This window comes from Vigna angularis, chromosome 11 (assembly GCF_016808095.1).
Source record: "Vigna angularis cultivar LongXiaoDou No.4 chromosome 11, ASM1680809v1, whole genome shotgun sequence".
NCBI lineage: Eukaryota > Viridiplantae > Streptophyta > Magnoliopsida > Fabales > Fabaceae > Vigna > Vigna angularis.
Window position 1 is genome coordinate 10,475,004 of NC_068980.1, and position 288,358 is coordinate 10,763,361.

Genomic DNA, 288,358 nt, shown 5'->3' on the forward strand with positions numbered 1-288,358 from the left:
TTCATCTTGTAGGAAAATCTTATTGGTTGATGTACACCAAATAATATTGATCTTTTTAAAAAGTATCTAATATTTTCAGCAAACATTTCATACCAGATATGTTTAGATAATTTCTTTTCATAAATACAAGTGAAAATATTAAGATAAAAACTATTAATAAAATTTTAAAATTTATTATTCTAATTATTATTAAGATAAAAACTATTATTAAATTTATAAAAATAATTATAAAAAGGTAGTAATGAAATTTATCGTTTAGCAAAAACAATCTCTTTATTAATACTTATAGATTGATTTTTTTTTTCTCTATGGAAAGTGTATTTAACCATACCTAGAAGATACACAGGTCAAGCAGCAGACTCTTGACACGCGTAAGCAATTTCCATTCATATTTCTAACAGAATATATGAGCAGGTTCGGTTTTTGAAAGGATAATTCAAAGTATTTGGAGCACTCAATCTATCTCAAATGGATTATGAACCTCCATTTTTGGATGTCTACAAGCCCCTCCTTCTACAAAACTCGCATGGTGTTGGTGTTGACGATGGTGTCAGTGGCATAAGAAACGACAAATCCGAGTGGTGTGAGCTTCCTCTGATCGATCTAAGCCGGTTAAGCCTCGACCATGTTGAGAGGGAGGAGTGCATGAAAGAAATGAGTGAAGCAGCAAGAACGTGGGGTTTTTTCCAGGTTGTGAATCATGGGGTTTCACAAGAGCTGCTTCAGAATCTTAGGCATGAGCAAATGGAAGTGTTCCGCAACCCTTTTGCAGAAAAAACCCGAGAAAATTTCTTGAATTTACCTCCCAGAAGTTACAGGTGGGGCAACCCATCTGCCACAAACCTCAGCCAAATTTCATGGTCAGAAGCCTTCCACTTGTTTCTTCCAGATATAGCTAGGATCGAGGACCAGCACCAAAGTCTCAGGTATATGTAGACACTGCATTGTTAACTATTCTTCTCAAATTCTGGTTCAGAAAGAAAGTGCATGTTAGGGTCACAGCATGATGCAGAACATGGAATAGTAATATGAGCCTGAATTAATGTGGGGTTTGGTTTAAAGTTTTGACATTCATTCTCTTTTCTGTGATTTTAGCTCAGAAAAATAACGCCAAGGAATAACTCTAGTCAACTAGGCTTTTTGAATACAACATGTAGAGTTTAATAAAGAAAATTGTGACTCAAATAGTAGTACATATAATGTTTATCTGAGTTTGAAAGTTGTGATCAAACTATTTAGAATCTCTCCAGAACCTGAAAGGTGTGGATGCTTTCTGGTTGACCTATTTGACTGGATAATTTATCTTTTTTCTAATAATATCTTAACAATATGCACTATCCAAACAATAAAGCAATATGTAGATCTATGTTGTAAAGTATTTTTTTTTTCTTTGGTCGAAGAAAATGATGGTGGCTGCCTTTTTGCACATAAAGTTATTATTGCATGTACTTGAGGCAACAATTGAAGGTGACCAAACGTTTATTTATGTACGTCTCTTTTTTTATGATCTGCACGATGGGTTGATTTGGAGTGGTGAATTATTTTACAACCTTTGAGGACCACTGAATTGTCTATATACAGTTTCTCTTGTTTACTTTGTGATGTATAATTGTTCTAACCAAATTGTGATGGTGAATATGTAGATCAAGTATTGAGGCTTTTGCATCTGCAGTTGCCCCACTTGCAGAAAGATTACTGCAAATTCTTGCTCAGAAACTGAACATGAAATTCAGTTATTTCCAAGAGAATTGTTCGGCAAACACTTGCTTTCTTCGGCTGAACAGATATCCACCATGTCCACTCCATTCAAGGGTGTTTGGTCTCTTACCTCACACTGACTCTAGTTTCCTCACTATACTGAACCAGGACCAGATTGGGGGGTTGCAATTAATGAAAGATGGAAAGTGGATTAGTGTCAAACCTAACCCTCAAGCACTTGTGGTTAATATTGGTGATTTATTCCAGGTAATGCTCTCACCATTCTTACTTCATTCTTGTGCAATAACAACTCAGTTCATAGTGTTGCGTTTAAAATAATCTAAATATGAAATATGAAAATCAAACACCATATAATAAAAATCTATAAATTTATAAATTTAATGTTTGTCAAATGGAAAACGTTTTGGCTTCACAAATTTTGAGTGAGGCCACGAGTTTTAAATTTAAGGTTAATTTCATAATCAACTTTTAAGTTACTGAGACTTGTAAAAATATCTCAAGTTTTACTAATTAGAAATCAAAAACTCTAATTAGTAAGCTGTGATGAAGATAGTGATGAAATTAATTAGTACGGGTAAAGTGTATTTTCAAAAGGACTATTATTTCACCAAGGCAATGTATTAATTCGAAATTCATCCATTTACTTTTCTTATATCAATCACCTTTCACATAACTTTTCAGTTTAAGCGATTAGTTCAGAGTTGAATCTAATCCAACACACGTATTAGAGAATCTAACTATATGAAGGATATTTTCTGATTGAGTATATATGAAGAATTGGTCGAATATAGGAAGTAATTAAAAGATGTAATCTGTGCAATGCAAAGAATCATTAGTAGAATAGGTATTTTGTTTTCATACAGGATCACGGGGTCAATCACCTAACATACAGATTTAAAGAGAAGAACAAATTAAACTCTTTCCTAATTTGTATAAAAGATATAGATTTGTTGGATTAAAACTAAATCACACGTTAAATAAAACAAGATCTTTCCTAATTTGTATAAAAGATATAGATTTATTGGATTAAAACCAAATCGCACGTTAAATAAAACAAGAGATGAATATAAGTTTAGATGTACATGAGTTTATATATGCATAAGATTTGTTGGTAAGAGGTTTTTTGGATTGACACCAAAAATAAATTTGTAAAGAACTTGATTCGAAACGGACAATATCTTATTAGTGTAAAAATCTATCTATGTAAACCTTTATGCAAGATTAACATGAGTGAATATGAAAAAGATAATAAATAAATATTTGCAGATAATTATTAGTTTAATATGATGAAGCTAAAGTTACATCAATCAAATTAATTCCTTCAGAAGATAGATGATGCAGTATATGATTCTTAAAATGCAGAAGAGATTATTCCACAAGCAAGGAAATATGTGGAAGAAAAAGAATACACGAAAATGATTAATGACCTCGCAAAGAAGCATTGTATTAGGTAAAAAATGTGGATGTGATATATATTCCGGGTTGTTCAATTTGCACAGAAAACCATCTATCTTTTAAGATAACTGATGTCTGTGGGTCCTTTGCAGAAATTAATATCTGCATAGAGAGTGATGAGATGAATTTTAGAACGCAAATAATAATTTGAAACAGAGGTTTTGCCTCACTTTGAATTTCTTACTAACCAATGAAAATGTACGAGCAGACCAGGTGGACAAAAATGGGCCTAATCTACATCAATGATATAAGCACGAAAAAAGGATAAAAAGAAAGAGAGTGGATTATGAAATTAAAGATGAGTCCATGACAAGATGTTCACAGAATGAACCCACTAGCTACTAGCTAGAGTCAAAAAACTAATCTTTATGCCTAACTGCCTCAACAACAATCTAAAATACCAAATTACTCCAACACTGTACTCAATCACTCTATACATTACCAATCTAACTTTTCCTCATATTACTGAATTAGACAAAACCATTTTACTAATGCAATTTTCTTTTCCAAAAATAGCAAAATAAGTATATTTCAAATAAATAAATAAATAACCTGAAAAGTGGATAAGTGATGTAAAGGTGACACGATTTCATTGTGATAAAATACTTAGTTCAAAGTATTTTTAAAGATGAAAGCGTGTTAAGTTAACAAGACTTTAATTAAATTTTAATAAAATTCATACTAAATTGGTATTAGTTTTGTTAGTTGATAGATTATGAGATAGATATATAGATAGTTGAAGTATAAGGAAATGATGATAAGATAAGTAATTAAATGAAGTTATTATATGTGCAGGCAGTGAGCAATGACAAGTACATAAGTGCTAAACACCAGGTGGTGAGAGGTGAGAAGGAAGAGAGATTCTCAGTGGCATATTTCTATAACCCTAGGAAAGATGCAGTGATAGAGAGCGAGATGATGCCAGCAGTGTACAGAAAGTTTAGTTTTGGAGAGTACAGAGAGCAGATAGAGAAAGATGTTAAGAAAACAGGTGATAAAGTGGGGCTGTCTAGGTTTCTCTTGTCACAGTGACAACCCCTAGAAATCTACAATATTTTATCACCTCTCATCTCTGGGACCACTTTCCACCCTCCACAAACTTCTCATCTCCCAATCATACTTCGACAACTCTTTCTTCTGCACCTTCAATCATGTCATTTCTCACTTTGTAATTCTATATATGCTTTTCTTTCCAACCTTTACCTTCATCATGCAACTCTGCTTCTACAAATATATATCATTGCCACATCCAATGTATATTCATGTGTGTGTTTCAGAGAGCCACAGAAGAAAAAGAGACACATAATTCTTACTAAATTATCAATCAATTAAAACTATAGATTAAGATTAAGATAAAGATTATTTATAAGTTAAAGCATATTTTAATGAAATTTGTGAAAATAAGATTAATTTAAAATATTTTATAAGATTGTATATATTTTAAGAAAGCTTACCTTTCATTACTACTACATAAAATCATTATATCTAAATAAAATAAATTTCAAAAAGAATGCTTCCTCACTAAATATAAATAACAAATGTGAGTGTTATAGTGAAAGAAAATGAATATCCACATATGCTAGAATTGCTATTTCTTTCTACTTTGTTTGTGAGTTATAAATTTGAAAACAATATTAAAAAGAAAACATAATTCTTTTCTTTAAATACAACTCTAGCATTTGAGGTTCGATTTTGAATGCTTTATTATTGATTTCTCACTAGATCTCCATTTTAAGTTTTTATGAAAATAAAGGTGAAAATAATTGATGATTTATTAAGAATTAATTTGTGCAATAATTGATGATTTATATATATATATATTGATAATTTTATTTAAAATTTACTTTAATCAAACTTTTTTGTCTATTGTTTTAAAATTTTATATTTATTAATTAAGTTTGTCTACCGTTTAATTTTTTTCATTAAGTCAATCCCAAAATATTTGTTCCATTATCTTAATATCTGTCTTTGTGACTTTCACATCACTACTCACAACAGTTAAGAAACTATTTTCATCACCATAAGACTATTTTTAGTATTTAATATATTTTTAATTAAAGCAATAAAAGTCATTTTTATTTTAAATTAACAATAATATCATCCTATATTAATTATATAATCTCACATATTTTATAGACGAAGGGAAATAAGTAAAGTAACAAAACATGATAACGTTCAATTCATCTTATTAATGAAAAACTAAACGATAGAAATTCAATTAAAAATATACAAAATTTAAATATTCAATAGATAAAAAGTAATAATAGAAATTCAATTAAAAATATTAAAATTTATTATTAAGAACTTGAAACTTAGTGAAATATTTATTTAAATATAGTTTTAATTTAAAAACATTTGTTCATATAATTTGATTGGACATTAAATTCGAAATCAAGTCTTACAAAACTTTATCAACGACTTCAATTTGACTCTTCTATCCTAAGCACTTATCTTTTATGTAATTTGTGGATGTTATGGTTTCTTTATCATGATAATAATAAGAATAAATGTCTTTTCCAAATTGGAATTGTGCATTAAACCATAAAGTAAATTGTGCATCATTGAAAAACGTTTTATTAGATAAAAGTAATTAATCACTTCGCTAGGGTATCAATCAAAAACCATAAATGCATATGAAAGGATTGCTGAACAAATCAAATACAGAGACTAACTGAAATTAGAGTCACATTCAATTCTTCTTTTCCAACCTATGTTTGTCCCTATATATCTATTTTCCTATCAATAACAAAAACATATCCTATCTTCTATGATACGAGGATCCTTCCATTAACTAGTTAATTTCTCTTCATTAATTGGGGATTGGGGTTAACTAAGAAATAAAACAACTAGTATGTAAGCGTTAAGTATAAAATAAAAGTTTGTTTTCTTTTTACAAAAAAAAAAAATACATAGATTATACTATAATTGAAATTTATGATAATAACTATATTTTTTAGTAATAATTCCTATAAACACTTTCATTTAAGATTAAGGTTTAAATGTGTGGTATATAGGTAAGCTTTTAACACATAAAAATATTTAAGTAGATAGGCTAAATATTATCCTTTTTTAGTCTCATTGTCGGTTTATTTATTTAATTTTATTTTAAAGTTAATAAAACTTTTAAAGAAGTCTTAAAATTTTTAAAAGTAAAAAGAGCGTGGTTATTTTTTATTCAATGAATAATAAAATAGCTACTAAATGTTTTAATTTACTTGGAATACAATTTATGTTCGTTGTTATAATTTATAGAACTAAATAGGTCACATTTAATAGATGAAATAATCACCTAGTTGTATTTTTTTTTAATTACGGGACTTAATTAAATTTAAAAATATCGTACTGTTCTATTTTTAAAATTTAAAGACTTATAAGTAAATTTTTATTAATAAAGGGACAAGTTAAAAATAAATAAAAAATACAATAAATAGGTATAAACAACAAGAATATAACATACCAAAAAATACATTTTAGATAAATTTAGACCATTGTTGAAAGATACTAGGTTACATTATTTATTAATATGAGACACTTCTCTGTAGTTCTAGATAGTATTTGGGTCCACACTTTTGAAACAAATCAACATTTTATGTTCAAAGTCAATTATAAATTAATCACTACAGTTGTTCCATTTCTTTTAAACAAGTTCAAAAGAAATATAATATTATTTCCTTTGTTGAAAATCTTATATATATTTTTATAAACAAATAAATATATTAAACAGAAGTAAATAAGTTGTTTTAACTCAAGAATGATTCAGGTAAAACACTCATTTTAGATTTAAAAAATAGTTTTAAATAATATTAATATTTTTTTATTAAATTAATTATAAAATTATGTTTAAGAACAACATGTCTCAATTTTTTTAATACTAATATATCTTATTAAATTAATTATAAAAATATGTTTTAAAAAAATTAATTTAATACTAATATATATCTATTAATTATTTATAACTTTATATTTGAGAATAAAATTTAATTAAATTATTATTTATTTATGTTAATTTGTGTTCGTATCAAAAACGATATTTAATAAGTTCAAAGTTTTTTTAATAAATTATAATTTTGATTAGGAAAAAAAAAATAATTAGTTATTTTTATTTCTTTATAATTAATTTTTATTTTTATTTTTATTTTTTTATTCCATTTCTTGAATATCATGTTGTATATATGTACCAATTTTTTTATTCTCATTCTAGTTACTATTTGTGTTCATGCTGTATTCAATTTTATTTGTTGAATTTGTATTAAGATTAAAAATGTGTTTCTTTTATCCGATTTTATTTTTTGATATCTTTTGATTTGGATTTCGAAAAATTGTTTTATATATATTTTAATAAGAAAGTTTGGATTAAATTGAAAAATTATTAATTAAATTAAAATTTTACTCTTTAATAGATAATAAAGATGAAATCTCTAATAAATTAAGTAATAACATGAGGTGAGTGAAAGTTAAATGAAAGTAATTACAACAAATTAATAGATATTTTACATTAAAAAAATTCAAAATATAAATTTTAAATAAAAAATATCATTTTTAAGTTTACTTTAAATCTCTCAAACCTTTAAGACGCCTTTGTCCAAATCATTTACTTAACATTATATACAAGTTAGTTAAAATAAAATATTAATAGTAGTTTTCTTCAAAATATACATATAAATTTGTTTTCAAAGCATTATTCTTACTATATGGAATCAGTGAGAGAGATCGTTAGGAAATTAGAGAGCTTGACCTCGTAATTTCTTTACAAAAAAAATAGTACATAAATATATATTTTTAATTTTACTAAATTTAATGTATTTGATATCCAAAATTTTGTATAAATTTATAAAATAAAATTGACATTCAAAATATTTGTTAAGGAGGGAAGCTATAATCTTTTTGTGATATTCTTAAAAAATTTAATATAGTGAATGAAACTTGTCTATGTTTGAAGCTAGTAAGAATTCTCATTACCATTATATTTATTCAAATTAATAATAAAATGACACATTTTTATATTTATTTAATACATATTATAATGATAAAATAATTATAAAAAAATAATTTTTTGTATTTTTTAAAAAAGAAAAAAGTAAAAATATAATATATAAATGAATGTGAAAAATTTGTATGTATCAAAATATTATTTCTCTTATACTTATATCAATATGAAAAAAGGAAAAGCATCCAACACCATGGGACATAAAATACATTTTGGTTTAAAACATCTCATTACTTAATAATATTCATCATAGATTATGTTCCCCTTCAAATTTAGATTTTGAGTATGACTATAATCTAAAACCGCATATCTATAACATATATGCTTCCCAGTTGGATTCTACTACTTTCTAAACCACAATTCAAAAAAAAAAAATATCACTTCTAAACTTAACCAAAGATAAACGAGTGTTTCATCTCGTACACAGCCTAAGAAAAGATGAACATTAGTAAGATTGAAAATCTTATATATAATATAGATAAGGTTCAATTATATTTTATAAGTATAAATTTTATCTTTTGAATTTTTTTAATTGAATTAAGTTTAAAATACACCTTTTAATTTAATATTAAAGTTTATTTTAATAAAATTTGTTAAACTTAGCCTATCATCCATTATTAACTCAAACGAATATGCAGAAAAAAGAAATATCAAGAAGTTAAAATTACACGATAAAAAAGCAACTATTATGTTTTCTGAAAACAAAAATTAAAGAAACAAACACACGATTACGTTGTACTTGTAGCAGCCCCGTGACGTCCTTCTTCACGACCACCACCCAATAAAACTTTCTTAATAATTTCGTCTTCTTTGCACAAAAAATTTAAAGCAATGGAACCTCACTTGGTGATGTCTTGTTGTCCATTCTCACTATAAACAAATTCAAGTCACATTCTCTGGTTGGGATTTTAAACAAAAGTTGGTTGGTTGCTCCATGATTACGATTGGATAACATAGGCATTGTTACTCTTTTCTTTGCCCCTTTTTATAAAACCAAACAAGTTTATACATTTATATAGAGCTGCCAAAAGGGGTAACCAGTTCGACCCAACCCGACTCACCACGGGTTGGTCACTTAATAAGCCAATCCAACCCGGCTCATTTATTAGCAAGCTGAAAATATTCGAACCTGACTCGACCCATATAGGTTGGTGGATTAAACAGGTTGGCTCATTGACCTACTTAATTATAAGTTTTCTTTTAAATAAAAAAGTTATATATATTTTTAATTCAAATATAAATAAATGTTATTCTAAAATGATGTTAAACTTCAAAAATAATTAAAAAAAATATCATATAATTCAACCGTAATCCAAAAACAAGCACAAAAGACAAATAAATAAATTTTTGATATTGATAATTTTTGTATCATTTGTCCATTTATAATATTAGAGACTTGAATAAATAAATTTATAATATTTTTCTCTCTTGAAACATCTTTTTTTATCCCATCTAAAATATAATAATAAAAATGCTAACTAATAATATTGAAACACAAAATAATAAATAATTAAATTAAATTAGGTGGGTTAGTGAGCCAACCCGACTCACCACGGGTTCAACTCGGTAAGCCGAGTTGAAAACTGACTCGCATAAAAAAGTTACATTTTTTTCAAACTCAACCCGGCTCAAACCCGTGATAAGTCGGGTTGGCTCGCGTGTTACAACCCATTTTGACAACACTATATTTATATAATAATACTCAAATTCATATCCATATAACATAAATTTTCAACTCCGCAAAATAATATAAACACATTATACACCATTTTTAAATAGCTAAAACATATGACTTGATAAACATAACTCTATGAAAAATTTTTGACACCAATTATTTTAAACATTGTCCTTCTATTCAACAAGTTTATATATTTATACAATAATACTCAAATTCATATCGATATAACATAAATTTTCAACTCCACACAAACATAATATCAACACATTTTACACCATTTTTAAATAGCTAAAACATATCACATGATAAACATCATTGCATAAAAAGATCCAACGCATTATATTTATCACACCCAAAATCAGCTAGAATCTAGATACAACAATATCTTATCCTTACAACAAATCAATGTGCTAAATACTATTGCACATTTGTATTATGTATTTTGCATAAGTCATCCTTAAATACTTAATGGACTTATTGGAAATTGGTGTAGGACTCTTGATTTTTTGCACAAAAAACAATCATTTCAATTAATATATATAAAAAGACAAAGTGTCAAAGTATTTGAATCAATACAACCATTTATCATTTTCTCAACTAGTTTAATACAAGCACAAACAACAGTTGTTATCCATTACATTACATATTAAATGAATTTATATGAGCTGGTTTGCTTATTAGACTAAATATATCAACACAATAATAAATAATTGAGAAAGAAAGGAATTAAACAATTATAAATATATGAACTTACACACCAAACCTAAAGGGACAATCATGCAAGTAATGTTGTCAAAACGAGCCATCCAGTCCGACCCGGCTCAGCCTATCACAGGTTGACCACTTAGTGAGTCAAACCAACCTGACTCACTTATTAGCGAGCCAAAAAAAATTAAACCCGACTCGGCGCACCATGGGTTGGTCGGATAAACGAGTTGGCACACTAGCTCACTTAATTACTATTTTTTTTTCAATTAAGAAAAACAAAAATTTTCTAATTCAAATCTAAATAAACTGGAAAGTTCTTAAATTAGATTTATGATCAATCAACCATAAGATTTCATTCACACAAAGATATTACAAAATCTCCTAAACAAAATTTTCAATGGCTTCATAGCGATTCAAATTTGTTTTTGCATAAAAATTCAGTTACTAAGTATAGATTTGTGAAATTTTTATGTTGCCTAATTATTCCATACAAAAATAATTTCACACGAGTCTCTATTTTAATATTTTGTAAAATAAATAATCCCACGAAAACTACTTATTAGAAAAGTTAAGTGGGTTGGTGAGCCAACCCGACTCACCACAGATTTAACCAGGTGAGTTGGGTTCTTAGTGAGCCCAGTCAAAACTGGCTCGTATCGAAATTTCAAAAAAAACAAAATTTCAACCCAACCCGACCTAAACCCATGGTGGGCCAGGTTGACTTACGGGTTCCATCCTGTTTTGACAACATTATATGTAAGATTTCTTGCTTTAGTAGTTGGTTTCCCTAACAACATGCTATGTCTAACAATTGAACTATCAAAAATGAATGTTTTAGGATGCACTTAAATTGGTTTCGCTAACAACATGTTATGTCCAGCAATTAAACTATGAAAAAAAAATATATATTAGGATACACTTAAATAATAAACAAAGTTCATAACATTGAGGTTTTTACCAATCTATTACATGTTTGAGATGGTTAGGGGTAGCCTTGTGTAAGGAGCAAAACCACACAATAATGTTGTCCCTCAAGGAAACCACAAGTAGTTGTCAATGATACCTGAATTGAAAATAACTTCATTGTTATACCGTAAACTAATGAATTATAATTACAAGTCAACAAACTACACTTACGCAATTATAAGGGACAAAATATATTTTCTTTCCTCGTCCAAAGCATTTGGTGACGTATCTTTGGATTTCATCAAACTTATTCATTTCATGAGTGAGTTGGGGGTCTATGAACCCATATACATCATTTAACCCCATATTATTGTTGACACCAAACATATACCTGAACACAACATTTATTTAATATAAGTAACTAGAGAGATCAATTAAGTATAAACAATGGTTTAGAGGCTTACACCTTCCATAACTAAATAAGAGTAATATTAAGTTCTTTTATTCCCAACGCAAACTCTAAGAAATCTTACTTATTCGAGTACAGTGGGATGTCAATGTCTCTCCCAAATACATCACAATCCCATGGAACAGGTATTGACTCGTCACTTATGATGTCAGTAAGCTTATGTAATACACCAAGAGGATTGAATCTTGAGTTTAGAATTGTCTTTTTTCTGCTTCTACTTGTCAAAGCCATTGTTAATGTTATTTTATTAAAGAACAATTATTCAATTCATAACTTAGCACAAAATGATTATTAATTTTACTTGTGGGAGGTACAAAAGGTTCTGGTAGAGGAGATACTTGCAAATAGATGACATAACTATCAAATTGTTGTTGGAACTACATCATAACCATTTCAGTCACTTGCTCAATGACTTCATCATAGAGTTACGCTCTGACCTTCTTAGTGATCAGACAAAATGCACAGGTATGAGGAGCTCAAGATGTCAAATAGAAGTCACAAGAATGTCATGACAACCTTCTGAAGTGAAAGTACCTTGGGAGCTTTGCTCAACCAAGGAGTCCTACAACCTAACAAAAGAAATGTAACATGTAATCTGTATAAAATTATATTATTATTTAAACAAAAGTTATATCTTACAGTTTTTTCAGAGGTTTGTCATACGTTATTAGAAGTGTAGGAGCTCGATGGTCATAAACGGACTAACTTCCACTTTTCATGACAGGATGGTCATGAAGGAGGCTATGACAATCATCCTTAGAAGGTGAGGGCCTAGCTTATGCCTTTTCCTTAATTATCTTCTCTTCAAGTTTTCTATACCCACCACGAGACAATAAGTATGGGTTTTTATTTTGAACACTTATCCCTTGGGCTTTTTTCCTCTTTTCCTATAACATATAGATCCATTTTATGTACACAATTATTAATGGGAAATGGATGATTTCAAGTAAAGTAACTTTCCATCCTTCATATGTACAATTCACAACAAAGTGACGTTAGGTCTCTTCATCAATTGTCTTATATATGATACATGAGTTTTTATTTATTTTAGCTCCAAAGATATATCTAGATGTCAGTTTTGTCTTAAACCTACGAAATTTTTTGACGGTCGAAGATAGACATTTATTTTTAAGCGTCACCACATTTGGAATATCAAATTTCATCTACAATAAAAAAAATACACATCAATACAATTAAACTATAAATTCAATAACATTAATTAATTTACCAATAAATCTTACCATATCATGTTCCAATCAACTTTAGACAGATGATCAAAAAATAAAGTAAGGATGCATATTTTGTCACTAAAGACATTTGCATAAGGACTAGTAGCCACACCAGTAATAATGTCAATAACGATAGGTGTTTTCTCACCACCAACTTGTCTCATTAAGAGTTGTCTCAATTTAATAGCTCCTCTGGTGGGTCACGTAGTGAGATGAATTTTGATAGTCATCCATATATTTGTTAAAAGAAAAAAGCACAAAAGATTAATAACAAACATATAAAATAACATATAACATATTATTTAACAAAACACATAAATTTATACAAGAATATGCAATTCATACATAAAGTTATGGATTAGTCATATGTATATTTCATCATTGTGATATTCGTGAATTGAATGTACATCGTCAATTAGAGGGTCTTCGTCAAAATTTGTTATTGTTTTAAATGGATGGATGTTAGCAATATGAAGATCACTCAAATTTCTTTATTAACATCAATTTGTTTTTTTCTTGCCCTTGAAGAGCAACATACCAATGTTCAAACGTGATAAGGTCCATTTTTACCTGCTTTTGTGCATCTATTGTCATGAATAAATCAACTATTTTCTAGCTTTAATCTTGTTTCATCCTCAAGTTTAATGTATTTTGTGTTGTTTTGTATTTTAGTTTTTTATGCTTGTTTTTACCTCTAATGTCTTTATTTATAAGTGTAAAATAAATTAATAGGAAGCCATTCTAGTGGAGGAAAATAAACAAGAACTCAAGGAACCATGTTTTGGGACAAGAAAAGATCAACTCGAAGCAAATACCCACGTTGGGTGCCTTTGGGATCACACTAGTGCTTAAAACTCAGAGTATTGTTAAACTACTTGGGGCTTAATGGTGGAATAGTTGGGTTGAGCGCCGCCAAGTTAGAGTTGAGTGGTGAAAAATGGTGTTGAACAATGGTTTGACAAAGAACTCCTTGTATGTTTTAAGTAATGGCGCTTAGCAATACTGATATGGTGCTAAGCGGTGGCGAGCGACGCTAACATGTCAAAATGGGTTTTAAACATGTTTCTTGCGAGGTTTTGGACAGCCTTTTCCTCCCACACTTCACTCTAGATCTAGGGCGGCTAGGAGAGGTCATTGGAGGTTGTTTGGGGTGTTGAGAATCTCTCCTACTCCTCCTTGGATCTTCAATCTTCATCCAAGGTGTTTTTCCCTTCTCAAGGTTGATGAGGGAGAGGAGCTACGAGTTGGAGGCATTGACGTGAAGGGGAGGCGCAATTGGAGCATGGAGAATTTGTTAAGAACCTTGGGAGAGGGCTTACATCTTCTCTTTAGTTTTCACTTCTTCCCTATCTCTTCAATTTGTAGAATCCTAAGTTCTCCACCATGGAGGGTTAACCTTATTTGTTGAGATTGGTTGTAAAGCATAAGACTCTTGTGTAATTTTATGTTATTAATGATATATGTTTTTCCAATTCATGTTAGTATTTAATTTACATGCTTAATGCTTGATGTGAATTATTTCCATACTTGATTTGTGGTTCTTGATGTATTTGAAAATATGACTTTAATCTAGACTTGAAATTAAATGCCTAATGAATGCTTGTATTTAGGAATAGAACATGATTCATTAGTAATCTTAGTGTTGTCAAAACGGGTCATCCGGCCCAACCCGACCGAGCCCACTACGAGTTGGTCACTTAGTGAGTTAACCCAACCCGACTCATTTATTAGCGAGTCAAAAAAATTTGAACTTGGCCAGGCCCACCACGGGTTGGTAGGTTAAACGGGTTGGCTCACTAGCTCACTTAATTACAAGTTTTTTTTTTAAATCCAAAAAAATTACAATTTTTTTGTAATTTGAATTTAAATAATTTCACTCTAAAATGATGTTAAACTCCAAAGACAATTCAAAATAAAAAAATTAACATACAACTCAAATGTAATTCAAAAGCAAACCCAAAAAGCGAATAAATAAGTTTATAATATTGATAATTTTTGTGTCATTTATCCATTTATAAGATTAGTGTCTTTAATGGATAAATTTATAATATTTTGTTGTCTTGAAAAATCTTTTTCTTTATTCTCATTTATAGTACAATAAAAAAATGTTAACTAATAATATTGAAACACAAATTAATAAATACTTAAATTAAAATCAATGCTTTCTTCAGCAATATACATTTCAATCATTGAATGTTTTTTTTAACCTTTGATATATTGTCTTCCTTTTGTGTTTCAATTGATGAGCTGCAATGTTTACTTTACATATAAAACATGCTTTATGACATGTTGATAGGGGGAGCTTTAACCTTCTTATACATCTTGGTTTTTTATGATGAATAAAATAATGGTTTTATGGTTTCTTGCACAACAAATGGCATAACAATTATTTTATCTTTATTGTGTTTATGCTTGATATATGAATTCATTATTGGTAAATGAATTATGCTTAAAACATATTGAATATCTCATTTCTGGTTGAAACAATTGATTAATCATAGTATATAATCTGTTAGATTTCACCAGATCACTTAGTATGCTTAATAGGGGCAAACTGCTCTGTAGTAATCGATTACATAAGTTATCTAATCGATTAAAATAGAAAGCAATGTCATAATATGTTTCATAAGTAAGTTGATATGTTTAAAATGGAAATTGGATTTAAAATTTGCTTAAGTGTAGGATTAATCAATTACATAAGTTGTTTAATCGATTAAATCGGTTTACCTTGTTTAATCTCGTTCATTTAATAAGCATGATCTGTTATAACTGTAAATTGAATCAATAATTGGCTTATGTTCTTAAATAATCGATTACATACTCAGTATAAAATGTTAAAACAGAAGTAAAAGATTAACAGATTACATAAAAACCTTAGTTAATGTGTCAAGATTTGAAAAATCTTATATATATGCATCTTGATACCTATTTCAAAACAAGAATTGATATCATTTTCAAATACTAATGTTTTCACTAAGTTTTGATTACAAGAGCGTTCAAGAAGTGATCTTGGAGAATCAAGGCTACATTGGTTGCTTATACATTAAGATTCTTTCAAGAAAAGTTTGTTCTGATTTGATTTGCACCAAGAGGAGTGTAACTTAAAGATCAGAATCATCATAGACATTTTGTATTTGTGTACCTGTGCGGGTTGGCCAAGTGTTGAGAGCGGTGAGTGTTCTCAAGTGTTGTAAGAGAGTGAGGTTATTCATCTCTTGCACTGCTATATTGATTTTGAGTGTGGTGAGAAGTGCATTGAGAGGTATCTTTGTATTTCTGTAAACTCAATCAATTTAGTGAAATCCCTTCAACTAAGGTTTTTGAAGGAGGACTAAATGTAGGCTTGGGATTAGTCGAACCAGTATAGATTGTTTGTGTTGATCTTTTTCTCTACTCTTTCTCTTTTATTGTTGATTCATCACTTCTTTTTTATTGATTTCAAGAAAGCCAAAGATTTCACAAAGATTTTGAAAAGAATAATTTTTAAGGCTTAATCCAATTCACCCCCCCCCCCTCTTGGCTTGAGATATAAGGCATTTCTTTTCTTACAAAGGTGTTTTGAAGATTATAGAGCTATTTGGTTGTCTCTCTAGTAAGAGAATCTAATTACGTTGATTTAAAGTTATAAGTGCTTTGAGAATTTGAGTTTGTAAGTTTGATTTGCATGGAAAGGGTTGAATTTTTATATTGGCGTTTGAGTTGTTAAAAATCTGTTTATGATTAATGTTTGTGTGTTGTTTGCTTTGTTTGAATTGGTGTTGAATTGAAGAACTTAAGATATGATCATTTGAATAACTTGGTATGTGCTCTGACCTTGAAAACTATTTTTGAACCAAGTACGAAATAGGGAATACTAATTTGATCATTTGAGCAAGTTCATTTCTCCCCAAATCATAGTTTTAAGTATGTTGATTTTTGGTATAGCATAGCGTTAAGCGTCAATTCCTTGTGTAGGTATGGGAGCATATTAGCTTCAGACTATTGATCACTAGGTTTGTACCGTTGAGCATGCAAAAAGGAGGTAAGGCACTACTAAGCATCATTTTTCAATGTAGGTCTGGAACAATTTAATTCCATGTTGCTGAGTGGTGGATGAGTGTTGCTAAGTGCAACATTTTGCAAGAAGAATGGTGTTGAGCACCAGAGCTTGTCATTGAGTGTCATTTCTTATGAAAGGTTTGCGTTGAGCGCTAGAGCTTGTCGTTGAGTGTCATTTCTTGTGAAAGGTTTGCGTTGAGCGCCACTTCTAAGCGCTAGTGTGATTGTTTTGATTTTCTGATCCTCTTATTTGTTTGAGGTGGTTTTACCATGATTTCTATGTATGTTTAATATTGATTATGTTGTTTCATTAATTAATAACATGATTGTGAGTATGTATGATGAATGTTGCAAAAGGAATTTTAAGAAGAAGTTTCTTATAGTGATTTCAATAGTGTATGTATTGATGTATGAATTTCATATTGGTAGTTATTCTTTCGCTCTAATAATAATTCAATCTCAAGTAGAGAAGGGTTAGGTGTGTGGTGAAAGGAATAGGAGGTCCTAGTTTAGGGGTTTTACCTTAACCAAAGATGTTAACGGACCAACCTTGTGTGTGATAGAGTGAAACTCATTGACAATGACTCTGCTAAGGATAACAACGAGTCGGGTCGGCCACAAATAGTGCCTACCCGCTACTTGACCCACTATCCGACTCGCAAAAAAAAATTATCTCTTACCTGTTTTGTTACCAGACGAATACTTGTTTAAAAAATACCTGCAAATATTTTAAAACTTACGGGGTACCAGTGGATACCTACACATATTTAAAAAAAAACTTTTATAAATTTTTAATTAAATTTAATCTAATAAAATATAATTAATTTTTATTTCAATTAAATTTAACTTAATAAAATATAACTTATAATTTTAATTTTAAGTTTTTGCTGTTAATTGATACTTGCGGGCATGGATAGTATGATATCCGCACACAGTCCATTTATAAGCATATATTAAAATGTTTTCAGGTACCAATTATCTATCGCAGAAATTTATCCGCAAATACACACATAAAGTGGATTTTTTCCATCGCTAGGTTTTGCAGAGCATTAGAGGCCACCACAAATCCATAACTCTCCAAAGTCTAACATTAATACATGTATCTGAATGATCAAGTCTAGTATAAATGATTGTATATGTTAGGAATTGTTGATATAAATAGAGTTATCAACTTAACCCATGGTCTATGGGCCAACCCTAATCCACTCTTGAAAAAACCATTTTTTACGAGACCCCCTCAAGTGGGTTAAAAAAAGCAGTGGTCTTCAAAGCCCCCTTTCATGGATAAGAGTTAAGATTAAGGTGGATTTGCCCTTACTACAAGACTTTAATTAATTTTTAGAAACAATATAATTTATATACACGTATAAAATTATATATTTTATTAAATAGTCTAATATGTTATAATTTTATTATATTTAAATAAATATTTTTATATCATATTTATTATTATGTTATTAAATAAAATATATAATGTATAATTTAATATAGTTTTTTTACTATAATCTATTTATTAATTTTAATAATTTCTTAGAGAAGAAAACATATACCATTTAATAAAATAGTATGCAATACATTGTGATAAAGTTCCAAACATGACAAAAGAAATATGAAGTCTAACCAAAATGTGAGAATATTGGATTAATTATAATGAAATTAATAATACATTTTTTTTATAATTACTAAATATTATATATATATATATTGATTATTAAAGAGAAATAAATAATTGATAAAATTTAAGTATAAATTTAAATCATACATTAAAAAAGCAAAAAGAAAAAACAAACAACATATAATAAAAAAAGTCAATAAAATTATTATTCATAAATTCATTATTTTACACTTTCTCATAAAGATATCTTATTTAGTTTTTATTCAAATATGGATGAATTTTTTGTAAAAAAAAATTAAATGACTATCTTATATACTTTAAAAATAATGTTTACTGAGTTAATGATTTAAACATCCTCTTATGTTGTGTAAATTTTTTATGTAAGCAACCAACCAAGTTTATTGAAACATTTTACAAAGTATGTTAGTTTGATTAAAATGTTTATGTATTGTTTTTAACAAATTAAAAACATTTAGATTTGTGACAAATTAAGAATTAATTATATTTTTTTTATTCAAAATAAATATTATTTTATAAAAGAAGGTTCACGGACTGATTTTGACCCACAAGATTTTTGTGGATATTTTGGCCTTGAAAGTTTTTCAATGAGAGGCATTTTTGTTCCATGAGTTTTGCTGATTTCAACCAGAATCAAACCATGTGAGGAAGATAAATTGATAAATCTAAATATAAATGTTTCCATGTATAATTGTTCTCTTTAATACGTTAGGTTACTCTTTTTCTTCGTTTATTTGTCTTTTCTTCTTGTTTGCTGATATTTTCTTTAATAGAGATATAATATCATATTAGAATGTTACATTAGATTCTATAGTTTAAAATTATATTTTGAATAACTTAATTTTAGATTGTGTGATTGAAAAGATGGTAGCGTTGGGGATACATACATGGGCCCGTTTTTATAGTCAGGTGAGAGAATAAAAGCGAGAAAGCAATCACCACGAGGCTTCACGCAACTTGCTTTAAGTTGGCTTTTTTTTTTCGTTTTGTTATTATTGGTATCATACGCGTATGCACACTGAATTCACACGCTTTAAAGATTCTTTTCTGTTTATTTTTCAAGCTTTATTTTGTGTGATTTGAATGTTTAGTAATAACTCAAAGTCTACGATGAATATTGTGCTAATTATTTAATGTTTTTACTGAGATAGATATAAATTTTGTGCTTAAACATGTTAATTTTTCTTTTTTCTTTAGTGTTTATTATAAACCACAGGAGAAAAACATGTTCATGAAAATTTCCCAGAATGTAGAATGTAGTGATGGTAGTAAGATCTAAGAACACTTCTTCGAAACTGCCCAACACCTCTTGCAAACTATAATAATCCAACAACACAAAATAGAACAAAACAACACCTAAACGACACTCTCCGTTGAGTTTCTCGTATCCGAAATTCCAGCCACCATATATGGCGCAGGATAACTGCTGCACACGCTGCACCGCCTTCATTGTAACCATAGGTTTAACCGCACTGTTCCTGTGGCTGAGTATGCGCGTGGACGAACCCCATTTGTACCTCGACAAAATTTACGTTCCTGCCCTCAACAAAACCCTAAATCCCTCTCCCGGAAACACCACCATCCTCTTCACCGTCAGGCTCGTCAACAGGAACAAGGACAATGGAATCAAATACGACGACGTTCACCTCACTTTCAAGGTCTTCGTCAGCAACAACACCACGCGCCCTCTCGGGAACGCCACCGTGGACCGCTTCTACCAGGGCCACAACAAGAAGGCCTTCAAGCATGGCTCTCTCAACGGCGGCGGTAACCTTACCGTCACGGTTTCCGGGAAGGTGGTGTACCGCGTGGACTTCACCACGGCGATAAAGTACAAGATTGTTTGGTGGTACACGAAACGGCACCTTTTATGGGGAGGGGTAAATGTGGAAATGAACGATTCCGGGTTGAAAGTAAACCGGAAACCCGTCAGGCTTGGCGGTAAAAACCCGGAGGTGATCCCGTCCAGCGCACCCGAATCCCGTGGATGCTATCGTGCACTTGTCACATTTTTTGTGGCTGCTTTTGTCCTTCTGCTTGATGTTCATCGGTTTAGTTGACTTGAGTCTATCATTTTTCATTTTTGTGTGTATTATTTTATTTAATTATTAGTTTCTTTTTATAAATCATTGGTCGCAGAGATATTTTCTATTTTGTAATATGTATTCTTTCTTTTTATTTTCTATAGCTTCGGTTGAGAATGAAAATTGGATTTGAAAGAAGGGATTAATCACATGAATTATTGGGAGAAAAATAACTTATCCATTGAATATTTAGTATATGATGAAGAATACCAATAGTAATTAGTAATCATAATAGTAATTAGTAGGATATATAGGATGTAAAACGTGATATTATTTTTAATCAGTTTTTATTTTAGGCTAAAATAAGGATTCTAAATATTTAGGTATATGGAAGAAAGGTTTTAAGTGTTTTTATTTAAATGAATGACTTCCTTTGTACATTGATTTTTCATTGACTCTTTCATTTCCAAACTTGTTTTAATATTTATTTTGGTTAATTTGTTTTAATATTTATTTTGGTTAACTTGTTTTAATATTTATTTTGGTTTCTCGTTATTTTTGTTAAGAGTAGTTTTTGATTTTTTTTCAACGTTTAAAATGGTCATTTTTTTTTCAATTTAGTATTCTTTTCTAGCGATGTCTAAATCATTAATAGCATAGTGTCTACATAAGTTTTAGTGAATGACGTGATTGTCATTTTGTCTGACTTGATTGTCCATGACAGTGAAACAATTAGGATTTTCTAGTTTCCTATGGTAGTGAAGCAATTAGAATTTTCTAGTTTCCCATGATAGTGAAGCAATTAGGGTTTTCTGATTTGAGTTTTTGATTTGCAAGTTATTGTTGTTTCGTAGTGCTTCATGGTGGTTTTGCGTTGTAGGTGTGTGGACCAGACACGATTTTGTGGTAGTCTTCTCTAGTGACGATAAGAAGCGTTGAACGCGATTTGGGATTTTTTAGTCCGGTCTTTTTTTGATTCGCAGGTTGCTTGTGGTGGAGAAGATGACAAACGATTTTGTGTGGTAAATGTAGTCAGGTTTTGTCACGTTTTGGAAAGGGAGATCTGTGTTGGTGTGAACTAGCATTGCGATTTAGGATTGCAGGTTTGGGATGTGATTCATGATTTTAGGTGCTCACGATTTTGTGGTTTTTGTTTATGTTTCAGGATGTAGGGTCGAGGACCTCCACAAAACGTTCCTTCACACTTTTCTCTGAGCTAGCTTAGGTTATCTTGCACACTTAGTTAAAATTCTTCCTTGTCCACACTCCAAACTATCTGGGTACACTTGTCAAAGGCACTCTAAAGCTCGAGTCAATGATCAGTCTGATCGGGGGTCACAATAAATTCTTAAATTCGCAATAAATGCAATCACCTACCTTCTTACCTTCGACCAAATAGATTTCTTGATGGGCCTGTGATTAGTGGAATCCTAATCATGACCCAGTCACGATCCGATTCCCACTAAGTAACTCTTACCAGTAATCATGATTAGAAGCGATGTTTAGGGGTTCTCACGGTTGGTGTGGACCTCAGCCTATTCAGACCAGTCATCCTTTTTCGTGGTCTTATTCGGCTGGTTATTTGATATGTTTGTATGGCCATACACTACAGATTCCTTTTAGATTTGGGACTTACTATTGCATATTGCGATTTCGAACAATGGTGGCTTGCGGTGACTCTAGGTTGCTATGTGGTGGTTGAAGAAGATTGAAGGTGTAAGGATGACGAATCACTAATGATGGTGGAAGGAAACCATGGTGACTTGATGGTGAAAGGTTGAAGATGATGTTAGAAAAAATGGGTCATGTCATTTATTGATAGCTCACGTGAACATTATGTCGTTAACAATTTATATAACAATTTAAACACTGTTAGAAAATATGACAAAATTGAACTGACCATTTTAAACACTGAAAAAAGTAAAAAATCACTTTAAATATGAGTTATGAAAATAAAAAATAAAATAAGTATCAAGTCTCTTAACTTTCATTTTCACATTGAAGACAACTAATACAATGCTAGAAAAACAATTATTTTGTGAAGAACAAGATTAGTTTAAATTTAAGAGGTTGATAAAAAGTACACGATTGATTTAATAAACATATAATAACTCTGAATATAACGTTTATTGCCTTATGCATTGTTTTATAGTGTATATATTAAAATTGTTGCTCACATATATTTTTAAAATATAAATACTTTTGTTAAAAGAAATATTTGGAAAAACAGAATTTTTAAAAAAAAGTAGCATTTAAATATATTATTTATTAATGACTAATAATAATTGTAAAAAGTTAAAAAAAATCCAATAAACAGAATTATTTAAAAATAAATAATTGTTAAATATAAGGGTAAATTATAATTTATCAATCAAATTTTATAAATCTTATACTTTCTCCTCATTTTGCACCCTATTTTATTTTTCAAAATTTTACTTACAAATAAACTAAATTAAATATATACAATTACCACAAATGATCTCATATCAATTCCCACACATGTATATAAATAATAAATGCTCTGACCCAAAATAATTATAAAAAATGAAAAAAAATTTCGACACCCATAAATAAGATATATATTTTATTGTATAAGATGCAAGAATTACATCAATCTCCACACATTTCTTTATCTTTGTTTTGCGTAAGTTATAAATTATGAGAATTATAAGAAAAATCAATGTGATATGAAGTGGTAGAAATTTTGGGTTGTATATATTATTTAAATATTAGGATTATTACTCAGTTAGTTAAAACTATAAAGTGGTCTTTTAATATTAAGTTTATAACTAAAGTATAATTATTATAAAAAATTGTTATATAGATATTTTAAAGTAATATTTTAATTTAATGACATATCCAATTAGAATTATTAAAATTTGGGACGTGGTTAGGAAGAGTTATAAAATGGAATATGTTTCCATTTATAGAGAATGTATCTTGTTAAGGGTTTTGTTTTCTATTTATCCCCATAAGGAGATAATAAAAGTGGTGTCTAAGGCTCTCTACATTTGGAAGATAACATATCTATGCTTAATTTTATCATTCACATAATTTCCAATGACAAACTCAGGTACTTTCGCATTCTTTTCCATTAATAATTAAATTATAGGTTCAGATTAATATATGATTCTTCTATGTATTTTGGATTTCTATGGGTAAAAGCACGTGATTATACATATTATTGTTTTTTAGAAATTTCCTTCAATTAGTATCATAACACCAACCCATATTTTATTCATGTGTGATTTTGAAAATTTTGAAAAAACACAGTTTAAAATTGGTTGTTTCCAAATTCATTACTAAAACTAACTTTTAAATTTTTATTAATTTTTTATTATTATTTTTTCTTTGGATTTGGTACATAAATGTTCAAATTTTGGTAGTTTATCATTTTAAATTAGTTGATTGAATCTATGTACATTAAAGTGACCTCTCTAAATCTTTGTGTTTATGTTTATTCAAGTATCTAAAGGAAGATTAAAATTTGGTTGGATTACATACACATATGGTAAATAAGTGATAATTATGCGATTTTGCATGTCAATGATAAATCAATCATAGATAGGTTTGTTGTTGAACACGTTTTATTATCAATGTTTGATCATTACAACAAGATACTCTTACCAATTAATATTATTGTCCAAAGATTTAATATTGATGGTGCATTAGGTATCTTGAGATGGGTATGTTATTATATGAACATATTTATGATTGGATTTTGTTTATGACGTGATCACAATTACATTATTTATTTTATTCTCAATTCATTTAATATATGTTGTTCTTGATGGAATATATGATGTGAGCAGAGTTACATTATTTACATTGTTTATTATTTATTTTGTTTAGGTTCTTAATAGAATAAATTTTAAGGACTAGAAGGAGAACATGAATTTGTTCTTGGCTACATGGATCTTGACCTTGGATTAAGGATTGAGAAACTCATTCTCTTATGAACTCGAGTATCTCTAAAGAAAGGAGAGATAATTAGAAATGATATTGCTCAAATTGCATGAGTCTTGTCATCATTAAGTGCGACATTCCTGAAATTTTAAGAGATATTGTCTCTAAGGAGATAACAAGTGCCAAAATTTCCTCGTTAAAATTGAAAAATGTTTTATTAAAAAGCAATAAGGCAAAAACAAGTGATCTTTTTTAGAGCTTGGTTTCAAATATTGAAATGTCAAATATTTCTTCAAAACTTAAGGTACTAAAGCTTGAGATGCTGAAATGCTAATACATTAAATATTGATTTCTCTTCCTTCACAATTTGATCAATTTAAGATATATTATAATTGTTAAACATATAAATGGTATCTTAAATTAACTCATTTCATACTGCGTGGAAGAAAATGAAAGAATGAAGCAAGAAAAAATATGCTCATTTTGTGAGCCACTTTAGATACAAGGGAAAGAAAATTGAGGATCTCAAGAATTAAACTATTAAAGGTTCAACACAAAAGAAACAAAATCATGGTAATAACTGTTTCCTTTGCAATAAAATTGGACATGTAAAGAAGAAGTGTCCAAAGATCAATATAAAATTAACAATACTAACTCAAGAGCATTATGGCATAAATGCCTAGCTTACATCTCTATAAATAAATTTGAACAAATTGTGTCAAACGGGATCTTAGATTCCATCAACTTCACGAACCTTCGTGTTTGTATTGAATGCATTAATGGTAAATAAACCAAAAAAAAAATGAAAAAAGAAACTCTATCTTCGGATGATGTTCAAATCATTTAAGGTTAAAGTTGAAAATAAACTCAATAAAAGAATTAAAATTGCTATATCTTATCGTGATGGTGAATAATATGGTAGATATGACGGTTCAGGTGAAGACCTTTCACCAAGTACCTAGAGGAATGTGAAATTGTCCTACAATACGCTATGTTAGGGTCACCTATCATGAATTATGTGACTGAAAGATGAAAGGGAACTATTAAGGATATGGTAAGAAGCATGATTTGTCATTCTACCTTGCTAGACTCACTCTAGAGGGAGACATTAAAACTACAACTTACATTCTAAGTAGATGATAGCCAAGGCAATTGCGAAAATACCTTTAGAGTTTTGAGTTAGGTGAAAACCTAGTTTGAATAATTTTTTGTATATGAGAATGTCTAATTGAAGCATGAACTTAAAAGTTAAATGAAAAGAAATTGGATTCCTGAATAATAAGCAACTACTTTATTGGTTATTCTAAAAGGTCCAAAGGCTTTATATTTTATGATCCCAAATTAATTTTCTTTTGAAATGGTAATTGCTACATTTTTTGGGGCATTGAGTGTCGGAGAAGAGTAAGGTTAAAGACTTGTCTTAGAGGAAGAATCAATAATAAACTTTAGAATTAATTCGTACATTTGCTTTTGATAAAGCAAGTTTAGAATCTTTACAAAATATTTCAACTTAAGATAATTTGGTTGTTCATGAAGAACAAATTCAAGATCTTTAAGAACCTATGCTCCATGATCCAATACCTTTGTGTTGATCAGCAAAAGAAATGAGAAGAGTTATTCTAGATTATTATATGATACTTCTCCAAAAACACGAAAATACTTGAGTTATGGAAGATGACTTAATCAACTTCTCTCAAGCCATGTAAGATTCTAGATTAAAGTAATGAATAAGAAGTATAAGTTCACATAAGACAATGAAAACTTATCATGTTATCAAAAGGTGCAAACTCTTTGGTAGCAAATGCAAATTTAAAACTAAGCGAATTTCGAAAGATAACGTGAAAATATATAAGAGTTATCTTGTAGTTAGGGGTTGTACATAAAATGAAAATATTGACTTTAAAGAGATTTTTTTTCTTCATTTTCATTAAAAACTCTTTTAAGACATTTATAAAGGAACGTGGAAAGTATAAAACTTATTTTATGGCTATGGGTTATTTTGAAAAAGAAAAAATTGACTTAAAAAAAACTTTAATATATAATTATGTTATGCATTTTGAATATCTTTAATAAAAGTATGTGAATAAACCTAATTATTATTTCATAAAGCTTCTCCAAATCTCTTATAAACCACTTTAACTAAAAAAAATTGTTTTAGAAATACATATACGCAGGGCATTTATTAGTTTTAATATATAATCTTTTACTTTTATGTTATTTAATTTTTTTTATTAATCATTTCTTATATTTTATTTTATTTTTATTGTTATATTTAATTTATTATTATTTATTTCCATCTTAAAAAAATAATTAATTATTATACTATTTTTTATATTATCGAGTTACTTCTTCAATTTTTATGTAATTTAAGTTAAAAAAAACTAGCACTTTAAATGGAAGTTACTGATAATAAGTTTATATAAAAATTATACATAGTGAAAGTTGTAAAAAGAATTAATTTTAACTGTAGTTTAACTTAAGAAATGAAAAAAAATTACATAAATAAAAGTTTAATTTAATTTTATTATTGTTACATGAACTTATTTAAATACAAGATTTCTACACAATTTTAATGAAAAATAAATAAAATACTCAAACATTTAATAAAAATTCAATTATTTAAGAAAAAAAATACATAAACTATATTTTTATACACAGACATAAACTTTATTTATATAAAAAAATTTAGTTACTTATAAGTAGAGCTGTCAAATCGGGTCACCCAGCCCATCACGGGTTAGTAAGTCAATCCAGTCCGTCTTATTTATTAGCGAGTCAGAAAAATTCGAACCCAGTTCGACCCACCACTTGGTGGATAAACAGGTTCACTTAATTAATATTTTTTTAAAATAAAAAAATTTACAAACCTTTTCTAATTCAAATCTAAACAAATTTCAGTCACAAATTTCACTTCCCAACATGAGTGTTTAATTAATTTTGAAAATAAAGAATTTAAATAATTTTTTCAAACAAAAAAATAATAAATATTTTTTTATAAAATTAAAATTAAATAAAATAAAATTAAATAGATGGATTAGTAGGTCTGGGTTGGTGGGCCAACTTAACCCACCACAAGTTCAACCTGCATAAACCTAGTTTAAATAAATTGGATTGAAATTTGATTCACGTAAAAAATCAAATTCAACCAAACGCAAACCGAGATGGACCGAGGTGACCCAAGAATTATGAGACATTTTGACATCTCTGCTTATAAGCTACCAGGCTATTCTTAGAGTGTTTCATCCTACACCTCCAAGATATCATCCTGCACTTCCAAAAATTACATTTTTAACCTTCTAACATTTCATCCTACACCTCCAGTTTTTTCAAAATTTTCATTTTCAACTTTAATAAATATTTTTCATTTTTTTTTTCTTATTCACCACCTTAATAATAATTTAATTTAATTTAAAATTTAAATATTATTTAATATAATTTTATATTTTAATAATTATTAAAATATGATTTATATTATAATAATAATTGTATTAAAAACTTATAAACAAAATAATAAAAATAAAATTAATAATAATAAAAATAAATATTTATAATCATATATTTAAATATATTAAATTATATTAAAATATTAAATTAAATTCAATAATTATTAAAGTTTAAAAAAAATAAAATTTTGAAAAGATCTGTTAATCGAATATAGATATCCGATAAGTAATGTTACGGATATCCATATACGATGAACAATTGTTTTTAGAAATTTAATTTTTATTTAAATTTTAATAATTATTTAATTTAATTTAATATTTTAATATAATTTAAATATATTTAAATATTTTATTTAATATAATTTTATTTGATTTTAAATAAATAATTATTTTTAAAATTTTGTCTTTTATTTAAATTTTAATAATTATTTAATTTATTTTAGTATTTTAATATAATTTAATATATTAAATATTTTATTTAATATAATTTTTTATTTATTGTTATTATTTTTATTTTAATTATTTTATTTTTATACTTTTAATATAACTAATATTATAATACAAATTATATTTTAATAATTATTAAAATATAAAATTATATTAAATAATATTTGAATTTTAAATTTAATTATTATTAAGGTGGTATAGAATGTTTTTAATAAGAAAAAGAAAAATGAAAAGATATTTTTTAAAGTTAAAAATGAAATTTTTTAAAATATTGGAGATGTAGAATAAGAATGAAATGTTAGAAGGTTAAAAATATAATTTTTGAAAGTACAGGATGATATTTTGGAGGTGCAGGAAGAACCCTCCTCTTCTTAACTAGAATATTCCTCTTCTTAACTAGAATATAGCTTCCGTCTTAACATTGCGAAACATTTGGTAAAATTGTGGCGTGGTTCCATTTCCATAGAATAAAAAGGATGTAAATGAGGGTATAGCGTTTCAATTTGATCGTATAAATGCAATGCAAGTGCGCTACATTCGAAATCTAAGCACTGGGTGCCGACGTTCAGCCTCCAAAGGTGCCACTTCCAAACCTCAACCTTCATCTTCTTCTTCTTCAACCTCGTTATGCCTTTCGGAACTTGATGAGGATTTCACGCTCTCAAGCCTCAAGCTTAAACAACCCTCTGATTCAGGTATTTTCAATCATCCCTCACCCTTCACGAACATTGACTGAAGTGGTTTTAGTCTACTTTAAATCGAATTCGTTAAGTTGATATTGGAAACTATTGCCGAGGGTGCTGCATTGTTGGATAATTTGATTTATAATAATCTGTTTTTTTATTTTTTATTTTTGGGTATTTTGGTGCAGGTTATTCGGCTAACAGGGTGTTTAAGCATATTTCTTCTATTTTCCATGGTAAGTGTTTGTTAAAACTTCTGTGAGAATATACACACTTATAGGAGGGGTGTCAAGTGAGAAACGAGAGAGCTTGGGAGGAGTGAGAGGAACTTATAATTCAAAGGAGTTGTTAAAATTAAAACTAAGAAAGTTTGACCATCCTTGTTTGATTATACGACCAAGATATATATCCATTTTCTCTAGGATAACAAGGAAAACTGAGGAAGCTGGAAGTAGGTCTAATCTATGTGGTTTAACCAGTAGTTTCTATTTACAATTCCTTTTCCCTTAATGTTTATTGTTTACTTTTTTTGGCTGGGGGTGGGAGGGGAGGTGTAATTGAATGAAGGTCCTGTACTGTGGTTTTCCCAAAAAAATTGGTTTAAAAGGTTAATCATATCGGGTTATTGTTACTGATTGCAGATGGTAAGTCAGCCAAGAAACCTGGTTCTGCGGAAATTGATGGTGCAAAGGAGTTTGAAAGAGTGCAAAATCTATCGTGGTTGTCGAGCATCTCTCAGAGCAATATATTATTGCAACGGAAAGAGCAATCTCATAAAAAGAAACAAAAATATGTGTTTGAAGTCTCTCAAGAAAACCGTTTTCAGAAGTTAGTTCAAGTCTCTGCAAAAATGCTAGGACCAGAGGCTACCCTTGAATTGTTTGGTAAACTTGGACGAAAACCAGATGCGAAAGGATACAGTGCATTGGTAAAAATGTGCATAGATAAAGCCAGGGGAACTGATGATGAAGGCGTCGCAATAGAACTGGGGAAGGTTTTTAACCTTTTTAAATCAATGAGGGAACAAGGTTTAGAGCTAGAGGAGCAGACATATTGCCCACTTCTTTTGTATATAATTGATATGTGTATGGTTGAGGAGTTTCAGTTTTTCTATGTTATTATCAAAGAGGAGAATCCCAGTTCAGTTGCAAGGCTGGGTTACTATGAAATGTTGTTGTGGTTGAGAGTTAATAACGAAGAAAAGATTCAGAGTATTTGTAATTATATTGCAGAGAATGACAGTGAGGACATGTCTGATATACGAGGTAGGAGAACCTCCTTTATATTTTTTTCCACTTGCACTATTTTGCCATAACACCTGCTGGATTTAAAGTGTAGCAGGTGATTTCATTACACAGAGACACTATTGATGTCTTTTATTGAAAATGTTGGGATCATTTGAGGTGAAACTATTTGTCCCATGCTGTTTTAAGTGACATAATTCACGCGGTTAATTGTATTTGATTATTCATATACGAGTGTTTTATGCTAATGTTTACTAATTAACAGGACTACTAGCATGATGCTACCCTTTTTGCATTTTGGTGTCTAATAATGATAGAAAATTGTTTCATGTTGCACTTTAGGAACTAACTATCAACCTATGTTGCAGAGAATGTTCTGTTGGCTCTTTGTGAAAGTGAACGGACAGAGGAGATTTTAAAGCTGTTGGAAATCATAGACATAAAAGACATTTCATCTGCTGAATCTGTAGCAATGGTATTTCAGGCATTAGGAAGATTACTATTGGAACCTGTGGCAGAGAAGTTCCTTTTTTACTTAAAAAATAGTGGTAATTTGATATTGATCTTTTTTCACCTTGGATGATGTACGTGTGTAATGGCACTGAGTTGCATTTGGAAAAGAAGAATAAGAATTTCTATATGCTATATATTTGGGTCTTTCTATCTACCAATTTTGCTTCACATAATTTTATATGTATTAAGTGGTCCAAAATTTGGACTGCATGGATCTTTCCTTTTCTGAGCTAATTGTAAATGTCTTTAAACAAAGATTTTTCTTACATTCTACCCATTTGTATTTGAAATAGTATTGTAGTCATATAGTGAGATTAAGCATTGCTTTCTCTGTATAGTTCTCTCTAGTATATATACATACTGAGGTTCTCTTACATTTTGCAGATCATGAAGCAAATAATGTTACAAACTTCATTGCTTGCTATGTTGTTAGCATTCCAAATTTATTGGTAAGAAATATCTCACAAATGATTCTAATAATTTCTGTGAAGCCATGATAATCTTTACGTAGTTCTGCCTTTTTGCAATTTGCTTCATTCTTGAACTAAGTCTCCATTTTCCCATTTTTATGTTTCTTCCGAAATTTAGTGTGATTAATGTAGTACCAAAGCCAGTTAGCTAGTTTTTATTAGCATTCTTTAATGACGTTTTCTTGATAGTTAATTTTGAAGTCTCAATTAAAGTTGAAATAAATAGAAGCATTTGTAGGTTATCATCTACAGTGCGCTAAAGTGAATTACCAGGTAAGATGGAATTGGTGTCTTTAAATTTGGTTCAGTTAAATAAAAAAATTGTTGAAACTCATACCTCTGTTGTGGTTGAAACTTTAAAGCCAATGACGTCATACTTCATTGTGCTTGTATGCTAAAATGAGCATAGTAGCATATTAAACATTGATCACAATCAAGAGATGTCCATAGCTGTTGCATATATGTTGTTTGACATGATAATTTTCAATATAGTACTAGTCTGTAATGTGGGGAAAGTTCTTTGTGCATTTGGTGCGTCATTTCTCACATTTATTTTTGGTGTTCTTGAAGGTTGAGGATGTCAAAAAAAAGTTCAAAGACTTGCACCAAAGACTAGAAGTTTCACCTTCATCCTCATCATATGAGAAAATCATTTTACATAGCTGTGCATTGCACAAGGTACAATTTTCTTTATTGCATTCTAATGATTACTAAGTGACTACCAGAACTTTCTCTGTGAGAAGAAAAAAAAAATCTACAAGAAAATGGTTAGAAAACTGTTCGTTCTAGCGAGATGACAGGACAGTGAAGGTGCACCCTTCAATTTCCTCACTCTTTACTGAAGAACAAAACTTGAACTATTGACAAAGGCTATGTATTTTTATTTGTGGACCCACTGACGTTTACTTTCTCTGCATTGTTAGTTTTATATTTTTATTTAATAGAAAAAATGTATTCATGCATTCAAGTAATTAAGCTTATTTGTCACCATAATGGCATTTTCTGATTCTTTTGTGTGCTTTGTTGATAAAAAAACTCGAAGATCTTATCCAATGACGTGCCCTGTTCTCTGATATCCAAAAAAGAAAAAGTAAAAAATGGAGATTTTTTTTATCGGCAAATGTTAGTTGTTAGTGTGGGGGAGTTGAACTCACAACCTCTCCCACCTTCCCTTCCAACTTTACTACTAAACCACTTTATAACTCCGAAAAAAATGGAGATATTGTCTACCATTTGCACTTTGCTCATATATTCCTTTCCTTGTTGATAAAAAAAACTTGAAGATCTTATCCAATGACCTTTCTTATCCACTTATATCCAAAAATCATTAGAAGGATTCTACTCATCGAAGTAATTCAAAAGAAGAGGGAAAGGAAAGAAAAGAGATATTGTCTACCATTTGCATATGTTAATAGATTCCTAACTTCCTATCATCATTTGAAAGTTGTGATATGTTTTGTCACTTTGCATATCACCATACTTTTGTCACCTTTAAGCCTGCTATTAGAAAGTAAACTTTAAGTCTAGCTCAACCACCTTTAAGTATGCTATTAGAAAGTGAACTTTAAGTCTGCTATTAGAAAGTGAACTTTAAGTCTAACTCAACCTCACAAAACATGTTCGTAAGTCTAACTCACAAAAATCATTAGAAGGATTCTACTCATCGAAGTAATTCAAAAGAAGAGGGAAAGGAAAGAAAAGAGATATTGTCTACCATTTGCATATGTTAATAGATTCCTAACTTCCTATCATCATTTGAAAGTTGTGATATGTTTTGTCACTTTGCATATCACCATACTTTTGTCACCTTTAAGCCTGCTATTAGAAAGTAAACTTTAAGTCTAGCTCAACCACCTTTAAGTCTGCTATTAGAAAGTGAACTTTAAGTCTGCTATTAGAAAGTGAACTTTAAGTCTAACTCAACCTCACAAAACATGTTCGTAAGATAAGGTTTGCACCCATTTATTATTGTAATTTTGCCATGTATCTAGTCGAAGTCGGATCTCCAACACACCTCCTAAGTTGAGGAATGAGCATTTTGAGCTTGGGGACTAGATATTTTCTGGGTGGTTCAATAGTAGCTAGATAGTGTGACATAATGACTCCAACAAAGCTTGTTAGGATAGACTCTAATACCATATTAGGAAGTGAATTTTAAACCTAATTTAATCTTATTAAATCTTGTAAAATGAGGTTTGCACCCATTTATATACTGTAATTTGATCTTATTTCTAGTCAATGTGGGGTCTCCAATTCCTGCAATGCACTATCATCTTTATTCATGTTGTTTGTGGTTTTATGTTATTATTGGAGGCTGGTCATTTGAAATTTGCTAGACTGGAGAATGATGTTCTGATTATAGTCAATAGAAAGGTTTCTGCAACACGTCATCCCTAACTATACTTCCTTCTCTGCAATTGACATATGTACTATAAGTAAAGGAACAATCATTGTCTAGGGCACTTTCCTCACTCTGCCTCTCATAAGCTACATTTGACTTGTCCTAACCTAATTTTTTGGGAATGCTTTCACGAAACATTCCTATTTTTCTACTTAATCTTACCCAGACTACCCTGATTCTGTGGGAACTTTTCTTTTTTCAAAATCGTTTGTAGGCTTGCACAATGAATAGCTTTCTTGTCAATTGAACAGCCATTTGGTTTTCTCTTCATAATTATACTTCTGATCACTTGCTATATAGAATAACAGAAACCACTATGTTCTCTGCTTGCATAAATTACTCCTTGGTTTGCATTAAAATTTTAACTGCTCTCATTCCACCAACTACAAAGTATGTGTCCATAATTCACACCCTTCTTATGAATCTTGCCTGCACTTTAGTGGTAGTCACCTATCAAATGGTATTTTCTTCCCAAGTAATCATTTGCCAATCTTCCACTTTTAAATAAAAATCAGTTACTAATCTTTGAACTTAAAAGAGCTAGATTGCCATGTTGCACAGAGATGACGGAAGGCGAAAAACACCTAAGCACTTGGGAAACCCTCCTTTAAAAGCTAATTGCTAAGATGGGAAATACTCTACAGAATATTTCATACTATTTGATAGGGAACATGGGTATTCCATAATACTCCAGTCCCTATAATCAACTGTTAACAATGGGCTTCAATTGTTAACTAATATATATATATATATATATATATATATATATATATATATATAGAGAGAGAGAGAGAGAGAGAGAGAGAGAGAGAGAGAACTAGGATTTTCAGTCACTCCATTAACAGTTTAGTTTGCATTTCAGATGAATTCTTGTTGGTTTGTAATGCAGGTGCATGTAGCACTTGATATTGTCAATGAAATGTGTGAAGCAGGTTTGACTCTATCAACTGAGGTATTACACTCAATGTTACAAATTTGTGACGAAACATCTGAATATAATTTGGTAAGACCAATCTTCCATACAATTACTCCTTTGTTTCTTCATTGGTCATAGTACTTGTGTCCTAATGTGCTCATATCTTCTCTCCACATGATATGGCCTTTATATCTTAGTTCACGATCTTGAATTAATTACGACTTGGGAACTGTTTGACTTGAAAGTTAATAGTATTACTATTTGGTGAATATCCAAGGATGATCTTATTTTTTAAAATAAAATAACCCCGTCAAATTGGAAGTCCCGTGCTTCGAAGAAAATTTGAAGTATAGGTCCCATCACTAACTTATACTAAAATTTAATTTGAAATTTAAAATTAAAATCATTACCTCTGGCCGCAAATGTCACCATGTCAAGGGATCAGTTAAAATAAGAGCAAATATATTAAGTGGAAGTCCAACAATGTTTTCTCCTTTAACTAGCTAAAAGCTAAGTTATAAGGAAGAGTTTTATGGTTGTTCTACTGCATTATTTAGTATCATATTTGTAAACTTCTAACAGAAATATAACCAAATTATATAATATATTAGTGGAGGTATAAATCTCACCTTACAAGATAATTTTGTAAGGTTAAGTTAGGCTTATAATATACTTTCATAAGATGGTATTAGAGAATATCAAGAGCTTATTTTAGCAAGATTTGTTGGATTTATTGTGACAACCACTATTGGGCGGCCATTAAACTATCTACATATATCTATCTCACACTCAAGGTTACTGGTCTTTGGTGTGAGGAAGTATGTTGGAGATTCTACATCGATCAAATTATAACATAAAAGTGGATGTAAACTCCACTTTACAAACTAGCTAGGTTAAGCTTAGAGTCCATTTTCATGTGCTCATCTTCTCTTCGTTGGAATATTGCTGTTGATAATGCAGATAGTTTTATTGCCACATTGATTAACAAGACTATTCTCAAATATTATGACATTTTATGGTGTATTTAAATCAACTTCTCACTTTAAACAATAATTCTTTTTCTCACCCTTTTAATCAATTTTTTGCAGAAAAACATCATTGATGGGGTGAGGGTCCTTGACCACATGCCATGTGCTGATATAAAACCGGATTCATAGAGCTCAGCTACCTAATTAGAAACTCTGAACATGAAGAGGATAGAGTAAATGTAAGTTATGTTTAATAGCCATATAATAGATTCTTACATCTATATCTGAATCAAGAATGAATTCATCTCTTCCGTTTTGACCATTTTATGATCTTTTATCCACCATGTCACCAAAAGTTTATAGTTATTTCTTCAATTGTTCCTTCTGATATTAACTTAGACTTCGCAAAAGTTGAGTTATATTGAGCACACACTTATACCCTCATTTCAGAAGAACCAATACTGTTCAAAAGAAATTGCATCTTGTATTGATGTTTTTATTAACTGTGTTTCAAGTTCTTGTTTTTACACACTACCAAGTTAATATTTTGAATCTTAGCATGCATTCCTCTATGTATACTGTTGCTCCCTGTATTTATTTATTTATTTATTTATTTATGCTAATGTTGTGATGCTACGTTGTAATATTTTTGGGTTTACATAAATACAGTTTCCAAAAACTGAATTATGTAATCAAGATATGCTACACTATAATGTTGTGAAAGCTTGTAATTTTATTGTGATCGTATAAATCCTTAACGTTACAGGTGAGCTTAAATCCATTGATACCGCAGAACAGCTTGAATCAAGTCAAGGCTATTCTTATCTTATCTGAGTACTTAGGCCACATGGGCAATTGTCTGAGGCTCTTGTTATTTATGGGGAAATCAACCAAGCTGGACGCAATCTGGAGGCAAAAGATGTTCAGTCTCATTGTAAGGTTTTGAATTCATCAGTAATTTATGTAATTTTTAACTTGCAAGCCTTCATAATCAAGCCATTGGACATTCCCTGGAGCACACTCGTTCCGAGGTGAGTTGATAGGTTGCGTCCTTCTTCTTGAGGAATTAGGTGATTCATACAGACAATTGAAAAGATGTTTGCCGCAGGATCATCTTTGTATTCTATTTCGAATAAGTATTTAAGCTCCTGTTCACTTGAATGGATCTGAGAGAGAGTGATTGAATGGATTTGAAGATAAATTTTTTGTTGTTTATTTGAGTGGATTTTGGAGGTACGTGAGAGTGGATTTGGAAGTAAAGTTTGTGAGAATTAGTGTAGAATTTGATTGATGTGACAGATTAAAAAAATTTACTTCCAAATTCACTCTCACTTATCTCCAAAATTCACTCAAATAAACAACAAAAAATTTATCTTCAAATCCTCTCAAATCCATTCAATCACTCTCCCCCAAATCCATTCAAGTGAACAAGGAAGGAAGGTTCTTTCTTTTCCTTCACTTTATTGAATTTCTAAGACTAAAATGTATTGGGCAATTTACTTTATGTTCATTGTATTTTGTGTCAGTTCTGCAGTGAAGTTGTGCAATCTGGCCAAGGATAAGTTCCAAAATGATGAGCAAGTTATGGAAGCTCTCTATTATAATGTTGGCTCCGACCTCCTTTTCACTTAATTTGTACAATTCAATGATACAAGAAACATAGTTGACTATGTTGAGTTATTGTTGTAGTTTGTGCAAGTCTGAAACTCTTTCAAACAGCTATGTTGTGTTTGGACCTTGAAGTATTGTAAGTAGGTTGTGGAAAGATTTTCAGGGTTTTCCACCTTTATTATGATGCTTGTTCCATTAGTCCACATTTGTATTGATAACGTGTGTAGGTATTTTCTCTGATTGAAGAGTTAGACTCCAGTCATTTGCACACTTTTAGGTTTCAAGGATAAGTTTTGGCTTTTGCCTGCACAGAAATGTCATGATGATTCTTTTTTAAGTGCCTGTGCTGATGCCAGTGATTTGCATAATGCTGACAGTAGAAGCATGTTTGGTGCTTTTCAACAAGTTTGCTTCTAGTACAGAGGATGAAGGTTTTAGCAAATATATATATATATATATATACATGTGTCTGTGTAAAAGTATGTAGACAGGGAGAGAAGGGTGCAAGAAACAGAGACTTTTTTTATGAAAATATAAATGTTCATATTGAAAACCTTGATAGTAGATGGATGCTCAATTCCATCCACAAATGACAGATTCGTCAGAATTTCGGTCTCTAATTCTTCTATATGCTGAGATTAATTAGAAGACCACGTGATCTCTACTGAAATGGATTTTTATAATATTTATAATTTGAAATTTGCTTAGAATAACAAGGCAAATATTGACCGGGAAATTGCAGTTACCTGTATACTAATTAGACATTTACAATTTTCAGTTTTAAAATAAAAACTTTTCTGAATCGTTTATTAAAATAAAATTTATTGACTTCGTAATTTTGAAATTGATTCACTTATCTCGTTTTTAATAAAAAAAATGTTTACTTTTCAGACATGTTTTTAATACAGCGAAGTCTATCTCTTTTATTTTATCTATAATTTTTAAAACATTTGTTTATAAAAGATTCTTTATTTTTTCTATTTTAAAATTTTAATTTTATATTAAGTTACATTCAATATGGTATTTTTGTATAAAATAGGAGAAGTGAATTTTTAAAAAAATATACGATACATTAGTGAAATTTATAAAAAATTAAAAAATATGAATGTCTATTTTAAAATTAAAAATATAAGTGTTAATCATCAGAATATATGTTAGGTAGGAGCAATTTTTCCGATTTTATTTATTTACTCATGTACATTTACTACTAATAAAAAGAAACGAATTAAACAGTTGGCATTGATTCATAATTAAACATTGAAATAGTTATACTTTTAGAAACTAAAAACTGTTAATAATGGCGATTAAATCATCCTTATCACCTCATTTAAAATGAGGATTTATTTTTGTCAACAAAAATGGATTCAGTAATCCAAACACACATTTGACATCTTTCTGTTAAAAGAATGTGATTGGGATTAAAATTTCAATGGGGGCAGAATCAAAGAAAAGAAATATATATGATTTGTTTGAAGTTGTTCAGCACTGTAACACTGTGTATCTCTAATGTGACAGAATCCCCATGAAAGAGTTCAAAAGGAATAAGCAACAAGTATGGCTTGCCTGCACCTTGCCTTGGCCTGCTCAAGCCTTTCTTCCAATGTTTCCTCCTTGACAGCAGCCTTAACCATAGCCAAATCCATCTCCATCAGCTTCAACACTCTGAACAGTTCTGTCACCATTCTTTCCTCTACTTTCCCTTCATCCATCAGAACCTCAGCCTCTTCTCTTGCCCTCTCAGCCACAATTTCTCCCACCTTTACCAGCAGTTCTGTTGATCCAAACTGCTTCCCCATGAGGGTCTCTAGCTTCTCCAAGAAGTCAGCTATGACATACCCAACTGGCACCTCTTGCTTTATCTCTTTTGTCCTCTTCCATCCAATTTCAAAGTTTGGAGGCTCAGGCTGCACAAGTTTCTTTCCCCTTCTCTCCCTCACTATCTCTGACCTCCTTCTCTTCTCAATGGGAAAAGACTCTTCACTGTTCACTGTGCTGAAGGAAGGGTCCGGGGTTAGAAAATCATCCTCAGGAGGACTGGATTCCAGAGATGTGCATCTAATGGAAAACTGCTTTCTGGGTTGGCTGTGGATGGAAAACTCTGATGGATTTGATGCTTTTTGTGAGTGGATGTGAAGCTGAAGAGAAGGATATGTGAACACTGTGGAAGCCATGCCAGTTTGAAACTGAAGAAGAATGAAGATAAGGCTTTGTTTGGATTATGGTTGGTTTGGCGTATATACATGCACAGAAAGTAATCACTTTTGAGATAACAGAGTTCAGTTTACTGTCCAATAAGCAAATGATATCTATAAACTAGAAATATCTAGTGAGGAGTCAGCTGTAAAATACAAAACACCTGTTATTATTATGTAGCTGGCTGGAAGGGTTGAATCCTATTGTCAAAATGCTTGGAATTTTACACATTAAAGTTGTGTCATAAATCTAATATTTTGATACAAAGTTTATTAACACGGCAGTACGAAATCAAACAACAAAGAAAACTTTTATAAATCTAGTTTTTCTTTTTTTTGAAAAAATAAAAATAAAATTTCAAAGAATAATATTTACAAAAAATAAAAATCTAGAGTCTAAATTTAAAAATTTTAAATAATTTTACTTTATCGATATATATATATATATATATATATATATATATATATATATAAATGAAATTACAACGTTATATTAAAAGCGTAAAATATACTATTAATACTTATCTTACATTATAGTCAAAGTTATGTTGTATAAATATTGGTATATTATATTAAATTTGTAACTTCTCATTTAGTAATATAATTACTATACAAAACATTATAGATATAAAGAAAACTTTGATATAACTACTATATTACAATTATCTATAGAGTACATAGTGCATATAAATAGTGATATAACTAAATTAATAGAATTAAAGTTTTTCAAAAAGAAAAAGATTATACATAACAAGATTGTAAGGGTCTGAAAAATATAGGATTATTGGGCCTTAGGTTTAGGCAGGCAGGTCCGTAAAAACTAAGGACATCATGACCTTAGAAGGGACCTTTCAAAATCTCAGTTCATTAGCCAACTTTTTCTTCTCTCTAGAATTCTTATTTTCCCTAACCTTGCTCTGCCTTCTCTCTACATTTCCAGCTCATTGAATCGTAGGATTTTGATTTAGGTGCTGCCCAAGCGTCCGCGGCATAGAGGGCTCCATTTCTACCGAACGTTTTCTTCATTCCAACTGGTAAGCCGTTTTCCCCTTCTCCTCCACTGTCTTTGAATCTAGGGCATGTCACTTTACTGGTTGCATGTAGCTGGTAGCTTTTCCCTTTTTTTTTCCTTAATCATTCTAGCTCTAAGAGTTGTACTCTACCCCAATTTGGTGGTTTGTAGGTTCTGTTGAGCTTGTTTCTGTGTGAGGGTTACTGTTTTGGGGCTTCTTCTAAAGTGTTGTGCTTATAACCACCAAGGTAAGGGGAGCTAGGCTACGTTTTTATAATTTGCTATATGTTAAGATGTATGGACTGATTTATGCTTTATTTTGCTATTTGGGCTGCATTTGAGTTGTGAGTGTATGGCATGTTTGTACTATACTGTTCATATGTGAATCTGTGAAATTGAGGCTCGTGAACTGTTGTAAATGGGATGGTCGTAAACTGTTTTGGACTCTTTAATTTCTGTAAATAATCATGTTGGGAGTGCCTTGGGTGAGAATCTGTGGTAATACTGATAAAATAGAAAACTTAGTGTTTTAGTAGTGTTTGGGTCACTTGAGAGGAAGTGAGGTAGTGATTTTTAAAAGTAGGGGTTTTGGGCACAATTGGGCTGTTGGGACATCTTAGGTAAGTCAATTGTGACTTGATAGGATCATAAAACTGGACTAGAACATGTCAAAAGTGGAAAAATCGAAATTAGGTCCTTGAGTTGTGGAAAATGATGTTTCAAAAGATAAAATTGATCTTAATCACTTTAGATTAGTAATAGGAAGAGTTAGGATCATCTAGGCAGGTGTAATTGAGCTTAATACAAGAATTGGAGGTCTTAGAAGTTGGCCAAGAGGCCTAGAAATGGTAACGGCTGGAGTGAGTGTGTGATTTTACAGATGATGCAGAGTCGCTATGCGAGCTGTCTCGCATAACGAGACCCTATAGAGGGTGCTCACTGTCTGGGTAATTCGCTATGCGAACTGGTGCGTTGTGCGAATTACCAGAGGGTGCTGCTCTCTGTTTGTGGATTCGCCTGGCGAATCCTATCGCTATGCGACCGGTGGTGGTCTAGAACCACTGCCCATTTAATTCGAAAGGCGAGTGGGGCGCATAGCGAGAGTTTTAGGGGGGTTGGTCTCTGTCTGAGCTCTCGCATAACGACCTGGGTGCGCTATGCGAGAGGTTTGAAGTCTGATGCATGTTGTGAGTTAATTCGCTATGCGAATTAAGGGGTGCACTGTGCAAGATCCTCTTGTCTCGCCTTGAGAACAGGGTGCGCGGTGCGAACCCTTTGAGTCCAGTATTCTGTTTTGCTCTCTTTTTGGGTTGAATCAAGTGTGTGGAATGATTGAAATGCATAGTATGATGTGGTAAGGTGATTATATTGAAAGTATGATTTTCTTTTGCAATGATCATCCACTTGGATGTGAGTAGAGGCAGATGAGGTGCCTCTGAAGCGGGCTTTGGAGGAAGACGACATTGCTGCTTAGTCTCCTTAGGATTCTCTTAGTATTTCTTGTATTTTAAATTACTATTTAGTTGTTGAGGATTTCCCTGTGATGCCTATCCTTTTGAAATACTCTATTTGCGTTTAAGTTTTAAATTACGACTCATTTTGGGATGCTGTAAGCTTAACTACCTTATTTACAGTCTACTCTAACTATTCTCTTTTATTTAAATGTGAACTTACTATATTATATGCTTCTATATAATCTGGGATGTTACAAAGATCATCTAGAACTATATAATTGCACTATCATTGTTCTGCATTAGATCATTTGCTCACACCATTAAGGTGATTATTACAAACAAAAAAAACACACAAACAAAACAAACATAGAAGAAAAAAAGGTAAGCTAATGTGCAAAAAGAACAATCATAAAACAAGTATAGATGTTGGACAAAATACACTAATTTCATATGATTGTTGGTAATATTAAACTTGTTCAATGAAAAGACAAGAAATGAGTGAACTGATAAAATTTTCACAAAATTGGTTAAGTTGCTTAATGACATGCTTCCTTATAAGGTAACACATTAACGACATTTGATTATAATACGAAAGAGATGTTGTGTCCAATGTATACCGAGTATAAAAAAACTCATGCATGTATAAATAACTACATGATGAAAGGAAGGAATTTAAAAAATTGCATTAGCATCCACAACGTAGGATATCACGATATAAGCAAAAAAATGGTGACTATCAATATGACATTAGGAAAGGTCTTCCCGCAAAGGTGTTGTCGTGTCTTCTTATAGTTCCAAGGTTCAAACATTGCTCACTAATGCAAAACTCATTAGGTGGCATGCAGATGGATGTAAAAAAGATTATCATTTAAAACATGATAAATGGTTTGCAATAGAAGAAAATTGATTTCATGTTCCCAATTTTTTGAAGAGGTCTAAGAAATGTTAGGTTGGACTTCTTATAGATAAGATGAATTCATATGGTAACTTGCCCATTAAACACAATTCATAACCTATGTTGTTTGTGTTTTATATCTTAACTTTGTGGTTATGCATAGAACAAATATGCATGATCTTATCTTTGAAGATCTCAAATATAAGACGATAAAAAATGACATTGATATTTGTTTAAGCCTACTGGTTGAAGATTTAAAGATATTATGAGATAAATGAATTGGTGAGTTTGACAAGTAGCATTTGACTCTATTAAGTTAAGTGTCATTCTATTTTGTATAATCAATAACTTTTTAACATATGATAACTTGAGTGGATACAACATAAAATGATACAAAGTATGCCTTATATGTAAAGCAGTCAAATGCCACCATCAACTATAACATGGAAGGAAGATAATGTATCCTAGACATCAAATATTTTTTTAATTTTAATAATCATTTCATAAATTGAAGAAGACATTTAATTGATGTTAGAATATGAAATAACTCTATTTAATATGTCATATTGTGACTATCAAACACCATTAACTCTAATTTAATGGAATATACTAATTTAATATTTTTAAATAAAAACGGGATCAAATTGAAACCTTTAGAAATAGTGTGACTAAGTTAAATAAATTTGAAAACAAAGGGACAAAAAATATATCATTTTTCAATTTGGAGGGTATGAAAAGTTCTTAATATGAGATATTGTATATATGCGATGCATGTAGAGAAAAAAAAATATAACAATATTATAAAAAAACTTCTCAATTCTCAAGGCTAGACAAAACGTTGTATCAATGCTTATTTGCATTAGGACTGGGCAAAATTTACTGAACTGTACTAAACTATAGTTATCTATACTTTATTATACTGAAAAAAAAAACTAAACTAAAATATACTTAAAATAATTAACCTATTCTTTAGTTCAGTTTTAAAAAACTGAACTTTATGCAGTTAACTGTTTGTACTACAATTAACTAGTTAACTGTGGTTTAGGTTTCTTATTCCCGGTCTCGTTACATTCCATTCTCACTATGTCAAAGGCTCGCTAATGTTGAAGGCTCTCCGCCCTTGAAGGCTCGCCGTCGTCGAAGGCTCACCGCCGTCGAAGGCTTTGCCGCACTCAGCCGTAGCCAAACTGTTGAAGGCTCTACCACCATCGTCGAAGGTTCTAAGAACACTTGGAAACAGAAGCAAAGGCATAACACTCTGCAACCTAAAGGTACAAATCTTTTCCCTTTTCCCTTTCAAAAAGGATAAATAAGATTGGAAAACGATGTATTGGAGGTGTATTCATCTGGATGATCCAGTGGGGGTAACAGTTGATTTTCTTTTGAGTAACAGTTGATTTTCTTTTTGGATTTTGTGGGAGCTGTTTAGGAAGATTTGATTTTATTTGTTTTTTTTTTGGATAAGGGTAGATTTTATTTGTTTAATTGTCAATTTGTTCTTATCTAACATTCGTTTCTCAATCTCCTACGACTAGGTAGGGTTTCTTCATTTTTCATTGATTTTATTTAGTTTTCGTTTTCAATTTCATTTTCACTTTGATTTTATTTGGTTTTCAATCGGGTGTAGATCTTTGATTTTATTTGTATCATCATTATTATCATGATCTGAGCTAACTTCTTTGCCAATAATTAAGCAATTTGAATGAATAGAAACAAGAGAATTAGTTATTTGTAATTCAATCCAGAAAAAACCTTAGAGTCCAAAGCAACCTTCCTTTTTGTAGTGAACTTTAGGTCATTCTATTTCTTCTTCATAGCATCATATATTTACTCCTATAATCATCATTCTCAAAGAGTTAAAGAACTCAATCTTGAATTTCATAACCTAGGAATCTTTAGCTTCTATTTCCTTTTGGATTTTTAACTACTTCATCTTTCAACCCTTGAATAATGGATGAAGTTAAATTGTTGTGCAAAATTCTTTTCTATTGTTGTTAGCTGTATAGGTCACAAGAATTTGACACTTGTTTACAGGGAAAATGATATTTTAACATTATAATTTTGTAATTAAAATGATATTTCCATAATAGTACGCAATAGGTCGTGTGAACTTGGATGATTAGGTTACTCTATTTTCTAGAGGCAAAATAAATCATAGTTTTGAATGAAATCCGAAAGGAATTGGTTTTGCTGTTCAGAATTGTAATAAAACAAAATTTTGGTTCTTGGAAAACTTGGAGTCAGGTGACATTTGTTCCTAAAGAGTAAAAGTCACTTTTATTGTCCTGGAAAGATGAATAATTTTGAACCACTTTTTCTATAAGCATTTGATAATTCTTACTTTTGCTTTATCAAAGGTCAAGTTATGGTTACTCTCACGGAAGTATACTCATCTGTAACTATTTAGCTAATGGGACACTACAGGTCCATTATTTATTTCCTTTGATTTTCCTTATTTACTTCAATGTCATTTGGTATTAATCTTCAACTGAAAATACTATGCAGGATGTGGTGAACTCATATCTGGTCTTAGGAAAATCCACGGAAGAAGTGTTATGCATTTATTACACTATTGAAATTTTATACATGGTTGAAACTTTGCATGGTGTTGGCTTGATCCATGGTGATTTCAAGGACAGGTTGTTTAATGTACTTGAGAGAAAATAAAATGAGATTGATGCGATTTTTCAATGTTTAGGTTGAGTTCTTGAGTTTGTAAAGACGTGATGTTATTCAGCGTGTAAGATCTGTTTTATCACTTCTGCTATGCTTTTAATTATTGTGTCTTTCACTGGCTTTGTAAATGTTCTTTCTGAAGAAATTAATTTTCTAATTTTGGAAGTTTGGTGACTTTTTTTCCTGTTCTGGAGTGTGATTACTGGATTTTTATATTAGTGAAATTCATTTCAGATGAATGTGAGGTCAACAAATGGGCATTGGGAAGGGATATTTAAAGTCACTAGCAAGGGAGAAGAATCGATGCGATATTGTATTAGTTTTTAGTGCAGTTCAGTTACTTTGAACTAAAAAATAGTTCAGTTCAGTTACTCTAAACTATTTTTTAGTTCAGTGCAATTTTCTTGAAGTAGTTTATAGTTAACTATAAACTTTTACAGTGAACAGTTTGCCCACCCCTAATTTGAACATGGTTAAAATGGGTACAAGAAAACAATTAGTTCTATAATCTCATGGTAAGTGATTGTACTTGTCACATATAATCTAAATAAGAGAAAATCATTTTGTATGTTTTTATGAGACATTATATGAGGTTACTTTTTTTATTATCAATAGACGTGTATCCATGAAAGATTTGAAATTATATGACTTAAAATCTCATGATTGTTATATTATAATGCAACAACTTCTATCTGTAGTTATTTTGAGGACAATGCATAAGAATGATATGCATGCCTTGACTTGACTATGTCACTTTTCTAATACAATATTTAGTAAGTTATTTACCTTGAGAAGTTGGATAAGTTCAAGAATGAGGTTGTGGTTATATTGTGTCAATTGGAGATGTATTTTCTTTTTGTTGAGACAAGATCGTCTGAGCGGTGGCGTGCTGATGTGTCAAAATTTGCCTATTTAATCAAGTTCTCTCGAAGCAAATCGGGTCTTTGGTGCTTTGGAGGCACAATTTCATTACTTAGGGCTTATGAGGGCTGATTGGGGCTTATGGGAACATCTTCTTCCTCCTTGTGTCTCCTTCTTCTTTCATCTTCCATTTTGTAAGTTTGACGCTTTCCATGAAAATGGAAAGTCAAATCCATCTTGTTAGCGGTATTTTGTAGCCATTGAACTCTCTTGTACTATGTAAATGATTCGAATATATATATGCCTCTTCCATTGATTAAATAAATGCATTGCTTATGTTTTCAACAACTTTAATGAATCATATCTTTAATATCTGACATTGTTTGTTGAGATTTATTATAGGAGCGTCTTACTCTCTTTGAGAATCAAGAATTCATACATTTTTTGGATATTTTCATCAAGATTCTTTGAAGGATTGAAGAGCTTACATTGGTTGATCACTTTCTGCACATCAAGGTGTACTGTACCAGATTAGTTTTCTTTTGCAATCAAGTATGATTGTTGTTCCCTGTTGTTGTTGGCCAAGAATAAGGACTTAAAGGAGTTCTTGTGACTTAGAGTGGGGTATCTCGAAGGGTTGACAGAAAGAGGATTGTTCTTTATGGGTGTATTTCCTATAAGTGATTTGGAGTTGTGAGGAGAGTACATCGAGAAGGTTGCCTCTATATCTTGCTTGTAAGAACTAAATCATTATAGTGCAATCCTTTCAATTTAAGGTTGATTGAAAGAAGACTGGATGTAGGCTTTGCCGAACCAATATATATCCTTGTGTGAATTCTTTCTTTCCCTACACTCTTACTTTGATTTCATTCTTTATTGATTGCATTCCAAGAAAGATCAAAAGATTTGAAAAAAAGTTTTAAAAGAAATTATTTTTACAAGGGAAACCAATTCACTTCCCTTCTTGGTTGAGAAATTTAGCCTATTTATTTCTATAGCGGAGAACTCAAACTATGCACTGCATTAGTTATTTATTCATCATTTCTTTTTACAACAATTCCATTGGCTCATTTTTATGATTATATATATCTTCGTGTTTCATATATTTGCCTTAATAATTTAGTTGCATTCATTCAATCCAATGATGATGACTTATGGAAGTCATAAATTATTTGTATCATATTTAACTGATGAATACTAATGCTTTAATGCCATAATATGTCATGTGATTGAATGTCTGAATGTTGTGATGAAAATAGACTATAGTATGTCATGTGATTGAATGCATGAATGTTGTGATGAAAATAAACTATCATATTCATGGGGAGTACATTCCTTAAATCCTACAAATACTGTTTTAATATATAAATATTCGAGATTGAAATATCCATGTCTCATAACATGTTCTATTATAACATCTATGCTCTAATGAACATCAAGTAACTATATTTTACTCTGATACATGAATGAATAATCATTTCATTTATGCTCTGAATCAATGATTTGATATTTACACCTTAAAGCCATGATATAATTTTTTACATAAAAACGCTTTGAAGGAAGTTGTTCAAAAGCTCTCATTTGCTCTAATACTTTTTACAAAAATATTCTTTCTTTGATAAAAAGGTCAAACAATTCAGGGGAGCTAGGAGTAAGGGGGGAGCACACCTAAAATACACATTGTTTAGTAAGATAGAAAAACCTTGACAATTTTCAAACATCGTTAGTAAAGTTATTCAGAAAATTTCAATAAAACTGTTGCTATCAAATCTAAAAATGTAGTTTTCTTTTTTCCTCTAAAGTTTTCCATATAATTTAAGCAATGTGTTTGTTTATTTTTTAAGGAGTGGAAATTGAATTTTTTTTTTATTTTGTAAGAGTGGCAATTGAATAATGCTTGAAAAAACTAAAAATACTTTGATTTTAAAAAATACTTATCTTCTTTACCTAAATAATACTTATATAATATTTAAAATAATAATGAAATCATTCAAAAGTTTATTGTAAAAAAAAATCTAAACAAACTCGTGTTTAGTAAATGAATATAAAACAAAACAAATGTTTATTACATGTTAAGTTAATTGAAAACTAATAGACTTATTTTAGTGTGTCTGAAAATTGTTTTAAAGTTTAATTCTACTACACTTATACGATATTCATATTTATTAAAACATGGTAATAAATTTGTATTATAATATTTAATCTTAAGATTATGTAATTAATTTTATTATTTGTAAAAAGTATTAAATATTTTTATAACAATAAAAATATAAAATGAATCTAAAGTAGACTCCACACTTTTTTTTATTTGAATTTTAAGTTAAATTAAAAAAATGGAACCAGATTACAAATTTTTTACGTCCACTTTGATGACCTTTAATGAAAAATTAAAACAAACTTAATCACTTTAGTTAGATTCCAATAGATAAACAAACAATTATTCTAGGTTTCAATAATTTTAGTTAGGCTTACGCAGAAAGCGAAAACACGCAATATTGTTTAAATAATTAAATAGATTAATTTAAACAATAATGTTCAATGTGTTTATTTTAAAAATGGTGTTTGAATGTGTTTATTTAAATAACTTTTCTTTAAAAGGGATTGATTTTAGAAAAAAAATATATTATATTTCAAACTTATTATACATGATATGTATTATAATATATTTTTTCTCAAAACTACTAAAATTCATTTATGGAATGAAAAAGATCAAATAATGTAAATACAATGAAAACGTTTTTAATTTGGAGTGTTTACTTGCAATTATATATATATATATATATATATATATATATATATATATATATATATATATATATATATATATATATATATATATATATATATATATATATATATATATTTATATATATATTTTATCAAAGATAATCCCACATATTATTTAGATATTTGAAATTTTAGAATATTTATTATCTTTATTTTAAATTGAAAACACTTTTTTTGTTAATTATTTATTTGTAACAATTGATTCAATGATTTTTTATTTATTTATTTTTTTTATGTGATTTTTATATTTTTTTAAATTTTTTTGTTAAATTAATATTAATGATATTAATATAATTATATTTTACAGTTCTAAAAAAAAAAACTTATGAATTGGTCCTAGCCCATATTCATAAAACTTTGGGGATGTTTGACTCTGTGAATTTTCTTAATAAATTATTTTTTGGCCTTGTGGCCTTTTATGGTCCTAACTTACATGGACTAGGACCAAATCCCACAGGGGCTTATATGACAGGTTTATCAATTATAAAAATATAATAAATATTTTTGACAGTATTAAAATTCAAATTTTATAACCGTAACTTAAGTAATATTTAATTTAATAATATTAGGTTCAGACAAATATATAATGTAAAACTTAAATATTTAATTATGATACAAGTTAAGATATAGACTATTTTAACATGAACGAGATTCAATTGAATTTTCATTAGATAACTAATATAATTAACTATTTAATGTAAATTATGACAAACCGTAATAATTTATTAGTCATTACTTACTAATTATAAAAGTAATAAATAATTTTCATTTTAATCATAAAGACATAAATCTATATTTTATAACAATGCTTGACATAGTATCTTATGTCACATCTGACAAGTATCTAACCTCACATCTGATAGAAGATTTAGACAAATATAAAATAACCTATATTTTTAATCACGATACAAGTAAAAATTAAATTTTTTAAACATAAGTCAGATTGGATTGAGTATTAATCGGATAATTAAGGTGGGTTTGAATTTGGATAACATTTAAAATTATCTATTTAATGTGGATTATAAAAAAATTAATCTTTAATAGTAATTAGTTACCAATTATAAAAGTATAATTAATATTGTTGACAATATCAAAATTCAAAATTTATAAACGTACCTTACGTAATATTTAACGTTAAATATTAAGTTATAACAAACTTATAAATGTAAAATTTAATTATTTAATTATGATATAAGTTAAGATATAAACCTTTTTAACATGAATAAATTTTAATTGAGTTTTGATCAGATAAATTATATAATTTTTTATTTAATATAAATTATGGAAAACCTTAATAATTTATTAGTTATTACTTACTAATTGTAAAAGTAACAAATAATTTTCATTTTAATTATAAAGACATTAGGGAAATCTAAATTTTCTAGTAGTGTCTGACAACGTAGTATTTGAGAATATCAGATTCAAATAAATATAAAATAACCTAAATTTTTAATTATGATAAAAGTAAATAGTGTGAATTTTTAACATGAATAAGGTTGGATTGACTATTAATCGGATAATTAAGGTAAGTTTGAATTTGGATGACCTTTAAAATTATCTATTTAATATGAATCATATAAAAAAAAATCTTTAATTAGTAATTGATCACCAACTATAAAATTTTAATAAATATTTTTGACGATATCAAAATCCAAATTTTACAACTGTGACTTAAGTAATATTTAACTTCACATCTAGGTTGAGACAAGCTTATAAATGTAAAACCTAATTATTTAATTTTGATACAAACTAAGATATAAACTTTTTTAACATGAGTAAGATTTTATTGAGTCTTGACCAGATAACATATAAAATTATCTATTTAATGTAAATTATGAAAGTAGTAGATAATTTTCATTTTAATCATAAAAACATTATGAAAATCTAAATTTTATAGTAGTGTCTGACATGGTATCTAACGTTAGGTCTGACGTAATATCTAGCATCACGTCTAACATCAGATTCAAACAAATGTAGAATAGCCTAAATTTTTAATCATGATACAAGTAAAGATTGAGAATTTTTAACATGAATCAGGTTTGATTGAGTATTAATGGATAAATCAGGGAAGTTTGAATTTGAATAACATTTAAAATTATCTATTTAATGTAAATTATGTAAAATGTAATCTTTAATTAGTCATTGGTTATCCATATAATAAATATTTTTGACAATATCAAAATCCAATTTTTATAATCATGACTTAAGTAATATTTAACATCACTTCTAATCTTAGATTCAAACCTAATATTAGATTGAGACAAACTTATAAATGTAAAACTTAATTATTTAATTATGATACAAGTTAAGATATACACTTTTTTAACATGAGTAAGATTCAATTTAGTCTTAACCAGATAACCTATAAAATTATTTATTTAGTGTAAATTATGAAAAACCATAATAATTTATTACTCATTACTTACCAACTATAAAAGTAATACATAATTGTTATTGGATCATAAAGATATTATAATTTTATAACCGTGTCTGACATGATATCTGACGTCACGTCTGACATAACATGTGACGTCAGATTCAGACATATAAAATAATCTAAATTTTTAACCTAAAATGGAGAACTTTTAGTATGAGTCTGGTCAGATTGAATGTTAATCGGATTCTGTAAAATTATCTATTTATTTAATTTTTTGTGTGAAAAATTGAAAAATTACATCTTTCTCTCTCATCTTTCTTTGTGTGAAACCCTAAGAGAGAGAATAGTGAGAAATACAAAAGATGACGGGGGAAGAGGCTAAAAAGGGAAAAACATTTGGCTTAGGGTGTGAGCCTGTGGTGGGATCGTTGGCTCCGGCCAAAAAGAAAGAATACAGAATCACCAATCGCCTCGAAGAGGGGAAACGCCCTATATACGCTGTCGTTTTCAACTTCCTTGACTCTCGTTACTTCAATGTTTTCGTCACTGTTGGTGGCAACAGAGTACACCCTCTATTTTTTTTTTCTCCCCTGTCCTTTTTCATTTCATTCCAGAAGTTTCAATTTTTAATGTTTTTTTCCCCTTCTTAGATTACTGTTTATCAATGCCTTGAAGGAGGGGTTATAGCTGTTTTGCAGTCTTATGTGGACGAGGATGTAAGTGAACATTGACTCTTCAGTCTCTATTTTCTCTAACTTTGTTTTTTTGTATATGTATGTGTTCTAAAGTTTGTTTCACTTTTTATGTTTTTATGTGGACCAGAAGGATGAGGCTTTTTACACTGTGGGTTGGACATGCAGTGATGATGGGAGTCCATATATTGTGGCTGGTGGAAGCAAGGGGATAATCCGAATCATTGATGCTGGCCGTGAGAGCATATACAGGGTATTTTGGTTACAGTAATGAACTCGTGATAATCTGCATGAAGCTTTTGAACATGTGATTATAGATTTTTTATATTTCGGTGGCGTTTGTAAGAGATTATATGGAGCTTATGTCGGTTTATTTTATATAAAAGCATTTCAAGGTGGTCTTTGATTAATGGTATCTCTGTTTACTTTTAATTTTTATGGTTAAGTACTTTTTCTGAATTTTGTTTTCGTAGAAAAAAATATTGGTGTCCTTGTTGGAGTTTGGTTTGAGCTTATTAAAGTGGTTCATGTCTTCACTATTCATTCTTCTTCGCTTATTTTAAGAAGCTTAACCGAAAAGTGATTCACAGTTAACTTCATGGATAAGCTTTTTTATTGTTGAACCAGTGCTTAAGTTCTTACTGAATCAAAGCTTAATAAGTTATTCACTCATATGTGCCTGCCCTTAGTGTTGATTGTTAGTTGGGATTTTTGAGAGCATTACTGCAGGCTAAATGCCTTTGAATGTATTTTTTTTGTCAATAATGTTGAAAATGTATTGGTTGTGCTCTAATCCCTTCTGCTACATAACATGACATCTCCTCTCTGCAGAGTTTTATTGGCCATGGGAATTCTATAAATGAAGTCAGAACCCAAACATTAAAACCATCACTTGTGATATCTGCAAGCAAAGTAATTGGCTTCTCCACATTCTAACTATTTAAAGAATCTTTTGTTTCTCATTAATGACATTTAATGTTGATCAGGATGAATCTCTTCGGTTGTGGAATACTCAAACTGGAATATGTATCCTGATATTTTCAGGAGCTGGAGGACACCGCAATGAAATCCTAAGTGTTGTAAGTGTACTCTCCATCCAGTGTATCTTGTCCTTTTTCTTGTTTACATACCTACCTATTCGTAGCTATAATATATATAATATCTGGATTTTGGAGATTAGCCCAACTAATTTTATGTTTCTTTCTGTAGGACTTTCATCCTTCGGATATATATCGTATTTGTAGTTGTGGCATGGATAATACCGTAAAAATATGGTCTATAAAGGGTAAGATATTTTGTTTTATGGTAGCTTCTTTATGCTACCTGACTAAAGATGGCAGAGTGAAACAAAACTGAAGTAATGGTTGATTGATATTAGATTGGTAAGAGAGCAGAGTGAAAAAAATCATAGCTCTTTCATCAGTTATAACGAAAATGAAGAAATAAGATAAAATTGATACTTTTTCCACTAGGTGGAGTTGACTACACGGCACGGATTAAATGTCACCATTGTGTCAATATTTTTAGGAAAGCTATTGAGGGTTCCTTGATCTTCCATGTCCTCTGTTTATAATCTATCCGTCTTACATATAATCAATTATTCTTAATGGATTTGATATACATTTTTTATTGTATCTCTGATATTTGTTTCATAACAAAATATGCTGCAAGTAGCAATTATTTTTGTAATTTGTAAAAAATTCTTGTGCGGAACATTACACCTGTTTCTGTTTACACATTCAGTCAATTGTAATGTACCAACTCTATAATTATCCGCTTCATTTTATTCCATCATGTTCCTGCGTTTATGCAGATTTCTGGACATATGTAGAAAAATCATTCACATGGACAGATCTTCCTTCAAAGTTCCCAACAAAATTTGTCCAACGTCCTGTTAGTAACAATTTATTTTTGGTACATATCGTTGATCTTAGTATAATTCCTAATTCTAGTGATACCTATTCTCAGGTATACACTGCTTCGGTTCATGTAAATTATGTTGACTGTACTAGGTGGTTGGGTGATTTTATCCTTTCAAAGGTGAGTGATTGCTCAGTGTCAGACTACTCTTCCTGGTTGAATTTAAATGTTATGTTTGTTGTGGAAATAGTATTATCAGCTTCACGTATCTTATGTAAAACAGCTGTTTCTGATACTATTTTATTAAAACAACAAATTAAATTTTGAAAATTGTTATGGTAAAACTTTGGTGTAAGTTTGTATGGTATAAATATTAACGACTTTCTTTGGTAGACAAGCTGAGGTAGCTTTACTGAATTTGATGTTTCTACACTTATCCTTGATGCTCATTTTAAGTGGGAAATAGGTTTCAGTGAAGTTTCTTTGTCTAAAAAAGTTTAATAATTGGGAGACGAGAAGTTAGGAAGGTTTTTGGGCAAGTCCTCATTTTGGGCACTCGACAATGAATCATAGTATCGAGTTTTCAACGAGTTTTCCTCCTATTGATATAGTTAATTTGCCAATTCCTTGAGTAATGGATCATTTTACGTTTCCAGAGTGTTGATGATGAAATTATGTTGTGGGAACCTAAAGTGAAGGAAGAAATTACAGGAACGGTTAGTTATAATTATTTATTATTATTATTATCTGTTTTCATTTGTTTTTATGATATGTAAGTTTTAATCAGCTTCATATTATTTTTTGTGCTCTGTGTGGATTTTTAGGGTGCAGTTGACGTCCTTCAGAAATACCCCATTCCTGAATGTGATATCTGGTTCATCAAGTTTTCATGTGATTTCCATTTCAACATAGCTACAGTAGGTAAGAATGATTGCTTATTTTTTAAAATTTATTATTTTCTCTAGTATCTACTGCAGTTCCAGTCATATAGTGTGATAGGAACTATGGATAATTGGACAATTTGTTGAATACATATTTCTGTCAATTTGGACTGGTGCTTTTTTATGGCAAGTCTGAGGAAATTTTAAGATTTTACTTTTGTTTTATGTTCATTTTTTTTTTCTGGGTCTTTCAGGTAACAGGGAAGGCAAGATTTATGTTTGGGAATTGCAGTCATGTCCTCCTGTACTTGCTACAAAGTATGTTGTCTATCAACTGATTATTTCAAGAACAAAACTTAGAGAAAGTTCTATTGATGGTTTGTGTAGTTTTCAATCAGAATTTAAGTTTCATCTCCACAATCTGCAAATAAATATTTGCATTAAAAAGATTATGCAAATTTCTGAGATGAACTCCAATTCTGATTGTAAAAACCAGTTCAAACAAGACTTTAAAAAATTTGACCTAAGTTTTATAGTTATTTCAATTCAAAGGTCTTCTACTGTATAAAGTTCTTATGCTTAGTCACCTTGTTCAGGTTGTCACATCCTCAATCAATCTCTCCGATCAGACAGACTGCTACTTCCTTTGATGGAAGGTAATGCTTGATATATTGATGATGATTCTCATATTTTTGATGCAATATTCTTATAGTTTTTAACTATAGTCTTCTGTTGTTTATGTTTTAGTACTATATTGAGTTGCTGTGAGGATGGGACAATATGGCGCTGGGATGATGTTTCAAACTCTTCAACCTAACTTGCATACATGCAATACCAATCTGACGTGCATGTCAAAAAATCAGGAACTTGGTTTATTGCGTGTTTCTTTGTCTGTTTGGTTATTTTGGTTCGATAAGCCTTATAATGTAAAAGGTTCAACTGAGAACTCATTAGAACTTTGACGTTGTTTAAATAAAATTGAGCCATGCATGTTTCCGGTTTATACAATTTAGAGTTCTTCAGTTCGAATGGTTCTTTCCCCTTTAATATATTATTTAATGGAAAATATTTTCCAAATGAATTAGGGTTTTGCGTGTGAAGCTTGTAATTATCTTCTATGGTGTGAGATGATTTGTTAAGGGTGTTTGAGTTAAATTCTTTAGTAGCGTAGATCTTAAGCGTTGGTTATATATATATGTGGTCAATGTTTTCTACATTCGAAATATGCAGTGAGTAGTTGGTCAATCGTTTTCTCTGTTTTTCAGATCAAGTTATCTTTTTAGAATGGAAATCAGAGAAGTGTATATTGACGTATTTGTTGCGATATTTTCCGATTTTCCATAAAAGTAGTAACATTGTGTTGTATTATTTTTCAAGTGTTTTTATTCCCATGTTAAAGGGTGTTAAGGTTGTTTTTTCATAGGACGTGAAAAATCATATTCTGATCTCATTTGAAGTTTTTACTTTTTTTCATTTTTAAAATATTTCTAAAAACATTATTTAAAGGTTACCCAATATATTTTATTTAAGAATGACTTTTCTGATTGCAGTATTTCTGATGTGCTTCAAGAAAATCTAACACCGTTCCTTAAAACAAGCTCCTGAATACCTTGATATGCTCTCCTTGCACATCTTTCAAGTGTTCTGTTTTTTGGTAAGATTGAAATTTTGAAGTGTTCTGTTTTTGGGTAATAAAGAACTGCCATATATTTTTTACTCTGTAAGACTTTTTTTTAACAATTGTAATCTAATTAATTTTAAATATTATTTTATTTAATCACTATTGTATCGTCTTAAGTTTATTTGAACTTTAAAAACATTGTATAATTTTTTTTATCTCCTTTTTTAAAGGAGTTAAAACCTAATAGAATATATTTGATTACCGTTTTTAAGATTTTAGTATGATTTTTGGTTTTGCGCCGTTAAAGTCGCTAATTTTTTTCTACTCTGTATGTTGTGAGTGTTTAGTAATTTCTTCCATGGCAGAGTAACTATGATTTCTTTCAGAATTAATTAATCACAATGGGGAAGATTTTTTGTTGGTAGCAAAAAATTCAGAAAATCAGGATATTAAACTCCCAGAGATATCTCAACCATTTGATTACGTTGTTTGGTGAAGGGAACAAAATTTGTTACATCAATGAATAGCCATGGCGGCTGCCTAGCTTGTACAACACTCAACAAAGATTTATATCCTATATACACAATACTGTAATCTATAATGTGAATGAAAATATTTTGACTATAAATATACAGCAAAAAATGGCAGAGAGAGGAACCTTAAAGTTGATGCCGTAATTGCATCAGTAAGTCATGCATAGTCTCTATCTTTTGACTCAGTTGGAGTACGGTAAGGTGTTGAGAGGAAGACTCTGAAGTACCAGTATCACTGATTAAATCATTAAGTTTAGCCTGTGATTCCAGAAGTGCTTCCTCAAGCAAAGTTAATGTTTGTTCCGAAGTTCTGTGTGATTCCTCATTTATGAGAATTGGCAATGGAGAAATTCCTCTACTGCCAACACTTCCGTCTCTACTAACCTTTTCCGGAGAGAAAATCTTATCAATGCCTTCACTTCCTGCAGATAATCAAACCGTCATTAGAAGATTACGAAAATATATAAACTGAGGTTCTGTTTTGTCTGAGAACGAGTTCCCATATAAAATCACATTTTCCTACTCAAATTTTGTCAAAGCAAAATTTTTTGGAGTTTGAAATTTGAATGCAAACAGGCATTAGGTGCTTCAGCTTGGAAGCTCCTCGAAATCAGGAAAAATAGTAGTCTACCAAAGCCATGTGATTTGCTCGAATAGTAACCACACTTAAGTCTCCAATTCATGAGAAAGTCCAGACAATTACTATCACATGTATCATTCTGTACATGTATGAATTCAAATTTGTTCAAGTCACACCATCTCCAACCTTAGACTTCTGGTATTAGCTCCCTTAAACATAAGTTTTTTGAGGGTTAACAGAGTCAGAGTGTACTTTATATTACTATTATATGTTGTAATCGGATAAGGTTTTCATTAATATAACAGCCCCTTGGATTCGATATAAAGCATTATCCATTTCCTATTCTAGTCCTGCGCATTTCCTCTCTTTGATCTATATGCCATACCAGTTAGTTAAGCATATCATACCTCAAGTCTTAAATCCATCTTCTGCGCTGTATGAAAATGCAGTTTTGGGAAGATAAAATCACTTCCCAACTTTAGGAAAAACTAAGGTTCCATTAATGCAGCTTATAATAATGAGATTTTATGTCTGATGAGAAACAATTCAATGCATAATTTGACAACTTACCTAGGTGCCCAAGTTGATCAATTACTGACTGGCCAATAGAACCTTCTAACTTCAGCAACCGTATAATTCCAGCAGTTATCCGGCCAATTGAGTCAATTTCAGATTTGCACAGAAAAGTTAGGTGCTGAACCTCATCCTTGGTTACAACTGCCTCAATCTGCATGAAGAAAGCATCTCAGAACCTTCATATAAAAAAGAGACAACGTGTCATAAATATGAAATTCTTATTACCGGTTGTTTGACAGAGAATTTTAGGTTTTCCACTTCCCAATTAACCATTTCATCATCAACATTCTCCCCACCTAAAATCAAGCGAACTTCAACACCAATTCCTCCAACTGCGTTGGTGGATTCTTTACCCCCATTTGCAATTAGCATTGATGCAGGAATGCCCTTTTGTAAATGAGGCTTCAAGATTTGCAGACCTTGAACTCCAACCTGCAAGTGTCGCCTCACGATGTAAGAGGAGTGATAGGAATAGAACACATCTTAAAGAACAAGAAACAGAATATTCCGATTTTAAACCTAGTAGTTACTAGCCAACAGAAAAATGTAACTGATATAATTATCCATCTAGGCTATCCCCCACCGTCCCAATGACAAAAGTAGAGTGTTTTTCAAGTTTTACAATTCCTACTGGATGTGATGCCTGACAAAATGTTGAGCTATTTTGTTTAGCAAGTGCTAATTTTGCTTTATCTCCTTTATAGAGTCAACCAAAATATATTATTCTTGAAAGCGAAAAGCAAATCTTTGATTCTACAGAAGGTTGGAGAAGAAATTTACAAACATAAACATTACATCTTAAAAACAGAAAGAAACATATTTCTTTACCGTAATCAATTCTACTGGATGTTGTTTTATTCTTTGCACTTGTATTTTTCCATCTGGAACATTTGGTGGGCTACTTTTTGCATTTACTCGTAAACCATGGAAAGATGCATGCCAACTCCTCTCTTCTCTTTCTTCATCTTCATGGCTGGAGAACCACCATCTTTCAGCTGTCTCTTGTGTATCTTCAAGGGCAAATAACCAGTCTCTCAATTCTATAGTTACATCCACATCATCAGGCTTCTTCAATTGGGGAAAAGCGGCTTCTTTCCCTTCTAGCATACTTCCAACTGGTGAAAAAATAGGAAGGAAAGCTATTTAAATAGAGCGTACAAACATGCCCAAGATGAATTAAGAAACAAACTTTTTATGTATTAAGCACATTAAACAACTACAGAAATTTAGATAACATAGTTTGCTTCATACCATCTTCTGAATCATCAACAAGGAGGGGAGTTGCCTTAAAAAGTTTTGACAACGGTCCTTTCTGCAAGTTTTCCAATCCTTTACAAAGACCCATTCCGGGAGCTCCATCAGGCCCGAGTATTCCAAACCTATGCAGGAGGGCTTCAGCATAGTTCATTCCACCACCAAGACGAACACCAGATACCGAAGCTGAGACATTTAAACTATGAGATTCCACGTCTTGTTCATACAATGGTATTACATGCACCATGCTTATATCTAGAAAAGGGACTGAATGAGCATTTCCATTCAATAGATGCTTCTCATTCTTATGCACCCAAAAAACAGTTCTTAGCTGAGGATATCCATTATCACTCAGAGAGATAGCATTTTCCTTAGAACACAAGAATGAGGCCTTTTCACATGGCAAGAGCCCCTCAGCATCTACACAACTTATCTCAACACTCTCCCAACGTAAAATAGATGAAACAATAATAGCACCTCCAAGGGTTCTATGAGTGGCACTGGTAGATAGATCATCTCCAAGAAACTGCACTAAAGGCAGCCCCTCAATATTAACAGAAGATGACTCCAGAAATCGAAGTTGGAGATTTTTCACTGATAAACTGACAGCAGCATCACTAGGAACCTTGTCCATCAGCTTTCCACCAAAGGATTTGTCCCTAATGCCCTCCAATTGTTTCCTTTTTCCAGCCATTGCTATCTTTTCACTAACTCTCCCAAAATAACCATAGAGATCCAGGACAAAAAACAATTGTTCAACAGAAGTGTTGGACAGATACTGTTCACAAGCAACTCCAACCCTGACAATACCCCCAGGCGGGGGAACTTGTAACAAGGGACTGCCATCAGCAGTTGCCATAGCCACTTCTATGCAAGCATCTTTCAGATCAACACATCTCCACAATCCTGCCGTCTGTCCAAGAGAACTTTGACATCCAGGTCCATCAATGCATGCTTCCAGAGACAAAGTAAGCTGGGATGCTCTAGCAGTCCATTTCTCCTGGCTAGCATCAATTGGTTGACCTTCCCAAAGACTAAAGCAAGCAGGATCCTTCTCCAGGTTCAGCATTCTCAGTTTCAGTGAGGGTGAATTTAGAAAGAAAAGCCTTTCAATATGAAGTCTTGCTCCAGAAAAGGAGGTCTGGACTGTATTGTCCATGTCATTTTTGGAAATATCCAATTTGGTCTTGTCAAAAGGAACTGTAATATCCAGTCCCTTGAGATTGAAAATAAAAGATTTCACCGAGAAATCTGGTAAAATATCACCAGGGTTGACAACAATACCGTCAGCTAATAAAGAGGATATCCTCAGACATGATTCTTCCTGGAGATGAATCTAAAAATATGGAAAGATTATTAAATTATATCATTGGCAAAAGTACAGAATTGATTCACTTTTTAAGTTTATAACAGGCCATTTATTGAAAGATCCTGCACATACCACGAGTGGCTGGCAGTCAATAACAGTTTCAGAAGCAAAGGATGGTGGAAGTGGAGAGGGCATGATCTTAAGAGCATGGAGGCATATTAGAGGGGTTCCCTCATTCAATTGCCACTGCTGTTCTTGTAAAGGATATATTTGAGGGCAAAAGCTTCTGGCTGAAAAAGAAAGGAGAGAAGGTAAGTGAACAAATAATATATTCATAGCCTGGGTAATTATTACTACTTTTCAAGAATGTGTTGACAATTAATACCAAATTCTGGCACACGGAAAGCATCTCTAGTGCCAGCTTGCATTGATGGTTGCACTAAGATACATGGAGGGCTACAAAAGGTGTCCCTGCATTCCAATATGTACCGAGTACAGATTAGTTCCATAGTAACAATTAGTCCAGTCAGCACAAAAAATAGTTGTTAAACAAGTGCAACCAAATTGATTAATAAGTGGGGCATATTGCTAAGAATTTCTTATCATTTTTATTTTCTCAATTTCAATTGCAATAACTTCTCCCAATTCAACCAAGGTATTGCCAATATATTCAGACGAGTACACTCCCACTCCCAGCTTTTAATCAAATCATATGAGCAAGAAATAGATTGACATACACACTAACACCTGCCCACACACTCAGGCAAAGCTTGCTGAATTCTTTTAATAGCTATAATTCAGAGAGGGAACAGAAACACAAACCTTAAAAATAAGCCACCAACTGTAATTCTTGTCAAGTTATTATCATTATCTCCTTCAGAAAGACTGGCCTGCAAGGATAGTCAATCAACTATATAACTCTACTGGCTGAAGGTCTGATAACATAGCACATTAGACGGTCACAAACATGAAGATATGACATTGTAAAGTGAGGAAGATATGAATATTTGTAAATGGCGTTCCAATGAACCAACAATCTCAAAAGGATAAGCTATTGGATGAAAACACATACATGGTTTTATATTGTTTTTCTGAGACAACCATTGTGCAGGAGCTCTTTGGGGTTGAAGCATGAAAAAATTGCACAGACTATATAGTCTAGCCTTCAGTTCTTATTGCCTCAGTCAACAATTAGACATTTGCACTATCCAAGCTTCAAGCCCAAAGGATTCCCGCTTAAGGAGGTAAGTTGGATATAATATTATTCATGTGCCTTCACCTAATAGCTTAAGCTTTCCAAATAATTGGCTCATAAATAGCACTATAAGTACTTAGTTGCTATTAAAAAAATAAACTTATCATGCCAAAATCACATATACTGCATATATTTATTGTTTACAATTTTTTTCTTATTTCTGAATTATTCATATCAGATGTGAAAATGACATGTACACACCCACTACAGAGGGTTACCATCAACATCTTGTTACTCTTCGAGCATCCAAAGGACCCAAATAAACTAAACTATATATAAGGTGTCTTAAGGCCCCAAAGAGAGTCTTAAAGGAAAATATAAGCCTCTATATGATTTTCTTTTTGGCTCAAGGTATTCCATTCTACCTATTAGATAAGGCCAAGGTAACCAGCATCACTGTCGAGATTAATATGGACAAGTAGCCAAGAAAAAAAATGTGAGAAAAAAGTGTAAGATGGTCTCAGAAAATAAAACATAAAGACATACCCGAGAGAAAAAGAGAGACTGCATCAAAAGCTCAAGTTGGAATTCTGTAAATTAATGATAATAGTTAGATCATTGTGCTAGCAATGATATACCCAAAGCTGGATTTTAATAATAATTCAAGAAGACAAAGATTAACATAAAAAGACTGTGCAAGCTAACGACAAACCAGTATCTTTAATACAAAGAAATATATGATCTACGACAATTGAGACAAGAGAACGCCCAGCTGCTTCAGTGGATCGCTGTCATGGTACAGTTACATACATATTTAGAGAAATCCGAAAATGAAATATGATAATATTGGGCTTAACAAACTACTGAGGTGTTCTCAAAGGTGAGAAAAGTTAAGATAATGTGAAAAATGCTGACCTTGGAATCAACATCACCCCTGTTTAGACAAACATAAACCCCCGTCATAAAGCGGAGAAGTGCACGTAGTCCTGATCATATTTGTAGCATTCCCATGTCATATCTCGCCATTTGTTTATCAATTCAATATTCAAGAAACTCAAAATGTGCCCTTTTACTAACCTGGTTCACTTAGTGCAGGGCAAACAGCTTCGTTGATGTGCAATTGAACTTCAAGCCCGAGCGGACTATTTAACTCAGTTCTCTGAATTGTGATCTGGTAATGATAAAGTTAAGCTATATTTCATGATTCACAAAATACTGTAATAAAACAGATGATTAAAACATGTAGGGGAAACTGCATTAATTACATATGCTTCTCCTGATATTCCTTCTATAAAACGCTCTCCTCCAAAGAATACACGCTTTGCGCCATCATCATCCCTAAGGTTTGACCCCTCCTCAGAGAGGTCTAGTGTAGCTTCTGTGAACATGTCGGGATGAGGCAAAAGATCAATAGACAAAGATTGCCATTCCAGTTTCTGGGCAGAACATAAAAACGTGAGAATAGTTATATGGTAATACACATATAGGCAACACAGTATCATCAACATTGAGAATATAGCACAAAATACTTTTTGTGAAATCTTGTAATGAAATCACACCTATATAGATCAAATACTGGTAATATAGAAGAGAGATGTGAAAGGACATAAAATCACACCAATACAGATTAAATACTGATAGATTAAAACTAGTGAAGGGGAAGATATATTACTTTGAAGACATATATGCACTTCTTGTTATTGGAGAATTCCCGCGCTTCCTTAAGATTTACAACCTGGTAGTAAAAGTTCTTCAATGAAGTGCTATAGGCAAGTAGAATCAGAAAGCGTGAGTTTTGAAATAATTACCTGCCAGTTTTCATTTGTAGTATACAACAAAAGGTTGCGTATGGTGATAGATGCCATAGGTGGTGCCCTGCGACAAGAGGTAGTGAATGGGGATATTATAAAAAGATTTGGGGCAGAACCAGATTGAGTCACACAAAGTTTCATTTATAAATTGTCTATGAAACAAACACAGCAAAATCTATCACCCGTCAGGTCTATGCTAAAGAATTAAGACTGTCCCCTCTGACTGACCCACTATATTCTAACGCCATTGCAAGAAACACAGTTTAGATATTGCATCAATCCCAGCCGGGAACAAGATACTAGTATCAAAACTTGATAGGGTTGGTAAAACATAAATTATTAAATACTAAAGAAGATATTGAGTAGAGAGCAATGGTTCAGAGCACGGGCTGGTATCAAGAACTTACCATGTTGCTCCCCCTTGGCGACGAGAACCACCACAAGTTTCAAGCAATAGATTCACTGTTTGAATTTGTATAGTCATGCCATCTGCAATCTGACAATCACCCCCAGTCAGTAAGAACTAGTAACAATCAAACAAGATAATTGCATTCATGGACAATTGATCAGCCTAGGAATTTCAAGCCAATAGGAAGGATAAAATTATTAGGCTGAACAGCACTACAATGTTGCAACCTTTCACTGCATCCTTTTCCTCTATTAGGCTCGATAATAGACTAAAATTAGTAATCTCTCCTTATAATCAATAAATTATCTTTGTCTACATCTTTACTATGTTATTAAGAATTGTTCCCCACAATATAAATGTTCAAATTCAAATCCCACAAACTTTGTTAAAATTGGCTACAAAATCAACCGAAGCATGATTTAACTACGAACACCCCGTTATCAGCATGCGCATATATGAACTCATGCTTAGATAAACAAACAGCAGAATCAAGCTCGAACCTTATCAGCGAAACCATAACCACTTCCCTTGGCAGAGGCAGCCGACGGCGCGGAACTGCAGTAATCGACAAAAGGAAAAAAACGTGAAACAAACGGCAGCAAAAGCATAAAGCATGACCAGCCTCGTTTCATTGTTTACCAGTTCGAACTAAGCGATGCATCAAAATCAGAATTCTCCTCGAGAACCAGATCGAGTCTATCAATATGCACGACGATTGGCTCCGTCTGCACATTGCTCACAGACGGAAGCTGCAAAAAAGCCACAAAGAGCAAATCACAATTCACGATCGGAAACACAGCGAAGAAGTGAAAGATAATCAGTTACCGTAAGCAACTCAACTGTTATCTCTAGTTTGCCGACTTTGGCAGTGGCAACGTTGAGCGCCGGCGGCAATCCGACACTGGAATGCAAGGCGTCGCCGTCGATATCTGAGAGCGAGAATCGAATCAAAGTCGGTGAAATGAAATTTGAGTTCGAAATTTGGATTTGAATGTACCTAAATTGGAGAGGTGAACGGTGCGTCCCTGCAACTTGAACTGGTCTCGGGAGAAGGATTTGAGCCAGTACTTGAGAGTGTACTCGAGAGCCCGACCCAGTATTGACTCCATTTGCTGAGAGTACCCGGATTCGGATCCTGATGTTCGGGTCGGGCTTTGCCGTGAGTTGATTTAAGGCTTTCCTTTCTTCGTCTGAGGCAGCGATCTCTGGTATTATTATAGAGGAATTAAACGGAATTTAGATTGCGGCGAGGCACGTGCGGCACGTGTGAGAGAGATGGCGCTGTTTTTATGAGTCGGGAGAAGAGGACCTCGCGGTGTTTGCAGTTTGTCTATTACTGTGTGTTTGAAGAAAAACTATGATGCATACCATCAATTTTTTATTTTATTTTTCAATCTATTTTCAACTTTTCAGCCAAATTTTCCTAACTTATGTATAGTTACAAAAGATAAGAAAAGCGAAAAGGAAAAGCTAAATTAACGATAAGATGACACATATTTAAATTTATCTGATATATATATTATAAAGATAAAAAATTATAAAAAATAATTTTTTATAATTTTTAAAAGGAAAGAAAGTTAAAAATAAAAAGAGATAGTAAAAAATTTGTAAGTGTCAAAATATTATTTCTTTTCCATATATTGTATGGTGAAAAGGGAGTAAATTTAGTAAAAAACATGTGATATTTATAGAATTTTATCTATTATAAAAGTTAATTGTGTAGATATATTTAACAGTCACATAACTACATGTCATTTAGTACAACACTTCTGTGACCCATTAATTAGAAGATTACACACAAAAATTAGACTAGTTTTATCTTTAAGCACTCAATTAAAAATTATAATTATTTACACACTAATTGTCATACAAATTGTAACATCCCAAAAATACAGTATAAACTATATAATAGAATAATCACATTTAATAATAATTCAGATCAGTCTTACACTAAGTAGAGCGTACGATTATGGCCGAACAACCTTACAGAAAAAGATACAATATTTAAACTGTACATAAGTACAAGTCTGACAGAACGGTTTACAAAAGCCAAATATCGATCAGTCATACAAATCAAAAAGGAAAGGTGATCAAATGACCACCTCACTACAAAACTAAACTACTGACCGAACGTTCTACGGTTCGGTCTTAACTTCAACCTCGACCAAATTTTCTTCTTCCAGCGTATCTTCCAACAGCTCGTCCCCTTCTGCTCACATCCACACGGATGATCATTGCAACGACAAGGCGGACGTACATAACATGACAAGACAGGAAACACAGGGTAAGCTTATGTAATTTAATTCATGCATAAACATACATTTTAAACAATCCAACACATAAGATAAATTTCAACATACTTATCATCCAAAACCTATTACTAGACTGACTGTCCGGACTGTATGAAATCTGCGTAGCTACAGGCGTTCGTGCACCCGGGTGATGTAGTAACTGGGATGCCCTCAACAGCTGCCACCCGAGGTTAGTCCTATCTGTCCAAAGTGCCCCTAAGGACTAGGACCTCCTGTCGTTCCCACACATGACCTACCCTCTTCTACGTGAAGACAAGTACCCACGGAACATCAGGATGAACAGCCAGCTTAGCATGCCCACAGTCATACTTTACCAATTAAATATTCATCTATGAGTCGTTCCTTCCCGGAACGCTCGTCCACAATCCACAACATTTCCATATCACATTTTCTTCATCTTTCATTAATAAGTATCTCATTTAACCACCTCGTACAAGGATTCATAAGAATTCTAAATAACGAACGTTCAACCCGAACTCAGAACGAGACCGAACACGTAGAGTGAGACTGAGAGATCTCAAATTTCGAAATAGATTAAGGCCAAGGGATTTATATCGGGTTGAGAAAGATAACAAGTACAATCATGTATCACAATAAACAATGGAACGAATGTTAATTACAACAAAGAGCCAATTAGATGAACTGACTCTTGAGAGCTCCAACTGAACATCAAACAGACCAGACCAAGTACGAAGACTTCAGAATGAAACCAATGAATAAGGATACTTCGAGACATTCAAAACTGATACTTAGAGTGATTCTCATGAAGAAAACGAACGCTTGTGAATACTTAGTTTATTTGAGTTAGTATCAAGAAATCCAAATGCCAGTCAAAAATTGAACACTATAGTGAGCGAACCCTAGAGGGCTTGAACGAACGCTCGTATTAGAAAGTTTAGCTTAAGGAGATAGAACGAGTACCTGGTGTAAGACCAAACACTTGCTTAGGACGAACACTTGGTATAATACCTAGTGCTACTAAACCTTAAAGAGAGGGGCTTGATAAATATACCAAAATACTATTGAAGTAGTGTTTAAGAATGACTAAACTATACAAATACATATATACATATATACTTAAGCTTATCACGGAATATCAAGACACAACTATGCTTTGGCCGAACACTCAAACATAGTATTACAATACGAAGACACTCGCCCTCAATTAGGATTCTTCCCAAATGAAAGAATCCAATTCTAACCAAGTTCACTCAGAAAACTGAACGGTCAAAGACTGTTCAGTAATGAACATACATTATCTTAGGGGAATTTCATATTCAGAATTCATATATATTCAAACTCATTTCTTAACATATAACTTCATAACTTTACACATTAATATCCTAATTACTTTCATATTTCATACCATCCAAACATAAAGATTTCATATATTTCATGCATCATAACATAACTCAATCATTTTTCATATCAAATCATCTAGCCAACGAACGTTCATACAGCAGATAATCATGTAAATTAAATTAATAAGGTTCCCTTACCTCTTAGCGTGAACGAACGTTCCAAGAGGCAGAAATGGGATTCGCCTGACCAAATTTCTTCTACCCTCACGCTCAACAATTATTCAAACTAAACCAAACAACAGACCAACTGGTTCAGAATGAGACTATGAACTCATGCAACCAGAAGTTGGTTTGCATGTGTCAGGGAACGAACGACTAAAGGAGGAGAAGAACTTACCAGTTCAGAACTCGAAACTGATCAGTTCAAACTGAAGCTCTTGACGCCGGGAGTGCTTCTACGGTGTTTGAACGGAGATCGGAGAAGAGAAATGTGAGATTTCTTAGAGAGAAGATGAAGGAGATGTAGTGAGAAGGAGGAGAAAATGAGATTTTTAAGAATCTTTGAAGAAGGGTGCATGCAGAAGAGTGTGACGTGAATTTCTGAAAAATCAGTTTTGTTTCCTATGTCAAAACGAGCGTCCGCTCATCTGCAGACACCTGTCTTCCACTATATGATTTCCAGATCTTCGTTGCTTAACACCTGGCGTCCGTTCAGAGGAGTTTTGGGTGCGTTTTTAATGATTCTGACACAAATTCAACATAAAAAAAGTAGTTTAGGAAAAAAAACTTAAATTTTAGATAAAAAAGACTTTAGTAAGATACTTAAAAAGAATCATATGAAAATATTAGAAAACTAAAAAACATAAATAACTAGCAAAAAAAATTTGTTTCCAGCTGATAAAATATGTCTTTATGTTTTTGGAGCCTTTTTCTGTTTTTTCCTTTTCCTATGTTAACATCTCCTTGTATCAAATACAATAATAAGCAATATACTTTGTTCTCTGTTTTTTATCTTCTCTTGCTCACGTCTTTTTTTTCCTTGTTCCGTTTTTGTTGTCTTGTCTTTCTTTGTTTGTTCTTTATCTTAATAACAGTAACTCAGCATTAATGTAATAGATATCAATTAAGTTAAAGATGGTTGACAAAATTACATAAGAATAAATTTTTTTATCAAGAACAATTGAAAAGCTTGTGATGAAAATAAGTTAGTTAGAAAGCATTTTATGATGGAATCCAGTTAACGATTGAATCTGACAATTTTTTATGTTCTTATATTTTTGAAACTGAGATAAGAAAACTTGGGAGTGAACTTGCTTTTATTAAGATTCCATTCAAGAAATCCTAAATTAGATCTTGTCACTTGTTTCACAACTAAAAATATAAAATAAGAAAAAAAAAGAATAAGAACAACCACCTAGTTTGAGTTGGTGTAGGTGATTTATTGTGTGGTTTTTGGCTTAGGTATGTTGCGCTTTGAATGCTTATGAAAAAGTAAGTACATGGTTTGTCATGCAAAATCAACTAACAATGCAAAATATTAATATATTATGCATGCAACTTCAAAATTATTTAAGTGTTAGATTATAGAAATATCTCATTAAATAATAGAGAGTGTTATTTATTAATGAAAAACATTTTATGAAGTAATTCTCTCGTAAAGATTTTTTATTTATATATCCTCTCATGAGACAATTATCTTTATAATATTATAAACAATTATCTTTATTTATCTAAAGTGATGATTAAGGAATATTACGAAAGTTAGAAGTGACTTGTGAAAAAAAATAGGTTTAATGATTCTAATAGTTTTTATTTTTGCTGATTTTTTTTAAATAGGTCCCTCATTTTTTTTTGTTTCAATTGGGTTTCTATTTTTGAAAAATTGAATCAACTGAGACAAAATAAAAATACATGGATCAAATTGAGGTAAAATAAAAATACAAAGATCAAATTGACACAAATGCAATGACATGTGGCCTAATAATGACATGTGGCACTGATAGTGTCATGTCACATTGTTATTGACACGTAGCATAATGTCATTTTGACATGTGGCAAATTTTTTTATTTTTCAAAAAAAATGAAAATAAAAATAATTTTAAAAAATATTTAAAAAATTCAAAAAATCACGAGTTAACACATGACACCTCTTTATTCGGGTAGTATAGAACTATCGACAATGACCTAATTGCTTCGATTTTTCAAAAATAAGAACCCAATTGAGACAAAAAAAAGTGAAGGACTTATTTGATAAAAGTCACCAAAAATATGAATTATCAGAATAATTAAACCAAAAAATATATAAAGAAGATAAAAAAGAGCGTAAAGAATGATTCTATATACTTATTGTAAGTTTGAAATGAGAATGAAAATACTTATAATCATTTATTGATTATGGAATCATTTACAATCTAGAAAGAAGAATGAAATGTAGTTCTAGGTGAACTAATAATATAAAAGTTAAAAAAAAAAATTTGTTCATCTATCACACTTGTATTAGCATTTAGGATGTGTTAGATTTGAAAGTAAAGTATGTGAAAATTATAAGTATAGAATTGAATTATTAAAATTTATTAATAAAAAATATTATAAGGAGAAAAAAAATAAAAAAATATTAAAATAAAATAAATTTGTATTTAAGTTTTAAAATTTATTTTTTTAGAATATAATTTACTATCCTAAATTAACTTTAACCAATTATATCACAATCTCTCTTTCTTTCTCACAGTGTCACCACTGCAACTCTCTCTTTCTCTTTTCCTATTAGAAAATACCAACTCCACGTCTCATAAAGTGGGACATGCTTTACCTAAAGATATGTTCATTCAGAGTAAAAAAGACAGTTTAAATACAATCTCTTCAAATCGCAGCACATACGAGGAGATGAAAAAAATATCAATCTCACAATCACTTATTTTTTCATCTCAAAATCATTCAAACGAATATATCATTTATTTTTCAAATCCATCCGCGCAAATTAATGTAAATAGTAAATTCACTCCAACCGAACATAGTCTTAGTGTTCCTTACAAGCCATTGCAAATATCATTTTTCTATTATTATTATTAGATCATCCCAAAACCATCTAATCATCATCATCATCTTACAAAAAAAATTTAAGTTATATTCAATCTATCCTCTTTAAATAAACCTATTCCTTTTTAAACACTTTCCTACAAAGTATGTAGATCTATCTTGCAAGAATTTGTGGCATGTATCCTTAGAAACACTTTCGGAACCATAGTATGGCATTTTTCTAAAATTAGTTTCAACCTTGACAAGCCATAAAAATTTGTTAAAGCTTTAATTAATAATTTGGGTTGAATATGTGGCCTTTCAAACAACAATACATCATTTACAAAATAAAGGTTGGAAAGTCAAGGGCAATCAAGGGCCAATGATGGCATATATCCATATATATTTATACCCTTATATACATTAAAAACAATTTCCATATATTTTATTTTTAGTTTTAGAAATCATTTTTAGTAGTAATAAATTTGACTCAATGTTCACGATTGTTTACTCTTTTAATGGAATTTTTTTCTCTAGATATTATTTTTAATTGATTTTAGTTGCATTGAATTCCACATTCATAAGGCTGTAAAATGAACGTGTAACATCTCAAAAATACAGTATAAAACTATATAATAGAATAATCACATGTTAATAATACTACATATTAGTCTTACAAAAGATAGGATGTACGCTTATGGCCGAACGGCCTTACAGAATAACGAGAAAGTTAAAACTGTACAAATAAGCAATCTAGACCGAACAGTTTACAAAAGGCCTATACCGAACGGTTATACAATAGAAAAAGGTAAAAGATGATCGAACGGTCATCGTACAATTAAACTGACTATTGACCGAACGGTTCTACTGTTCGGTCTTAACTTCTACTTCGACCAAACTTTCTTCTTCTAGTGCTTCTTCCAGCAGCTTTTCTTCTTCTGCTCACATCCACACAGATGATCATTGCGACAGGACAATAACCGAACGTACAAAACGGACAAGACAGGAAAATAGGGTAAGCTTATGTAATTTAATTCATGTATCAGCATATATTTCACACAATCAATTAAACCAGATAAAATCATTAACTCTTTCATGTAAAGCTTAATACTAGACTTTGACTGTCTTGACTGTATGAATTATGTGTAGCTACGACGTTCGTGCACCCGGGTGAAGTAGTAACTTGGATACCCTCAACAGCTGCCACCTGAGATTAGTCCTATCTGTCCAAATTAACCATAAGGACTAGGACCTCCTGCCATTCCCACACATGACTTACCCTTCTCTACGTGAGAAACGAGTAATCACGGAATATCAGGATGAACTGCCAGCTTAGCTTTATCCACATTCATACTTTACCAATTTCCAATATCCATTCATGAGATATTCCTTCCCGGAATACTCTTTCATAATCAAAGTCATTTCATCCATATCATATTCCATCATCTTTCATCATTAAAACTTCAACTTAACCAATTTGAATAAAGATCCCATAGGATACCAAATACCGAACGTTAGTTTTTAACCTAGAACGAGACTAAAAACTTGGAGTGAGATCGAGATGTCTCCAACTCAAAACTAATCAAATCGAGAGAATTACTCACTTGTTGTGAAAGGGACCGAATACAATAATACTTCTCAGAGACCAATGAATCGAACGTTATTTTCCAAGTGAGCCAATTTAATGAACTGACTCTTGAGATTTCAAATCGAACACCGTAAAGCCTAGGCCGAGTACTAAGACTCTAGGCCGAAACCAATTAAGACAGATACTGTAGGACATCAAATAATAGCACTTGACGGAATCATATGAAGAAACTGAACGCCAATAAATACTTAGCTTCTTAATGAGTTAAACATCAAGGAAACCGAATGCCAGTCGAAGACCGGGCACTGTAGAGAGCGAACGCTATTGAGTTTGGACGAACGCTCTTATTATAAAGATAGATTACGGAAATGAGAACTAGCGTCTGGTGTAAGACCGAGCACTTACTTAGTACGAGCGCTTGGTGTAAGACCGAACACTACTTAGTACGAGCGATTGGTGTAAGACCGAACACTACTTAGTACGAGCGCTTGGTGTAAGACCGAGCACTACTTAGTACGAGCGCTTGGTGTAAGACCGAGCACTACTTAATTTATAGAATAAAGGCTTGATAAATATAAGATATCATTTAACTAATGTTCAAGAACGAACGAAATATACAAATACATATAGATATACTAAAGTTTATAATCAAATACCAAGGAATGAATATCCTTGGTTGAACGCTTAAGTACAAATATTACAAAACGAAACGAAGACGCTAGTCTTCAACTAGAACTCTCTCCAAATGAAAGAATCCAGTTCCAACCGAGTCCACAAGAAAACCGAACACTATATCGAACGAGCACTGGTCTAATACCAAACACTTATTAAGAACGAACGCTACTGAGAACGAACGCTTGTATAATTAAATGGTCAATACTGACTCTCGACAACATCCCTACCCATTTCATGTCTTTCATTAATCATCAATACTTTTAAACAACATACCATATTTCATCATCAACCAAATCATCAAACACAATCTCATTCTAGTTTCTCATACAGTCAACAATGCAGTAACAACCATTTTTCATATTCATTCAGCAATCAACGAACATGCATCCATTCAAAGTAAGAAACTAAATCAAATTATATAAGTTTTCCTTACCTCTTAACGTGACTGAACGCTCACAGATATGGTTACTGGTTCACCTCTATCAATCCTTCTACCTTCAACGCTCGACAACTTTCGAAACTAAATCAAGTAAAGATCAAAACACTATCAGAATCACTCTTTCTAGAAGAGTGATCAACACATGAAACCAGAACTTTGGTTGCATGTCCAAGAAACCACACGGCTGAGGGAGAGATGAACTTACCCGCTCGGAATCGAAAACTGATCGGTTCAAACGAATGTCCTCGACGCTAGGAATGCTCAGGTGTGGTCTGTTTGATGATCGGAGGAAGAAAATAGTAAGATTTCGTAGAGAGAAGATGAAGAAATCTTAGAGAGAAGGAGGAGAAGAATGGAGTTTCAGAAGGTTGAGGAAGATGGTTGCATGCAGAGAGTGGCGTGAATTTTTGAAAACTTAGAGTTTTACTCCTACCGTCAAAATCGAACGGCCACTCCACTCTGCTCACACCTGTCTTCCACTTTCTGTTTTTCAGCTCCCCTTCCTCGATACTTGTCTTCCACTCAGCTGGGTTTTGGGTGGATTTTTAATGGGTCTGACAGAACCCGTCTTTTGTTATTTGAATGTCTTCAAGTATTTATTTTTAGTGGTTGACGTTTTATTCATTTTGTTTTAGCTTAAACTTTTGTTATTAGACTTATGGACTTAATTAGAGCTAATATTTATATCTATGCATTCAAATGATTAAAGCTTTTATATATATATATATATATATATATATATATATATATATATATATATATATATATATATATATATATATATATATATATATATATATATAACTTAAATGTGCTAGAGTAAAATAGATTGAATTTGTTTAGTTTTTCAATTTTAGAAATTATTCTTTTTTTTCTTTTCTTAGTTTCTATTTATCTTTTTTTTTCTCTTCGTGTACTTCGTTTTTCATTCATGGAGAACTAATTCTTAACATTCAATTTACAAAATTCAATTTACAAAATTAAGATTTCACAGTTTGAATTGAGTTTTGGACCAATTATTTAATACCTTACTTTTGTTATTCTTCTCTCTAATTTCACTTTATTATAGTAATTTGTGTTAATCACTAATTAGAATTACTATAATTACAATTTTCACTATGCACTATAATGAAATTATCAAGAACAATTAATTAGTTTTAAGCAGTAGCAATTAAACACATGTAATTAATTGAACCAGACTCTATTACTAAAATAACTTTATGAAAACTTTCTTGAAAGGGTGGATAACATAATTATATAGTGTGAAAATCCTCTTCTAATCAAGTTACACTTGATAATGAAACTTTACAACGATATGGAGAACCACACAAGAAGATATCAACGGTAACTTTTAAAGAACATGCCTTAAACTTTGGAAACGAAATTGAAGAGATATTGTTAAGTACCAAAATTTTGAACAAAATATCTACATTCTTTTTAAATAATTTGAGAATTTATATGACTTACTCATCAACAAATATGAACATTAAGATGAAACACGGTAATGAGCTACAACATTAATACAATGCAATATTTTGAGCTTTAGACACGAGTTTGAGATAAAATTTATGTTTTTAGAAAACTTAAAGAATTATCTATAAATTTGATGAAAGAGATTGTGTACAAATTAGGTACATTATTTATAGGATACGTTGATTTACAAAGGTCAAAATCACATGAAACAAATTCATAATGTTTAAGGAAAAACATATCCATAAATTTTAAGAAGATATCAACAATTAATTTGGTCAATTTATAAACCAAACTATTCAATTACAAAAAGTTTTACTTTATATCAAATTTAATTATTAAATTTTAAATAATTCAATATAAAAGAAAATTATCTAAGTAGAAAACAGAGAAAAAGGACTCCATCTTACAAGAAGGACGTGAAAATGATTAATATAAACCTACAAATATTATACTAAAAAATTTAGTACTTGAAGGGTAAAACCTTGCACTTTTGGAAGATTATTGGTAAGTTCTTAGATAGTTTACTTGGCAGGAGAAGATTAAATTATAAGGTTCTTGAAGATATGAAAGGATGGCCTTAATTGGGTTGGTTCTTGAATTATTCTTGCATGAATCTTGAGGTAGAATATGTAAGGAAGGTTGTAGAGGTTTTTGATGAAATTTGGTATGAACTTGGTTGAATCTTGATGAATTTTTGGTTTACTTTTGGAGGGCTATGTTAATAAGTTACATAGGAAGGTTTGGGTATGGTGGATTTTAATTATGGTAGGATGCTAGATGCAAGGTTTCAAGAAGATTAAATTTAAGAAAGGTTAAGAAGGGGTAAAGAAGATTAAGATTAAAATATTATCTATGAAACAAAAAATAAACTTCAAGATTGAAAGGCAAGCTGATCTTTCACTTAATAACAAAGTATCACTCGCAAAGTGATAAATCAAGGATGAAGTCTCTTTACTTTAGTCTTATTCTTAAGATAAAACTCAAAAGAAGAAAATTCACCATCATTATAAAAAATAATTATATGATTTTGTGTTTTACTATTTCAGAGATCCTTAGAACTTCTTTATCTCTACTTCTAGTCAAATTTTTCAGTTTTTTTCCAAGTGTTAAGACCCGAACAATCTCTAAACAATAAAAAAAATATCAAATGTTTTTATAATAGAGAGTTTTGATGAGAATAAATATGATTAACATGATAATTCTCTATTACACAATATCTTATACATAATCACATTTATATGCATATATATTAATTGTTGGAAAACATACATCGTCAATGAAGAACATTCGCTAATACAAGAAATAAATTTGATATAAGTTATTTTTGGAGTTCTACTTCGGTTCTACAATTTAATCATATCAAAGACGAGTTAAAAGTGGAGGTTTTAGGCTTTTGATCTTAACCAAAGCACAACTAAAGTCTATATAGGACATAAAAAACAATTATTTAAATGTAGAAATGGGAGCATACTTCGAACAATGGAATGCACAATGAACAATGCTTGGACAATGGAACGATAATACGTGAGCAATAAACCAAGACATCACCAATTAATGGAGCAAGGTGTGACCTTGATGAATTTGCGACAAAGACCAAAATGTGTCATTGTCTCCTCAATGAAAATAAACATTAAACAAATAAAAACAAATTTAAGAAAGGAAAATGAACCTCCATGAAATAAGAGATGGTTCCTAGCAACCAAGATGGAAATGGAGAAGAGAGGAGAACAAGATGTTTTTAGAGGAGAGAAGACGAGAACAAGAATTTTCACAATGACCAACAATGACAATGGAGAAGGGCTTCACGTGGAGAAGAGACCAACAATGGCCTATTCAATTGCAATGGAGAAGGGATAATGTGAGTTTTAAAAATTGCAATGGAAAAGGTTCTATAGCGGTGTAATGTTGTGTGTGGTAGGGAAGTAACTTTTCTAAAAATTTAACCCTAGGTAGAAGAATAGGCTCCGATTTTTTAAAGAACCTAAGCTTACCCGTATATGTTTTGGTTATTTTAGAACCGAAGCCTAAAGTTGTACAAATAATTTCAAAAATATCGTTATGTTTTGAAAGACTTATTTTTCTTAAAACTGAAGCCTGTTAGGTTATTTTGAATGTGTTTTCCAAACTAGTGATTACCGTTTTTATCCTCAAGGATCACATTGCTAATAGAGAAATAAGTGATTACCGTTTTTATCCTCAAGGATCACATTGCTAATAGAGAAATAAGACCAACAGAAGGATTACCTTGATAACCATGAAGAGAATGTAGAGGAGGTGGACGATGAAGGCAACTAAGAGAGGAGAGAACATGACAATGACAACAATCAATATAGAATGACAACAACACCTCAACAATCAATATATTTAATTTTGATAAAAAATAAAATATAATTTTTTTATCATTAATGTGAGTCTGAATTTGGATAATATTTCAAATTATCTATTTAATATGAATTATATAAATATTTAATCTTTAATTAGACATTGTTTACCAAGTTTAAAAATTTAATAAATATTTCTGACAATATCAAAATCAAAATTTTATAACCGTAACTTAAATAATATTTAACGTCAAGTATATAATATAGGTTTCAGATAAACTTATAAATATAAAACTTAATTTTTAATTATGAAATAAGATAAGATAGAGAATTTTTTAATATGAGTAGTTGAGTCTTGACCATATAAAATTATTTATTTAATATAAATTATGAAAAACCATAATATTTTTTAGTCATTACTTACTAATTATAAAAGTAGTAAATAATTTTCATTTTAACCATAGAGACATTATCAAAATCTAAATTTTATAGCAGTGTCTAACATGGTATCACATCTGACAAGTATCTACCGTTACGTCTCACATAAGATTAAGACAAATATGAACTAACCTAAATTTTTAATCATGATACTAGTAAATATTAAAATTTTTTAATATGAGTCAGGTTGAATTGAGTATTAATCGGATAATTAAGGTGAGTTTGAATTTGAATAACATTTAAAATTTTCTCTTTAATGTGAATTATAAAAAAAATCTTTAATTAGTTTTTGGTTACCAATTATAAAAATATAATAAATATTTTTGACAATATCAAAATCTAAAATTTTATAACATTGACTTAAGTAATATTTAAGGTCAAGTCTAATGTTAGGTTCATACAAACTTATAAATGTAAAACTTAATTATTTAATTATGATACAAGTTAAGATATAGATTATTTTAACATGAGTGAGATTCAATGGAGTTTTGATCAAATAACTTATATAACTATCTATTTAATGTAAATTATGAAAAACTGTAATAATTTATTAGTCATTACTTACTAACTATAAAAGTAATAAATAATTTTCATTTTAATCATAAAGACATTATGAAAATCTAAATTTCATAGCAGTATCTGACATAGCATCTGATGTCACATTTGACAAGTACCTAACCTCACGTCTGACGTAAGATTCAAACAAATATAAAATAAACTAAATTTTGAATCATGATACAAGCAAAGATTAAGAATTTTTAACATGAATCGGGTTGGATTGGGTATTAATCCGATAATTAAGGTGAGTTTGAATTTAGATAACATTTAAAATTATCTATTTAATGTGAATTATAAAAAAAAAGTAATCTTTAATTAGTAATTGGTCACCAATTATAAAAATATCATAAATATTTTTGACAATATCTCCAAATTCAAAATTTATAAATGTAACTTAAGTAATATTTAACGTCTAATATTAGGTTCAGACAAACTTATAAATGTACAACTTAATTATTTAATTATGATACAAGTTAAGATATAGACCTTCTTAACATGAATAAAATTCAATTGAGTTTTGATTAGATAACTTATATAATTATTTATTTAATGTAAATTATGAAAAATCATAATAATTTATCATATGAAAATCTAAATTGTATAGTAGTGCCTAACGTAATATCTGATGTTACGTCTGACATAAGATTCAAACAAATATAAAATAATCTAAATTTTTAATCATGATACAAGTAAATAGTGAGAATTTTTAATATGAGTCAGATTGGATTCAGTATTAATAGGATAATTAAGGTGAGTTTGAATTTGCATAACATTTAAAATTATCTTTTTAATATCAATTATATAAAAAAATCTTTAATTAGTAATTGGTTACCAATTATAAAAATGTAATAAATATTTTTGGCAATATCAAAATCCAAATTTTATAATCGTGACTTAAGCAATATTTAAATTCACATCTAGGTTGAGACAAACTTATAAATGTAAAACCTAATTATTTTATTATGATACAAGCTAAGACATAAGCTTTTTTAACATGAGTAAGATTATATTGAGTCTTGACCAAATAACCTATAAAATTATCCATTTAATGTAAATTGTAACATCCCATAATCTCACACTTAATAATTCATTGATATATTGTAGCATTACATTTAAGGTAACATCCCATAATTTCACACTTATACGATCATCGCACAAACACAAACAAGTAGGGTGAGCTAACATGCAACAAATCATTTATAAAACATGCATAATTACTTTGATACACTCAACAAACATCATATAATAATTATGTCAGACACCCTCATACCATCATACAACAATCAACAATCGCACCATAGATACTCATCCCATCATACCACAATCCCTAATAGACACTTATCCCACAATACCCAATAGACACTCATCCCACAATACCCAATAGACACTCATCCCACAATACCCAATAGACACTCATTCCACAATACCCAATAGACACTCATTCGGATGATACGTTGATGAGCGATCACGGGAGGTTATGCACTTGTGATGACTTCTACTTCTTCTTACAAATACACTTCCAAAATACTCCATATCATCCACAAGGTTAGTCCTCAACACTATGTCCAAAACCAGCACATAGCCTAGGACCTCCTGCCCCTCTCACCACATAATTCATCCTTCTCTACTTGAGACTGGATGAGTATTAGAGTATCAAGATAACCTCAAACAACAGGACCCTCAACATCAACATATACACTGATACCATATCATTACAGAATCTCTCCACGAGACTCATATCATGCTCATATTCCTCAACTCATATTATACCATTATAAAATCTCCCGAAAATACTCATATCTCATGTTCAGATGCATAAATTCAAATTCATTATAATAAAATAGATAAATTAACAATAATAAAATATCACTATAAATGGTCACTTGGAGAAGAATCAAATGTTTGACGAATCAAACTCACCATATTCCTTAGCCCCGCACTAAAAAATCCTTCATTCTTCATAATCTTTCTTTCTTATGTTTTCTCTCTACTTCTTGGTGCAAAATTCCCTCCACCTTGCTTGGTATTTATTGTCCACTTCTTATTTCCCATTCCCTTTATTTATTATTTATTTTATTTTATTAATTCATTTATTTATTTTATAAAAAATGTATTTTACTAGATTTGAATCCATGTTTCAAGTTTTACAAGATGTTTATCATTTGAGCTACTGTAAATTTTTGTTTAACTTATCACGTTTTATTTATATAAGCTTATTAATTATATTTTTCATTCACAAAGAAATTTAGGTAAATATTTTCATGGATCTTACATAAATTATGTTTTTATTAGTCATTACTTATTAATTATAAAAGTAGTAGATAATTTTCATTTTAATCATAAAAACATTATGAAAATTTAAATTATACAATAGTGTCTGACATGGTATCTAACGTCAAGTATCACGTCTGACATCATATTCAAACAAATATATAATAACCTAAATTTTTAATCATGATAAAAGTAAAGATTGGAAATTTTTAACTTGAGTTGGGTTTGATTGAGTGTTAATTGGATAATTCATGAGAGTTTGAATTTGAATAACATTTAAAATTATCTATTTAATTGAATTATATAATATTTTATCTTTAATTAGTCATTGGTTACCAATATAATAAATATTTTTGACAATATCAAAATTCAAATTTTATAACATTGATTTCAGTAATATTTAACGTCACGTCTAATATTAGGTTCATACAAACTTATAAAGATAAAACTTAACTATTTAATTATGATACAAATTAAGATATAGATTTTTTTGAACATGAGTGAGATTGAATTGATTCTTAACCAGATAATCTATAAAATTATCTATTTAATGTAAATTATGGAAAACCTTAATCATGTATTAGTCATTACTTACTAAGTATAAAAGTAGTACATAATTATTATTTTGATCATAAAGATGTTATAATTTTATAGTAGTGTTTGACATGACATCTGACGTATATATAACATCATCTGACGTCAAATTCAGACAAATATAAAATAATCTAAATTTTTAACCTAATATAAATAAAAATTGAGAACTTTTTATATGAGTTGAGTTGGATTGAATGTTAATCGAATAATCCATAAAATTATCTATTTATTTAATTTTTTGGGCGAGAAATTGAAAAACTACATCTTTCTCTCTCATCTCTTTGTGTGAAACCTAAGAGAGAGAATACTGAGAAATACAAAAGAAGACGGGGAGAGAGGCTAAAAAGGGAAAAATATTTGGCATAGGGTGTGAGCCAGTGGTGGGATGGTTGGCTCCGGCAAAAAAGAAAGAATACAGAATCACCAATAGCCTCCAAGAGGGGAAACGCCCTATATACCCTGTCGTTTTCAACTTCCTTGATTCTCGTTACCTCAACGTTTTCATCACTGTTGGTGGCAACAGAGTAAACCCTCTATTTTTATTTTCTCCACTGCCCTTATAAAATTAAATCTTAATCACATTACTTAATTTAATCTATTGTTTGAAAACAATATCCAAAAGAGTAAAGTTGAATTGAGTATTAATTAGATAATTAAGGTAAATTTTAATTTGAATAATATTTAAAATTATCTATAATTATAAAAAAAAGTTAATTTTTAATTAGTTTTTGGTTATAATTATAAAAATATAATAAATATTTTTTGACAATATCAAAATTCAAATTTTATAACATTGATCTAAGTAATATTTAACGTCACGTCTAATATTAGGTTCATACAAACTTATAAATATAAAACTTTAATTTTGATACAAGTTAAGATATAGACTATTTTAACATGAGTATGATTCAATTGAGGTTTGATCAGATAATTGATATAATTATTTATTTAATATAAATTATGAAAAATCGTAATAATTTATTAGGCATTACTTACTAATTATAAAAGTAATAAATAATTTTCATTTTAAACATAAAGACATTATGAAAATCTAAATTTCATAGTCGTGTTTGACATAGTATCTGAGGTGTGATATCATATTCAAACAAATATAAAATAATCTAAATTTTTAATAATGATCAAAGTAAATAGTGAGAAATTTTAATATGAGTCAGAATGGATTGGGTATTAACAGGATAATTAAGGTGAGTTTGAATTTAGATAACATTTAAAATTATCTATTTAATATGAATTATATAAAAAAAACTTTAATTAGTAATTCGTTACCAATTATAAAAATATACTAAATATTTTTGGCAATATCAAAATCTAAATTTTATAATTGTGATTTAAATAATATTTAGCTTCACATCTGGGTTGAGACAAACTTATAAATGTAAAACCTAATTATTTAATTATGATACAAGCTAAGACAAACTTTTTTAACATGAGTAAGATTCTATTGAGTCTTGACTAGATAACTTATAAAATTATTTAGCTAATGTAAATTATGAAAAACCGTAACGTTTTTATTAGTCATTACTTACTAATTATAAAAGTAGTAGATAATTTTCATTTTAATCATAAAAACATTATGAAAATTTATATTCTATAGTAATGTCTGACATGGTATCTGACGTCACATTTGATGTTTACATCTAATGTAGTATCTAGCATCACATCTGACATCAGATTTAAACAAATATAAAATAATCTAAGTTTTTAATCATGATACAAGTAAAGATTGAGAGTTTTTAACATGAATCGGGTTTGATTGAGTATTAATCAAATAATTTAGGAGAATTTGAATTTGGATAACATTTAAAATTATTTATTTAATTGAATTATATAAAATTTTATCTTTAATTAGTCATTAGTTACCAATATAATAAATATTTTTGACAATATCAAAATCCAAATTTTATATTCATGACTTAAGTAATATTTAACATCACTCCTAATATTAGGTTCAGATAAATAATTATAAATGTAAAACTTAATTATTTAATTAAGATACAAGTTAAGATGTAGACTTTTTTAACATGAGTGAGATTCAATTGAATCTTAACTAGATAACCTATAAAATTATCTATTAGGTATAAATTATGGAAAATCGTAATTATTTCTTAGTCATTACTTATTAATTATAAAAGTATGTTATTTTGATCATAAAGACATCATAATTTCATAGCAGTGTCTATCATGATATCTGATATCTGACGGCACGTCTGACATCAGATTCAGACAAATATAAAATAATCTAAATTTTTAACCTAATATAAGTAAAGATAGAGAACTTTTAACACGAGTCGGGTCAGATTGAATGTTAATTGGATAACTCGTAAAATTATCTTTTTATTTAATTTTTTGTGTGAGAAATTGAAAAATTACATATTTCTCCACTACCCTTATAAAATTAACTCTTAATCACGTTACTTAATTTAATCTATTGTTTGAAAACAATATCCAAAAGTGGAACCTCATAATAAATTGATTATATTCACACACATACGAAAAAATATATGTTTACACACACAAAGTAATAAAAAAGAAAGATGTTATATCTAGCGTTATATCGTGTGCCTTTATGTTGACAACAAAAACAATGAGACACACCGTTCCATAAGAAAAAACAAACAGGAACATTCTAGTATATTTTAATAATTATGCATTGAGATTGAAGGGAACTATTATTGGGTTATTGGACTCCCTTCCTATGTGGAGAATAGGTCTAAATAATGTGGACCTTTAGGTCTCACTAGGTCAAATTGAGATGGGTCAGATTAGTAGAACACATTAGACTCATTTGAAGAGAGACAGAGAAAGTCATTCTCGCATAACCCTAAACCTGGACTGGTGTTTTATTCGCTGTGAACTCGTTCACCGTTGGATCGAGCTGATTTTTGGACAGTAGGTTCCAGACATATGGTTCTTTATTCTGATTCGTTCGGATCGTCAATCGGAGGTCTAGATTGGGAGAAATCGGTCCAGCACCAGCACCCCTATTTTTGTGGAATTATCATCTTCTTGGTTCTCATTTGTAAGCATTCGGCTTATTTAAATGGGTTTATTGAACACATCATTTGGTTTTTACCCTTGCATTCAGGGGTTTTCCACGCTAAAAATTGTTGGTGTCTCTTTGTGCACGTAATAGGAATGTTTTGGAGTGTGAATTGAGCCTACCTTGTTGATATCCCTGACCTTGTATTTATAAGTTGTCACAAGCCAAACAGACTTACCTTGAAATCCGGGCGGTTGAATACAGATTTCCCTTAAAATCCGGGTGGTTGAATACAGATTTCTCTTAAAATTCGGGCAGTTGCTCATAAACACCTTTATGAATATCTTTGACTATTTCAATCATCCAGTGGACACTTGGCCCAATAAGCGCTAGCCCAATTGTGGCTCAGCTTTAATAAAACCGATCGCCCTTATTGGCTATAGTGGTGACCGAACGGTGCTGAGCGTATGACCGTTCGATATCTACTAGGTATAATACATAATTGTATAATATATATAATTGACGAGCGCTGATAGGGTTTAACCTGACTGACGAGCGTTGTCTGGTTGACGAGCACTGTTGTGGTTTGATCTGACTGACGAGCATTGTTGGGATAACGAGCACTGTTAAAAAAGATAGATCGATCAATCTTAGATGCTAACCGTTCGACCTAGATACGATACTATACAAGTAATTTTCTCCACTATAGATCGATATAAAAAAAAGTAATCTCGTCCATTAATTACAATAACCAGATAAAAAGTCCATTTTGTTAAACAGTAATTCAACTCCTTTGCATCCATGTGCACTACTTTGCTGACTAAATTTGGTATGGATCATCTACCATTATATATCAAACCAAACTTTTTCAGCTTAACCAAGATAGTAAAAAAGATTAAAAAATTGTAAATCTGAATTTATATGTTGAACGTGTATTATTCTGAAATCTTAACCACGTAATCATCGACCCACATGGGGTTCTTAATAAAGGTTGTCGATGATTTTACACCCTGGAAAGCCTATATATTTGTTGTTGAAGAAAGATAAATAAATGAAGAAGAGTAAAATAACATTGTTTAATTGAAATAAAATAAAGTGAAAAAAAAAATGAAAATTAGTTTTCTAATAAACAGCGAATATATATGTTTCGAAAGAAATTTACTGTTTACTTTTTGATTTTTTATATTTATTTTATTTAAATATATTAAATTATTATGATATGATAATTTATCTGTCAATCGCATGAATAACATACTATCATAAAACTCACACTCAATTATCAATCAAACACTAGGTATAAACGTGTTCACCTTCACATGCATATTTCATTTCCCTACAAAAACATAACCAAAAAATATACATATTCAATAATATTTCATATATATATATATATATATATATATATATATATATATATATATATATATATATATATATATATATATATATATATATATATATATATATATATATATATATATATATATATGTGTGTGTGTGTGTGTGTGTGTTTCAAAATATACATATACATGTGTACTTTTTTTCTTTCAATTAAAAAAAATAACATATATTACACAACTAAGACAATGAATTATATAGATGTAAGTATTAACTCTCTTAACTTAGAGTAGCATGTCTATTAGCTCAAAAATCTCTCTTATTACTTCAAAAAAAATCATTGATATATAGATAAGTTAACCAAAAATAATTAACTAATTTAATTGATAATTAAATATATAAACTTAAATATAATTTTCTTAATTTGAGTATTGTTTTCTTGTTATAACATATTTAGTACAATGATTTTACTTGTTATATTAATTTGGCCAGATAATATATATATATATATATATATATATATATATATATATATATATATATATATATATATATATATATATATATATAAAGTTGGAATGAACATAGATAATATCTATTTACTATTTGACCCAGAACAAAATATTTGTTATATATTACCAAATATGGGTTTAAACAATATTAACAATTTTTTTAAAATCTTCTGATATTTATGGATATCTTAGGTATTTAAAAAATAATAATTTATACTTTTAGAATAAAATATAAATAAATTACAAAAAATATAAAATATAATATAAATTGAATTAAATATAAATTAAATTTTAATTTTAATTAAATTTAACTTAATAAAAAATATATATATTTTTAAATTAAATATTCATATTATTAAATAATATGATACTCATATTTCTAAATATATATTAAATTATCCGCACTTATAAATGTCAGTTTAAAAAATCATTTACTTAACGAATATTATCTACTAATACTTACACACGTAATTTTGCAATCCCTTTATATTAAAGACGAGCTAAAAAAACTTGCGAAACCAGTTAGAAGTCAAATCGTGACTTTAATTAAATTTCGTCATTGTTTTACTAATTCATTTAGTTTATAACTGACTAGTCCGATCTATAAGCTTATGACCTAATCAGCTTTTATAAATTAACAATAATATTTTTGAAAAAAGAATAGCATGATCTACATATGAATTATTATATTTAACATTAAAATTAATTTAATTAATATGGCTTAAGTTTATTTGTTTTTATTTGAAATTATTTTTTATTACTTTTATAAAATAGACCATAATGACTCATTAACCCATTAGTCAATATAGGATAAAATAAAACCAAAATAATCACAGTATATTTAAAATACCGGTTAAATTGCCGTTTTGTCGTCTATAATAATAAGTATAATTTATAGATAATTAAAGGGGTGAAAATAATAACAAAAAAGGTAAATCGTAAAGGTATTTAATTAAAATAACATAAATAAGCAATACATAAATTTTTATCAAACAGCTTCTGGAAATTATTTATATTTGCTTAACCAAACAAAATTAAAGTCCTGATAATAGAAAAAGTAGTTCAACATCTGTTCTTAAATAAATGATAAAAATTCACTATATTATAAATAATAACATTGACTTAAGGTTATATAAATATAAAATGCTAAAATAAGGTAAATGAAAGTCAATTGGGTTAAAATTATGTTTTACAAAAGTTGTTGATAAGGTAAATGAAAGTCAAATTTTAACTAAAAATGATAAATTAGCTAATTAAATTCAAACTATTTAGTTAAAGTGAGTTAAATGGCATACTAAACATGTTCACGTAAATATTTTAAAATAATTATGATTTATTTTGTACACACAGATATATTTTTAGTATGATTTTATATTTTTCGATTAATTTTTTTAAATGAAAGTTACCATGTTTTTGTTAGAATTAAAATAGCACTTTAATATTAAAAGATTAAATAATTTTTTTTTACTAAACTATGAGGCTAAATAACAATAACAGTAAGTTGTAATAATAAACAAGATGCTATTTGAAGTCATCCATGAAAAAGTTTTGTAATGTATATATTAAATGTTTTTAACTTTGACTAGACAAACTAATAAATCAATAAAATAAGGTATAGACTAATTGTGTATTTAGTTTAATTTAATCTGGTCAAGTAATAACTTATTTTTATCATATTTTGAAATTATTTATTAGAGTAAATAATTATTTAAGTGCAATTAAACTAAACAAAAAATCATAAAATAACTTGAGAAGCAAGTTTTTAAAAATTTCCTTGTGAAATGAAAGATTCCCATTGACTTGATGAAGAAGTGAGGTTAGCTTTTGAGGTTTCTTGTTGCATTAGGTTACCATTAGCGACCCTTGCAAACATCTCATTCTTCAACCTTTGCTATCAATCACTGTATATTCTTATTAGTCTAAATCTCATTTTCATGAATTTCAAATATTGGAACATATTCAAACCAAAACATTTCTCAATAATTATTTTTTTTTCTAAAATTTTATTTAATGGTATACATGTCATCAGTTTACAAAATTTGGATAATATATTATTCACACTTTTCATTAAATTTAGATCAATTTTATGTTTTGATAACATTTAATACAATGTTTTATTACTTCACTAATTTAAGTGAAATTTCAATTTCAATAGAGAAACATGACCAAACAACATGTGAAATTGGTACATATTCGAACTACCATTTATTACTTTCATTTATAAACTGATTAGTTTCAGTCTTTTAAGAAAAAAAAAACTAATTAAGTTTCAATTATTCTTATAAGTATTTTTATAATTTCTTTATTTATCAAGTATTCAATATTTTTTTATTTTTCAATTGAGTATCTTTCGTTTAGTTTTTTTATTAGTGACATGATTGGATGTTATCTTATCTTTTTAATTATTTGTTTTTACACATTAAAAGGAATAAGATTTTGTTATTAATTTTAAATGATATAGCATGTAAAGTAATAAATAACTTTTATTACTTTAAATAAAAATAATTAAGAAATTATTATCGTTGCCTTCATTATTGTAGATTATGACCATGATTCTTATTATTCAATTCAATTTTAATGAAATTAATAAAAGTTATTTATGATTTAACATTAATTATAATACTATTTATATTAATTACAAAATTTTATATTTTGAAATACATTAAGAAGAGTAAATAAGATAACAAAATAACATAAGAGGATGATAATGCATCAGGTCAAGTACTGATATAAATAGTGTCTTTCCGCAATTCAACTCGCAAACTAAAAATTCAACTTGCAACTGGTCCGTTATCTGTGTGGTATCCGTTTAAAAAAACACGTAGGTATTTTAAAATCTGTGAGTACCTGCAAATATTAAAAAATATATTTTTATACATTTTAAAATAAAATTAAAAAATATATGAAAATTTTAATATAAATTAAAATTTAATTTTAATATAATAAAATATAAATTAATTTTATTTAAAATTGAATTAAATTAAATTAAATATAAATTAAGTTATTATTTTTATTTTTTGCGAGTAACGGATACCCGCGAGTTGTGTAGGTCATGTAGTATAATACTCATACTTGACCCGTTTATAAATAGGTATTAAAATATTTGTTAGCGTAATAAATACTCATGTACCAACTATATGTCACATATACCTTCCACGCGAATAATTTTGTCATTCCAAGTCATATTATCCAATTAAGGAAAATAATAAAAAATATAACTTATTTGAAAAATATATAATTTTTTAATATCTAATAGACAAAAAAAAAATAATAAAATTTCAATTAAAAATACCTAAATATATATAAAAAACTTAAAACTCAAAATAAAAAAATTGATTAATACTTTTTTGAGAAGAAAATGTTAATTTAGTTTGTCTTCAAATAAATCATATATATATATATATATATATATATTTAAAAAAAACAATACAATTAATTTATCAAAGAGCAAAATCAGTTTAATTAAATTATTTCAACAAAAGAACATTTATCTTTATTCTTGACATGTATAAAAACCAATATACTACAATAAAGATAGTAAAATTTATCAAAGAAACAGATCAATATACTATAACAAGTCATGTTGTTATGATACATTATTTAATTTTGTTTGGATCTTATGATATCACATTATTTTCAAAAAGTGTCTTATAACATCTAAATCTTGAAAATTATAACCCTTCAAATAATTGAGTGGAATATTAGAAACCACGAAATATAAACATAATTGCATGATGAGATAGAATGAGCTACATCACAGCTAGCAAGAAATATGAAAAGGGTGATTTGAGTGAGGCATACGATGATAATTAATCTATTTTATAATATTCCTTGTTTTGTGTGTGCTTGTTCTTCCATAAGAAGTGAGTTGAAAAGAATGGAATTGGATATTTTGAGAGGTGTGATTTTGTTTGGAGGTTTGCATGACACAAAAAGGATCACAACATTTGTTTGATACTAAAAGAATGAGCAATGATTTGTTGGTGAAGATGGACCATTCCCCTATTTGGGTGGCCTAAATTGTTTGGTCCCCACACAAACTCTTCATTTTATTTTTCAAAAAAAAGTTACTAAGAAAATAACCAAATGGAGACAACAAACATTAGTGGAAACAAAATCCATAGTAACATATGTAAGCTTTGTGCACCATTTTGGGTATCTTGATTTCCCTTCTTCATGCTTCATCTTTTTCAACCCTTAAAAGGAAGAAAAGAGAGCAAGGTTGTTGGAAAAGTGCAATTTTTATTTTTGGTAGCATAATTCAGTGATAGAGGTCATTGTTTCTTTTTTTTCTTTTTAAATTAAAATCAAAAATATTTGGTCATTTTCCTAACTCACGAGTTTCATACAATCATTAAACTACTCATGTTTGACTAATTTCAACTTGCATTTATTATTATATCTATTTTACAAGGAAACATCTCATAATGTTCAAAGTTAATAGTACTTTTTTTTCATTTTTTATCCGTGGTTTTTTTATTCTAAATAACACCAACTCATAAAGCAAAAGTGCTTCGGGTATTGGAAGAGTTTATTGGGAAGCTGAAAAGTGAACGCAAAGAATTTATTGCTTTCCATTATGAAAAAAAATATAGGTATAATATATGATATAATAAAAAAATAATTAGTTTGTGATTTAGTAAACTAAAAAAAAATCTTTGTAAAATATAACATAGTTACCATCTTGATCTTGTGTATGTGAATAAATTTTTTCTTTAATTCTTTGTGTGAATAAATGTTTTAAACTACGTAGGAGTATAAGTTCGATTAATAAAGATTATGTTTTTCAAATAATTTCAATAGAACTGATGATGATAAATACACAGGAATTAAAACATGTGTTTTCACAATGTATATCTAAAACAAAAAAGAAAGGTATTTAGCTAGTTGAAATGGATTAAAAATTATTAAATGTATTTAGAAGTCTTAAATTTTAAAATATTATTCTCAAGTTTTTAAAAATTTCCTTTACTATATATACAGTTTAATTATTTTTCAACGTCTCGTTAATTTAAATATATTAATAATTCTAATGCAATTAATTATTATTAACAGTATTACTTTATTTAGATTTGTAAACACGTTGTTTACGATGTCATCTTATCATACATATATCACATACATAATCATAATAAAATATTTTAAAGCTATTAACTTTTATAATAAATACTTTAAAACTTATATCTACAGTATTCAGAACCTCTAAATTTATGTTTTAGAATTAAAAAGTATATTTTAAATAATAAAACTTAATTATTTTAATATTAAAATTTTAAAATATAAATAGATTTTTATAAATAAGTTTTATTATTTTGAAATCATATCATCATCTAGAGTTATCTTATTTCTTTCTAGAGTTTATTACGATTTATTTATTCATTTGAAGATCGAAGACCACTAAGATTATTTTGGAAGTAAGTTTTTCACTTTTATTTGTTTATGCAAAAAAGAGAAAGTAAGTTGGTTTTATGCTCTTTTGTTAGTCTATATATATTTTTGTGTGTATAGTGGACTATTCTAGATTACATGTGGAGTTTGAGCTTTCTTTAAGAGTCTCTGCTGGTCAATAGTCCATATGGTGTACTCATATCATGTTTGTGTTGTTCATAGAAACATATAAAGCTTTCTGTGCGTTTAGAACTATTCTTAGGTCTATCGAGTTGTTTAGTGATTTCTTAGGTAATGGAAACTATTTGTAGTGTTTCTAAGTCATTGATGTTTTGAGATGTGTAATTTGATTGTTGAATGGTATGAAATAGTTTGATTTGCTGAGCTTGATTATGCTGATTGGTGTATGTTGAATTGCTTGGTTGAGTTGAGTTGAATTGGGAAAATGAGAATTTGATCAATTGAGCCAATTAATATGTGTTTTGACATTAAAAACAACTTTTGAACCAAGTGCTAAGTAAGAAATACCAAATTGATCGTTTGAACAAGTTCCTTTTCCCCAAATAGCAGTTTTAAGTCTGTTGATTTATGGTATGACATTGAGCGGTGACAAGCTGACGTTGAGCTAGTTCATTGTGCAGGTCTAGGAGCATTTTAGCTCTAGACCGTTGAATGCCAGACTTGTAGTGCAAAATATACGAATGTTATGGTGTTGAACGCTGGTGAGGCATGGCTGAGTGTCATTTTTCACTACAAGTCTAAAATAATTTAATTATAGGTCGTTGAGCACTAAATGGGTGTCGATGAGCATGCTTTTTTGTGAGAAAAATGACACTGAAAGACATGACTGTCAATGAACTCCATATTTTGCGAAAGGTTTGGCGTTGAAGGCCATCTCTGGATGCTAATGTGTATGTTGTGCTTTTCTTATGGTGTGACTTATTTGAGATTGATATATTATGGTTCTTATGTATGTTTAAGATGTATGATGATGTATATTTTGATGGATAATATTGTTGAGAATATGATTTGAAATGTTGTTAAGAGAATTTAAAGGAGAAATGTTGTGATGTGGTAAAGTTTAATGTATGTATTGACATCAGGGGATCATAAAGGAGAATCATGAACTCTAATAACTATTCATGCTCAAATAAAGTAGAATGAATTATGTGGTGAGAGTCACAAAAGTCTTAACCATTAGACTGTTGGTTCTAGACGTAAAGGGGACTAACCTTATAGGTGGTAAGTTGATAACCACTTTGTTTATGACTATGCAAAACATAGATATCAATACATACCTACGTTAAAGCCCTATATTAAAGACGTATATCTAGATAATTGAATTTAATGTCAATTGTTTATGTAAATAAGTGAGTTGTGGTATGTTATACATGTCTAGTGATAAACTAATGTATTATGACTATTCTTTTTTAGATCAAATCTTTTGCACATTAACTTACCTTTTCTCATGTATTTGTTTGTCAGTGTGTTCATTTTGTGTGCGATAATCACCTTAATGACGTGAGTAGAAAATGATATCTCAAGTGATCTAATGCAGAATGAAAATGATTCAAAAACTGAATTTTGTTTTGTATAATCTCTTCTTCACCAAAAATTATAATTGTAGTTATATATATATATATATATATATATATATATATACTTTTTATATTCAGTATATGATTTATAAATGACATTAATATAATAATTGTATAATTATATTATTTATTTGTTGATTATCATATTGATAATATTTTGTTTAATAAAAAATACTCATATTTTGTATAAAATATGACCAAATACATGATCAAACTTAAAATATAAAAATATGATAGAAAGTAAAACTGTAGTTTTCTTATAATAACTTCAGTAATTTGTAACGATTTTTTTAACCATAATAGTAATATATAAGAAAAATTAAAAAGTGAAAATAATGTAAGGATGGATTGTTATGAGAAAAAAGTTATAAGTTTGGAAAAACAGAAAATAATAACATTATGGGAAAAATTACCTATATTTAGGTCACACTTGTAACGAGTAATGATATCATTCATTGTTCTTGCCATAAATGAAGCTGCTTAGTTGGAAAGTGTTAAAAGGGATAATGGGAACTGGAACAGTCACCCCCTAATTTAATTGTTCAATCATTTTAATCCAAAACTTAGTTAATTAATAGTTAATTAGGGAGATGAAACTTAGAGAGAAAGAGGTGAAAAGAAGAAGAAAACTGTTTGACAGCGTTGGATACTGAGAAGACGTGGGAGAGAGAGAGAGATTATAACTATGAAGGTGAAGAAGAGGTTAGTTTTTTGTTGAACTGCTTGGAAGGAACAGTTTTGAATTCCAACACAACACAACCAACAACAAACACACGAAAAGAAGAAACACCTTTGAAAAAATTAATAAAAACCTTTTGGAGAGAGAAACTCAAGAGACGTGAGCCTTGAGTTCTTTCTTTTATTTTTCTTTTCCACCATTTGGTTTTGCTTCTTCCTTCCTTTGTTATCCAATCACCAATCACCTTCTCTCTCTCCGTCTCTCCATCTCTATCTTCCTTCTTCCTATCTACAGTTATTCTCTCTCTAGCTTTTGATTTTCTCTCTCATCAGATCTCGTCCATGGTTCTCCGCTGGTTTTTGGAACACCCTTTTTCTTAATCCTCTCTGATCAATCATATCTAGCATTTTTAGACCGTGAAGTTTCATTTTTTTTATTTTATTTGGTGTAATTAGTTGAATCCTTTATTCTTTTTCATTTTTTATAGGGAATAATATTAACGAAAATAATAATTGATTGTGGTTTGAAGAAAAAGAAAAATCCCAACTTTTTTTGTCTTCTTTGTCGTTTGCGGTGTTTTGGAACAGAACCCAGAAAAAAAGATTTTTATATTATTTGAGGTGGTTGTACTTTGTGGTGGGTGTGATTGAAGATTTGCTGTGATTGTGGATGCTTGGAGAGGGTAAAGAACGGGGAGGGAAGTTGGGGGGTTATGATTGAGGGTGAATTTGGGGAATCATTGATTTTTGTGTTGTGGTTAGGATCTATTTTGGTGTATTTGGTGATGGGGATGAGGAATGATGCACAGAAGCAACAGCTTCTTCATCAGGGTAATGGTGGTGGCAAAACCAGCGGCTTCATTCCTAGTTCTTTTCGTGCTCTTTCTAGCTACCTCAGGATTGTTTCCTCTGGTGCTTCCACAGTTGCACGTTCTGCTGCATCTGTTGTAGCTTCATCCGTTGTGGACAGAGATGACGTTCCCGACCATGATAAGGTATGTGTCCGTTTTTTTGATTTGTGATTTAAGACCAATTTCTTGATTGGTCATCGCGGTGAACTTGTGGTCTGTATTGATTTAAATTGTAAAGGTGGTTTGTTTGCATTTATAGGGTGTTTATTTTTGGTTTATGTATAATTGCTTATTTACTTGATCATGTTTCTGAATGGCTTAAATGACTTCTAATATTAGAGGGCAGGTTTAGATTCATTGATTGTTTAAAAACTCCTTGTTTTTGTTATAGAGATAAACCTATAGATTGTTTATCCAAATGGTTTATATTTTCTTCTAATTTTAGAGTATAGGTTTAACTTGCGAATCCAGTGTGATTGCCGCTGCTTGTTCATACTCAGTCATTATTACGTAGTTCAAAATTCTATACTTGAATTTGTCGCGTGCAAGGTTTAATAAAAAAAGGTATGGTGCTTTTTATTTGGGGCCATGCTTATTGTATTCAATCAATGTGTGATTTAGGGATAAAAATTCAAACAATATCGATTGCTCTTGCTGGGTTCAATCAGTGGCTTCCTCTGTTTTAAATTTCTTATTTTGTTTGTATTGTTTGTTACGAAACGATGCTTTGTTGAACAGACTGTTATATTTTTGGCCTCTGAAAGAGTATACAATTCCATAGGCACATTTGTAAACCTTATGTCGGAAAAATGGCTGGGTAAACACCTCTATAGTTTGGGATTGAACACCTGATACTGTTCCTTAACTTTGCCTAGGGTTATACTGTACTTTGACACTAAAAATATTGCAGGTGGTTTGACACTAAAAAATTTGAAATTTGCAGGTGTCTTGACACTAAAAAATTTGAAAATTTGGTGGTTTGATTTTTTTAGGTTTCTATTTTATTATTCTGCTAATCTCTTTCACACGTGTCTAGCTCTCTCTGATTGTTTTATATGACATTTTTATAAAGTTTTATCAATTTTGGCTAGAAACTTGGACACTATTCGGATTTAAACATCCTGTCTAGTAGGAAAATATGTCATTTATTAGATATAACAAGGAGTGTGTCGTTTTGCATAGTGTTATGGATTAAGAGTTTTTGTTTTGATTTTATGGACACTTTCAACTGATATCAAGGTAAAAATTGAAAGTTATAACTATTTTTCAAGATGTAATTCTTTTATTGGTCTCTTTCATGATGATGGAATTAATGGACTTCTTTGTATGAAAAAGAGATCTAATCTGTTTTTATTGAGTGTGAGAACAGATAAATCTCTAGCTATGTGCTTTTAGAGATAATCAGGTTGTTTCATGAATGTGCTTATCTAGTTGTGATTTGTTGTAAGGGGACTGTGTATTTAAATTTCTTAAGTCTTTATATGAATATCCAGAGAATCGCTTTTAAATACTCAAATCCACATCATGTTCTTTAGTTTTTCTTTGCCTTGCTTAATCTGATTTTTTCTGGAATTTTATATTCCTTTTAGTTTCGTTTTTTGTACTGAGTAATTGATACTTTATCCTAGGTACATTTTTTTATATTTTGTGTAGACACAATGACTTATTTCAATCATAAATTTATATAGGTTATTTGGGCTGGGTTTGACGAGTTAGAGGGTGAGGGTGAAGTTATTCAGCAAGTACTTCTTCTAGGCTATCGATCTGGCTTCCAGGTTTGGCATGTCGATGAATCAAATAATGTCCGTGACCTTGTATCCAGACTTGATGGTCCTGTTTCTTTTATGCAAATGGTACCTAATCCAATTGCATCAAAGAGATCTGAAGACAACTATGCAAACAGTCGGCAGCTGTTGGTTGTTTGTACTGATGGATTCTTTGTAGGAGGTAGCAATGTTCAGGATGGGTTGGCCACCCCTAATAATGGAAGCACTTTAAACTCACATGAACAAATGAATGGAAACTATTTGCCGACTACTGTTAGGTTTTATTCTATGAAATCTCAATCATATGTTCATGTGCTGAAGTTTAGATCAGTTGTTTATTCTGTGAGGTGCAGTTCTCGAGTAGTTGCTATCTCTCAGTCCACTCAGGTATACCTTCTAACATATATTCTATATTAAAACTTTAAAATGTGTTGTCTTGGAATATTTGATGGAATCATTCTTTTGCAGATTCACTGTTTTGAAGCTACCACATTAATAAGGGCGTATATTTTACTTACCAATCCTATAGTCATGAGTGTCCCTGGTTCTGGAGGCATAGGTTATGGTCCTCTTGCGGTGGGACCAAGATGGTTGGCATATAGCGGAAGTCCAGTTGCTGTTTCCAATTCAGGACATGTCAGCGGACAACATTTGATGCCTTCTGCAAGTGTTTCTGGTTTTTCTTCTAATGGCAGTTTGCTTGCTCATTATGCCAAAGAGTCCAGCAAGCATATTGCTACTGGTATTGTATCCCTCGGAGACATGGGGTATAAGAAACTTTCCAGATACTGCTCTGATACCAATGGTTCATTACAATCTGTAAATTCTGTCTCTAAGGGCACCGGAACCATTAATGGCCATTCAACGGATGCAGATAACATTGGGATGGTGAAATACTGTTCTTGATTCTGTTTACTTGAATATATATATATATATATTGAACTGTATATATATATGTGTGTGTGTGTGTGTCTTTGCTCAAAATAGATTATAAAGCAGTCAATTTTAGGTTGTACATGTTTTGTACAGATGCATGGATAAAAAATATTATAATGTTACCAGTATTACATTCATTTTCTTCTAGCATTGTTCGTACAAATATTGTTTTGGACATATTAATGTCTTTCTTAGAATATATATCAGGTTGAGAGTATTGATATTGTTGCTGCTGTATCATTTTATTCTGTCTTTTACATAGGGTAACATTGTTTTTGTTCTCTTTCAGGTTATTGTTAAAGATATTGTCTCCAGAAACGTTATTGCTCAATTCCGGGCCCACAAGAGTCCTATTTCAGCATTAAGCTTTGATCCTAGTGGCACCATTTTAGTGACAGCTTCCATTCAGGGTCATAACATAAATGTTTTTAAGATCATGCCTGTACAGGACAATTTTTCTGCTTCTGATACTGGCCCCTCTTATGTTCATTTGTACAAGCTGCAACGTGGCTTTACAAATGCGGTGAGTGAATGGTTTTTCTTTTTTTTGATGAATTATCATTTTCTTTATGACAATTCATCAACACAAGCAACATGGAGTTATAATAATATGTATTGGGATTTTCAGGTTATTCAAGATATCAGTTTCAGTGATGACAGCAAGTGGATTATGATCAGTTCCTCTAGGGGCACTAGCCATCTATTTGCCATAAATCCTCAAGGAGGACATGTAAATATTCAGTCCTATGATGATAGTTTTACTATAAGAAATAGTGGATTAGGCTCTACAGCTAATCACCCCCAGGGATGGTCTCATGGTTCTGCCATGCAAAAGCCTAAACAAAAGAGTTTGGTTGTGGCCGGCCCACCAATCACTCTTTCCGTGGTAAGCCGGATCAGGAATGGAGCCAATGGCTGGAGGGGCAGTGTAACTGGTGCTGCTGCTGCTGCAACTGGTAGGAAAACTCACCTTTCTGGGGCTGTAGCTTCATCTTTTCGGAAGTTTAAAAGTTCTGAAATGAACTATTCAAAGTATCACCTGCTGGTCTTTTCACCAACTGGTTCTATGATACAATATGCTCTGCAAATGTTAAGCAGTCAAGATTCAGGTGTTGGCTCTGTGTTGGCTCCTGCATATGAATCCCTTCCACAGGATGATGCAAGATTAGTAGTTGAGGCTATCCAAAAATGGAATATATGTCAGAGTCATAGTCGAAGAGAGCGAGAAGATAACATAGATATATATGGCGAGAATGGAATTGCAGATGCCAATAAAATATATCCGGAGGAAGTGGGGGAGGAGTACACCATTAGCCCGAAAGTCTGGAATGGAGCTATGAAAGTAAATCCTTCTCTTGAGGGGAAGAGTCATTTGTATATTTCAGAAGCTGAACTTCAAATGCATCAAGCTCAGACTTCATTATGGGCAAAACCAGAGGTATGCTATTTTAAATCAAACTGTGGTGGTTTTAGTCTCTTGTGTTATGCCCTTTGTTTGATATTTATATGCACAATGCTTTTCCAACCAGATATATTTTCATTCAATGTTGCAAGAGCCTAACTTAATGGGTGAAGAAGCTGCTTCGAGTGGCGAATTTGAGATTGAAAGGATTCCTACATGCGTAGTTGAAGCTAGATCAAAAGACTTGGTTCCGATTTTTGACTATTTTCAGACTCCAAAGTTGCAGCAAGCAAGGTTTGATGACAAATTAATTGAATGATTTTCTTCCATATTCTTTGACTTTGTATTGAACATTGTGCTTATAAATATTGGTTACTTTGTTTGTTGATGTTAAATTTTCTTTGGATTCTTTCTTGCTTTATTATTTCCCCCTTTGTATACATGGAGATATCTTGCATATTCATGAATTTGAAATTTTATGATTGTGTTACAGGACTTCTATGGATAGCAAAAAAGATGACCAACTGTCACATTACAGTTTGCAGTCATCTGGAAATGGCAGGATTTCTTCTAGGAGTGATGATGGTGATGTTTCTGAGTTAAGAAATGGGATTGAAGGAACTGAATTGGATAATCATGTGGTGGCTTCTGAAACTGTGAGCTTTGTAAATAACAATGACACCTTTAAACCAAATACTCAGCATGAGATTGTAAATAATAGAAGGGAGCACTTAGACACCGAGGCTCAACTCATGTTTGTAAATAGTGACAGAAAGCTTGAAAATGAAGAATCATTTTGAAGAAAAATGGTGATGAATTTGAATCTAAGGTAATTTGTTTGCATCTGCTTTATTCAATTGATTATAGTTTCTTGGTATGCATTGTTTACAACACAATCCTTGTAAGTCTGGAAACAACCCAAAAGAAACCTTGGATATATTAAAATAATAATGAAAAAGACAACAGAGTTATCATTGATGTTATCACTTGTGTTTTTTTATTAGTTCTGTGTAAGCATTGTGTTTGTTAATCATTCATATATTTGGAAATGCTTGATATATTTATAGTATTATTAATGTATACAATTTTTATTGGCTTTTCTCTTTTCTGGGTTTTCAATTCAGGCATGGAAATATTCTTTGATTTGGCAATGGAGGCTTAATTAACAATGTTAATATAAAATGTTGGGAGAGAGAGAGAAGCATGAGGAGTAGCTTCACTAGCTTGACTATGATGCAAAATTGTGGATACTACCAAGGATTTCTTTCTGTTGAAATTGTAAATAACAGATTCATGTATATCAATAATTAGTTTTAATGTGTAAATAATAGAATCACTCTGTCCCTTCACTCCCACCTTTTCTTTTCATTCTATTAATTAGATTATTATTCTTCTTCTTATTATCATTATTATAATTATTATTAGATAATTTAGTTTGTAAGATAAGGTGAAAATATATATTTATTGTACAGGAAATAAATCTTTGTAATTTGTAAAGTCTATTATTTATTATCTAATATGATCTTTATCTGGTAAGAGCATGTTAAATATCAAGTTCAAATTAAAATACCCTATTAAATATATTAGTGCTATAACAAAAGGATTCATGAAAAAGTCAACTTTTATTACACATTGTTCTTAATAATTTGACTTAATTTCATTTTACTCAAATAGCAATAAGAACATTTGATCTAATATGGGGTTCATGAATTCTTGGGGATAAGAAGGTTGATACCTGATAAGGTAATGATTCATTGGACCAAGAAATGAAATGTGATGTGACTAAAAAGGGGTAGAAGGAGGAAGAAGAATATGTATATAAGAATAAGAAAAGTATTACCAAACTATAGAAGTGATTAATTTGTAGTAATATAATAATTTGTAAATGAGTGAAGTAAACGAATAAGTTGAATTAATTTATGTTTCTTAATTTATTGGTGCTAGTTTATTTTGATTTATGCGAACAAAATAATATTAATTATCAAATGATAATGTTATGTGATTATTTTAATTAATTATATTTGTTTAGATCGTGACCTACCTATCTGAGCTCCTTTTTTGTAATACAAAGTGTACCTTCTTCTCGTTGCACTTTGAGTTTATATTATACTATTCATGTCCCTAAATATAACAAAATAATTTATGCTTTTGTAATATTTATTTTATGATTGTTGTAAATATATGATTTATTATATAAATATTATTAATATTTTTCAAAATAATAAGTGCAGAATTCGATCCTAGAAATCGGTTTTTGCTTAAAAATTTATTTCTGTATGTAAATTTAAAACAGTTGTTTCTGTAAATGTTTTTGTAAATGTCATTTTTTTTTAAAAATTCAAAATTTTAAAAGAGTGTCTCAATAGTATCACTATTAAAAATGTTATCAATAATATACTATAGTTTTTAATAAAAAAAATGTTATAATTTTTATATAAATATATATAAAGTGGCCATTTGTTGAACTAAAGAAACAAATTGAGGTTTAGGAGAATAAAATATCACGGAAGTGGTTGGTTACGTCAACTTCCATTATATGTAAGACATAAAAGTAGGCATGAAATGAAGGTTTTCATCAATTCATTATATTTTTCAATACAAGAAATTAAGGGAGTTGTAGAAGGATTCAACTATAATTTTTTTAATTAAAGATACCAATTTTGTTAGGATGACTAATTAAACCCTCAAATCAAATTTAATAAAATCAAGATCTTTAATAGTATTTATCGATCAGAAAATAGGGCAGATATATAAAGTGCTTTGAAAAATAGTAAAAAAGTGGTCCTAAATTATTGAGAATAAAAATTTCTCATTATTTTTTCATGGAAAATCTAGAATCTCAAATACTATAATTTACTTGTCGGAATGAAAATGTTGTCTTTTCAATTGCGTGCAATACAATAATTACTAATGTTTGTTTTCGTAGAATGTTGGGAACTATGTGTGAACCTGTTTATCCTAAAACAATCTCACATGCTAATTTATAATACATAATTCAAGATTAATTTACCAAACATTCTAATACTGTTCACAGTTAAAAATTAAATAAAATAATTAAAATCAATTCTAGCGATATTTTAGTTCCACCCACTATAATTATTTATTTATTCATTCTGTAGTGAATGTAACATCCCAAAAAAAATATAGTTGTAAACTATATTCAAGAGTTCTTACATTTACAAAAAAAAAAATGGAACAACTATAGAAAATAAAATTAACTTAAAGTTGTTATGAAATAACCATAATTTTAAAACTTACTAAAATCCTAATCTGAATACAAATCATAAGAATCGATCGGTCATACAAGAGATGTATCAACCGAACGGTCTTATCCTAAGGGATTGAAGACTCCTCGCTTACCACTTGCTCCAGAGAAACCTCTCCGCACTCTGCTCACACCCACCGGGTGATCATTGCAAGGACGTAGACGACCAAACGGACAACATGACAAGACAGGAAAATAAGGGTAAACTAATGTAATTTAATTAACCAAACATACATACATTTCTTACAAGTACAACTAATGCATAACCGAAAAATCCAACATACCAAAACAAATACATATATGCATAAACAAATGAAAACTATACTTCATGCATAAATCGTACACCTGACTTGACCATCCAGATTGTATGAATATGTAGCTTGAGGCCGTTCATGCACTTAGGTGGTGTAGTAACTGGAAAACCATCAGCTGCCACCCGAGATTAGTCTGTTATAACTCATCCAAGATCCTATGGGCTAGGACCTCCTGCCATTCTCACACAATGCCTTACCCATCTCTACTTGAGAATTGGTAATCATCAGAATATCAGGATGAACTCCGTGAATTTCATTATCCATATTCATACTATAACACCATTTTGATACACTTTTCACTTGAGACCTTTACCACTTCAATACACTTGTTACTGAGACATTCCTCCTTGGAATTCTCTTCCACATTACTTGAAACATATGCCTTGTTTGAAATATCAATACAATTTCCCATACTCAGTAGATCAATACAACTATCTCAACCCATCAAAGTCAACAGTGATAATAGCATTTAAAGACCAAATATTCATTCATAGTAGAAAACCGAATGTCACAAACACCTAGTACGACCGAATGGAAAGATCAACCAATCTTATGAACAAGACCAGACGCACTGTAAATGGTGGAGACCGAACAGTTTCTCACTTCCCAATGGACATGACCAAACGGTCCATAACATATAAGACTGAAGAAGTGACCAAACACTATTAAGGACCGACCACTAAAAGAGACCGAATACTTCATAGTAAGTTCAAACTGAACAGTAAAATCACCAATACCCTTTAACACAACCGAACGGAAAAACACCCCTAACATGTAAATATGACCGAATGGTCATTTAAAGAGTGAGACTCAAACGTAAGCCGAATACAAGCTAAGACCGAACACCAATACAAACCCAGTACCCGTACAAGACCGAGCACTACCAAGACCGAGCGCTAGTACGGGACCAAGCGCTATCAAGAACGATCACTAGTACAAGACCAAGTGCACACACTAGCATAACTGCTAGTATAAGACCGAGCGCTTCTGAAACCGAGTGCTGATAAATGGCTGAGCACTATCAAGACACTACATGACCGAACGATCATTAATAGTTAAGACCTATAAAAGACCGAACGCTATTACGAAACCTAGCACTACCAAGAGACCAACCAGCTAAGACCGAACGGTCATGAACTGGAAAGACTAGAGACTACACCCAGCTAAAGACCGAGTACTTGAACATGGCCAAGCGGCCAATAGCGCATGATCGAGCGGTCAACAGCGCTATCAGTGTTCTGCATAATTATGCAGAATAGCTGCAGAATTATGAACAACACCTAATTTTACCAAAACTGATTATTTTTCTCAACTTCTAATTTCCAAAACTTGAATCATATACCAATTTACATTATTCCTCGGATGTCTAAACCTTTATAAACACTTTCTAAAGAGTCTGCTACCAAATTCATGATCCAAAACTGCATAATCATCAGCCTAAGGATTCAAATTCAATTCTACTGGTTTATGGCACAATTTGAGTGACTTAGGGACATTAACAAGTCCTAAACAACTGATTCAGACTCTCCCCACCAACCAATTCCACACCGGATCCCAATTCCCCATTTTTGTTACTCCACTTCCTTAAACACACTCAAGAACAATACCAGCAACTCAAAGCAGAATAGTTCAACAAGGTCACAAGTTATATTATCTCATACAACTATACAATTCACACAATCACTCAATTACATACCCAAGAAAACTTCCAAACAACATTATACAAAAAGTATAGTTCCACAACACATCAACCAATTAAATTAACTAGCTTTCCTTACCTCTAACCGAACCGGACAACTTCCACAACCTTAAGGAATTTGCTTACTCTTCGAGGAAATTCTAAGAACATCTATGGACCACCAATTTATGAAAGGAGATAAACCATAACACCAAAATGAAGTTAGAAAGGGGAATAGAATACTGTTAAACACATGTAAACAACAACGCTTTCTTGCATGTACCAGAAATCCAAAAATTCATGAGAATTTAAGGAACAACACTTACCCGCTCTAAACACGAAATTGATCGGGGGATTAGGAAGCTTGTGATGCCAGGATCACTCAGGTGCTCCCTGATTGCTGAATAGATGAACTATGGGTGAAGAAATCTAGAGAGAAGGGAGAGGAAAATTAGGAAATAGTGGTTCTAGAGAGATAAACAGTTTTAAGATAATGAACTGAGTGTTTAGAAATTCCTATTTATACGGTTGGTTATTTCAAAATTAAAAGCTCAGTTCAGTTATCTTAGTACCTCTATCTACTCTATTATTCTATTTTCTGGGTCTTTACATTCTCCCCAACATAAAAAATTTTCGACCTTGAAAATTCACTTATTAACTAGAAGAAACAACCTATTCTCATCCCATTTTCTTTTTCAGCTACCTATTTGACAAAGATACTACTCCCTAACAACCTAGCTTGATATGAAAAAAAAAACCTTGTCTCTGTGTTAAAATGCTCTAGTGTTCAATAGTGGAGATTTGGTCTAGCCCTTACTCTCAAAATAAATCTGGACCTCTAAACCTGAGTTAATACAAATCTTTCTTTCACATAATTAATCTTCTTGTGTCTGCCACATAGCCACTCCTCATCAAACCTCCGCTACTTCTTGTAATTCTCTTCTAAAACCTCTACTAGTGCTGACTTCAAATCAATTCTTGGTTGATACTCTTTTACTTCCTCTTGCTTCTTCTAAGACCCACTATCCCTCTGGCTTGATCATTACAACTTCTGAGTTTTCTTCCAATTGTTAACATTCTTGATCAACCTTAAATCCCACCATTTTGATTACTTCACATTACTTTCCTGATTCTTCACTCTTGAGTAACATAGTTTCCAACTATGCTATCCTATTACCAAACTAGGACTCTTAACCGTTGTCGTGACAAAACCAACTTGAGCACTTCATCTATAGTTCTTCGACTTGCCAACCTGACCCATACTTAAAATCACTAGCTTGATCAATACTCATCCACCTTAAAATATTTCTCAAACTAGGATTTATCCAACCACCATAGCTGAAACACTTTGAGAAACTCACCAATTATAGTACTTCAACTATACTAATGAGTTCTCTCCACCACATTCCCTTTATAAAACTAGCCTTCACACTTTTTCAACTAAATCTTATTTGCTGCCCTTATCAGACCAACAACCTGAACCTTCTTTCTATTCCAAACACTATTAATACTTATTCACCTCAAGACTAGCGCTGCAACTTGAAACCAAAACTGATTTTCTCTTCTTCATCACCTTAACCTACTTTCCTTGTTCAACGTCCTATAACACTTTATCATTTCAAAGTTGACCCTGCAGATTAAAATCGAAGACTATCTTTAATTTCTCTGACTCTTTTGAAGATCACCTCACATACACTCAACTCAAAACAGACCATGATATCCTTGCCTTGTTAAAGAAGCTCAATCTTCCCAAACCACCGACTCAAGTTTAAGAAAGCGCTTCACGCATGCCACTTACCGATAAGAACCTGCTCACTAACATTCGCTGTGCTACTCTGATTCCATAATTCCTTGCTCCTCTGGTTGCCGAATACTCTCTTCACACCAACTGTAACCCGAAATGATCATTCTCAAGCACCTCCTTCAAAACTGCTATGATCTTGCAAAAATCCTTAGAACTTCTCGTTCTCAATAACCTTGTCATTTAAATTCCTCAACCTTGTTTCTATTCTACGAAAACGTACTCCCAAAAGCTAATTCAGTCTACCAAAATTCATACTAAACTATTTCCATTGTCTCTCTACTCTTCTCCTGATATTCATCAAACTTGTAGCTTTCCCCTATAATTACACTGAGTCCAAACCGCTACTGCTCTAACCAAACTTCCACCTTCCTCTTGTACTACACCACTTCAACAAGAACCATCCAAATTTTTACTAACATCGGTTCTGCTTTAGACACCATTCCAAAGTGAGCTCCACTTATCCAAGGTATATAAATCTCATACTTGTTGCAGAACACCAACCTAAACCCTTACACCATAACGAACTATTTTCTCTTCTCCACCTATCCTTGCTAAATTCTTCTGACTTCTACAACCCTTCGTCTTCCCATTTATAACTTGATCCACTTCTAATGCATAACCATTGGTTCTCCTTTTCAAAACACGACACTTCTCTTGAAGACCATAACCACCCAAAAACGATTCGAAACAATCAAACCTTCTCTTGTGATCACACCTCAAACCCAAGAAAGAACAACATCATCTCCCATTCACTTGCATTTATCAGACATCCTGGGTTCCCAGAATACGTGCTACCATCTTTCACTCACTACACTTGATGTATTCCCCCTCGCTTTCCTTCCTTATCAAGAAATCACTTCCTATGAACCTAAAACCTAAGCTCATATATCGATTTCACCCACTCCACATCACTTAGAATTCTTTATGTATTAATCAATACCAACATGGCTTACAACCTTCTTCCAGAATCACCTACCTCAACTTAGAACCATCACAACTACAAACCCTACCTTTAATCCTATGAACCTTAAAATACCTTTAACCCGTAACATCAACTTTCTGACTTTATCTGAACTTACCAACTTACTGCTTTCTATAACTCAACATCCAACATCTACTTCTCTTTTGATTAAACTCAGCCGATCACTGAACATCACCATAAAATCATCCCCGAAGAAAACCGATGGTACCCCCAACATGCCTCTTCATAACTTTGAACCTCTCAATCAACCCGGATTCTATGATCATTCTTGATACCTTCTTTAGCAACTTACACTGTAACCACCGTTTGTCATCTGTTCAAAGACCTTTCTTCTCCATTCCTCGTTCACTGTGCTCTTAATTCTCTCACCTTACACTTTCCACCAACTGACATCCCGATAAACTCCTTCCTGCAACACTTGAAATCTTTCATCTCAACCAATGGTCAAACCTTTCTTCTATTCAAACTACTAATCTTGAAATATCATTCTCGACATCCACTTGCTGAGAAGACTTGACCATGTTCTTCCAACTATTCACATAACTTAAGACTCTTACAATACTTCATTCTTCTTCAAAGACTTCATATCCTTTCATCTTGGAAATTCTGCCTTCTACAAATTCTCCTTAAATATAGATCCCTTTACTGTAATTAGTTCCCGCCCATCCTAACAGCTGTAACAGTTAGGATGTAGCTTCTTAAACCGTTTGGCTCAGGTCCTACGCTGCTTTCCACCGTTCGACTTGTTTCCCCCTACGTCTTACCGTTCGGATCTAGCTCTTCACCACTCTCCACCGTTCGACTGGACCTCTCCACGCCTTCCACCGTTCGGCTACCATTCGTCCTCATCGCTTCCCTCCTACCTTTCTTCTCTTTTTCAAATACTTTCCAAATCTTATTATTACCCCCATGCTTATCCAAAGCTCATTTTATTCTAACCTTTTAACTCAACTCTTCTTGTGAATCGTACAATATCTGATCTTCTAACTCTGTTCTTGAAAACTTCTTCACCCAAAAACATAACTTCCAGATTAACAACATCTCCACCCATCTCGTGAAACTTAAACTCTAATCTTCTAATTCCTTATCTTCGAGGAAAGTAATTGTCTCAAAGGCTTAAACCAATTCCAATGAAGGTATACATGTCAAGTTGTCCTTGAATATGCATTCCTTTACCACTATAGAGCACAATACACTACCACAAAGGCAAGAACAAGACAGAAATGAATATAGGAAACAATACTGGAACCCTAACTCTTTCTTACCCTAAACCTTCAGAATTAAGAAAGGAAAATCATCTATGGTATAAGTCATGAGTGTGCACCCTCATTACTTCTATCAAGACCTTTTCTGCTCTCAAAACTTCAAGTTAGATATACAATTTTACTATCTAGACTTGGAGGAAATGGTAGAATATACCATTTAGAGTCAACTTTCCACAAGAAAGACACGACAAATCCACAACTCACAGGTCGTTTTAAGAACGAACTTCTCTGATACCATTAATGTAACATCCCAAAAATATAGCTGTAAACTATATTTAAGAGTTCTTACATTTACAAAAAAAATGGAACATAAAATAAAATTAACTTACAGTTGTTATGAAATAACCATAATTTTAAAACTTACTAAAATCCTAATCTGAATACAAATCATAAGAACCGACCGATCGGTCATACAAGAGATGTATCAACCGAACGGTCTTATCCTAAGGGATTGAAGACTCCTCGCTCAGCACCTGCTCCAGAGAAACCTCTCCGCACTCTGCTCACACCCATCGGGTGATCATTGCAAGGACGTAGACGACCAAACAGACAACATGACATGACAGAAAAATAAGGGTAAGCTAATTGCTTTGTTCATAATATTTCTCCAGGTCTTGATAAACTCTCTGCAAAAGCTATTAAGTATGTCTTTAGGATACTCTCGCCTTCAGAAAGGGTATAAATGTTATTGTCGCTCAACCAAGAAGTATTATATGTATGTTGATGTCACATTCTTTGAGGATACACCTTTTTTCTTGTCCTCCATGGAGGATGGTTCATATGTTCAACAAATGTTTCCTTTACCATCATACGATCCATTGGTTACTTCTGCTTCTTTACCTCAAACTCAAAATCATAGAATCGGCTGCAGCGGAATTGTTAGCGTGGAATAACAAACCAAGAGGGTTTTTAATACGAACGTGTGCCTTTTAATTTCTACTCAATTAAACTTACCAAGCAAATAATAAAGACAAATAAAGAGAGTAAGGTTGAGGGAAATTTGCACAGATGATTTTATCCTGGTTCGGATCTTACCAATCCTATGTCCAGTCGCTTATCTCAAACAAGATAAACCTTTTTTTTACTAACACAAAACAATTACAAATTACAATCACAAAGAAACACAATTTGTAAAAGTTCCACCTCTCTTGATACCACAAGAGATGAACCTACACCTCCTTTGAGTCTTCACAAAGGATGAACACCTCCTCCGAATACTTCACGAAGGATGATTCTCTTCCGAACACCTCCTTAGACACACCAAGGATGAACCGGCTATTTCCTCTGTCACCGTAGCAGCACTTCACCAGCTCCACAGACAAGAGTTTCACAAGCCGAATAAGAGCACACAAGTCTCAATGATTTCTGAGTACTAGAGCACAAGGGAAGAGTTATTTTTGAGATAAAGAGTGAGCCATTTTATAGACTCAGCCCAATACTCTTCCATTCTTCGAAAACGGGCCATCTAACGCATATAATCGATTAACACAAGTATTAATCGATTAAAATGAATACAACGGCTAGTTTTTCAAATCTGAAACCCCCAACGGCTAGTTTTTCAAATCTGAAACCCCCAACGGCTAGTTTTTCAAATCTGAAACCCCCAACGGCTAGTGTTAATCGATTATTCTTAGAAATAATCAATTAACTAATCGATTATTATTGTCTTTAATCGATTATTACAGGGGCAATTGGGTTTTCAGTGCCAGCCTCGTTTTAATCGATTACAGTTGGATTTAATCGATTAAAACAGCTTGTGGATGATTCCCAACAGTAAATAAATCAAATATGAAATACAAGAATCAACCCTAATACATATTTGAGCATTATTACATGAACTTTGATTATTATAAAAGCTTTATCAAATATAGAGATCTTCAATTTGTCTTTATGGATCTTGACTTGTGCAAATCTGTTCATCATCAAAACTTCATCTTTGATTTTTGCTAACACAAAATGCAAATGACATTGTTCCTCCACCTCTTCTCACATATCAACGTCAGACACAATCTCAAACTCAAAACATTGAAGATCCTTGAGACTTAGATCTTCCTCCATCATATACATACATTTCTTACAAGTACAACCAATGCATAACCGAAAAATCCAACATACCAAAACAAATACATATATGCATAAACAAATGAAAACTATACTTCATGCATAAATCGTACACCTGACTTGACCATCCAGATTGTATGAATATCTAGCTTGAGGCCGTTCATGCACTTAGGTGGTGTAGTAACTGGAAAACCATCAGCTGCCACCCGAGATTAGTCTGTTATAACTCATCCAAGATCCTATGGGCTAGGACCTCCTGCCATTCTCACACAATGCCTTACCCATCTCTACTTGAGAATTGGTAATCATCAGAATATCAGGATGAACTCCGTGAATTTCATTATCCATATTCATACTATAACACCATTTTGATACACTTTTCACTTGAGACCTTTACCACTTCAATACACTTGTTACTGAGACATTCCTCCTTGGAATTCTCTTCCACATTACTTGAAACATATGCCTTGTTTGAAATATCAATACAATTTCCCATACTCAGTAGATCAATACAACTATCTCAACCCATCAAAGTCAACAGTGATAATAGCATTTAAAGACCAAATATTCATTCATAGTAGAAAACCGAACGTCACCAACACAAACTCCTAGTACAAACGAACGAAAAGATCAACCAATCTTATGAACAAGACCGGACGCACTGTAAATGGTGGAGACCGAACGGTTTCTCACTTCCCAATGGACAGGATCGAATGGTCCATAACAGATAAGACTGAAGAAGTGGCCGAACACTATTAAGGACCGACCACTAAGAGAGACCGAATACTTTATAGTAAGGTCAAACCGAACAGTAAAATCACCAATACTCTTTAACACAACCGAACGAAAAAACACCCCTAACATGTAAATATGACCGAACGGTCATTTAAAGAGTGAGGCTCAAACATGAGCCGAATACAAGCTAAGACCGAACACCAATACAAACCGAGTATCCGTACAAGACCGAGCACTACTAAGAACGAGCGCTAGTACGAGACCGAGCGCTATCAAGAACGATCACTAGTACAAGACCAAGCGCACACACTAGCATAAATGCTAGTATAAGACCGAGTGCTTCTGAAACCGAGTGCTGGTAAATGGCCGAGCACTATCTAGACAGTACATGACCGAACGGTCATTAATAGTTAAGACCTATAACAGACCGAACGTTATTACGAAACCTAGCACTACCAAGAGACCAACCACCTAAGACCGAATGGTCATGAACTAGAAAGACTAGAGACCGCATCCAGCTAAAGACCGAGTACTTGAACATGGCCGAGCGGCCAACAACGCATGATCGAGCGGTCAACAACGCTATCAGCGTTCTGCATAATTATGTAGAATAGCTGCAGCATTATGAACAATACCCAATTTTACCAAAACTGATTATTTTTCTCAACTTCTAATTTACCAAACTTAAATCATATACCAATTTACATTATTCCTCCGATGTCTAAACCTTTATAAACACTTTCTAAAGAGTTTGCTAAATACGAAAATCTTGTTATCCTAAATGTGTTATCCTGAAGTTTTCTTAATGCATTTGAGAAACTATTTTTCTTAACATGTGAAAAGATTTTAAAAGGGTATTTTGGCCCATTAATTATATATTATGGGTTAAAAAAGAAAAAAAAAAGAAATTTGTAGAAGATGGGCATTTATGTTATCGGTAAAAAAGTGTTGTTAGATGTTTACGCTGGTTGAGAAAAATAAAATTAATGTAAGGGTTCGTTAGTATGAAGGAGACATGTGAACAAAGTATTTGAAACCATAACCAAAGTGTGGTTGACATGGTCAACAAAGTTAGAAGGTTCTTTGTTTTGGAGTGTAAAATTACCATAAATTGGTCAGCTTTGGCTGCTGCAACTGTCAACAAAAACTGTCTTCAAAGGTTCAAGAGAATGCATACATATATCTATTCAATCTTACAATCCAACACCATCATCTTCTTACGTTACTCTATTTTTCACACAAAAACAACTACAAAAACATTTTAATTGTCTTTTATATTACTCATCATCATTTTCTTCATCCCCATTTTCAATAAATATTTTTGAATATCAAAATTTTATTTGTAAATATATATATATATATATATATATATATATATATATATATATATATATATATATATATATATATATATATATATTTTTTTTTTTTTTCTCTTGTGGTGACAACTAAGATTCAATCACTTTTTTTATCCAATAGTTAGATTATCAAGTATGATTTACGTAATTAATAGGTCTGTGTAACTAAATTTCACACAACAATTGTTCAATGCTACATTTTTTTAATGTTGACATAAATATTAATCATAGTATTCTAATTTTCAGGAGTATAAAGTGTTTTTTTTTTCATGTATTTTTTTAATTATTATTATCAAAGTCAATACTTACATAATATTGAGTTATTGTCATTTGTGAGTTAGCACATCAACTTTGATGGGGAGATATATCAGCCCTTAATTTCATGTACAATAATATAAGGTTAGTTGTTGCACGTGTCGTTTATCTTTCACATCTCCTAACTATACTATATATCGGAGTACCTTTTCTACTATTTCTCATTTTTAAAGCAAATTCCTTTTTATTATTCATCTGATTTTTAGAATTATAGTTTATTATACATTAAAAAGGTTTATTTACTATAATTTCTAATTATACTGTATTTTATGTACGTTAAAAATCTATTTATTTATTTATTATGAACTTTAATTGTATAAAAATAAATTCCATCTTGTGAAATACACAAGTTCATACACCAATTTGTAAAATATTAAAAGGAAAATAAAAATGAAAAAGTATTGAGATGATTTTTTTTTTGGTAATGTAAACCAAATTTTCCATAAATTATATGCAATGAGCATTAATGATAAATGAAAATGCAGATCAAATTATAAGATCAACTCAAAATATATGTAGAAGAATATTATTTGTTTTATTAAAATTTTGTAATAAATAATTGTTGTATAAAAATGATATGTTCTATAGTTTTAAAATCTTAAATGTTTGTCTCTCTTATTTTTTATTTTTAATTATTTGACACTCATAATTTGGTGATTAATGGGATTAGAGAAGAAAGGAGTTTTGATCTGAAAGCTTAGCTTAATGGGCTTCCCTTTCTTCACTTCAAAAACCGAACACTTTCCATAAGGGCCAATCATATTAGTTTCACTACCTAAATCCATCTAACCAAATTAATTTTCTTTTTAAATATATATAATAATAGATAATAGATTTCTACATATGATATTATAAATTCAAGTAAGAATTAAAAACCACTGTAAACGAAAGAGTTTAACAATAAATAAGAAAAATAAATAAATTAATTTTAAGATTTAAGCTAAAGATAGTGTTGTAATCTCTTATGCTCAGTTAACTCAAGATTTATATTTTTTAAAATAGAATCCAAGAAAGTTTTATTTTATAATGTTTGATCATTTAATTCATTTTTAATTTAGTCTTACGTAAATATTTGGCAAACAAGAAAAAAAAATCGCTTTGATTTCATGCATTGTGTGATTGCATGGACTTTATGTGAAAAAATATTATAAAATTTTATGAATAAAAAGTTCGTAAGAAGAGAATAATATATTTTTCAGATTCTCCTGCAACCGATTTTATGACTTAAACATATCAAGAAAATTGAGTAGTAGGTTTATGTTCTTTGTTTACAAAGCTTACAAGTTTATTTAGAAAGAAATTATTCTAATTGGGCTAGAAACCATCTTGATTATAGTAATCTTAAAACCATTACATTGTTATTTTTTATGTGGGTATTAACTTTTTAAATTTTAAAATTCAATATGATTACAATTATATAAAGTTAATTTGTAAGTGTTTTTTCTCTTTTCTCTAAAAAATTATATATGTATATATAAGAAAGAAAGAAAGAAAATAATTAGTAAAGTATGTAATGTGATTCAAGAGATAAAGAAAAAGTAAATACATAAAAAAAATTAGAGACTTTTAAAACTTTGTAATGAATTTTTTTAAAATAATTTTTTAATTTAAAAATATTTCATTTGTTTTTTTTTATTTGTAAACATTTTCCAACATATTGCAATGGTGTTTTCATAATTAAAAAAAAACTAAAATACATTTTAAAAAAAAAATTGGAAACTATAACGAAATTTATCCTAAATTGCATAATATTATCCTTCGAAAAACATTAGTCGAAATGAAGTATTAAAATCACACAATACCATTTCCTTAGTTTTTATGCATTGGTACCTTCTCTTATCTTTCTATTGTAGTTGTTCTATCGCATGTTTGGATGCAAATTAAGATTCACTTAGGTTTTTCAGTAGTTGTTGTTCTTTTGTGAAAAGAAATGAAAGATTTTGTGTGTATTACTTAGGACCATGAATCATTTCTGTCGTGTTCTGCAGATAGAATTGCTGATAATCAACTTGAAAATGATGAGACAATTTGACACTATTTGAACCCAACAGCACAAGGTATTGAGTTTATGTTATCATAGTTCTGATACAACAATTTCTTGCACCAAATGCAAATTCCAAATTATTCTCCGTACACCATTTATTACAGACAAATCAACAACATTGAATCAGGTCAAAAGGAGGTTTTTTCAATTGCCAATAACCCCTTTTCTAACAAAAGCATAACAAGGGTTTGAACTACCATGAATTTCCACATGCTTCCAAGAGAAATATAAATAAGGTTTACTGAATTTTCACTCAAACAACCAACCCCACCTCTCAGAGAGAGAGAGAATTAGTCATTTTCTATATACAAGTCCTTTTTTTTCTGTCACAGTCCAAACTCCAAACTCTATACACTAATTAAAAAGCTTCATGTGGAGGCAAAGCCAAAACATAAACTATACACCAAACAAACAAACAAACACATTGTTCAAATTCAATTTTCTTTTCTTCCTCAAACTTCCCTCCTTCAAAACCAAGCCAGTACCCAAAACTTGAACCAAACAACACCTCCTTATTAGTCCCATGTCTCTTTCTCCTTAACAACCACCTCAGTTCTCACCTCATAAAGATAAAATATTTTACCTTCAAACACCATTGATATCCCTGGCCCAAATGCTAAGCAAGGTTAGGTGGAGGATAGCAACCTTAAGCACTACCAAAGCCTTTCCTTTTACACCATAACCTCACAAGCCTTCTTCCAGTTTTCCTCTGCTGTTGAATTGTCAAATGAAATAAGGAATATAGTAGCTCAATAGGAGGAACTCAAGGCCCCCTTTGGTGTTGCCTTGCCTCATTCTGTTGTTGTTGGTATTTTCTTCTTCTGTATTAGGACAATATGCAGCTGCACATATCTCCAAGTTTGAGGCATGTCACTGTGTTTCCAAGCAAAGGGTTCAAGGAGTTTATCAAAGTGAAGGTTGCATCAAGGCGTGTCTCTTATCGGATGCTCTTCTACTTTCTCTTGTTCTTCACTTTTCTTCTTCGGTTTGTGTTTGTCTTAACAGCAGTGGATGGCATTGATGGAGAAAACAAATGCTCTACCATAGGTACACTATCAGCTCCTCCTTCTCTCTGTCACATGCACTCATATAAGATCACAAAGATAAACAAACACATGCAGGCATGGACAGAAAGACACAACCAGGTGCACTTCCAAGGGTGGATAGGGCATGAGTTTCACACACATCAAAGCATGTTATTGTTTTTCAAAGCTTTGAAATATAATAATTTTAAATCTTTATTGGTGTCCACATCAGAAATATTTATCTGTCTATGTATTATCTTACCCAGCCTACTACAGATCCATGTGGAAACTGTATCTCTGATAAGAGATGCATTAGACTATTAAGTAAGTCTAGTACTATTTGAGTTTCTTTATATCACCCCTTTTGTGAGATTTGGTCCTTATCTATCTTGTATTGTATTGGCGGATAGAATTTGTTAACAGTTGTTGTCGGGGTAAATCTGACCCTCCATTTTAGATTTCCATTTTAAAGTGTAGATAAGGTAGATTACAGTACCAGTTCACGTGCACACTTAATAGCTTCCTGATATCTTCAAGACACAATGAAAAAGGATGATCTTCAGAATTAGGAAACCATATAGATTCGTGACTTTCTTTTTCTATTAAAAGAGAAGAAAACCTGATTTTTTCAACCATGTACATGAATTTTACGGCTAGAAATTACGAGTTCAGAAAATATGTTTATCATATCATTATATTTGACATTTTGATTTACTTTCAAATCATATTTGTAGGTTGCCTAGGAAAAAAACTAGGACCAAGGATTTTGGGGAGACAGTCTGCATCAACTGTAATCTCCTGAACTCTTCTAGTTATATTCATCACCTTCTTAATGCATTTTACTTTTTACAGACGTTAATTTCCATTGGTGACTGAGAATAATTACATGGCTTTTGATAGGTCCCAGAAGTGATATACCAGACATTAGATGAACCTCTTGGCAAACATGAACTTCAGGGTAGGTTTGATATTCCACAAACCTTGGAAGAGTTCATGACTGAAATGAAGAAAGGTGGACATGATGCCAAGACATTTGCTGTTAAACTTCGAGAAATGGTACCATTCTCCAATTCTCTTAAAAAGGAAGAAAGTTCATCACATGCATTTATTAGAGTTTTCTAAGTTGAACTCTCCATTAACCACAAATCTGAACATTTCTAGGTGACCCTTATGGAAGAAAGGACCAGAATGGCGAAGATCCAAGAATATCTGTATCGACATGTAGCATCAAGCAGTATACCAAAACAACTTCACTGCCTTTCCTTGAGTTTAGCCAATGAACACACCAACAATGCCGCAGCACGCCTTCAACTACCCTCTGCAGAACTAGTCCCTGCCCTGGTTGACAATTCCTACTTCCATTTTGTCCTTGCCTCAGACAATGTACTGGCTGCATCAGTGGTTGCAACATCGCTTGTTCGCAATTTTTTGAGACCTCAGAAGGTTGTTCTGCACATAATTACAGACAGGAAGACTTATTACCCCATGCAGGCTTGGTTCTCATTGCATTCTTTGTCACCTGCTATAATTGAGGTGAAGGCATTGCACCATTTTGATTGGTTTACAAAGGGAAAGGTGCCTGTTCTGGAGGCTATGGAGAAGGATCAAAAGGTGAGGTCACAGTTTAGAGGGGGTTCATCAGCTATAGTTGCAAATACAACCGAGAAGCCAAAAGTTATTGCAGCAAAACTGCAAGCACTTAGTCCCAAGTATAATTCAGTGATGAACCACATCCGGATACATCTCCCAGAGGTAAAAAAAAAAAGAAGAATAGCACACCAAGTAAAGATTTTATACATTAGCTCATCATAATCAGGTAAGTCTTTGGTGACTGTGATGCTTACTTACCACAATGTTTTTTTCTCAACAGTTGTTTCCAAGTCTTAACAAGGTTGTCTTCCTCGATGATGACATCGTGGTACAAACTGACCTTTCACCTCTTTGGGACATTGAAATGAATGGAAAAGTGAATGGAGCTGTAGAAACATGTACTGGAGAAGACAAGTTTGTGATGTCAAAGAAGTTGAAAAGCTATTTGAACTTCTCCCACCCTCTAATATCCAAAAATTTTAATCCCAATGAATGTGCCTGGGCCTATGGCATGAACGTTTTCGATTTGGAGGCTTGGCGGAAGACTAATATAAGCAATATTTACCATTACTGGGTTGAGCAGGTATATATATATATATATAATGAAACAGAAAAAACTCAAATTAGGATATGTTAAATGTGTCATTAAAATTGACTTTCCATAAGAGTGATACTGATATTTCTGTTTTTGCTTCATGTAGAATATCAAATCAGACCTGAGTTTGTGGCAGCTAGGAACATTACCTCCTGGATTGATAGCCTTTCATGGCTATGTCCACGTTATTGATCCTTTCTGGCATATGCTGGGATTGGGATATCAGGAAAATACAAGTTTTGTTGATGCTGAGAGTGCTGGTGTCGTCCATTACAATGGCAGGGCAAAGCCATGGCTAGAAATAGCTTTTCCACAACTGAGGAAATTGTGGACAAAGTATGTTGACTTCTCAGATAAGTTCATCAAAAGTTGTCACATTAGGGCATCATAGCTAATATCTTAAGAAAACGTGAACTCGTTGATGAGTATAAGAAATGGAATTTGCATCCGGGGGAAAAGGAAAACGAGAGAGTTCTTTCAAGCATCAGGCCTTCCACGACATGAAAGAGACAAAAAATGATGACCACGATGCTCCTTTCTTGCTTTGAAAATTTATTTTTTAACTCTGTCTTCAATTGAAATTCTCGGATTCTTTTCTCTTCAATCCATATTGTAAGTATGAGTATTTGTAGATCATATACATGTATTAAAACAACACTGTTATTCTTTTGCTTTTTATGAGAAAACAAACCTTCGAGCTCAAGGTTTTCAAGAGTACGCTTTTGTAAGATGACATTTATAAAGTTCAGGGCAAACGATAGATCAAAGGACCATTTTATCCTATTTCATTTAAATCCACATATAATACAAGCTAACGCAGAGCTTCTTGCATGCAATTCATGTTCAGGCAGTGGTATCTTTCACGCACATTATCAATAACTTCAGGCATAGTCCTCGTAAATAATATGAATTCTCCTTCAAAATCGGTTTGTGCTACAATATGTTTACTTCATACAATGGTCATACTAGTGCACTTCCAATCACTGAAACATGTTTGCTGATATGTTCTTCAAATTCATGTGAGTAGAGATCTTGAAAACCAACGCTTCTGATCCAGTTACTTTCTCCCTGTCACATTTGATACCAATCCCTTGATGAACTTTGCAGACTTTGTAATGGGCGAATTGATAGCCATCAGATTGTACAATACATTTTCAACTTCACCAATATTTGGTCTGGACTTGAATGAGGAAACCACTTTCAATTCTTCTCCTTCTTCTACAAAAACATTCCATCTCTCTCCACTCAGAACCCCATCTCTGGCACACTTAAAAATCACCCCTTTTCTTTTGCTCAAGATCCCTCTCACTTCCAACCCCATAAAAGAATAAACCACTTCAAAAGAACCAACAAAGCCACTCAGATCACCAAATTTGCTCTCTTCCTCAAATGCCCATTTTGGGTTAAAAAAAACCACTGGCTTTGGATAAAAGGCTTCACTAATTCTTTTTATCAAAGCCAATTGGGAGCTATCGGGCGCCAAAAATATTGCGACTTCTGCAGAATTCAAGATTCTGGGGTCTGTTTTGGCCACCGAAGGAATGTCAATGTGTTCAATAGTTGAATGAGACTGAAAGGCAACAGTGGCAGATTCCTTAAAGCTGGCATCAGGCCATAGGATTAAGATCTTAGTGGGAGAACCTTTTCTTTTGATAAGTAAGTCACCAAAAAAATCAAGGGCAAGTTGGGACAGTGAATCCGGTGAGTCATCAATGACTGGAATTTCAACCCGGAGCTTGGGTTGCCTTAGTTTCTTGAACTTGCCTATCAGTTTGGGATTGTTGAGGGGTTTCTCTAAGGTTGTTGAAAGGGATGTTTTGGCCTGAAGTATGGCCTCCTCCTTTGAGATAGGCGGTTTAGGGGAGGAGAGAGAGGAATGGATGGAAGTGGATGTAGCTTTGAGGGAAACAAAGGATCTTGGGTTGATGCAGGAGTTGTGGCAGTGGTTGTACAGAAATTGAGCAGGAAATGAAATTGATGTGATTTGAGTATTGGAGTGTGGAGGCGGACATGATGATGGCTTGGAAATTTGGATAGATTGGAAATGAGTTGTGTGGAGATAGGAGGATGCCATTTAAGGTTTTACAGAATGGTAAGATGTTAGACTTCTGATATGAAAGGGTTGTTTCAATCTACAAAACTCTATCCGGATAAGATAATAGCATGCACCGGTTGTTCCCAACCACACAATAGTACAACATGGGGTAGAGGATAACAGATATAACGTACAAACCTCCTGCTATGGGAGGTTAAGTAAATAAAGACAACTTTTACTTCAAATCTTTGTTGAGTTGAAATTCCAAGACACCTGAAAATAAAATCTTGCTTTAACGCATTGCTTTATTCGCAAGCATCTCGATTGACATCCATTGTTAGATGGATAGCTCCCACTAGTCGGAACTTATTCCCCTTTCTTTTCTCCTAAAATTGTGGCTTGTGCCAGTTACAAATTTAAAACTAAAGCAGCATTCATGCTTTTACTGTTTTTGCAGCATAAATAGAGTACGAAAACAAGTTGTGTTCGACCTTTTATTTTTATTGTTATATTATCATTTTGGATCCGCCCTTGGTTTATCAAAACCAGTAACAAAGATTAGAGACCCGGCGAGGACAGCCAGAGAAGCTTATTAAAATTTACATGCAAATACCAGCGATTACTTCATAGTAGTATCAGATGCCAAATACAGTCAAAGTCACCTCCGAATCCAGTTACATGGAATACTTATAAGCTATAGTAAAATGAATACAACTTTTGGGCAAAAAATGGAAACCCAAATAATTGTACAAATGCCAACTTAGGCAACTGGTGGACGGAGTACATGATCTTGTGATGTATCCACTGCGGCAGGAGGCATAAATTGCCACATGGCAACACCCGGATAACTGATGAAAGGCACCAACTTGTTGCCCGGGGCTTGACCTTGTGGAGCAAACGCGGCTGGAATTGCGGGAGGGGGTGGCAAGAAAGCAGGTTGGGCACTCATTGATTTTACTTGTAGCTCCAGCTTCTCTTTCTCCACCTTGAGCCTCTGTTTCTCATCACGAAGTTCATTCTTCTCAGCCTGCATAGTAAATGGGAATTCAACAGTTAGTGTCTTGTAAGGTTTGGTTTGCATGTTTTCCATCACGGCTACTACTTACTACTATAACAACAAAGTCCTATACTAGCTAGATGAGTCCGGCTACAAAATTCAACATAGCCTTACCCACTGGGTAATGTACTACTGTTATGGCAAAAAATTTAACGAAATGAAATGACCTAGAATAAGGACCTCCCAAACAAGTCCTCCAATCTTAAAAAGAAATGTATTGAATATAAATTGAGGTCTCACCTTTAACTCTTTAATCTTCTCTTGAAGACTCGTAGTTGACTCTTTCAACTTCTGGGCTTCATCCCGGAGCTGGGTCACCATTCGGACAGCATCCATAAGAATGGCAGCCTTGTCTGTTTTGGGAGGCCTTCCGGGCTCCAAGATGGAGCCCAATTCAACAAACCTATGCATGTCAATCGTTTTAAATACAAGCCCTCAAAACAGTTACAAACAGGAAGATGGCAAGGATTCAAAAGGTTACTTGTCATTAAGTCTATCCCTTCGCAACTTCTCCCGACACGCCTTGGAGCTAGAAGCAGTACATGAATCAGATCTACCCCTACAACAGGAATAAACAAGAGATATAGCGTAACTTCATCCAAGAATAAGTATCTGAATAGGATCCAATAATCTTTAAGCTCTTGTCAGTGAGAGTGGCCAGAGAAAACAGGAGAAAACATCGCAATATCATACTTAAGCAACATAAGCCTATAAGTTATACGAAATAGTATAGTCGTGGCAATTTCTTCATTGATGTTGCTGAACTAATGCTGACGAACTTATCATCTTCATATCAGAAACATCGTTGAATCGCCATTTCACTTAATTATATTACTTCACAACCGTGAGTTAATCGATGACCAACCTATGAATAACATAGCTTGTCTTTTTAAATCATTAAAGAAATTCATGCAACCGTTTTCATTTCAGTCTTCAATTGTTACTTCAAAGCTAAAAGAAAAAAAAATCGCAAAGTAAATAAGCTGGACTCTACCACACGCCAAACAGCAGAAATTGAGAAATAAAAGAAATAAAGTGCAAACTGGCGATTAAGTTTTCCTCTCTTTGGATTGACAACATAACTCTCTTCTACCAAAAACAATCCAACTAATTCAGGAACCAGCCTTGAAATTAATACCACACACTATTGATCCAATTGCATGGTGTTATTTATGAGTTATATTATTTCTTTCTTTAACTTTAAATAATTCGAAAGAAAATGTGGGGGGAATTGTGTACCTCTTCTTCAAAGCAGGGTCTTTGAGGCCATCAGAATCAACGAGTGAAGCATCAATTTCAACACTAGAAGCAGACAGCATCACCAGAACACGAATTAGCGAAGTGAAAATGAATCAGAAACCCTAATTAGGGGAATGAAATAGTACCTGACATTGGAGGGAGGCGGGGGCCATGAGAAGGCGGAAGCGGAGACGGTGAAGGAGCCGTCTCCGACAGTAATGTCATCGTCGATCAACGGGTAGTCGAAGAGCCAATTGCTGTTTTCCGGGGAAACCATGGCGTGTAGGGATTTTCCCGGAGAATTGTGAATTTGGAGTATTTATTTGTTTCTTGTTCCTTTGAAGTGATTGTAAGGGAGAGTGTGGGTTGAGGAGATATGGTGAAAGAGAGAAGGAATTGAAATGGGTGTTGTGCAGTGTTGAAGAGAGCACGTTGGAGGGTAGAGAGAAAAAGAGAGCCTTCTGCGAAAAGGAGAATCTATGGCTATGCTTCTACAGTGACCCATGATGTGACCATAATGACACATCAATGAACCAATTACACCATCAAAATCCTACCTTCAACCACTTCCCACTCTTATAAAACCCAAATTTCCTAAATATTGTTCTAATCATCAACTACCAAATTATTAAATCTGTAAGGATGTACACTTTAATTGTTTTTTTTTTTTCATGGAAGGCTATATCTTTCATATATATATACATTTCTTTTTCTAAATTTTTCTAATAGATATAAGTTAAGCTTAAAACATCAAAAATATATTTTTATTACATATATGTTTTTAGTTTTCAAATTATAACGTAAAATTAGAATTCGTTTTTTATTATTTTAAAAGTATTTAATTTTTAAACTTAAAAAATAAAAAAAACTAAATGAATATAGTATTCGTCTTGAATGATATTAAAGATTTATAAATCTATATATATATATATATATATATATATATATATATATATATATATATATATTTTATTAAAATTATGAAAAATTGTATTCATTGGTTGATGTAAAAGAACCTTAAATGATACCTAAAAAAAGTAGCTTTAATCACACATTGAATTTATTTTCCTTATTTATTTGTATCAAATATTATGAATGTGTTTTATTTTCAGTCATCTTTATATAAAAGTGAAATAAAATAAATATAATTAATGTTTTAAAATATAAAATGTATTTTGTATCTATCTTGTAAGGAAAGTAAGAGAAATAAAAAGAAAAAATTGTAAGAAGATTTCGAAGCAACAAAGCTGCACCTAAAGTGTATAATGATATTATTATTTATGAATATTTGTGATATATTTTTTAAGTCATTTTCTAAATATAATGGATGGTAGTTGTTGCGTGAAAAAATACTTAGAAGATTACTTGACTAAATGTCAAACATTAAACCCATTTTAATTTATAAATAATTATATGAATTTAAGAGTTAATAATCAATATTTTATTGCATCATTTTAGTAAATATAAAAAATATTCATTTAAATTATATATATATATATATATATATATATGAAACTAATTAATATATTTTAACGTTAGATTAAGTATGCATAAAAGTTAAACATATATTCACCATTATATTAATTAATTGAGTTAAATATATTTTTAATTTTTAAATTATTATGCAAAATTAAATTTCATTTCTAACTTTGATTGTTTTATCTTAATTTTTATAAATGAATAAACGTAGTTTTTATTATTAAATTTCATTACAAATTTATTGATGTGACAAATAACATGATACATTGTAATGACCTGAATATACATATGTCAACATATGAACACATACATATCAACATAGACACATACACGTAGCAATACTATTAACTAAGTCGATAAATTCTTAATCTGTTTAATAACTATGAATATATTTATTTATTTTTAAAAGTAAAAGATTAAAGACTATCAAAGTTTGAAACTGGAAACGAAATTTAATTTTGTATTATAATATAAAAACTAAAAATATATTTAATATTTTTTATTAAGTTCAAGTGTCCATCTCATTTGAATCTAAGATTATTAATTCAGTATAATTTAAATTTAATATTTTAAAATTATAACTAACTATTTTTTTATGTGTTATTTATATAGTGGGTTAATTTGACAAAAAATTCAAGTTTATATTCGGTTAAATTTAAAATACTAATACTTTTTAGTAAAATATATCATAGGCCTGATTTTAATAATTCATTTTATAATAAATTATAAATGTTTTACTACTAAATCTTAAAAAAATATCATACTAAAAATAAAATCTAATATGCAAAATATATCACCAAATTTATAGATATTAAAAGTATACATGAGTATTGGTCAGATTTGATTTTGAATTTAATCTGACTAACCCATTATGACTTAAATTTAATATTTTAATTTTTATATTTGATTACTTGACTTAGTGAGATGCAAATTATTTAAGTCACGACTTAATTTAAATAAAAAGGATATTTTAATATAGATTTTTTTTTTTGCAATACTTTATATAATATATGTATACTTTTTTTACAAATTCATTATTTATTTGTTAATGGATTGACATAAATTTAATAAAAAAATATAAATATCCTATTTCAAAAAATTTGTATTAATATATTATTATTTTAATTTAAATATATTATTTCGATAAGGTATATTGAATCAATTTTCTAAACAATAATTCTATTTTACTTTTAAATAAATGAAATAAATATATCAAACTTTTTTAAAAAAATCACATGATAATTTTAATAATATGTTCGTAATAAACTATAATTTTATATAACTTATTATTAAATTTTAATCGTAAAATCTCAGATTATATAGAAACATGTAAGTCCATATTTTAATATAAGAGAACAATGAGAAGTAGACTGTAAGTAAAATAATAAAGTTACAGTCATCTCAAAATAGGTCCTAATTTAAAACTTTAAGTACTAAAGAGTAATTCAAAATACATGAAATAACTAAGAAAATTTTAAGGATACTAGGCTGCAACATCATCTTCCTCCAAAGCCTGCTCTAGAGGTACCTCATCCATCTCTGCTCACACCCAAGTGGATGATCATTGCAAAAGAAAAGTATACCCAAGCAAAACACAACATAGAAGCAAGGGTGAGCAGTATAAAAATCATGTTATACAATCACGCACAACATGCAAATCAAAGCATATATATATATATATATATATATATATATATATATATATATATATATATATATATATATATATATATATATATATATATATATTAGACTACACCATCAAGACTTGTTTCACTTTAAACTTGACTCGTCCGGACTTAGAATGATTGCCGAGCTATGGCGGGTCATGCACTCGTGGTGGCTTCTACTGCTTTGCAAAGCCGTTACCAATGGGTTTCACCCTACCACACTTACGAGGTTAGTCCGTCATCACTCACCTTGGGCCATACTGGAAGCACCCAAGACTAGGACCTCCTGCTACTACTCACGACATGGTTCAATCCTCTCTACTTGAGAATGATTGACCATTGTAGTTTCAGGATAACCCCCAAGACTAAGCTTCCATGTAAATCATTCTAAACACACTAAAAGGGCACCACCATGTATCCCTCCCTTGAGGATCATGGAATTACGTCCAATAATGATACTTTTCACTTTCAACACAAAAATACATCATACCTTCACATACTTTCAATTTAACCACATTACAACAATCATACTTTACACAGAAATCATCACACACACTTAATTTACCCAAAACAATAGCTAAAGAACTTGAACCGAACACTAGGAGCTTTGGCCGAGCACTCAGAGCTTTGGCTGAACGCTATGAGCTTTGGCCGAGCACTTAGAGCTTTGGCCGAACGCTATGAGCTTTAGCCAAGCACTTAGAGCTTTGGCCGAATGCTATGAGCTTTGGCCGAGCACTTAGAGCTTTGGCCGAACGCTATGAGCTTTGGCCAAGCACTTTCGCCGAACGCTATGAGCTTTGGCCGAGCACTTAGAGCTTTGAGACCGAGTGCCAGTACAAGACCGAACACTCATTAAGAGACCGAGTGCCAGTACAAGACCGAACACTCTTTAAGAGACCGAGTTCCAGTACAAGACCGAACACTCTTTAAGAAACCAAGTGCCAGTACAAGACCGAACACTCTTTAAGAAACCGAGTGCCAGTACAAGACCGAACACTCTTTAAGAAATCGAGTGTCAGTACAAGACCGAACACTCTTTAGGAGACTGAGCGGTCATGAACTGGTAAGACTTAAAAGAGATCAACCCAGTTATGACCGAGAGCAGCACAAGACCAAACGGTCAACTGCAGCGTTCTGCATAATTCTGCAGAATTCTGCATAATTGCGAACAGAACCCAACATGACCATTTCTAACCATTTTTACTAACTTCTAAACCCTTAATTCTTGTTTTATACTTAATTAAACTTATCTAAATGATTCTAAACATTCCTACTACCATTCTAAAGTGATTAAGACTCAATTTCAACTCTAAAACACCAATTTCCCAACTTAAGGATCCAAAACTCAATCCTACTGCTTTGCACCTATTTTGATCAATTTAGTGACTCAAACAAGTCACAATACACTAGCTAAGATTTCCCCAACAGCCCAATTGCGCTTTAGGCCCCAAATGCCCAAAATCACTACCTCACTTCCCCCAATTTGCCCTAAAACACCAAGATTTCACTTAACTTTCCATATCATTCAAGCTATAACATATTTATCACTCCAAGCACTTCCAACACGCCCAATTACAGCAGCTAGATTCAACCAATGTAGTTTACAGACCTTACGCTACAATTTCATACATCACACACATCAACATGTATGACCAACTTACTTTAGAGCTTAAACAAGCAAACCAAATAGCATACTCATTAAGGAATTTAACATACATACAAATACTGGAAGCAAATTGAAAACAATATCTTACTTCCCTTACCTTAGGGTTTCACAGCTAAGCTCACAACTTGGTTCGACAGTGCTTGACTCCACAAGAACTCAACCAAACCCAGTCTGAATGAAGGAAGTAATCGGTTCAAAATAGAGTCCTCTACGCTGTGGACGCTTGGACACCACCTAAACGGACATGCACTGAGTCAGTGAAAGTGAAGGTTAGAGAGAAGGCAGAGGAACTTGGAGTTCTGAGTTTTAAAGAGAGGTTGAGTGTTTATGCTAATGAACCAGGATATATTTAAAATCCATTTATATTAAAATAAAATCTGGTCTCATTAGTATAATACACATATTTACTCTTTTAACCCATTTTCCAGATTTTCACATTAATAAAAAAAAATCACATAAAATATAAAATTTAAAATATATTAACAAATTTATAAATATAAAAACTTTATTTTCGAATTAAATCAAGTACCCATAACATTTTAATGACTTTCCAAACTCAATCATTATTATCATTTTATTAACTTTATTTATTCAATATTATTTCCTGATGAAATCTAAACCAACTGTACCCTTAATTTTGTTTAAAATTTCTTCAAATAACCATTAGAAGCCAATGTACTCAAATTTCAGTCTCAAGTATTTATAGCATTAGATGCCAACGTACTTAAATTGATCAAATTCTAATTTTACGTTAACTCACTAATTTTAGAGGTTGTAACAAATTAAATAATTTGTGTTTATTCGGAATTTTATACCCTTATAAATAAAATATTTTAACTCTGTCATATCCAAATCTAATATGTCTAATATATATATATATATATATATATATATATATATATATATATATATATATATATATATATATATATATATATATATATATATATATATATATATATATATATATATATTTATTTATTTATTTATTTTTATTTTTTTCTATCCAACCCTAATAAAAAGTGGATGTTTAGTTAGTTGCATTTGCACGTTGTAATGGAGGATTCAAATTGGACGTCAATTTCCACGCACCAACAAACAGCAACAATGTCACCATCTTCTTCTTCTCCACTCTCCATCTCTTTGTTTGGCCATAAAATTTGAATCAAACGATCTTTGCATAGGTCAAATGTTGAATAAACAACCATAATGTTTAATGCACCTAACCTTTTCAAGGTTCACACCTACTTTCTAAAAAATATGTTATGCAAAAATTAAATTCAGATATTCACTTTGCTTTCTCAAGATATATATAGTGAAGTTAGTCATGTTTATTAGAAAATTTTCACCTGGTTATTCTTTATATGTATACTTTTTAAAAATTCACACACGATTGTTTATAGAAAGAACGTAACAACTTAAAAAATAGAAAATTAGAGTTGGTAGACATATTAAAATAATAAGATTGAATATTTTATAATAAAATTTTTTAAACTCGTTTCATTACTTAAAAACATTTTATCTCTCTAAAACTCTTATTCTTTGTTTTCTTTCACTTCTCTCTAAGTGTTATTGATCTTACGTTATCTATTTGACGATCAAGAGGTGCTTAGACGACCACGGCGTCAAGGTCTACCTTTCTAACCAATCAGTTTGTTGTTTAGAGAAAGTATGTTTTCATTCCCTTTTCTTGGTATTTTTTGACTCTCGATCATGCAAAGGAAATTTGTTTTGCATGTGTTAAGAGTTCCTCTTCTTTGATTCCTAGTTTAATTTAGGTTCTAAGGTTTGTCTCTAATCGCCAATCGATAATTAGATTGTGTAGGCTTTTCTAGAGGTTCCTTGAGGTGGAAGCAATTGTCAGGGTTTTCTAGAACGATGGAATTTTTATAGAGGTAAGGGAAGCTAGATTTTCCTTAATTAATGTTCTATATGAGTAAAAAATTGTTTAGGGTGAAAATTCTGTGATGTGTTAGTTATAACCAAGTTAATTGAGTATTTTATGTATGTGATGATGAAATGTTGCTGTGAATTGTATTGTATGTTGATTTGAAGTGGAATTGAATGTTGATATGTTAAATTGTTTGCACAGAATGTGTATTATGAAGTCTAGTGATTAAAGAGTTGAAAGCGTAGAAGTGTTAATGATGTTTTGAAGAAAAGATGAGATCTTAGGTAGTGAAATTGTGAGAAAGGGGTGGTGAACTGGTTTGATGAAATTGGGAGTGATTATAAGATGTCTCATAACTTGTTCAAACATTTAAAATGGGAGGAATCTGAGTTATGAGTATGTGGTGGTGATTAGGTAGAGTTTATTTTGGTTTAGAACTAAATTCTTAGGGTTTGAACTAGTGAAAACTTGAGTTGGGGGTTCTATGCTCAAATGGTCATTTTGGAGAGTCTTGGTAAGACATAAGGGACTTCTTGGAGTCTCTAAGTTGGTTGAAATTGTGCCATAAATTATGGAATTCAATTTGAGTCTCTCAAGTGAAAATAGGTAGATTTTTTAGTGTAATCTCGTTAGTATTCACTTTGAAATGAAAAACCTCATTTCAAAGATAGGAGGATTGAAGCACATGGACTAGAGATAAGACCAATTTAAAGTATATATGTGGATGTAAACCTCACCTCACAAACCGATTTTGCGGGGTTGAGTTAAATTTAAAGTTCACTTCTTAACATAGTATCAGAGTAATGGATTAAAGCCTATCCTAGCGAGATTTGTGTTTATTGGACATATCATTCCACCCATTATCGGACTATCCATTAGGCTTTGTTCACTTGAATGGATTTGGGGGAGAGTGATTGAGGGGATTTGAAGGTAAATTTTTTTGTTGTTTATTTGAGTGGATTTGGAGGTAAGTGAGAGTGGATTTGGAAGTAAATTTTTTTAATCTATCACATCAATCAAATCCTATACTAATTCACACAAACTTTACTTCCAAATTCATTCTCATTTACCCCCAAATCCACTCAAATAAACAACAAAAAAATTTACCTTCAAATCCCCTCAATCACTCTCCCCCAAATCCATTCAAGTGAACAAAGCCTTAATGTATATTCCCACACACGAGATGTATGTACCTTGACATGAGAGGGTGTGTTGAAAGTCCTACATCGACTAGAGATAAGACCAATTTAGAATATATATATATATATATATATATATATATATATATATATATATATATATATGGGTGCAAACTCCACCTTTAATTTTGTGGGGTTTAAGCTTAAAGTTTACTTATAAAAAGAAACAATAATTTCACTCATAAGATAATATAAATCATTGCATTATCTTCTTCAAATCTATAAATTATACATCTAAAGCTTGTAATATATTAATATAAGTTCTTCTACAAGTTTTTTTAGTCAAAAATATGTATAGAGGCAATATTTCGATGCAAACTTCTTAACTATAATGTCACTTAAAATAAAATTTTTAAAGATAAAATTAACAAAATTGATGTACAATTATCAATGTTAATAAATGAGTTGATAATTTTACTTATTCTTGTAGTTTTCATGTTCAAACATAACTTAACTATAATGATATACATTTTATTTCTAACTGAATACATATCGGTCTACTAAGTCAATATATATCTAATCCATATTTGTTTGACCAAATTGAATTATGTGAGCTTGGTGACTGATTATAATAATTGACAATTAAATTATTGAAATCCATCCATGTAAAATTTAATAAATAATAATATAAATAACAAAAAATTTATTTATTGTACAAGTTTGACTAACTTGTAAATATCTTCTAAAAACATAAATAGAATGACTACTTAAAAAAATATCGAAAAAGGTTGTTGAGTTCTTCTAAAAATATTCTTAATCCTATAAGAACAATTCTAAATATGTTATAGATAATCAAAGTTGATGTTATTATTTTGTGTTTTCACTTTTAGAAATGTCAAAGTAATAATTTGTGTTTTTTCTTATAAGTGGACAATATCACAACTTTTAATAAATAATTTTGTTCATGACTGAAGATAACGTACTAATAATTTGAAAAATATCTTAAAAAGTTAATTTCGAACAACTAAAATGTTTTTTTATTACAAGTATTTCATATTTAGATTTCAATATCACAGTTTTCTTTTAAATTATTGCTTCTAAATGCTTATCATATTTATTTATTTTTATTTGTAATGCTCATTGCATAAATAGTTATTTTTAAAAATACTGTAAATTTCTTATTTGAAACTAATATTTTAAGCATAAGTTGCACATGGGAAAAGGAAAAAATAGGACGACAAAGCTTGAGTCATAATTACAATAAGTAGTACATATCACATACACGTGTCTCTGCATTGTTGTCACGCTGTCAAATGTCGGATTTTGTCCTTTTTTCTCTTTTGAAACATAAATTATCAAAACGTGTTTCAATTAAAATATAAAGAATAACTACCTTTTAAATTTATTAATCAAGTGTAAATCTAAATAAAAAAAGTTTAAATTTACTTTGATAAAAAATGTGACAAATAATTACATGGTATGAACAGCAACGATTTTTTTTATCAGTTATGTTTAACTTCATCCATTATTTAGTTGGTTGTTTGCTCTCTTCAATTATAATGTGTTTCGGATGTGTAGGGCTGTGCGGTTTTAAACCTTCCAGTTCTCCTGCGATCTGATCTCAGCGGCGGATCTTCTTCCCAAGCTTTGACTTTCCTCTTGATCCTGAGGGGTGGAGACCTACAAAAGATTCTCCGATGCCAAAGTCAGTTTCAAAGCAATGGCTTTTCTCAAGGGATAGCAGTAAATGTGCATTCAATCTAACCTATCTACCACTCACCGTGAACCTGTATTTATAGTTTTCGCTATGGGCTTGGGATTAGTGAAAAGTTAATCACGGTCCAATCAGCCCAATAGCTCCTAATTTCTACTTACCTCTAAACCAGGTCAATTTACTTGGACCACAATGATTAGTGATTTGGCCGGTCAGTGTGATATGGGCGCCCGCCCAAGTGATACGGGCGTTCGTCTTTCCTATGGACGACTCGGGCGTTAAATTGGGCGGACGATCCTCTACGCGATCGCCCGGCACTTCGTTGGGCGGATGATCCTCTATGCGGTCGCCCGGCACTTCGTTGGGCGGATGATCCTCTACGCGATCGCCCGGCACTTCGTTGGGCGGCTGATCCTCTATGCGGTCGCCCGACACTTTGTTGGGCGGACGATCCTCTATGCGGTCGCCCGGCACTTCATGATACCAGACGTTTGCATTTTCTTGAACAGTTTTTGTGAGCATGGAGAGTGCGGCGCTGTCTCGTGGTGATGGAATTCCTTGTGAGTTCTTCAAAGTTTCTCTTAAAGACAGAGGTTCTACCCAGGTGGTCGGCGTAGGCACCGAGATGGTCGAACGACCTCATTAGTGGGCGTCCATACGTGTGACGCCGGGCACTTGCTGGTGTAGGAGTTTATGCGGAGTCTAGGTTCAATCCGTACCTACTTGGGCGGCCAAGACTTGGGCGGCCAAGACTTGGGCGGTCGAACATTTGTCTGTGGCGGGTGTGACATGGGCGTCCTTTGGGCGGCGCCCGTCGCCTCATGGGCGTCCTTCGTACGGCGCCCGGCTCTCCCTGGTACATAATGTAACATAGTATAAATATAAATAAACTAATAAAAGTTTCTAAATAGATTAAGCGTTTTCATCTATATGTTAGAGACACAAATTTTGGTATCTTCTACCTCATTCAAACAACCAATTTAAATAAAATGTGTAAACCTTAAAAGATATTCCGTTGTGGTAGTTTTTGAGTTTTAAAGTTAAATTAATTTAACTTATGTACGTCGTCACCTAAAAAATTGTCTAAAGTTACAGGTTGACATTGATACAAATCTCCGTTATTTATATTATTTTTCTAAATTATATAAATTTTTTTATTTGTTGGGATTAAGAAAAATTAAAGAACATATAATAGAGAGGTTTTCGAATACGTTTTCCAATCTCTAATTTCAATTTTGATACACTCACAAATAATTTTCAAATGTCACATCTGTTTTTTAATTTCTATCCCGATTTTATAAGATTGAATTAGGTTTAAAATCTACTTCTAATATGATATCAGATATCAGAATCAGGTTAAAATCTTTTATACCTTAATTTGATCTTATCTCTAATAGTGACTTTTCACCATTATTTCAAGAAATGAGTAAGGAAAACTATTTGAAGCAGTTTTCAATTTTTTTATCCTCTTTTCTCTCTTTTTCTCTGTTATTTTTGTTTCTTTTAATTATATTATTCCTTTTTATTTTTTCCTATTGTTAGTTTATTTTCTTTTTATTTTTAAAGAAAGAACAATATTTTATTCACTCTCAACCATGATATCGAATTTTCTAATTGAAACCCAAAAATTTAATTCATTTTTAAAAATTATTCAACAAATTGATTATACTCCTCCCTAAACTTATGTTAGCTTATTGGACAAAGAAAGAAAAATACAAGATGATACTGTAATTTTTGTTAAAAAGAAATTTTACGAATTTTTATTTTAAAGTGGAAGTATCTTTATTGAAAATTTATGAGACTTAAATTCGTGTGTACTCAAATTTATAATATTAACTCTCTTTTTTTCCTTTTGTTTATACGAATTAATCTCATGATAATGAGCGATTTCTAGAGAGAGAAATAAGTGTTTATTTCTTTTTTTTCATAACTAATGATGATAATAGAAGATAGATAGACATTAGATCCTAAATCACAATGGTCATATGATTTCTCTGTCTTGTGAAAGAAATTAGAATATCTATTCGTTCATTCACTCAATGAAAATAAATAAGTTGAATCCTAAAACAGTGGTATATTTGGTTTATTTATATACTAATTTACGATTTTTTGTTTTAAAAAATTAATAATATAACAAAAAATACTAAAATGTGAGACATCACTGGAGATTATGAAGTGATTTTAATGATATTAAAAATCTTAAATTAATAATATTATCTCTCCATGAATCAAATATATATTTTTCTATTTACAAATAACGATGAAGGAGGGGATAAGGTTGATATTATTTCAATTTTAAGGAAATATCCATTAAGTGGTGATATAGTTTATAATTTATATTTAATAAAGTTTAAGAATAGAATTTATCATTCTAGTTCATATATTCATTTGACTGTAGTATATTGAATATGTTTAATTTAGATAATATTTACTAATGTTTACTATTTTAGTATAATTTAAGGAAAGTATAATAACATTTATTTCATCTTATAAATTATATCATACATATTCCAAACATATCTTAGCATATTATATTCTTCTATTTTTAAGATAAAACAAATCCTGGTATCCAATATTCTTGTTGTATCTTTGACATTATGTTGTATGCCCCTTTAATTTTTTCTTTAATAATTATAAAAAAAATTAATTAGCATTTTTTTTCCTAAAGTACTCTTTTTTTTTCAATGAGAGAAGTTGGAGGCCATTGCCTAGTGTTAACTATAACTTCATAAATTAGGCACTCCACTTCAACCACATAGGCTTCCCAACACCATTTTTGTTTTTTGTATTTTAATATCAAACATTAATTGACATTTCAATGTAAAACAATGCCCATCACATTCACATCTAGTTATATAATAATAAGTGAAAAAAAAAACACTAAAATATAATACATCTCAAATCTCAAATATGAAAACTCTCCTACTTTAAGAAGAATTTTCAAATAAGTAATGTTATTTTTACAATATGTAAATTAACAATTTGTACCCTTTTTTTTCTCTTTCTCTTTTTTCATATTATCTCATTCTTTTTTTTTGGTGAAATATTACAAATTTCCTTTTTCTTTTTATATGATTGAAGATTTAAGGGGAGGGCATGTGATGTTTGAGTGATGCTAATTATATAAGGAATATTTTAAGTTTACGAGTAAACAAAGAAAAGGAATAGTACAAGTTTGAATCCAATCATATGGTTCACTTGGAATGTTAAGACAAGAAAGAATATTATAAGAGAATGATGTGATCATGATGAAATTTCAATACATACTAAAATACCATTCACACTCCACTGACTTTCCATGGCTCACCAAACATATACAAACATGCACAGAACAACCTTTATCATTTACTAAGAATATAAAACCATACATGAAACGATTCCTAGTACAGTGAACATTGTTCACCATGTGCCTTGTTCACTCAGATTTGTAGGAAAGTCTTGACTGAACAAAATGATCAATCATTTTCCTTATTTCATCAGGGTTTGCACCCACAATTTTCTCCACAGGAGTTCCTCCATTCAGCAACAGAAAAGTTGGCATGGCTTTGATCTCCATCTTGGAGGCAATTTCCTGAATTGAGGTCCATGATTAATGCACATAAAGTAGAGCTCAAAAGGGGTTAAGAAAATATGAACAAGATTTCCACTTTCTGCATGAATTTATGATTAGGTTAGGATCCTTTCCTTCAATTTTAAAGAAAAGGAAGAATGCGATGAAGGAGTGGATAGATACTCTAGTTGCAAATTTGTTCACTATGCATCAGACAAAAAAAATTAAAGATTCTCTGAGAAAGGGATGCATTTAATATACTATAATAATGAGTTTCATTGGTGCAAGTTAAAGCAATTTGTGAATATTTTTATTGAAGATTAGATTATAGAGATAAGATTTAGTCATTATTCTATTATTGTTTATATAAAATGAGAATCATGTGAACTGAAAGTGGGTTTGAATCCTGGAATAAACAATTAGGAAGAATTTTTGTGGACTCCCTTTACTCTATTCCCTTTGGATAACAATGCAGTTGCAGGCACAGCACAGTAATTAATGGATTGAAATTTGAGATATGTGTTAAAACAAGACCAAACCAAGCATGTATAGTTCTTGCAAACAAATTAAGTGTTGTGTGGGAATCAAATTACCTTAACCTCATCCACATCCAATGTCAGAAACAGAACATCTTGGTAAGTGGAGGCTAGTTCTTCAAAAACAGGATTCATTACTATAGAAGGCACGCACCAGAAAGCAGAGAAATGAACCACAACCTGCTAAATTTAATGCACAAAAAAACATAGTTTAAACCCTCAATGATCTTTGAATGATTGAATCTGGTTTTTCTTAGCTGACTTACCATAATGATGAGTAAAAAAGCAAACAGATTTATGCTAAATGAATTCACCAAAACAAAGGAGACTCACAGAGTACTTTTGATTGGTGGCATGAGAGATGTAGTGTTCCCATGATTTTTGAGAGTCTATTTTGATAACCTTGGACTTTTTGAGCTTTTCTGTGTCCTCCATTTCTCTCTGCTTCTGTTGCTTCTTCAGAATGGTTTATACAAATAAAAATGTTCTTAAAATATAAGAACAACACTGCGCAAGAAAATGTTGATTTATCCTTATCTTATAATTAAACGTTTTTGTTCTGTTGAATACGACATTTTTCTGATTGATGTCTATGGGATACAACAAAAATAGTCAAGCTGGGGCCTATGGATTAGCCAATTCTGTGGTCATGAACATGTGCGTGTGGTTCATGCATTGAATTAAAATATACCACGAGTCTCATTTTGAATTTCTGAGAAAGAATTGTGATGAATAATGTCGAGAAATTTTCCAGATCAGCTTCTCTTGATGCCTGTGTAGGTTGACACGAATATAAGCAATAAAATCAATGCTGTTATGGCTCAGCATCAGAGCACAGAAGAATGGACCATATACAGTATGAGTAATGAATGAAGTGTTTGGTAGCATGTAAAATCATAGTAAAGTAAAACCAGTACAAAAATAATTATAGTTGAATGTAAATCACATGTTTCTAAAGACATTATAAACATAAAAATGTAATTGGAACAAGAAATATTAATGGCCCACATCGCTGAAATAACAAAAACTAACGCTTGTCCTTTTGGTCAAAGCTATAAGGTGTTTCTAACCTTTTATGGTTCGTTTGGAGGTTTAAGGGTAGAAAATAGAAAAGAAAAGCATAAATTTTTGTGGGTTTTCACTATTGCAATTTATGATGTCCTTTTAGCATTGACTATATAAAGAATCTTATCAGTTGTCATTGTTAACCTTATTTGATGAAATACAAGTTGCGTATTTTGTATAGGCACCAAATATGTCAACAAAACTTGGGTTTGAAGCTTTTGTGACTCCTTGGACATGAAAATTATTGGGTATCAACCTTATCAAGCATTTGAAGGTGATTAGGTAACTTAACCTATTTTAGTAGAGCCAATTATTGGATTATACATAAGTTTATTAATTCCACAATGTGTTTACACCTGCACTAAACATGATTACCATGACATAAATGTATGACAATACCTTTTGAATATTGTAATGAAAAGTTTGATTATTAAAATATTCTATCTAAGGCGTGTCTTTTTTTTTTTCTTCTCTCTCTCTCTCTAATCTCTTTTCTTTCTTTTTCTATGTTTTTTCTTCAACGATTTATCTTTTTTAGAATCTGATTACGGTAATTGAGGAGTTAAGAAATGTTTTTATATAATTATTTTAAATTTGTATTTATCTTATAAATTCTTTTTCCAATCTTCTTACCATTTTGTAATCAATTTTGGTGAAGTTATTTGATAAAAGTGATCTTCTTAATAGTATATATTAAAATTTGTCATATATGGACCTTGTTGGAGGTCTCTAAATTTTGAGTAATTTCCTATACTGATCAAAAACATTTTTTAGGATGAGAAATTATGGGTTAGGGAAGCTATTATGCCTTTTTATAGAATCTTAAGATAGATGTGTATACGAAAGTAACTTAATCATTAAATTTTGGTTCTTATATAGTAATTGTGATTTGTTGAAAAATTGTGTGAATGTTTAAACTTTAGTGTTAGTTGAGTTTTGTTTGATGATGAAAATTTTAAAATTGTTTGAATTGGATAGTCTAGTCGAGAGGTTGATATGAAAACTAAATTATGCATATTAATTAGTGAGTTTTCTTAATTTGAGTTTTGAATATAGTTTAGGTAAGTAGGGTAAATTTCTGTCTTTTCTTATTATAGTTTATGAAATTGATATGAGCAAATTGGAACATGCGAACTTTGAGTTAAGAAACTAAGATTGAATTGATTATGTAAAAGATGATGTTAGAGCAAATTATTATTTGGATTAATCAATTGAATTATTTAGAAGTTGTATTATTCAAATACTTTTGGAATTATCTTTGAAAATTGGTTTGACTCTGTTGTTGAGATTAATGTTTCTGATATTTTCATAACAAAGAATTTTCGTTTGAGAAAAATAAAACAGAAACTCAAATCTTACTTTTTCCTTTTCTATTTCTCAAGCAAAAGATTCCTTGCTTAAACGAAAATATAGATCAAAGTTAACATTGTTCTCAATCTTATTTTTACTTAAGAGAAATGTTTTCTTCTTATTTTTTTTATCAAACGAAAATAATATTGCAACTATAATGCTAGTTTTATCCAAAATTTTGCTCAAACAAAATTTTTCTTGTTTTTGTAAATCTATGTTTTGGATTATATCAAATGTTAATTTTTGGTACGATTTATAGAATAAGAATCTTCTGAAAGACGTAAGTCGATGTTTTGCTTGATAAACATATAAATTTTATTCTTTTTAGAGTAGGTGTGTTGATTTTAATTAAACCATTTTTTGTTATTTAATTACAATGTTTCTTTTATATATTTTTTCTTACGTAAATAACTATTCAAATTGTTTACTCTTTTATGCGTTTATTTCATTTTTGTGAACTGCAAAAATTGTATTATTTATACGAAGAGATATAAATACATGTGTAAGAAAAATGTCAGTAAATGAATATAGTATTTATTTTATTTTTATATTTTTATATAAAAAAATATTTGTATTTTATATATTGTTTTAATGTATATTTAGGTTGTATCGGGTATTATGAAGAGTCTACAAGCCCTTTTATAAGTTTATTATATATTTAATAGATTAATTTTTAGAATGTTATAATCTTAGTAAGTAAAACCTTATTTGTGTACATGCTTTGTTTGAATCAAGCTGCAAGAAAAAGGTTTTTTAACCTAAATTATAATCTTAACCCTTATTTTATTTTTTATATACGATTTTGGATTTTCTATTTTTTCTGTAATTTTAATATTGTAAAACTATTTTAATTCTAGTGTTATTTCCACCTTAAATATTAACATCTTATCACATGAAAAATATTATCTAATGTTTCATGTTTCAGGTCTCTTTCAGGTTTATAATGGCGCATACTCAACATTTACCTAATTCAAAACATTTCATATTGTGGGGTAAACAAATATTTTATATACACTATTTTTAAACTGTAAAAATTTTAAGAATAGTTATGACATCTCAAATAATTCATTATCCCTACTTTTTTATATGAAAAAGAAAAATAAAATTAAAAAAAATAAAATATTATAAATTATCAATTATTTCTAAATGATGTAGAACTTTTAAATATTTGCATCAATTTTGTATTTTAATTAATTAAATATTTTTATAATATCTTAAACGAGTAAAGTTCAATTAAAGAAATCAACGAAATAAAATGCGTACAGAATAAATATTAGAGCAACATAATAAATTTTCTCAGTTATGCAAAATAAAATTGTAAATAGAATACTACATATAAGAACAAATAAAAGATTTATAAAGCTTAAGATTACGATTTAACCTTTTTTTCCTTCGTGTAATAAATACAAAATAGTTATCAATTATTTATATTATTAATTTTTAAGTGCATTTTTTCATATTTAAAATTTAAACACTGGAATTTTAGTTAATATATTTATTTAACTCTTACTTTTATTCATTTTAACATAAGGTTGATATTGTGCGTGCTAATTTAATTTCTGACTACAAGCTTATAATAAAGTTTTGTATGAATTAAAAAAATAGGGACTAAGAACATTTTATTCACAAATAAATTAATTTATTTAATTATAAATTCAAGTAATGAAATTTTAAGATAAAAGGTTAAAAAAATAGTTTGGAAATAGAGTCAATTTAATTTACTAAGCTTTATTTTTTCCTCGAAAAATAATGTTTTAGTACATTGAAAAAAAAAAGAGGTAAGTCCAAAATCCAAATAAGCTAAGAATGAAACAATTAGAAGGAAGAATATTAGTTTTTAATCCAAACTTTGCCAAAAATGAATGGACACATGTGAAGACTTTGTTAAAATAATAATATTAAATCAAAAGAATGTCATAATTTTTTATTGTTTTCTGTAAAAAATTGAAAAATCGAACTAAAATTCCCCAGCATCTTTTTTAATTATTAGTAGTTTAGCACACACAAATAAATTATTTTACATTTTCATGAGATCTGTATTAGAAGAATAATAAAGTCATAATAAATTCAGGCCAATTAAAAATGTATTTAAATTTAAATAGATCTAAAAAGAAAATATATTTTTTTCTTCCTACATCTCATATTAATACTAAAAATATTAACATACTTATTATTACAGAGTGCAGTTAGCAGTTAGTATTTAGTAGTTAAAAAAAACATACTCATTATTATGGAGTGCAGTTAGTAATTATGGGGTACCAAAAGAAAACTTTGAAAAAAATAACTCGGGCTACAGCATAACACGACAGGCCCAGAAAACCCATACGTACATGAGATAGAAGGAAATTACTATAGAATCCTTCATGAGGATAACCATTTTATTGGCACACATTGGATATATATCAGTTGGCAACGGATATGAGTGATATAACATAGATTTTGTTTTTCCAAGGTTTGATGAAGAATCTCTCTGTTTCACACTTCACTCATTTGAGCTCCTTAAGGATCATGCCTCCTTTCACAAACTTGCATGGAATCTCCAAAACCTTAATTCCCCTGAAATGCCTTCCAAATGCACACGATACCATAAAAAGAGGACAAGTGGTTGGATTTCTTGGAAGCAAAACACAAGAGGAACCATCAGAATGTTCAGTTCAGACCACAAGAAGAACAGCAGCAATAGGGCTTACCACTCTAGTCCTCACATGGCCATTCCATGACAAGATTTCATCAGCCAAAGATAATGGTTTCTGGGTTGAAGATCACCCTCTTCCTCGATTAACTGTCACAAACAGTAAGCTATCTTGTAACTAGTTTGGTTTATTTTGTTCATTTTACAGTGACTGTCTTAAAAATGATGTGAATGTTTGTTATTTGGTTAGATATTGCAAATGAGAAAACGGGGACACGTTCTTTTCTTAAAAGGGGACTGTTCATGCCAGATATTGGACTGAAAGGAAGTGTGCAAAGGATTAAGAGATATTCCTTTGATCTTCTAGCGATGGCAGATTTGGTACATGCAGACACACTCAACTATGTGAGGAAGTACCTAAGACTCAAGTCTACCATCATATACTATGATTTTGACAAGCTTATCTCTGCCACTCCAGTGGATGATGAAAAGCAGCAACTTACTGATATGGCTAACAAGTTGTTTGATAATTTTGAAAGGGTAAATACTCTTTCTCTTTCCTCCCTTCAAAATTACATGTTTTGTCAGTTAGTATTATGCTATAATAGTGGCTGGACTAATTGTTGAAGCGCATTTGTGATTCAATGACAGCTTGAAGAAGCTTCAAGAAAGAAAAGTCTACCTGAAACAAAATCATGCTATCAGGAAACTGAAGTTTTGCTTAAAGATGTCATGGACCGGATGGATGTATTGTACGAAACAATTTAATCAAGCTGTTACTATTTCTCTTGTCAAAAATCAATTATACGTGTTTGATGTACAATACTGATTCCAAGAGATGGGGTGCTCTTCAAGAACATAGGAGGATGTTATGTCAGAAGAATTGCAAATGTATGATAGTGTCAACTACTATTATAGTGATTTCAATTATTGATGGATATGTATCACCACCCTGGCTATTATATGATGTATGTATTCCACTTTAGAAACATGCTAATGCTACCTTACAACCAAATGCTTGAGTGAAAATCAATCCAACCATTCTTTTAAGAACAGAAAAGTACAGAAGCACGTGACTAGCTCCACAGTAGAGAATGTCATAACAATTTGGAGATTGAATTTAATATGTCTGATGTATGAAACATTCTCAGGATAACAATGATTATTACTTTGATTCTAACACGTTTGACAAAATAATTATTCCAAAAATGTCTGAGACTGACACATGTGTCATGATTAAAAAAGAAGAGTAACAAGAAATGGTGAATATAAGATCAAGCTGAATTGCAAAAAAAAACTACCGCAATGAGAAATCTCTTTTTAGCTAAATGAATACTTAATAACTTCTTCACTATACATTACAATCTATAGACGTGATGTAATGTAACATCACTGATGTTAGAATTGGAGTTATTTTTGCTGTATTAGCCATTACACAAATAGGTTAAACAATATATTCATTCATTCATTGATGTATGTAAAGATTAGAAATAGGTCAAGCGAGATTCTATAGGTCGTCCATTGGTGTGACGGCGTGGTGTTCCGATTTCACATGCATTAACTCTTGATGCAAACCGGAGTGAGCACAGTGACTCTCCTGCTGAAGCTTGGTCAGGAGAGATGTTGACAAACATCAATGTTTTTGAGTCTCCACCAAGACAAGGCTGTTCAACATTGTATCCAACACAACAAATCAGATCACCTCAAATGATTACAAGACAACAACAAAGAAGCATTCAATGCAGTAAAATTGTCAAAACTGCTGCATTGAAATTTTTGTTTATCAATCAACTGATTTCTGTCTAATATCCCAGCTACATTACATGATTTCTTTGGTTTCCTATAGTTGAAATATATTTTAGTTATGAAATAGTTTCTTACATAGAAATTACAATAAAGGGATTCTCACAATGTATACCATGGAAGTCCCTCATGAGATTGTGTTGAATTTAATGTACAGTATATAACTATGTACTACAGATTATTTTGAAGTATGAACAAAGAATAATCACCTGAAGTAGGTATGTTAGCTTTGAGTTTCTGAATGGGATATGATCCTCTTTCTTGGCCAAGGAAAATATGACATCACTTAATGATGACAGACTTTTATTTATTGCCTAATTACAATACAAAGAAAGTTTAGATTAATAGAAAGAAAATAAGTGATGCTATTTGAAATAGAAAACATCATGAGTTTACTTACTTGAGTTTCTTTCAATCGGTCCCCGGTTGAGCCACTCCTCGAAAGACGCTCACTTCCAGCAAGATCAATGAGATTTAGAATGCCTTGTACTTGTTGATCAGTGCTCTAGAAGTACAACATAGGTTGCAATGTGAAAACATGTTAGAATGTTACGGAGTTTATGAAATGGTTCAACTTTTATCAGAGGAGAAACAACCATACCTCATTCACACCATAGATTCGAAGAGTGAATACAAAATGACTTCTAGAAGATTGTTCATTCATCTGAGTTTTGCCCACAGATCTAAAAGAAAAACCAATACAGTTAAATTCAACATCCAAAGGCAAAGGATTTTAACTTCTAGGAGTAAATGTATCAAAGTATTTTGTTGCACTAGAACTATGTCATGTTATTTTTTCCAAAATTAGTAGCTCATTTCTCTTGATCCTATACTATGAATAACTGGGATATGCAATATAACATGGCCACAATAGCTACATTGAAAAAGAGCACTAGAAACCAATAAAAGAACATTATGAAGTAATTACCTGCTGTTAGCAGCTTGACTTAAAAGAAATGCAACCTCTTTTACACTTTGAACATCCACTACCGTTAGATCAGAAACATGTGTATTTCCATTGGCATCATGTTTGATGGAGTATTGCTTCCCAGGAGTACCATTTTCCACACGTGTTGGTGTTCCATCAGATGATGACTTATTTGTAGATAACAAATCACGAATGGTTTCATTGTATATTTCCAACATAGACACCTGTCAAATTTTAAGAAGCATAAACCTTCTTAGACCTCAACATTGAAATTCATGATCCATTACATGAATAACTAAAAACTGTACTTTATATCACCTGCATTTCATATTTCCAGCCTTGGGGTTTCTGAGACTGTTTTGCTTGAAATATTTGTTCTAGTGAACGAGGGATCAAGCCCTTCTCTTCTGGATGTCCAGGCCTGCCCATCATTGTATAAGTTTTCCCTGATCCTGTCTGACCATAGGCAAAAATACAAACCTGGAAAAGAAAATGTCCATTATAACACATTATCAATCAAAACTCAAAAGTCTTTCTGATTATAGAACAAAAATAATAAAAAAGGCAGTTATGCCTTTTTAGCAGTTAATCTGACTAGCAATTACTCAATTGTTGAAATAACATAGAAGGAATAAGAGACAAACTTTAAGAGATTACCTTATAACCATCAAGAGCACTCTGCACAAGCTGTGAAATTTCAATAAAAACTTCTTCTTGTAACGCATCAGGTGCAAAAACTTTATCAAATGTGAAAGAATGTTTTTGGCCTAAAATAGAAATAGCAATATATGTTACAACATTGTTAAATTATAGTATGTAATAAACATACATCAAATAGATAAAAGAGCAACTTCAAGTTCAGTATCATGAGACTTACCACTTTGTGTCAATTCGATGCCCCGTCCAGAAGCTTCCATGGACGTGGGATAAGATATAACCTTTCCTTCTGTGCTACAAGCCTCATCAGGTAACAAAGGCCGTACTCTACAGAACACGCGGATGTTCCCTTTCAGTTCCTGTAAAATCAGAGATTAGTATGATGTGCATATTGTTTTATTTTTTTCCATCACCAATGAAATTTGGCTCAGGGAATTACCAAAATCGTATTGTGCAATTCTTTCCTCAGTTTCTCTCCTACTATAACTTTATATTCTGCATCTTCCAAACGCCTTTGCAACTCATGTACAAGCTTTTGTTGACCTTCAAATTCTGTTCTTGTCTCATTTGCAGATATGTCAGAAACCTAATAAGGAACAAAAATCCAATGTATCATATCACAAGTCCAATGGGACTTCATTTTCTTTTAACTTTATGCCTCATTCATTACCTGCAGTTTCTCCTCTGCAGTGGTGAGCTTCTCTTGCAGCACCTTTATCCGCTCATCTTGCAAAGCACATTTTGCCTGTGCAGGAAAATCATCACATTTCTACAATAACAACAGTAGGATGTGACATTTACCAAAAAGAACAAGATTAAACCAACCTCCAGTTCATTTGTTCTTATGGTCAAGTTGTTCAGTTCGGAGCAAGACTTCTCCGTAGAATCTTTCGACTTCTCTAATTCAGTAGTCAAAGTTTGCACTTGAGATAGTTGGCGGTCCCGCTCATCCCTCACTTGTTGCAGCTCAACACGAAGTGATCCAACTTCACTGGCCAAGGCATCCTTCTGTTTTGTGGCCTCTTCTTGAGAAGACTAGTAAACCAACCAACGAAACTATTTAAGATACTAGTTGCATGATAAGTAAAACAGGCTTCTGGAATTCCAAGGAAGGATAGTAATAACATATCCACATTTACGTACGTTAGAATACATAAATAAGAACATGCTGAAGAAAGATAAAACGCACATCACATCAACTCTTAAAACTCCACAACTTTTTCAATAAATTAAATCCAGTGAGAAAAAAGCTTTCAAATATTTATCAATCTCTAGTTCTTCACACTAAGGACTATTATGAGATCTTTCAGAGCACTCTGATAAACACACGTGCACACACACCTCAGCAGATATCCGTAAGATCATATGGTTCCTGCTTTGTGTCAATGTCCAAAATAAACGTACAAATGAAAAACCACACAGCATCCGGTTTTGTATGCAAGGACTTCTGCGATGATTGAATGCATTTATGCCAGGTTCAAGGAGGGATATAGGGCCAGCTTGGATTACATTCAGATGAAATTGGCATTTATAAAATTCTCTCTTAACCGTTTAAGGTAATTGGTATGTGTGTCCAAATTAATTACCACCATAGATTTTTACATTGGAATATGTCACAGTGGAGGAATTGATTCCAGAGGTTTGTAAAACAGGCAACAAGAAAATTTGAGTTTACGACAAAATTAATTCAACTTTTACACAAACTGCCACTCTATATGGTCATTCAGCTGAGCAATCAGTTGAAAAGGTAAACCCCTTTTTTTCTGCGTTCTTTTACTTGAAAAGACTTTAGCAACGTAGTAATGTGTTAATGTTTTAGGAGGAAGAAATTCCCCCACTGAAAATCTACCAGTGAAGGCTAATTATCATTAGAAGAACCATAGAAATTTGTTTAACAGCAAACGTTTACCTAGAGAGTTTAGTTAAACTACAAACCATTCTAAACCAAACCAAAAATACACCTTATTCTTGTGTGAAGAGCTCAAGAACTCTACAAGCGTCATTCTAGCAAACCCAGAAATTAAGTTAAATAAGATCAACCCTCGTGAAATAGCAACATGAAAAAGGAAAGAAAAAGCACGGCCAGGAAGACATGTAGTCAAGTCATTAAAAACAAGGTTTTTCAAAAATCTATGGCATTCAATGCATCCTAGAAGTGTCATTTTCATCTAAACATGCCCATTAGCAAAAATTCAAGAATAAATTAGTTATTGGATTCTTCCCAACCATCTCTACCAACAAAAAAATGCACTTTACACATTCCAGTGCTCATTAAGAGAGTTGCAGACTTGTAGGTATCAACTATATTTCTCTCACACATGACTACTAGACTTTTAATTGAAACAGTTCACACTTCAGAGCAGCAGACTCACCATAGACAAAGTAAGCTGGCCCTTTAACATAGTAAGGTTCTCCACTACAGCAGATTTTTCTTTCTCCACACGCTTAAGTTCAGTTTCAACTGTAGAAAGCTCTGAATGAAGTTTTCCATTATACTGCTGCAAGCTGGTTATGTAATCTTGTAACCGCTTATACATGTCATTAAGTGATGATATCTGTAGAAATTCATTAATACAGACATTTAGATATAAGAATAATTCCTGACACAGCTAACAGCATCAGATAAGAAGCATAAAAAATATTGAATCGAGACTGATATTATTTTACCTTCTGATTTGCACTTTGGAGATCCCGTTGTGCTCTTCCAAGATCTTCCTCAAGTGTATTCTGTGACCTCTCAAAGTTAAGCCTGGCCTCTCTCTCCTTAACAAGAGATTCTGCTGCTGCCTAGAGTTTTCAAAGATAATAAGTATGAATTATTATCAAATATTAACCTTTACGTAGCATGTTGCTCCAAAAGATTCACCCATGAAATTCCACTGACTTGACTTGAAAATCTCACTTACTGTTTTTTCTGATTCTTCCTTCACTAATTTCTCCTGTAAAGAAGTGCAATTCCGTCTCATTTCAACAATAATTGAGTTTAGTTCATCTTCCTTGATTTTGAGTAACAACTCTGAAATTAAATGAATCTAACGGCATTAGTTCAGAAACTTGATAATGATTTTCCAAACAAGGAAAGGAGAACCAAACTCAACCTATCTCCATGCATCTTTGCTGAGCTAATTCCAATGAACTCTTCAATTTTTCTTGTTCTAGTGAGTAGCTAATCTCAAGGTCTTGGAACCACCTGATGCAAACCTTCAGCCTTTTTATGTAATCCATCATATTTTCACATCTTTCCTAAGAGCACAAAACCTGATGTTAACATAAGATAATGATAACTAACCAAGAAATAATTCATGTAGCACTACTATATATAGAAGCATACACTAATTAAGGACCAAAACCTTGACACCCCTTGGATCTCAAACATAAATAGCCAAAACAAGCAACCTAGAAATAAAACAGATATCACACGAACTCAATGACCATCAAGCCACAGACTTCAACGAACCTTATAATTAAATCTGTCTTTCCTTTTGGCCTTTTCATTCAGCAGGGCCTCGACATCCTCCCTGGTGAACTCTATAACGCCATAATCTGAACCAGCATTGCTTGGTGGAGCACTACTGGGGCCAAGATCATGGCCACCATTTACAACACCATAAGCTGGCCTTGTTCTTCCGTTAATAGGTGTTCCCACCATCTCTTCTCTCTGCCCCAGCTCACTGGTCCTTGTCTATGAGGAGTTCATCACCCATAAACTGGGCAAAACACAACAAAAAGATAACTTTTTTAACCGTGACATTTCACTTGCACTGAGGATGTGTTAAGGGAAACAAACAAACAAACCCGTGACTGAAAAAGAGGTGCAAAAGGGGAAAACAAATCATGGGCATGAGAAAGAAAGTACCTTTGAACCTTGAAGAGGTTGAAGGAGTGAATGTGAATAATGGTTTACACCAGTTCTAGTTCATGGTCTCCATTTTGAAGCTCACCACTCCACAAACTGCAGTAAAAAGAAAAAAGAGAGAGAGAGAGAGAGAGAGAGAGAGAGAGAGAGAGAGAGAGAGAGAGAGAGAGAGAGAGAGAACTAGCGTTGTGGGGTCATGTCATGGATTGTGTTGAAAGCTAACAAGAGATGAAAGGAAGTTGCTTTTGCAAGAAGAGATTGGTGATAATCCACACACACACAAACACAAAAGAGCATAAAGAGAGAGAAGATAGAGAAATGGGGGTGGATCCTTAAAAAGAAGAAAAGAGGTGAAAAAGTGTTAATGGATTATTGTTCTTGTTGTGTTGGTAAGAGGACTTCCAATAGATTGTAGATCTGTGTTGTGTTGTGTTTGGTACTGTTTGTCAGTCCGGACTTAGTTTAGATTTTTACTGCCTCCCATTTTCAACTTTTTAAATCACCTCCTGCCCATCACGTGTAAGATTCGTTTTTCCATGCACTTCATTAACTACCCCAAGAAATTTAAATTTAAATATTTACTAAAGTTTATCTCTTTCACTGATTTTAAATAGTTTTATGTAACTTATTTTTTTCTACCATACCACCGCAACCGTTTTAAGTTTAATATTTAACTTGTAAGAATCTTATACAAACCACACGTATTGCCTTTGTTGTATTGTTATAATGAGGGTTAGACTGAAAATTATAAAATACCTGTTGATGAAGACTTCAACAAATTGAAAAGGATGTGTAATATTTGCATGAAAGTGATGGTTTGGTAGCACTTAAATTACCTTCAAGAATACGAAATGCATCCATTTACCTTAAATTCATATACAGTCTTTTACAAAACATATAGGTAAACCATATAAACCCTCTTGTTATTTTCATTTCATTATCTAAGAAAATGGCACTGGGTGAATTTTTTTCTGTACCTATAATTTTTTTTCTCAGCATTTTAACTAAACTTGAAAAGCATAAATAATTTCTTGTATGTGTTTTTTTTTTCAGCACAGTAAAATGATTTGGAGAAAGAAATATTTTCTTGACAGTAAAATGTAAAATCAGAGAGATCCCAGAATTAATTTTATTCCCAAACTGCAGGAGCAACAGGCCTATAGACTAGTGACACAAATAAATGAATAAAATCCATTTGAACAGTGTTTAAACCAATAAAAAATAAGGAATAGATTAATTACCATTATTAGTTCATTCACTGCTGTAGCAGGATCCAACAGAACTTCATCCAAATCCTAATTAATTAAATATAATTTTTTGCAAACTTCTTCTTAGAGCACTAAAGAAATATTTGAGTTGCGTGAGAAGAGAGTTAAGAATTTTGAGTTTGATTTGGCAAAAGGGGTTAATAAGGCAGGAAAATCTGTGAAAGTGGCAAGTTATGAAAAAGGGAAACAGTGAAGAAGGTACAATAGATGATTCAACACAAGTAGTTGTTTGTTGGTGTTTCCATTCAGTTCTTGGTACTGAGCTGCATTCCTTGTCCTTTTCCTATGACCCCTCTTTTCTTTGAGGCTTCTTCTTCAACTATGCCTCTTGAATTGACTTATCCTCCTCTCTCTATGCACCAAAATAAAGTTTTGTCCTAAGCGTGTTGATTGCATTGCATTGCATTGCATTGCTACAATAATAATATAGTAGTGGACATCATTGTCCATGTTAAGTAGAATAAAGCTCAAAATTCTTTGTGTCACAATCTCACTCTAGATGTTCGGATCTTGCCCTTTCACATTGTCGGCAAAATTACAAGGGAATAATACATAAATCACACACCATTTCTTGCTCTTGCTTTGCATAAATTCTTATCAAGTATTGGTCTGTGTTACCAATAATCACAGTGTTAGTGTGTGTTTGTTGTAATGAATTCACAGAGACTATTTCAACCACAATTTAAAATCTTATACTTTTAGCTAAATATGAAAAAAAAGAAGTGTACTTTTGCTTTGCTAGATTGTTAAGCAATTTCGTGCTTGATTCTTAAGTATCTGGAAAGGTTAATTTCTGAAAGCTGATTAGCAAGTCTTTGTTTGAAGCAGGAAGGAATATGAGTTAGGTGTGATGAGTAATAACTGCATGATTGCTTAGTAAGTATTGAATATTTAATGCTCCATGGACTCATTCATCTTCCAATAATTATTGACATTGTAATTATCATTTGGGTGTATTATACAAAGCTTTGGTCACAAACAAATTAATTACTACATATAACAAAGTGTATACTTACCTTAAAATGTGTTGGTTTATAAATGGCATGGCATCATTTTTTTTATGTGTGGCCTTTGACTTTCACATGATTGAGTACATTGAGTTTGATTATTCAGTTTAGCTTTTGGGGTTAATGTTAGTTTAACAATTCCAAGGTAGTAATGGGACAAATTAGTAGACAAATTAAAACTTAAATCAACTCGTGTAGAGATTTTTAGTTGCACTTGTTGGCCTGCAGTAATCTGCACAGTGGCTTCTCCAAGTGTCATGAACTGAAGATTATACTCAAATCTAGCTAGTAATTTAGAATGAAAGTTGAACCTTGGTTGACCTAACTGAAGAACATGTCTAAATGTTTTGTTCTGTTTGATTTTGTTTGAGTCCAGGTTTTTTTTGGTATTGTACTCTATTGAGGATTAAGAATACACTATGTTAGTAAACTAAATTTCTTTCTAATTTATTTTAAAACATTAAAATAAAGTTTATTATATGTAAAATTATTAAAAAATAGACTTTAAATCTAATTTAATTTTACAAAACTAATTTATAAAGTAAATTTATATTTATTTATATATTTTAAATTAATTTTATTTATAAAGTAAAATTTACATTTATTTATATATTCTAAATTAATGTTATTTTTAATAATAGTAAACATTAGACTTCTATCAAAAATATTTCACTATTTAAACTTAATCTTAAGTTTTCTCTTAGTTTATAGTTTAGCATGATAAGAAAATTGTAAAAGGGTAATGAAAGGAATAGAGCATCAAACACAAAGAGACTTATAGTATCATGATTGTCTTGCTCAATCATTTATGACTTTAGTTGCCTCAGTTCATAAATTCATTTCATTTTCTAAAAGTAAAAGACAAAATCTTATCATTTCATACATGTTATTAAATTCTTATAGTTACCCCATTTAACTTTTTTTTCCCCAATATTTTGTATATATAGAAAAGAAAAATTAAAGTTTTTTTATAAATTATTGGTTGCAATGTTTAATAATGATTTCAATTACATTTTTTTATTTTAAAATATACAAACAACCGTTTTTACTATTCATAATAAACTAAATTTAGAGAGAGAGAAATGTGTTAAAAGATTAAACAAAAACAAGTTTGCAAACATAATCATAAACAAAAGAGTTCATTCATCACTCAAAAGCACTGAAAACCACAAAAACAAATGTAGAAAGAAACTACAAATTTGTCTTCATAGCTGGTTTAACATTTCAAAATTCAAAATTGATGACATTTACACTGAAATTATCATTGGCTAATTAATCTTAGAGATTAGAATAATAATTTCAAGCATTAACAACATGGGGATGTAGCTCAGATGGTAGAGCGCTCGCTTAGCATGCAAGAGGTACGGGGATCGATACCCCGCATCTCCATCTTTTGTTTTATTTTTTTGAATATATTTGGTTTATTTTGGTGAAGAAGAAAATATTAACATTGCTTTTGCAAAGAGAATTCTACCTTTTGATTATTTTACACGAAACCGTTGAGTTGTCTCTGTCAGAGCGATTTCAAAAGCCGTTAATTGTGTGTTAGAAAGTTTAAGGCTTACACGAAACTGTATCCAATTAATGGCATTTACATGCTGGGCAAAAAATTGCCTATGGGACAGTTATATTTCATAAATCATACGCAACCAGGTTAATTTTGGGTCTCTTCACTCATAAGGTCGGAAGCATGGAACACGTCTCATAAATAGTTTTGACCTCATTTGCTATATTTTTCCCTTCTATTTCTTTGACCAATGCCCATGTAAGATATCCAATTTCACTCCCTTTTTAACGTTTTTGTGGGCTGTGTTAGTGTCAGGTTTTAATTAATCTCCTCTTTTTAGGGTACATTTGTCCAAGTAACTACCCCTTTTCGTTACACACCACAATTACGTTGATGTGTGGTTCATCAATGTTCTTATATAAATACTTTAAACAAATTTACTTAGACTGGGTATAGCAAAACAAAAACAACAATAATAGAAGAAATCCGCAAAAAATAGCTACGGAGAATTAAGGAAAAAAACACACAATGTTATCATTAGTTACAAACATCAATATTACTCGCTTACGAAATTGTTAATAAAAAGATCCTATTTATATAGAAATAACTGTTATATCTAATTTTCTTATATCACACTTAAATTAGTGAAGAAATCAAGTAGAGAAAATCTCTTATGACTGGCGAAGAAATTTATCATTTAATATAGAGGTGACGATATGATGTCATTAGATGTTTAAAAGACAAACGAACTTGTCAAAACAGACTATATCTTGAACTATAAAACAATCTATAACATCATACGTCCTACAAACCTTAACAAGATTTTTAATGAGTAAATTTTCACATATGCAATGTGCTTTTCATATAACTTTTTGAAGTTAAGAATAGTATACTTTGTCGCAAAGTTATCTGGCTTTCATTAAGTCTGATGATTCTTTCAATTTCCATGTTGATTTATGCAATCCTTCGTCAAAGTCGTCATTATCATGCAATTTGTGAATGAGGTAAATTTGGAGGAGTAGTGCTTGTCATGGTGTTTTTGTATCTTGTTTCCTTTGTTGCCACATGCTTTGAGGGCACAATTTTCAATGCTTAATTGACCACCATAATGAATTATTGAACCCTGTTAAATGAGATGGAGCATGACACTGTTCAAGGTAAATCCATACAATATTGTACAACAACATTTCTTGTCTATTATATCATGTCAGTTATTACTAACAAAATAATGTTTCCTTTAAGTTGCAAGTGGATAAGTAAAAAACTGGGTGCCCCTGAAGACAATGCAAGAGATTTTTAGGAGTAGAAAACATATGTAACTTGTGGTGCCAAATCTTGTTGAATTTTCCCAGTGAAACAGCTGTCGGATTATAATGCCTTTAAATGTCATGAGGCTCTGGTTCAACCAACAATAAATTTTTTCAACCAACCCATTTACTCAAACGTGAATGTCTTTTGAAATATGCATGTACAATGGAGTTGTGATGGTTAATATATATGTTCATGGACTCAAGAATGAGAATTTCTGCTTTTAGTACATCTTCCAGTCATCTGATAGCAGCCACAACTTGTGACCAATTTTGATTTTAGCGCGTGAAAACTATAGTTATGAATTTGTAACTTTGTTTTTAGATGATTCTTACCAGTTTGTGTTTCTATACAGCTCAATTTCTTACAAAATCATGAATTTTAAGACCAAGCAATGAAACAGTATTCTTTCATGTAGAATGAACATTTTCTGCTATTTTCTATGTATTTTATCAGAAAACTTGAAACTCTCTACAGGAATTTATGCTGATGGGGATCATGATATTGCATTGGCTATTCCTCATATTCCTCCCAACTTTACTGCAATAGTAAAGTCCTCTGTTCGTCTTTCAATGATCACTGTCAATCAAAATAATCATTAATAAACAACTCTAGTACTAAACAAGAAACAAATCATTGTGTTTTATACACCACAATTTCTTTTTATTCCCTTCTCCTGGCATATATATATATATATATATATATATATATATATATATATATATATATATATATATATATATGTGTGTATTATACATCATCAGAAGGCCTTCTCATGCTGGCTGACATTAGTTTGAGATTTGAGAGTTTTATAACTTTGTTAAATGTTTGGTATTAATTTGCATAGGAGCTGCTACTAGATCGTGAGAAACTCTGGTTGGTCTCCACCTGTTATTTCTTAAATTTACACTGCTTCTGCATGTTCAAGCCACATCCTTTCCCTGAGGAAGATCACGACCCTGTTTGCTCTTTGGAATACGTATTTCTAAGTATATGTCATTATGTATGTATGCTTCTATATTCTTCCAATCTGCATCCTCTGGCATCTCAAGCCTTCTCACATATCCATGTTCCCACCAATGGCCACACCTCCAGTCATGGGCCTTTGAGTCTCTTTGCTGCTTCCACGGTCCACTAATTTCCACAACCTTCCCCTTATCAACAACGACTTGAATGTTATTTTTTCCAGTTCCTGTTTTGACAAACCACTGGTGTCACAGAAATTTTGTCTAGTTAAGCACTTTTCTTAATTGAATCTATGGAAACTTGGCCCCATCAACTCCAATCGGCTCAAGTTCATTTATTTCGTTATTTGGTATGACTTTAATAAACATATTGATATGAGTTGATATAAGTTTGTGATGGATCTTTTGAAGGAAAATTCATTGGAAAGTTTCAACACCAACAAAACCTGAGTTTAATCTCATAATAAAAGATTGACATCATCCTTAACTCAAAACTTTAAAAGATCCATCAGTTTGCACTATCAACTAATCGAAACCATACTCATACATGATAGTTTGTGATTAGATATAGTTAGGTGACAGTGTTACACTGTTAGAATCTATATTATTTATTCATAGGTTACTACCCATTGGTACAAGAAAAGAAAATTCTTGATGCAAGGTAAAGGCTCTCTCTCCTTAGGTGCTTGCAAATTTTATATAGTTCCTCCAGTTCTGAGATCCTATTTTGTCTTTCAGATCTATAAAATGATGGGGCAGTTTCATTGTAGCATAATTTGTTTAACATATATTCAATTTACAATATAAGGGTAACTAAAAAGCTGTTTGCCTTACCCGGTATTTCTGCTTTTAATATGTAGCCTTCAGCTGTCTGACACCAATCCACAGTGCTTTGGCCGGAGCTCCTTAAATGAGATAACAATACATCTGACTCAAACTCCCATAGAGGGAAGGCATCAGAAGGATCAAAGAACTTGCCAAACAACAGTGGACTGAAAAGTGATCCATCACCAAAAACCTTGTGCACTGTTGGATTAGTCTGGCTGAAGAATCTTTTGAAAGGCTCTTCTCCCAGTGAAACACACCATTTATGTGGAGTTTGATCTTCTGTTTGAACCTCAAGCCTCTTGTTAGAACTAGTCATCTATGCTAGGAAAACTGAATAATTGTGAGTCTCTGGTGAAGAGAGAGTTTTGTTGCCTTTCTCTTATAGTGTAAGAGAAACCATCTAATGAAACACAGAACAAATTCCTTTGGCATATTTGGGGGCTGTAAAGCAAGGAAGGAATATTTTCTTTTCTAAATTTTTCTTCCATCAAAAGAGAAACCATGTCAGGCATATTGCGTATAGCTAAAGGATATGTGGTATCCCTATGCATTTTGGCTGTCTAACACAAGATGTGAAAAATGGAAAGGGATACCAATCAAGTCAAAGTCCTCTGACAACTGATAGATGCTCTAGCAGAATCTGTGAACCCTTATAGGAATGATTTTTGGCTTAATTAAGTTCATTATAATATATAATGTTTATGCAACCTCAGTCATTCTTTTAAGTGGCTACTGAATTATTTACTACCCATCATTACTGGTTCTCTGAGCTTATTTCGAAGAAATAATCATTATCTTTTTCAACTTTTTAAGAAAAAGTAGTTCCCAAACATGCAATATCTTCAACCTTTCTGGTTGTTACATGAATGCAAGGGATTCAACTTTCATGTTCTATCTTAAGCTGTACAAATCATATTATTACTCTGGCAAGAGTTTTCCAATCACTGAGCTAGAGTGGGGCATGCTTTGATCTATTCAATGAATCATGAACGTATATGTACATTTTCTGTCCTGTGTAAACTCCAACTGAAGATTACTGAATACAAAGATTGAGCACCGACAAGCATAAACTTTCTTGCTCTTTTTCTCTGCCTAGATACTTTGCAACTGGCTTATTTACCTGTTTGTCACGTGCCAGGCATGAAGAATTGATGCTATCTTGTTGCAGAGTGCATGCATATGATAAAATCAAGACAAAGGACTTTGCCATGGTGACATGTTTTAACAACAGCAGATAAAGAAGCAGTTGCCATTTTTCTAGCTCATCATCACAAAGTTAAACTGTTACAAGTGTCATTATGAAACTTTCTACTGCTCCTATTCACTTGTTTAATCTTCTCAAAAGAAAATAAGTCCTTTCCAACCTCTCAATTGTGTTATCAACCAAATTCATAGCATTAACTTCAGATTCTTCATCCACACAGAAAAGTTGTGTGGAAGGAATCTTGATTTTTCATGCCTTGTTAGGAGTGGATGTGTGTTGTCTCGATGCACATCCTCAATCCATATGAGCATCTCTACAAAAAAAAAAAGTGTATCAGAGAAAATTCCACAAACAGTTGGTGACATACCCTTTCATCCATTTTTCTTTGTTGAAGTACTTAAACCAACCACTCTTATATACATTTTAAGATAATTTCTAACTATATCTGTGAAACATAATTTAATAAAAAGAGGGTGTATATCAAAAATGTTATACATGCATATAAATATGATGCATTTTTGAAAACTTTTGACTTGTGGAGCATTGGTAATCATTCATGGGGCATCTGATGGAGTAGCTTTTTTGGCAAAGGCAGTGTTGGAATCTACTTGATGGATGTTAGAATTTGCAGCACATCAGATAGTGAAGGCACTTTGGACGGTGGGGTCCTTAGGGCGGTGGTGATAACATTATCAGTTATCATATTACCTTTTGAGTTAGGATAAACCAACTTCAACCAGCTACCTCAAAAATTCAGCATTTTGGAAACCAAGAACATGTTCAATCAGAGCATAGGATAAGAGAATTGTTTTGGTAGAGTGGTGCATTACCATTTTTAAGGAGATGTTTGACATTTATTATGTATGTATATGTTCAAATAAGATTGTTCTTTAAAAAATCATACCAGGGATAAAAGGGTTTGGTTTATTTGTCTCTTGTGGAACACTTTTTCTTCTTTTTTAGTGTGTATTTCATAAATATTTCTAAATGCACTTTCTAAAGAATAATTATATATATATACACACACTTTTGTTTTATCTATATTTATTATTTACTTTTTTATTTTTTTCTCGTATTATCTATTATTTTTACTTTTTAAAAATATATATTAACTATTATTCATGTGCATTTTTTTGTGTCATTAATGTTTTTCTTTTATAAATTGCATTCTTATTGAAGTTAGTTTTAACATACATTCATTTACATTTGAATAATGTTATTTAAAAAATAAGTTGTTAGTGATATTTAGTATAAAAATTTATTCAGCTTAAATGTTATTGAAGGTTGTTTTAACTTAAAAGTAACCCTGAACTTAAAAATCAATTTTTCGCAATGAAATTAAATATCATTTATTTAAAATTACATTAATTAATATTTTAATTTAATCTGCACTAAATCAAACACACATTTACACTTACTTGAGATATATAATTTATGGTACTGTGAAAGTTCCCATATTAATCCGTATAGAACTAACAAACCCCTAAATATATTATTTAAGAAATCACAAAAAAATTATCGTTCAAATAACTCTTATTTTCCTTTATTACCTCCACAAAAATTAGTTAGTGAGGTCATTTTTTAGTCTAATACAAAAATATGTTTACATTTCATAGGAATTAAACAAATAAAAATCAATTATATGATGAGTAAAAATTAATATAATTTAAAAGAATACATGTATAAGAATTTTTATAGCTTATATACAAAATAAATACAGGATTCATATAATTTAGAAGTTAAACATTACAATTATACGATGACGATATCATATATTAAAAATAAAAATAAAAATAAAATATTTTAAAACAATTATAACCATTTCACCCTATAAGGTGGTTAAATATTAAAGATATGCCACCACTTCATACTATCGATCCAGTTCTTGTTTTTTCATTTTTGTCTGACCTTTTAATTTTGAAATGTATTTCTTAATGCATTGTGAATTGCACATACACCAATTAAAAATATAAGGTTAATAAGGTATAAAGTTTATAGCTATAGCTAATCAATATTTATTTAATTTATGTATTCTATAGATTATTGTAAAATCAATAAGAAATGCGTGATTTTACAATGGCTCTTAAATTTTGATGTAATTTCCACAAAATTAGAAAATGGTAAGAACAAAAATTGGAAAAAAAAAATGAAGAAGAAAAAAAGAGAGAGAAAGAGAAAGAAACATAAAAAGGAGAATTTGTGTTGGACAGTAGGCGCCAATGTCCTAATCCAGAAAAATTGATAGGACGGCCCTTTGTGCTAGGGTTTCTGGCGCCAACAAATTTTTCATCATCGCATCGTAACCCAGAAAGCACAAAATCTCATTCATCAACTTCATACTATAACTCATCCTTATTACAGCAACAAAGGTTGTCGTTACATTCTCCCATGTTTCATTATCAACAATAACAAGAACAAGGTCTATTTGCATTGATCTGCTAGCACGTGTTTTTTTTGTTTGCTTTCCTTTGATTATCACACGCAAAGAATACAAACGATCATTTCTTAAATTTTCTTTTTCGTTTGTAATTGCGTTGAATTTGATGAATCAGCCATGTGCAAGATCCATTGCAGGATGTTGAATTTGCATTTCTTGTTATTATAATTATTATAACAAGCTGTTGAAGGTCCAATTTGATAAGAAATCGGGAATTTTGGAGAAGATAGAAAGAGGTGGATTTGCTTTGGTTCATTATGTATGATCTTAGAATTGTGCAAGTTACAACATATTTGGTTTGGAATTTGTGTTGACAAGGCAGTGATCATCGTAACGGGTTAACGGTGTATGATGAAAAATAATTTTGATTGCGAAAACAATGGAAACCTGCATACTTGTTGGTTTAGAGCTTGATGTAATACGAAGAAGATGAAGCACTTTGAAATGGGTATCATAAAGGTTATCTTTTGCAGCATTTTGGTTTTTCATATTTTGGTCGTAGTGAGCAGTGAAGAGAAAAAAACTGAAGAAGAATTCATCAGACAATTATTTGATCCTTCATCTGGACTGTTAACTGAGGATACGGTAAGACTCATTTCATTACTAAATTATTATAGATATGTACATGGACTCTGAAATTGGTTATAGTTTCATGACCACAGGCAAAGGTATTATGGATCATATGTTGGGAAGATTTGATTCGATTAAAGAAAGAAGTCTTATGCCTCTCAAAGGAATCTTGCAGAAACAGCAATCGAGTTAATTTAGAAATTGGCTCAGTAGCCAGACAAAACATTCAACAGATGATCAATGCATGTTATCCTCAATTAAAGGAAAATGTTCTTAAGTGTTTTAGAAAAAACCATTTTCCAATTGATGCTCTGAAGGAAGAGGATGCCTCTAAGATCTGGCATTCAACATACATGCCGGCGTCACCTTCATCTAGAAGATATCTGGGTCAAATTTTTCCAAAGCAACTATCAGAAACAGCGAACAAGCAACATGAATTACATATAAGCATTAAAGTTAAAGAAGATACAAAAGCATCTGGAACTAGCATGGCAATACCTCTAGTGGTAGCAGTTGTAGCTGTGGTATTTGTCATTTTATGTTGTTATAGATGTTGTGGGAGTGGACAAGTCAGCCAAAATGATGAGAGACCCCTTCTAAGCATGAGCATGAATGACTACTCAGTTGGTAATACAAAAGTTTCATTCTTGAAGCGATATGTATATATATTTATATATATTACCTGCACTATAATCTTGACAATATGTAGTTGAATGTTACAGGTTCTTCTTCGAACAGTAATATTCAATTCAAAAGCTCAATGAAAGAAGGAGAAATTGGTATTCAGTCGTCGAGTATTCGATCAGTTGATGAGAAGAGAAACTCTGTGTCGTTGAATGAAAGTGAATCAGGAGAAGTTGGTAGTTGTTCTGTGAGAGCATCATTTGAACTAAAACCTCATCCTGGGAGAGCAGTGTCAAATAATGGATTGCTTCCTTTGAAACCTCCTCCTGGACGGCCTGATCTTCTTCCTCCTCCTCCTGGAAGGTCTGATCTTCTTCCTCTGAAACCTCCTCCTGGAAGACCAGATCTTGCTCCTTCTCCACCTCCTCCACCTCCTCCACCTCCTCCACCTCCTCCATCTCCTCCTTCTACTTCTAATTCTGCACCACCTCCTCCTCCTCCTCCTCGTGCACCACCAAAGCCTACCGGTGCTGGTCCTCCACCTCCTCCACCTCCTGGCCACGGCCCTGGCCCTAGAGCACCACCCCCTCCTCCTGGAAAAGGCCCTAGAGCTCCACCACCACCTCCATCTAGAGCCAAGCCTGGTCCTCCTGGTGCTGGTCCTAGACCTCCTCCACCGCCAGGTGGTGGTGCAGGTCATGCAAGAGCTCCTTCCAATCCAAAGGTTGTTGAGGAAGCCGATTACGAAGGTGAAGGGTATGTTCCTAAAACAAAGTTAAAGCCTTTCTTCTGGGATAAGGTTCAAGCTAACGATCAAGCAATGGTATGGAATCAACTCAAAGCAGGATCGTTCCAGTGAGTAGTATACATCCCCAACATCTCTTTCTCCTAAACTTCAATTTCTTTTTTATTATTCATATTCTTAATGATGAATGTTTTATAGGTTTAATGAAGAAATGATCGAGACACTCTTTGGCTTTAATTCTGCGAGTACGGAAAAAGGAAAGGGCCAACCAAAAAAAGAGGCTTCCCCAACTCCCCAACTTATACAAATCGTTAACGCAAAGAAAGCACAGAATTTGTCTATTCTATTAAAAGCATTGAATGTCACCGCAGATGAAGTTTGTGATGCACTTCTTGAAGGTCACTCTTTTGTTACTTGCACTTTTTTCTACAATGATGATATTAATGTTAGATTCATCAAAGATGACAACAATAAAGAGAAATGTAAAACAAAAATAGTTTATTCTCGACAGTTTTACTAGCATAATATCTTTAAATCATTGTTTGGTTGATCAGGAAATGAGCTTCCCACAGAATTCCTTCAAACCTTGTTGAAGATGGCACCCACGCAGGACGAAGAACTTAAGCTTAGAGTTTTCAGTGGTAATCTAGCCCAACTCACCCCTGCAGATAGGTTCCTTAAAGCCATAGTTGACATTCCTTGTTCTTTTAAACGAATGGAAGCATTAATTTACATGGGTACTCTTCAAGAGGATCTCACCAGTACACGAGATTCCTTTGCAATTTTAGAGGTATGATTTCCAGATTCCACCTTTTCCTCTACGAAAACCAAACCCCCTTCTAATTTTCCTTTAACTTTTCATATGATGTTAGGTTGCTTGTAAAAAGCTGAGAAGTAGTCGATTATTCCTGAAACTTCTTGAAGCTGTTCTGAAAACTGGGAATCGTATGAACGATGGGACATTTCGTGGTGGTGCACAAGCATTCAAACTTGATACACTGTTGAAACTATCTGATGTGAAAGGAGTAGATGGGAAGACCACACTCTTGCACTTCGTTGTTCAAGAGATAGTACGCACTGAGGGCATAAGAGCAGCACGCATGGCAAAAGAGAATCACAGTTTCTCCAGCGTAAAAACAGATGACCTTCTTGAGGACGTCTCGATTGAATCAGATGACCACTATCGTGAACTTGGTCTTCAAGTGGTTTCATATTTAAGCACTGAACTTGAAAGCGTGAAGAAAGCAGCAGCTTTAGATGCTGATGGGTTGGTAGGAACAACTTCAAGAGTAGGGCATGGTCTGATAAAAACAAGAGACTTTGTAAACAAAGAGTTGAGCAATACGAAGGGTGATAAAGGGTTTTGTGAGACAGTGAAGAGCTTCGTAGAGAAAGCTGAGGCTGATGTCAAAAGTTTGCTAGAAGAGGAGAAGAAAATCATGGGTCTGGTGAAGAGCACTGGTGATTACTTTCATGGGGATACAGGGAAGGATGAAGGGTTGAGATTATTTAACATAGTACGCGATTTCTTAGTAATGTTGGATAAGGTGTGCAAGGAGATACAACTTGCACCACCAAAGAAGCCAGCACCAAAAAGTGCAAAGCAAGAAACACCTAATCATTCTAGAAAACCTTCTTCCTCTGATAATCTTCCTCCTGCTCATGATTTAATTCGTCAAAGAATTTCTCCAGTAATTGCAAATAGGAGGACAGATGATTTTAGTTCAGATGATGACAGTCCTTAATTAGGTTTAAGTTGGAAGTGCTACTTGTAAAACTCCTCCTTTCTTTGCCCATGTCCTTGTTGTATAGCTTTAATGTTGTAATAGAGTCACCACTTGCTTACACTTGTCTAATTTTGAAGGGAAGATATTGTCTTGTTAATCATTTAAATGTAGATTCATCTTTTTATCAACATTCTTTTTGTAGAGATGCATGATTAGAATTTCAGTGTCCTTTCTATAAAATGATTCGATTCTAAAGAGATATACATTGTTCATGGAAAACAACATTCATGCTTATAAACATTCGTTTAGACGGAAGATGTTAAAAGCGTTACCTCTTTTGGTGCATAGCATACTCAAGAAACACACATCTTAAAGCTCGAGGTGCCAATTTGTTTGGATTCTTTTGAATGTGAATAAATGCTACACAACCAAAAACATGGGAAGGAAAATCTATACTACCAAGGGTAACCACTTTGTTAATGAGAGCCTATAGTGGCCTTTGAAACTCATTAGAGCTAGAAGGGATCTAATTTATGACATATGTTGTCACGGTAAGAGTTTCTTTCCAATAAGACAAAGGCATATGAGTCTTTAATAATAAAGAACGTATTACCTTTAGTAAGTGTCAATTTTTTCACTCGACAACACTGTTTTGTTATGTATTAGGACAAGTAGTTTGATGAATAATCCCATGTATTTTCAAGTATCTCTTGAGGCCTAGATTGTGGTATTTACCATCATTGTAACTACAAAGAACTTGAACCTTTGCATTGTATTGGGTTTCAATCATGTTGTGAAACTTTTGAAATATCAAGTTCACTTCTCCTTTGGACTACATTAATCATAATCAAGTCATTCTTGTGCAGTCATCTATGAAAGTAACAAACCAACGAGATCCTCTTAAAGTAGAAATCTCATAAGGACTTCAAACATTTGAGTGTATAAGCATAAAAGGAACAAGACTTTTATTCAAACCGAGTGAAAAAGCAATACGATGGCTTTTTGCTTGTTCACATACATCACAACAAAAAATGGAGACATCAATTGCAAATAATAAAGGAAACAATTTTTTCAAGTAACTAAATGAAGCATGTCCCAAGCGATGATGTCATAGCCACATTTCATTTTCCTCTTTCTGTTTGGTAGAATTACACCATTAAAGCATTTTTTAACTTTCCAAAATCTTTCTACAACAAGTCCGAGTAGTATAATCTTCCTTGTTTAACACCATAACCAATCGTCTGTGTGGTCTGATGTCCTTAAATAAAAATTAGGCTAAAAAATAAGAATACAATTTAAGGTTGTAATAATTTGAGAAACAAACAAAAGGTTATATTATAGAGATGGAACAACTAAAACAGAATTCAAAGTAAAATTATTAGTAAAAGTTAAGGATCTTTTTCCAACAACAGAGGTTGTGTCACCATTAGCAGTGGAAATCAATTCTTTTGAGGATGATTTTGTTAAGACAAGATTGTTTAGATAGATTATACTATCTAGCAACTCGAGTTTGAAGTTTAACATAGAACTCTTAACGAAATATCACTCAATGAGTAAAGCATCTAAGAGAAATGAATCTTAAAACACATGTTATAAACACAAGGTAAACAATGACGTTTCTGAAGTTATAAAGGATAAAAATTATGTTTTAATAAAAAGTGCATCTAAAGACAAGCAATGTTAAACGTTGTGTATACACTATTTTAAAAGCACAGACTTATGCTAAACGCTTATACTATGAATCATGCCTAAATTCTCTCTAAACGTAAGCACATTAAATGCATGTACTTTACTTCTTTGTAGTTTTGCTTTTGTTCTCTTTATTTATGCATATAATGACAATACCAAGCTTTATTCAAAAGCTCTACGCATGGATCAGAAAGACGTTAAGAGATAGGAAGACATTCTGGGAATGTTTCCTTAAAGCTTTATGCTTTTTCCAAAGTCGTACACACTTTTACTACTAAAGCAATGTTGTTCTTTCCAAGATGCATAATAGTACAAATTTTCATACTCGAAACCTACTCTCAAGGAGGTCAACTCTCTTTGACTAATGGATCTTTCTTGGCTATATAAAGAGGACTCGCTGAAGAGAAGAAAAGATGATAACAACAATTCTTTGAATCATTACGTTGCTATTCTTCTTCTAAGCTTACATCGTGTAAGTCTTTCTTTTAAAGAGAAAAAGTCTTTTCAAGTTTTCATATTTGATTGTATTGAATATATCCTCTCTTAGAGAGTTATTTAAATTTGTACTTATAAACCAAAAACACATTGATTGTGTTTGTAGATTTAGAAGTGAATTCAAACACGTGTATTGTTTAACTCAATGGAGTTAAATATTTTAGACAATTTGTCTAGGGTTGTAACCAAGAATGGTTGATAATATTTGGTAAACCAGAAGTGGTTGAAAATACTTGTAAACCAGAAGTGATTGATATTTGTTATAACCTTTGTAAAAGATTAGTTAAACCCCTTAAGAGGTCTTAAGGAAGAACTAGACGTAACTCAAGTTGGAGCAAACCATACTTGTGTTATTGCTTTCTTTATTAAATGTTTTCCTAAACGCTCATTTGAAAACACAAACATCTAACAACTAGTGCAGTTTATCTAATCCCTATAAGTCTAGACAGCAGCTCTCAAGGCTATTTTAAGTTCCACATCTCTTAATTCTACAACTTCCTAATGATATATAACCTACCTAACTAGTCTAAATATCAAAACTAAAACTATACATAAGATAACTTGCAATACAAACAGATAAAATGAGAAGAGACTTATTTATTCTTCTTTCTTTTAAGTCCAAGCTATGTGAAGTCCCACATTGCTTGCACTTTAAAGAAAAGAAGAATATATAAGCTTCTTTACAATCAAACTAAGAGAAAAAAACTAGAAACTAGAATAGGCAAAATGTAAATATGAGAAAATCTTATGCTATTCCTTTTATGCTTCTTGTCACTCTTTAAACTCTTCATTATTGTCCTATCTATGATCATACCAAACCTCAAGGGTTAGTTCTTCACTGGACTTGAGAAAAGGATCCTGATAGTAATGAATGAAAAGATTTTGATTAGGACCCACAATAGCATTAGTATTTTGCTTGAAAATTTTTTAGGACAAGCTTTTTATTATGAAATTTTTAGTTTTATTTTAATAATAGTTTTGATAGCTTTAGTGTTTGTAGTTACAATTTTTGTTAATAGCTTTAGTTTTGATATATAATATGTGTTGGAAATTTTCTAAGTTGTGTTGGAATGTTTTTTGTTTTTCATGTTTTAGTAAATGGTAAATATAAAAGAAATATTAAAAAAAAGCATTTGACGTCTGTTAGTTACGTCTGCTAGAGCACTAACAAACATTAAAGGACATCAGACAATACCATAGTTGACGTCTTCTGACATCTCTCACTAACAAACGTCAAATGCTACCTAATTTCAGGTAGAAATGACGTCGGTCTGTTGTGATACCCTTTGATAAGGGATGTCGAACTCTCACGTGACTATTGTTCTTGGATGTTCATTGTCAATTCCGACGTCAATTTAACGTCTTTAGCTAAGACATTAGAGTTTCCTCTAACATTAAAAGTCAAAAATATCAAAATTCGTTTTTAAGTAATGTTATTTAAGAGTTTCCTCTGACATTAAAAGTTAAAAATATCAAAATTTATTTTTAAGTAGTGTTATTTAAGAAAATGATGAGTCTTAAAGTATAATGAAATTATACAAAATTAAGAAGTGAGTTAGTTCTTGAGAAAATAAGAAGAAAAATTATATTTATTAATAAGTAAATGATAGAAAATATATAAAAATATATAATAAGAGTATATTTAACAATTAAAAAAATATATGACATATCAACATAATGATTCTGTATTTAAAAATATAATTTTTGAGTTTAGTTTAAAAATAGAAATTAAATAGAACGAGTTTTTAGATAAAGGGTGAAGCATAAAACGTACATAAATTTATAACTTCAAAAATGGGATAAATTAGTAAATAAAAAAATATATTCTCCTTATACAATATTTCTATGGTCAACTGTTATATAATGGGTTGTCAATCAGTAAAATAATTGGAATTGCTCACACTAGATTAAAAGTACATTATTGTAATGGTCAAGGCTAAGTGGATTAACTCATATAAAATTATTGTGGTTAACGACTCGTGATTAGTCATGTTTGGACCCTAATTAGGTCAACATTAATAAAAAAAACTCATTATAAAAGGTATAAATAGAAGTACATGGTAAGATGTTAAGTGATTCATTAATTATGCATTTATTACTTTTATTTTCGAAACCAAATTAACTTTGGTATCTAAGGACCAGATATCCACCAATCGGTATTGACAAACAGGACAATTTAAAAATAGGAAGTGAACATTTGTTCGTTGGAAAGAATGCGATCGACCTCACATACCGAAACATTTTGGCGTCCATCGAACGAACATTTCTTTTAATCTCATGGTAGTCATAAGAAACATAACGAGCAGATGTCTTGTTGAAGAAGTGTCTGACGACCAGATGAATTATGTGGAGATGATGAGGAATTTTCATAAACAAATGAATGGGATGTAACACAAGTATGAAGAAGAATTAAGAAGCCTCTTTGTTGAAAACATAGTTATACGTCATAATTAACCACAAGTAGCAAACGCAAAAGACGTCACATAATATTGAGTAGTTGATAACTTTTTGGCAAGTATACCAAATCGTTCCAAGTAATACAGTGAATAAGTAAAAGTATCGTCTCCCAAGGGACTTGTGCAACACATGACAATTCTTCCTTTTATAACTCAATTAGACATCAAAGTGTACAAAAAAAACACAAGAAACTCTTTTTGGTATTTTATCAAACAGTTGGTGTGCAAGGAAATTATATTTAAAAGAAACTTCGTTGGAATTGGATTTCATGAATCATATGAATATAAAACTCTGTTCAATATTTCATTACTTCATTCAAACATTCACATCAAGGCATACTAGTCCTAATTCCTTAGCAACTAGTTCTAAATTAATATATTAAAATGATAATCCCTTAGTCAATTTAATATACAATTTGCATTAAGTCTGATGTTAAGAATGATCAAGTTATTGAGTCTATCCCTAGATCCCAAATCACTTAAGTGCTCTATCTACGTTCGTTCATGTTCAAAGTTACTTTCCAGTAATCAAAGATATTCAAATAACATTATATTTTCATACAATGATAATAAATTCAAGAAAGAGCATATGAACAAACAACGATATATTGAGCAGGAAAATTACAGTGAGTTCATTACATCCAATCCCAACGAAAGAGAAATTTAACTACTCCTAGTCATCTAAAACGTACACATTTGAAGCAATCCCTTACAACAATGGTGTCTTGATGCCTTGAAGTAGTCTCCGGAAGTTCCTGAGATGTTTTCGTTTCTTTCTTTTGTCCGGAACTTCTCTCCGCAGAAACAGTTTCTGTCGCTCTGTCACGTCTTTTAAAGTCACTTAAATTTATTAATTCGCTCAGCGCACATGTATTGGTGCGCTATGCGAATTTTCTTAACTGATGTTATTCGCTCAACGCACAAGTACTGGTGCGCTATGCGAATTTCCTTCTTCTGGCAATGCGAATTTTGTCTTTCGCTTTGCGAAAATTGGCTGACAGAGTCTAAATAATACACCATTTCCTGTACAATATTTTACATAACAATCTACTATCTATTACAACTTTTCAATGAGGAACAACATGAATAATTACAAGATTGAGCTCATTTATAAGTATAAAAATAACTCTTTTTCACACTTATCAACTCCCCCAAACTTGAACTATTTCATGCCCTCATGAAATCACATAAGAAAATGAACATCACAACAGACATTTGAAATTCTGATAAAATGACTCGGCACATCAGAATAATCACATGCGTTCCCAAAGATTTCAAACAAGTATGACATGGTGCATCACTCACAAAATCATCTGTGCATAGAATATGAACAACCAGATCAACATTTATCATTACTCACACTCAAGTGTTTGTCCTCACATGACTGTAGAATTGACATAGAACTTCATCAACTTTTGCATTTCATTTGATTCCCACACTTTACACACTATTGGTTAAGTCCAAAGGTCTTTTCAGGTTAAGGCTTGGCTTGGCTAGAAAAAGAATCATGGTTTTTCTTAGATTCAAAGACACCTATTAAGAAGAGAACAACTTCAATTCCCAATCCAGTACTCAAATCCCAAAATATATCATTCATCACATACCATTTTCTTTCACGACTCAACCTTTTCTTTAATTTTGAGCTTTTTTTTTTTATCATTTTTTTTATTGATCTTTTCTTCCCACAAACTTGAATTCAACCTTAACCTCTTTTAAAGCATAATACATGTTCTCTTCTAGGGTGTAAGGTAGGATATCATCTAATAGGCTCAAGGTGGAAGGAAAAAATTTTCAAGGCTCAAAAAGGTTCACAAATGTATCACAGTGTCTAAAGGTTGGCTATCTGGCCAAGTAGCTATATAATCAATAATAAACAGGGCCTTTTTCATCCTTAACCAAAAAGTGTGTGCATATACGTAGAATCAAAATCATGCAAAAACCAATTCCATATCTAGATAACTCAATATCTCTCAATCAATATATGCTCTCAACACTCACAGATCTGATCATATTCATACACATAGATAAAAAAATTTTAAGCACAGCCACCACAAACATATATGTCATCATCCTTAAGAATCACATAACGTAATCAGACAATGCCAAATCATTAAATCAAAACACAATTGTCTTTACAACTAACACATAGTTCAAAACATATTACAAAACATAAATAACATAACTAGACATTGAAGATAACTCCATCTGCACCTGCATAACAATTTCTTACAATTTCTTACAAAAACTAAAACATAAAGATAAAATTAAAAGTAACATATAGAGAAGTGAAATAGAAAAATAAAATAAAAACACAAACAAAGAAATAAGGAAAAGAAGAAACAAAATTGCAGAATGTGAGCACACCAACCAAACAACAATTCCAATATGCAAAATGATTGAAATGGATTTCTTAAATAACCTCACTCAGATCCCTCTTGTTGCAAGATCACTTAGTACGCCCCTTTCAGTTGTTGAAATCTCATCCCTAGGATCTTCAACAACTAGAAACATCTGTAGGCAAACTGCATAAAAGAAATTCAAACAAAAGAGACATACAATTGGCAAAGAATTCCACTTTCCTTGTTTTCTAAAGTTAGAACACTCATATCCCTCTTGTTGTGCCTACCTAAGTATGACAAACCCTTACCCAATCCCTTGGTGTAAGAAGTCCATCAAACTTGCCTTAAGTTCCAAAACAGTGAATCCAAACACACAACCTCATCCCTGGTAATTTGCACATCTGGTTTGATTTAGTTAGTTCCGCTACTGAAATCTCATTCCTAAGAACTTTCACTAACAACATCAAGCTCTAAAGCGTACCCCGAGACAGGCATTAAGTTCAAACTAAATCAATAAAAAGTCTTAAAAAAACTAAAGCCAACTGCATACACAACAACATTAAAAAGGAAAATTCACAACAAAGTCTAAATGAGTCATAAATACCCAAATTGCCTTGTGTTGGAACACAAGTCCCCGGCAACGGCGCCAAAAACTTGATAACTTTTTGGCAAGTATACCAAATCGTTCCAAGTAATACAGTGAATAAGTAAAAGTATCGTCTCCCAAGGGACTTGTGCAACACATGACAATTCTTCCTTTTATAACTCAATTAGACATCAAAGTGTACAAAAAAAACACAAGAAACTCTTTTTGGTATTTTATCAAACAGTTGGTGTGCAAGGAAATTATATTTAAAAGAAACTTCGTTGGAATTGGATTTCATGAATCATATGAATATAAAACTCTGTTCAATATTTCATTACTTCATTCAAACATTCACATCAAGGCATACTACTCCTAATTCCTTAGCAACTAGTTCTAAATTAATATATTAAAATGATAATCCCTTAGTCAATTTAATATACAATTTGCATTAAGTCTGATGTTAAGAATGATCAAGTTATTGAGTCTATCCCTAGATCTCAAATCACTTAAGTGCTCTATCTACGTTCGTTCATGTTCAAAGTTACTTTCCAGTAATCAAAGATATTCAAATAACATTATATTTTCATACAATGATAATAAATTCAAGAAAGAGCATATGAACAAACAACGATATATTGAGCAGGAAAATTACAGTGAGTTCATTACATCCAATCCCAACGAAAGAGAAATTTAACTACTCCTAGTCATCTAAAACGTACACATTTGAAGCAATCCCTTACAACAATGGTGTCTTGATGCCTTGAAGTAGTCTCCGAAAGTTCCTGAGATGTTTTCATTTCTTTCTTTTGTTCGGAACTTCTCTCTGCAGAAACAGTTTCTGTCGCTCTGTCACGTCTTTTAAAGTCACTTAAATTTATTAATTCGCTCAGCGCACATGTATTGGTGCGCTATGCGAATTTTCTTAACTGATGCACTTTAACTGATGTTATTCGCTCAGCGCACAAGTACTAGTGCGCTATGCGAATTTCCTTCTTCCGGCAATGCGAATTTTGTCTTTCGCTTTGCGAAAATTGGCTGACAGAGTCTAAATAATACACCATTTCCTGTACAATATTTTACATAACAATCTACTACCTATTACAACTTTTTCAATGAGGAACAACATGAATAATTACAAGATTGAGCTCATTTATAAGTATAAAAATAACTCTTTTTCACACTTATCAGTAGTCAAAGTACAAACTCCTTCACAACTTAGATGAGGCTCGAGCTTAGGAGCCTATGTATAGTATATCTCGAGCTTAGACAAAATCAATTGGATTTCCACTAGAATAGACAGTTAAAAGTGCATTAGTGTCATAAAAATCAACTAGTCAAGGTAAAGCGGATTAACTCATAAAACTATGCTGGTTAACGGCTTAATCATGATTAGTTACACGTCGTCATTAATAAAGAACTCATTAAAAAGTATAAATAGAGGTCAAAAAATAAAATAGTAGGTGATTCATTAATTACACATTTATTACCTTTGCTTTCGAATTAAGTTTGACATTGTAAGACCTTTAACAGATACTCAATGATCATCATTGACGAACAAAAATTGATTTTGAAGATATAAAATGAACAATCACCCATTAAAAAAGAAATGATCGATATAACGTACCATCCTTATTCATTAATTTATATCAAATATTTATTATTTAGATTTCTCTACTTTATATTTGTGCTTCAATTAATTGAAATATTTTCTTATTAGTTTATTAAATTATTATTTTTCTTACACTTCCCTTTCTTAAATTTACATTTTTTTGTCACTTTGATTACTTAAAATGTTAAGATTAAGAGTATGAGTTTTTCCTATTGCACTTAATTTATTTTTTCGTCAGAGTTTAAAGTATTTCATTTCAATTAATTAAAGGTTCTGAACTTAAAAACTCTTAATATGTAACTATATTTTTATGTATTTAAAAAAGTTAGATTCTTGTTAAAAAAAGTATAAAAATATTTTACTTTTAAATGTATTATTTAATTGGATTTTATTATTTTGCTTTAGATTATTTAATTATTGATTTGACTTTCTTTCATTCAAATTGAAAAATCTTAGAATGGATAGTCTAAAATGACTCATAATTAATATTTATTTTATAATTAAGTAGGTTTAAAATATTTATTTTCCAGTTAAAACAGAAATAAAAGTATTCACCATGTATTCGTTCTCCTCTATTTAAAATAGAAATATGTATTCTCCTTTTCTATGTTTCAATTGCTGTATTTAAACAAATTAAGTTTGAAGGTAGTAGAAAAGAAAAATAAAAAATCAACAACTTGTATCCAATTACAAAACTATCCTTTATTATGTTGATATTAAAATGAGTACTATAGGGACAGAGAAGAAAGTGTAAAAAAGATGGTATTAGGATATAATGATATGAAAAAATATTCTGCCAGAATTTGCTAGAAGTTATCTAGCACATCCTCACTAATAAGAACAAAAAGAAGTATCAAAGAGAAGTAATATATTGATAATTTTACTTGTAATAGATTATGATATAATCGATTATATTCACTCTATATACCTAAACATAATCAATAATATAATTGATTATATTATATAATATAATATAATAAATTTATATAATAGTAATATTATTAATATAGAAAGATTAATAATAAAATAACTTATATATTAATAATTATATAAATATATAATAATTAAATAAATAAAAATAATAATAATAATTAAAATAAAAAAATTGAAAGTAATTTGATTAGTTTATAAATTTTTAAAAGGAGTTATCTCAATTAAATCTGTAGCAAATTTTCATCAAAAACATTGTATTCTCCTTCATTCTTTATTTTCTCTCTTAATTTGAAAATTCAATTTTCACTTGATTTCTGTGGCTTTCTTTGCTGGGATACTTCAATGTCATTTTAAAGGCATTAATACAATAAGACTGTACATTTTCTATATAATAATATTAAATTAATAACGTTATTTAGAATTCATTACTTTTGCAAAAATTTTAATTTTCTAGAAAAATTACATATAACCTTCAGCTTATTGATTCATCTATTGAAGTAATTTGCCTCTGGGAATTATGGCCACAAACTTCCCGCCATAATCCTTTCCTTTCCCGCGAAGATGTTAACAAATCCTTTTCTAAGGAAATCACGCAATAGGGATTCCATTTTCCTTCCCTCGTAACCTCAGGAATTAGTTTCAATCACTTATTAAACTCCAAACAATTCTAAAACTTACTCAGATTCAAGAGTCGAATACTCAGAAACCTACAACTATTATTCATCCTTGGAAACAGTGTCATTGTGTAACAATTTCCAACAAACAATATTCCATATTTTTAAACTGAAAGTAGAACATTTCAATCAACATATCAAATCTCCAAAACATGTCATTTATCTTTCAAAACCAAAAAACATGTTCTTTATCTTTCAAAACCTACATGTTGGAATATTTCAAAACCCTTTCATCCGCCACAAAAGCATCAGTTTGTGTCTGAAACTATGTGTATAAAAGCAATCGATGGGTGATCTCGCTTAATAGTGCGCAGACAGAATATAAAAAATTAACAAACAAATTCATCAAACTCCAAGAAGCAATGTCTAAGTCGCTAGATGAAATCGAGTTTTATGAATAACAATTAAATGACACATGAAACATGAAAATAACCCACAATTTCATCAATATTTCTTCTAGCTGAGACCGTTTTCTATAAACAACATCCCTAACAGAGCCACTAACTACAATTACAAATCACGGAAGATCAAAATCCTACGAAGCGAGAGCCAATAAAATTAAATAAGGTTTTCTAAAAACGAAGCCAGATTTAAGAGTCATCGTCAGCTGCGCTACTTTTGGATGAAGCTCCGGCTTTCTTGGGAAGCAGAAGATTGTGAATGTTAGGCATAACACCACCGTTTGCAATGGTAACGTCACCTAGAAGCTTGCTCAACTCTTCATCGTTCCTCACCGCCAATTGAATGTGGCGAGGGACAATCCTCGTCTTCTTGTTATCTCTAGCGGCATTTCCAGCCAACTCAAGAACCTGAAAACATCAAACTCCAAATTATTAATTGAAGCCAAAATGAAAAGGAATTTGAAATCATCCAATTGTTGATAAATATATGATTATTCCCTAAAATAGAAGAAATGAACCTCATCAAATTTCAAACCCTAGATCTAACCACATCAAGCAATAATCTATATAGAGAATCCGAAGAACACTAGTAATTACCTCAGCAGCAAGATACTCAAGGACAGCGGCGAGATAGACAGGAGCGCCGGCGCCAACACGCTCCGCATACTTTCCAGCCTTGAGGAATCTGGCTATACGGCCGACTGGAAATTGGAGACCAGCTTTACTGCTCCTGGAGGTGGCCTTCTTAGCAGCGCTGGATCCTAAGGTTTTGCCTCGTCCTGCCATTGATGAACCGTTATTTAGTTGCCTGAACAAAAATGTTTGGGATGCTAGAAGTCTCTTGCAAGCAAGTTCCACTGAGTCAGGTAACAGGAGGAAAGAGTGCATTCGAAAATGAAGTTCAGATGTTTATATAGTAGGTTGCCTGTAAATTCGGCCAATGACATTGAAAGACACGGATCGATGATGCCTACCGTTGGATTGCACTTTTACAAACGGTTCAGATCAAGGTGGGCTTCAGAGGTGGATGTGAATTAAGTGACCCACTGTAATAGTTTCCTAGCCCAATCCATATTTAATGGACATTTTAATCATCAAAATAATTTTAATTTAAATTTAATTCAATTTTAATTTGTTTGAAAAAAATCCTAACCTGATTTATCTAGTTAATTAAAATGGATATCAATTATATACATTCAATCCATTTTATTAGGTATAGATAGAATCTAAACTTACTTTTGAAAAATTCAACCTACATTTACCCTTTTGATCATATTAAGAGAGACTATTGCATGTTTTAAATAAAAACAAATACTAATTTTGCTTTATGTATTTGGTTAATCTAGTATTTTATTTTTCTGCTGATAGTTGTAATAATAGTTTAATGGTCCTAAATTTACATCACACATATTAAATGTTATTAATTTATGATATTTATGATAGATATAATGTCTCATATTAAAATGACTTAAGAAAACTAAACAATTGATGAATGAACAGTTTTAAATGGAAAGAAAAATTGAACAACTTGGAAGGACCCACTTTCATTTTAATTTTGTACAAAATTTGTATAATAAAAGCTCTAATTAATTAGGATATTCTATACCATTATATAAAAATACATAATTTGTTCCCATTTTACACTTTCAAAAAACTTTAATTAAAATAACTACTTTATCAATTAAATCTTTGATTTTTTTTTAAATTGATTATTTTTTATTTGAACATTTTTTTTAAATATAACTATATTTTAAAACTAAAATAATTATTTATTATAATAAAGTATAGTAATCACATATAATACACACACCCACATATATATATATATATATATATATATATATATATATATATATATATATATATATATATATATATATTAAACATTTTATGTTCTTTTACTTAAAGTCTGAAAATATTTTGATAAACTCATGTCAAATTAGATTCATTTCAGATATAAAATAAACATAACACATAACAGATATAACATCTATTTTATATCTTAAGACTATTCTACCAATATGCTTTAAAAATATGTATATTAAATTAAAATATGTTATAACTTTTATTGACCTTTGTTATTGACATATTTTTATAACTATTAAGTTATAAAGTTTCAGTTATTGTACTTTACGAGGTCTCGTAATTGTCTTATTTAATATATAACGTTATTGTCAGAATATATTCTATATATATATTGTGTGAGAAGTGTCTAAAAGATTTTAAAAACAAAATTTAAATTTAATACTTCATCACTGTGTTTTTTATTTTCATATAATTAGTATTTTATAAGTTTAAATTACACCCTTATTTCATATTATTATAGTTCGTTATCAAATATTAAGAAAATTATAAAAACTTTAACTATTTTAAACTTTGTTTTCATTATATTCTATTAACTTATATTTATAATAACAAGTGGGATAGATTGGATTTAACTACTTCATGTTTCCAAAATAGAGAAAATAAAATATTAGATATGAAAGTTGTTTTAAAATAATGAAACCGAGTATTATTTGATAATGTAAATAGAATTTTTTAAATTAGTCTGATTATCTAAAACATTTGTCTTATCTCTAAAACTCATTCTCTTAAGTTGCTTACTTTCTCTCTAATTTTTCTAACTCTTGAGTCATCTTTGACAATTAAGAGGTGTCTAATCGACCACATCAATGAGGTATATGTTTTTATCCGATCAGTTTCTAGTTTTGAGCAAGTAAGTTTCGCTCTTTTTGTGTTTCATGACCTCTTTTCCTGATTCTTGGTTAATCTCATATCCTAAGGACTCTTTCCTATCAAAATTTAGTGTTTTGTAGGTGTTTCTAGAATTCTTTATGTGAGAAGCAAAGGGTGTGCATTCTTAAATCTCTAAAGCTTCGGTGTAAGGTAAGTGAATCTAGTGTTTGCATTTTAATTGAACTATAGTGTATGAAACTGTGATGGTTTGTATGTGTGTGGGTGTATATATGACGGTATATTAATAAAATGTTTGTTTGGTGTTGAATCAGATGGTTTGGGTGAGTTGTTGTGCTTATTCAAACTGATTTAGACCCCTAGTCTTTAAAGTTTTGGAGTAGAAGGAGTATAAGTGAGTTTGGGTAGTTTATAGTGATCAAATGGGTTTGAGGTAGCTATTATGAGCTAGAAATGTGTTTGCAGATGTTTCACAATGTCTAGAAGGTCTTAGAAATCAATTGAAGATTTATGGAAAGTGTCCAAGCTCATTGAAGAAGAGTTTCAAGTTCAGGTATGGCGCCTGAGCGCTGATAACGGTAATTCTTACCATTATTTGAGGTTCATTTTAGAGACAAAATCAGCTCCTCTTTAGCTTATAACTTGCTTAATCCTCTCTTTTATCTTAGTTTTATGAATAATTGTGTTTTGGGCTACTTTGATGAATTTAGTCCTTTTAACTAAATTTTGTTAGGTTTATTTGATGTTTCAAGTGCGTTTCATGATAGCATTTGAGTTGTTTATACCATTTGACACATTTTTGCTTCAATGTTAACTGAGAAATGCGTTTGAAACATCAAATAAAGTTAACAAAATTTGGTTAAAAGAACTAAATTCACACATTTCTAAAGTTTGGGAACTAAATTAGTCCAAAGTTTTGAAGAGGGACTAATTCCAATTTTCACTAAAAGTTAAGGGATCAAAAACATATTTAACTCTATTTAAATTGGGTAAGAAATGATAAATAAATAAAAAGTATAAGTTTAGAACAAATAAAAGAGTAACAAGCAATTGAGAAAAAAAAAAAAATATATATATATATATATATATATGGTTTACTAATTTAAATAACATGACAAAAATATTTTCAATGAATTTTAAGTTTTAAAATTAAGATTATTTGCATAATCTTTAATTTTTTTATTTTTTTATTTTAAATTAAAAATAAAAATTATTAAAATATCTTGTATTTAAAATATTTTTTTAAAAAAAATTAAAAATTTATTAAAATACTTTATATTTAAAATATTTTTTTTTATAAATAAAGATTTTTTTATCAATTAAAATTTGGTATACTATGTAAATTAACAAACTCTCCCCCGCATATATATATATATATATATATATATATATATATATATATATATATATATATATATATAACTTTATTCATAATCGATTATCATTTCTAACTTTTTCTTATAAATTTTCTGCTCGAAAAGTTTAAAATAATTTTGGAAAATGATATTTTAACAACAAAATTTGACAATATTTTGATAAGGACACGTATCAAAATGTGAGTGGTACACGTGAAAAATGAATTTTTAATATGAGAATGACGTGGCAATGAGAATTGAGGGCAGGTTTCAAATTTTGGCTTCATTTTCTCATTTTTAGATTTGCAATGTGACGAACATTTGAGAGAGAACCTCTAAGCGCGAAAACTAGAGAGAGAGACTCGTCTTCCCTTTACCCAGCCACTTAGTGCCGTCGTAGTGCCGCTGTTCGTACGCAAAACCTAGACGGTCTCGTCTTCCCTCCCCCAGCCACCCATTGTTGCCGGAGTGCCGCCATAATGCTACCGTGCGTACGCGAAACCTGCGCTTCCTTCCACCTACCCATTGTCGCCGGAGGAACCACTTTTTATACAATTTATGAACAAATATGTGGTAAAGGAAGCATATTTACTAAGTCATTGTGCAGGAACAGAACTGGTACCAAAAGAAAAATAAGTGGGTACTTCATGTAAACGTTTTGCAGAGGAAGGTCAACTATGACCATGAAACTCATTTTGGAGTGCCTAATTTCTTTGTCATCATTTTTTCCAATTATAAGTAATTTGTTGAATTGTTCTGAAGACAACAAATCGTCGTTGGAGGTACAACACTTATAAACTCCAATCCAACCAAACTTGTAAGTTTGTAATGTTTATTTTTGTAAATATAATATTTTATTGTATCATTGATATGTTAAATATCATTATTTTGTTGTTGGACTTTGTTTGTTGTAGATTTGATTGTGGAGTAATTGTTTTGAAAATTATGGAGTTGTGGGATGACATTTAGAAATACGAAGGAAACACAATGCCCACTTACACAACTGTAAGTTGTAAAAATTTTCATGTTGTGGAGCTTTCATAGAAATGTTGCATTTTATTGATATGTTGTGCATTTTTGTCTTTGCAGGAGGAACTGTTAACAGGTTAGGGAGCAATATGTTTGTGAATGGATTTTGGATGTGGACAATGTGCAGAGGAATCAAGTGTTGCAAGATTTAGGCATTTTGTAGAATGTTGGAGAATAATGATTTTTGCAAAGTTATTTATTGTTTGTTAACAACTTTTTCAATATGTATTGATGCTGACTGTACATATTTGTTCTTAAGAATGTTGAAAGAAAAGTAGTTGTTACATTTATTGTTAATAAAATTTAAAGATCAGAATGATCAATGTTTAAAATGTTTGCACTGCAGTCCGTACTAAATTTGGATGTCAAGATTTATGAAATATTGTATGTACACGATTGTATGTAGAAAGAATAATGAAAATAAATTGGCTTAAGTGGCAATGATGAAAACAATTGGTTCCAAATTACTTATTATTGGAAAAAATTATGACAAAGAAATTAGGCACTCCAAACTGAGTTTCAAGTACATAGTTGACCTTCCTGTGCAAAAACTTCACTTGAAGTATCCACTTATATTGTCATTGGTACCAGTTCTTTTCCTGCACCATGAGTCATAGTAAATATGACTTTTTTTGCCACGTATTTCTTCATAAATGGTATAAAAATTGGTTTCAAATTACTTATAATTGGAAAAAATGATGACAAAGAAATTAGGCACTCCAAACTGAGTTTCAAGTACATAGTTGACCTTCCTGTGCAAAAACTTCACTTGAAGTATCCACTTATATTGTCATTGGTACCAGTTCTTTTCCTGCACCATGACTCATAGTAAATATGACTTTTTTTGCCACGTATTTCTTCATAAATGGTATAAAAATTGGTTTCAAATTACTTATAATTGGAAAAAATGATGACAAAGAAATTAGGCACTCCAAAATGAGTTTCCTGGTCATAGTTGACCTTCCTGTGCAAAACGTTCGCTTGATGTACCCACTTATTTTGTCTTTGGTACCGGTTATGTTCCTACACAATGACTCTTAGTAAATATCCTTCCTTTGTCACGTATTTGTTCATAAATTGTATAAAAGGTGGTTCCTCCAACGGCACTCCGATGACAATGGGTGGGTGGGAGGAAGCGCAGGTTTCGCATACGCACGGCGGCACTACGGCAACACTCCAGCAGCAATGAGTGGTTGGGTGGAGGGAAGACGAGACTGTCTAGGTTTCGCGTACAAACGGCAGCACTGTGATGGCACTGGGTGGAGGGAAGATGACACCGTCTACATTTTGCCTACGAACGCCAGCAGTACGGTGGCACTCTGGCGGTAATGGTGTCTAGGTGGAGGGAAGACGAGTCTCTCTCTAGTTTTCGCGCTCAAAGATTCTCTCTCAAATGTTCCTCAAATTACAAATCTGAAAATGAGAAAATGAAGCCAAAATTTGAAATCTGCCCTAATTCTCATTATCACGTCATTCTCATATTAAAAATTCATTTTCTACGTGTACTACTCACATTTTAACACGTGTCCCGTGTCAAAATATTGTTAAATATTGTTGTTAAAATATCATTTTCCAATAATTTTTATGTGTGATGTTTGTTCAATTTCATTTTAGAAATTGTTCTGTTTGTTTGTACATAATATATTTATGCTTCTTGGTCCTTGGACACAAACATGCTCTGAAAGATAGTTTCATATATGTTATTATTTATGAGTAACTGAAAAGTTACTGTAATAATTAATGAATAATTTAAAAGCCATTCCAAATATATATTATCCCTCTGACAATATTGACTTGAGAATGATCGTATTTAAATTATTACACTCATTTTTCTTAAAACTTTTTGTTTGTATGATTTGTAAAACATACATACCTTTCCATCAATTATATTTTTACTCCTCGTCAAATACTGAATCAATTTACCTATAAATATATTATTTACAATATATAAACTATGTATATATGTGTAAATAAAATATTAAATATGTTTTGTCAATATTTACTTTAATAATATATTCTGTCATTATCTGATAATTTATTAATTTAACTCATTTTTGTCTTTTATTACACAATTTTTTATAATCTCTATCAAATAACAATCATTCAATATTTATAAAAAATTTCTAAATCCTGAAAATATAGATATATATATATATATATATATATATTTATTACAACCTTAGTTAAGAATTTTATTACCCCTTCAAATAATATATTGTATTTTGGAAAATATAAACATGAGACTTCTTGTTAACAATTATTATTTATACTCTTTATTATTATAAATAATTTTAGACATCAAAATATTTAATTTTTAAAATTTTAATGCCTTTTTTACACTAAATATTTGATAACATCAAAATATTTATGTTTTTTATCTTTTATAAAACAAATTACCATAATAAAAGAACATGTACAATTATACTAATCAACTAATAAAATTAAACATCAGATAAAAATTTCAAAGATAAATATAAGAATAAGTAGTCATAAGATAGAGATACCACCCATACCAATCCTTCAAATATCAAATAAAACTCCACACACACAATATCAGATAATAACCTGCTTCATTTTTAAAACGCTCTTTTAACGTTTCTTGCAATTAAACAAATAATATGTTTTGGGATTATTCATTACTATTATTAAAATTCATAATTAATGTAATAATAATTATCCGTCAAAAGTTCCAATCACCACAAAAAGATAATGTTCAAGGGAACATGTCACACAACAGAATTCTGCATCTAAAGCAAGAATTTAAGTGAATTAAGCCAATAATCTGCGTAGCCACAAAGATGCTACCCAGAGAATAATACACTCAGTCTCAGCATGATCTAAACTTGTGATTACTCATGAATAACAAGAATTTAACATTATCACAACCTAATTGATACTACAAATCATAAAATCAGTGAAACTAGTCACGCTGGAGGTTTACAGTTCACACTTATGTCATTGAAACCCCAGAACATTGCCCAGACAATAATGCAACTGAACAACCAAACAAAACAGGTCAAACAATTCCAAAATACATGTTCAGAACTCACCCCAGCGCAAAACTAGAGTCTGCAAAAGGACCAACTTTTAATTTCTTTCAATTAAAAACCAAAACAATAATATTTCAGATGAAGTTCTACAGAAACAGAAAAGGGATTGATGACCAGATATAGATTAAAAGATGAAGGTAAATTGATTTAAATTTTCAACAATCTTTCTTGAAGAGTAAGAGTCTCCGCTATTCACATAATCACTAACTGAGAAACTAACTACAGCTACATACCACAAAGATTGAAGAACTACAAAAACAGTAAGACAAAGGAAAATCTAAATTCAGCCTCATTTCACAAAAATTAGATCCCAATATTTAAGAGTCGTCATCAGCACCAGCGCCCTTGGATGAGCCACCAGCCTTCTTTGGAAGCAACAGATTGTGAATGTTGGGCATAACACCACCGTTAGCAATGGTCACATCCCCAAGAAGCTTGCTCAACTCTTCATCATTTCTCACTGCCAATTGAATGTGACGAGGCACAATTCGAGTCTTCTTGTTATCTCTAGCAGCGTTCCCAGCCAACTCAAGAACCTGAAAAATCAAACATCAAAAACATTCAATCGAAAAGGGAATCGAAAAACACAACTTCCTGATTCAAATTATAGGAAATTGAACATACACGCTAAAATAGGGAAAATTAACATAATCGAAATTTCAAAACCCTAGATCTACCGAGATGGGGAAATTAATTCCAAACAACCAAATTAGATGCAAACAAGGAATTACCTCAGCGGCAAGATACTCGAGGACGGCCGCCAGATAGACAGGGGCACCTGCACCGACACGCTCGGCATACTTTCCAGCCTTGAGGAAACGAGCGATTCGGCCGACAGGAAATTGAAGACCGGCTTTGCTGCTCCGGGAGGTAGCCTTCTTGGCAGCGCTGGATCCTAGGGTTTTACCTCGACCTGCCATTGATGAACTATGACCTAATCACGAGAAAAATAGAGAACAGGAAAATGAACAACAAGGAGTTCCGGTGACTGTGAAAACACGAGACGAAATTGTATTTGTATAGTTAGAGAGGTTGCAAGGTATATATAGTGCGAGGAGTCAAAATTGGACCAATGAGAGTGAATGACGCGGATCGACAATGACTGCCGTTGGATTTCGTTGATCATGGACGGTCCCGATGATGTATGTGGTTGGATTGATGGCTGGATATAAATTAAGCAAATTAGAGGAGTAGAAAGAGTGTGGTGGTCATTGTCCCATTTTGTTTTTGACCCAATTTAATTGAAAAAAAATAAGTTTGTATAAAGATTATATGAATATAAAGTTAAGTGAATGAAAGAGTTGAGAATGCATGAAGGGAAATAATTATTATGATAATATAGCAATCCCAACATTATGTATTATTGAGTAATATAGAGACCCTTTGAGAAAGGGAGAATAAAAGGATTACATTTGAGAAAAAAAGGACATGTAATCTAGGAGTCCTCATCATCATCAAAACCCTCCGAGGTCCCATCCGAGGTTGTGAATGTTGGCCATGACACCACCATTGGCAATGGTGACATCTCCAAGAAGCTTGCTCAACTCTTCGTCCCCAACTGTTCTAGTCTTCTTGTTGTCTATACCAGCATTTCCTGTCAACTCCTATACCTCAAAACACCACATGCAAAATACAACAACTTCCACAAAATGATTGATAATGATTTCTTTAAGCAAAATTCTGCACTAAACATCTAATTTGATTTTGATTATTTCAACCTAAAAATACCATGTAAGACATAAATACATACTTTAAAAAAAATAACATTAATTTTGTACATTTGGTAATTCTTTTAATAAAAACAATAACATTAATTTTGTACATTTTTGTACATTCTTTTAATAAAAACATTCACATTCGATTTATAATAAGTCGAATTCACTATGTCAACAATTCCATTTTTTATATTCATATCAAATTATAGAAATAAAATTTAATTTAAAAAAAAATATCCAACTACAAACATGACAATAAAAATTGATAATTAATAAGATAAATTACTTCGAAATATTCAATAACAGAAATATATTACATTTAAAATTTGATAAAACAGAAATATAACCTTCATACATATTTCTATATATTACAATTTTTACATATGCAAAATTTTAAATTTTATCTCATATAAAATTAAATAATTTTAGCCATAGGTATGAGTAATGACAGAACACATAATTTAATGAATCATTTCTCAATAAATATATAATATGGCTTGTATTATTAAGGGTCTAATAAGTATATCTATCTTGATGAGAGTGTTTGTCTCATTTTTTTTAATAAACTAGTAAAAGAAATTAACATTTATGTTAAGTTACATGTTAATGAGTTATATTTAGCTGAAAAAACTTTTTTTAATGTATAAGATTCATGGTAATATATTTAAAAGTTAATTGTTTCTTATTTTTCAAAACAATTTTTTGAAATATTTTTTTTAAATTGAAATATATATATATATATATATATATATATATATATATATATATTAAACTCGAACAATATAAAAATAAACTAAAGAAAAAAAAAATAGAATGATAAAAGAATTTGTAGATATACACGAAGCTGTTTAAAATATTCTATATACAACACTAGGGACAATAGTAAATGATAATTAAGACAAACAATATTATTCAAGAATTTGCTAGAAACACTAGACAAACTATACAAACGTGTTAACTAACTAAACAGCAAGTGATTATTAGTTCTCAACATTACTAAACTTATTTTAGTGCATAATTTTATCTGTGTTTTTAATAAGATGGTAGTAATTTTAGTGTTACAAATCACAACATATTATAAAATATTTTTTCAAAAAATTAAAATAAAGTTTACAAAATAAATCTAAAAATGAAAATTAAAGGTTGGAAAAAAATATGTTTAAACTTAATTTTTAATATCTAGATGATAAATCTTGAGTTAAGAAAATTAAATTTGAAATTTATTAACTTATAGGAGTATTGAGAGATTTCGACACTTATTTGTTAAACTGGTTTAATAAATTTGTTTTATTTTAATTTTTGTTCAATTATTTAATTAAATTTTCTAATTTTTTTTGTTTTAATATAATTTTTGTATTAGAAAAAATAAGTAAATAATAAATCCTTCGATCTTTTTCTTTAACCACCATTTTTTTTTTGTTGGGATTGGTATCGCCCAGCGGAACGTTTTAGAGATCGTGTAAAGGTCAATAACGGGAGGGGTGAATTAGTTCTTTTAAAAGTTATAATTTTATTTAACAACTTTTATCAAACAGTTTAAGTGCTAAAGTTATAGGGTCAAAAAAAATCAACACAAAGGATTTTATTCTGGTTTGAATCAAAAAATTCTACGTCCAGTCATTAATCATTGTAAACAGTGATTAACCTTTTTCTCTAAAATATTGTTTAAGATTACAAACAGATTATACAAATAATAAGAAACAGAAAACACATTTCTTCGACACATGATGGAAGAACCTTACTCAATCAACTTGAAGAGAACCGCTTCGACTTTAGACGTACTAAACACAAGCTTCTCCTATTCACAAGACTTGATTTGAGCACTCTAAGATTTGAGAACTTCCTCAGAACAAATTTGTATGCTCAAAATGGCTTAGTTCCCTTTTCACACAGAGAGTTTCCCTTAGGCACACAGCTCTAATACTATCAAATGAAAACTTCAGTTCTAAGAGTTGTGGAAAACTCTATTTATAAGTCAAGGTTTGTGTAGGGTCAGAAACTGAAAAGGTAGCTCCCAACTGCTAGTAATAATCGATTATCAAAAATGATAATCGATTATTTCAGGTCGTTATGGGTTTTTAAAAAAAACGTGATAATTGATTATCCTTAGTGATAATCGATTATTGTCGAACCCTAGACAATATTAAACTTGCACTGATAATCGATTATCCCCTATGATAATCTATTATTGCCGCAACAAACATTTTTCTACTTTTGCTTGTGTAATCGATTATCCCCTATGATAATAGATTATTGTCGCAACATAGTTATACTAAAAAGCAATTTACAAGTCTTCTTATGATGTACAAGTGAAAGCAAAAGCCTAATACAAGGTTTTCTATAAATCTTCAAGGCTTCAAGTGCATCATCATCAAAATATCTTCAAAACATCAATGTTTCACATTGGTAACATTTTTCCCTCACTTTTTTGTGCCCTAACCATTTTTTCTCATATTTTCCCACACTTTCCTTGCTATGATTTCATGCAAAGCTTTCTGAGAATGATGAAAATACAAAGAGACTATGAAGCGAAAGGATCTAGTCAGAGGTCTAAAGTTCTTGTAAAAACTTTTGACATTCCTAATGGTGGTTGCTAAATTAGATACAAGTATTGGTGGATCTGAACTTAAGGAAAACACCATACACCTTTAGGAGTTGGTTAATGATAATGTGATAAATACTTGCTTTCATCATCTTTTCATACTTTTCATTATTGTTGTATGTGTACCTTCAAATTTATGAAATAACAGGGTATGGAAGAGTTGCTGAGTTTAACACCAAAAAATATTTTGTTAAGGTGAATGAATTTTCATTTGAAGAAGTCAGGTTACAAGAAGATAGTCATGAACTTCTCATTTGATGTTAGGGTAATTGAGTATTTTTGAAACATAAATGTAGCTATGTCATGTTTTATATGATGTTAATATGTGTTTTCTTCATATGAGTTGCCTCTAGAATAATAATTTCTTGATTAAATTTATTGTTGAAAGTTAGAACTTTTAGTATTAGTATTAATGAGTTATAGGGGTTTGAAATCTTTTTCATCTAATGTAAAATAGATGCTATGTTTTATATGATGTTAATATGTGTTTTCTTCATATGAGTTGCTTCTAGAATAATAATTTCTTGATTAAATTTATTATTGAAAGTTAGAACTTTTAGTATTAGTATTAATGAGTTGCAAGGGTTTGAAATCTTTTTCATCTAATGTGAAATAGGAGACAAGTAACTTTAATATTGTAAATTATGTCATGAGGAAGTTTTTTCGTAAAACACATTTCTTGCAAGATTCTTTGTACACTTTTTATACTTTTCACACATGAAATTATTAGTCAATATTATGAACCATAAATGATAGTAAAACCTTTTTTACTAAAGTTAATGCAAATAACCTTTTCTTTAACATGTATGCTTGTGTACTGTAGGATGCATAAACTTATGCTCACCTTCTAAATGTTCTTGTACTTGAATACACTGACCTATGCACATTGGCTGACAAAAAAAATTCTTACGAACGATCAAAATTAGTTCTTGAACATGCTGATAAGATGAGCTCTGATGTACTAATACTTATTATTAATAATTGAATATTGTATTAAATGAAAGTTTCGCGTTGAAAAATAAAACATATTACATCGGTTGTGGCATCCTATTTTTAATAGTATAATATTACTAAAATAAAACATTATGTAGATGATATAAAACAATTATATAAAACTAAAGCTTCCTCAAGGAAAAGATCTATACCTATAGAGCCATCTTACTTTCCATTAGTAACACCCTCACCTCTTGCTGGAGCAACTGAAAAGAACGTCTCTTTAAGCTCACACCATTTAGATGATCATTGCAAAAGAGAAACATACATAGAGATAGACAACACAAAAGTAAAGGTAAGCTAGTGTTACAAATAAAGCATCATATAGTAATTTGGTTTAACAATTTACAACATTCAAGAACGAGCAATTCATACAACCACAAGACCACTAAACTAACTTATTCAGATATGATGCTGATATAGACTAGTGAAGGCATTGCACCCATGGTAATATTTATACTAGGGTTGGGCAAAATAAACTAATCTGTAGTTAATTATAGTTAACTGAACTGTATAATACTAAAAATTACTAATCCATTTTTACTAAAAACTTAAATATAGTGTTTTATAGTTTAATTTTTAAAACTGAACTGATCACGTTTTTAGTTCAGTTAACTATAGGCAAACTGTATCCGTCTCTCATTTCCAATTATTTCTGAAACGTGACCCTGTTTTGGCTGGATGCGGCGTTGCCCACCATGATCTTGTTGGCAAAGGAGATCTTTAACGAAAACTCACAGTAATCCTACGGTGACCCAATCGCTGCCCACCGTTGTCGTCAAAAGAGAGCTTCAACGAAAACCCACGGTGACTCTGCCCTAGCCCTACCGTGACGCGCGGCCACCGTGACTCTGTCGACAAATGAGAGTTCCAACGGTGACCCTGCTCTAACCCTTGTCGTTGTTGATGTATCGAATGTCGAGGGGCCTGTCTTGTTCACTGCCATACCGACCATCGAGGTAAGTAGTGATTCGATTATTGTGTTCAAGTTAGTCACTCTTTGCCTCTGCCTCTCCGTGTTGTCTCTACCTGTTTGTGCTGTCTCTGCCTCAATGTGTTGTCGCCTTACTCTGTATTTTCCTTAAACCTATGATTTATGAAATTTTAATGTTGTGGGGTTTCTTCTTTTAGCCATTTTTATTGTCCCTTTTCATTCTTTGTTCTTATTTTTCTGCTTGATTGATGAATTTAAGGTGTTTATGGTGCAATATAATGTTGGTACTTCTTACTTTATGGATTGTGTCTCTTAACCCTAAGGAAAATAGTAAGAGTTCTTTGAATTTTCAACTAGTTAGTTATGTGAGACCCTTTTAGATATTACATATGGCTGTTTGCTACCAAATAATCCCAGTCATCACATAACGATTCCTTCATTATAATCATGTTCCTAAGAAGTTTGGTTGAGGCAAGCAGAAGAATCCTCTCGAACCTGCAGATTGGAGTGAAAAACAGGATAGCATGCCAGCTATTATTGTTCATGATTCTAATATTTTAGCTGATGCTTCTTTTAATGATGTTGTTTTTGATTATTTGAATGTTATTTTTGCTTTCAATTTTGATAATGTTGATTCTGACTTTAGGCCTGTAGTTCAATATGGTTTCAATGATGTTGTTATATTCTTTTTCTCTATATCTTTTGTTCCAACACTTGCCTTTATAGTCTTTCTTCAACTTCATGCTTTGTTCATATTTTAAACATTCTCTCTGCTCAAATAATGGTGATACTATAGAAGAACACTCCACGTAATTCCCATGTTTTTTTTCTTCTGTTGGAACAAGCTAGATCCTATTTAAAACGCAGTTGACTGAGACATACAATATGGTTGAATTTTAATATATGTTGAACCCTTTTCATCTCAACTCAAACTTTTGACAGCATACTGATATATTCATTTTCATGTAAAAGTGATTACAGCAACGTTTTGTTTTACTGTATATTGAGTTTGAAGGCAATTAAACTTTTGTGAGGACTGTTTTGGTTTTTAGATGATTGATGGCTTTTTTGGTTCACAATAATAGCTTATTTCATTCAGTTATGGAGAGAGCTTTTGAAGAATACGTGATTTTTAACCAAACATACTACAACTTGAATATCCATGTCTGTATTCACTTGTTATTCAATAACTTCGGGAAAAAAATTGAATTTTGTGCTGAGATTATTTTCTGTATTACAGTAAACTTTAGTTGAATGAAATCATTGATATTCCCAGTTTAGATTATCTTCCCACATTCTCATTATCTGGGAAGGGAGGCATATGGTACCTCATCATGTGGGTGTCCCTTTTCTCTTTCTTCAATTTTAATGTTTGACTAGTAATTTCAATTTGTAGCAGAAAACTAGCTCTGTTGTAATCCTTGATTTTGCTGGATTTTTAAATTGATTATGAGGGGGTAATAAAAGTGTTTCAATATACAGGAAAAAAAATGTCTTTAAAATATGTCAGATCACGTTAAAATATGTTGTCAGCAATTTATCATATAGATATTGATTTTATTAAGCCTAGTGTTGACACTGCTATTATTGATTTCACTTCCAATGCTCTTGATTTAGTTTATTCTATTGATCATATTGATATACTTGTTGCTGTTTTTGATCCAAATGTTTTTGCTGTTTCAGATCTTGCAATTGTTCAAGTGCTGTAACAACAATTGTTCAAGTCCTGTAATTGCACTGCTGTTGTTGCTGATTTTTCAAGTGCTGATTTTGCAATTATTTAATCGCAGTATTATTATTGGATACGAGATCATAATCGACTTCATCCCTGCATCTTTATATAATGCAGGTTTTTGAAACCTATTTATTTTTCATGTAGAAAATTTTGAATTTTAAAATAGCTCGGAAGTATCTGATTTAATCAAGATTTGACTTATAAAATAAGTATACTGCATGCATTTAGAATGAAAAGTAGTGCTGTGTAACAGGATTAGTTCACTGAACTGTACTGCACTATGAGTAGACTAAAAACTAGTGCAGTTCAGTTCACCCTAACTATTTTTAGTTCAGTTTAGTTTAGGAGAATTGTTTTATAGTTAACTGTAAATTTTTATAGTATAGTGCAATGCAGTATACTTTGCCCAGCCCTAATTTATACTCTGCAGAGTCACAAACAAGGGTAACTCGACCTACTACCCATGAGGTAAATCTTTCACTCAAAAGTGCATACGCAGATTGTGGATTTTTCCATGAGTAGTGGAATTGTGCAGAGCAAATATTAACCTCTCATATCAGTCCCCCAACTGCATAACCAATTCTCAAATGACTCAATAACAGACCCTACACCATCTAATTCAACACATACTTACTCCTTTAGAGATTCACAAGTCAAACCCCCTTAATTGTACCCAAATTCATGCAACACAACCTTACCAACTCTCTACTGCATTACACACCAGATTTTACTGGTTTGACAACTCTCACAAGTCCTAAATAACTTCAAAACAACCTCCAAACTTTTATTTTACCCAACAAACCTTTTACTCAAAAACTCACCTATCAAAACCTCCAATATCACTCCAAGACAAGTAGTAATTGAACTCAAATTAGTTCTCTCAACTCAACAACCATCTAAAAATGTAAACCAGTCATAAAACACCCCCTAACACTTACCAAATTGTAGGTTCCACTTTAAACTTAATATTACAAGAAATTGTATACCAATACCCGTCAATTCAGACCACCAAGTGATATATTAACCTCCCCTTTTTACCAATAACATCATCAACACAATTTTACAATCCAACCAATTTTCATTTCAGCATACATACACTTGCATAACATTCATATAAGGTACATCATTAATCACATACAAATACTATCTTTATCAAAAATCACATTTCACCTCATCATTCATCAGTTTTCATATTAATACACAACATATACAAACAACTCAACATATTATATTTCTCAATTCAAGGCAAATTCACAATTGAATGAATATTTCACTATACCAACATTAATTATGACTTTCCTAACGAACAAAATCAAATAAAACTAGCTTCACTTACCTTTTTAGAAAATCAAATTGTTCTAGAAGTCCTTATACCACTTTCACAGCTCAAGGAGCTCTATCTGCACCTATAGACCATAAAATCATGATCAGGGTACTCTATTAGAACCACTGATCAACAAAGAACCTAAAAGAAGACTCAGACCATACATGCGATAGAGTGAAACCCCATATGCATTAGAAAACATTAAATCAGAGAAAAAGAGCAGAAAATTGACTTACTCTATTTGAAGAATTGATTGGGTAGACTTGAAGATCTCACCGCGAGGAGCACACAAGCGGTCTCTGATCTTCAAACATATGAACAGGGTGCAAGAACCCTTATAGAGAAGACATGGAACTCTAGAAATTTCTAGAGAGATGATGTGTTTTAAAATAATGAAACTGATTTATAAGAATTCCTTTTATATTCAAACATTTTAATATTAAAATAATAGAGTCTGATTATTTTTAACTCACTACTACTTCTAAAATATCATTTTCTAAGTCTTCACGTATGGGTTATAATTTATGTAATAACTCATTTTTCTGCTTCATAAATCCTTTTCTATTAAATTTGTTCTAACCGATATTAAATTATATCAGTTTTGAGAAGTTCTTCCACTTTTTCATCGCCCGATACAACATTAGTCAATAAAATGATATAATATGCTAAAAAAAATTGATATAATATCTCTTTCTTATATTGTTATAATTTTGTTTTATAAGTGGACTATTATTGAGAAAAGTTAACAATGTGAATACTATTTTATTTGCTTAAGTTATTTTATTAATTAAAAATACTAAATAATTTATTTTATAAGCTTTTAATTTATAAGTTATAAGATATTTTTATTTTTTTTATTATATTTATATTATAAAATATATTTGTTATCTCATTTATTGGCACTATTAATATCTCTTTTTATAATGAATTATATTTCCGTTTAGAGATATCAAGTATTTATTTTAATTATTAAACTATTATTAAAAGGAAATAAAAATAATTAAAATATAAGAGATATTAACAAAAAAATTAAATAAGTTAAATGTTAGTTTAAGCAAGTGTCTCTGTAACATCCCGATTATATAATAACCAATATTATATAATAAAGACGTTAACATCCAAATATAGAGAACAGTTGGAGTGTGACGTGTAATTAAATATGAAATTACAGTCATCCAGAAATAAAAGAAACTGAAAATTTAAACTTGAACAGTTGAAAGGATTAAACACTACAAGTGTCCAATCAGGAAATTCCTAAGAAGACTAATCCGCAACATCAGTAACCTCCAACTCTTGCTCCAAGGGAATCTCCGCGACAACATCTACTCCCATCCAAGTGGATGATCATCGCCAAAGAAACATACCCAAACAGCACACAACACAAAACAATGCAAGGGTGAGCTAGATATAAAAAGCATGTTATACATATAGCACAGTTAATTCATGTAATCATACTTAGATTCGTATAAAGGAACAATTAGAGCATACTTATTAAACCACAATTCACCCACTCACACGACATGCAAAAGTCATCCAAACATGGTAAACTAACATCGCAAGACTTGTTACTTTATACCCGATGCTTTATAGACCGACTCGTCCGGACTAGAATGATTACCGAGCTATGGCGGGTCTTGCACTCGTGGTGGCTTTATGAAACTTGGGCACTACCACCCTGGCACTACCGCCTTGTGAAACTTGGGCACTACCGCCCGGTGGAACTTTGGGCACTACCGCCCGGCCACAGTCACGAGGTTAATCCGTTATCACTCACCTTGGATGATATGGAAGCACCCAAGACTAGGACCTCCTGCTACTCCTCACCACATGGTTCAATCCTCTCTACATGAGAAGAAAGACCATTGGAGTTTAAGAAAGACCATTGGAGTTTTAGGATGACCCCCAAAACTGAGCTACCATGTAATCATTCTATACAACCCCAAAACACCACTATGTATCCTCTCCTTGAGGATCATGGAACGCTTAAAATCACTGATCACATAATACTGCCGAACGCTCAAGATCCAAACTTAAGACTGTCAAATTAAGACCAAACGCTCAACAAAGCTACCCGAGGATACTAAGTTAAGAACGAACGCTCACACTCACTAATATCCAAGAACGAACGCTTATGATCCAAACTTAAGAATCCAAATTAATACCGAACGCACGCAATCACTTATACACCAATAATGAACGATTAAGATCCAAACCTAAGATTCTAAATTAAATTCGAAAGCTTACCAGTTCAACATGAGAATACCTCATTAAAACCAAACACTAACAATTACAATTACAGAACCGAGGCCGAACGACATAAATCAACACCTAACCGAACGGTACCAAAATCAAGGCTTAAGCGGTCAGTAGAAACTAACGACCGAACACTCTTCTAATCACTAATACCCCAAAACCGATCGTTCGAGATCCAAAACTTAAGAATAAGCAACTTAAGACCGAACGCTATTTAATCCACCAAAACCGAACGCTCACTTGGCCGACCACTAATTGGTCGAGCCAGAATTTGGACGAACGCGCGATTCTGCAGAATTTCTGCAGAATCGCACCAGATTTCCAGAAACCCCATTTTTCATCCCCTTCTTCCTAGATTTTCTTCAACAACACCATTTTTACAACCACTCATACAGATTCATACACGACAAAGTCACTCTAAGTACGAAATTTGTTCATCAACGACACTATATCATAGATTTCATTACACCATACATGGTTCATACAATCTAGAGAAAAGGATCTAGCTCCCCTTACCTGGAGCACAACCATCCTACAGCCAAGAACTCTGCCCCGATCGGAACGACGAAAACGTTCGGTTGAAATGAAGCCCTCTACTCCGCGGAGGCCATGGTAGCATCAGAATAGAATTCATATGGTTCAAGGTGCTGGAATTCTAGAGAGAAGCGAGAGAATTTTGGAGATGAAGTTTTAAAGAGAGAAAGAATGAGTTCCTTCCTCGTGAGCTGCTCACCCTGGTGCCCAATCAAGAGACCCTCTCCTTTTCTCGGTAATAATTCCACTCCAATAATGCACTCCAATAATTGCATTCTAATAATGCAACCGTGTCCCCACCCTTCTCTAAAATATAGGTCATTACATTCTCCCCAACAACAAAAATTTTCGTCCACAAAAATTAAGCCTACCGGAACAAGTCGAGGTAAGTTTCTCTCATCTCGTCCTCTAACTCCTAGGTAGAGTTGTCTGTTATACCATCCCAGATGAGCTTGAATCGTTTGACAGTTCGCCCTCAATCCTTACTGGTTGCACTTGAACTGACAAATCCTTTCTGCCTTGCACACTCTCAACCTCAAGCACTGTCCTAAGGTGATCTTCATGGTCACGTGAAGGAGGTAAACCAGAAACCTCTTCAGGAAAAACATCTAAGAAGTCATTAACAACCGCGAGGTTTACACTCCGATTCTCCTGCGCCGCATGATCTGAAACTTGAGTCGCTTCCATAGGTGATAACACAAAAAAGCAACTATCATCTTCCAGGAGGTCTTGCCTCAAGACACTGATCGACAGAGATATACCTTTGTCTTCATCATTTGAAACCTTTCATCTTAGCCTATGATCAAACCTTTCTTCTACGTGAACTACTAATCTTGAAACATCCAACTAAACTTGACTCTGAATCATCCACTTGCTGATACAACTTGATCATCTCCTTCAAATTTTTCACTTAACTTAAGATCCTTACTATACTTCATTCTTCTTCAAAGACCTCATGTTCTGCCTTATATGACTGCCCCTCGAAATCTTCTCATTCTACTTCCTTTCTTGATACTTAATCCCCTTAGTCCACTATAGAATTTCCTATTCCTTTCTTAACTTAAACTTTAGGCCATCCACCATTTTCTTATTCAGATTCCAACCATCACTGATACCTCGATCCATGTTACCAATCTCCCACAACGTCACTCCGTTTCTCACCCACACTTCCCTTTCTTCTGACTACTGACGTCACTGATATACTAAACCTAACTCATTTCTCAAACCTTGTTACAACCATGCTTATCCAACAAAGCTTCTCTAAATCTAACCTCTGAACTTCTTGTGAACGTACGATATAAGATCTTCTGACTTTGTTTTCTTGAAATTTTCTTCACCCATAACATTACTTCTAAACTCCAATATCTTCACTCGTCCTCCGAAGCTTAACTTTTAGTCTTCAATCTCCTATCTTCGAGGCAAGAACTTGTCTCAAAGGCTTAAACCAATTCCCATAAAGGTATACAACTCAAGTTGTCCTTGAATATGCATTCCTCTACTACTATAGAGTACATAACACTACCACAAAAACAAGAACAAGACAGGAATTACGACAGGAAACAACACTGAAACTCTAACTCTTTCTTACCTCAAACCTTTAGAATTAAGAAAGAAAAATCATCTACAGTAAAAGTCATGAGTGTGCACCCTCATTACTCTTATAAAGACGTTTTCTGTTCTTAAAACTTCTAGTTAGATACACACCTTACTATATAGACTTGAAAGAAATGGTAAATCATACCATTTACACTCAATTCTTCAGAGGGAAGACACGACAAACCCACAACACAAAGGTCATCCTAAGGATGAACTGCTCTGATACCATTAATGTAACATCCCAATTATATAATAACCAATATTATATAATAAAGACGTTAACATCCAAATATAGAGAACAGTTGGAGTGTGACGTGTAATTAAATATGAAATTACAGTCATCCAGAAATAAAAGAAACTGAAAATTTAAACTTGAACAGTTGAAAGGATTAAACACTATAAGTGTTCAATCAGGAAATTCCTAAGAAGACTAATCCGCAACATCAGTAACCTCCAGCTCTTGCTCCAAGGGAATCTCCGCGACAACATCTGCTCCCATCCAAGTGGATGATCATCGCCAAAGAAACATACCCAAACAGCACACAACACAAAACAATGCAAGGGTGAGCTAGATATAAAAAGCATGTTATACATATAGCACATTTAATTCATGTAATCATACTTAGATTCGTATAAAAGAACAATTAGAGCATACTCATTAAACCACAATTCACCCACTCACACGACATGCAAAAGTCATCCAAACATGGTAAACTAACATCGCAAGACTTGTTACTTTATACCCGATGCTTTATAGACCGACTCGTCCGGACTAGAATGATTACCGAGCTATGGCGGGTCTTGCACTCGTGGTGGCTTTATGAAACTTGGGCACTACCGCCCTGGCACTACCGCCTTGTGAAACTTGGGCACTACCGCCCGGTGGAACTTTGGGCACTACCGCCCGGCCACAGTCACGAGGTTAATCCGTTATCACTCACCTTGGATCATATGGAAGCACCCAAGACTAGGACCTCCTGCTACTCCTCACCACATGGTTCAATCCTCTCTACATGAGAAGAAAGACCATTGGAGTTTCAGGATGACCCCCAAAACTGAGCTACCATGTAATCATTCTATACAACCCCAAAACACCACCATGTATCCTCTCCTTGAGGATCATGGAATTATGTTCATGAATTATAATGTTACTTTGAACCTTAATCACAATTATGAATAATCAAATACCACCATATTATCACAACAAATCCAACATATCTCATACATTCACATATTTTCACATAAATCACGTCACAGACAATATTTCAAACATTGGTACACATAATTCAACCCAAGAGCAAAGGAACTTAGAACCCATTACCATTTGCAGACCACTATTTGGACGAACATCATTCACCGAACACAATTGCCGAACGCCACTATGCTAATTGGACAGACGCTATGAGATTCAATAGGCCGAACGCTAAAACCGAGCACCCACAATTTGGCCGAACGCTACAACCGAACGTCTCACTTGATCAAACACTATTCAGCCGAACGCTATAACCGAGCACCTTGAACATCATTCGGCCGAACGCTAAAACCGACATCTCACTTGATCAAACACTATTCAGCCGAACGCTATAACCGAGCATCTTGAACATCATTCGGCCGAACGCTAAAACCGAACATCTCACTTGATCAAACACTATTCGGCCGAACGCTATAATCGAGTACTTAGACCGAACGCTAAACCATCGAACACCATATTACATTGCACACTGTTTGGACGAGCGCTCAAAGATCAAACATCATCAAGACTGAACGCTGCCTAAGGCGTGTACTACAACCCATCGAGAACGACCGTTCCATATGAACGATCACCAGAAAACATCACCAAGATTGGACGTTCACTAAGGACGATCACTAATTGCAAACACTAACACGACCAAACTTTCACTAACACATAATATGACTGAAAACATTAAATTGAAGCCTGAGACTATCAGATCAAGACCGAACGCTTAAAATCACTGATCACATAATATTGCCGAACGCTCAAGATCCAAACTTAAGACTGTCAAATTAAGACCAAACGCTCAACAAAGCTACCCGAGGATACTAAGTTAAGAACGAACGCTCACACTCACTAATATCCAAGAACGAACGCTTATGATCCAAACTTAAGAATCCAAATTAATACCGAACGCACGCAATCACTTATACACCAATAATGAACGATTAAGATCCAAACCTAAGATTCTAAATTAAATTCGAAAGCTTACCAGTTCAACATGAGAATACCTCATTAAAACCAAACGCTAACAATTACAATTACAGAACCGAGGCCGAACGACATAAATCAACACCTAACCGAACGGTACCAAAATCAAGGCTTAAGCGGTCAGTAGAAACTAACGACCGAACGCTCATCTAATCACTAATACCCCAAAACCGATCGTTCGAGATCCAAAACTTAAGAATAAGCAACTTAAGACCGAACGCTATTTAATCCACCAAAACCGAACGCTCACTTGGCCGACCACTAATTGGTCGAGCCAGAATTTGGATGAAAGCGCGATTCTGCAGAATTTCTGCAGAATCGCACCAGATTTCCAGAAACCCCATTTTTCATCCCCTTCTTCCCAGATTTTCTTCAACAACACCATTTTTACAACCACTCATACAGATTCATACACGACAAAGTCACTCTAAGTACGAAATTTGTTCATCAACGACACTATATCATAGATTTCATTACACACATACATGGTTCATACAATCTAGAGAAAAGGATCTAGCTCCCCTTACCTGGAGCACAACCATCCTACAACCAAGAACTCTGCCCCGATCGGAACGACGAAAACGTTCGGTTGAAATGAAGCCCTCTACTCCGCGGAGGCCATGGTAGCATCAGAATAGAATTCCTATGGTTCAAGGTGCTGGAATTCTAGAGAGAAGCGAGAGAATTTTGGAGATGAAGTTTTAAAGAGAGAAAGAATGAGTTCCTTCCTCGTGAGCTGCTCACCCTGGTGCCCAATCAAGAGACCCTCTCCTTTTCTCCCCTCCCGTAATAATTCCACTCCAATAATGCACTCCAATAATTACATTCTAATAATGTAACCGTGTCCCCACCCTTCTCTAAAATATAGGTCCTTACAGTCTCGCTGATAATAATTGTAAATTTCAAATAATATAATCTAGATATAATTATGAATTTCATATCTCGGTTATTGTGTCGACCGATTATTTATCATTATAAAAAATTATTAAAAATAAAATAAAATAATACAAAACAATAAGAAATCGTGTTAAAATCATCACAAAAACTATACTTCACGAAATATAAATAAATTATATTTATTATAAAAAAATCAAATAAAACATCAAATGATTTATATTATTTTGTATGAATAAACTAAATTAATTAACTTGTAAGTAAAAAAAAAATTATGAAAAAAAGATAAAAATCTTATATTAGAACATTTTGACTAATAATTAGTTTCATCACCCTATTTAAGTTTATTACCTTATAAGTTAATTTGATGTCTGACGAACACTTTAGTAAAACCAACAAGCTAGCTTCTAGATTATATTTTCACTAACACAAAGTATTTTGTAAGTAGTTTTTTTAGGATTTTGTAACAATTATATTATAAATTGATTCATTTATAATTATAACTTGTAATTTATTTAATTATATTTAATTGGTATATCTTCTATTTTAATCTATTTTCTTGGTATCCTTAATTTCATTTTGTCTATTATTATTTACTTAACAATTATTCTTAGACACAAGTAATTATTTAACAATTATATATTGTATAAAAAAAATTCAATGTAACATTATTTGGAATTAGGAATAAAATTAATTAATTTATAAAAAGTATATAAATTTTAGTTTAAAAAGTAATCATTAGATTAACTCATTTAAATAAAATGACTTATTCAAGTAAAAAAAAAGTATGTACAAAATTTAAAAAAATAAAAATTGATAATTACATAATATAAATTTTATTTACATAATAATATACTTTTTCTTAGAAATGTATATAAAATTTAAATTTTATTCAAGTTGCACTTTTATATAAATAATGGAGAGACTAAAGTTAATCTTAGATATTCTAATAGGATGTTTATTATTAACAGTGAAAATAAATGCATGCGTAGCGGTTTATTTATTATTTAGATGTCTGCAATTTAATTTGTTTTAATAGTAAAGAATAATAAATTTTTTAATTATAAAATTAAATATATATTTTTTAATAATATTATATAGATAATTTTTATTTATTTTGTCAGTAATATTTTATTATGAATAGTTATTTTAGTTTAAAAAATTATTAAACTTTAAAAAGAATTAAATTAAAAAATAGTTAAATTTAAAATAATAGTCACTTAAAATAAAATTAATAAATAATTATTTAGTAAATGATAAATATGAAAAAAATGTATACACCAAAATATTTTTTTTTATATAATAGTATAGATAATTGGTCGTTATAACTTATTCAATACAAATAACGAACAACATATTTTACAACAATTTTTGCAGTAATGTTATCGTATAATTTTATATTATTTAATATTTTTTTAAAATATTGTTAACAATTTATTTACAAAAATTGATTCTTTTAAATATAAATGTAATTATTGAATTTTTTTTAAGAATCATTGAGATAATTATTGAGTAAAATTTGTGGTTTGTGTTTGATTGAACTCTTGTGATTGAATATGTTTGGGTATCTAAAATTTGAGTTAAATTGGTAGATTGATATTATTTGATGATGTTTTGAGTCAAATTGTATCTTAAGGATTGATAAAGATAAATATTGCTTAGAGAAGTCAACGGACTAATTTGATATACATGGTTAAACTTTGATATTTGACTTTGAGATATTTGTTGGACATCATTTGATTATCGTTGTACACTCTATGAAATTAAATTTTAGTGAGCTCCAGAGGTTTGAGATATTGAGTGCCACTTGAAAAATTAAATCATGTAAGCTCTAGAGGTACTAGTGGCTTAACATTGAGCGTTGGTTCTTGCGTTTGAGAACTTCTGAAAATTTTAAACCTTTTGATTTTGATGAAAAAAGGTGTTTCAAAATTACAAAGTTATATTGTTTTGATGAAAATGGAAGGATGAGAACCTATAACGATGACATATTGTTAAGTTGAATAGAACCTGAAATTTTATGCCAAAAATCTATTTGGAAATGTTATTTAATGATAAACTTGTGTGAATTGTATGAATATGGTCGTTTCTTAGGAGAAATGTCATATTATATATGATAATATATACACTAGTGTATGTTTTTCATGAAAGAAATTATCCTAAATCTATTAAACTTGCATAGAAAATGCAATTTTGGTGGCAAAAGTTTAAAGAAGTTCTTATAACAAGATTGAATGCAAAGGAATATCATTTTGACGAGGTTATAGTAAACTAACATTATCGTGGTAGACGTCTGTCAAATGGATCCACAATCGCTATTTTTCTTGAATCTACTACAGAGAAATTTCATGACAGGTGTAGATTTCATATGATCATCTACACCTTATGTATACTCTAGAACTATAGTCTTATAGATTTCTTTTGTGTCTAATGTTTAATGATGTGTTGACATATAAAGTGTCTGAACGAGATCATGATTCATGTTATATGAAATGTATGATATAACCTTAAAAAAATAAATAAGATTATTCTTGTTCTTTATCTATGGTTGGTTGTTCACTTGGTATTATCATGTGATACATGTGAGTAGATGATAATGAATGAGAAATAGTTCTTAGTAGAGGTCTGATTTATATATATCCTCCACTAATAAAATATTTCAACTTTCAAAACTTTTAAAAAACTTGTGTAATTTCGGGAGGACTATATATTTTCTTTTTATACATATTTGTAATATGTTTTAAATTATCTTATATTTTTTAAGTGATGATTTGTAATTATAATATAAGATTAATTTTAACCATATTATTAAGTTATTTTAGAAAAAAATACTAGAAATAATTTAATAATAAATAAAAATAATAATAAATGAAAATATAAATGGTTGAAAATTTAGATGAATGAGACACAATCTTCTAACTAGTTTAGGAAGTAATATGTGAAACGCGAATTGAAAGGAAATAAATAAAAAAACTTGATAAAGCTTAATTGAAAGAGTGAAAAAGATAACTTGATAAAGCTTGAAAGAGTGAAAAAGATAACGAGATTGTATATTTACAGATAATTTAATAATTTGTAAGAAATTTAAATATATTAAATTTAACTTTTAATATTTTAAATTGATCAAAATTTAAAATATTTTATTTAAATGAAATAATTCAAAATATTTAATTTTATTTCTTATTATCTCTAAAGTATTTAAACTATTATAAAAGTAAATCATTAAGATATATTGATAAAAAAAATTGGACTTCAATTTAAATTCTGACTTTTATTATTTATCGAGATATATTCATAATTTTAGTGGCGTTCATAAAACATTCTTGTTGACGTTACATGAAAAACAATCTTATTAATGTTGATCAGGTTTGATAATTATTGGTCGAAAAACAATGTCCACATACATAAATAGTCTAAGTTTATGTTAAACGAAAATGTCATATCTAACATTAGTCAACAAAACGTCAATAATGTTAATTAAAAAGCCTCACTTAATTTTCACAAAAACTAATTTTAACAAAATAGACTAAAAGTAATCAAAATCAATAATCCTTATCAACATTAGCTAGTTGAAAAAATGATGTTAAACTAATTACATACAACCTAGACCGAGTTAACATCCTAATTAAAATTAACTTAACATATCTTAAATGAAACTAATTCAAGGAGAGAATGAAAAAAAAGTATAACTTTGAGAAAGAAAATAGTAGACTTTTTTTAAAAATTCTTATGTTTTTTAAATAAAATTTAAGATCATCTGATTAATTAATCTCATAAATTCTTATGTATTTTTCTTCTTCAAAATTTAATATAAAGTAAAATATTTTATCTTAGCACATTTCGAATTTAGTATAAAAATAAGTCCCAATTCAAACACATTATCAAGTTTTCTTTCTCTCTTGCATTCAAAACTATACTATAAAATTATCTAAAACAAATAACTTTTATATTTCTAAAAGAAAAAAAAAAGAGTGAAATATATTGTTAAAAATGACAGTAAAAAATCTCTCCCTCTCTCTCTCTCTCTATATATATATATATATATATATATATATATATATATATTATATAGATAACGGAGGTTTGACTGTGAAAAGGTCTCTGCATCTAGAAAAGCCACCAAGTAAGTTAGAGCTCAAGATCCATGGGTAGCACTGAGTTCCTCAACCCAAAAATTCTTGAAGTGATCTTGAGCAACTCAAGAAGGGTTTGCTAGTGATGGATGGTGGAGGTGCCATTTGTGGTGATTTCAGTACCTTTTGTGGGAACTTTAAGGTCTGGAACTCCTTGCCCCGGAGGTCATCCTACAATGCCCCACTCCAAACCTTCTTTTAGGACTTCATCCCCTCCTCCAAGGAAATCGGTAAATAGCCATTTCTTCATCTTCTCAGTTATTTCTTACAACCTTTTGACGCTCATGGTTTCAACCATGTTCAACTGCATAAAGGCCACTCTTACGGTACAAGGTAGAGGGTAATAATAAGGTTTGGAAAGGATACGAGAAGGAGAAAAAATGTAGGAGAGAAGTGAGGCCGAACGGTATTCACTGTAAAGGTCGAACGGTGGAAGGCATGGAGAGGTGAGGCCGAATGGTGGACAAGGTGTTAAATTATATTAATATTTAAGACTGGTTCATGTAATTTAAAGTATAACTTTGATGTAAAGATTCTAATGTGATGATTATTAGAATATAAGGTATTAAAGTTATAGGGATTATTTTAGAGTTATTAAAATTAATCTCTCTCTTCTCACTTCAATAAATGTCATTTTGATATTTTATTAAAGTTGATTAAATATCATAAAAGAGGGAAAAATGTTTTACTGCAGTTGACGTTAAGTTTCTGAAAAGAAAACACTAGTGCAGAATTGGCTTTTAACGTTTCCCCATAGACGTCCGTCCACAAAAGCACCAACGTAAATAATTGACCGGTGACATATCCGTAAATAAGTGAAATTGTAAACGTCTGTTGTGGGAGGACGGACGTCTATAATATTGACGTCCGTCCCCCTCCACAACGGACGTTTAAGGAGCTGAAGACAATTAATTCTTCAACCACCCTGTCAGCACCCTAAACGTCCGTTGTGGGGGGTTGGACGTCTATAATATTCTAGACGTCCGGCCCCCTCCACAACAGACGCGTAAGGGGCTGACAGGGAAGTTGAAGAGGTGATTGTTCCAGCCTCTTAGACGTCCGTGGGAAGGGCCCGGACGTCTATAATATTATAGACGTCCGTCCCCCCCACAACGGACGTTTAAGGGGCTGACAGGGAAGTTGAAGCGTTCATTTGTTCAGCCTCTTAGACGTCCGTTGTGGGAGGGGGGGGGGTCGGACGTCTATAATATTATAGACGTTCAGGCCCCTCCCACGGACGTCTAAAATCCCCCGCGAATATCAATTTTTAAATCTGAAAGACGTCATATTAGTGATGGCCCGGACGTCTATAGTATTATAAACGTCGGGCCCCCACAGTACCGGACGCCTAATAGTATTAATACTAAAATGCGAACCCGCGAGCAGTTACGCTCACTGTTCATCGTCTTCCCCGTAAACTCTCTCTGCGGCATTGCATTTCCAGGTGCATTTTCTCTCTTTTGGACCGTTTAAATTTACTTTCAATCCGATTACATTGCTCTGTGATGAAATATCTTTGATTTGAACCGATTAAAAATCGTTTTCGGTGCGTTTTGGTGCAGTTTCTTGCGTGTTCTTGGGCGGCTTTTTTTACTATTTTTGGCCTACGTTTTAGGCCGTGCCCTCCTCGATTTCCCTCCCTTTCATTTGGAATCTACTTTTCAGGTTAGCTTGTTCGTTGATAAAGGTTTTTTGTATGCATGTTATTGGGTTTTGTGTATGCATGTTTTTGACTTTAAGGTATGCATGTGTTATTGGCTTTTGAATATGCATGTATTAGTTGTGTTATTATAATTGTGATATGTTAGAATATAAGTATCAAATCATTGAGTGACACTTAGTTCCCGTTTGAAATTTAACACAAACGATTAATCTTTTAATCGTTTGTGTTAAATTTTGAATTGTCCGATTGGACAGTTTGAGAAAATTAATTTTCATAATTTGCAATAACATGTCAATTGGAGTTTATGGATAAGATTGATAAAATTTCGGTTCAGTATTTGTGTTATTCTCCGGATGCATATTTGATTGTGGTCATCGTTGACTACTCTCATTTCGTGTATTTCGGAGACCAATGCGAAATGCTGCCGAAATCTTATCAATTTTATGATGTAGACTTCTTTGCACGTGTCTTAGCAAATTATGAAAATTAATTTTTTTGAATGGGTAGGGCCTAACCTTGTGAGAGTTAAAAAACTTATACTGATGATTTTACGAACATAGTATGGATCGAAGCTGGATGAATGAACGTCGCATCAGTGAAGAATATGATAAGGGTGTTTCGGAGTTCTTGCAATACGTTGAACAAAATGCTAAGTCTGTGAACGAGACATATTTTTGTCCTTGTGTTCGTTGTCTTAATCAAATACGGCAAGACTTAGGCAATGTGCGTGACCATCTATTCATGTACGACATAATGAGGACTTATACCGTTTGGACTTGGCATGGAGAAGTACTGGACCAACGTACCACGTCACGAGGAACGAATTATGTGGAAGAATGGATGAGTGACCATTTAGAGGACATATTACGTGATGTCGGTGAAGATAATTTTGGAAGAGCTAATTTGTATGATTCTCTTATTAATGATTCAGAGCAACCGTTGTTCCTAGGATGCTCGAACTTTACACGTCTGTCTGCAACTTTAAAGTTGTTTAGTTTAAAAGCAAGGAATGAATGGACCGATAAAAGTTTCACCGAGTTGTTGGAGTTGTTGAAGGAGATGCTTCCAGAAAATAATACTCTACCTATTCGTAATTACGAGGCAAAATTTTTTTTATGTCCAATGGGTCTTGAATATCAAAAGATACATGCTTGTCCTAATGATTGTGTTTTGTACACAAAGGAGTTTGCTTCGCTAAAGTATTGTCCAACATGTGGTTTATCCCATTTTAAAAAGAAATCTGACAGAATCACTGCTAATGAATGTAATGATGGTGCACCTGCTAAGGTGATGTGGTATTTGCCTATAATACCTAGGTTCAAACGTATGTTCTCTATTAAAGAAGATGCAAAGAACCTTAAATGGCACTCTGACGAAAGAAAGTGCGATAATCTTCTTCGACACCCTGCCGATTCACCACAATGGAAAAAGATTGATGACAAATTCCTAGAATTTGGTGCAAATCTAAGAAACTTAAGGCTTGCACTTGCAACTGATGGTATGAATCCTTATGGAAACTTAAGTAGCAAACACAGTTCGTGGCCAGTTATGTTGATGATTTACAATCTTTCTCCTTTGTTGTGCATGAAGAAAAAATATGTGATGTTGTTCATGATGATATCGGGTCCTAGACAACCTGGAAATGACATTGATGTTTACTTAAAACCTTTAATTGATGATTTGAAATTGTTGTGGGAAGAAGGGGTCGACGTGTTTGATTCACATGTTGAGGAACAGTTCCGTTTGCGTGCAATGTTGTTTTGCACTATAAATGATTTCCCAGTGTATGGAAACTTGAGCGGTTATAGTGTTAAAGGTCATTTTGCATGTCCCATATGTGAAGAAAACACTAGTTACCTTCAATTGCAGCGCTTCAAGAGTACATCTCCTATACCAGAGGACACAATTAGGCAGATAAGGCAGGAGTGGACCGTTTATCTTCTGCAAAGATGGAGTTAGGAATAGTTTTATTTGTTGTTGAACATTGCTTAGTTTTAGTTTAAGTTTAATCTTGATAGTTTTGGTAGTGGATTATATTTTACATTAAGTAGAACTTTGTTTATATGAAACGCATATATATATATATATATATATATTATATTATATTGTTCTGGGACAATTTTCTGCTTTTCAGGTGTGGTTTTATTGCAAAAATAAATTAATTTTAAAAAAAAAACGCCCAGTAGACGTCTGTTAGTGCACTGTCGGACGTCTATAGACATCTGGCAATGCACAAATCGACGTCCAACCCCACCCCTACCACAAAACCATTCAGGCAAGTGGTCGTCGGGGATACACCTCGGACGTCTGTATAGACGTCGGGGGGAGAAGGAGTTGGACGTCTGTGTGGACGTCAGAGGGGTGCACATTGGACGTCTATATGGACGTCCAAGGGGGTGCACACCAGATGTCTAGAGAGATGTCGGGGCTGACACATCGGACGTCTATATACACGTCCGATGTGGACCCCCCGACGTTTGAGTAACGTCACCCACAAAGACGTCGGGGGACGGTCGGACGTCAAAAAGCCAAAAGAACAGACGTCTAAAGCCCTTTCTGCACTAGTGAAAAGAAACAAGTAACGTTCTCAGGAAAAGAAAGGAAACTGTGACTTTGACAGAGAAAGACATTCTTCAGAATTTCTATATCATCAAGAAAGCATTAAAGAGAATGAGAACATTGACAGGAAGAAATTGTATAATGGATCCAGGTAAGTTCTTTTCTATTGTGTATGAGAGAATAGTGAGTATCATGAAAATTCAAGATCCTCTCTGTGTTTTTCATTCAATTGAAAATTAAAGAATTACTTACAAATGGTATCAGAGCCAGGTTCTGAATTTTATGATTCTCCATGAATGATAATTTTCTCAATTTTTTGAAACCATAATTTTTGAATTGTAAAAATTTAGGGATTTAAATTTTTAAGATGTTTAATTATTTTATTGACATGCAAGAAAATTAAATTCACTATAATGTGAGTTCGATACAGCCGTAGGGTTTTATTTGATTCGTACGCAATAATTTTAATGCCAAAAGTTAAAATCTTGATGAAAGAGAATTCAATTCATTGTCGCAAGTAACATGAATTTGATTCGTAGGGTTTTATTCAATTCACTGTAACGTGAATTTCATTGCCGCAAGTTTTTTAACTTTTGATTGTTGCATTTACTGTTGCATGATTGTTTCAATTCACATTTTTTTATTCATCGTTGCATTAAAGCAACTTTAATGTTGCACATTTTCAGCCGCAAGTTTTTTTTTTATTTTGCCATAAAGCAATTTTATGGTTGTTTACATGTTCTCATAGTAAAGCACTTTTACTGTTGTGCTTATGTTAAATTTTTAACATTGTTGTGCATTGAATGGAAATTAAATGTGAATTAAAAGTTTGAAGGTTTCAAATGCTTTTAACTTGTGCATCTACTGACATGTATGATATAATTTTTTGTTTTATGAATTATGTGTAATTGTTTATTAATCTTGGAGGAAGGAAATTCAATTAAGTTGAATTTCGGATGAGTTATAATTCTAATCAAAATTAAAAGTTTTAGCAATTTCGTTGTTCTTTTAAATTGTTCATGTTATTGTGAAAATTATTCATAATATAAAGGATGTTAAATTATGAATATATATATATATATATATATATATATATATATATATATATATATATATATATATATAGTTATTAGTCATTGATATAAGGATGTTATGGATTACCCAAAGGTGAACCATTGTTTAGAATTGATGACATTAAAATGAGACATTTCATGTACTTAGTAAATATGTTTGTATATCCAAAGATAGCATACATATAGACTTAAGTATGATTGATTGTTTATTAAAGTATATATAGAATTTGTCAGTTTAAGAATCACCCAAAGGTGAACTTAAATGAATGACTTAAATTATTACCTATCAGTTTAAGTGTCACCCAAAGGTGAACTTGAATGTATGACTAGTGTAGTAATTTCTTTGAATCCATTAATTTTATCAAAGCATTAATGTATGAGCTTGTGTATTATTTCCAGCTTACATGAATTTATCAAGTTTGAGCAACAATGTGGTCAAGTTTAATGGGCTCAATTATGCCGATTGGTCAGAACAAATCCAGTTCCAACTGGGTGTGTTAGACTTGGACATGGAAATTATGATGGATGAAATGCCCGCAGCCATTACAGAGACTAGTACAAGTGATGAGAAGTCTCTTTATGAGGCTTGGCATAGGTCTAACAGGCTGTCACTAAACTTGATGCGCATGTCTATGGCAAAGAATGTAAAACCTTCTATGCCTAAAACATAAAAGGCAAAGGAATTCATGAAACTGATCAAGGAGTACTCACAATCAGACATAACTGACAAGTCTATTGTAGGAACTCTTATGAGTGAGCTGACTACCAAAAAGTTTGACTGGTCACATCCCATACATGACCATGTAACTGGAATGGCTAATATAGCAGCAAGATTAAAGTCAATGGGAATGGAGGTGAATGAGTCTTTTCTGGTACAGTTTATCATGAACTCTCTTCCTCCTTAATTTGGCCAGTTCCAAGTGAACTATAACACTCTTAAGGATAAATGGAACTTTCAAGAAATCAAAGCCATGTTGGTACAAGAGGAAGGGAGATTGAAGAAAATGAAAGATCATTCTATCCATCTCACAACTCATGAAGGTGTTAGCTTCAGTAAAGGCAAATCAGGAAAGAAGAACAAGAAGGACAAAGCTCAAATGAAAGTGAATAAGGGCAATATCCAGAAGGACCAAAAATGTTTCTTTTGCAAGAAAGTAGGTCACTTCAAGAAAGATTGTCCGAAAAGAAAATCTTAGTTCGAAAAGAAAGGTACTTTTTATGTTTCTGTAAGTTTTGAAGCAAATATTATTGAAGTGCCTAATAATACCTGGTGGTTGGATTCTGGAGCCACCACTCATGTTTCTAATATTATGCAGGGATTCCTTTCAATCCAGCCCATAAAAGGAACTGAAAAGTATTTATATATGGGGAATAGAATGAAGGCACAGATAGAAAGAATTGGGACTTACAGATTGATTCTAGACACTGGTTATTGTCTGAATCTTGAAAAGTGTCTCTATGTTCCTGGTTGTGCTAGGAATTTAATTTCTGTTTCAAAGTTGGATTATTTAGATTTTAACTTTAAGATTGAAAATGGTATTTTTCATTTGTATAAACTTTCGTACTATTATGGTTATGGTACATTATTAGATAGTTTATATCGTTTAAATCTTGATGTTAATTTTTCTGAATCCCTGTTTAATGTTGAACATGTTGTTGATAGAAATTGTGGTGCAGGAAAAGAATGTTCTGTTTTCTTATGGCATAAAAGATTGGGTCACATATCCAAAGAAAGGATGTTGAGGTTAGTGAAAAATGAAATTTTACCTCAATTGGATTTTGATGACTGGATGTATGTATTGATTGTATTAAGGGTAAACAAAAAAACACATATCAAAATATCCCGCCATAAGAAGTAGTCAACTTCTTGAGTTAATACACACTGATATTTGTGGTCCTTTTGACATTAAATCTTGGAGTGGTGAAAAATATTTTATCTCCTTTATTGATGATTTCTCACGTTATTGTTATATATATCTATTACATGAAAAATCTCAATCAGTGAACGCCCTTGAGGTATTCATAAATGAGGTGGAAAGACAATTGGATAGAAAAGTAAAAGTGGTGAGATCTGATAGAGGTGGTGAATATTATGGTAAAACTGATGAGAGTGGACAATGTCCAGGTCCATTTGCAAAGTTTCTTGAAAGTCGGGGTATATGTGCACAATATACAATGCCCGGTACACCACAACAAAATGGTGTAGCAGAAAGGCGGAATCATACTCTTATGGATATGGTTAGGAGTATGTTAAGTCATAGTAATATTCCTTTATCTTTGTGGATGTATTCATTAAAGATTGTTGTATATCTGGTTAACAAGGTTCCTAGCAAAGCAGTTTCTAAAACTCCTTATGAACTATGGACTAGAAGGAAACCCAGTTTGAGACATCTTCATGTTTGGGGTTGTTCGGCAGAAGTAAGGTTATACAATCCACATGAAAAGAAGCTTGATGCAAGAACCATTAGTGGTTACTTCATCGGTTATCCTGAAAAATCAAAGGGATATAGATTTTATTGCCCTAACCATAATACAAGAATAGTTGAGTCTGGAAATGCTCGGTTCATTGAAAATGGTCAATTTAGTGGGAGTGAGGAATCACGAATAGTGGATATTCAAGAGCATACTGATAGTGTTTCTACATCTAATGTCTCTTCTGAAGTTGTTATCCCTCTTGTTGTATCACAGTCACACAACAAGCTGAGACAACAAGTTAATGTTCCAATCCCACAAAATGAACATATAAATGTTGAGCCAATTGACAATGAGCAAATCACAAATGAGTAAGTCATAAATGAACAATTGATAGAGGAACCACAAGAAGCAGCATTAAGAAGGTCTGTAAGGGAGAAAAGACCTGCTATTTCGAATGATTATGTGGTTTACTCTGTTGAACATGAATGTGACTTAAGCATTGATGAGGATCCAGTGTCTTTCAGACAAGCCATGGAAAGTAATAATTCAGAGAATTGGTTGAATGCTATGAAAGAAGAATTGAAATCAATGGATGACAATAAAGTATGGGATCTAGTTGAATTGCCTAAGGGTTCAAAAAAAGTCGGTTGTAAATGGGTCTTTAAGACTAAACATAACTCAAAAGGCAATATTGAAAGGTATAAAGCTAGATTAGTCGCCAAAGGTTTCACTCAAAAGGAAGGCATTGACTACAAAGAGACCTTCTCTCCCGTTTCTAAGAAGGACTCTTTGAGAATTGTTTTGGCTTTGGTGGCTCATTATGTTTTAGAGCTTCACCAAATGGATGTAAAGACCGCTTTTCTGAATGGTGACTTAGAAGAGGAAGTTTATATGGACCAACTAGAAGGTTTCTCAATAACAGGAAAAGAAAATTTGGTGTGTAAATTGAAAATTAATATATGGACTGAAACAAGCTTCCCGACAATGGTATCTAAAATTTAATGATACCATAACTTCATATGGTTTTGTAGAGAACACTGTTGATCGGTGTATATATATAAAGATCAGTGGGAGTAAGTTTGTTATATTGGTTCTATATGTTGACGACATTCTTCTTGTTGCTAATGATGTTGGTATGTTACATGATGTAAAGAAGTTTCTCTCTGGTAATTTTGAAATGAAAGATATGAATGAGGCATCTTATGTGATGGGAATAGAAATATTCTGTGATTCACAAGGATTGTTAAGTTTGTCTCAAAAAGGCTATATTAACAAAGTGTTAGAGAGATTCAGAATGGAAAAATGCTCTCCTGGAGTAGTTCCAATTCAAAAAGGGGATAAGTTTAGTCAAATGCAATGTCCCAAGAATGATTTGGAACGAAAGGCCATGGAGTCTATTCCTTATGCGCCAATGGTTGGGAGTTTGATGTATGCTCAAACTTGTACTCGACCATATATCAGTTTTGTTGTTGGAATGTTAGGCCGATATAAAAGTAATCCCGGAATGGATCACTGGAAAGCTATAAAGAAAGTTCTTAGGTACTTACAAGGTACCAAAGAATACATGCTCACCTACAGAAGGTCAGATCATCTTGAGATGGTTGGCTACTCGGATTCTGACGATGCTGGATGTGTGGATTCAAGAAAATACACATTTGGGTATGTTTATCTATTAGCTAGAGGAGCAATTTCTTGGAAAAGTGCAAAACAATCAGTCATTGCTACTTCCACCATGGAGGCTGAATTCGTGGCATGCTTTGAGGCCACGGTTCATGCTTTGTGATTGCGGAACTTTGTATCGAGGCTTGGCATTATTGATAGTATTACTAGGCCGATAAGGATTTATTGTGATAATTCCGCAGCCGTCTTCTTCTCTAAAAATGACAAGTACTCAAAGGGTGCTAAACACATGGATTTGAAATACTTGTCGGTCAAAGAAGAAGTGCAGAAACGTAGAGTGTTAATTGAGCATATTGGTACGGATTTAGTGATAGCAGATCCGTTAACTAAAGGACTACCGCCCAAAACTTTTATTGGCCATGTTGAAAGTATGGGCATTATGGATAGTCAATATTAACATGATGATGTTATCTATCTATATGGATATGTATAGTTACATGTTTGTACTGTCATGAGACTTATGAATTCAATTAAAGTTATGTTTCTCTTTATTCTATTGTTATCCACATTAAGTTATATACATGTATTATTGATTGTGGTAACATGTTATATCTCTTTTAGAGACATGAAAGTTAAAAGATTGATTAAAGTTATGTTGAGTTGGTTTAATTATGTGATACATGGAAGGAATCTTGTCGTTCATGACTTTTGCCCGCCATGATCCGATCATTTCAATTCATATAAGGATGATGACTTGATAATTCTAATGAATGGTGCGCACTTAAAGTTTAGTTTTAGATCTTCAAGTCATCACATGAACCAAGTGGGAGAATGTTAAATTATATTAATATTTAATTGGTTCATGTAATTTAAAGTATAACTTTGATGTAAAGATTCTAATGTGATGATTATTAGAATCTAAGGTATTAAAGTTATAGGGATTATTTTAGAGTTATTAAAATTAATCCCTCTCTTCTCACTTCAATAAAGGGCATTTTGATATTTTATTAAAGTTGATTAAATATCATAAAAGAGGGAAAAAAGTTTTACTGCAGTTGACGTTAGGTTTCTGAAAAGAAAAAGAGAGAAGTAACGTTCTCAGGAAAAGAAAGGAAACTGTGACTTTGGCTGGCAGAGAAAGACATTCTTCAAAATTTCTATATCATCAAGAAAACATTAAAGAGAAGTAAGAGAAGGGAAAACATTGACAAGAAGAAATTGTATAATGGATCCAGGTAAGTTCTTTTCTACTGTGTATGAGAGAATAGTGAGTATCATGAAAATTCAAGATCCTCTGTGTGTTTTTCATTCAATTGAAAATTAAAGAATTGCTTACACAAGGGGGAACGGTGAGACCGGACCGCTCTCGGTGGACAAAGGTAGTGCCGTCAAAATGGGTTGAAACCCATGAGTCAACCCGGCTCACCACGGGTTTGAGTCGGGTTGGGTTGGAAAAAAATGTGAAAATTTTGATGTGAGTCAATTTTGACCCGGCTCGCTAAGAACCCGGCTCACCCGGGTTGAACCCGTGGTGAGCCGGGTTGGCTCACCAACACACTTATTTTTTTATTGAAATAAAAATAATTAAATTAATTATTCAAATCTTATTTTTTTATTGAAATCAAATTAATTAAATTAATTATTCAAAATGCACAACATTTGCTTTGCAGTAGAGCTTTTCGTGCTGCGTTGTGTTGTTGTCTGCTATATATTTTTGTTAACGGCTATATGTAGTTTCTTGATTAAACGGTTGTGTATGTCTCATTAAACTAAATTGGCAAAATTTTATGCTTGATAACATAGAATATATAACAATAGAGTTCTTTTGTTTCATTTTCTTTTATATCAATTGGTCCAATTATTACTATTTCAATTTGATCGATCAAAGTAACATGTTATAAGAATCTCAGAAGAAGAGGGTGAAAAAAAGTTAAGTGAGCCAATGAGCCAACCCGTTTAACCCACCAACCCGTGGTGGGTCGGGTCGGGTTCAAATTTTTTCGGCTCGCTAATAAATGAGCCAGGTTGGGTTGGCTCACTAAGTAGCCAACCCGTGGTGGGTCGGGTTGGGTTGGGACGAGTTACCCGTTTTGACAGCTCTAGACAAAGGGGAGCGATCAGACCGAACGATGGACAACGGGGAGCGACCAGGCCGAATGGTGGGAGGCAGGGAGCGACCAGGCCGAACGGTGGGAAGTAGGGAAGGACCTGAGCCGAACGGTTGAAGAATCACCATCTTAATTAAGCAGCGGTTAGGATGGGTGAGAGCTAATTACAGTAAAAGGAGCCACAATAGGAGAAAATATTCAGTATAAGTTAATTAGAGTAAATAAATATATATCCTAGGGAAATATTCAATATAAGATATTTATAATAATAAATATATATCCTAGGAAAATATTCAATATACGATATTTATAATTAAGGATACATGCTAGGATAATATACGGGGGATATTTATATTAAATATAGAGATATTTATATTAAATGCATATATATTCTAGGGAAATATTTAGTAAGAGATGGGGCGGAAAATAATTAGTATAAATAAAGCTAGAGTCTAGGGTTAAGAGTATGCTTTTGATTTATGAGTTTTGTAAGAGAGGTTATGCTTGTTGGGTACAAAGTCCCACATCGGATAAAATATGAAATACACGTGGGTTTATATACACATAAGATACTTTCCTTAGTAAGAGGTCTTTTGGAGTGGTACCAAAAGCAAATCCGTGAGAGCTTAGCCCAAAGCGGACAATATCTTACCAATGGGGAGATCTATGAATATGTGTGTATATTGAAGCCACACAACAATAATAAGGTTTGGAAAGGATATGAGAAGGAGAAGGAAGGTAGGAGGGAATTGAGGCCGAACGGTATTGACCATAAAGGTCGAACGATGTAAGGCAGGGAGCGAGCAGCCCGAACGGTGGACAAGGGATAGTGACCAAGCCGAACGGTGGGAAGCAGCGAATGACCTGAGTCGATCGATGGAAGAGTGACTATCCTAACTGGGACAACAGTTAGGATAGGCAGGAAATATTTAGAAATAATTATAGTAAATAAGAATATATCTTAGGGAAATATTTTATTTAGAACAATATTCGTATTTTATTCTAGGGAAATATTTTATGTAGGAAATAATTAGTATAAATAAAGGGAAAGTCTATGGTTAAAGGTATGCTTTTGATTATTGAGTTTTGTGACAGACATTATTGTCTTGTGAGAGAGGTTATGCTCCCAAATAATTGATGGAGGTTATGCTCCCAATTATTGTTTACTTTTGTTTATTCAGATAATACCATCAATAAAAAAGATTCAATCATTCATTATCATTCATTCTTTAGCTTTATTGCCTATTGTGTTCGTGGATTGTTACGTAACAGCCACATTCTTCTTGCCACAAATTATGTGTCTGCAATTGTGGAGATAATATGCAAGAGTATTTAGTTGGAGTCTGCAAACCAATGTGGTCTAATTGAGTTTTGAAACTGTGTTACATGAACAAATATATAAAACAGATTTAAGTCTAATTGAGTAGCTTGCATTCCATTTGTATATTATACTTGTTATGTGACATTTGCAACATAATTGCAACATAAACTGTGACAGCGCTACTAGTACAGTACCTTGAACAATATTGTAAAAATGTCCCATTTTCTACTTTTTGTGAGGAAAATAAATAGATAAATTGTGTAATAATGTAATGTGGTCCTCCTTGAATGGTTAAGATTCAAGTTCAAACAGAGATGATTCAAAACATAAGGACAAACATGGGGAAGGATTAGGAAGTATATGTTCATAGTTGAGCCATATTCCCTATTATCTTATTCCCATTGTGTGATCAATGTTTTGATAAATATTTGATAGTTAGTTTCATCAGGTTTCATACTTATCTCACAACACTAAATGTGGATTTTGAATGAGCTTTCTTTAGTGTAACATCTGTACAACTTTGAATTTCTCATGGCATATGTATGCATCTCATAAATGTGCACTAACCCTCATAACACCACCCACTTGTTTAGAGATGGAGATCATTGAATGAAGATATCTTCATAGTACATTTCAAATTTTTGAAGTCAAGAATTTTGGAAATGTTGAATTTGTAACAGGTAGGAGTACTCTGCACAGCTACTACACAACCATGAGAAGCTATAGATCAATCTTCTGAATGCTGACACACAAATCACTTATGATTTCCCTCTTAAATGTTTGATGCAGACACCGTTTCTGATACTTAGGGTGCAACAACTACACATCCATGTTTTCTTCTTGCCTTTAAATAACAAATACAAATAAAACAAGAATTATATGTAGTTACATCAGTGCATTTAGTGTTTTTAGTGTTGTTTTCTAGTAACAATTAGAATTTTACTTCGGTAATTTTTGTTGACCTTTGATTCAAACCTGTATTGAACACACTGGTGAAATTCCAATTCTACTTAGAAAATAGGATCAAAACGTTTATAAGAAATGATAAATATGACTTCATTTGTCCATACAAATATGCAAGAAGGAACTTGATCTTTCAAATTATGACCTCATTTGTTTTTTGTGACCACAAAACTGTACAGAAGTTTCAAAATCATGTGCATGCACTAGTATTGAAAGACTATTGTCTAATGGGAGGTAAATAACCATAATCTAAGCAACAAATAATTGTCTGGTGAATTATTTCTTCAACTCCATGCTTGTAACTAAAACCCAGATCTCTTAATTTCTTTGAGCAAATCTCAGAAGGAACTTTATCATAGTTTTTCTCAGCTATCCTGCATGTGTATATAAGAATAACATAAGCACTTGAAAAGAAAAAAACAAAAGCAGTTCAGAGGGAAGAACATTACTTTTTCTTATTTGAGTAAGAATACTCTTTGGTAAGAAGATTGACCAACATAGACAATGGATAGCTTTGGCTGCTGCATATGTATCGACCTTCTGCTTCAGAATGCTCCATTAGGAAAATATGCGCACTGCATATATCCTCAATGTGAACTAAAGCAATTGACCCCATTCTTGCATTTACAGCAGATAATATCTTGAAGAACTCAGGTTCACCTATTCATAAAAGATCAATATGGTCAGACAAAATGACATGACATGACAATTAACTCATATAGTTAAGCATATTTGTAACCACAAAAGTTTGGTGTTATCTATTTTTATGACGCACAAGGAGTCCTAGAGATTCATTCAATGCTTTTGGGGAATTTGGTATGCAAGATATATTATTTACATGTAATCTACCTCATGCAAAAAACAAGTTTATCATGCCCTTTGATGACCACCAAATTTCTGCAATTACATACAAGTTCAGGTAATAAAAATATTTAATGCCTATTAATTTTGAGTAACATGGTTTTCACTTGAAACACTCACAGGAATTCTAGTTGTAGTAATACATCATAATTCATTTTCCTTTCTTGCAGAAATCAGACAACCAGTAGTGTTTCCACATGTATTGATGATTTTTCAATGGCTCCAGACGAATAACATTATACCAAGACATATGAAGATGAAAAGATAACCTGTTATTGGTGACAGTAGCATTTTAACACTTGATGGTACAGTAGCAGTGAAGAATGGGCCTGCAACAGTGGTTGTTATGACTGACACAAGATCGATGCCATTCTCTTTTGCAAACTTAAATGCTGCCTCTTCTGTTAGAAGCTTTGAAAGTGCATAAACCTGTCTCAGTGAGGAAACTCTCAAAAGAAAGCAACATACTATGCAGAAGTGCAAACTAGCTAGGAAAACAGAACAGTTTGCAGCATATCATTCAAAGTTCTAACATTGTACACAAAAAGTGAAAGCTACCGGTAAAAGCTTTAATTACCCATCCACTTGCTTGTGTTTTCAACACATGTTCACTTTGGATTTGGCAAGATTCATCAACAACATGTTTCCACTTCCCATTGTTGTCTTTGGCAGTAATTGTACTTATTGAAGAAGTGAGAACAACCCTTTTCACAGAATTGGAATTCATGCAAGACTTTAGAAGGTTTAAGGTCCCTTTGATTGAAGGATCAACTATATTTGCTTGAACATAGGCCTCTGCATGTTCAATTCACACAAGGCACAAGTGTCATTAAAAATGTAATCTTTTTTTCTGTGTATTTCATTGAAGCCATTGATCATGACATTACCAATGTTTTCTTTCTTATCCACATTGAATTCCATTGAAGCTGCAACATGAAAAACGCCATCACAGCCTCTTACAGCCTCATCGAAGCTCCCTTCTTCATTCAAATCCGCTTTGAAAATTCTCAATCGGTCACCTTTTGTCCATAACGATAGCAGGTGAAATGACTTTTCTGGTACATTAAATTAGTAAAACAAAAAAGAGGCATCAAACATCAATTGATACAATATATTTATTTTTTATTGGGCAAGTTATTACAGTTAACTTTTTAACTTAAAATGAAGAAAACATAAAAAAAAAAATATTTCTTTCTTATTTTATTAAATTTTAAATTATTTTTTTATTAAAAAAGTGTGGGTTTTACTTTTAATTCATGTAAAAGAAAATTCTCGCTAAAATTTCAAATTATTATATTTGTTCCCAAATATTCATTATAAAATAAATAAATAAATAGCATTTCTTTTAAAGATTTTTTTTTTCAAATGTCATATGTTGATATTATATTGCAACGTGGTTTGAAATAATTACTTGATCATTTTGGTCAACAAATAAATAATTTGCTTATATTACATGTTATGTGATATTAAGGATTGGAAGTAATTATTTTTAATTCCAGAGAGAGAAAAAATTAAAGAAATTATTTACAGTGACTCACTTTACATAAGTTAAAAATATACATAGTTTATATACTTTTATAATTAGATAATTTTTTATGTAGCTTAAAACTTATCCATTAACGAGAGATATGTTTTTGTCAAATAAAAATAAATTAAAAAAATATAAATATGTTTTACGGATGTTTTATCAGTGTCATTATAACTCCTCGTGTACTATAAATGTAACAAATTAAATAGAAAAAAAAAACATTTAAGAATGAGTCTTGCATAGAACGCATCCCATATACTCATTATCTAATTTCGCACGAGTTCCATGACATTTATAAAATACCACTATTAATATATCAATTATTATTATTTTCCAAACTAAAAATAAAATAAATATATTCAATAAACTTAAGTGTATCTTAATAAATCGAAAGCATTGCTTTAGTAATTTGTATTTAAAACTAATTAAGATCTCACACACACGTTTGACTTAAAGAGATAGAGAGATATATAAACTCCCTCCAAGATTAACTTTAGGTAATTTCTTTAATGACTCTTTAAACGTATTACATTTTACTAATTTTTAACTATCGAATATTTTGATATGAATTCGAATATTTGTATTTATGTAATTTTATAATCAACAATCACTTGTAATTTTTAAAAGAATATATTATAGAAACTTAAATTTGCTATAAATAAAGTGTTAAACAATTTTAAAATTTTATAAAATTTCACCTATTCAATGACAACTTTTAATTGAGTCGTTGGACCTCATTTTTTCTTTTTAATTATTTGATTATAAAAATGCACTCATGGACAACTCTTTGAATAATAGCTTTCCCTAAATAATGAATTTCAAATACAACTCAACAAATAGAAAAAAGACTAAAATAATGAAAATAAAAAACAGGCTCTCCGTATAATTTATAAACATGCAATAAATTTCTGGAAATTAAATTTCTTTCCAATTAATTATAAAGTAGTATAAATTAGGCTAAACTCAATGTTTGTCAGCAATTACTGACTACAATATTATTTAATTGCTCACTGTGTAACACTGAAACTTGAAGATAATTTGTATGGTTTGTTTTCAATGTAAAAGAAACATACACAATATGAAATCAAAGATTAAGTTCAATTTCTGAATTTTACGACTCCACAACAACAATAATCTTCTCAAAAGTATAAAGAAATTCCACATAAAGACAAATTTACATTAGGTGTAAATTTGATCTAATCTTGCTTTTTTATTTTATTTTTTTATGGTTAAGATTATTTTAAAATTTCTCTCTTAACATATTATGAAAGTTTGTCAGTAATCATATGCTATATATTAACTACAAATTAAACAAATTTATAATATATAAATAAATAAATAGAAATTTCATTCCAATTTTGTAAAAAGTTGATTTTGACTTAAAATTTCCTTACTGCTACACTGTGTAATAAGTACTTTTTTCAACCCTTCTGGGTTCAGTCTGTGCTCGCAATAACTTATCATCAATTTCACCTTCGAGAAGGATCTAACCTTCATTTCTAACAAAAATACCAAGGAAATGGCTACAAAGCTCAAGATTTCAGAATCATCACACATGCACTCAAAATTTACAGCTGGAACATTTTCTTTTCGAAAATAGTTAAGAAAAAAAATGTTATTATTTACATCAATCAAAAATAATACTAATTATAAATAAATAGATTTTATAAAATTAAATTAGACTTAAATAATTTAATTGTGAACAGTAAAAACACAGAAATAAAGAAATAAAGATGCAGAAAGTGAAGAAACAGTATACAGATGCAAGAAAAAAATGTTATTATTATGATATCTATATATATACTGACCAGGATCTCTAACAGTAGCATGAACAGTGTAACCTCTTTGAAGAAGAGCCGCCACAAGCCATGAACCAATATACCCAGTTGCTCCAGTAACACAGAATGTTGTTGCAGGAGAAGAAAAAACCTCAGCTTTGTTCTTCTTCACCTTCGTAAGTGCTTCCTCCATTTCCACCTTTTCTTCAACCGTTGCCAATTAGATGTGGCTGTGCCCTTTTAAAGTAATATTCCTGCATGATATGCAGGTATAATAAATTATTCGTTTATTAAAGTACTAATAAAACAGATAACGAGATCTCTGTTAACATTATATATATTAATTATCGATGTTTGATTTTTTTTTTTATTACTTGTCATACTAATTATTGACATTGTGAATATTTGGACTGTATACATATATATATATATATTATATTATTATTATAGTAGTTGGCATGCAATAAATTGTCCTAGGTTGAGTGATGCGATGACTGATTCTGAACGTTTCTACTTAGCTTATTATTATTATTATTATTATTATTATTATTATTATATTCTTCTTTTGCAAGGTTAATTATATTTGTTTTCTTTTATGAATGATCCTGTTCAATTTTTATAAAAATAATAAATATTTGTAAGCATTAAATATTTATAACACTTATTAAATTCATTTGATATATATATTGGTGAAGGATAACACTTGAACTTTAGATGTGATGTGTGTTTGAATGAAAAAAATAAGCTTTATTTTAAAATGAAATTATTTGTTTGTTAATTCCGCGACATATTATTGAAAAGTGTAACATCCATTTTTACCAAAAAAAATAATATAAAATTTAAGAACACCATTTTTGTTCAAAACTTAAAACGTATTTTAAATATTACAATTTAAAATTATTTTTTCAAATACTTTTCAAAAATTCTCAAAAATTCTTCAATGTGTTTTTTATATTTATATATATATATATATATATATATATATATATATATATATATATATATATATATATATATTTAATTATATATGTATAAAATATGCTCTCGCATAACATACATTATACGATTATCACACGAACACAAACAAATATACATGAGTTAACATGCAAAAGATCACACATAAAGCAAACATAAGACTATTACTACACATAATTTATTTATAATAACAATCATCTTATCATACAATAATCATACTAGACTCGACTATCCAAATGAAAGGTTGATTCTCGAGGAGTCTTATACTTGTAGGGGTTTTCACTGCTCCTACATAGCCATTGTCAATGCAATACACCATGTCATCTACAAGATTAGCCCGTCAACATCTATGTCCAAAACCGACACATATTATGACCTCCCATCCTTCTCACCACATAACTCATCCTTTTCTACTTTAGATTGAGTGATTATTAGAGTATCAGGATAACCTCCAACTTTAAGACTCCCAACTCCAAATATAGAATCTCTCTGCGAGTCCCTTGGCCAAATCTCATATCATGTTCATATTCATCAATCAATTCATCATGTAATACATATTTGATCCAAATTCATGTTCTAGCTTAACATAAAATAATGTTCAAGTCAATGATACAACCATACATATAAATCAATGATACGATCACTCAAGATTTCACCAAATATGATTAAACGTTATTAACAACCTAAACAATTTAAATATTTTGTGGAAACATTATTCTATATACAGGCCTTTAATTAAAGATCTGACTGATCAAAGTAGATAAAAATATATCTAGAACCTACGATAAAATTTTTAATTACATCTAACGGTTAATGAAGAGAAAATCTTAATTTTACCTTGATGACGTAAAAACAGAATGATGGTGTTGAATTCCCTAAGAAACATGAAAATAATTTCTCTAAATATAGGTATCCAATTAAAAATCCGAAATCAATATGCCTTAGGAACTATATATAAAAATTTAAGGTTAATCTAATGGTTAACTAAGTAGGAATTAAGATTTTACTGGATGTTGGAAGTCCCACATCGACTAGAGATAAGGCCAAATGATAATATATAAGTGAGGTGCAAACCTCACCCTACAAGCCGGTTTTGTGGGGTTGAGTTAGGCATAAACTCACATTCTAATATGGTATCAGAGCCATGATTAGAGCCTATCCTAGCGAGTTCTCAGTGGGCATTCTATTCTTCTCTTCCACCAGCAATCGGACCACCCAATTTCTACTATCACGCACGAGATGTCTATACCTCGGCGTGAAGGGGGTGTGTTGGAAGTCCCACATCGACTAGAGATAAGGCCAAATGATAATATATAAGTGAGGTGCAAACCTCACCCTACAAGCCGGTTTTGTGGGGTTGAGTTAGGCATAAACTCACATTCTAATACTGGAACAACTTAAGGACAAAATTCAAGTGGTTTTCAACTCCGTTCAAAATGCGAAATTAATTTGTCTAAGTAAAATCTTCAATTAATAAACTGGCAGTCAAGATGAATTGATATGTCTTATGAACCATATATAAAATTTCAGGTCAATCTAACAGTAAATGAAGTAAGAGTTAATGTTTTACTGAGGTAACTTAAGGACAAAACAAAGTGGAAATTGAGATTTTACTTAGATATAATAATGATTAATTTACTTAGTAAAATTAATTCCTTTAAAAACAGATCACAAATTAATAATCTGAACGGTCAAACTGAAATAATATATCTTAATAATATATATCAAAATTTCAATTTAATATAACAGTAAATAAAATAGAAATTGAAGTTTTACTAAAATAATTCATAAAATAGAAAACAATAAAAGCATAGTAAAAAAAAAAACCAAAATCCACACAAGTGGATAGATAGCTACTAAAACCCAACGTATTAATATCTCGTATAATCAAAATCAAGAATATAAAATATACGTTTATTATGCACATAAAAAAAAGTTAACTCTCCCTATTTCTTTTTTAGAAATTTTGTTGGTTGAAATCTTTTTAGAAGCTCTCTTCTTCTTGCAACAAAAAAAATCTAAAGCTTTATTTTTATATTTTAGCATTTGCTTTTCTAATTGGCTTGCAAACTTCATTTTCGATTTATAGGCCGTATTTGGTGCTTGATTTTCTTCATTTATAATTGAAGCCACCGAAATTAACTTATCATTTTTTTTATATAAACTCATTAATTACGTTTTTATTTAAATATTAATAATAAAAATTATTACAAGATAAAATATTTTTATAGTTCTTAAAATCCAATCCAATTAGGATTTTTTAAAGTATTTTTGTCAAAACATATTTTCATCTGTAATAGTTTTATTTAATGAAATTATTTACATTAGCTATTTATGAATTATTATTAAACTAATGTTTTCACTATCAGTTTCAAATATTAACATTTTATATTTATTTCAAACCAGCAATAACCTCAACTTTTCATTTAAGTTTTACCGATCTTTTTATTTAATTTGTATTTAAAAATCTCCCCTTCTAAAAAAAGTTCAAATATAGGGTCAATTTTGTAAATATAGGAAACCTAAAAGTAAATTTTTTATGTGAATCTTTTAGAATTAAAGCAGAGGATAACTTCAAATATATCCGTAATATTTTTCATACAATCAGTTATTCAAAAGGCATTATAAATATAATATTAAAAGTATTATTACAAAAATAATAAATACTACTATACAATATAAACATTAAATATTGAATAGTATTAGACTTTATGAGTTGGCGCGCATGGTTGCCAAATGTCGTGTATTTTTGAGTATATGATCCATGTGTTCACACAATTACATGCATGCTCATTCAATTCTCATCTCGAGAGTACCTCAGGAATGGATTGTTTTTGAAAACTTTAAATATATTTGTTTAAATTCGTTGGATAATTCATAAAGGTTTTATTAGTATATTTTATATCTTCGATGGGAATGCTTAAAATCATTTATAAGTTTGTATTATTAATTTAGGATATGAAGGATAAAAAAGATTGAAAATTATTTTTTCACTATTAGAATAAAATATAATTAGATGTTATAGATACTATAAATATTATATATATTTAATTTTTGAAAAAAATAAATAGAATTAGATGTAGATATTATAAATATTATATATATTTTATAAATAAAAGTAAAGTTATTATATAAGTCAAATATTATCGTAAGTTTTCAATTATTCACAATTAGATTTGAATTCATATAGAAGGCGATTTTTATTGTAATGCTGAAGAAAAAATTCTGTTAGTGAAACATACTTTCAGAATTAAATTGAGAATTTGAATTAAAAAAGAAAAACTTGAGCCACATTCCATATATACTAATGTTTTATTAAAACTCTCAACACAAGAAAATTAATAGTGTTTTATTCCTTAAAAAAAATCATTAGATGCAAAGGCTTATATACACGTTAAAAACATTAAGAATTTTTAGAGAATACATCAAGGATTTACAATTTAAGTGATAAAAATATAGTTTAAATAAAAAAAATAGAACTTTAAGAGGAAAGTGGTTGAGAATACTATAAGGATTAAACTATTTTATAAAATAAAAATAATGTAAATCTTAATTTATTGGGTTGACAGTTAAACTTAATTTTCTTATATTTAACATGGTATTAGAGACATAAAAGATTTATCCTAGTTGATATTTATGTCTATCATACTATCCCTTTAGTTTCTTTCAATTCTTATGTTCAATGTTCTCAATATGAATATAAGGTATCTTTGATGTGAGAAAGTGGGTTAGAGATCCCACACCGATTAAAAATAAAACTAATTTATACTATATATAAGTGGGAGAAAAATAGACACAAACCTAAACTTGCTTTGTGATGAAGAATTAGGCTTACAAATTCACTTCTTATATAGTATAAGAGTAGTTTATCCTAGTCAAAATTTGATATTATCGATGATGTGAGAAAGTGTGTTTAAGATATAACATCATGACATAAGTGTAATATAAGTATTGAGTTATGTATTTAAATGAAAGTATACATATTTTATTTATAACTCAATCATATAAATTAAAGTATTAGGTGATGAAAAAGTAATGGAGAATGTTACCCTATTTAGGAGTAAAGAATCACCACACTCAGTGCTTAAAGATGTCAAAATGAATTTAATTCTACGAGTCAACTTAGTTCATTAGGAATTCGAACTAGGATTTAAGAATGTTATACAAGGTTTATAATAGGGATGGTAAAAAAATTTGCACCCGTAGATTCATAATAAATGCTTTAAATGGATACGTGTAAATAATGGATACAAATATTTTAATTATTTGCGTGTTGATGGAAGGAAAACAATTATCGTGATGGAAGAGAATCTTTTGTGGTAACCTTACTTTCTACTACTATTTATATTATATTAATTTATTATTATATGTTTACTATAGATGTATGAAAAATATGCTCACACAAATATTAGCAAATGCATTTTGCAAGTTGACAATGAAGACAAACATGATTTGCAAATTGAGACAAACATGATACTATGTAGTCACAAGCCTTATAATTAACTTTGCAAATCATTTTGCAAGTTAGCAACGAAGACAAATATGATTTGCAAGTTAGAAATGAAGACAAACATTATACTATTTAGTCATAGGTTTTTCAATTCTCTCCAACAACAATTATTTTCATTCTCAAATATTTCATTACTAAATATACTAAAATGAAAATATTTCTATAATTTGAAAAGTATTATTCAAATTCAAACTCATAAGTTATTATTAATATATTAATTTTAAAATTATATGAATATATAAAAACTTCAAATATAAACTTCTAAAACTTTCGTCTATGTCTCTTTATTCTGGTTTACATCTTATGATTTTAAGCTTTAACATCAACATTTTGTTTTTTTTATATAGTCTTTTAACACTTCACTATTATTTCTTGATGTCCGATTATCTAGATCGCATTAAGTGCTTTCCTTAAATATGACAAAAAAAATTACTTACTCAACAATACTACTTCATTTTTACTTAGACACATCCAATTATCATAACATTTTTTTTCTCATTTTTTCCAATTCCCAAGTAACATCTCCATTAACTTATTCCAAATTATAGGAATACTTAAATTTTAGTATCTTTAGTAATGAAATTTTCGAAAGACAATTTTTTGTTATTGGGGAATTGTAAAACCTTTGACTACATAGTATCATGTTTGTCCTCATTTTCAACTTGCAAATTATGTTTGTATTCATTGCTAACTTGCAAAATGCATTTGCAAAGCTAATTGTAAGACCTCTCACTACATATATAGTATCATGTTTGTCTTCATTTTCAATTTGAAAATTATGATTGTCTTCCATTGCCACCTTGTAAAATGCATTTGTAAATATTCATGAGTGAGCATACTTCCCATGCATGTATAGTAAACATATAATAATAAATTAATATAATATAAATAGTAGTAGGAAGTAAGGTTACCAAAGAAGCTTTTCCATTTCATTTCTTTCACACAAACCAGTTGTATTCTCTCTTTCTCTTTTGATTTCATCTCTTTTTCTCCTCATTAAAAAAGTCTAGTTATATTACGTTGAAAATGAGGAAAATAAGGAAAATTTTTAATTGATCAAAATTCAAAATAGTTTGGGAGTAATTCTAAAGTTTTAACTTGAGAAAGTTAGTTTAAGGTAAGGGAAGCTAAAACTCTTTTGTAAATTGATTTTATGTTTTAAGTTTAATATTGTTATACTATGAAATTGGTACACCAAATGGAAATTTTGTTGATTTTGTAGTTGAATTGAGTTGTTTGTATGTAAGTCTAAGTTGAGATTGATAAATCGATGCATAATTTTAGTATGTTTTTGTCTTATTCTCACTCAAGCGAGCCAATTCTCGCACAAGTGAGAATAATATTACAACTTAACCTAATTTTTGTAAAATTCTCACTCAAGTGGGCGAATTATCGCTAAAGCGAGAATAACATTGCAACCTAACCCATTTTATGCTTAATTTTCGCTCAAGAGATCAAAATCTCCCTCAAGTGAGATCATGTTTACTAGTCCTAGTCATCTTAAGAAAATTAGGATTTTCGCTTTGTTAATTGTTAGATCAGGATGAAGTTTTAACAGTTGATCCTAGATATATGGTTCTTTATTTTGACCATTCAGATCTTTTATTGGAGATTTGTAGTTAGGCCAATTTTTTTTTTTGTAAGATTCTCGTAGTTTAGGTTGTTGACAACTTTAACCTCCGTTTCTTGTTTAGTGCATAACATTTTCCATAGTAACTATGTTAAGATTATTCCTTTTGCATTATATTCTTGATTCAATTATGAAAGAACTACGTGGTCCCTTATTTTACATTATGAATGGAAGTACATGATGTTAATCCTTGTCAAGTCTAACTTAATTTTGAGAAAAGCTATTTTTAAAGTAAGGAAGTTTATTGATTTTAAAGTAAGGAAGTTTAAAGTTATTTTTGAGAAAGGGAAGCTTCCTTCCCTTTCTTTTTTCTTGTTTTACTTCGTCTTGTGGTGAGGAAGGCGCTGGGGTTTCTGTCCTTCGTGTTGATTTGTGTTTGGGTTCTCGAGCTCGCACCTTGGTTTTGTTCTACATTTGAGTATGACCGTGGTGGTTTCCACCTTCGAGGTAGCTAGGGATGAAGGACACAGGTTCAGATTGGATGGTAGTGGACCTTGAGTTGTGCGAGTTGAACCTAGTTAGGCCTGCGCAGGCCTAGAATTGGACTTCATGAGACAAATTTTGCAATCTCACGACACAGAATGTTTAGAAAAAATATATAAATTAAAATAAAAGGAAAGTAATGAAATTTTAAATTAATTTGAAATCAAAATTGTAGAGGTCCAAAAATAATAATAATAATAAGACAAAAGATTATGTCTCTAAAATTAAAATAATGAGCAATAATAAGTATTTTTTTTAAAAAGTATTGCGAATTATTTTTTTCAATAATCTAGGTTAAAGAACCTAAAAAGGGTGAGAATGGTAAATTTAAAACCCTTAAAACGATACATTGATAAAAGAGAGAGAAAAAATTAGGCGTTGCAGGAAGAAACAAAGGAGAGAGAAAAAAAAAGCTCAAATTTCATAGTCACATCACCACGAAATTAACTCCGTTTATGTCAATCTAACGGAAGGAAATTGATTGATACAATTTATACCGTATTAGGACTAAATAGAGGTCTTTTTAAAAACATCTACTAACAAGCAATAATGTGAGGACCAAGAAAGTAATTAAACCTTTTAAATATTGTGTATGAAGGAGAATAAATGTGACACTGATTTTATTAAATGAAGTTGAGAGGTGCATGACAAATTCAAAATCATAGAAACAGGGTGCATCAAATCAAACTCAATTGAAATTGTCACTTTCACTAGGGTTTATTTCTAACAACCAAATAGAGATAGTAAAGATTAAGATACAAAATTTGTTCCTAAGTAAGTTTAATAACATGTTCCAACAATTAATAAACTTATATTTTTATTAATCAAATATCAATTAATAACTCTTAAAGAAAAAACTCCTTTAAGAGATTTTATTAATATTTTTATCAACATTATTAATAAATTTTAATATATTTAAATTTTATCATATAAGTTTGATTATTCATTTTTGTAATAAATTATTCTATACATTAATATTCTTTATTAAACTAACACTTCACTTAAATTTATTATTTAAAAAAGTTACACTTTTAATTTAAGTTTATAACCTACAAAAATATTCAAAAAAAATTCATATTAGACATACCTGTCATTACATACTTGCAAAAATATTGCTAACTAAATAATTAATAAAATTATATTTTTCTTGACTAAATATTAATCAATAATGTAAAAAAAATTAAAATTATCTCAAAATCAACCAATTTCCTAAATAATAATAATTTTTAAAATTTCAATGTATGTTAAACATAAACTTAATAAATATACTTTTTTAAAATTTATATAAGGTGGTTATATTAAACTTAAGAAGTCATTGATAATAATAATTTAACATTTAATCTAGCCTTTTAATTCGTTAAAATTTATAAAATTAATAATAATAACATAATTTATGTTTTAATTAATAACAATCTGTTTATTAAACAATTATAATATAATTTTTTCGTTTTATAAAATAATAAAATTAACATTTGACTCAATATTTTAGTTTATTATATAAAATAATTATGTGTATTTTGTAACAAATTATTCTGTTAAATTAATACTCTATTACTTAAATCAATAATTCGTTATAACTTATTATCTCATTTATTGTTATATCAAACTTAATAAATGATAAATTTAGTTTCATATTAAATTAACATGATTACTATTAGTTTTTAATTGTTATACATAATAAAAAAGTAATTATCTAATATAAATAATAACTTTAAATACAAAAAAAAATAATTTTAACCCCTTTTATTTAACATTGGCAGAAAAATCAAGTTTAATTTATTGACAAATATATACGTACGTTTTTTATACTGAAATCTTTAATATTTAGCTGGAAGAAATAAACATAATTGACTGACAAATATATCCATATAGACATGCTTTTGAATTTTTTTTTATAGAAATTTTCACTGGATTTAGTGACTAATATATTTGTAGCAATATCAATCGATTCCATCCATTAGTGATTTTTGTTGGTAAAGTCCAAATTTTCAATTAATTTAATTTTGTAAAATATATTTAATGAATTTAATTTAAATGCTTAGATATAACTTAATTAGAGTGAGATCATGTTAGGTGAACTCGAATCCATTTCTGTCAAAGCTAACTTGGAATCAAACCATATTGTATTAATAAAATAAAGAAAAGATGAACAATACACACAAAAAGGTTGGACTAAGATATAAGATAGTGTTTATCTAACTAGACCATGCGCAGATTCTTTTTAATACAAATCACCCCAAAAGGTAGATAATGACAAAAATTGTTTTTTTTTTCTTAATAAAACTTAATTTTAAGAAAAGTTTGTCCTTTCATTCATATTAGTATCCATTGGAGTACCACAATAACTGGTTGAATTAAGCAGAGATACTCAGAAAAAAACAGCCATTTCCACTTTCATGAACAATTTCTCTTCAAAAAGATTCACTTTGCTCAAAGTGAACAACCAATAGACAAATTTAATCACCCTGGTTTTTGTATATGGAGATCAACAGACAGACCAAAATATACATCAGATGATAAAATGAAAAAAAACTGAGCACAACAAGTACAGCTAGAGTTACATTACCAGAGAATGAATGAACTACACAAGAAAAATTATGCAGCAGCAGCAGCAGCTTCTTCAGGTTTCTTAGTAGTCTCCTCCTTCAGTTTCTTCCAATTTTCTGAACTGTCAATTATTTCTCCAGTCTTTATAAGGTACCGAACTTTATTACCATTATCAAGGACTTTGTGTCCCACACGGCTTGCTACCTTCTGATCTTTCGAGTACAGCATCACATTTGAGCTGTGGATAGGACCTTCAATCTGGAATTATAAAATAACACCAATGAACATTTTTTATATGCTTTTGACAGATTTTCTATTGAAAAAAAGCTCTATATTTATAGTAGAAAAACTGTCATAAGCACTTCTAGTTTACCTCCAAACATGCCTATAATAACCTACGAATGAGATGTAAAACTAAATGTATATCCAATTATGAATACTTTCTATGTGAAAAACAAAAGTTACTTACATTTCTTGAAGAAGTTTCAGAAATGGAAAAGAATTTGTAAAGTGAAGCAAGGGAAATGAGGACAACCTTAATAATTTCGCCCGGTTCCCCCTCTTCTCTACTCTTGACATGCTTTGTCTTCAAATTTAAATCTTTCACTATTACTGTGCTGTTATGCTTGAAGATTCTAGTGATCTCCCCAACTTTACCTCTTTCACTTCCAGTTATGATTTGCACCGTATCTCCAAGTTTAACATGCATTTTTTGCAAGATAGGAAGGCTGTTTGGTTTACACTTCTTTCGCTCCCATCGTTTAAGCTGCCAGAGCAGAAGCAGAAAAAAAATGCAACACAAGAGTATGATTGTTAAGGCTAGCTACACTATATAATATCAGTGAAACTTTATGATTTGCTTAGCTTCAATATCCTCAATGTAAGATGCAGTGTCAATGGTAAGTTCTACCTACTATTCATATATGACAAATAATGAACTGCAAATGACTGCACATGCTTAACAGATTTTGCAAAGAATAAGCATTGGTCATGCACAATCCAAGAATCTATACTAACCTTCATTACAATGGGACATTGCTTCTCGGTTGACTTACCCTACATATCACAAAGATAAACAATTATCAAGTCAGTTTACAAAACTCTTGATGGAATCATGAAATTCAGTTACAAACTTGATTTATTTTATCGTTAATAAACCATCAATCATTTGTCTGACAGAATATTATTGCAGTTGTTATTTGTAAAGAGCACTCTTGCAAATAATTAGAGCCCAAATACAGACTAAGCGGAACACAAAATATTGATTAAAAGATGATAAGTAATTGTTTTCATTAGGGCCAAAAAGTGAAAGCTAGTATAGTGGACAAGTTTACAAAGTTGTAAAGACTAAAGAGAAATGCTAACAACATATTCTCTAACATACTTTTTTTAACAGTCTATTCTAGACTAAAATTTATTGAAAATCACAAATTTTGGCAGGTCTCATTTTTCATTAGTTTCAATAGTAAAGTGTGTTCCTAACGATCCTCAATTGTAAAACACCTAATCCAAAGTTAAAAAGAGCTACAACGAATTTAAGGTTTTATAACATTATCCTCATCTGTAGAATATGTTTCTTCAGCCTAACAGGGAAACCACTTCAACTGAAAAGTTTGCTGAGCCAGTTCTTAACTTCAAAGTACCACATAGACAAGCACCAAGCAAATGAACCCTACAGTTGGAATTACTGAGTTTTCCACTATAAGGAGTGGGAATATGCTTTGAGATAGAAAACCAGTTTTGAATTCCCATCTCAAATTTTCAAGCACCAGTACTCTGAGGTCTATGAAGCAAAACTTTTGAATACAGCATAACACAGGAGCATAATTATCCATTTTTTCAGTCATCAAAGTCCAATTAAATAAATTCAATAAGAAATGTACACCCACAAGGGCTTAGTTTGCATTTATTCCCAGAGGTACCGACCAACTATGTTCCAACGGAAGCTTAATGTCAAAATACGTAGTCATTTTAATGAATGAACATGCTCTAACAAATAACGATATCGCCATATTTACAATGAAAAACTAAAAAGGAAGAAAAAAAGAGAGAAAAACTTGAATTGCTAATTTTCATGAATTGTTAAAAGGAGGAAGGCCCATTTGGTTATTGGGAGAAAGGAACCACGCGGGGTGGACAAAATTGAAACTTTAATTGAAAAAATAAACTGGGAAAACATTGATGAGTGGAGAGAAAAGTGCATACCGGAAGAAGAGAGGGGAATGTGATGGGGGAAAAGCGCTGGCCTAAGAAAGAGTTGGAGGAGAGGGAAAGACCAGTCATTGAGCTCTGAAGAGCAGCCATGGCTGCCATTGTTGCTGCAACCTCTCGTTATTTCTGCTTCTGATAATAATGGTTTTGGATAAAAGGATGCCAGAGTGAGAAGAATAGAGCAGTGGTGAGAGGCTAAAATCGACAAACGAAACGACGACGTACCGGTTGGTTTCAAAATGGACCGCAGTTTCATATTGGGCTTGCTAAGCCCAATTTTTGGCCCATTTGTAGTTACTTCTATTTTTTTTCTTCTTAAAATTAGACTTTTAACTTGTTGTCGTTGATTAGAAATAATTATCTAAAAAGCAAATGAAAGTAGGAATGAAGAAGGGGATATTTGAGGATCTAACATTCATAATTGAAGTAAAATCATTATTATTACTGTGATATGACTTCAAAATAAATAATACTTTCAATATAGTAATTATCTATAACAATGTTATCTTAATAGATTTGAAAATACAATATCTATCTTCATATTCAATAATTAGGTATACAATTTTTATCGCTTTTATGCTGTTTTTTATATTAATTAAATAGTTATTTACAAAAGAATTAAAATCACACAAAAATAGTGATTTTATTTCTAACTTAATGTCAAATAGACTGTATAATAAAGATTTATGTAATTAAATACGATATATTTTCATCACAATACAACAAATTTGTTTATATTAAAAGAGTAAGCACCTTACGAATTTTAGTGAATATTTAACAAGACGAAAAATAATTGAGAATTAAAAATTTGTATGGAAAAAAAAAGATTTTCCAAATGAAATAAAACTAAAGACAAGAGAGAAGTTTGTCAGGCTATTTAATAAACTTTAATGTTTTAATAATTTAAAATGAAGAATCAAACTCATTTACTTTAAGTGTGTGATACAATTTTAAAAGAGACATAAAATGCATACTACACTGTCACTTTTTATAAAGTATTGATTTCTTTCTATTATTTTCTCTTTAATTACCACTTGCATTAGTATTGCATTATTATTTTAGTTATCAAGAACAAAATTAAAAAATAATTTATGTATATAATATATTGTCATTACATCAATATTATTCAAAATTAACCTGTTTTGTTGCAACATGAAGTAATTATAAGATGGATGCTAACATTAATGGGTATAAAAATAGATTCAGGGCAAGACAGGTAACTTTTCCTTTTGTTGCTTCAAATTCATTCTTCGAAGTGTTACTATACAAATTTTGAGTGTAATTTCTGTGAGACAGAACTGAGGTAAGAGAAAAAAAAAAAAGAAACAGAAACCAAAAAAAATGTTATGACAATTACAGAAGATGATGTCTGGCGTCATCAAATCACTGGTGCCTCGATAAAGTTATGGCCAAATGACATCCAAAGGCAAATACAAAAAATTCAATGTTAATGAAAAAACTGAGCTAAATGCAAAACCATCTTCTACAAATCATACATGTCAGCTGCGCTGTCTATAGATTCTTCTCTTGTGTGGTGGTGAGTGAGAGAAGTCTTGGTTTCTAGCTGATCAACATCAATGGAAACTTCATCACCTGCGGCTGAGAGTGACTTCTTGTGATGATGATGATTCCTTTGGTGCCTTGACTTGAGTATTCGTGTCAAAACTTGCACAATGTCCCTCATGGAAGGCCGTTTCTTTGGAACACGGTTGATGCATTTGTAGGCAAGGGCTGCCACTTCATTCACCTCTTCAAATTCACATTTTCCCTCAAGCCTAGAATCAACTATCTCCTCCCAACCAACTTTCCCCTCACTGTTCATTGCTGCCTGATCATTCATTAACATCTTCATTAGAATCATGCATAGTGATGTTGATGGAATCATGGAACAGTTTCATGTCAGGTACAGAAAGAGACAGACAGAGAGAAAGAGAGAGAGAGAGAGAGAGATCTTACAAGCTCAACATATTCCATTAGACCTTGCTGAGGATTTCTGCCTGCTATAAGTTCAAAGAGCAAAACCCCAAAACTGTATACATCACTTTTTTTGGTGAATGTTCCTGAAGATATATACTCAGGATCAAGATAGCCAAAGGTACCCCGAATTGCAGCTTGTTTATCCACCATCTCTTCTCTCGAGAGTCCAAAATCAGCAACCTGTTGATTCAACACCACCACCAACAACAACAGTATAAGAAGCATTTTAACAAACACTTACTGTGAAAGAAATAGCAATGGCATACCCTGGCTCGCATGGACTGGTCCAAGAGAATATTGGAAGATTTGATATCTCGATGGATTACAGGAGGAACTGCCTGAAGTGATTACAAATATGATTATAATATAACTATATAGAGAAAGCAGAATTCTTAGTGCAGACAGATCTCAGGAAACTTACCCCATCATGAAGATACTCTATTCCTCTTGCTACGTCTAAAGCTATATGAACTCTCAATTCCCAACCCAGAGCACCATTCTCTTCACCTTAATATAGACACAAGTATATTTGCTTCAGTTATTATTGAAGATGGAAGTTCAACATGAAAACAATACCATCATTCCGTTGACCATGAAAAGACAGCTAACTTACTGTACAAGTGGGAAGCCAAGCAGCCTTTACTCATGTACACATATATAAGCATGTGTTGCCCCTTTTCCGCACAATACCCAACCAAATTCACCAGATTCCTATGATGTAACCTTCCCAACAGCATAACCTGAGAAAAATTCAAAGAACATGCCAACTTCGTACTTAAAGCAGAAAAATTTAAATTTATCACACTTAATACAGCTCAACTGTTACTACCAATTGGAATTAAGTTATCTAAAATGAAAACATGCCAAGTTGACAATTATTCATATCAAGTTTAGAAAAGAAAATTGCACAAAGGTATTTATTACATATAAAAAAAATCTACTTTTCAGGTTATGGTAAAAATCATCAACCTTCTTCTCATACCAAAGCACTGAAAAACAAATATTATCTTCACCTCTGTATGAAATTCTTTCTCCCCTTGCTTAGAATTAGTAGCGAGAACTTTAACTGCAACAGTCTCCCCAGTAGACATCTGTGCTTTATAAACAGGACCAAATGCACCTTGTCCTATGAGTGTTGTAAAATTATATGTTGCCTTTTGCAAATCCCTGAAGCATAGATGAAAGACTTCAACAGAAAGAAAGAAGAAAGAGATAAATGACACGAAAGAAATTGTTCTTTGTTGAAACTACTGCTAACTTGATTTCACTTATAGAAACATGCAGTAGTCACTAAAATTACAAATTTCAGGCATAAGAATGGAATAAGAGACACCAATCAAGCAGTTATTGTGGTTTAAAGCCATCCATTTCTTTGTTTCCTCTTCCAATATTCAAATGCTCCAACCTAATTACTCCTCTGAGTTTCTCTTCAGAGAACAAGACCACCAAGCAATTGAATTCTATTTAGAAACAATCATTTCATATAAGAAAAAAAAAACAGTGCAGCAGATCATTACTAGTTCATATAGTTTCAACACATGTAATAAATTTACAAGAACATAGAGAAGAACGGCACATGAAGTTAACTCAGTATAAGACAAGACAACAAACATACTTGTATGAATATTCTGGTATTCCAGATGCTGACACCATGTTGCTACTCTTCTTGAAGCCCTCAAGCCAGAAGGATGTGCCATTTCGTCCAGACCTCACAGGTGATTCTGGACCCAAGGTTGAGTCTGATAGAATAGTGCATGAATCAAAACCATTTTGGCGGATGGGTATGGCAGCTGCTCTCCGGGAACTGCTATTGCCTATCTGTGACCGTTTCCTATGATATCTGAGACAGAACAACGCAGAAATTGCCAAAGCAACTCCAATCACCACACCTATGGAAATCCCGATGATAAGCCCAGTTGACTCGTCTTTCATCTCTCCCCTTTCCTCTTCTGCGCTAGACTTTCCTATTATTGATCATCCAATCCATTGATATACCTGCCATAGCAAGCAACAAAACATGGTCAATTATATGCCACCAGTAATAGACTAATATACAGATTTCCTTGGTGCCTGGTTTACAACATTGAACTTGAACCAGTCAATTGAAGGCTTTTACTCTTAATTTTCAAAGTCATTGTCAAAAAGTCTTCGGAAGTTTATAACACTCAGAAGAAGAAAATAAAATCTCAGCATGAATAATCAATGCTGGAAGTTGGACAATGACATCAGCATAATATTGAAACAATCGATCAAGCATAACTTATCACCAACAACTTCACCAGTTACCACCCATTACGTCTGTTCAAAACTAGACTTTACCAAAACCACTAGCACACGGAACAAGAATTGCATCAAAGACCCAAATAGAAAGAATCCTAATCCTAATCCTAATCCTCTCCTCTATACCAATCTGAAATGCATAAATCCTGAAACTTTATCAACTTTTTTTCTATCCATTCAATCTAACAAGGAACAAAAATCAGGAAAATGAGAGCAAAATCAAAATCAAGCAAAAAGTTTCAAACCATCATTGAAATCTCAACTCAGATTCACATAAGCATGTAACCAAATGACAACACCCTTTTCATTTTTACTCTTCTTTCATTCACCCCACAAAGCTTCCGTTTTTTCCCCACCCTTTAGCAGCAACAAAATAAACACGAAAATTAAAAAAAAAAAAAACATGCATATATCCAGTTAAGCAGGCACTTTGAGACATAAAACACACTTTGAAGAAACATAAGATGACAGATCAAAACACTGACAGCAAAAAAGGTAGACAGAAAGGAAACGGAAACATGTTCTGGGGAAAATATGACGCCTCCACTCACCAATTCACACACTAGGAAAAACTGAACTGAAAGCAAAGCAGTTAGTTACGTTTTTTGGTGGGAGCGTTGCTAAAGACAGAAAGAGAAACCCAGAAGCGAGAAGGAATGAAAAAAGGGTAGAAGATCCTGAACGAGATTCCAAAAACAAAAACGAGAGAAAAGAATGTGTTATGTGTAAGAGAGTCGCAGACACGGTTTCCGGACAACAAAATAAAAAGTGCATAAACAAACGACAGAGAGAGAGAGAAACCGGAAAACGGCGAAGTCGCCGCTAAGAATAATTTTAATATCAATACAATTTGCACTGAAAAAGCGCCAAAGGATGAACAGTACATTAAATAAATTACTAATTTTTTACAATTTTTTCAATCTTTCTTCATTTGACCTCAAAAAGCTTTTCTTTTCTTCTCTTTATTTGTATATCGTGAAAATAAAGTGACCCAAAATTATTTTAATTTTAATAAGTTTTTATGAATTTAAAATTGTGAACATTCGCTTAGATAAAAAATATTTAAAAAAATGTAACATTTATTACATTATCTTGCTTGAACACAGATGTATCTAATTACTGAGCTTAAAAAACATGTATTTATGATCATTGAAGAAAGTGTTTGGAATTAGGAAGTTTGGTTGGAAGGGTCAAATGTGGCAGGCCCCATATTAAGCTGGACACGTGGTCCATCATTGACCGTACAGTCAGACTTATGATTATTTAAGAACCACTTGATTACCCTCGTCCCTGGTTGGGAAGAAGAGTAAATAGGTTCAACCTAAACACATGCGCATCTTTACAATGTGAATCAAATAAATAAAATAACAATAATAATATGCACTCATTTTGTGTTTACACTTTGTATTATAATCATATAATACAGAGAAGTAACATGTACGGTTACTTGCAGCAGAAAAAGTCTGAAGTTTTTATTTTGATCTGTCATATTTATTTGAATTCAATTCATGAGAAAGTGGTCCATTAATTAAAATTATTTAGAATAATATTTGTTATAAAGCGTTGGAAATATCATGTTAAGATATTTAATTATCATTAAGAATAAAATTTAATTATCATTTAAGACATTTTGATAAATTGTCTATTTATTTATTTTTATAAAAAGAATTGATGGAGAAAGAGAAGTTGGTTGTTTGGGTGATAACTGGTATGAAAAAATGAGAATGGAAGTGATGGACTTTGAACCTAACACACCTAAATGAGCATCAAACAAAAGGAAAGTGATGAATCCAAGCAATAGTTCACTTTTGGGATGAAAACAAAGTGAAGCCCACTTCTGACATTTTATGAAAATGATCACTTAATTACATCACAAAACTCTCATTATTTTATTATTATCTTTTAATTAAGCTACATTGTATTTAAATCAAACCCATGCCACGTAACTTACCTCCTTGCATACTTTGCTTCTGCATTTAGAAAATCTACACAATCTTCTATTCTTTTTATGGAATAAGATAATGAAACAAACAAGTCAATCTATTTCTTTTGAGACGCTATTTTTAGGTTTTTAAAACTTTATGGTTGGAAGGAGTCTTCATGATTTGTTGCATTTTAGAAATCTAACATCTTTCAAAGATTTTCTTAAAATCAATCTTTATCAAATCCAACTTTCAAAAAACATAATTATGTTTGTAATATTTAAAGTTGAGATGAACTCGGATTCACATAATTAATAATGTATGGAGGTACAATGTGAATAAATAAGATTAGGTACTAATTACATATTTAATTAAATAAATTAAACAATAATTATCTATTAGACTGTGGGTTTATTATACACAGGAAGCTTCAAATAAATAGATTAACGTCTTGGAAATTTTATGAATACTCTTCAATAACATTTATTACTCATTATGAAAATACGTACGTTATAATAATAAAAAATAATAAAATTTAGTATTATAATTATAAATATAAATAATTTTTACAAATTTATTATAAATTATTTTTATTTATTCTGTAAATAAATTTTTATTATAGATAGTTATTTTAATTTTAAAAAATTGTTAAATTTAAAAAAAATAAAAAATATATATTTAAAGAATAAAACTATTTAAATTTTTAAAAAATATTACTTAAAAGATAAAATTAAAAACAAAAATGTGTGCAATCTCCTTGTAGATAAATACATATACATTTACTTGAGTGTCAAATACTCTAATACAAATGTCACTCTTTAATCATTCAGAAATGACAATTATTTAAAATCCCTAAAAAAATTACAATAATTAACTGATTACAAAAATGGAGAGTCTTTCTGAATTTCTGTAAGAATAATTTTTATACATAATCATACTCGACTGTATTAAATTTAGAAAATTAACTTATTAAAACTTCATATTAACTTTTATTCCATCATTGTATATCTTTTTGAAAATGTATCATAGTCATATTTTTCAAGTGTACTATCATTGTCATATATATATATATATATATATATATATATATATATATATATATATATATATATATATATATATATATATATTTCCCCGTACTAAAGCCAACTGAACTTTCATTTTAAATTTTGGTTGGTCAAAGTTCTGAAATTTCAATCGTATATAATAAATAGTGTTTGGTTGCCATTTCAGAACCTTGAAAGAGCACCAATTGAAGTAAAGAGTAAGAAGAAAAAAATATCATCTTTGGGCCCCAAAACATCTATATATTTCAGTCACACATCAACAACCAGTAGATCCAATGTTGCACTAACATTTGGTGCTGCACACGTTTCATTGGGCAAACCATATATTATATATTTCCTATTGCTACCAAAAATTAAATAAACATTTTTAATTTTTAGACTAAAGTTGCCAATTTTCTGAAAGCAAATTGCTCCTTTTGCTAGTAAAAGCCGAAGCAACATAATTTGTCTTCTACTTTTTACAAAACCCTTATGAAATGGGACCTTCAATTTACATAGAATATTTAATTATACTACTAGGACGAGAATCTCGAAGTTCTTTTTATAAAAGAACAAACAACATACTATAATTACATTTGTGTCGACTAAAGTAAGGGTTAAAGCGTGAGATCAAGTCGCTAAGTCGTAATCTTCATTAATAATTTTTTATAAGTAAAATTAAACATAATTTTAATACTTAATATTTATATAAATAGAATTTATTTTTTAGTTAAATATATTTGCAGTTGCCAGAACCCTTAAAAACTTCAAGTTAGTGGAAGTCAGGTGTAGAAGAAAGGGTTTAAAATTTCAGAAAGTGGAAGACAGGTGTGCAGGGTTGAGTGGCCGATTGGTCTGTTGTGGATAATATATTAGAAAAGTTTTTAAAAGTTTGAGCCACTTCTGCATGCATCTTCTCTCTCTTCAAAATTTTCTGAGTTTTTCTCCTCCTTCTCTCTACAATCTTCATCTTCTCTCTACTAATTCTTACCTTTCTTTTTCTCCGATCATCATTCAGGCAACATCTGAATATTGTTGGTGTTAAACCCTCTCTTTTAAGCTGATCAAGTTGCTGTTTGGAGCTAGTAAGTTGAATCCCTTCGTCCTTTTAGAATTTATGTGTTATTCTGTGACATGCAAGTACTGTTCAGCTTGCATGTATTCATCAAACTCTTATCTGAATCTAGTTTCTGTCTTCGATTTCGTTTTGGGGTTTCTATCCGCTGATCATAAGTTATAGGAGGTTATTAAGGTTTGGACAATGTAGACAATATTGTAGTAGCATAACAGTTTTCTGGGTTTCGAGGTAAGAGAAACTTATATAATTTGATTATGATTCTTGTTTTAAATGGTTGCATGTTTGCTGATCGTTGGATGAAAATGAAGTATTGTTGTTACTGCATGTTTGGCTATATGAGTGTATGAGTTAAATGATGAGAAACTGGATTGATATAGGGTTTTGATTTTAAGTCTGCAGTATTCTACGTAATTTTGTGTTGTCACCGAGAGTCATTATTGACCGTTCGGTTTATCCTTGGGTATTCATCTGGACTGGATTCTTCTTCTATGGAGAATTTCAATTAATGACCGATCGATTTTCTCTTAGTATACTTGTAAGTAAGCGTTCGGTCTAAGTATAGTTTCCTCTTTATGCTTCCTAATCAGTTTAGTTAATGTATTCTATAATACTTAAAGTCGTAGATGTTATCTTTATCCTTCATTGAAAATAAGTGTTGTGTAATTATATATATATATATATATATATATATATATATATATATATATATATATATATATATATATATATATATATATATATATATATATATATATATACATTCCTTCATTTTGATATAAGCACTAGTGTAGTAAGGGAAAACGACAACGGTTATTTTCGCCTACAGGCAGCGGTTCCGCAACCGAGGCATATACAGGCGAGGCAAAAAAGGGTAGGTTTCTTGCCTCGGTTAACAACCGAGGCCAAAAGCGGTTGGATTATGCCTCGGTTCTTAGGTAACCGAGGCAGTAGGGCATTTTTTTTTCTTAGACTTTAGGCTTCGGTTCATACTGAACCGAACAGTTCTCGTCCTCGCCGAACGGTGCTCGCCCTCGCCGAACGGTTCTCGATCTCGCCGAGCCCTAGCCGCGTCATCTCCTCCATTGACACATCAACCATGGAACTCTCGCTTCGCACGAAAGCGCCTCTCCCAGAAGGTTCGCGAACCCAAGTGCGACCTCGTCATCGCCACTGTGAAGCATCACCACCACTATCGCGCTACAAAGCCTACTTCAGGCCGTCGTCGCCGTAAGAATCGCGGGACGCCATCAAACCTGCAAACCACAAGAACCAGAAATCTGCAGAAGGACCACGAGCTTAAATCGCAAACCCACGAGCTTCACACCACCATGAGTATTTTCCCCTCTCTACAATACCAACCTAGAACCAGTGAGAAAGTGGGAAGAAAATAAATGGCAGAGAGAAAAGATTGGAAATAGAATCAAACCTCCTTTGCCGCGAATTAGAACGGAGAGAACAAGAGGAAGAAGAACCCTAGGTTGGAGAGAAGAACTTGTTGGAGACGCGAAGGGGAAGAGGAAGAACACTGCGCGGGAAAATGAGTTCGCGTTTAGTTTACGCAGGGGCTATTACCTCGGTTAAGTAAAAGACCGAGGCCGAACGGTACTATTGCTTCCAGACAACTGAGACATATTAGTAGACAAAATTAACTTGGAACGTTTGGTTATTGCCTCGGTTCATAGCAGAAGCGAAACCGAACAGTCTTATTGCCTCTGTCCTAGACAACCGAGGCATATTAGTGGACAAAATTAACTTGGAACGTTCGGTTACTGCCTCGGTTCATAGCAGAACCGAAACCGAACGGTCAACTACTGCCTCGGTTATTTCCTATGTCCCAAACAACCGTTCGGTCAACTACTGTCTCGGTTCTGCAAACAAACGAGGCCGTTCGGTTTGTTCAGTCTGTACGTTAATGGCAGAGAGGTCGTTCGGTCTGTACGTTAGTGACAGGGATGACAGGACTAAAGGCCTCGGTTTTGCAGACAAGCGAGGTCGTTCGGTCTGTACAGTCTGTACAGGACTAAATGCTTCGGTTAGGCACTGAACCGAAGCCGTTCGGTCAACTATTGCTTCGGTTCTGCAAAAAGCTGAGGTCGTTCGGTCTCATAGACAGGATTAAATGCCTCGGTTAGGCGTTCACCGTGACCGTTCGGTAAACTACTGCTTCGGTCACTCAAAAAACTGAGGTCGTTCGGTCTTTAGGTATCGGTTCGTTAATAACCGAGGTCGTTCGATCTATAGGCTTCGGTTTGTCTGAAACCGAAATGTCATGTGCGAGTTAAAATACACTTTTTTTACTAGTGAAGTTCAGTAATGCTCGGTCTTGAACCAAGCGCTCGGTCTCAGTAGTGATTGGTCTTGAACCAAGCGCTCGGTATTGTTATTATACTACATTTTGTACTATATTTGAACTAAGAGTGTTCGGTCCAAGTCAATAGTATTCGGTTAAAGCTTGTAGGGTTCAGTTTAAGTTCTCAGGTTCCATCAAAAGTTATTATGATTTCCGGTTAAGTCTAAATTATATGTATTCTTTAGTATTCGGTACATTCTTAGGAGTTCTGTCTATTAAAATACTGTTTTGTAGTAACTGTTGAGTAACCAGTAAACGTCCAAATATTATCATGAGTGTTCGGCTTATGATGAGTCTTATCTAGAATGGACCATTCGATTATGTTCTGTGTATAAGTGGAAGACCGCTCGGTCTTACACTAAGTGTTCGATTGTGTTAGTCTAAAAAGTATTCAAATCGTTCGGTCTTGTCTTTGGGGTGGATGTTATTGTTCAGTTTTGGTTTACGATGGGATTTGTTTCTATTGGTTCGGTTTAATTGTATTGATGAATAAATATGATGGTATTTAAAATGTGATATGAATGAAATAGTATGGAAATGAAAGAGTATTCCAGGGAGGAATATCTCATGATTGGTTATTGAATGGTAGAGTATGAATGTGGTTATGCTTAGTTGGCGTTTATCCTGATATTGTGATTACTCATTCTCAAGTAGAAAGGAGTAAGTCATGTGTGAGAATGGCAGGAGGTCCTAGTCCATAAGGTGAACTTGGAAGGAACGGACTAACCTCAAGTGGCAGCTGTTGAGAGCATCCCAGCTATTACATCATCCGGGTGCAAAAACGTCGTAACTACACAGAATTCATATAGTCCAGACAATCAAAGTAAAGTGGTTGGTTATTGCATGCATTGACGTATAATTTTGGTTGGAAATGTATGCTTGGATGATTACATGATTGACTTATTGATGTATATCAAATTTATATGAAATATATGTTTTACTGAATTTATTAAATTATACAAGCTTACCCTATTTCCTGTCTTGTCTGTATTGTTCGTTCGGTCGTTATTCCTGTTGCAATGATCATCCTGTGGATGTGAGCAGAAGGAGAAGAGTGCTTACTGGAAGAAGCCTTGGAAGAAGTGGAGGTTAAGGCTGAACCTTAAAGATCGTTCGACAATTAGAGACTTTCATTTTGTATAACCGTTTGGTATAAGCATCATTTTGGAAACCATTCTGTCTAGACTGTAGATTTTGTAAAGTTTAAATTAGTAAGTATTGTTGTAAGGCCGTTCGGCCATAAACGTACTTACTCTCTTTCAGAACTGAACTATAATATTGTTAACTGTGAATATTCTATGGTATGGTTTTATACTGTATTTTTGGGATGTTACAACAGTCTTCTCAATTTAGACACAAAATTAGAATTTATTAATTTATTATATTTATTTTGATTTTAAACTTTAAAAATAAATGAATATAATTTTTTAATTTAATAATATTAAATTTTTTATATTAAATAATATTTTAAGTTGACATTTAAGTTAAGCATGTCAAATAGTGTTAATAATTAAAAAAATTAACTCAATTAAATTAGAAAAATCATATTTATTTAGTTTTAAAATTTAAAATCAAATAATATTTAATTTTCAATTTTGCAATTTAAGATTAAAAACATATAATTTAATCGTGATATATATATATATATATATATATATATATATATATATATATATATATATATATATATATATATATATATATATATATATATATATATATATATATATATATATATACTTGATAGTGGGATTATGAAATACATACATATCATTTAGCTTACTTTTTCACTTCACCTACTCTTCCAAAGAGAGGAAAATGAAGGGTTGAATCAATCAATTATTGCAAGATTGGTGAAGAGAAATGACACAAAAGATTAGAAGATATACTTTGTTAGACCAGTAAACAAGAGTGGTTGTGGGATCTCATAATAATTAAAAAAGCAAAACCCTTGAAGGTGTTTTTAAATTTGTTTAATGCATTAGATTAATCTTCAAGTAGTTCATTAAATATAGGAATGAGTAGTTTAATCTGTTATTATTTTAATTAATTAATTAATGTTAAGGCCCTGCAATGTTATGGTTTGAGATGATTGTGATCAGAACTTTTTGGTTACCTAAGCTACCTGTCAGAAAATGCTGGAACAAGATGAAGCATGCACACAATCATACCCCGATTTTTTTTGTTTACTTTTATAGATGGAGAAGGATCATGTTTCATGGTTGTATTTGTAGAACCCATAAATTGAAGACAAAGATTCCAACACATTTGGTTCAACTTAAAGCAAACATAGTTTTTATCTTCTTTTTCATGTATGATGTTTGGTTTGGATCTATAAGGCATGTGATTTGCACATGTGTAAGCATGTGCTTTTGTTCTATTTCCATCTGTATGAATCATAGGAACACCAAAATTGTCTTCTTTTGTAGCTTATATTATAACAAAGCCTATCTCTTAAATACACATACTTGTTTCTCATGTTTTATCTTAGTTAAGTTTATAAAATTTAAATATCAAACTCACACATTGAATTTATTTTATTGATTGAAATTCAATTTCATTCTAAACTCAAATATTTTGGAAGTGATAATGGAGTAGAATTTTATTAATTAATTTTTTTTATCCAAAAATATTTTTTATCATATAACATGTGTTAAAACACCTCAACAAAACTAGTGTTATTGAACGTAAACATCAATATATTTTAAATATTATTTGAGTTTTGTTTAACTAAGCTTAACTATCTCAAATATTTTGGTCTTATTTTGTTCAACAAGCTACTCATATAGTCTACTCCATTATTGCATTTTAAATGTTCCTATGCATTGTTATATGTTATTAAAATTTTTTTGTTGCTTTGCTTACGCATCAACTCCTCAAAATCAAATAACTAAATTTTAACCCAAGCAAAACTGTCTTCTTATAGTATATATGATTTCCATTTCTTATATCCACGCCACTCCTTCTTTAAATTCTTCTACAAGGCCTCATTCATCTTCTTTTCATTTCGTCTTCCAGTTAAATTATGAATGAATAACAGTTAATTAAACATCTTCTATCATATAATTTTTGATAATTTTATATCGGAAGTTGAGTTTTTATGACATTTATTGTCGAACTTGAAGGGTATTAGCATAGATTTTCTAAAAATTGTGGGTATTAACATAAATTTTCTAGAAATTGAATTTGGTATCATCATATTATTATTAGTATAGATTTTCTAGAAACTAATTTTGATAGTAACAATTATATATTTGTAACTGATTTTGTTATATTATGTTTTCTTTTCTTTTCTAAAAAGTTCTTTATATATCCTGTTTTTAATATATTTAATTAAGTTTTTATAATATGATAAGATGAATTTTATCATACATATTTGATTACAAGATTACAAAAACTGTGTTTGAGATCACCCAAGAAAGAGGTTTACGGTTATCTCTCGTACACATCATGTAGTTCATCGAACTCATTGCCTGGCCTATTTTGTTTCATCATCTGAACACCATGTGTGCAATGACATTGTCAGCATGGCAATGACAAATTGCTGATATTCTCGTACTTGGAGAATGGAAGCTTGGATTATACCCGCAACACCGCATACCACAGTGAAAGGAAAACAAAACAAAATGCATGCCTTTATTCAATCGTTGAAGAACTTGGTGCAGATATTCCAAAGCTTATATAAACCTTCAACTGTAAAAGAACGAAAGAAGGTGCAAGAGTAGAAGGAAGAAAGTGAAACAAAGAATCTCCTTCTTCATGATAAATTCGTAAGGGTAAAACGGACATTTCATATTTTATGGAGTGCAGCAAGCAAAACATGGGGTGCAGGAAGAATTGGCCTATTTTCAACTGTTTCGGTAAGAAAAGGAAACTCCTTGAACAGAAATAAAGAAACCTATTTTTGAGTGTTTCATCTTACACCTTCAACATCTCATTTTATACCTCTAAAAATTTCATTTTTAATCTTCTCACGTCTTAATTTGCACCTCCAACATTTTCAAAAGATTTATTTTTTAACTTTAATAAAAATAATTTTATTTCTTTTCTTTTTTATTAAAGACACCTTAATAAATATCTTTTTATTTTTTTCTCTTTCTTACTGAAATCATTGTGCACCATCTTAATAATAATTTAATTTAATTTAAAATTTAAATATTATTTAATATAATTTAATATTTTAATAATTATCAAAATATGATTTATATTATAATAATAGTTATATTAAAAAATAAAAATAAAATAATTAAAATAAAAATAACAATAAAAATAAAAAATAAAAAAGTGAAATAATAATAATAATATAAAATTTGATTTGATATGTTAAAATATATTAAAATATTAGAATAAATTAAACAATTATTAAATTTTAAATAGAAACAAAAATTTTAAATAGGCTAACGGTTTTGTTTTTTATTTAAAATTTAATAAATATTTAATTAAATTAAAAATAATAATTTTATTTATTATATTTTATAATTTAATAATTATTAAAATATGATTTATATTTTCATAATAATTTTATTAAAAAGTAAAAATAAAAATAACTAAAATAAAAGTAATAATAATAAAAATAAAAATAGTGTTTAAAATGACATTAAAAATATTTAAATATATTACATTATATTAAAATATTAAATTAAATTAAATAATTATTAAAATTTAAATTAAAAAAATTAAAATTTATTAATCGGATAAGTGTAACATTCCAAAAATACAGTCTAAAACTATATGATAGAATAATTACATTGAATAATATTACAGATCAGTCTTACATTAAAGAGAACGTACGGTAGTGGCCGAACGACCTTACAAAGAAAGATAAGAAATTTAAAGTTGAACAGGGGTGCAATTCTGACCGAACGGTTTACAACATACTATACCGAACGGTTCTGCAAAAGAAAAGGGAAAAGGTGATCAAGCGATCACCTTACTAAAAGACTATACTATTGACCGAACGGTTCTACTGTTCGGTCTTAACTTCTACCTCGACTAGGTTTTCTTCTTCCAGCGCCTCTTCCAGCGGCTTGTCTCCTTCTGCTCACATCCACATGGATGATCATTGCAACAGAAGGACAATCGAACGTACAAAACAGACAAGACAGGAAACACAGGGTAAGCTTATGTAATTTAATTCATGTATAAACATATATTTCACACAATCAACCAAACAAGATAATTCATCATTCGTTCATGCAAAGCCTAATACTAGACTGACTGTCCGGATTGTATGAAATCTGTGTAGCTACAACGTTCGTGCACCCGGGTGATGTAGTAACTGGGATACCCTCAACTGCTGCCACCCGAGGTTAGTCCTATTTGTCCAAATTAACCATAAGGACTAGGACCTCCTGCCGTTCCCACACATGACTTACCCTCCTCTACGTGAGGATGAGTAATCACAGAACTTCAGGATGAACCGCCAGCTTAGCATGCCCACATTCATACTTTACCAATTCCAATATACATTCATGAGCTATTCCTCCCCGAAACGCTCGTCCATAAACCAAAACATTTCATTCATATCATATTCTCTTCATCTTTCATTATTAATCATCTCACTTAAACTCTTTGTACAAAGATCCCTAAGGATACCAAATACCGAACATTCAATCCTAACTCAGAACGAGACCGAACACTTGGAGCGATACCAAGAGATCTCTAGTTCCAGAACAGATTAAGACCGAGAGGGATACTATCGGGTTGAGAAAGAAACCGAGTACAATCATATATCACACGAACGAATAGAACAAATATTACTTACAAAGTGAGCCAATTAAATGAACTGACTCTTGAGAGCTCAAACCGAACACAGAAAAGACCAGGCCAAGTACTAAGACTCTAGGCCAGAACCAATGGATACAGACACTTCAAGACATTCAAAGAATAATACTTAGAAGAATTCACATGAAGAAACCAAACGCTTATAAATACTTAGCTTATTTGAGTTTAGCAATCAAGAAAACCGAATGCCAGTCAATGACCGAGCACGGTAGAGATAACTCTATTGAAGTTGGACGAATGCTATTTTCATCAAGATAGATTATAGAAAAGAGAATGAGCGCTCGATGTAAGACCGAGCACTACTCAGTACGAGCGCTTGGTGTAAGACCAAGCACTACTAAACTTATAGTAGAAGGCTTGATAAATATAATAAGATACCATTTTGAGTAGTGTTTAAGATTAAGAACAAACGAAAATATACAAATACATATAGATATACTTAAGTTCATAACCGAATACTAAGGAACAACTACGTTTGACTGAACGCTCAAGCACAATATTACGAAACGAAGACGCTCGTCCTCAACTAGGATTCTTCCCAAATGAAAGAATCCAATTCTAACCAAACTCACTAGAAAAAACCGAACGGTCAAGGACCGTTCGATGACGAACGTAAACTTTCATAGGGAAATTTCATACTAGAATTCTTTATATTAATTCATCTCTCAACATCTATTTTCATAAAATCAAACATGCATATCATAGTAAATAATCATACTTCATATAGTCAGAATATATCAACAATCATGCTCCATTTTAATTCAGCAACTCAACGAACGTTCATGCAATACAAGCAACATACAAATTAAATTAGATAAGCTTCCCTTACCTCTAGCGTGACCGAACGTTCACTAAGACAGAGTATCGCTTCACCACTACCAGTTCTTCTATCCTCAACGCTCGACAATTCAAACTACACCAAGTGAAAACCCAACACTATCAGAACCATTCATTTTGAGAATGGTGATCAACACATGAAACCAGAACTGGATTTGCATGTCTATGAAAACGAACGATTGAGTGAAGAGAAGGACTTACCAGCTCCGCTTCACAAACCGAATGGTTTATCTAGAAGCTCTTGACGCCGAAAATGCTTCTATGGTGTCTGAACGGAGATCTGAGAAGAGAAAGGGTGAGATTTCGTAGAGAGAAGGAAGGGTTTTTAGAGAGAAGGAGGAGGAAATGGTTCAAAGTTTTGGAGAAGAAAGTTGCATGTAGAGGGAGTGGCGTGAGTTTTGAAAAACTGAGTTTTGCTTCCACCGTCACGAACGAACGACCTCTCCTCTGCCCACACCTGTCTCCCACTATCTGATTTCTGGATCCTCTTCGCTTGACACCGTTCAGAGGGATTTTGGATGCGTTTTTTTATGGGTCTGACAATAAGAAAATCCGATAATATATTATACGGATATGGATATCTGATTAAAATTCTTCTTAAAATTTTGTTTTTTATTTAATTTTAATAATTTTTTAATTTAATTTAATATTTTAATATAATTTAATATATTCAAATATATTAAATGTGATTTTAAATATTATTTTTATTTTTATTATTATTATTTGAATTATTTTTATTTTTATTTTTTAATAAAATTATTATAAAAATATAAATCATATTTTAATAATTATTAAAATATAAAAGTATAATAAATAATATTATAATTTTCATTTAAATGAAATATTTATTAAATTTTAAATAAAGAAACAAAACCATTAACATATTTAATTTTTTTATTTATTTCAAATTTAGTAATTGTTTAATTTATTTTAATATTTTAATATTTTAATATATTTTAACATATCAAATCAAATTTTATATTATTATTATTATTTCATTTTTTAATTTTAATTTTTATTATTATTTTTATTTTAATTATTTTATTTTAATTTTTTAATATAACTATTATTATAATATAGATCATAAATTTTATAATTATTAAAATATAAAATTATATTAAATAACATTTAAATTTTAAATTAAATTAAATTATTATTAAGGTGGTGTAAAGTGGCTTTTGATAAGAAAAACTAGAAAATTAAAAAATATTTATTAAGGTGCCTTTAACAAGAAAGAAAAGAAAATAAAAATATTTTTATTAAAGTTAAAAAATAAATCTTTTTAAAAAATTGGAAGTGCAGATTGAGATGTCATAAGGTTAAAATTGAAATTTTTGAAAGTGAGATGATATATTGGAGGTGTAAAATGAAACACTCTTTTTTTTTTCACAAAAGTAATGGGCCTGGAATGTTGACGAAGTTAGTTTCTGAATGTCCCCACGGTATTGACAAGTTGAATATTCATTAATCCTTTTTATTTTTCTTAAATATACTTAATAAACAATGGCTTTTATTATGTATTTTAATAACAGTTATCGTCTATGCAAAGCAAGTTTGTACATTTTGGGCATGGTTTCCTTAACATGAATATCTTATTTATTTTCGGAGAGAAAAGAGAGAGATTTAAATTTATGTAATTTGTATATTCATGATTTATCCTATTTTATCATGACAGAAAATAAAATTTAAAAGTAATATTAGTAATAATTTTTCAAACAAATGAATCGTTCCAATCTAGATAGTATTAGTACTGAATGTTATATAAATAAACGAAATCAAATAAAATAACTCGATATTTTTTATTCACGAGTAGGAAGAATTTGAATACTTTTGGAATAATTACATTTTTTTACGAAACCTAAGTTGCCATACTTCATTTTAAAAGACATATTTTTCTATGGGAGATTAATTAAAAGTGATAAAAGTGGTAGGAAAGAGATTAATTAGTGCACATTGAGCATGTCCGGGAATATTATTATTTTTGGAAAAAAATTAAACAAAGTTTATAAATGTGAAAACAATGCTTGATTTAATAATTTAAACAATTAGTTTTTAATCACGTGATCAAGTTTTATTTAAAAAGTTAAAAATATAAGCCAAAAATATGAGTTCATGAGTAAAAGATAATGTAATAAATGAATATAAAATTTATAAGAGGAAAAAAGTTGGAGAATTGACTTATGTTATGCAGAAAGAGACAATTTTTTCATAGTGATATTTTTCATGCAATCGTCTCTGTCAGTCACTTTTTATCTTCACCCTCCCATGCACTTTTTCAAAGAAAAGGGATCATCAATGGTCCAAAAAATATTTTTTTTTTCTCATGTGCAGTATCTTTTGTGGTTGCCAATTTGAAATAGAATTATGATTTTGTTTTGGATTGCCCATGTGTTTCATAATTAGTTAATATTCATAATTAACAATAAAATAATTAGTTAAATATGTTTTAGGTTGGTCCACTTTTTTTTGTTAAATTTAGTTTTTTTTTGTATTTAAAATTTAATTAATTTGTTACCAAACTTAAAAACATACGTAAAGTTAGTTTTTCTGTAAATTTTGTTAAAAGGAAATTTTGTAAAAACTATAGAACTTAATATATATATATATATATTTCGAGAAAATAGCTAGTGTGGGCGGATAAGTTTACGGTTATATTTGAAAAGTCAAAATTTATATAAATAGTATGATAAGTTGTTACATATGTTATAATTTGTTTTCTTATAATATATTTCAATTTCTTATTTCTAAAACTATGTGTAATTTTTTCTTTCATATGGATTTGATTTGATTCTATACCTTTTTTGTATTTTTTAATAATATTTTTCTCATGATGTCAAATAATTCATATACTTTAAGATGTTAAAATATTAAAGTATAACGTCTAACATAAATTTAAAATAAAAATTATCACAAAATATTAAATTTAGTTACACAAAATGACTTATTATATATTATACTAATCTATTTCTTTTGTAAATTTGTAAAGTGATACTAAATATAAAATTTGTAATAACCTAAATAATATTTGTACTCTATTGCGTTCCTACGAGTTTAAGTATTAAGCAAATCAGTCATCAAATAAATTAATTATATGTTAAATCACACAGTATTATTTTCATGTTACATATTTAAAATCCTTCAAAATATTATTATACAAGACAATGAAACTATAATCCATCTTTCATATATATTTCTTAAAAAAAAAAACTCCAACAACATTCCTCAACCTATTGGCTAACTCATCATCACCTAAAATCTCATTTGTTTACGTTATAGGAGCGAACATTACAAAAGAAACACAAACAACCAACAAATAAAGAATGATAAGCTAATGATAACTTAGACATTCATATATAATAATTATAGAAAGATTTAATTCAATCAAATTAGAAAATATTCATTTCAAATATCATAGAACAATTCTCAATTATCCAAATTTATACATTCACTCGAATTCTAGAAACTTTTCTTTGTCATGTAAAATGAAATCCTCAATATTATAAATTTTAATAATGGTATCTCATTCTCTCATTTTATGTCAAAGTGAGTTCACTTTATAGCCTACAAAAGTTGGACCTAGACTCCTTCCTTTATAAGTCCATGAGTCTAGTAGAGTATAAAGGTAACTTCTAAACACTAGTACAAAAAAAAAACAGCTTATAACGTCACACGTTCAACTTTCAACCACTGAATAACCAACGTTGAAAATGACCGGTGGAGTTTTTGTAAATAAATACAATTATTAAACTTCGTTTAGAATTGTAATTCGACGTAAAAAGATATAAAACGTCGAATGTCCAAGCGTTAGACGTTAAAAGGTTAGTGAATTCAATAAAAATTTGAGCGGAAGATTCAAAATTCATTCAATTTTTCTTAACACGCGAGACTCTCTTCTCTTTTCAAACTTTTCTCGAACGAAGTTTGACGACCATCACATATAATCTTTCTTTCATTTGATACAAATGCATGTTAATTAATTATTTTATGTATGATTTTCGTTTGTTTTGACCGATTATTTTCGTGCTCTTGTCCTTCATAGGCGCATTATGCTTTCTTTGTCACTGGTGACGACACTTTATTCCCACGAACCCACCTTTTGAAGGTTAGTTTTTGTTTTCGTTTTGAAGAACTTATTTGTTGAACTTGTTTGTTGTTTTTGTTTTGTTGAACTTGTTTGTTGTTGTTTGGTTGAACTTGTTTGTTGTCGTTGTGGTTGTTTGATTGAACTTGTTTGTTGTTGGTTTTTGGTATTTGTTGTTGATACTACACTACACGTTCATAGTTCTTGCTTTATAAAATACCCAAAACTGAAATTTGTTGTTTTTCTACTTTTTAAAATTGATTAACGTCATATATTGACAAAATTCAACATTAAGTTAACGTTGTATATTGACAAAATTCGACGTTAATTTAACGTCGAATTTTTTAAATTCGACGTCAATTTAACGTCGAATTTTTTAAATTGGACGTCAATTTAACGTCTCCTGATATGACGTTGTTCGCGAATTCGCCGTTAAAAGTCCAAAATATTCGACGTTGTATGCGATTTTTGTACTAGTGAAAGAGTGTCCCTAATAAATGCATAACACTACACTCACATGTCATGTTATTCCTCCTTAGGAATCATATGGCCATACAATTCAACTACACTACTCAGTCACACACACATCTCAATAACCTTGTATTTTTACTCTTCTTGAATTAATCACATATGTCTCTTTAAATGCATTATACTTGAAACATACAGAGTCACTCAACAAGAACATTCATTTGCTTAGAGAGTGAACCCTAGAGGTTTTTTCGTCAACGATTGGATGACTTGCTTAAAAAGTCCAACACTAGAACTAAATTCAGATTAATTCGCCTAACGAGACAAAATCCTCTTAATTGTTGGCCATAAATCAAATTTGGCATTCGCTTAGAGAGGGTCTTCTCATTCCAAAACTTTGTTCAATTTTCAAAAAAACTCAATATCATATTACATTTGCAACACTAATATATATAAAAAAACAATCAAAATCCCATTTAGATATCAAATATATCATTCAACTTAATCACATTTAACATATTTTGTACAATCTCTAACATTTTAGCACTGCTTTCACAACCCCTCTTTCCTTGTTTCATGAGAAAAAGTCTCAATTTATACACAACAGCAATTCAAAACAAATTTTAATTGGTAAGTAATTATGTTTTAGCTTCCCCACCTAATGTAGAAATTCTTCTTGGCCTCCCACGTTCTCTAACCACAAAAGTTCTAAACAAACACAAGAAAGAACTTGATTTCAGAACCTAACATGTTATTATAGTCACTACAGACTAAGATATTTTATAAAACATTTTGAGAATACATGCACAACCACCACTTCACATACATGAGGATTGATTCTCGACTCAAGAAAATAGTAGAAAAAAGCTTGCTTTTTGAAAAAAAAAACTTAATAAGGATGAGGGTTTTACCCTTCTCATATAAGGTTGTAGGAAGATAGATGGAAACAAATTTACAAGAGAAGAAAATCTTATCCCTTGAGGTGCTGCTGCGTAAAGATAAGAAAATAAAAAATTAGAGAAAAAAAAGAAGAAAGGTGAAAGAGAAAAGTGAGTTATGGAATTTACAAGATTCAAGTATAAAATAAACTAAAAAAATATCCTCGGTCAAAAATTTAATTCTTCAATTTAAAAATACGAGGATCAAGAACAACTTTTAAAAAAATACAAAACAAAAAGCATATTTCGAGAAAAAAGAAAACAAACATGAAGAAATATGAATAGTTCTAAAAATATTGAAAATATTAAAGTTAAAATTAATTTCTATATACTATTGCAAAATAGGCATTTAACGTTTGTTACTTTGGATGTTCAACGTCTAACCCAACTCGACGTCATATTGGGAGACGTCAAGTTAACGTCAAATTCTCCATTGAACGTCAATTGACGTCGAATTCCATGTGGTCAGATAATTTGGACGTCCGGCCGTATTCCAACCGACGTTGAGTTGCGCTAAGTGCCCCACTTGTTCGCTGAGCGAGAAAATCCTGGGTGAACACTATAAGCATGTAGATGTCGGATCTGCATTACTTGACATCATTAGACGTTGGTTTTGACACTAATCGACGTCCAACATGTTTTTTTAAAATAAATTTGTTTTTACAATAAAATCACACCTGAAATACAGAAAATGAACCCAACACATCACAAAATTATATACTCTATGTGTTTGAAGTGATTATACTACTAAACAATCTAAAAACCAATCCAAAACTTAAACTATCAAAAGTAAGCTAATTAATGTATTCAACAACAATAAAATTGTTACTAAAGGCATGGCCATAGGTCCTAAGTCCATCTCTGCAGAAGATAAGTTGTTCACTCTTGTCATATCTTCTTAATTGTGTCCTCTGATATAGGTGATGTATTCTTGAAGTGCTGCAAAATTAAGTTGTAGGCGTGTCTAATACTTCTCCATGCCAAATCCAAATGGTATAAGTTTTCATTATACCGAACATGAATAGATTGGTCACACATATTGCCTAAGTCTTGAAGTATTTGATTAAGACAACGAACACAAGAACAAAAATATGTCTCGTTTACAGAGTTTTCATTTTGTTCAACATATTGCAAGAACTCTGAAACTCTTTTTTCATATTTTGACTGATCCGACGTTCATTCATCTAGTTTCGATCCATACTATGTTTGTAACAAACTTCATCAGTCTCAATGATTTAACTCTCACAAGGTTAGGCCTTACCCATTCGGGAACATTTCGCATTGATCTCTAGAATACATGAAATGAAAGCGGTCACAGATGACCACAATCAAATATGCATCCGGAGAGCAATACAAATAATATGAACCGAAATTTTATCAAACTTATCCATAAACTCCAACGTACATGTTATAGCAAATTATTAAAAATAATTTTGCCAAACTGTCCGATTGGACAATTCGAAATTTAATACAAACAATTAAAAAATTAATTGTGTTAAATCTCAAACGAGAACTAAGTTTCACTCAATAATTTCATACAACAAATATATTCAAAATGTAATTAACAACATATTGCAAAAATTCAATCTAAAAAGTTTACATAACATGACAATCATAATATCACAAGAAACTTAATCAATCATGCATAACAGACTAAAATCACATTTCCAATAATCATATCTCCAATAACCAATCACATCTCAAAACTAAAATTCATATATCCAATAACTAATAACCAATAACCAACCAAAAAACTAACCTTCTTCAAGGGTTGAAAATGGAGTGGAGGAAAATGAAGGAGTGAGAAAACATTTTATAGTATGTCGCCGAGGAGAAAACACAATATTAAACACGCACAATAATGATTCGAAAATCGTCGCCGCAGATGTTCTACAAGGCGCACAAGAAACTGCACCAAAAGTCCATGAAAACGTATTTTAATTGGTGCAAATGAAAGATAATTCATCCAAACATAATGTAATCAGTGTAAAAAAGAGTTTAAACAATGCAAAGTGACAAAAACCTTACCTTAGAACAGTACATGTAACTGATGTTCGCATTCTAGAGTGGTTGAAATGCAGATCATTTGACGTCAAGCCCCTCCCATCTGTCGTCAACATTGTTAAGATATGCCGAATATTCTATTAAGGGATATTAGGCAATCAAATATTGGGTTAGTTATAATTTAGAATTATTATAATTTGTGCAAATTTGTGCACCTGTCATTCCTTTAATAGATGAAGAATTATAGGATCCTTGTATGTATATATATGGCACTCTACTCTTTGAAATAATACATCAGAATTATTCTTTAAGCCTTTTATTATGGTATCAAGAGTCAAACACTGATATCCTCTACGATATAGGAACCAATGCTTCTTTTTTTTCATTGAATATTTCTGATCGCTTCTTCCGATAAAAATTAATCGGAGAAACATGATTTTGGAACTTCCGCGGCTTCCAAGAGTTATATTTCTACTGCTACCAGATTTGTGACCAAGTCAGGTATATCTAACTATGTCGTTAATCTTTATGTTGTTACTAAGGGTAGTAATTGGATAATTGATTCAGGTGCTACTGATCATATGACTTGTGATCCTCATATATTTACTAATTTTTCCTCTAATTGTTCTAAAACTGTTATTACTAATGCCAATGGAGTCTCATCTCCTATTGAAGGTATAGGTAATGTATCCCTTTCACTCTTCTTATCGATTCCTGATGTTTTATTTGTTCCTACATTAAACTGTAATCTTATCTCCGTCAGCAAGTTAACCAAATCACATTCTTGTGTTGCCTTGTTTTACCCAACCCATTGTCTTTTTTAGAACATTCATTCCAAGGAGAACATTGTTAGTGGTAGAGAGAGTGAAGGACTGTATTATTTTGAAAATGTCTCACAACAAACCCATAAAAGAGGGTTGGCTTGTCTTGCGAATGATCACATACAAGATAAAAAGAAAAAGGAAATTTGGTTATGACATAAACGGTTTGGACATCCCTCTTTTGGTTATTTAAAAAAAAAAATTTCCATCATTATTTCATAAATGCAATATTTCTGATTTTTTTTTGTGAAACGTGTGTTATGGCAAAAAATCATCGTGTTGTGTTTCCTTTAAGCAATAACAAAACTGATTTTCCTTTTTCATTAATTCACACAGATGTTTGGGGCTCTGCCCCACAATCTACACATAATGGAAAAAAAATGGTTTATTAGTTTTGTTGATGATTGTACTCGGGTAACCTAGGTATATTTGCTTAAACATAAAAGTGATGTGTGTGATGTGGTTAGTTCCTTCTATCATCTGATCGTTACACAATTTAACACATCTATTAAGGTTATTCGATCAAACAATGGAGGGGAATATTTTAAGACTGAATTAATAGAGTTCATGAACTCTAAAGGCATCTTGCATCAAACTACATGTCCTTATTCTCCGCAACAAAATGGAGTGGCTGAGAGGAAAAATAGACATATATTAGAGGTGACAAGATCACTTTTGATAAATGGTAATGTCCCATCTCATTTATGGGGTGAGGTTGTGAGTTCTGTCGTTTATTTAATTAATCGAACCCCTTCTAGTGTGCTTAACTTTCGAAGGCCTTTTGATGTGTTGTCTGATCATTGTATCCTTCCTCCCATAGTTTATTTACCACCTCATATTTTTGGATGTGTTATATATGTTCACTTACACCCACATCAACGTATAAAGCTTGAAGAACGAGCGATCAAATGTGTTTTTGTTGGGTATGGATCAACTCAAAAAGGTTATCGTGCTTACCATCCACCATCAAAGAAATTTTATATTTCTATGGATATGAAGTTTAATGAACATGAATTTTTTTATGTTGATTCTCCACTTCAAGGAGGAAATGAAAGTGAAGTGCATAATCATGATGTTAGTATGTTTGATATCTCAAATATCAAACTATATGGTGAAGATAAATTATCGTGTGAGGATCATTCTGTAGGAAGTGAGCCAATCCTAAATATGGACACTTTTCTTCTAGATAATACAGTGTCTTCTGATCATAACCAATTGGCTCACTTCTCCACAGGTTCAACTTGACTCTTCAGAGGTACCTTCTGATCCTATCTCTGATAACACTAATTTAAATGAAATTGATCATGGAATTGATTCTTGTTTGCGTGAGACCACCAGCACACCAAACACTGAGTCTACTACTGTTCAATATATTCTTCCACCTCGTTCTAGCCGTGGTCATCCTCCAGCTAAATATGAACCAAACCTCCAAGCCAAAGTTAAATATCCCATTAGTAAATATGTGTCATATCACAGGTTATCTTAGTCATATGCATCACTTGTATCTCAATTATCTTCAAATTCTATTCCTAGTAATATACAGGAAGCTTTAGCAGATCGTAGGTAGACCAAAGCAATGGTTGAGGAGATGACAGCTTTAGAAAAAAACAAAACTTGGGATCTTGTGTCCTTACCAAGAGGGAAGAAAACTGTGGGCTGCATATGGGTCTTTACAATTAAGCATAAAGCTGATGAAACTATTGAGAGGTATAAAACAAGATTTGTGGCTAAAGATTACACTCAGTCTTATGGTGCAGATTACCAAGAGACGTTCGCACCGGTAGCCAAGCTCAACACTGTGAGAATACTTTTGTCGCTAGCTGCAAACCAATATTGGCCTCTTCTACAATTTGATGTGAAAAATGCTTTTCTACACGGTTTGGAAGGTTTACCAAGTCTATGAAGGCTTTTGGCTATAGAGCAAGTAACTCTGATCACACCTTATTTTTTAACCGAGGAAAAGGAAAAATTACAACTTTGATTATATATGTAGATGACATGATTGTTACAGGAAATGACCAAGATGAGATTTCTAGTTTACAACAATACCTTGCATCTGAATTTGAGATGAAATATCTTGAAAACCTCAAATATTTTTTAGGTATTGAAGTGGCTAGATCAAAACATGGTATTTTTCTATGCCAAAGAAAATATACTATTGACTTACTATCGGAAACTGGACTGCTTGGGAGTAAACCATTTGATACACCAATTGAACAAAATCATAAACTCTTTCAATGCTCAAATTCAGCAAGCATATATAGTGGAAGATAACAAAGGCTGGTAGAAAAATTAATTTATTTGTGCGATACACGTCCAGATATCACCTATGTAGTGAATGTTCTTAGTCAATTTATGCATGACCCACGAAAGCTTCATATGAATGTTGTTGAGAGGATTTTGAGATATTTGAAGTCTGCTCCGGGGAAAAGGAATTTTGTTCTCAAATCATGGAAACTTAAAGGTAGAAGGGTAAACTGATGCAGATTGGGCAGGTTCAAAAGATGATAAAAGATCTACCTCTGAATACTTTACTTTTGTAGGAGGGAATCTTGTAACTTGGAGGAGTAAAAAACAACCTGTAGTAGAAAGATCTAGTGCTGAAGTAGAATTAAGAGGCATGACACTAGGTGTATGTGAACTTTTGTGGATTAAAAATGTTCTATCAGATTTGGGCTTTATACCAAATGAAGCTATGAGTTTGTACTGTGGCAATACTTCAGCTATAGCAATTGCTCACAATCTTGTGCAACATGATAGAACAAATCATGTGGAGATTGATAGACATTTCATTAAAGAGAAGCTTGAAGCTGGAATGATTTCATTTCCTTTTGTAAGATCAGAATTGCAATTTGCTGATGTTCTCACCAAAGGAGTGTCAAGAATGTTTAGTGAGTCTTTATTCAAATTGGGAATGTGTGATATTCATGCACCAACTTGATTGGGGGTGTTAAGATATGCCGAATATTCTATTAAGGGATATTAGACAATCAAATATTGCGTTAGTTATAATTTAGAATTATTATAATTTGTGTAGATCTGTGCACCTGTCATTCTTTTAATAGAAGAAGAATTATAGGATTTTTGTATGTATATATATGGTACTCTACTCTTTGAAATAATACATCAGAATTATTCTTTAAGCCTTTTATTAAACATGTTCTAAGACGTCGCCCCCCTATCTAGCCATCGTTTAAGTCAATAAAAATATTAAATTTGGCACTTAAAATGAGGATTTTTTGGACCTTTATGGCCTCCATGGTGGGGGTAGCCGACATCAAATTCGAATTAGACGTCAGGGTGGGGTAGCCGCCATCTCAATGCAATAAATATATTCAATTTGGCACTGAAAAAGAGGTTTTTTCGAACCTCTATGGCGTCCGGTGTAGGGATAGCCGACGTCTAATTCAAATTAGATGTCGTGGTGGGGGTAGCCGTAGTCTAAAGGTAATAAAGCAGTGACTTTTCAATATCATTTGACGTTTGACCCTTAGTAGTTGGCGTCTATAACTATATTTGACGTCGAAAGACTCCCTTGCTGACGCCTATAACTGTGTTTTATTTATAAAATTATCATTGATCATTTTCTACGTTAACTTTTCTTTCATTAGATGTTAATCGCGTTATACGCTATTTCTAAACTAGTGATACGAAATAAAAAATATATAAATTTATATTAAAAAGTTTTACAAATTAATTTATAACTAGTCTTATTTAATGAAGAAAGTAAGTTTAAATTCTTAGACATTTTAAAAATATTTATAAATAATTTATCTACTTATATCCATGATTAAAATATCATGATTCAATGGAAAAGATTCCGTTGAATGATTTTATTTAATTTATTTCGTTTTCATATTCAGCCTTAAAGACCCGAGTTAAATGCATCTATCATAAAAGTTTGCATCGAATATAAAGAAATTAGGAAAATAAAATTGGCAATGTAATTAAAATAATAATAAAAATAGCTAAAATGTGAGTTTTAGGTCAATGTCTGTGAATGGGAACACAGTGCCAGATCTCGTCTATCACAATTCCCGCACGTGATCGTTTTATCGATGTTTCACGTTTGTCGTTTTCGCTTAAAAAAATAATAATTGTTTTAAATTAATTTAAAATCAATTCAAACTATTTTTATAATTTTTTTTTCTCTAGGGTCCTGTTATGTCCGCAGACAGAAGAGACTAATGTAAGATTGACAAAGAATTAAACAAAACACATGTAAAACGAGAAAAAATAAACATAAAAAATCCTTTTGAATTTTTAACAGATAAGATTTTATTTTTTTTTGTTTATAAATAAGGTATATAGTTAATTATGGATACTTAATGTTTTATTAATGTTTATGTTTTTAAATGATGAATTAAAACAATAAAATAATTTAAAATTTAACAACTTGTAAAGTAATTTATTTTAATATATTATCATTTAAAAGTATTCACTTTGATCACATTTTCAAAAGTTTAACATTTTTACATTAAATTATTTTTAACATTTTATTTCACAAATGTTTTTCCAAATATACTAGTATACTGTTCAAAATATTCTATTGCATCAATTAAATTTATTATAATTTTTTTATTTATCTTTTTCAATTCAAATATTTTTTTTTCATTATTTTTTATTTTGTTTTTCACTTTCTCCTCTATTCAATTAAGTGTTTAAGATAATACATTTCAGGATTGATAACTCTGTTATTTTTCTTAAAAAACATGTAAGCGGTTGGCAAAGCGATATAGTTTTTTTTCTTTTTTTAAGATCGAAGACTAAATAAAAAGAATAACATGAAATTCTTCCTTTTACTTTTTTTTCAAATAAATAGTGCTAATATCAAAAAAATATTTATTAATATATGCAAAAAAGTATTTATTAATATCTTATTATGGTAATTTTGAACACACATACAAACATCTCTTAATTATAAATTAACAAGAGTATTAAAAAATATATCATAACATTACTTTTATAATTTTCCTTGACCGTTACATTCAACTAGCATTAACTAACTTGTTTACATTGGAATTAAAAGGATTTGGATGGATATTAAAAGCGGGTTTTATACTAATATGAAAGAATATTAAACCCTATTGAAGAATTTGATGACGTGCTTATGGATTACCGACTCAACAGTGAAAAATGTAGGCGAGATAGAAAAGCTGCGGAAAAGCACGTTTTGAATAATTTGGGTCCCACGAGTAAACAAAGGAAAAGACGAATAAATAGGAAATATATGTAGAATTAAAAAAAAAGCACGTGGAGTTAGGATTCACATTATCATTGAGTCCATTAAAAATCGAGATCTTAAGCTTATGGCTGTGGCCATTCCAACATTACACCCTCTATTCCATTCAACCAACCACTCAACCCATTTTTGTCTTCTTACAATTAATTCTCTTTCAAGTTTATTTGAATATTGAAAAAATACGTTATGCATCTAAGTATTTTTTTTATATTATAATCATTGAATTATAAAATTGTATTAAAAAAAATTAAATGTAGGTCTAAATTTTATATATATTAAGTAAAATTGAAAAAATAAAACATCATATAAAGATGGAGACTCGTAAACTTATGGTTTGAATCAATTTTTTATGTCGTTGAATTAAATTTTTATTGGTGTTGTGTTTTTCTAGTAACATCTTTCCTCAATAGACTTTATCGATAATATGCAGGATAATTTTTTTTTTCATTTGTACAATCATCTTATTAAAAGTTTGTAAATAACATGTAGGATTGTTTCGGTTTGTGGGGTTGATATCAAGTCTTCTAGCTCAAATCGTCATCGAACTCTTAGCTCAGGTCATAAGATGATTCTTAAATCTTCGTACACCATTCGGTTTACTTGGATGTTACTTGTAGAAAGTATTTTAATGTTTAAGTCAGTGTTTGTCTGAATAATTCTACAATAAATGTGTAGTAAAAAGTAAGTAATTACATGAATATCAAGCCTCTATTTATAGACTTTTGTAATGAACTTCTAATTAGGAATGACTCAATTACAACTCATTTACTAGTAATCTTATTCTTAACCTAGTTGGTCTTAATAGTTAACCTTATTTGTGATTCATGGTTGATACAATAATTTATTTTTTATTTGTATAATCGTCTTATTAAATATTTGTGAGAAGATGATTTTTAAATAGTTGGCCGTGTGACAAAATTATATTACTATTGTTTTAAACGTGGGTTTGTTTTTAGTTCAAATGTTTTATTCTAGTATATGAAGAAATACACTAGAATTTATTGTTTATGTATTTTAGTTTATTTTGATAACATTTAGCTTTTCTAGACTAAAAAGAATAATTTTAGTTAGAGAAAAACTTATTATATATAGTTCTATAATTATTGTTTGTACCGTTCTCCATTTCAGACTAAAGTTTCGTCTTCATTGTCTTCATAATAGATGTAATGCTTTGATGCAATATCATTTCTCATTACTTATGCACAAATCTAATTTTAATTGGAAAATAACACTTTATAAGTTATATATATATATATATATATATATATATATATATATATATATATATATATATATATATATTAATCTTGGATAACAAAATTACAGGTAAGATTGAAGCACCTAGACATGTTTGGGTTGATGGTTGCAACGAAACAGCATACGAAAGGCACATATTCGGACACATCCATTTGAGTTTATCAACTTTAAGCATCATCTCAATCATAATCTTTGCTTTTCTCTTTAGTAATAATCTGATTATGAAACCACTAATTTCATTGATACTGATGCCAAAAGCAAGATATGGTGATGCTAATCTCACCTTTTCAAAGTCCTTAGTTTAATCATTCTTAATGCATGCATCTCTGACACTCCTTTCACGCGTTATTATAATTCATTTTCTAAATTCACTTTTATGATCTGAAATATTTTGTTTTCCATATTTACATTGCTTTTTCTTCTGTTCATTATAGTTGTTAAATACAGATAAATCTTCACTTTTTTTCTTGATTGTGTACACGCAAATAAAATCACGATTTGACTTAAAAGAATAAAAAACACGTTTGGAATTTTCTGTACACGATAACAAACAAAGCATAATGCTTTCAACATACGGAATGTACATTGAAATTTGACTGTCCTTCTTGCAAAAACCAAATTTCATCTCCAAATAAATGGACACCAGGTTAGGACAAATCAAATCCACAATTTTTAGATTCAATTTAGTTTGATAAGACTTATATTTTTTATTAAATTTATGATAACAATATTAATAATATGCAATATATAATTACATCAAATTATATAAATAATTTATTTTAATTTGATTCAATAAAAATGTAAAAAGTACTATGATCTATATTTATTAATCTTTAAACTTATTTATCAATTAAATATTTAATAATTTGACGAAGTATCTAACCGAAGCGCAAATTTGAAAAACTTCCAATATTACATAGATTTAAGTATTTGTTTAAAATGTAAAATCAAACATATTATAAAATATAATAAAAACATGGTTCCTAATCTATAACACATTTAAATTAAATTAATTTTATTTTAAATTATTTTATTTTCAAATATTGTATATAATAATACAATTCAAATTTATTATAACCTAACTTTTTTAGTTTATATAATATTTTAATTACCATTTACTGTAAACTATTATTTAAATATTAAATAATGGTTGATAATTTTAAAATATAAATACTATGATTCTTTTAGTCGACTTGATCGTTGACGTTATTTTTTGGTCAAAATTGTTAAGATCTTTTCTTTTTTCAATTGATGTTAATAAAGGATTTTTTTTTGTCAATTGTGTTTGATTGAGTTTATATTACGTGATATCAATTACAATAATTTAAACTAATTTTCATCTGAATTATTTTTATGATGTCGTTGATGGACCTTTTTTAATCAATGGTAATTGCAAACTCTCCTTACCAATTGACAAAAGAACAATCATAGGTAATATTAATCAAAATCTTTTTCAATTAGGAAAAAAAATCTTAACTAGCAATAGATAAAGGATTACATTAGTGTCTTTGATAAAAAAAAATCATGGTAGATGCGAATAAAAAAAATTCATAATAAATATTGAAAAAATAACAACACAAACATCAATTTACATCAGTCTAAAAGTAGTGTTCTTGATATTAACCGAAAAATATAAATAGTATCAAGTTATAAATAACAAAAAAAATATAAAAGAATTATTGTAAGAATGTGAATAAAAAACAATAGCTTCTATCATCAACAATAAAAACCCTTAAATCTTAAATCCAACATTAGTAAGAAAAATTGTAATTAACATCGATTGATAAAATTGATACTAATTGAAGAAAACTTTGATTGACATAAACTAATCTCATTTCCATAAATTAAAGAAACAAAAAACGCTCTTAATAATATTGACAGAAAACTTGATTTATTGTTGGTTGAAAAATAACTCTTACCTATACTAACAAGATAAAATAATCTTAATATTGTCGACTAAAAAGTAAACATACTCAAATAAGTTTGAAAAAAACTTTCCTCAACATCTTTGTTAAGCTAATAAATTAAAATTAGAATTTTGATTAGAAAAAAAATAAGAATGCAAGATTTTTTTTTCTTTTGAGGTAAAATTTTGATGTATCCAATTTTAAACTATTTAATTGCCTATAAAATTTTAAAAATTGACTTTTTTAAACTTTTTACTCAATCAACATATTTTGTCAAACACGTATTTTAAATTCTTTATGACAGAGGATAATAACGACTATCAATTTGTATTATTTATAATTAATTAATAAATACATTTATTTTTAATCCCCATAGTTTTAATATGATGTTTTAATTTTGCAGTTTTGTTTGGAAAAAAAAAATTGGTTGTATATATTTGGTTTCCATATGTTTAAAAACTTAGTAGTTCTTCATTACTTAGCTATTCTATTAATGCTACGAATGGTATTTTCAATACAATAGTGGCAATATAATTAAAATTTAAATATAAAGTTGTTAACTAGTTTAGTTTGATTTGAGAAATCAAAGAATGAAAAGTAGTTTGTCTTCATCCTACACAAAGCATGTAATATTTTGGTTAGTTTTTTAATTCGCTTTGACCAATGAGTCAATTTGTTTATTTCGTCTAAAATTATATGAATTTTAAAATATAAGATAAATAATTAACTTAACCATTAATTTTTTAAGACGCTGTGAATTTAATTTTCTTTTAACATATTTATTTTTATATCAAAATACGTAAAAGTAATATGAGATTGTAACACCTTATTTAAATTGATATTCTAGTCGGTGGACTAATAGTAACTTTATATAATATATTTTATAGAATTCTGAAACCTAAATTGCGAGAGAAAAATAATTAGAAGACTTTAGAAAATTAAACAATTACTTATTTATCTTTAAGCAATTTTATCTAAGGTCAAATATGTTTTCATCTTTTGTGACAAAATTGAATTTACCATTATCGAAATTTTAATACATTTTGATTTTAAAACTTGAAAAAATAATAAATATAATTACATTAGTTTATTTTATATGTCAAATACGTTTGACAAATAAAAATAAGTAAAATAATTGGATTAAAGAAATTATATCCATTCAATTTTAAAGTTTTAACTCTAAAATATATAAAATTTTATAAATGAGTTTTAATTTCACATCAAAGTTTAGAAGCTAAAAACATATTTAATCCTTTATGTTTTTATAGATTGAAGATAAAATAATTAAATTATACTATACAAGTATAAATAATTAAATAAATTGTACTATATAAATTTAATTTTTTATATAAGTGTAAATTTTATTCTATAAATTATATATAAATTTACTTAGACATCATTTTCTATTCTAATAAGACTAGTTAGGATTGTTGTATTATTCCTTTTTCCAATTTTGTTGAATTATTTATAAATATTTAATCTTACATTTAAGATATTGGAGGAATTGTATTAGAGAATTATTTATAAATATTTAATCTTACATTTAAGATATTGGAGGAACTGGGAATAATAAGTAAAGATAATTTCAAATTATAATATATATATATATATATATATATATAAATAAATAAATAAGTGGATGTAAATCATATCAATCTTATGAGATTAAATTAGACTAAAATTCACTTACTAAAATAATATAAGAGCTCTATAATAAATCTTATTTTGGCTATATTGATTATGTAACATCTCAAAATATATAGTATAGATTATATTAAAGAGAAGTTACATGCATGATAAAGTAATACAGTTATCCATCTAGAGTATAAGTGTTACCTTTACAGTCATTCAAAAACAACTATAAATTTAAACTTTATATACATACTATAGGAAACTCAAAACTATACACAAGATCACTATTAACTAATTCAACTACTCAGCAACATCACCTCCATCCAATACTTGCTCCAAAGAGACCTCTTCTTCCGCTGCTCACATACAAAGGATGGTCATTGCAGAAGAAGAACAACAGAACATACAAAACACAAGCACACAACAGGGTAAGCTAGTTTAAACAAAGATTAATCATACATCAATTAATCTAACTTCACACAAACATATTATTCATTCACATCACTTAAACCCTTTACACATAACACCACACTGACTTTGACTGTCCGGACTTAGAATGATTGTCGAGCTATGGCGGGTCGTGCACTCGTGGTGGCTTCTACTGCTTTGCAAAGTCGTTGCCAATGGGTTTCACCCTACCACACTCACGAGGTTAGTCCGTTATCACTCACCTTGGGCCATACTGAAACCACCCAAGACTAGGACCTCCTGCTACTCCTCACGACGTGGATCAATCCTCTCTACTTGAGAATGAAAGACCATTGGAGTTTCAGGATAACCCCCAAGACTAAGCTCTTGCATCCATTCTAAACTTACTTGAATCTCAACTAGAGATGTCACTTTGAATCACAACATAGGACACCACCATGTCTCCTCTCCTTGAGGATCATGGAATTACGTCCATTAACCAAACTTGAACTTTACACTTTGAAATACAACATACATCAATAACCACTGATATTACATGATACAACTTCAACTTACTTCATACAACACTCAATGTTTTATTTAAAACAACATAAGATCACAAGAGAAATTGAACTAGGACAGAACCCCTCGCACAGCGCACACCTTCGCATAGTGAAGCCATAAGCTTCTCGCACAACGACCTAACTCGCCTTGCGAAATCCTTAGACAAATACCAACTACTCTTAACCACTCGCATAGTGACTAAACTCGATATGCGAATAAACTGTGAAATGTATCAGACCCCAACCCCTCGCATAGCGTCCTAATTCGCTATGCGAGAACCTTAGACAAAAACTCAGACTTCCTAAACACTCGTTGTTTGAATAAAATGAATAATGGTTCCAGACCCCAACCAGTCGCATAGCGATTTGATTCGCTATGCGGATTGACCAACAGAGAGCAACTCTCTCACTTCACTCGCACAATGCACCCATCGCTATCCGAGTGCCTTGGCAGAGAGCACCTCGCCAAGGTGACTCGCTATGCGAATCCATTCGCACAACGAGTCTACATAATCTGCAGAACGAAATTCTGCAGAATTATTCAACTCAACCACTCCTTACCAATTCCACTCAACTTTCCCAACTTCTAACGCTCCTAATTCATTGTATATGCTTAATTAGACTTGACTAAATGATTCTAGACCTTCCTAACCTCAATCTAAGGTGTTTATGCATCAAATCTCACTCTAAAACCTCAATTTCATCAACTTAGAGACCCAATTCCTAATTTACCACTTTGAACCTAATTTTAACCAGTTTGATGACTCAAACAAGTCACAAATGACATGTCTAAACTATCCCACCAGCCTCTAACAACACTTGACCTCTAATACTCATTCACTACCTTACTTCCTCTAAATTACACTAAACAAGCTCAATTCACTTCACATTTTACTTAATCACCACAATAACAGATTTCACACCTGAATCTATCAGCAGCACACAACATCCAATTCAGTTCATAATCATCATTCCACAGTTTCCACAATTTAACATTTCAAGAACATACACTCACAAGCTGAATTTTCAACCAAACAACACTGTAACACAAAATTTATCACATACAGCACAAACTGATAACTGAAACACAACCTAGCTTCCCTTACCTCAGAGATAAACAGCCCCACTCACAGAATCGCTCCAACCGTACCTTGAACTGCAAGGAAACTCAACAGAAACCTACAACTCACCAATTGGTGATAAATAACAGCTCTTAGAACCTAAATTGAGCTGAAAATTAAAGAAGGAAACCGCGAGACACATGCAACAGTACTATGTTGCATGATCCAGAATCAAAAACAAGAGAAAAAAGGTAAACAACTTACCAACTGGAATGGTAGAATTGATCGGTCAAAATCGAAGCTCTCAATGCCAGGATCGCCTAGACACCTCTTGATCGTCGAACAGATAACTCAACATAGAGAAATTGTAGAGAGAAGTCAAAGAACTCTGAAGAATAGAGTTCTAGAGAGATGAAGTGTTCTTAGAATAATGAGAAGTGTTTATAAAATTCTATTTATATTATAAGATTATTTTAAAGTAAAATAATCTGTCTCATTATTTTAACACACATATATGTTCTATAACACTTTATTTTTCAGATCTTTACAGATTAGGTTATTGTACCAATAACTAACAATATGATAAAGTTGGTTAAAGATTTTACATCAACTAAAAATATTATAAAATTTGCAATATATAACTTTACCATACAAATTAATTTCACGAGATTAAATTATGAATAAACCATTGAGACTAATAAAAAAAAAACATCGTTTAACTCTATCTATATAACATGTATATATAACATGTACAACTATTTTGTTATAACAATATATTTTTAAGAATTAATTTAATAATAACTAAGAAACTATTTTCAAATTAAATTAAGATTTTCATTTTTAAACCTAAATTAGCATTGAGGATTAAATTAGTCATCTATCTACAAACAAATTAAAAAGAGAGAAAAAGACTATAACCCCTTTCGGAAATTTCCAGTAAATAACCTTGTTATACTCTCAATAAGATACTGAACAAAATATCTAATCTAATATAAAAATAGTCATTTATTTATGTCTAACAACAAAATAATATATGTAAAAAAATTTATAGTTACATCTTTATAAATAAGTGGAGGAGATTTAAAAGAGATTTTTCATTGAACCACGTAAAATAAATACTTTACATAAGATGATACAATAAAAGTGGCAAAAATGAGTTGAGTTGGGCTTGACGGATCAAAATTGGAGGCAGTCGAGTCTGATCATTGGTAATTTTTTAATTAAAAATTAAAATAAAAGATAATTAAAAAAATTAAAAATTTTATATTATATTTTTTAATAGTGTAAATATATATTAATATTGTAAATTATATTATTAATATTTACAAATTAAGTAATTATTAATATTAATGAAACTTTTTTAACATGTAATAATTATTTTAATTTATTTAATTAAAAATATTAACAATTAAAAGTTTAAAAAATATTTTATATGATTAAATATGTTTTTAATATTCATTTATACATATAAATAAAAAATGAAAAACAAAATATTTAAAAAATTGAAAAAAAAATAATGGGTCAGCTCGGTCTACCTGTTAACTAATATTGTACAGACATTTCATGTTTGGGGGCTAAAATATCTTTGCTGCCATAGTACTTTTTGAAGGATATTTATTAATTAAAGTTATGTTTACACTATTAAAGGTCAAATGTCTTCTTGTTTTTCTTCACAATTTACGTGCTAAGCCATTTTATGCTGGCAAATGATCTAAAGAAGTTTTTAAACTAATGTGAAGATAATCTAAAAATTATTGCTCTTATACCGTGATTTATTTGCAATCGTTCTTACTCAATAATCACTCAGAAGCTATTTTATTGATTGATAAAATTGCAGTTTATGTAGAACATACATCAAAAATCAGTAGAGTCAACATTAATAAACAAAAAAGGACACTTTAGGAGGTTTCACATGTTCCAAATCAGCCGCCTTTATCCAAAACAGTAAATTTCTTAAATATGAGAATCAAAAGGCATAGAATGGGTCGGCCAAGAGCCGTATCTGGTAGAAATAACGTAAAAAGTAAAATATTTTGTTTTTAGTTAAATATATTTTTAATTCTTATAAAATAAAATTAGTCTTAAATTTGATATATTTTTATTTTTAAATTATAGAAATATATAAATATAATTTTTAATTCAACTATATTAAATCTTTTTATGTGTTAATTAATATTTTAAATTAGTATTTACTTTTTGACACATACTAGTTTAAATATCAGTTTAAAACATTATTTAGTATGTAAAATTTAATATTATTAAATTAAAATTATTATATCAATTTAATTTTCAAAGATGGACACCAAATATATCAAAATTTAAAATATAAATAAATTTTAATTTTTCATCTAAATTTAAAAATTACAAATATATTTTACTTTTTATTTTTTTAGGATAAAGGTAAATCAATGAAATTCCAACTTTTCTTTTTGTTTTGTTCAATTACTCCTCAAATACCCAAATGGTTAATTTCACAAATATCAATATGTTTAACAGCTGGCGATAAGCGAGATTAAGCGGATAATACGAATTGAAAATGTGGGCCCGGGTCATTCAGATCCGAAAGTGTGGTGTGGGTTACACCCACAGGATTGGATATTAATGCGGTCCACGACCATAGAAAACCGTAGAAGGGAGCATGTGAGAGCTCGCCACGTAAGTAAAGCAGTCAAATCAAGCGTCAGAAACCGACACGTGTGTGACTGAGCGAGAGATTAGTGTTACGGGTATGGAGGCATTTCCGTCACGCGCTTTTCTACTGTTACCGCACCAAATAACAATAAAAGTAATTAATAATTTGATACAACGTCACCCATGAGTCATGTGGCGCGTGTGAACTCATCATTATTTAATGCGTTACTTCGTGCTCTAAGCTTTGGACCAAGTCTTTCTTTCTTCATACAAATATCATACTTTCGAGATAACATTTAATCGTTAATATTTATTTTCTTTTATGATATGAAACAAACATCAAATTAACATTTTAATCAGTGGTAATAAAATTAAAATTAATTTAGTAGAATAATTCCATGAGTTAATATCTAGTTAATTAATTAATTAATTTATTTATTAGTGAGGAGAGAGTGGAAGCTGGACCCGTGTGAGAAGAGAGTAGAAAAGCGAGGAATGTGGGACTACACTTTCCTAATGTGTGGTCGGCTCCGTTTAAAATAAGCGGCGTGAGTAAACACTGATATTATGATGATATCATCGTAGACAACCGCCGTTACCGTCACCATTGTTATCCGTACCGGTCTTCGGTCTTACCCAAACACTTGCTTCTTTCTCTATATAAAACATTCAGACACCCTCCTCAACTTCATCCAAACCAAAAAACACACACAACAACACACAGTCGTTAATAAAACATCAACGTCATCATCATCATCATCGAAGCTGCACAAATTCCCAACACTCAACAAAGCTCAATTTAGATTATCCTTTTTTAGGTAATTTCTTTAACATTCCTCAGAGAAGTGGTTTTGTTCTGTTTCTAAAATGAGCATACCCATCCCCTTGTATGTGTACGTTTCTGTTTTCCCTCTCTTACCGTTCACGAATGTTTGAATTCAATACAACGTGGGTGGTTCTCTGGAATAAACATGTAGATGTATCTGATTTTATTTTTTAATTTTCTCTATCTTAAAAAAAAAAACCAAATAATTCGGGTTTCAGCATTTGATTGTTTCTGGTCATGATTTCAGCGTCTTGCTTCTTCTTTAATTGGTTTGCTTTGTTTTTTTTAATGAAAAGATTACGTCATGGATTTTAACTACAATTTCATTGATATTAAACTATTTTGTTTTTAGTTATTGAAGTTTTGGTTTGGATAGTGATGGGAGAGGTTTGAATTAGGAGAATGATTCCTGGGTTTGGAACAATTTCTTTTGCTGTCAGGTGGAAACTATTTTATTTTATATGTTGTATCCATATGAAACCTACCTGCCAACGGAAGTTGGAGCAAATAACAGTTGTGAAAGAACAAATACAGATGATATTATTAATTTCGTTGAGGTTTGCTTCGATTTTCATGATTTGGGTATGTAATCAACAGAGAATTTTCACTTGCTGTTTGGTATCTAATAAGAAGCAACCTTTTTATAAATCACATGGGAGGGCTGTTGAAGTTGCTTTCTTTGGAATTTTTAATAAATTTGTGACATTGTACGATTCCCAGTTCAGATGTTTTACTAGTTGAACATTTTAAATACCAACAAGCTTAAACCTCTTGTTTTTCTTTTCAGTGTTGTTGTATGTTCGTGTATGATCATTTTTCTTTTTCCTGTATGCATCACTGTAAACCCAACCACACTCTACTTAGCCATTCCAGGCTTCGATTACCTCTAGTGGTGGCAAAAGAGTTATGAATTTAATTTTTCACACTTCATCAACATAAGTTTTCTAGTGTTCGATCGCTTTCTTTATTTCTTGTGTGAGCAGTTGTTATCTTCTCTACAAATTGCAGTTGCACTAGATTAGTGGTACAATGAACTTGTGATTTAGCTATTATTATACTTATTAGTACCTGTCTATGTTGTCCTTGCAGGCTCATACTCTTATATTGAAACTGTTGGGGTTCAAGTGTGAAGCAAAGTGTTGAGAAGCTTGCAGAGGGTGGTGTTTTTCTGATTTGCTACTCAGATTAATATATCCCCCCGTCACATAAATCAGCTGATGCCATCTTAGGATGGACTCACAACAGCTTTTCAGTTTTGGTGTTGCAAGTGCAGGATTACCTTACGTGCCATCTTTTCCCACTGTTCCATCCCTACCCAACAGGCTGCTTGGATCCTTGAAATATGACATTGGCAACTCACCTAATTCACCATTTTCCACTTATTTTGATTCTGACACCCTTTCTGCATTGAGTGACGGCCAAGAGCAATACAGCCCCGGAGAAATCCTCTCGGGTGTCAGCTCCTCTTGTAACTCTTCACTGGACACCAACCAATATATGTATAAATCAATCTCTTCTGTAGACTTCATAGACAATTTCCCACTATATTCTGCTTGGAACTCTCTTCCACAGAATGTGAATAGTAATCAGAAAATCCAACACGCTTTGCTAGAGCTAGAAACTGCTCTGATGGCCCCCGATGATGATCAAGTTACCACTCCAAATACATTGGCCGGGAGCAGCAGACCAATGGCATCTGGCCACAGATACAAGCCCTGGAGGCATGAGAACGATGGATCACAATATGCTCAGCCATCATATGTTCCCAGCAGTAGGCTATCAAGTGAAGTTGTGCATGTAGAGAAACGCCAAAAGTTGACGGAGGAACCATCACTACAAGCTTTCCCACAAAACGATCTGAAGCAACTGCTGATTGCATGTGCCAAAGCCCTTCATGAAAACAACATCAAAGATTTTGATCAATTGGTAGGAAAGGCTAGAGATGCTGTGTCGATCAACGGGGAGCCAATCCAGCGGCTTGGCGCTTACATGGTAGAAGGGCTTGTTGCAAGGAAGGAAGCATCAGGGAAGAGCATCTATCATGCCCTTAGGTGCAGAGAGCCTGAAGGTGAAGAATTACTCTCTTACATGCAACTGCTGTTTGAGATTTGCCCCTACTTAAAATTTGGTTACATGGCTGCCAATGGAGCCATTGCGGAAGCCTGCAGAAACGAGGATCGCATACACATCATAGACTTCCAAATTGCTCAAGGATCTCAGTGGATGACACTTCTTCAAGCCCTTGCAGCAAGACCTGGTGGTGCTCCACATGTTCGGATAACGGGGATTGATGATCCTGTTTCTAGATATGCACGTGGCGGCGACGGATTAGATATTGTTGGTAAAAGGTTGGGCTTGATGTCTGAGAAATTTGGCATCCCAGTTGAGTTTCATGGAGTGCCTGTTTTTAGTGAAGAAGTGACAAGGGAAATGCTAGATATCAGGCCTGGAGAGGCCTTGGCAGTGAACTTCCCCTTGCAGCTCCATCACACAGCTGATGAGAGTGTTCATGTGAGTAACCCAAGGGATGGACTATTGAGATTGGTGAAGTCACTTTCTCCCAAGGTGACCACACTGGTGGAGCAGGAATCAAACACCAACACAACCCCTTTCTTCAACAGGTTTATCGAAACCTTGGATTACTACTTGGCAATCTTCGAGTCTATTGATGCCAGCCTACTCCCAAGAGAAAGCAAGGAGCGGATCAATGTGGAGCAACATTGTCTGGCCAGGGATATAGTGAATATTATTGCTTGTGAAGGCAAGGAAAGGGTTGAGAGACATGAACTATTGGGGAAGTGGAAATCCAGGTTAACAATGGCTGGATTCACTCAGTCTCCTTTGAGCTCTTATGTGAATTCTGTCATAGGAATCCTTCTCAAGTGCTATTCAGAACATTATACTCTGTTGGAGAAGGATGGAGCCATGCTGTTGGGGTGGAAGGATAGAAATTTGATATCAGCTTCTGCCTGGCATTGCTGAAACATGGCTGAAACATAGATAGGAAATACTGTCTAGTAGTAATGGTAGTACAAGTATCATGATGATGGAAGCCACATGGTGCTTGGAGGGATAAAATTTAAGGTTTATGTTCACTGTTAGTGCTATGAATTTCATCATTCTTCTATAGGACGTTGCCGTACCTTAACATTTGTCCATAAAGAGAGACCTAGTATATTGATTCTTTTATAAGATTTCAAGTATTTCAGATGTTCTTCTTCTTTAGATATTTTGAACTTGTGCCTGAGTTTGAATTACTAATTATAGGAATCTCAAATTTTGAACAGCGTATAGCTTCGTATATTTAGGTATATTTAGGAATGAAAATAAATAAATTCGTACCTATGAGGATAAAGATACAAATATTTAGTGGATAAAGATAAAAATATTTACTTATTCAATTATTCATTTGTTAATAGAATTTGGTGATGGAACGGGGTATTATAATATTCGATTCAAGAATATTCACTTAATTTTATTTAAATATTTTTTAAAGTTTGAGTAATAAAATAAAATGATTAATTAAATAAGTATGAAAGATGATTTAAAATTTATTTTAATATATTTTTACAATAAATTAAAGTTGTTTAATAAAAAGCAATTTTTTAAAATTTATATTTTAGTGTAATTCATTTAAATTTATTTGTATTAATATTTATTGAATGATTTAATTTATATTATATTTAAAAATTATTTTTTATCTAAATTTATATTTTAAAAATTATTTTTAAATAATTTAACTTAAAATTTTTAAAAATAAAAAATAAATTATATACATATATAAAAAAAATACAAATATATATATATTTTTCGAGTATTTTAACGAGTAAGAAAATGACAAATAAATATTTCTAGAAAGAGCAGGCACTATCATACCAAAATCTACAAGTTGTCATCTTTACACATATTCTTTGGGTTCCTTCTTATCTTGAAAGATAAAATTGCCAGCATAACTAATGAAGGTTACGTGGTTTCCCTCATCAACTAGATGATACTTTTGACAGATTTTACATTATGCGTTATGAGATATATATATATATATATATATATATATATATATATATATATATATATATATATATATATATATATATATATATATATATATATATATATATATATATATATATATATATATATATATATATATATATATATATATATATATATATATATATATATATATATATATATATATATATATATATATATATATATATATAGAACGAGAGTTTTTCTTCAAAAAGAGTTTTTATTTTTTTAATATTTTATCTTATTCCATTATTTTTAAATTTAATTTTAATATATTTTAAAATAATTATAAATAGTTAAAATAATTTTGATATAGAAATTTAATTTATATGAAATATAATTTAAAATTATGAATTTTGTTTTAAAGTATAATTCATATAGTCAAAATTATTTTATTGTAAGAGGTTTTAATTAAACAAAAATAATTTTCTTTTGTCCAGTGTAAAAGCTAAAATACTAGTTTTGTTGAAACAAGAATTTAATTTTTAATAAGGGAATAATTAGGATGATACATTCTCCATTCAAACGTTGAAACAATTTTTTTTTTTTAATTTTACATGATAAAGTCCTAGATTTAAAAAAAAACTGAAAAAATATATGTTAGTACTAATTGTTTTAAATGTCTAAATAAAAGTCTAAATTTTTTTAACATTAAATATTTTAAATCTCAAAATTTAAGAGCCTCATATTAAATGTGGTATTTAAATAATGGTATTAAGTTATTTTTAAAGTGTTTTAAATAATGGTACTAAGTTATTTTAATAAAAAATAAAAATAGAATTTTCTATTAAAAGTTTCATTATCTAAACGTATAGTCATTCCAAAACTGAATCTTTTATGAACTTTTTATCTTCAGTCTACAATTTCTAACCTTATTATATATATATATATATATATATATATATATATATATATATATATATATATATATATATATATTTTGATACATTTTAGTAATGTGTACCGGGTTTTAGTAGACAAAAATATCTTTATATATCATGGATTCTAAGTTTTAAAGTTAAGGGTATTTTAATAATTTTCATTCTCAAAACAAACCCTTACTGACCTCTCTCATTGCTCTCAACCCTTTCTCTTTCATCTTTCTCACTCCAATCTTTTCTCTGTCATCCCTAGTGTAGTCCCAATTGAAAAAAATCAAAAATTTCTCTTAACTCTTTCTCTTTTATCTTTCTCACTCCAATCTTTTTTCTATCATCCATACTGTAGCCCTAATTGAAAAAATAAAAAACATTTGCCGTTAAACAATCTTACAAAAAAATGATTTTATAATAAGTTTTCATCTTATAATTTTTGTCTTATCTAATTTTATCCAATTTTCACAAGCATAAAGGAATTGGTAATTGACCTGGAAAAAAATCAGAAATACTCGTTGTTAAACAATTTCTTACAAAAAATAATTTTATAATGAGTTTTTAAAGGAATTGGTAATTGGCCTGGAAAAAATCAGAAACACTCATTGTTAAACAATTTCTTACAAAAAATGACTTTATAATGAGTTTTCATTTTATAATTTTTGTCGTATATAATTTTATCTAATTTTCACAAGCATAATGACATCCAAAAGAATTGGTAATTGGCCTGGAGGGTTTTTTTTAGAGATGATGATTCAACATATGCACGTGATGAAATTAGAGAGGTTAGTGAAGATGGTAAAATTGAAGAGATCTTGAATGAACCTTTGCTTGAAGTGAATATCTCAATGACTCAACTCTTTACAGAGACAAATTGCTTAAAGGCAAATGTTTCTGATTTTTTCAATTGGAACTAGGGATGACAGAGAAAAGATTGGAGTGAGAGAGATGAAAGAGAAAGGATTGAGAGGAATGAGAGAGGTGAGTAAGGGTTTGGGGTTTTTTTTTTTTAAGTTTTGAGAATGAAAATTATTAAAATACCCTTAACCTTAAAATTTAGAATCCATGATATATAAGGGTATTTTTGTCTACTAAAATCTGCTACACATTACTAAAATGTACCAACTGAAAAACAGGCGTACGCGTTAGCAAACCCCATATATATATATATATATATATATATATATATATATATATATTATTTTCCTTTTAAGAAATGGTCTGTTTTTTAAAACGATTTTGAGTTTGTTTTAATAATATCTATGATAAAATAAAATTTTGAATCCGAGTGGAGAAAATCAATGAGAGTTACTTTTGACAACTTGCTAACCCAATATCTTGTCTTATTGTCATAAATATTTTTTATGTATAACGTAGAATAATTATCTTAAAATATGAGTTATTTAAAATTTTATTATTCATTAAAATTGTTTTTAAGAGTTTTCTTCTCCAGAATCGTTTTCAGAAATTTTCAGTGTTGGTAGTGATTTTTCTTAATATCTTTTCTCTTTCAATTAGTTTTTTATTTTAATTTCTGAACCAAATTTAAATGATTTTTAATAGAAATATAAACAATATAAAATAATCTTGTATTACAACAAAATTTATTTATAAAAAATATAAAATATATATTATACACAGAAATATTTATTTAACATAAAAATTATATTATGCATTACATCGACTAAAATATAATTTTAAGCCCATAACACGTCTTATCATGGGTCTTTCAACCTGCACCCCTTTGTTTCAACCTGCACCCGTTGTTTTTAATAACATTGGAATTAAATGGGCCCAAAATCCCCAACCCGTACCAGGCGTTCACATTCTACTTCACTTGTACTTCAAATAATTTTATTTTATATTTTCATTTTCCGAAAATAACCTTAAAAATTACATATATATTTTTATCAACTTTTAAAATTTAATAAAAGATTTTTTCGAACTTTGAAATTTGAATAATTTTTAAAAAACTTTAACGAATTTCGAAATTCGATGAAGTATTGAGAAATCATTCATTAAATTTCAAAATCTAAAGAAGAAAATTTTTTCACTAAATTTCAAAATCTAATAAAATATAAAGGGTTAAATATGTTTTCCGTCCCTCAACTATCAAGAGGTTTTGAGTTTCGTCCATCTTTCAAACTTTGCTTCACTTTGATCATTCTCGTTAAGGAAACTATAATATTTAGTCCTCCAAAATCAACAACATCAAATTTTCGGTGAATTGGCTAATGGTGTGCCACGTTGTTAGCCACGTTTCATGCCACATTAGAAATTAAAATTTTGAAATTCAAGTGAAAATACCATGGCTAACGACCCTCCTCCATCTCTTCACCTCGGCTTCCATCCCGAACACCACTACCTCCACCCTATCTTCCACCTCAGCCCCATCGCCCTCTGCCACCCTCCGTCGCCTTACCGAAAAGCCTCTCATCCTCGTTCTCTCCGTTTACAACGGCCCAATGGGCCACACCCCTTAACACACTAGTATAAAAAACAACATATAACGTCACACGTTTAACGTCTAACCATTGAATAACTAACGTTAAAAATGACCGGTGCCATTTTTGTAAATAAATGAAATTATTAAACGTCGTTTAAAATTTTAATTTGACGTAAAAGGATATAAAACGTCGAATGCTCCAGCGTTAGACGTCAAAAGGTTTGTGAATTCAATAAAAATTTGAGCGGGAGATTGAAAATTCATTAACTTTATCTTAGCGTGCGAGACCCTCTTCTCTTCTCTTCTCAAACTTTTCTCGAACGAAGTTTAACGACCATCACATTTAATCTTTCTTTCATTTGATACAAATGCATTTTATTTATGATTTTCGTTTGTTTTTACCGATTATTTTCGTGTTTTTGTTCTTTATAGGCGCATTTTGCTTTCTCTGTCACCGGTGACGACACTTTATTCCGACAAACCCACCTTTTCAAAGTTAGTTTTCGTTTTCGTTTTGAAGAAGTTATTTTTTGACTTGTTTTTGCTTTTTTGTTGAACTTGTTTGTTGTTGTTTGGTTGAACTTGTTTGTTGTTGTTGTTTGATTGAACTTGTTTGTTGTTGATTATTATTGTTTGTTGTTGATACTACGTTCATAGTTCTTGCTTTATAAAATACCAAAAACTGAAATTTGTTGTTTTTCTGCTTTTGAGGTCTTGTAAAAAAGGATCACAATTAATTAAAAAAAACAAAAAAAAATTGATTAATATAGTATATTAACAAAATTCAACATTAAGTTAATGTCGTATATTTAAAAAATTCGACGTTATGTCGAATTTAAAAAATTCGACGTTAACGTCTCCTAATATAACATCGTTTACGAATTAGTCGTTAAAAGCTCAAAATATTCAATGTTGTAAGCGATTTTTGTATTAGTAACGGTATTTCTGTTATTCTCACCTTCCTATCTAAAGGTTTAAGATTTGTTCCATGGTACACTGGAACAGTATCAAGACTCACACCCAAACTCAAATAACTCATTTTTCATTCTCAAATCAACACTCCAATACAAGAAGAGAAATAGTAAGACAAAACAAAAGTGAACAGTATCTCTCCAAGAATACATAGAAAATATGAGAAAGATGAAAGGCAGATAACTACATTATGGGAGACAGGTTTTGACTTCAATGAGGCACACCTTACGCGAGACAGGTTTTGACTTCAATCTAATTGCAATTTCATTTTTATAAATTCACAAAAGATGAAAGCCAGAGAACTACATGCTGGTGATTTCTTCACTTAAGTCAAGACTGATTATATCATGCTGGTGATTTTTATAAACATTCTTAGGGTTCTACGAAGCGATTTCTGGATTTCTCTTCTTGGTTGCTTCTGCTTTGTGATTTTGTGCTCTTTTGCAGGTTTTGGCTCATGGAGGAGATTGCAGGTTTTTGCTAATGGAGGAGACGGTCATCCTTTCTCGCAAGTTGCTTTTTCTGCGTTGATGAAAAGAAGACGATGAAGTTGATTGAGCGTCAAACAAAAAGCTGTATATGAAACGTGACATATTCATATTATTAGTCATCTCACTGAAAATTTAATGCATGCGGTTGATTTTAGAAAACTAAATATTATAATATTTTTAAGGAGAAAAATGAAAGTAAAATAAATTTTAAAAGATAGATAAAATAAAAAAACATTGGATGAAAAATTCAAAATAAACTTTATAATTAAAAAACGAAAAATATATTTAACCCAAAAAAAATGAGTGTAAAATTTTTTGAATTACAAAATATAATTTTAAAATTTTAAAAAATTTGAAAATATAAAATGAAATGATTGAAAATACAACATAAAACCGCCTACACTAGTGATTCAGCAGCCTAGAAAACAAAATAAAGATAAAGGCAGATTGATGACATAGCAATATAAAATGAATTTATGATTAGGATGCATCAAATTTTAATAAAAATATGATCTATTTAATAAAATGAATTTATAATTTGGATAAAAATTCAATGATTTATTTTTATGTATTAAAATTTTAATTGAAAATATGATCTATTTAATAAAAATTAAATCTGATTCATGTATTTTTTTCATAAATATTAAATGTATTCATAAAATTAATTTTGTAATTTAAAAAAAAAACAGCTTCAGAAATAATTTTCTTAGTAAATTTTAAAAGTATTTTACTCTAAAATATTGGTTGAATTATTTTTATTTCTTAAGTGTTGATAAAATAAACTATTATATTTTTAGAAATAGTAAAGAGATAATTAATTATCCATAAAGTTAAATAGATTGATTTATTATTATTAATTATTTATAGTTAATATATTTTAATGATTCACTTGATTTAATTTTATTCTTCGATCATTTTAAGATAATTTATCGAATGAGAGATCATATTCTTTTATTTTCGTTTGTTTGAATATAGAAAATAGTTATGGAATCCTGTTCTAATAACATAAGAATACAACAAATAAAGAAAACAAAAGATTCGAAAAATAAGATAATATAATTAAGAGTGGAAAGGAAAGAAAAATAAATAAAGTGGAACTTATAAATCAATTATCCTGAAAAAAAATTTGGTATGAAATACATTGTTGAAACTCAAAGAGTCACTCTTGATGTAACCAAGGAAATAAACTATAAAGTAATGAAAACATAAATGACAAAATAAGATGTTGATGTGGGTATTGGCCTTCATGTGCATGTAACAAAGCAAAACAACACTACTAAAAAATATTTATTACCTACAATTTTTTGTGCAAAAAATTATCTACAATTTGTAAGTTTTATTGTGATATATTTTCTGTAAAAGATATTCATACATTTTTTGGACAATAATTTTTTGCAAAAAATATCTACAATTTTTTATGCAAAATTATTACAAAACATTGATATTATTATATGCAAATTTTGCCATATCTAATACTAAAAATAAAACTTATTTCCTCTGTATTTTTCTATCAATTTCTTTTATAGAAAACGTGATTTTTTGTATGAAAATACTTGTAGATTTTTTTATAATCAGCCTTCAGAAAGTGATACATACAGATTTTCTTGTATAAAATTAACCCAAAATAATTATTTGTAAAATCACTAAAATCTATATTAATTAGACATTTTCTTCTATGAAAAATATTTTGCAACAAAAACTATTAAAAAATTTATATTATATTTTTTTAATAATTAAATGAACTATTTTTATATAATTATTGAAAAAGGTTTAATTTTTATTGTAATTATTATTTTAAAAATATATAAAATAAATTTTAAATGTTCCTTGATGTTCACTTAGTCTGACTTCATTCAATCTTATCATTCTTTCCTTAGTTTTAGTTTGGTTTAATTGCTTCCTTTGTCCCCAGTTTGGTTGAATTGTGTCAAATTCATCCTCATTTTTAAAAAAGTTTCATTGTCATCCTCACGTGGTGTAAAAGTGTCAATTGAATCCAAACATAGAAAAAATTTGTGTCAAAGTAGTCATCTCCGTTAAATACACACTAACGGTGTTAAGTGGCTGATTATTTGGCACTAGAAAATTAAAACGTGGCAAATGAGTCAGGTAATGACGTGTTTGGTTTCTGGAGTTGGATTCGTTGAATTGCTTCTGTGTGTAGCTTTGCAAATAGAGGGGCTGAGGGGATTGAGAAATTCGAAGACTTGGGAAAGTTGGAGAATTTACTCAAAAAGTGTTTGGCAGAAGTTCAGCCTTCGAGTCATGCGATAAATTGGGGTTTTCTCCGCGCGATAGAGGAGAAACTCTTTCAGTCTGACACCGGTCTCCGCTTGGGCACGTCCAGCCACCGGAGGCAGCGTTCAGGCCCTTCTCACCCTCCGATTCGGCGCGAGTTCTCTTCCTTCTCCATCGAACACCGCCAGTGCCACGAAACGCGGCCAAGGTCGCCGCCAGTTACCGAACCCCGAACACCACCTTTGAGGCAACGAGCGAAACCCTACCGTCGACGAAGCTAGTCACCATCGTTCTCGCCGGAGTTCGTTTCGTCATCGACGCCACCGATGGCGCCTCTCCCTCTCTTTTCTATCCTTTTTATTTACTGGTTGGTTTGGGATTTGGTTCTTGGAATGGTTGATGGATGATCCAGTGAGAAAAATGGGGATGAATTTGACGAATTCTAGAACGGAAAGGGTGGAAATCCGAGAGGGGCTGATCACGGGTGTTGGAGATGAAGGCCCCTGTTGGAGATGAAGGCCCATGAGGTAAGGAAGAAGATGAGGGTGATGAGCAGAGGGGTCAGTGCCACGAAGGGGTGAAGATTGATGATGGTCGTTGGCCGTATGCCACATCAGTGCCAAATAATCAGCCACTTAACACCGTTAGTGTGTATTTAACGGAGATGACTACTTTGACACAAATTTTTTCTATGTTTGGATTCAATTGACACTTTTACACCACGTGAGGACGACAATGAAACTTTTTTAAAAATGAGGATGAATTTGACACAATTCAACCAAACTGGGGACAAAGGAAGCAATTAAACCTTTTAGTTTCATTAAAAACTCGTTTTTAATGCCACATGTGATTAATGTATATACTGACCATGTCACGTAATCCAAACTTAAATGGTTGTTTGTTCAATTTGACGACAGACCTCTAATTGCTTCAATTTTACAAAAATAAGGACCCAATTGAGACGTCGAAAAGAAAAGGGACATATTTGAGGTTCCAAACCAAAATAGGGACCTATCGAGACATTAAACCTAAAATATAACTTAAAATTACTAACCTCAAAGGGTTGTAGAGGCGACAACAAATAACACTTCATAAAGTAGTGACATAATGAAACAATAACATGAGGACTAATGATGATAATAGATTCAAACACATAAAAAATGATGAGACAACAAAATGGAAACCAAATAAAGGAAGAGAATGAAAGAACTACATAGGTATAGTGTTAGAAGTTCCACATCTATTAGAGATAAGACCAATTTACAATATGTAAGAGGGTACAAATCTTACCTTACAAGTTGATTTTGTAGGGTTGTTGATGATGTATTTCTGCAATCAGATCCAGGAAGTGAATTGGTTCATAGTAGAATCTCAAGTATCGTCTCCATAGTCATTTAACAAGTATATTGGTAGTTAGCTTGTGAGTTTTTTGGATTTTGATAAAGAGTACATGTAAATATAAATAGTAGCATATATTATATAGATTAAGTGGAGTGAAGGTTATAATTGAATTTAATCTCATCTTTTTCTATTACAACACTACTATTTTGTTTATTTAATATGAAAATCATTCAATGTCCTGAAAGTACTCTTACTAATAGATCTAGGTTCATTCCTGAATCGCTAGAACCTAAGGATTTCAAACCCAGTGTGATTCCTCTACCCATGGCAGAATAAATCCCTTCTTTACTGTTCAAGACTTTCCTACCCAACACACCCTTTAGATCTTGTGGGAGCCTTTAGCAAGAGTGTGATGATTTGATTGGACCACAATTTGAGACTAGTTTTTCAACTCAATCCTAATTAGTGAAATAAGATGAGTGATCAAGTCATCTAAGTAATAAACATAAATCAAACCACAAACTATTGAATGAAAACATTGATAAATATCTAAGAACTATAGAAGTACATAAAATTAGAATTGATTATATTTAACCTCAACACGAGAGAGTTTAACTACCCATACAATATTGTGATACAATTCTAGTAGCATCTACACATAAGATTTACAATAAGAAAATTTCTCTTTAGCCTCGTAGACCGATTCCTTCTCTACTATTTATTCCTCCATTCAATGCTTAGAATGAGTACACGAAGTCTTTATTTATAAAATTTTTTGGTGAGTGCTTAATCCAACTTTTGACACTCAACCACAAAGTTTCCTTCCACGAGGGTTTTATGTCTGAATCCATTTATATCTCCATCATATTACAAGTGCATCTTTTTTAAATGATGAATTAGACAAGGCCATATTAATTCCACATTAATAAGTAATTTTTAATACAAGAAAACTTAAAATTACATTGTTGAATGGACATTTTTTTATATAATTTCTTCCTTCTTTAAGGATATTTGTTCTCAAGTGTTATGGATAAAATTTCTCCATGAGAAACACTGTGAGAAACATAGTGTGAGATTAAAAAATCGTCATTTTATTAGATTTCCAACTAAGAACTAAAATTCATGCAAATAGTATTCATTGAGTGATATAAAATGAAATGTTGTTGAGACCTCTTATGAAAAATCTTCATCATATATCATATTGACGAATGGGCAAAACAATAATATTCGCAAAATCGTAAAAAATATCTCTATTATTATTTTTTTCCTCCTATTTGTTGGTCATTTTCATTTTACTTTTTTTTTCTTTTCTTTTTGTTCTATACTTTTTTTTGAATTTTGTCTCTCTCAAGGCCTTCTTTATTTTATTGTTCTCTCACCTCCTTATCTTTTATTTCTTTTGCTTTTAACTCTTCCTCTTTTATTTATTTTCTTTAATCTCCTTTTATTTTCTTTCTTTTTCTCTCAACTCATTCTATTTGATTTCTTTTTCTTTACTAGTTTTTTCTTCCTCCATTTCTTTCATCACAATTAGATAATGTATTTTTCAATTCTCATCAAACATTTTTTATTTATCTTTATATCTTTGTTCTTTCTTTTCTTTTTTTATTCTTCCCTCAAAATTCTTTTTCAATTTTATCTCCATTATCTCCATTTGTAAATAAAAATCAGCAATAAATAATTTGTGATATGCATAGAGTTTAGAAGCAGTTTTAGCACTAGTATTTTCATGAGTATGAAAATAATAATAAAAATTAAAAGTACATAAAAAACTCATTAAATATCAAGAGTCATAACTCTAATACCAATTGACGAGAAAACAGAGAGAGCAAGATCATTTTGAAATTTAGTTTAAGGAAAGAATATTAATGCCACAATAAAGATATATGAGAAGATATGTGATAAGTCGTAAGGTTAATTATCCTCAACTAAAGCTGTTAATTTGGCCTACTCCATAGGGCTTAAGCCTAGCTCACCTAGACTAAAGAAAAA

At 31.0% G+C, this 288,358-nt stretch overlaps 21 protein-coding genes and 1 non-coding gene across 32 annotated transcripts; 10 read left to right on the plus strand and 12 right to left on the minus strand.

Annotated features, from left to right (window-relative positions):
* Nucleotides 1-346: 346 nt before the first annotated feature.
* LOC108332851 (gibberellin 2-beta-dioxygenase 8) lies at nt 347-4,488 on the plus strand. Its single transcript, XM_017568150.2, has 3 exons — nt 347-926; nt 1,644-1,965; nt 3,970-4,488. Exons 1-3 carry the CDS (start codon nt 469-471, stop codon nt 4,204-4,206), a joined length of 1,017 nt encoding a protein of 338 aa, XP_017423639.1. The 5' UTR covers nt 347-468; the 3' UTR covers nt 4,207-4,488.
* Nucleotides 4,489-19,988: 15,500 nt separating this feature from the next.
* On the plus strand, nt 19,989-21,056 carry LOC108333529 (protein NDR1). Its single transcript, XM_017568995.2, has one exon. The coding sequence runs from the start codon at nt 20,232-20,234 to the stop codon at nt 20,880-20,882; it is 651 nt and encodes a 216-aa protein (XP_017424484.1). The 5' UTR covers nt 19,989-20,231; the 3' UTR covers nt 20,883-21,056.
* A 7,947-nt stretch (nt 21,057-29,003) lies between these two features.
* LOC108334382 (pentatricopeptide repeat-containing protein At4g04790, mitochondrial) lies at nt 29,004-37,629 on the plus strand. 6 transcript variants are annotated; one of them, XM_017570197.2, is made up of 10 exons: nt 29,007-29,337; nt 29,514-29,561; nt 29,967-30,590; nt 30,938-31,117; nt 31,467-31,531; nt 32,123-32,230; nt 34,843-34,956; nt 35,958-36,076; nt 36,604-36,868; nt 37,364-37,629. In XM_017570197.2, the coding sequence occupies exons 1-8, from the start codon at nt 29,163-29,165 to the stop codon at nt 36,024-36,026; spliced, it is 1,383 nt and encodes a 460-aa protein (XP_017425686.1). In that variant the 5' UTR covers nt 29,007-29,162; the 3' UTR covers nt 36,027-36,076; nt 36,604-36,868; nt 37,364-37,629. The 6 variants fall into 6 exon arrangements, with proteins under 6 accessions (XP_052726734.1, XP_017425686.1, XP_052726732.1 ...); XM_052870772.1 differs by having other exon boundaries at nt 37,372-37,629; XM_017570198.2 differs by having other exon boundaries at nt 36,604-36,771.
* A 1,257-nt stretch (nt 37,630-38,886) lies between these two features.
* LOC108333641 (protein CHLORORESPIRATORY REDUCTION 41, chloroplastic) lies at nt 38,887-39,762 on the minus strand. Its single transcript, XM_017569112.2, has one exon. The coding sequence runs from the start codon at nt 39,617-39,619 to the stop codon at nt 38,981-38,983; it is 639 nt and encodes a 212-aa protein (XP_017424601.1). The 5' UTR covers nt 39,620-39,762; the 3' UTR covers nt 38,887-38,980.
* Nucleotides 39,763-52,004: 12,242 nt separating this feature from the next.
* Nucleotides 52,005-56,212, plus strand: LOC108333212 (polycomb group protein FERTILIZATION-INDEPENDENT ENDOSPERM). Its single transcript, XM_017568592.2, has 13 exons — nt 52,005-52,265; nt 52,353-52,418; nt 52,525-52,647; nt 53,226-53,306; nt 53,381-53,473; nt 53,604-53,679; nt 54,208-54,287; nt 54,363-54,434; nt 54,911-54,970; nt 55,079-55,175; nt 55,390-55,453; nt 55,732-55,791; nt 55,883-56,212. Exons 1-13 carry the CDS (start codon nt 52,065-52,067, stop codon nt 55,950-55,952), a joined length of 1,143 nt encoding a protein of 380 aa, XP_017424081.1. The 5' UTR covers nt 52,005-52,064; the 3' UTR covers nt 55,953-56,212.
* A 993-nt stretch (nt 56,213-57,205) lies between these two features.
* On the minus strand, nt 57,206-65,773 carry LOC108334067 (uncharacterized). The gene is made up of 20 exons (XM_052870460.1): nt 65,421-65,773; nt 65,264-65,352; nt 65,063-65,172; nt 64,924-64,978; nt 64,422-64,510; nt 64,012-64,078; nt 63,876-63,938; nt 63,469-63,639; nt 63,281-63,374; nt 63,119-63,189; nt 62,916-62,991; nt 62,750-62,793; nt 61,831-61,898; nt 61,394-61,479; nt 61,141-61,298; nt 59,697-61,035; nt 59,274-59,560; nt 58,671-58,877; nt 58,440-58,596; nt 57,206-57,711 (listed from the first exon to the last, which is right to left on the minus strand). The coding sequence occupies exons 1-20, from the start codon at nt 65,530-65,532 to the stop codon at nt 57,416-57,418; spliced, it is 3,639 nt and encodes a 1,212-aa protein (XP_052726420.1). The 5' UTR covers nt 65,533-65,773; the 3' UTR covers nt 57,206-57,415.
* Nucleotides 65,774-93,918: 28,145 nt separating this feature from the next.
* Nucleotides 93,919-99,685, plus strand: LOC108334274 (autophagy-related protein 18f). Of its 2 annotated transcripts, XM_017570029.2 has the most exons (7): nt 93,926-94,918; nt 96,463-96,927; nt 97,009-97,428; nt 97,766-97,999; nt 98,105-98,914; nt 99,006-99,172; nt 99,372-99,685. In XM_017570029.2, the coding sequence occupies exons 1-7, from the start codon at nt 94,637-94,639 to the stop codon at nt 99,676-99,678; spliced, it is 2,685 nt and encodes an 894-aa protein (XP_017425518.1). In that variant the 5' UTR covers nt 93,926-94,636; the 3' UTR covers nt 99,679-99,685. The 2 variants fall into 2 exon arrangements, with proteins under 2 accessions (XP_017425519.1, XP_017425518.1); XM_017570030.2 differs by lacking the exon at nt 99,372-99,685 and having other exon boundaries at nt 93,919-94,918; nt 99,031-99,172.
* A 15,717-nt stretch (nt 99,686-115,402) lies between these two features.
* Nucleotides 115,403-118,623, plus strand: LOC108333982 (probable galacturonosyltransferase 12). Its single transcript, XM_017569524.2, has 6 exons — nt 115,403-115,746; nt 116,459-116,514; nt 116,625-116,780; nt 116,886-117,476; nt 117,595-117,897; nt 118,016-118,623. Exons 1-6 carry the CDS (start codon nt 115,536-115,538, stop codon nt 118,298-118,300), a joined length of 1,602 nt encoding a protein of 533 aa, XP_017425013.1. The 5' UTR covers nt 115,403-115,535; the 3' UTR covers nt 118,301-118,623.
* Nucleotides 118,624-118,805: 182 nt separating this feature from the next.
* LOC108333984 (uncharacterized) lies at nt 118,806-120,121 on the minus strand. The gene has a single exon (XM_017569525.2). The coding sequence runs from the start codon at nt 119,981-119,983 to the stop codon at nt 118,967-118,969; it is 1,017 nt and encodes a 338-aa protein (XP_017425014.1). The 5' UTR covers nt 119,984-120,121; the 3' UTR covers nt 118,806-118,966.
* Nucleotides 120,122-120,533: 412 nt separating this feature from the next.
* Nucleotides 120,534-122,783, minus strand: LOC108333985 (transcription factor ILR3). The gene is made up of 5 exons (XM_017569526.2): nt 122,387-122,783; nt 122,241-122,303; nt 121,483-121,560; nt 121,242-121,404; nt 120,534-120,971 (listed from the first exon to the last, which is right to left on the minus strand). The coding sequence occupies exons 1-5, from the start codon at nt 122,515-122,517 to the stop codon at nt 120,705-120,707; spliced, it is 702 nt and encodes a 233-aa protein (XP_017425015.1). The 5' UTR covers nt 122,518-122,783; the 3' UTR covers nt 120,534-120,704.
* Nucleotides 122,784-135,006: 12,223 nt separating this feature from the next.
* On the minus strand, nt 135,007-136,392 carry LOC108333634 (thioredoxin-like protein CXXS1). 2 transcript variants are annotated; one of them, XM_017569105.2, is made up of 3 exons: nt 136,222-136,392; nt 135,946-136,071; nt 135,007-135,373 (listed from the first exon to the last, which is right to left on the minus strand). In XM_017569105.2, exons 1-3 carry the CDS (start codon nt 136,321-136,323, stop codon nt 135,218-135,220), a joined length of 384 nt encoding a protein of 127 aa, XP_017424594.1. In that variant the 5' UTR covers nt 136,324-136,392; the 3' UTR covers nt 135,007-135,217. The 2 variants fall into 2 exon arrangements, with proteins under 2 accessions (XP_017424594.1, XP_017424595.1); XM_017569106.2 differs by having other exon boundaries at nt 135,946-136,068; nt 136,222-136,390.
* A 4,324-nt stretch (nt 136,393-140,716) lies between these two features.
* LOC108333610 (photosynthetic NDH subunit of lumenal location 3, chloroplastic) lies at nt 140,717-141,924 on the plus strand. Its single transcript, XM_017569079.2, has 3 exons — nt 140,717-141,097; nt 141,186-141,475; nt 141,587-141,924. Exons 1-3 carry the CDS (start codon nt 140,761-140,763, stop codon nt 141,701-141,703), a joined length of 744 nt encoding a protein of 247 aa, XP_017424568.1. The 5' UTR covers nt 140,717-140,760; the 3' UTR covers nt 141,704-141,924.
* A 208-nt stretch (nt 141,925-142,132) lies between these two features.
* Nucleotides 142,133-148,612, minus strand: LOC108334460 (kinesin-like protein KIN-14N). Its single transcript, XM_017570322.2, has 17 exons — nt 148,180-148,612; nt 147,781-148,030; nt 147,422-147,566; nt 147,230-147,339; nt 146,991-147,110; nt 146,696-146,878; nt 145,149-145,358; nt 144,994-145,068; nt 144,763-144,909; nt 144,544-144,682; nt 144,324-144,433; nt 143,985-144,146; nt 143,667-143,890; nt 143,340-143,421; nt 143,139-143,243; nt 142,948-143,052; nt 142,133-142,599 (listed from the first exon to the last, which is right to left on the minus strand). The coding sequence occupies exons 2-17, from the start codon at nt 147,970-147,972 to the stop codon at nt 142,420-142,422; spliced, it is 2,289 nt and encodes a 762-aa protein (XP_017425811.1). The 5' UTR covers nt 147,973-148,030; nt 148,180-148,612; the 3' UTR covers nt 142,133-142,419.
* A 3,158-nt stretch (nt 148,613-151,770) lies between these two features.
* Nucleotides 151,771-151,843, plus strand: TRNAA-AGC (transfer RNA alanine (anticodon AGC)). The gene has a single exon. It is a non-coding gene; the product is annotated as a tRNA-Ala (tRNA).
* Nucleotides 151,844-153,446: 1,603 nt separating this feature from the next.
* On the minus strand, nt 153,447-155,685 carry LOC108333411 (21.7 kDa class VI heat shock protein). The gene is made up of 2 exons (XM_017568842.2): nt 155,069-155,685; nt 153,447-154,461 (listed from the first exon to the last, which is right to left on the minus strand). Exons 1-2 carry the CDS (start codon nt 155,376-155,378, stop codon nt 154,193-154,195), a joined length of 579 nt encoding a protein of 192 aa, XP_017424331.1. The 5' UTR covers nt 155,379-155,685; the 3' UTR covers nt 153,447-154,192.
* A 2,793-nt stretch (nt 155,686-158,478) lies between these two features.
* On the plus strand, nt 158,479-162,535 carry LOC108333259 (formin-like protein 5). Its single transcript, XM_052871172.1, has 7 exons — nt 158,479-158,635; nt 159,177-159,288; nt 159,366-159,900; nt 159,996-160,752; nt 160,841-161,040; nt 161,197-161,432; nt 161,515-162,535. The coding sequence occupies exons 3-7, from the start codon at nt 159,507-159,509 to the stop codon at nt 162,385-162,387; spliced, it is 2,460 nt and encodes an 819-aa protein (XP_052727132.1). The 5' UTR covers nt 158,479-158,635; nt 159,177-159,288; nt 159,366-159,506; the 3' UTR covers nt 162,388-162,535.
* A 10,966-nt stretch (nt 162,536-173,501) lies between these two features.
* LOC108333120 (probable histone H2A.3) lies at nt 173,502-174,433 on the minus strand. The gene is made up of 2 exons (XM_017568461.2): nt 174,149-174,433; nt 173,502-173,959 (listed from the first exon to the last, which is right to left on the minus strand). The coding sequence occupies exons 1-2, from the start codon at nt 174,335-174,337 to the stop codon at nt 173,741-173,743; spliced, it is 408 nt and encodes a 135-aa protein (XP_017423950.1). The 5' UTR covers nt 174,338-174,433; the 3' UTR covers nt 173,502-173,740.
* Nucleotides 174,434-181,799: 7,366 nt separating this feature from the next.
* On the minus strand, nt 181,800-182,704 carry LOC108333041 (probable histone H2A.3). The gene is made up of 2 exons (XM_017568362.2): nt 182,411-182,704; nt 181,800-182,215 (listed from the first exon to the last, which is right to left on the minus strand). The coding sequence occupies exons 1-2, from the start codon at nt 182,597-182,599 to the stop codon at nt 181,997-181,999; spliced, it is 408 nt and encodes a 135-aa protein (XP_017423851.1). The 5' UTR covers nt 182,600-182,704; the 3' UTR covers nt 181,800-181,996.
* Nucleotides 182,705-216,469: 33,765 nt separating this feature from the next.
* Nucleotides 216,470-220,715, minus strand: LOC108333571 (putative anthocyanidin reductase). 2 transcript variants are annotated; one of them, XM_052870760.1, is made up of 6 exons: nt 220,536-220,715; nt 218,087-218,254; nt 217,777-217,994; nt 217,469-217,610; nt 216,788-216,998; nt 216,470-216,712 (listed from the first exon to the last, which is right to left on the minus strand). In XM_052870760.1, the coding sequence occupies exons 1-6, from the start codon at nt 220,696-220,698 to the stop codon at nt 216,556-216,558; spliced, it is 1,059 nt and encodes a 352-aa protein (XP_052726720.1). In that variant the 5' UTR covers nt 220,699-220,715; the 3' UTR covers nt 216,470-216,555. The 2 variants fall into 2 exon arrangements, with proteins under 2 accessions (XP_052726720.1, XP_017424528.1); XM_017569039.2 differs by having other exon boundaries at nt 217,469-217,628.
* A 9,753-nt stretch (nt 220,716-230,468) lies between these two features.
* Nucleotides 230,469-233,042, minus strand: LOC108333251 (50S ribosomal protein L24, chloroplastic). Its single transcript, XM_017568642.2, has 4 exons — nt 232,856-233,042; nt 231,668-231,706; nt 231,186-231,416; nt 230,469-230,908 (listed from the first exon to the last, which is right to left on the minus strand). The coding sequence occupies exons 1-4, from the start codon at nt 232,961-232,963 to the stop codon at nt 230,699-230,701; spliced, it is 588 nt and encodes a 195-aa protein (XP_017424131.1). The 5' UTR covers nt 232,964-233,042; the 3' UTR covers nt 230,469-230,698.
* A 1,030-nt stretch (nt 233,043-234,072) lies between these two features.
* On the minus strand, nt 234,073-237,913 carry LOC108334458 (calcium/calmodulin-regulated receptor-like kinase 1). Of its 2 annotated transcripts, none has more exons than XM_017570315.2 (8): nt 237,719-237,913; nt 236,454-236,833; nt 235,852-236,005; nt 235,452-235,578; nt 235,260-235,345; nt 235,105-235,176; nt 234,818-235,018; nt 234,073-234,689 (listed from the first exon to the last, which is right to left on the minus strand). In XM_017570315.2, the coding sequence occupies exons 2-8, from the start codon at nt 236,768-236,770 to the stop codon at nt 234,345-234,347; spliced, it is 1,302 nt and encodes a 433-aa protein (XP_017425804.1). In that variant the 5' UTR covers nt 236,771-236,833; nt 237,719-237,913; the 3' UTR covers nt 234,073-234,344. The 2 variants fall into 2 exon arrangements, with proteins under 2 accessions (XP_017425804.1, XP_017425803.1); XM_017570314.2 differs by having other exon boundaries at nt 237,670-237,913.
* A 35,696-nt stretch (nt 237,914-273,609) lies between these two features.
* LOC108334171 (scarecrow-like protein 21) lies at nt 273,610-277,184 on the plus strand. Of its 2 annotated transcripts, none has more exons than XM_017569864.2 (2): nt 273,610-273,966; nt 275,064-277,184. In XM_017569864.2, the coding sequence occupies exon 2, from the start codon at nt 275,205-275,207 to the stop codon at nt 276,954-276,956; it is 1,752 nt and encodes a 583-aa protein (XP_017425353.1). In that variant the 5' UTR covers nt 273,610-273,966; nt 275,064-275,204; the 3' UTR covers nt 276,957-277,184. The 2 variants fall into 2 exon arrangements, with proteins under 2 accessions (XP_017425353.1, XP_052726576.1); XM_052870616.1 differs by having other exon boundaries at nt 273,692-274,041.
* Nucleotides 277,185-288,358: the final 11,174 nt, after the last annotated feature.

Excerpts from the sequence above, each read along its gene's own strand:
- LOC108334460 (XM_017570322.2), bottom strand. The coding sequence starts at position 147,972 with ATGGTGGGAACACCTATTAACGGAAGAACAAGGCCAGCTTATGGTGTT. Across the intron at positions 147,567-147,780 it reads AAGACAGATTTAATTATAAG|GAAAGATGTGAAAATATGAT; the intron begins GTTCGTTGAAGT and ends TTGTGCTCTTAG. Across the intron at positions 142,600-142,947 it reads AGCTAACATACCTACTTCAG|CCTTGTCTTGGTGGAGACTC; the intron begins GTGATTATTCTT and ends AATGTTGAACAG.
- LOC108333120 (XM_017568461.2), bottom strand. The coding sequence starts at position 174,337 with ATGGCAGGACGAGGCAAAACCTTAGGATCCAGCGCTGCTAAGAAGGCC. Across the intron at positions 173,960-174,148 it reads TTGAGTATCTTGCTGCTGAG|GTTCTTGAGTTGGCTGGAAA; the intron begins GTAATTACTAGT and ends TGATGTTTTCAG.
- LOC108333641 (XM_017569112.2), bottom strand. The coding sequence starts at position 39,619 with ATGGCTTCCACAGTGTTCACATATCCTTCTCTTCAGCTTCACATCCAC.
- LOC108333985 (XM_017569526.2), bottom strand. The coding sequence starts at position 122,517 with ATGGTTTCCCCGGAAAACAGCAATTGGCTCTTCGACTACCCGTTGATC. Across the intron at positions 122,304-122,386 it reads CCGCCTCCCTCCAATGTCAG|TGTTGAAATTGATGCTTCAC; the intron begins GTACTATTTCAT and ends GTCTGCTTCTAG. Across the intron at positions 121,561-122,240 it reads GACCCTGCTTTGAAGAAGAG|GGGTAGATCTGATTCATGTA; the intron begins GTACACAATTCC and ends TTCCTGTTGTAG.
- LOC108333984 (XM_017569525.2), bottom strand. The coding sequence starts at position 119,983 with ATGGCATCCTCCTATCTCCACACAACTCATTTCCAATCTATCCAAATT.
- LOC108333982 (XM_017569524.2), top strand. The coding sequence starts at position 115,536 with ATGCAGCTGCACATATCTCCAAGTTTGAGGCATGTCACTGTGTTTCCA. Across the intron at positions 116,515-116,624 it reads GGAGACAGTCTGCATCAACT|GTCCCAGAAGTGATATACCA; the intron begins GTAATCTCCTGA and ends GGCTTTTGATAG. Across the intron at positions 117,898-118,015 it reads ACCATTACTGGGTTGAGCAG|AATATCAAATCAGACCTGAG; the intron begins GTATATATATAT and ends TGCTTCATGTAG.
- LOC108333041 (XM_017568362.2), bottom strand. The coding sequence starts at position 182,599 with ATGGCAGGTCGAGGTAAAACCCTAGGATCCAGCGCTGCCAAGAAGGCT. Across the intron at positions 182,216-182,410 it reads TCGAGTATCTTGCCGCTGAG|GTTCTTGAGTTGGCTGGGAA; the intron begins GTAATTCCTTGT and ends TTGATTTTTCAG.
- LOC108333259 (XM_052871172.1), top strand. The coding sequence starts at position 159,507 with ATGATCAATGCATGTTATCCTCAATTAAAGGAAAATGTTCTTAAGTGT. Across the intron at positions 159,901-159,995 it reads CATGAATGACTACTCAGTTG|GTTCTTCTTCGAACAGTAAT; the intron begins GTAATACAAAAG and ends TGAATGTTACAG. Across the intron at positions 161,433-161,514 it reads ATTCCTTTGCAATTTTAGAG|GTTGCTTGTAAAAAGCTGAG; the intron begins GTATGATTTCCA and ends ATATGATGTTAG.
- LOC108332851 (XM_017568150.2), top strand. The coding sequence starts at position 469 with ATGGATTATGAACCTCCATTTTTGGATGTCTACAAGCCCCTCCTTCTA. Across the intron at positions 927-1,643 it reads GACCAGCACCAAAGTCTCAG|ATCAAGTATTGAGGCTTTTG; the intron begins GTATATGTAGAC and ends GTGAATATGTAG. Across the intron at positions 1,966-3,969 it reads ATATTGGTGATTTATTCCAG|GCAGTGAGCAATGACAAGTA; the intron begins GTAATGCTCTCA and ends TTATATGTGCAG.
- LOC108334067 (XM_052870460.1), bottom strand. The coding sequence starts at position 65,532 with ATGGAGTCAATACTGGGTCGGGCTCTCGAGTACACTCTCAAGTACTGG. Across the intron at positions 65,173-65,263 it reads TCGGCAAACTAGAGATAACA|CTTCCGTCTGTGAGCAATGT; the intron begins GTTGAGTTGCTT and ends GCTTTTTTGCAG. Across the intron at positions 62,794-62,915 it reads TCTTTGTATTAAAGATACTG|AATTCCAACTTGAGCTTTTG; the intron begins GTTTGTCGTTAG and ends ATTAATTTACAG.
- LOC108334171 (XM_017569864.2), top strand. The coding sequence starts at position 275,205 with ATGGACTCACAACAGCTTTTCAGTTTTGGTGTTGCAAGTGCAGGATTA.
- LOC108334382 (XM_052870771.1), top strand. The coding sequence starts at position 29,163 with ATGCAAGTGCGCTACATTCGAAATCTAAGCACTGGGTGCCGACGTTCA. Across the intron at positions 31,532-32,122 it reads TTAGCATTCCAAATTTATTG|GTTGAGGATGTCAAAAAAAA; the intron begins GTAAGAAATATC and ends GTGTTCTTGAAG. Across the intron at positions 32,231-34,842 it reads ATAGCTGTGCATTGCACAAG|GTGCATGTAGCACTTGATAT; the intron begins GTACAATTTTCT and ends TTTGTAATGCAG.
- LOC108333529 (XM_017568995.2), top strand. The coding sequence starts at position 20,232 with ATGGCGCAGGATAACTGCTGCACACGCTGCACCGCCTTCATTGTAACC.
- LOC108333411 (XM_017568842.2), bottom strand. The coding sequence starts at position 155,378 with ATGACTAGTTCTAACAAGAGGCTTGAGGTTCAAACAGAAGATCAAACT. Across the intron at positions 154,462-155,068 it reads ATTAAAAGCAGAAATACCGG|GAACTGGAAAAAATAACATT; the intron begins GTAAGGCAAACA and ends TTGTCAAAACAG.
- LOC108334274 (XM_017570029.2), top strand. The coding sequence starts at position 94,637 with ATGATTGAGGGTGAATTTGGGGAATCATTGATTTTTGTGTTGTGGTTA. Across the intron at positions 97,429-97,765 it reads ATGCAGATAACATTGGGATG|GTTATTGTTAAAGATATTGT; the intron begins GTGAAATACTGT and ends GTTCTCTTTCAG. Across the intron at positions 98,000-98,104 it reads AACGTGGCTTTACAAATGCG|GTTATTCAAGATATCAGTTT; the intron begins GTGAGTGAATGG and ends TGGGATTTTCAG.
- LOC108334458 (XM_017570315.2), bottom strand. The coding sequence starts at position 236,770 with ATGAAAGACGAGTCAACTGGGCTTATCATCGGGATTTCCATAGGTGTG. Across the intron at positions 236,006-236,453 it reads ATACCAGAATATTCATACAA|GGATTTGCAAAAGGCAACAT; the intron begins GTATGTTTGTTG and ends TCTATGCTTCAG. Across the intron at positions 235,579-235,851 it reads AGAAAGAATTTCATACAGAG|GTTATGCTGTTGGGAAGGTT; the intron begins GTGAAGATAATA and ends AATTTTTCTCAG.
- LOC108333634 (XM_017569105.2), bottom strand. The coding sequence starts at position 136,323 with ATGGAGGACACAGAAAAGCTCAAAAAGTCCAAGGTTATCAAAATAGAC. Across the intron at positions 136,072-136,221 it reads CCACCAATCAAAAGTACTCT|CAGGTTGTGGTTCATTTCTC; the intron begins GTGAGTCTCCTT and ends CATTAAATTTAG. Across the intron at positions 135,374-135,945 it reads TGGATGTGGATGAGGTTAAG|GAAATTGCCTCCAAGATGGA; the intron begins GTAATTTGATTC and ends ACCTCAATTCAG.
- LOC108333571 (XM_017569039.2), bottom strand. The coding sequence starts at position 220,698 with ATGGAGGAAGCACTTACGAAGGTGAAGAAGAACAAAGCTGAGGTTTTT. Across the intron at positions 218,255-220,535 it reads TGCTACTGTTAGAGATCCTG|AAAAGTCATTTCACCTGCTA; the intron begins GTCAGTATATAT and ends TTAATGTACCAG. Across the intron at positions 217,995-218,086 it reads GGATAAGAAAGAAAACATTG|AGGCCTATGTTCAAGCAAAT; the intron begins GTAATGTCATGA and ends TTGAACATGCAG.
- LOC108333251 (XM_017568642.2), bottom strand. The coding sequence starts at position 232,963 with ATGGCAGCCATGGCTGCTCTTCAGAGCTCAATGACTGGTCTTTCCCTC. Across the intron at positions 231,707-232,855 it reads CATTCCCCTCTCTTCTTCCG|GGTAAGTCAACCGAGAAGCA; the intron begins GTATGCACTTTT and ends TGTGATATGTAG. Across the intron at positions 230,909-231,185 it reads AACCGGGCGAAATTATTAAG|ATTGAAGGTCCTATCCACAG; the intron begins GTTGTCCTCATT and ends TTATAATTCCAG.
- LOC108333212 (XM_017568592.2), top strand. The coding sequence starts at position 52,065 with ATGACGGGGGAAGAGGCTAAAAAGGGAAAAACATTTGGCTTAGGGTGT. Across the intron at positions 53,680-54,207 it reads AAAAATATGGTCTATAAAGG|ATTTCTGGACATATGTAGAA; the intron begins GTAAGATATTTT and ends GCGTTTATGCAG. Across the intron at positions 54,971-55,078 it reads AGGAAGAAATTACAGGAACG|GGTGCAGTTGACGTCCTTCA; the intron begins GTTAGTTATAAT and ends GTGGATTTTTAG.
- LOC108333610 (XM_017569079.2), top strand. The coding sequence starts at position 140,761 with ATGAAGAATCTCTCTGTTTCACACTTCACTCATTTGAGCTCCTTAAGG. Across the intron at positions 141,098-141,185 it reads TCGATTAACTGTCACAAACA|ATATTGCAAATGAGAAAACG; the intron begins GTAAGCTATCTT and ends TTATTTGGTTAG. Across the intron at positions 141,476-141,586 it reads TGTTTGATAATTTTGAAAGG|CTTGAAGAAGCTTCAAGAAA; the intron begins GTAAATACTCTT and ends ATTCAATGACAG.